Source organism: Peromyscus leucopus, chromosome 1 (assembly GCF_004664715.2).
Source record: "Peromyscus leucopus breed LL Stock chromosome 1, UCI_PerLeu_2.1, whole genome shotgun sequence".
Classification (NCBI taxonomy): domain Eukaryota; kingdom Metazoa; phylum Chordata; class Mammalia; order Rodentia; family Cricetidae; genus Peromyscus; species Peromyscus leucopus.
This window is the reverse complement of record NC_051063.1, coordinates 102,821,013-103,038,779: the sequence shown is the minus strand read 5'-3', so window position 1 is coordinate 103,038,779 and position 217,767 is coordinate 102,821,013. Positions and strand designations below refer to the sequence as shown.

The 217,767-nt window shown below is 45.9% G+C and overlaps 2 protein-coding genes across 3 annotated transcripts; one reads left to right on the top strand and one right to left on the bottom strand.

Moving 5' to 3' along the window:
• Positions 1–12,986: 12,986 nt before the first annotated feature.
• Positions 12,987–18,317, bottom strand: LOC114706661 (T-cell ecto-ADP-ribosyltransferase 2-like). The gene is given in 5 exon segments (XM_028889150.2): positions 12,987–13,405; positions 14,972–15,313; positions 15,316–15,730; positions 16,209–16,289; positions 18,259–18,317. Coding segments are annotated over 4 exon segments (921 nt in total). The 5' UTR covers positions 18,259–18,317; the 3' UTR covers positions 12,987–13,322.
• A 72,316-nt stretch (positions 18,318–90,633) lies between these two features.
• On the top strand, positions 90,634–217,542 carry Clpb (caseinolytic mitochondrial matrix peptidase chaperone subunit B). Of its 2 annotated transcripts, XM_028889025.2 has the most exons (17): positions 90,634–91,221; positions 94,539–94,590; positions 114,102–114,188; positions 137,903–138,006; positions 143,335–143,424; positions 155,051–155,179; positions 183,729–183,826; positions 195,009–195,123; positions 203,690–203,767; positions 204,936–204,991; positions 208,279–208,323; positions 208,792–208,953; positions 215,323–215,479; positions 216,035–216,108; positions 216,249–216,368; positions 216,529–216,633; positions 217,226–217,542. In XM_028889025.2, the coding sequence occupies exons 1-17, from the start codon at positions 90,819–90,821 to the stop codon at positions 217,475–217,477; spliced, it is 2,127 nt and encodes a 708-aa protein (XP_028744858.1). In that variant the 5' UTR covers positions 90,634–90,818; the 3' UTR covers positions 217,478–217,542. The 2 variants fall into 2 exon arrangements, with proteins under 2 accessions (XP_028744858.1, XP_028744857.1); XM_028889024.2 differs by lacking the exon at positions 143,335–143,424 and having other exon boundaries at positions 90,635–91,221.
• Positions 217,543–217,767: the final 225 nt, after the last annotated feature.

Genomic DNA, 217,767 nt, shown 5'->3' with positions numbered 1-217,767 from the left:
CCACACACCCACACCCAACACTCACCACTCCCCAGGTTTTAATTCTTTACTCATCTTTGGAAGTCTCTTGTAATCTGGGTGCTTTCTCACACTTCCAGTTCAACACAGGGCCCTCATACTACATCAAATGCATTGGGAGCCCATGTCAGGCTCGGAAGGCTTCATCAGGCTGTCACCTGAGAAGATAGAATGGGTTTATATTTACTCAGATAAGTTACTAAGTTACAAATAGCTGGTGCTGGTCTGGAGCCGACAGTATGAGATGTCACATATTACAACTCACACGTGAACATGCATGGACACGATCTCATATGTTATACGGGGTAAAGAAAGGCAAGGCTGACGTGTCTGATTCTTTGTGTTTATGGATACTAGAGTTTTCTTCTTTATTCAATCAAATTTTTAATCAGCATACAAAATAACAGGTCTATCATGAAATTTTAATATTCATGTATCAGTGTACATTGCTCATAATCACACAACCTTCCCCCTACTGATATTATATATACACTACTTCTTCAAGATTCATGCTTCTACTATACTCAACCCTGGGAACTGTAATATCACAAAGATGTGGGAAAGCAGGACCAACAGAGCATGGGTTGAGAATGTTACCTGCTGGGTTAACAACCAAGTCAGGAGGAACACATGAACTTTTGATGTCATCTTCAAGTTCAAACACATCTGCAAGGAAATACAAGACAATGAAAGAGGGGTACACATAGTATTGTAACAGTCTGTTGATGGATCTGCTCTGGGTCATTGACTTAATCCTTATTTCACATCTGGAGTCCAGGCTCCTGCTCACACAGCTCCCACAAAGGCTTACCAACACTCTGTGAACAGCTCTTCTTAGATCCCTTACCAGAGATGAGGCAACTCATATCCTCTCTCCCCAGTAAGGAGCTACAATCAATCAATCCTGGTAACACAGAGAGCTATGTAGCATGTGGACTGCCAGGGAGAAAGAGGCCATATTTTGACAGATCTGTCTTAGGCCCTGATGTTTTACTCACAAACATACTTGTATTCTCCATATTTGAATAACTTGTGGCCCACAATCAGCTAGTTACTTTTGAATGTCTTTCACTGCTCTCAGTATTTTCTATGTTCTATGATTTGGGTTTGTTTGTCCTACAAAAATCCCCAGTGTGGCCATATAAAGATGGGGAAACCTTTAAGAGGTGATGTCTACTGGGAAGTGACCAGGTCCTGGAGGACATCACCCTTAGAAGAGATCATTCAGTCTTGTGGGATCCTACACATTTCCTGCAAGAGCCAGTCTGGCCCAGAACCTCTCTGGCTTCCTCTCTTGCCATGTGTTCCCTTCTGCACATGGCAATGGCTTCTCTGACATTGTGATAGAGAATATTTCAGCCAGGAAAACCCTAACTAGTCAGCACTTTCATGATATTTAGATTTTCCGGCTGTCAGACTGTGAACTGAGTAAGCACCTTTACTTTACAAACTTTCCATCATCAAGCATTTTGTGATAGTAATAAACACAAACTGAGGAGAAAGCTCAGTGGGTAAAGAACTTGCCTTGCAAACAAAGACCTGAGTTTGATCCCAAGAACCCACAGGGAAAAAGCAGGTGTGATGACAGGCACTTGTATTCCAGCACCAGGTGGTGGAGAGAGATTGGTCCCTGAGATCCCTAAGACTCACTGGACAGCCAGACCAGCCTACTTGGTGTGTATCGCAGGCCTGTGTGGGCCCTGTCTTTACCAAAATTGTGTACTGTGCCAGAGGAATGACACCAGAGATTGTCCTCTGACTTCCACATGCATGTAGCCTCATACATGCATGTTTCCACACAAGTGCCTATGCCTACACATGTACATATACCCACACACATGCATGTGCCCATACATGTGCGTGTAGCACACACAAAAAGAAAAGTAAAACAAAAAGGAAGGAAGGAGACTAACACAACCAGCCTTATTACTACCTGTATCTTGGGGCTGAAGAGATGGCTCAATGGTTGAGAGCACTGGTTGCTCTTAAAGGGGACCTGAGTTCAAGCACCCACATGGCAGTTCACAACTGTCTGTAACTCCAGTTCCAGGGGATCTGACATCCTCATATAGACATATATGCAGGCAAAACCCCAATGTACATTAAATAAATAAATAGATCTTTATAAAAAAAAAAAACTACGTGTATCTTATGATAATGTAATGTTTTCACTGTTCTTTGAGGGGTGAAGATTTTAAGTATACACTGAAGAGCAAGTCAAGGAATGAGATGTAGGTCACTTTCATTGGTTTGGACCCTGCCCTTTATTCCTGCCTAGCAAACCACACACACACACACACACACACACACACACACACACACACACACACTTATCTAAGCCTGTTGCGTTACTGTCCACAGAATTTTGACTTAGTCTGGCAAGATAATCCTCTCCCCACACCTTGAGAATGGCAGAATGGAGCTGCATGCTGTGGCTGACCAGTTGCTCTTGGGAAGGCTGGGACTCCCAGCTCCTCCACAGCTTGGCTTCTCCTGCCCTGAGCCTTAGGGGGCACTGTAGAAACAACAGACCTAGGAGTTCAGCACTGCAGTGAAGGGTCCCACCTTCTGTACATCCTGGACATTTAAAAACTTAATTAAAGCCGGGCGGTGGTGGCGCACGCCTTTAATCCCAGCACTCGGGAGGCAGAGGCAGGCGAACCTCTGTGAGTTCGAGGCCAGCCTGGGCTACCAAGTGAGTTCCAGGAAAGGCGCAAAGCTACACAGAAACCTGTCTCGAAAAACCAAAAAAAAAAAAAAAAAAAAAAAAAAAAAAAAAAAAAAAAAAAAAAAAAACTTAATTAAATTTTATAAAATAACTATCATCAGCTGCATAAGATATCTCCCTAAGTTTTAAAGTCCTCCTAGACAACCTGTTGTGGGAGCACACACCTATAATCCAGCCCTTGGGGGGGAAGTTGGGGCATCCTGAGTCCCAGGCAAGTTTAAGATGGAATGGGACTCTGAAAAAAAAAAAAACAAAAAAAAAAACAAAGGTAAAATTAAGCTCTGCCCAGCCTAGAAACACAGGTGATTTCCTTTGGCTTATATATACACCCTGGAGTCATTTAGGATTCTGCTATGTACTCAAAATGGTTCCTAAGTTTGGTTGTATCAGAAGTTCTCTGAAGTATCTGGAAACTTGTCATCAACAGAGACTTCTGGACCCCAGCTCAATCTCATGCATTTAGTATTTCTAATGAGCTCCTTTGTTAATTTTAACACAATTTGCTTTTTAAAAAAGATTTATTTTTCTTCTTTTTAGTAATGTGTATGCATGCATGTCCTGGAGTTGGTCGGTATGTGCACATGAGTGCAGATGCCCCTGAGGTCAGAATATCAGATCCTCTGGAGCTGGAGATTCAGGCACTTGTGAGTTGCCTGCCATGTGTGATAGAACAGAATTCTGCAAGAGGAAGTACTTGCTCTCACCACTGAGCCATGTCTCCAGCCTACAGTTTTATTTTGGGAAAGTACTGCCCAACATGAATTCCAGCTGGTCAGTTCTGAGGACTGAACCCAGAATGCTGTGCATGCCATGAAAACACTTTTCACTGAGCTACAACCAGCTGCACAGTGAAGCCTCCTTACACAACACACATCTCCACATTCTAGTCTTTCTCTGGCCTCAGCTGGAACCACCCCTTTTCTTGTCTTAAGACTTAGGCTTCAAAGCTCTGAAGTCAGGAAGTTTGAGAAATTCCAGATGGAGGTGCCAAGAGAAAGCGATCTTGTGGGGTTGGTAGGTCAGCAGAGGGACTTTCTCATTCAGAAAGCAGGACTCAGCCAGCCTGGAGTAAGATTCCAATTCTCACCTCCCTGCCCTAGTTCCTCATGTGGTTGATCCAGATGTTTGCCTTTCACCAGACTGGTGTCTACTTCCCTGTGGGACAGCTAAGGACAGCCTATCTGTGCCTTATTGGCACAGATGCCCCTCACAACCCACACAGACTGAAGATACTCAACTTGAGTCTCTTCAACCCCAGTATGAACTCCTGGAACTTGTGCCTGCAAATTAAAAGTCTCCCTGGAAATCTGTGTAGCTAACACCTTAGACCTCAATAAAAACATTCGTCTCTCTCTCTCTCTCTCTCTCTCTCTCTCTCTCTCTCTCTCTCTCTCTCTTTCACTCTCTCTCTCTTTCCTTCATCCCCATCCCCTCTTTCTTCACTCCTCCCACTCTCCTTCCATCCTTCTTTATATCTGCACTCAGTTTCCAAGAGCCTACATTTAAAAAAAGCCTATGTTCTCAACATGCCGGAGACCTGGTGCAGGTCTGGATTAAACTGGGCCATACAGCAAGAAGGCATCTTTTAAAATTCTTAAATTAAAAATGGATAAATAAAGCAAAGAAGAGGATAGAAGATGTTGTTTGCATGGAGCAGGGAGGAAAAATGGGATTAATTAAGCATATCGTTGCTCTGTCATGAAAAATCAAGGAATTATAAAAATGAAAAAGTCAATGTACATAAGAGACCATGTACATGGAGGTCAGTTGCTTCCTGAAGGTCCTAGTAAATTGTGTGTCCTGCATTTTATTTTTAAGTCTCTAGAAAGATGATAGCCTCATGTCTGTCCTTCCTTTATTTAGACCTGTTCCCAGTGTCCCTACATGGGCTATTTCTTGCCCAGAACTGACCTTCTGGCTTTAACCCTTAAGTCATAGACCACCACCCCCCCCCAACACCACTACACCCACTGCAGCCCTCAGATTGTTCTCAGGGTCCCCTCAACTTTAGGGGCTTCCCTTCAGAGACAGAGTTCAGAGTTGTCAGGTACCTGAGCAGGTCTTTGGTGGCTGGGTCTCTGGCCTCTTCTAAAATCAAGTGTTGCAAAAGGTTGTGCTGTGGCCTTTTATCCTGTGGACAACACAGTTTCAGTTTCAGGTTGGATTTGAAAGGGAAGCCAGAGAGTTTATGAACTACTTAAATTAGACAATTGTACTTTGTTGCTATACCTTTTCCATTTTCCATCTTTTTTATTTGCTTTTGTTTGAGACAAGGTCCCCTTAGCCAGGATTGGCTTCTTCAAGGCTATGTAGGTGAGGATAATCTGGACTCCTGATTCTCTTTCCACAAAACTAGATTTATTTGTGCAAAAATAGAACCCAGTACCTTGTGCTGCTTGGCAATCACTCTACCAGCCAAACTGCATCCCCATCCTGCATCTTGTACTTTGTCTGTACCAAAATGAGGCAGAATCTTTCTATTGTTCCTCACAGGACTGGTGTGTGTGTGTGTGTGTGTGTGTGTGAGAGAGAGAGAGAGAGAGAGTGTGTGTGTGTGTGAGATGTGTGAGATGAGAGTGAGAGTGAGAGGAGGGGGGACAGAGAGGACAAAGACAGAGACAGAGACAGATATTGCAGAAAGCAGAAGTTGGTTGACTATACACCATTTTACAAATTATCTGAAAGTCTGTTGTGTGGAGCTCCTCTCTCTCTCTCTCTCTCTCTCTCTCTCTCTCTCTCTCTCTCTCTCTCTCTCTCTCTCCTTGTTTGGTGTGTGTGTGTGTGTGTGTGTGTGTGTGTGTGTATGTCCCCTATGTGTGTTGATTTGAGGGTGTCAGATCCCCTGGAACTGGATTTACAGACAGTTGTGAGCTGCCACGTGGAGCCTGAGAATTGAACCTAGGTCCTCTGGAAGAACAGCCAATGCTTTTAATTCCTGAGCCCTGAGCCATCTCTCCAGCCCCCTGTGGCTCACATCTTTAATCCCAGCACTAGGGAGGCTGAAGCTGAAGAATCTCTGAATTTGAGACCAGCCAGGTCTACATAGTGAGACCCTGTGAACAAAACAAAACCACCACCAAATTGCCTGAGGCCTTTAGGGCAATTAGGTAAAGGTGAAAAGAGGTGACCAAGTTTTTTTTTTTTTTTTTTTTTTTTATTGATTCTTTGGGAATTTCACACCATGCACCCTAATCCCACCCATCCTCCAGTTCCTCCACATGGACCCCTCACTCTTGTGATCCCCTGAAAGAAAACTCAAAATTAATTAATAAATTAAAGCTAACGGTTAAAAAAGGAAGAAAAATGCTAAAAAAAAAATACATTAAAGATTCAAAATTAAAAATATACAATTAAAAATTTTCAATTAAAATAAAAAAATCAATTAAAATTTAAAAACCTACAAATGAACCCAAAAACAAACAAGCAAGCAATCAAAATAAGACAAAATGAAACAAAACAAAAAACCACTTTGTTCCTCTGTGGCAGGGTCCTGTGCTGTTGTTCCCTTTGCGGAGGGGGCCAAGTAGGTGCAGAGTCAAACCACACAGACTCTGGGAGGATGTTGAAAGAACAAGCTCAGTCTATTCAGGAAGAGGCAAGCCTTTTATACCCTCCACCCTGCCCTGGGGGGAGGTCTGAAGAATATGCATCTGCTGGTGTGACATGGCTGCCTCTCATTGGTCTAGGTCATCTCCAGATCATGTCTCAGCTGCTGTTGCTAAGACCATCAGGCAGACCCAGCCTGGCTCTCAGAAAGTATCTTTTTTACTTGTTTGGGCCTCAAGCCTGCTAGGGATGAGTCATCCCACAGTGCCTCCATTTTTGTCTCTCCATCCCTTCTTCATCTCACTGGCATTGGGAGCTGCTGTGTATCAAGCAGTATACTCTTTTGTCCCAACAGCTTTCCTTGCAAATGTGCATTGTATGTGCTGTTGGTCAGGTTCAAGGCCAGTAGCCTCTGGCGCACCATCCACACTGGATCCCCAGGGAAACTCCCCAGAAATCCCGCTGTTGCTCCAGGTCATGTAGACGATGTGGCCATAGGTCTGAGGACCAGTCCCTTCATGCACTCCAGCAGGTCGTAGATGGGGTAGATGTTGGAGGGTGCCAGCTCAAATCCCTGGTTTGTAGCTGTGTGGCTGCTGAGTTGGTCAGTCTGGGTTGTTGGGACAAGCCCCCTCAGGTGAGGGGTGGGACCAGTTCTCCCCTGCTGGTGGTGAAGGGTGGGGCCAGCATTCCCTAGTGTGGGGTGCCAGCTCTCCTATTAGGGGCAGAGCCATCTTCCCATGCCAGGGGTATTGGGGTCAGTTATCCCAGAGCTGGTGAAGGATAGGGTCAGCGCTCCAAAGATTGGAGAGGTGGGAAGGGGCAGCTCTCCCCTGGCCAGTGAGGGGAGGGGCCAGCACAACAAGACCCTTGTACTTCAACTCACGGTTCAGCACATGGTTCCCATAGGCCCCTGTGGTAACATGGCAACTGATATCAACACAGACCCTATCTGTGGCAGGGCCATGGACACAGACATGGCCGTCAACAGTAGCATGGGCTCTGATGTCACCATGGCCCTGGGTAGTAACAGAGGCCTCTCAGATTAGCATGGGCCTAGAAGTGCCAGGTTCCCAGACTCCACCACGGTCCCAGGTGGTGGTAGAGACCCTGAGCAGCCACATGGCCCCTAATGGCAATAGAAGACATAGACCCTGGTTGTATACAGGCCACAGACTTAGACATGGCCCTAGCAGTAATTCAGGTCAGATGCCACTATGGCCCTAGGTGGCAGCACAGACCACACAGACTGGCATCACCATGACTGAAGGATGGCCCTCAGACACAAAAATACCTCCAGGTGGAGGCCTAGATGCCAGGCACCCACCCCATCCTCCACGGCAACAGGAACCTTGATTATCAACACAGACTCTGGCTGTGGTAGGGTCACATGTCCAGACATGGCTCTAGGCTGCAGCTCAAGCTCAGATATCTCCATGATCCCGGGTGGCAGCTCAGGCCCCTAAGATCAGGATGGCCCCTGTAATGGCATGGCCCCTGGGCACCAACTTGGCCACATGTGGTGGTCCAAACCCTGGGCATCCTCACAGCCTTCAGTGGTAGCAGGAGCCATGGACATCAGCACAAGCTGCAGTTGTAGCAAGCCGATGGACCAGACATGGCTCCTGGCCCCTGACCTGGACTGGACATCATCAGGGCCCAAGACGGGAAGCAGGCCCCCACATCACCCTGTTTCTCACCACTTTTGCCTTCCCAGATCCACTTCTCTCCACGGGACATGAACCTCACTGCCTTTCTCACCCCTATAGCCCTCCACACATATGTTCACCAAAATGGCACCCAACACCCAGCACTTTGCCGCACAACTTGATAGGATTATTAGGTGCTGCCTGTTTGGAGGAAGAGTGTCACTGGGGGTGGGCTCTGAGGTTACAAGAAGCCCTTACCCAACTCAGAGACTCCCTCTTACTGATACCTATGGATCTGGATATAGACCACAGCTGCATCCATGTGTGTCTGTATAAAACCATGCTTCCCACCATGGTGACAATGGACTAAATCTCTGAAACTGTAGCAAGTCCCACTTACATGGTTTCTTTTCTAAGAGTTGTGGGCATGGCTTCTCTTCACAGCAATAGAACAGTGACTAAGACAGAAGTTGGTACCAGGGAGCAAGGTTATAGACACAACCATGTGGCTTGTTGGAAGAATGTGAACATTGGGAGTTTGGATTAGTAGAAAATTTAAGTGGGGCTCAATGGGCCAGGCTAATAGGAGCATGGATGACTGTGGTGATGAGGGTGATTTGAATTGTAGGGGACCCCAGCTCAAGAGGTTGCAGAGGAGAAGAATATTACTAAGTGGTCTAGAGTCCATTGTTGGGATAGTTTGGCAAAGAACGTGGCTGCTTTCTGCTCTTGTCAAAAAAGTCAAAAACCTGAGGCTACATGGAAGAGTTTTAAAGTTTAATGGCATTGGCCGAGGAAATGTCAAGACAGCCTTGTACTGACTGTGTCCTGCAGTTATTAGTGGCCACTCTGATGCAGATCAAAAACTAAAAGGAGCAAGCTGAGCAAGGAAAAAACAAAATGTAGTTTGAAGAGAAAAAGAACACCAGGAATTGTATTAGAGCTAAGTCAGTTGCTCAAGGAGATAAAAAGTTTAAAGAAAAGCTATATGGAATAAAGGCAGTGGTGACCTCGGGCCAAGACATCACCAGCTAAGCTTCCAACTTGTGAAAAGAAATTAAAGAAACACTTAAGGAGTAAAGGAAACCCCCCAAAATAGAAAGCTGTTGAAAAGGTATATGAGCAAGGGGGCAAGTTCCAGCCCCATCAATCAGCAGAACTCCGCAGCTTTGTCCACTTGGTTCTGGATTTAGAGTCAAAGATGCAAAAAAGGGCTGTGGTGTTGTGAGGTACCCACCAGAGAAGACTGCTCAGACATGGTTTACGCCAACAGAAAGTCTTTATTAGCTGGTCAGTGACTACCCTGGGTGTTCAGGACCCAAGTGCAGTCTCAAGTTTTTCACAGGGTGAACTTTCAAGCACCAACACCATATTCTGGGTTGACATACTTCAGTTAATAAGAACAGCTAGACAGAAACAGAACTACAGAAGCCAAAAAGCAAGGTTACTACATTTAAGACTTTCCCAGAACCTTGAACTTGGACAGATTAGGTCTTTGTTTTCATTTTGGCAGATGATACTGAGTTTTACAGCCTGATTGGTACTTGCATTATGGAGTCAGTTGTGCTAGGTCTGGGAGCCTACTAAGGTCCGGGGCCTTATTACATTCCCCACTAGTCTTAGTAAAGAAGTTAAATCATGGACTTACAGTGCTCTATAGTTTAAGATGGAGAACCCCTCCATTAATCCAATCAGAACGAGAATTAAAGTGCCAGTCAGTGATGGTAGCAGAGTCAGTAGCCAGGGCAACCAAGAGAACAGAGACCAGCACCAATTATCTAATCTCTCTCTCTCTCTCTCTCTCTCTCTCTCTCTCTCTCTCTCTCTCTCTCTCTCTCCTTCCCCAACCATGACAATTTTTTTTCTAATTACTCCTGATCAACCAGCATAGAAACAACAGGTTTCTCCTAAAGCCACACTTAGTCCCCTACATCTCAGGAGAAATGAATCTAAGTCTCTCTGATTTTGTAGGAGCACTTCTGCAAGGGCGTCTAACTGTCGTCCTAATTCAGAAATTGAAACTTACAATACTTCTAGGTCCTGATCAGCCTGTCTACTTACTTTCTGAAGGTTTTATCTCCCATGACAAAGGCTGATGTATCTATGGCTGTTGAGCTAGCTCTCCCTGCTCTGACCAGAGTGAGAGGAGGACAGGTGCAGCTATCTATCTATCTATCTATCTATCTATCTATCTATCTATTCATTCATTCATTCATTCATTCATTCATTCACTCATTGTAGTCCAGGGTCCATACTGTTTCTTTTTTCTATTACATAAAGCATCAGAAGAGCACATTTAGTCGAGCCATTAGTACATGCCAACCAAGTAGTCTCAGGGGCTCAGTGATATTGCTGTTGTCCAGATGAGTTAACCTGAAAGGCAGAACAGCAGGCATCAGAATAAGGGGAAACACCTAGGTTAAAGGTTTTTCTGTAACAGACAAGTTTAAGGCCCTTGTAAAAGTCCTCTAATGAGCCAAATGAATGGAAACACATGAACTATGAACCAAAGGCTGAGGGGCCCCCAGCTGGATCAGGCCCTCTGAATAGGTGAGACAGTTGATTGCCTTGATTTGTTTGGGAGGCAACTAGGCAGTGGGACCAAGTCCTGTGGAGGCTGAGTATCTAAACATAACCAGCAGCACTGACAATTTCTGGCTGGGAATGACTAACTCTATCCCCAGAGTCCCTCCCTGTGACATGGAATCTGATTCCCCAGGTTTTCCCAGTTTCCCAAAGGTCAGATTCTTTTTTTGGAATTTTCAGATTTTTAATTTTATGATCATTGGATTACATTTTCCTATTGTACATTGCTGGGGAGGAGCCTTTCTTTCTATATATTCATCCATGTGTTTTCAGAAAGCTTCTATTTATAGTACCAGTTTCTGAAAAAGAAACACCCTTGTTCCTGGCAACTAGGGATCCCAGCCACAAGGTATGTATAGAATTGTAATTTCTGTATACTTATATCAAAAGATAGACTTCCCCACCTTTCCTTTCTCCAGTACAACCAGATATTTAAAGTGGGCATCAGTGAGCAAAGGTAAAGATGAAGTATGGGTTACTGGCCACATTATATATCTCTAATATATATAAGATTATATATATATATATATATATATATATATATATGATATATATATATATATATATATGCCACGTTAGTTGTCACCTACCCATATCTGTCTTTCTCAGTTACCAGGTCCAGGTCTGAGGGCAGTGGGGGTTGGAATATGACCCTGTATTCATACCAAACATGAGACTCAGTAGGAAGTAGAGGGGCATGGAGTGGAAGGGCTTGGGTCCCAATGAAACCTTAATTTTCATGGGTCCATTGTGTGGGAGACAGTCCATTTGGCAGGAGCATCTCTTACTTCCACTTTCTTGACATGGATGTGGTGGATTCATGGTGTAATGCCAGCTACCTTCACCACCATAGGAGTGGAGATGATCACCATGTAGGGTCCTTTCTAGGTTGGTTCCATTGCCCCTTTGACTAAGCCCATTGGCCCAGACAGTACCACCGGAACCAAAGCACAAATTGGTGGTAAACTCAGAGAGTGATAGGGTCTCTGGGATAGTCCGATGGATAGACTTCATGAAGAATTGGAGAGTCTGTATTGACTTGAGAAAGGAGTGGTTAGGGAGTCCTGCCAACTGCTGGTCTGAGCTGGGGAAACAGTGGGGAGGTCTTCCAAACATCTCATGGGGGGTGAATTGTCCCTAACTGGGGCTCAAGTTGTCCAAAGCAAAGAAAGGGATGAAATGGTCTATACACACTTCACTGGACTCTAATAGAGTTTTGTTAGAATTGTTTTGGGTTTTTTGTTCTTTTAAATGTCCTGACTATTCTATTTACCTGACCAGTACTCTGAGGTCTCTATGCACAATGAGTTCCAATCTAACCCCAATATTTTTACTATTAATTATCAGTAATTTGATTCGTATGATCTACAGCCAGTGGGGAATGGTGTACTGGCTAAAGAGCCTCCATTTTATGTTAGGCATCCATCTTGGTACCTAATAGTAATTTGACTCTAACTCCAGTCAATGGACGATAACTTCTCAGTAACTTCAACTAAGTGACCCAGTCACCCTGTCAAGAAAAGTACACCCATATCCACCTCCTTTGTAGTATACTATCACTAGCTGCCTTTTTGGCCTCTGAAAATTGCTTATTCAGACACTCAAGGGCTATTCTTAGGTCCCCTTGACTACCTAATCTTGACAGAGCAAAACAGCTCTTTGTTGCTTGTGCAGATACTCGAGGTCTTCTTGTGGTTTTCACATTTAAAAACCTTCCCTCAACCCCACCCCTCCTGGCTCAACAGTCTCTGTTAGCCTCAGAGACTGTTGTCCTGCTAGCAGTTACAATACATTTAGCTGGTTATAATTAATCTGAATTGAGTCTGTGCTCTTTTCCCAGGGGTCCCTTACTCCATAACATGGGGAGCTAGGGAAGCTTTATACACTTGGGCTAAACCCACTAAGGGTGAGTACTGGACACAGACTTTCTGATCCATATATGGCTCAAAATGGCCCTGTCTGGGTTGCTGAGATGGCTCAGCAATTCTTGATGTGTGAAACTGACAACCTGAGTTTGATCCCTGGAACCTGCATGAAGGTGGAAGACAAGAGCTGTTGCCCAGAGTTTCCCTCTGACCCCTAAACACATTTCAAGGCACGAACACACACACACACACACACACACACACACACACACACACACACACATCAGGCAATATAGTTATATGAAGTTTTAAAAATTAATGTGCTTATCCATGTCCTCAGAGATGATCAGAGTTATTGAAATAGGCTGACAGAGCTCAGTAACTGGCTGTATTCTGATGGGGTAGAGTAGGGAGTGGACTTGATCTAGGTCAGCCCTTACATTTATGGACCACTCAATTTGTCCTGCAGGAGCATCTGTGAGAAATGTACAACATGAACTTTCTCAATTGTATCAATGTAGGCATCAGACCTCATACCTTAGGAAAGTTTCTCAAACAAATAATTCAACCTATAGGAATACCTAGTCACAGAAATCAAGGTGTGCTTATAAACAGTTTATTTCGCTAGATTGTAATATTCATCACATACTGCATGCTTTAAATATGTTACTGCTGACCATGCAGACAAACATTGCTTTTCAATCATAGCAAAGTGTCAATGGGTAGTAAATTTGAAGTCAGAGCATAAAATTTCACCCACAGACCCAGCAGTTTCCTTGGGTGTCTATGGAAGTTGTGAATGCTAAATAAAGTAGATCTACCCAAAATGACCGCACCCTTCATTTTACCACAGACCTCAAAGAACCACCAAGTTCTTGCCCCTGGGCCTCCCTTCAACACTCAGACCCGTGAACTTCAGGCAGGAAAGGGCTACAGCTCAGCAAGAGGCAGCAGCTGCACCAGGAGACCAGGTAGCACCACAAGCAGCAAGAATGCCCGGCTGTCTCTGGCTCCTGTAGATGGGAGGAGAAAGAGAGTTTTCATATGGGCTATCTCAAGACAGGGATAGCTCCCCTAAACATTCAGAACTTTACATCCAGCTCAAAGCCCAAGAGAGCAGGTTCTTGGGGGCCAGGATTCCTAAAGTACTCAAATACCAGGTAAAAAAGGCTGATAAATCCCCACCACTTCCAGAGTACTGTGCTCTAAGACACTGACTGGGGTTAAAAGCCTTTCCTGTTAAGAGTCTTCCTGGTCTTCTAGGGAGCCCCACAGGCTTTTCCTTCTTCACCCAAAAGAAGGTTCCTGGGTCTGAACCTTCTGAAAGTCCATTGTTGCAGCAATGTGTATTCCTTCTGTGTCAGCTGGTGTGAGCTAGAACCTACCTGTGGCTCTCACCCTGCTTGGACATCAACCATTTGGCCCAGAAGGGCAGCATCTTCTGACTGAATTTTGGACCTGGGTAGGGGTAATGCTTTTTGGGGGGCTTGACATAAATTCCAAATTCCTCTATACAAATGCATAAAGCCCCTATGATCATTCCTGTAGTTTCACTTCCTGCTCCAAAGACTTCCCATGTTTCCAGAGACAGAGCTAATTTGATCTAAGATTGCTCTGTACCCAGTAGTCTAACTGTAGCTCATTTCAGGTTCTCCCTGGCCTCTCACTCAAACTTAACTTCCTAGGACAACATTTAGTGCAGCCTAGATGTATGTAAGTAATTCAGACACTGTGCAGATCCTGAGTGGTGATAGGCACAGGAGACAAGGTCTCTAGAGTGTGAGCAAGTGATTTTCCTGTGAATGTCGAAACTCAGTATGAGTTTGGATCAGATGAATGACAGGTGTACATGGTTCCTCATATTTAAAAATGAAAGATATTTGTGGATTGATAGCTACATACCAATCATATGTCTTGAATGCCTCTCTCTTAATTCTCAAAGCAATACTAGTACAATAATTATCATTTGGGTCTTTATGGTTCATACAGGAAAACTGAGGCACAGACATTTGATAACTTGCCAAGAGTCACAGAGCTAGTGATGTTTGAACCAGATTACCATGGAGTCTAGCCCCAAACCTATGACAGAGAGCATGGTATAGTAATTTTCTCTGGAATATTAAGGAAGGATTACTATGATAAGTGATATTTGAACTATGCCTTAAAAAATAATCACCAAACTAAAATTGATGGTGTCATTGCTTGGATAGAATGAGACATGTGGTCAAGGGATGAAGAGAGAAGCCAAACCACACGCAATGATAGGTATACAGTCATAGAGAACTCCAAACACGGGGAATTTTTGGTTTGAAAGGATAAATACCCACTGATGGCACTTTTCACTCCTCACAGGGCTGGGCCTGGTAATATCATTTCCTGAAGTCCCTCGCTGTGTTGAATCATTTCTGATACGCCTTCACTGACATATGTGCCCCTTGGCTTTACCAATGCTACCCTTCATCATTCTAGGTACCTCACCATTTGCATGGTCTACCAGGTGTATTCTGGTAGGGAGCACCCCCTTTTCCATTTCATGATGTCCCCCACTAGCTCCACTTCTAACACAGACCCAGACTCACCTGAGCTGCTGAAATCAATGTTGTCTATTTCAATAAAACCGCTGTCGACTTCAATAGATCCACTATAGTAGCAATTGAAGTTGCTCTTCTTTCTTTTGGGGGAGTCCAGGAAAATTTTGTCAGACCCTTTTGCATTTTGTGTTACAGTTACTTTGTGATATACTTCATAGACTGGAATTAATACCTCCTCTTCATGAGGGAATAAGGAGAATGTTTTTATATCAACCCCCAAGCAGGTTTTGATGTCAAACAGTGTCCCATGTTTACTTAAAAATTCTGGAGAAACAGCAACTTGCCAAACTGAAGTGGAGGAAGCGAACTGCCCAAACCGCACAGAACCCTCCCACTGTAACGAAACTTGTTCTTGGTGCCTCTGTAAACTGAGTGACAACTCTGGTTACTCAGAAGCTGAAGGGCTCTTGTTAGGTAGTAATGGAAGGCCTTGTAATGGAAGTTGTCAGGATTTTTCCTGAATTCTCTAACAGCTCTGTTAAAACCTTCATGGATTTTCCCGGTGTAGGCCACTAAAGCCGTTCCGTGGAAGTCATGGAAACCTTTGGGATTGCTCGTTGTATTTTTTATCTCCTTCCATCTTTTCTCTGCCTTTTCCCACTCAAGTTTTAATTGCTCATTCATGTCGAAGTCTTCTTGTAACAGCTGGGGTGCTTTATTCTCCATTTCTTCAACACAGCCCTCATACTGATCATCAAATGCATTGGGAGCCATGTCCAGTTTGGAAGGCTCAGTCAGGCCTGTCACCTGAAAGAGAGAAGTAGGTTCTTTGTTACTAGATAAGTTTGCTAAGTTATGTGCTAAGCATGTGCTGGGTGCTGTCTGGAGCTGACAGCATGAGATGTTGCATATTCTAACCTCACACATGGCACATGCATGGACACAGTCTCATTATGTTATGAGGGGTGCAGAAAGGCAAGGCTGAGATCTCTGATTCTTTTGTGTTTATGAATACTACAGTTTTTCTTCTTATTCAATTCTTTTTTAACCAGCATTCAAAATAACAGGAGTAATCATCACATTTTCATATAAGTACATCATTATATATTGCTCATAATCATCTGTACACAATCTCCCCCCTTACTAATATTATCTTTACAATACTTCTTCAAGATTCATACTCTCTAACATCCTCTAGCCACAGACTCAACCCTGGCCACTGTAATATCAGGAAGATGTGGGCAGGTGAAAGCAAGGTCAACAGGATGTGGGTTGAGAATATTACCTGCTGGATGAAAAACCAAGTCAGGAGGAACGTGTGAACTTTTGAGTCTAGAAGAGAAGTCATCTTCAACTTCAAGAACATCTGCAAGCAAATATTAGACAATGAAAGTGGGATCCTACCCAGTTCCTACAAGAGCAAGTCTCCGGCTTCCTCTCTAGCCATGTGTTCCCTTCTGCACATGGTAATGGCTTCCCTGACACTGTGATAGAGAATGTTTCAGTCAGGAAAACACTAACCAGCCAGCACTTTCATGATATTTAGACTTTCCAGCTATCAGACTGTGAACTGAGTAAGCACCTTTACTTTATAAACTTTCCATCATCAAGTATTTTGTGATAGTAATAAACACAAACTAAGGAGAAAGGTTAGGGGGTAAAGGACTTGCCTTGCAAACAAAGACCTGAGTTTGATCTAAGAACCCATGGAAAAGCAGGTGTGATGACATGCACTTGTATTCCAGCACCAAGAGGTGGAGAGAAATGGGTTCCTGAGATCCCCAAGACTCACTGGACAGCCAGACCAGCCTGCTTGGTGTGTCGCAAGCCAGTGAGAGACCCTGTCCTTACAAAAAATGGTGGACAGTGCCAGAGGAATGACACCAGAGACTATCCTCTGACTTCCACATGCATGTGCCCATGCAAATAGATATGCCCACACATGTGCATGTATTCACACACACAAAAAAAGAAAAGAAAAACAAAAAGGAAGGAAGCAGACTAACACAATCAGCCTTATTAATTATTGTATCTTATGAGTATGTATTGTTTTCACTACTCTTTGAGGAGTGGATATACTAAATATACACTGAACAGCAAGTCAATGAACAAGAAGGGAGGTCACCCTTGTTGCCTACTTCATTTTTGCCTAGGACTTTTGGAAAATCATGAAAACTCTCCCCATACTTATCTAAGCTGTTGTGTTACTGTCTACAGAATTTTGACTTAGTCCAGCCAGATAATCCTCTCCCCACACCTTGAGAATGGCAGAATGGAGCTGCATGCTATGACTGACTAGTTGCTCTTGGAAGGCTGGGACTCCCAGCTCCTCCACAGCTTGGCTTCTCCGCCCTGAGCCTTTAGGGGACACTGTAGAAACAACAGACCTAGGAGTTCAGCACTGCAGTGAAGGGTCCCACCTTCTGTACATCCTCAACTTTCAAAAATTATTAATTTTTGTGAAATTCATAAGAGCTGAGCTCACTGACATCTTTGCTTACACACAATCACTACTCTCAAGGACATCAAACAATTTGCTTCAACTTGATGTCAGGATAGATTGGACAGCACAATGATGGCACTGAGCCCTTGGGAGACAGAGGCTAGTGGATCTTTGTGAGTTTCAGGCCAGCCAGGACTCCATTGTCATACCCTTCTTCAAATAAAAGATATAATGTACAAATAGCTACAATGAAATGGACAAAAATAGCCAAAAAAATTATGTTGGATCAGGCATCAGAAAGAAACAAAAGCCTGATGGCGGTGGTTCACAGCTTTAATCCCAGCACTCAGAAAGCAGAGACAGGTGGATCTATGAATTCAAGGACAGCCTTGCCTACAGGGCTAGTTCCAGGACAACCAGGGATAAGTGAAGAAACCCTGTCTTGATAAATAAAACAAAGAAGAGGATAGAAGCTAATGTTTGCCTGGTGCTGGGAGTAAAATGGGATTAATTAAGCATATCCTTGTTCTGTTCTGAAAAATCAAGGTAGTATAGGAAGGAAAAAGTCTATATACATAAGAGACCATGTACATGGATGCCAGTTGCTTCCTACAGGTCCTGAGAGGTAAATTGTGTGGGCCCCATCATATTTTTAAGTCTCTAAAAAGAGTGATAGCTTCATGTCTGTCCTTTCTTTATATATCTGACTCCATCTCCCTACATGGGCTATTTCTTGCCCAAAACTGACCTTCTGGCTTTAATCCTTGAGTCATAAATCACCACCACCCCACCTCACCTTGTGACACCCACTGCAACCCTCAGATTTTCTCAGGGTCCCCTCAACTTTAGAGGCCTTCCCCTTCAGAGGACAGAGTTCAGAGTTGTCAGGTACCTGAGCAGATCTTTGGTGGCTGGGTCTCTGGTCTCTTCTAAAAGCAAGTGTTGCAGAAGGCAGTGCAGTGGCCTTTTATCCTGTTGACGATACACTTTCAGTTTCAGGTTAGACTTGAAAGGAAGCCAGAGAGTTTATGAACTACTCAAATTAGACAAATTGTATTTTTTACTATACCTTTTCTGTTTTCCATCTCTTTTTTGAGTTTTTCATTTTTGCTTTTGTTCAAGACAAGTTCCCCTTAGTCTGGATTGGCCTTTTCCTCACTATGTAGCTGAGAATAACCTGGACTCCTGATTCTCTTGCCACAAAACTAGATTTATTTGTACAAAAATAGAACCCAGGACCTGATTCTCTGCAATCACTCTACCAACCAAACTGCATCCCCATCCTGCATCTTTTCCTTTGTCTGTACCAAAATGAGTCAGGGTCTTTCTGTTGTTCCCCATTGGATTGATGCGGGTTTGGGCAGTGACTGTGCATGTGATAAATATATAATGCAAAAGGCAGAAGTTGGTTGACTTTTGCCCTATACTCCAATTTTACAAATTACCAGAAAGCCTGTGTGAAAGATAAGTTTATTAAGGTACACAATATTTTGGGGAACACAATACCACCACATTTCCTCTCTTTTTGTCTAAAATTAAAGAAAGCTTATAACTAATACAAGAAAAACTATCCAATAAGTATATACAATATATACAGCCAAAAATTACATTAATGATGTCTAGTCCATTAACATTTGACAGATTCAGATAAAAACTCCATTATATATATTAACAATGTCCAGTCCAGTAACATCTGATAAACTCAGACCAAAAAATTTTCATTACTTATCTTATTTAAAACAAGTAGTTCCTTTTTAAAAGTAGATTCCATACTCTCCCATTCTGGTAATTTGTAAATGGTTCACACCTTTGATCCCAACACTTAGGAGGCTGAGACAGAAAAATCTCTATGAGTTTGATACCAGTCAGGTCTACACAGTGAGACCCTGTCAATAAAACTACCACCAAATCACCTGAGCATTTCAGGGGAATTAGGTAAAGGTGAAGAGAGGTGACTATTTTGTTTATTTTTGTTTGTTTGTTGATTGGTTGATTGGTTGGTTGGTTGGTTGGTTGGTTTTTCAAGACAGTTTCTCTGTTTAGTCCTAGATGTCCTGGAACTCACTCTGTAGACTTGGCTGGCCTTGAACTCACAAAGATCCTCCTGTCTCTGCCTCCTAAGTACTGGGATTAAAGATGTGCACCATTGCTGCCAGACTTGAGTGGTGACCAATACTAAGGCTCACTTTTGCATCCTTAATTGCTCCTGGCTACAATTTTTCCTATGCTGACTAGAGCATATGAACAAAGTGTTGATGTTAGAGTTTCCTCTGAGAACTACCTGCTTCTTTCAATCCAAGATCTTGTAACAAATCCATCTTCTTCCTGGGTCCCTAGACACAGTCACCAGGTGACATATTTTTTTAAAAAAGAAAATGCCATAACAGACCAGGTGGCCATTAATCTATAACCTCCTGTTCCGTCATGTGAGGAGAAGAGGGGGGAAGAGGCTCCCCCAAAATAAATGCCCTGGGACCTTTTGTGCATCCAGCTTTCATAACTGAACTTTCCCAGAAATAGAACTAGGAAGAGTGTATGCTTATGCTGCTGTATATTTGGAGGATCCTACAAGTAAGAGCCCTACCCCCTTCCTTCTCTTATTTTCCTTACCCGTTCCTCCCTTTCCCCTCTTCCTCCTCCTCCTCCTCCTTTTTTGGAAACAGGGTCTTGCTATGTTACCCAGACTGGCACAAAGTCTTGGTCTCAAGCCTCCTCAGTAGCTGAGAATATAGATATCATTGCCCTGGCTCTAACTCTCCCTTTAATCAAGATCTCTCACACAATCTTGGTACAACAGACTCCAGTGCTTTGGCTAGTTCCCAAACTACTGGATAATCCCATCATGTTATATTGGACAAAACATCATTGTCTGGTCCTGATGATTGATATTGGACTAAAGGCACAAAACCCTACTGGAAGAAAAATGCAAACCTGAAAATTGTACAAGTGTTCCCAGGTGTTCCTGGTGTGCCTGAAATCCCAACACGTTCAAGGACAGCCTTGAGTACATAACAAGTTTGAGACCAGCCTGGACTACCCGAGAACTTATCTCAAAAATGAAATTTTAGAAAAGGAGGGTGGGTGGGGATGTTAAGAAAGGCCACTGCACAGGAAGGTGCTCAAACCTAAATCAGAAATCTCTTGGGGACAGGATAGACAAATCCTTTATATGCCAAGGCTGTGAGAAAGAGGAAGGTGGCTGTGAAAGAAGGAGGTGACAAAAATGCCATGAGTGTGTTTTAACACTCAACACAGTGCATGAGGCACACCTTAACTGATGGTGGGAGCCATGCTGTGGGTGATTAGGTACAGGAGTGGAGTTCAGCTGCTTCAGTGGTGCAGGCAGTTAGATTGTAGGAGGTTCACATCGAATTCGGCTCACACTTAGCCTGTCTATCAGAACTTCTGATCAGCCTTGTTAGTGCTCCTTCTTGCCCAAGACTGGCTCAGAGGGGCTGTCCTTCTATAACTCAGGGTAAGGGCAATCTAAAGGAGGAATCCCTCTTGGTGGCAGTATTCCTGGAGGACCGACCAGTTGATGCATCTGTTGGTGTGTTGAGACCAGCCTGGACTATACTCAGTCCTCCAGATCCAGCATCTTAAACACAAAATATCTAAAACAAAAAAGGAGAGATATCAATGTGAAATATCCCATTAAAGTAAAGATTAGAACCCAAGGGAATCCAGAAAGTAGATTCTAAGAGGTAGATAGATGGAAATCTTTCGATTCAATGGCACTGCTGCTTCCTGAGCTAAGACACTGAAGCCCTGATGAAGCTGTCTTGATTACTTTTCACATGGGAGAATGCATAACCCCAGCATTTTACCTAAGAGCCCAAACAGCAGCCTGTCCGGTTGGAAGTCCATCCCATCTCGGTCTGCAGCATTGATGGTCCTTTAGGTATATAGAGAGTCTTTAGACTGTAGCCTGCAATGATTCTTAGGTCCTAGGAGGGAAAAATCCAGGGACAGCGTAGTTTAGAATCTTCAGGAGGATCCGAGCTGTCGATTTAGTTGTCACAGATGCAAGGTGGGAAAGAAGGAGAAACAAGAAACTGAATTTGAAGAACTGCAGTCAGATACTGAGGGAAACTGGAAGAATTGAAAATCTGGTGAGTGTTTGAAGGTCAGGTTGTGGTGGCACAGGCCTTTAGTCCCAGCACTTGGAAGGCAGAGGCAGGCAGATCTCTTTAACTTCCAGGCCAGCCTGGTCTACAGAGCAGTTCCAAACCAGCTGTGACTACACAGTGAGACCCCATCTCAAAAAGACAAAAGTATGGGCAATTTAGGCATGGTAAGAAGACCCCGTTCAATTTATAGGCAGATACCAAAACTAGTTGCTCCATTGCAGAATCTAATTACATTTTACAAGATAAGATGGAGCTTCTTCTATGTATATCAATGATCCACAATTGATAATGGAAGAAATAATGTAAAGACCATTAATAGTGTCAGAATCTGGTTATTTCAAGATGTGATCTCACATAGCCCAGGCTGGCCTTGAAGTTACAAAGTAGTGGTGGTGAGGTAACTTTAAAGTCCTGGTCTTCTTGCCTTCACCTCTCAATAGGCATTTGTCCTGGCTAAAGCTCTCTTCTCATCAACTCTATAAAAAAAGCCCACACAACTTTTTTTTTTTGTTAAGAAATTTCCTGTTCATTTTACCAACCACAGATGTCCCTCACCTCCCTCCTCCCGCCCCCCAGACTTCCCCCTCAAACCATCCCCCATTCCCACCTCCTCCGAGGCAAGAATTCCCATGGGGAGTCAGCAGACTGGTACATCCAGGTGAAGCAGGTCCAAGCCCCTCCCCCTGAACCAAGGCTGTGTAAGGTGTTCTACCATAGGCACTGGCCTCCAAAAAGCCTGCTCATACAGCAGGGATGGATCCTAATCCCACTGCCAGGGGCCCCTTAAGCAGATTAAGGTACACAACTGTCTCCTGTATGCAGAGCACCTAGTCCAGTCTCATGGAGGCTCCACAGCTATTGATCCACAGTTCATGAGTTCCCACTAGTTTGGTTTAGTTGTCTCTGTAGGTTTCCCCATCATGATCTTGATGCCCCTCTCTCTTTGACTGCACTCCTAGAGCTCAGCCTGGTGCTTGGCTGTGGATCTCTGCATCTGCTTCCATCAGTTACTGAATGAAGGCTCTATGATGACAGTTAGGGTATTCAGTCATCTGATCACTGGAGTAGGCCAGTTCAGGCACCTTCTCCACTACTGTTAGTAGTCTAAGGTGGGGTTGTCCTTTTGGATTCCTAGGAACTTCCTTAGCACCCTGTTTCTCCCTGTTCCCTTGATGTCTCCCTCTATCATGGTATCTCTTTCCTTGCTCTCCTACTCTGTCCCTGTTCCAGCTTCACATTCACATTCCCTTATGGTCTCATCCCCCATCCCCTACCCTCCATTGCCCCATCTCACCCCCAAGTTTAGTCATGGAGATCTCATCTATTTTCCTTTCCCAGGTTATCCATGTGCCCTTCTTAGGGTCCTCCTTGTTAGCTAGCTTCTCTGGAGCTGTGGGTTGTAGTCTGGTTATCCTTTGCTTTACAGCTAGTATCCACTTATAAGTGAGTACATACCGTGTTTGTTCTTCTGAGTCTGGGTTACCTCACTCAGGGTGATATTTTCTAGTTCCATCCATTTGCCTGCAAATTTCATGATGTCATTGTTTTTTACTGCTGAGTAGTACTCCATTGTATATATGTGCCGCATTTTCTTTATCCATTCTTCAGTTGAGGGGCATTTAGGTTGTTTCCAGGTTCTGGCTATTACGAATAATGCTGATATGAACATAGTTGAGCATGTGTCCTTGTGGTATGATTAAGCATTCCTTGGGTATATGCCCAAGAATGGTATAGCTGGGTCTTGAGGAAGATTGATTGCCAATTTTCTGAGAAACAGCCATACTGATTTCCAAAGTGGCTGTACAAGTTTTCACTCCCATCACCAGTGGAGGAGTGTTCCCCTTGTTCTGCATCCTCTCCAACATAAGCTGTCATCAGTGTTTTTGATCATAGCCGTTCTGACAGGTGTAAGGTGGTATCTCAGAGTCATTTTGATTTGCATTTCCCTGATGACTAAGGATGTTGAGCAATTCCTTAAATGTCTTTCAGCCATTTGAGATTCTTCTGTTGAGAATTCTCTGCTCAGATCTGTAGCCCATTTTTTATTGGATTGTTTGCTATTTTGATGTCTCGTTTCTTGAATTCTTTATATATTTTGGAGATCAGCCCTCTGTCAGATGTGGGGTTGGTGAAGATCTTTTCCCATTCTGTAGGCTGTTGTTTGTCTTATTGACCATGTCCTTTGCCAAGCCCACATGACTTAGTCCATTCTATGAGTTTCTTTTGTCTTGCTTTCTACAGATATTTCTGTTCATCCAGTTGAATCCTAAATTTTCTTCTTTTGCATTCTGAAACAACTTGACATTTTACTGTTATCATTTCCTTCACAAAAGCACTTCCTGGACACCTTATCTACAAAGTTAGTCTATGCTCATATGCGTGTGTGTGTGTGTGTGTGTGTGTGTGTGTGTGTGTGTGTGTGTGTGTGATGTATTTGTTTGCCTCTGTTTGCCCATGTATGCTCACGTGAGCATATGGAGGTCAAAGGTTAATGTCAGATCTACCGCTCTGCACACTGCATTTACCTGAGCCAGTCTGTCACTAAGCTTTTGAGACTGCCTTTGTTTGCTGTGTGATCTATAGAGGCTGTGTGGAAGTTTCCAGGGAGGGATGCAGGAGAGACCAACCAGCTGTCCCGGAATCTCAAAGGCATCTGAGCAGATAAAGCCTCATGCTTGTTCCTAGCCTCTCCTCAGCTACAGGTGTGAGCTCTTGAGGAGTGCCTGAATAAAAATGGGAGAGATGGCTTTCTGTCTCCTTGAACCAAAAAAAAAGCACATTATTGCTAGTCTGTACAGTCTAAAGAATGATCTATGATAGCCATATTTGGTATTTTGAATCAATTAGTTTATTAAGTGTACAGCAAGCCAAAGGATAAGAATACATGGCAAGTAGCAGTCAGGTAGGTAGGTGGGTGGATGGATGGATGGATGGATGGATGGATGGATGGATAGATGGACAGGCAGACAAATAGAAATAGATGATAGATAGGTAGATAGATAGATAGATAGATAGATAGATAGATAGATGATAGATAGATAGATAGATAGATAGATAGATAGATAGATAATATATAGATAGTAGATAGAGAGGATATATAAGCATCCATCAAAATGGATGTTCAAAATATCCAGCAGAAATTAGCTGGAGAAACCCCATTGAGGCCCTATAGAGATCAACTTCTCTGTCAACGTAAACACTAAACTTGGCTTATTTAAACAGGGTCAAAATGGAAATTTTAACAAATATGAAAGGAGGGGCTGGAGAGATGGCTCATTAGAAAACCATAATTTTGGTTCCAGCATCTGTATTGAATGGCATAAGCACTTGTAACACTCCATCTCTGATGTCGTCTTCTGGCCTCTGTGAATACCACCATCCCCATGTGCATGGGATGAGAGAGAGAGAGAGAGAGAGAGAGAGAGAGAGAGAGAGAAGAGAAGAGAAAGAAAGAGAGAGAGAGAAGAGAGAGAGAGAGAGAGAGAGGAGAATTAAATAAAAATAAAATAAAATATGTACCAGGCGTGGTGGTGGCACATGCCTGCACTCAGGAGGCAGAGGCAAGCAGATCTCTGTGAGTTTGAGGCTAGCCTGGCTACAAAGTGAGTTCCAAGAAATGTGCCAAAGCTACACAGAGAAACCCTGTCTCGAAAATAAATACATGGATAGATAGATAGATAGATAGATAGATAGATAGATAGATAGGTAGGTAGGTAGGTAGGTAGATAAAATATGTAAGAAGCACTAGAGATAATGAAAATGTGCTTCAGGTTTCTCAAAGCCATAAGAAAGGTTTTTGAACACTTTACCATAGAGAGGCAATGTTCAAAGGGATATCTGTGCTTACCCTATTTAAATGTTATGCTGTGTATACATGTAACACTGCACTTTAGTATGTGATTGGTCACAAAAGGGGAGTTATCAAGGATGAGTGACCTATTGCGTTGTTTGCAGTGGGGTGTCCACAAAGTTCAATGCAGACAGGGATACAGGTTACTGAGTGCATTGTTAGGAAAGGTAGCTTGAGCCGAAACATGACCCCTGGCTGCTAAGCTTTCTGACAGTTCTCTGCCTCAGCCCCACTAGCAGCCATGCTAGATCCCAGGGACCTGCACTTCTTGAATCGGCATGATTCCTCCATCCTCTGGCAAGGCTTCCTCCATGGTCATATGGGGTCACCTGTGTTCCAAGAAGCATGACAGAAAATAGAAAATCAAGAAGAAAAGTGAACAGCCACTCTCTTTTAGGGGTGAGGCCTGTAACTTGATCACATAGCTGTACCTAACTATAAGGGAAGCACAAGGCCCAAGTTCAATCCCTGACACCACAAAAATCTCCACCTGTCCTCTGGCATGATGCTTCAGTGTGTCTCATCTACATCTGTTAGACAAAGATGACTAGGACTAGGAAGTCAAGAAGAAGCCAGGGTGAAATTATAGGAATAAGTATTTGTTTGTTTGGAGACAGGTCTTGACATAGCCAGGCTGGCCATGAGCATAATATGTAGCTGAGGGTGACCTGAAACTCCCAATCCTCCTGCCTCAGCACCCAAGTGCTAGGATTACAGGTGTGTATCACCAACGCTCAGCTTTTCTCACAGCAGTTGCTTTTTGTTGTTGTTGTTGTTGTTGTTGCTGTTTGTTCTTATGTTTTGTTGGCTTGTTTTTTGGGGTTTTGGTTCTGTTACAGGTTTCACTCTGAAGCCCACTCTGGGCTTGAACTCAGTATGTATCACATGCTGGACTCAATCTTGAGAGCGGGGATGACAAGCAGCAGTACCATGCCAAACTTTGAAGCCTGTGTTACTAAACAAAGAGCATCAGTAAAAGCAATTATTCAGGTAATTATTCAAGAGGCATACATATGTTTCTTTCCTTAGTGAATTAGTTGCAAACCTACAAATATAAAGTTGAACTTACATGAAAGCATGGTATATGTAACAATCACACAATGGAGGAAGGACATCAGGAAGCTGTATGTGAGCAAGAAAATGACATTAGATGGTAACTCAAGTCTAAAGGCAGAGTGAATGGGGCTGGAGAGATGGCTCAGTGGTTAAGAGCATTAGCTGTTCTTCCAGAGGTCCTGAGTTCAATTCCCAGCAACCACAAGGTGGCTCACAACCATCTCTAAAGGGCATACATGCAGACAAAGCACTTGTATAATAAATAAATAAAGGCAGAGTGAAGGCTCCTAGAAAGAGCAGACATGTTGCTTAATATAAGACTGTATAAATATATTTTGTCCTCCTTTTAGCTTTTCTGAAAGACATAGATTGTATAAGACAATAATTATAACACTATTGTTGAGTGTTAAAGGGAGATGATAAATATCAATTATGGCCCTGGGACCAGCTGCCCAACAGGAATTGTGCCTCTGTCCCTAATTCCTCCCGCACCCTGGGGATAACAGCTGCAAAGATTCTGTGAGTGATTTGGCTTAATAAAGGGTACTTTCCCTCCAGCAAGGGCTACACTGTGAGGCTCAGATAAAAAATTAAAATTTAAATTAAAAAAAAAAAACAGTGCTGGGGATACAGCTCAGCTAGTAGGGTGCTTCCTAGCACATTTCACATTTGTGAAATCCTGCATTCACAAATGTACCACACAGAAGTGCTGGGAAATGACTGTGCTGAGTGATGGAAGAGAGGACTTGGTAATAAATGCTTTCCCCATTTTTCCCGGGATGGTTAATATTCTTTCATTAAATAGTAGACAACCAGTCACTCACAGTGGTCAGTTCAGAAAGACATCTCTGTTCCCACTTCCTTCTTTACATTTTCTCTATCATGACCCTCGCTTTCTGGAATAAAACTCACAAATAAATTACTTGGATATAAATCTATGGTTCGAGCTCTGCTTTCAGGAACTCTAGCTAAACAATTGACTCATTTTATTTAAGTACAATCTCAAGCAATTTCCTAACAGAGGTTTGAAAAATATTATATCTTCTACATCTAAAAATATATTTCTCTTCTATCCCACACAATATTGTTTAGTTGGGTATAAAATTGTCGATTAAAAGTAAATTAAATTCCCCTTAGGAAATTTGTGTGAACTATTCAGCTTTCTTTTCATTGCAAGTAGTTTATGAAAACTGTATAAGAATCCAGCCATCAGGTGGTGGCACTTCCCTTTAATCCCAGCACTCAGGAGGCAGAGACAGGTAGATCTCTGTGAGTTCAAGGCCAGCCTGGTCTACAAAGCAAGTTCCAGGACAGCTAGGGCTACACGGAGAAATGCTGTCTCAAAAAATCAGGGAAAAAAAAAAGAAAAGAAAAGAATCCAGTCAGGTTTAAACTCTTTAGAGCTTCAGTTCCCCTTTTCTATTACCCTCTGGGAACTTCCAGAATCTTCTTTCAGTTTCTGAATTTTAATAGTGATATATCTTGATGTGAATGAGTCTTTAAATTCTTTGTTCTGGAAATTAATGGACCCTTTTAATCTGTAGACTGACTTTTTAACATCAAGGAAATTGTCTTCATTCCTTGATAATGTCTTGTTCTTGGCTTTCTCCCCCTCCTGTGTGTGTGTTTCCTTGTCTTTGTTCTACGTCCCAGGAAGTTCACAAGAATTTATCTTATGGTCTCTTGTGTCATTAAAAGCTTGGGAAATTTTTTGGCTGTACAGGAGATTGAATCTAACGTCTCATTCATGCTAGGTACCCACTTTACCACTGAGCTACAGCCCTAGCCTTTGACAAATATTTTTAACACAAGACATCCTTCTAAGCTTCTAATTGTACCTCTCCTGTACACCACCATCAACATGTTAAGCTCTTTATTTTCTTAAGAGCAGTTTGGGTTTCACAGACAAGTGGAGAGGCATAGACACAAACATCTCTTAAACCCTATACCCCTATAACCTCCCCCAGTTCTTCTGTTTGTATAGCATCTTATCATCATCCCACATTGGTATCTTAGTTAAGTGCTAACACCTCCCACCAGCTCTTTTGTTTTATATAGCATCCTGTTATCATTCTATATTGGTGTCTTACTTAGGGTTTTGCTGAGATGGAACACCATGACCAAAAAGCAAATTGGGGAGGAAAGATTTTGCTTGGCTTATACTTTCACATCACTGTTCATCATCAAAGGAAGTCAGGACAGAAACTCAAGTGGGGCAGGAACCTAGAGGCAGGAGCTGATGTAGAAGCCATGAGGGGTGCTGCTTACTGTCTTGATCCCTATGGCTTGCTCAGCCTGCTTTCTTAGATAACCCAGGACCACCAGCCCAGAGATGGCACCGCCCACAGTAGGCGGAGATCTCCCCGATCAATCACTAGTTAAGAAAATGCCCGACAGGCTTGCCTACAGCGGGGTCCTATGGAGGCATTTTCTCAATTGAAGTTCTCTCCTTTCAGATAACTCTAGCTTGTAGCTTGAGTTTTCCTGCCTGGCCCACAGTCAGGACAAATCTTTGTCACCCGCCAGTCCCACTGCCGCTCAGACCCAACCAAGTAAACACAGAGACTTATATTGCTTACAAACTGTATGGCCATGGCAGGCTTCTTGCTAACTGTTCTTAAATTAATCCATTTCTATAAATCTATACCATGCCACGTGGCTCGTGGCTTACCGGCATCTTCACATGCTTTTTGTCATGGCGGTGGCTGGCAGTGTCTCCTTCCACCTTCCTGTTCTTTCTTTTCTCCTCTCTGTTAGTCCCGCCTATACTTCCTGCCTAGCCACTGGTCAATCAGTGTTTTATTTATTCACCAATCAGAGCAATTTGACATACAGACCATCCCACAGCACTAGCTTGTACCACATTGATATAAAACTAACTGGCACACTTGGTCATTCTCTTTATTCTTGCAGACTTTCTTTATGTGTCTGTTTATATGTAAAAATAAGGCCACAGGGAGCTGGCATTGGAGCACTGGGTACATAGACTGAACTCACTTGTTGGGGGATATTTGTTTACACTGTGTGAAGATGTGTCTATGTTTTGCCTCACCTGCCTAAGTCACCTGATTAGTTTAATAAAGATCTGAATGTCCAATAGCTAAGCAGGAGAGAATAAGCGGGACTTCCAGGCAGAGAGAGGAACCTGGGGTTAGGATCTGGCATGGGAGGAAAAGCCAGTGAGACAGAGGAAGTTGGATGTACAGAAAGGAGAAGAGGCAAAGAGCCATGTCGCAGAACATAGGTTAATAGAACAAGTTAACTTAAGTTATAAGAGCTAGTTGGGAACAAGCCTAAGCTAAAGGCCAAGCTTTCATAACTAATAATAAGTCTCTGTGTCATTATTTGGGGGCTGGTGGTCCCAAAAGAAACCTTAGTGAGAAAATCCAACCACACTCACTCAACTCGTTCATACTTTATCTTAATATGACCCAGAAGCAAGCCAGCCAAAGGCAGACTGTCCTCTTTGGCCTCACAATGTCCATAGCTGTTCTTGATCCTGATCAGCTCCATCATCGCCATCAACTTTATTAGTCCTGGAGAAAGCCAGAGAAGAAGGGTTGGGTCAAAGGCAACTTCTTCAAATAAAATGGAATAACGCCGGTTGCATTACTCACAAATATTTGCAGAGGCTCCTCTGCCCCCCACCCCCCGACTCTGTTATGTCACCCCACTACTTTTCTGTGTGAAGGACAATCTTCGTTTGTGATCTCACTCTTTCAAATGCATTCCATCAGAGCAGGGCTAACCAGACCTTGCTTGTTTCTCTCAAGATTTTGGTCTTAGGTGTAAAGGTTTATCAAAAGCTCTGAACATAATCACAGACCAAAGATTAGGAAATACTCTGTACTGTAAGTAATTCAGATATTTGCTCGTGATCGTCCTTCTTTGGGAATCTCCCCATCACATAGCTGATGCCGATTAATGTTCACTTTATCAAAGACTATTGGTTAGGAGCTGCTTAAATAACTTGACTTAGTGGTCAGGATTCATTGTAGAAACTGGAATTATAATAATAATAAGCAAATGCCAAGGAAAGAGTATCTAGAGAGTTTGAGAAATAGAACCTCTTGTTGAAGGTGTAGAAGACAGAAAAGTTACTTACTAGAAACCTTGCATCTCTCTCTCTCTCTCCTCTCTCTCTCTCTCTCTCTCTCTCTAGCCCTGGATTTAAAATGACAAAGAACATAACTGCACAAAATGTGCATAGAACATTCTTTATAATAATGAAAAAAATTGCTGGGAAGTAGTGGTATACACCTTTAATCCCAGCACTCAGGAGGCAGAGGCAGGCAGATCTCTGTGAGTTTGAGTTGGCCTGGTCTACATAGCAAATTCAAGGACAGCCAGGACTACACAGAGAAACCCTGTCTCAAAAGATAAATAAATAAATAAATAAATAAATAAATAAATAAACATAAATACATAAATAAATAATGGTTATGATGATGGTGGTGGTGACAAAAAGCCAAAGCATCACGAATGCTTAAAACCAGAACACACAGTCATTAAGTGATGACTGCAGAGATGGCTCAGTGGTTAAGAGCACTGACTGCTCTTGCAGAGGACCCAGACTTTGGTTCCCAATACGCACATACTCCACTTACAACCATCTGTAACTCTAGCTCTGGGAGATCTGACTCTGTCTTCTGGCCTCTGTGGGTATTTCATGCATGTGGCACACTTACATACATGCAAGCAAAACACTTAAACACATAAAATAAATCTTTTTTGGGGGAAGGGAGGGTCTTTCATGTAACCCTGGCTATTCTGGAACTCTCTGTGTAGATCAGACTGGCCTCAAACTCAGATATTCTCCTGCCTCTGCATGGCCACTACACCTGACTAAATAAAATAAGTAACTCTTAAAAAATAAAAATAAAGTGATGACTGTAGGCTTGGGCTATAGTTCAATGGTAGAGCACTTGCCTAGCTTGGACTTGGACTTATGAGTGAAATATAGGTTTTTCTTTTATATAATGTTCTGAGTTGGTTCTTTTACAAATATTTAGAGTATCGTCTTTAACTCTCTCCCACGCCTGACTAAGGCATTGTTAGAAAGAAAGCCTGCAAGCCTAACCCACAAACAGAAGACAGAAACCACAGGTTGAGCTCATCTGAGGTCGCTCTGCACCCTCTGAATTGTGGGTAAAGGATATCTGTTCTGATCTCCTCATTTCCTGTCCCGACTTCATTCTTTGGATTGAAATCAGCATTTCCACAATAGTAAGGGAAATGTTGTTCTGGTTTCTATCCCAAGGAAGCTGATTGGTCACTGAGAGGAGAAGTTCTTTGCAGAATCTGGAGATGAACTCTTTGTGAACCTGTGGGTCTCTTCTCTCCGGTCTTTCTCAAGTTCTACTTCCCTTTCATCCAGCTGCTGAAATAGCCCTTGAACCCAGCTCTTCATTCTGCTGTATGCTTGCTTTGGTGTTGTTGTTTGTTTGTTTTTCAGACAGGGTCTCCCTCTGTAGCCCAAGCTATCCTGGAACTCACTATGAAGCCCCGGCTAAGCTTAGATTCACAGCAGTCTTTCTGTCTTAACCTCCCAGATGCTGAGGTTACAGGCATGTGCTACCATGTCTGGCCCTTTACTTTCCCATATGTATTTTAAAGGCACCTCACATACATCTTGAAAGGCATCTTCGTTCTGTGCTAACTCTGCTGAGATACTTATTGGAATCACATTAAGTTTGCAGATTGGTTTTGGGAGAAGCGGCCTCTTTATAATTTCTGAAGCAGAAGTTTTGAAGATTTCCTTATAGAGCTATCAAGTCCCAAGGGCTTGAGATTCTCAGACACGCCTGTACCATTTCTTCTCATGTTTCCTGGGGCTTGCTGCTGCTGTGGAGAGGGATTGTCTCTGCCAATCTTATGTCTCTAACACTGGTGACTTGGCGGCACCACTTGTTGGCACTTGTTAGTCTCGGACAATGGAATTCTCGTGTCTTCTTTATCAGTATTTTGACCTTAATATCCTTTTTCTTTACTGTGCTGCTCTGGCTAGAGTCTCCGACATGCTAACTAGAAGCAATGGGCTAGGGCTTTCCTGTGCCCCCTCCCTGACCTCAGAGGAATGCTTCCAGAGTTTTTCCATTTAGGATGAAGCTCACACTTTTGCACACTTTTAAATTATGTGTATGTCTGTGGAGAGGTTGTGCATATGACTGCAATGCCTTCAAAGGCTAGAAGAGGACATCAGACACTGTGGAGCTGGAATTACAGGTGATTGTGAGCCTCCTGACGTGGGTGCTGGGAACCAAACCAGAAGGTTCTCTATAGGAGCAGAACATGCACTTAGCAGATGAGCCATCTTTCCACCCCCAAAACATACACCTTTAGAGACACAATCTTGTGTAGTGCAGGCTGGCCTTGAATTCACTGTGTAACCAGTTCCTAATCCGCCTGTCTCTCACTCTCAGGTGCTGATATTACAGGCCTCTGACTTCATGCCTGGCTTTAAACTCCTGAATTAATACTTTAAAGGTATTTTTTAATTCATATTCATGAGTGAAATTGACCTATAATGTTCCTTTTTTTTTTTTTTTTTTTTTCTGGAGCTGAGGACCGAACCCAGGGCCTTGCTCTTGCTAGGCAAGTGCTCTACCACTGAGCTCAATCCCCAAACCTTAATGTTCCTTTTTTTTTTTTTAATGTTCCTTTTTTAAAGTATCTTTTTTTAAACCAGATTTGGTGACTCATGCCTGTAATCCCAACACTTGGAAGACTGAGGCAGGAGGAGTGCTGTGAGTTCCAGGAAAGCCTGAGCTAAAGAGTTAGATCCTATCTCAAAGAAAGTAACAGAAGTAATAACTAAATAAGTAAAACATGAAGAAATATCTTTTTAAAATTTTAATAGAATGGCTGTTTGGGTCTCAAGAGAAAGAGAATCAGCAGACTGCTGTGGAGGAAGGAGGTAGCAGATAAGGGAGAGAGGTAGATGATAGATAGATAGATAGATAGGTAGATAGATAGATAGATAGATAGACAGACAGATAGGGAATTCATTGATTTGTTTATAGAAGTGGGCAAGTCCTGCAGGGTGGTGGTGGCACACACCTTTAATCCCAGCACTCTGAAGGCAGAGCCAGGAGGATCTCTGTGAGTTCAAGGACAGCCTGGTCTACAGAGGGAGATCCAGGACAGGCACCAAAACTACACTGAGAAATCCTGTCTGGAAAAGCCAAATAATAATAATAATAATAATAATAATAATAATAAAATAATAATAATAATAAAGAGAGAGAGAGAAGAAGAGAGAGAGAGAAGAGAGAGAGAGAGAGAAAGTTTGTGTAGCCCTGGCTGTCCTGGAACTCACTTTGTAGACCAGGCTGGCCTTAAACTCAGAGATTCACCTGCCTCTGCCTCCCAAGTGCTGGGATTAAAGGCGTGCGCCACCACTGCCTGCTTTCTTTCTCATTTTTCAATAAATATAATTATATTATTTACCTCCTCCTTCTCCTTCTTACATCCTCTCCTGTATTCCCCCAATTAATACAAACACACACACACACACACACACACACACACACACACACACACACATTTTCCAGCTAAGTCCATTTAGTGTTACTTGTATGCATATGTTTTATATGTTTTATAGAGCTGATCACTTGGAATTGGATAACCATTTAGGAGGCTCATCCCTGGGGAAGACTAATTCTCTGTCTCCTAGCAGTGTTTAACTGCCTGTAGCTCTTCATCTAGGGGTGGATGTTGGGATCCTGCTCTCACTCTTCCGGGTCTAACACTTACATCATCAGAGGGGAGGACGACTGCATACCGCTGCGTGGTCACGCAATCCCGCCTGACTGCGTACCGCTGCGTGGTCACAGAATCTCCGCCTTAAAAAGTCAGACCCGGATCCCCATCTCTCTCTTTTCTGTTTCCTCTCTGCTCTGCTCCCACCATCTTTCTGTCTCTCCAGGCCTGGTTTCTTTCTAATAAAGCTCTTTCTTAACTCTGCCATGGCCGTGACGCTTCTGCCAACCCACCAACGTTGTTCATCCTTTCAGTGGAACCTTGTAAAACTGCCCATCCACTTTGGCACATTGACTGGTGTTGTCTTTGTTCAGGTCTTGTTTAGGCATGTTGTTGAGATTTCATAGGTGTAGCTTACCTGTCAGATCCAGAAGACAGTCTCACAGCAGACTTCCTGGCCCTCTGGCTCTTACAATCTTTTCTACCCCCACCCCCTTCTGAGATGCTCCCTGAGCCTTAGGTATAAGTGTTGGGTTGTAGATGTGTTGTTTGGAGATGGGCACCCACAATCTTTTATTCTCTGTTATGGATGGTTGTGGACACTAAGTGGGTGCTGGGAGTTGAACCCTGGTCCTCTGCAAGAACAAGTGGTCTTAACCACTGAGCCACCTCTCCAGTCCCTTTACTTTTTAAAAATTATTCTATATATAGGTGAATATATGTAATTTTCCATCCATTTTCTTTTTTTGTTTGTTTGTTTGTGGGTTTTTTGTTGTTGATGTTGTTGTTGTTGTTTCGAGACAGGGTTTCTCTGTGTAGTTTTGGTGCCTGTCCTGTATCTTGCTCTATAGACCAGGCTGGCCTCAAACTCACAGAGATCTGCCTGGCTCTGCCTCCTGAGTGCTGGGATTAAAGGCATGTGCTACCACCACCCAGTCCCATCCATTTATTTTTAACTTGCCTAAAATATTGTATTTGAAGTGAGTTTCTTGTAGAGAGCATATAGTTGGGTCATATTTTATAGCCTACCCTGGCTATTTATGCATCTTAATTGTGATCCTTAAATCATTTCCATGTCATACAGTTACTAACATGTTAGAGCTTAAATCTACCATTTTGTTTGTTTTCTGTATCCTACCCCTCTTTTTCTTATTTTCCTATAATTACTTGAAATGTTTTTTAGATATTTATTTTTATTTGTTTACAGTGCTTTTTAAAAATTCAGGTGGGGCTGGGTGACCAGACAGGCCTCAGATTTGCTATATTTTGTTAATCCCTGTTGTGGAATATTAGTTGAAGATGTGTTACATTCATTTATGCTGTGGAATATTTGTTTAATGATGCAAATATGTATTGCATTTGTTTAACTCTGTGTTACTATGCCTGTTCAAAACACCTGATTGATCTAATAAAGAGCTGCCAATAGCTAGGCAGGAGAGAGAGACAGGTGGGGCTGGCAGGCAGAGAAAATAAATAAGAGAAGAAGGAAGAAGGGGGAGGAGAAAAGAGGTAGGAGAGAAGGACACTGGGGGCCAGACACACAGCCACACAGCCAGCAACAGAGTAAGAAATAAAGACATAGAATAGAGAAAGGTAAAAGCCCAGGGGCAAAAGGTAAATGGAATAATTTAAGTTAAGAAAAGCTGGCCAGAAACAAGCCAAGCTAAGGCCAGGCATTCATAAGTAAGACTATGTCTCTGTATATTTATTTGGGAGCTGGGTGGCAGACCCCCCAAAGAGTCAGAAAGCAAAGAGTTAAAAAAAAAAAAACCTACAAATCCCACCCAAGAGAATAAGACTGCTACCACAATTTGAGCCAAATTTGAAGCAAGCTTGATTTTTAGTGGAGTGCACCCAAGAGCTGGCCAGTGACTGCCTCCTAAGTTAGGTTCAAGAGAGCAGCCCTGAGTCCATTTCATGGGCCCCTTTAAGGAGTAGAATCATGAGTTGCAAAGCAAGTTTACAGAAGAGAGACAATGGAGCAACAAAGAAATGCAGGAAAAATCTCAAAAAACGTCATGCGGTCACCATATGATTAGGGAGGGTTCAGGGGGATCAGGGGGGTAAGGGTATTCTCAAAAGCAAGGCAAGGTCATGGGTTAGGGAGGTCAGGAAACAGACAGCAACTCAACTCTCACAGTAAATAGAAACTTACTTTTAACATTACAGCATAAAGGCTCCGGCCTTCGGAATGGAATCAAGCAGGTTCCTCATCTCCTAGGATGACAAGCTTTTGATCCTTCTGTTTCTGTCACTCAAGGCCTAGAATTACAGGTATGCAGCCGCCATACTTAGTGTGGTGCTGAAGACTGTTGCCAGCATGTCATGAATGCTAGGCAAGCACTCTCCCAACTGAGCCACATCCCCAGTCCTGTTTACGGTGCTTTGAGTCCATCCATACCTTTGTACAGCTTGTTTGATGTTTTTCTGGACATTATTTACGTCTGTACATACCATCACAGTCTACTGGTGTCATCATTTATTAAGTTTGGGTGTAGAAATAATCTTGCTTCCCTTCTGTTTATTTCCCCACTTACAAATATTTCAAATATATCCTCTCTATGTAGAGAGGGAACTGAGTACTCACAGATAAGCCCTGAAAAAACCAGGAACATTAATCATGAAAGGTCGTCTCCTCAATGGAGGAAATGAATACCCATTTTCCACCCAGAAGGCTGGGAACGGATGTTGTTAGTGACCTGATGACCTTTGCTCTCTATAAAGCCAAACCTCAACCAAATCCCCTAGAATGTTTATCCGAGACTCTCCTTCTCTGGATGTTTATCTTTAGTTTTGTTTCCCAGTCAATAGAACCCATCCTTAGGGAAGATGTCAGCACATGTGCTTCATGGCCTGCTGACCTCTATGCAGTCTTACTCAGGGACCACACCAGATCCCAGGCTTTTAAGTTATAGAACCCATCTTCATGGTAGAGGTCACGTGTACTCTGCAAAAGAGTTTCAATGTAGTCATGCCTTAAGCTTTATTGTGTGCATAGGATTGAAATAATTGTTACCAGGAAAACTTTCTCCAAAATTGTACTGGACTTAAATATATCTAAAATAAACAGGCCTGGTATCAGATTCTAGAAGTTTGAACCAGTTGGGATGGTGGTGGTGGCGGGGCGGGGGGGGGGGGGGGGGGGGGGGGGGGGGGCGGCGCACGCCTTTAATCTCAGTACTCAGGAGGCAGAGGCAGGCAATTTCTGTGAGTTCAAGGTCAGCCTGCTCTACAGAGAGAGTTCCAGAATACCTAGGACTATGCAGAGAAACCCTGTCTCAAGGAAAGAAAGAGAGAGAAGGGGGTGGAGGGGGAGGGAGGGAGGGAAGGGAGGGAGGGAGGGAGGAAGAGAGAGAGAGAGGAGAGAGAGAGAGAGAGAGAGAGAGAGAGATTTGAGCCAGCACCTGCCTACCAAAGTCACACTGAACCCGGTTTCCTTCTTATCTCACAAAGGTCATTGGCCTGCTGACCGTGACACGTGCAGGGTCCCCCACATTATGCATTTAAGATCACAGCAGAGAGTGTTACAAATTTGTCTGCAATTATCAAACACAGTTTAGAAAACTCAAGAGTAGGACGAGCTAATCATGGTGGCTCAGACCTATAATCTCAGCACTAGAGAAGTTGAGGAAAGAGTATCACAGAGGGTTCAAGGTCAGACATAATGAGCTCTAGGATAGCCTGGGCTACAAAGAGAGACCTTGTCTCAAAACCAAACCAAACAGACATAGAGGAAGGAAAGTTTGGTTTTATTTGCTTGTATTTTCCCTCATTTATTTTCTATGCATTTTCCTGCAAATGACATGATTTCATTCTTTATTCCTTGCCAGATAAATCTAAAATTGATGTAAGCTTGATGCTAGTGTCAATAAGCTGTTGTGGGGGGGGGGAGGAGAGGGAGAGAGAGTGTGTGTATGAGTGTGTGAAATCTTGTGTGTGTGTGTGTATAAGCATGTGTAAAATGTGTAGTGTGTGTGTGTGTGTGTGTGTGTGTGTGTGTGAGAGAGAGAGAGAGAGAGAGAGAGAGAGAGAGAGAGAGAGAGAGTGTGTATGTATGTGTGTGTGTGATGTGGGTATGCATGTCCATGCATGCTCACGAGGAGGAGACCAGAGGTCAATGTCAGGAGTTTTTCTCAGTCACTCCCCACCTTACGTTTTGAAAGAGTCCCTTGCAGAACCTTGGTCTCGCTAATTGCACTAGACTGACTGGCCAGCCAGTCCTTGCGCACCTGACTTTGCCTCCCCCGCACTGGGATTACAGACCCCTGCTCCCACACCCGACTCTATGTGGGTGCTGGGAATCCGAACTCAGATCCTTCTGCTTGTGCAGCACACATGACCCCCTGAGCCATCTCCCCAGCCCTACAGAGTCTGTCTTTTTAAAGTTCAGTCTGGGGTCGTCTTGGGTCTTGGTTTGTTCTGTAGACTAAATGCTTGCTTCCCCTTAACATTCATCTCAACTCCCTCAAATGCCCAATGTGAGAGCGTTTGGAATTGGAACCTTGGGGGGTGTTCAGTGGAGTTATGAGGGTGGGCTGTGGGCTGCTGTTGTTCGAATCTTAGATGGTCTTTTAATAATAAAAAAAAAAAACCAGAGCCAGATATCAGAGTAAAAGCAGAAAGATCAGAAAAGCAGAGCAGCTAGCCACTAGTTCTTAACTCTATGAAATCCTCAGCCTAAAAAGAGTGAGTTCACCAGGCGGCGGTGGCACACGCAGACCAGCACTCTGAGGCAGAGTCAGGCACATCTCTGTGAGTTCGAGGCCAACCCGATCTACAGAGTGAGATCCAGGACAGGCACCAAAACTACACAGAGAAACCTTGTCTCAAAAAAAAAAAAAAAAAAAAAAAAGAAGAGTTCCTGTTTCCTCACACCTTATATATCTTTCTCTGCCCTGCCATATTACTTCCTGGGATTAAAGGCACGTGTGTGCTTCCCAAGCAAAGGCATGAGATCTCAAGTGCTGGGATTAAAGGTGTGTGCCACCACTGCCTCACCTCTGTGTCTAATCTAGTGGCTGGCTCTGTCCTCTGATCCTCAGGCAAGTTTATTAGGGTATACAATATATCCCCCACAGTCTACTGAGCATAATACTCTCAAAGAAACAGCTATGACACTTTCTGCCATCCGTCACTCAGGAGGCTGAGACAGAAGGATCCCAACCGTGAGGCCAGCCTGGTCTACACAGGGAGACCTCTGTCCCAGAGAGAGACAGAGCATTGTAACCAGTTGAAGAAGTCCTAAGTGAGTAAAGCAAGCCCTGACGTGGGCAGGGCAAGTCCATTTCCCCTTAATGGCTATGCTAAAGAAGAATGTCAAACCTTTCCTTGGGGGTCCCAGCGAGGGTGGTGTTACCAATGTGTACAAAAACCAGCAACTGTGGCTTCCTCTTCCTGAATGTTCACCGCCTGAGACTGCTCATCTATACCTCCTACCCAGACCAGCTAATCCTGCCCCTGTGCTATGCATAATAAACACACCGAGGTTTCAGGTTGTGGTGCCAGGTTGCTGGAAGTAGTAGGTACAGTTCCATCAGTGCCCAGACCCCCACAGGACCCCAGCTTTCCTGTACATGTGTCTGCATCCCTTCACCACCCCAGTCAGGGTTCCAGGACCCGAGCCTCACTGGTCACGGCAGAACATGGAGAATTTGTTCTCTCTCTTCTTCTCATCGAAGCACAGAGTTACCTGTAATGGAGGCTCCAGCAAGAAATGGGATATCTGCAAGCCAAGGAAGGGAGACTTGTGGGGAACCAACCTGTCTTGAACTTTGCTCTGGAGGTGCCACAGCCACCATGACTGAGACATAAATTCTAGTGTTCGTGACACCCAGGCTAGGGGAATTGGTGAGTGAAAATCTGAGCAGGCAAGCAAATCATGGTATAACGAGTAGGTGGTTTAAACCTAGACATCTTGGGTGTTTGCATGCTGAGACTCGGAACCTGTGCTAGCGGCATAAGGGGCTACAGGTTCCACCTCATTATTGCCAAGTATGGATAAGAGGACAAGTCCTCCACCTAACCTCCAACCCCCAGGTTTCTTCCATGCAAAAGGAGGAGAGCTTCCCATGACAGCCTGGTGGGAAATGGAAGGCCAGGCTCCCTGCACAGACTATACACTAACTGCAGTGTGAGGGGATCTTATTAAGGCTCAGCAGGGATGAGACTCCCAGCTCACTACTCTGCCTTTCCTGCTGTTCCCCCAGCAGGGAGTTCGGTGCCTCACTGCAGATGAGGGTGGAATCTACTCCCACTCAGCGTTGGCTGCCATATGGGTGATGAAGTGGATTTTTCCCTTCTTTGGTGCTTGGCTACTGTACAGCAACTGTCATTAGCACTAAGTCTTTGAGGTTCATCTGTTTTTTCATATGTATTAGTTGTTCATTATTACTCATTGGTGATTAGTATTTCTGCTATACTTGGCATTTTAAGTATAACCCAAAGGCCTTGTCTCTAGGTAGTATCATTGATGCCAGCAGACCTCTAAGAAGTGGGACTTAATGAGCAGTCTTTAAGTCATTGGGAGCATGCCCTCCAAGGAAACAATGGGGCCTGGGCCCTTCTTTTTCTTTTTCGTTTCCTGGCCATGAGGTGAGCAGTTCTGTTCTGTTGCATGATGTGCTGTCATGGGTCCAAAGCCTCTAGCCAGTCAATCACGGACTGAAACCTCTGAAACCATGAACTAAAATAAACCTCTCTCTCCCTCTCATGCTCTACTCCTGCCTATATATACAGCCACACCCTTTTACCTTATACTAAGTTAACTAGCTTAGGTATTTGTTATAGTGATGGAAATATCTATAAATAAATATGTATGATTTATTGATATACTATATTATACAAATACTGATACACTTGGAATATTTAAGTAGTCTGTGGCCTCTCTTTTGCTCTGTTAATGGTGTCTGTTGATGTACAGAAGTGTTGTGGTATATATGTTTAACTATGCAAAGATGTGTTGCATCTGTTTAATTATGTAAAGAGGTGTTGCTGTTTTACCTTGCCTGCCTAAGGCAACTGATTGGTCTAATAAAAAGCTGAATGGCCAACAGCAAAGGAAGAGGTCTAGGTGGGACTTCCAGGCAGGGAGAATAAGTAGGAGGAGGAATTTAGGCTCAGGGAAGAAAGAAAAAGAGACTCCAGGGAGACACCAGGGGCCAGACAGACAGACATGGAGGAAGTAGGAAAGTAAACATACAGAAATGAAATGAAAGAAAGATAAAAAGCCCTGAGGCAAAACGTAGATGAAGAGAAACAGGTTAAATTAAGTTAAAAGAGCTAGTGGGACAAGCCTATCGCTAAGGCTGAGCATTTGTAATTAATAATTAGTCTCCATGTCTTTATTTGGGAGCCAGTTGGTGACCCAAAAAACATTCCAACTACACAGTTTTTTGTTTGTTTGTTTGTTTGTTTGTTTTTTGATACAGGGTTTCCCTGTGTAGCCCTGGCTGTCCTGCAATTCACTCTGTAGACCAGACTGGCCTTGAACTAACAAAGATCCACCTGCTTCTGCCTCCTGAGTGCCTGTGTACAGAAGTTCTTAATGAAATTCAACTTACCCATGTCCTTCTTAGTAAATCTTTTCCATCTATGTTTTCCAAGAAACTTGACTACTTGGTTTTAGTTCCACAATGGAGTCTATAGGCCACTCTAAATTAAATTTTGATGACTGTAAAGGGGTCAAGTTTCTTTTTCCAACATAGTTATCTCATCAACCCATTTTTTTTAAATAGCCCAACAAAGTAGAGTGGATTCTGTCATAAATACCATGTGGATCTGCTGCTGGGCTCTTTATTCTATTTTTAGGTTGATTTGTTCTTTGTTGGTGTTGGTGGTGATGTTCCCAGAACAGCAATAAAAAGCTGTATAGAGGAAATGTGGATAAAGTCCTCCCACCTTCTCTCTCTGGGGTGACCACAAAGCCACTAGAGAGATATTTATCTCCCCTCCATGTTTTAGCAGACATAAATGCTCACCTGGTCTGTATTTACAAAGAAGTTTTTAATGTGGAGAAAAGTTTACTTGTGAAGTGGAGACAGTCAACTATAAATGTGGAAATGGTATAATTACACAATTATTGCAAGCCATAAGGAGCACCATGAACAGCGGCTCTAAGTGTTTAGATTGGCTAACTCATCTAATCCTCACAATGGCCTTAAAGGATAGGCCAATTGCTCCCAATTTACAGATAATAAACTTGCCTGGTGACACACCCATGTACAGTGGACAGAGAGTTCAAATCCAGACAATCCAGTCCAGAGTCCATGTTGATAATAAAACCTGTGAGAACATCAGCTGTGTTTGTCTCCATGATGGGTTTGTTACTTACATCCGGCTCACATCATCCTCCCCTTCCAGGACTCCCCACTCCGTTCCTCTTGCCTTCTACCACACAGCACAGACTCATCATGACTTCTGGAATGGGTTATTCAGCATCCGTCTCCTTCTACATCCTTACTGCAGGCTCCATGAAAGCAAGGTCTGGTCTGTCTGTTCACCTTCAGATGCCCAGAGTGGTTCCTGCCGCACAGCAGGTGCATGCAAGGGTCCTGTCACACAGCAGATTGTCATGGAGACAATGTCAGAAGGAGACATGAACTCAGGTTCCTTTCTTTGTGCTCCAGTATGATGCAGTGGAAGGTGCTGGAAGTTGACACATACCCCTTGAGTTTAGACATGGACTTGGCAATCTGTGCAAGCTTGGACTTCAATGCTCAGAGATTCTTTCTTATAACATTGGGTTAAGCAAGGTATCTCACATCTACAAGGCTGGCATATAGTAGATATTCAACAGTTACATGACTTTCCTGAGTATTTTTGCAATACTTAGGTGATTTTTAATATTTATTTATTTGTTATTTGTTTATTTGTTGCTGTGCTGGGGGATTGAACCCATGGCTTTTTGTATGCTAAGCAAATGTTTTTACCACTGAGCTAAATTCCCGTCCTCAAGTTTTTTAATACCTCTGTACTTCTTAGGTTTTGTTCATTTGTTTGTCTGTAGAATAAAATAATGAATAATGAATAATTCTGCTTTTAGGATTATTGTTAGAATTCAAGGTGATAACTACACATTACATAGAACTCAGGGTCTGGCATAGAATAAATATCCAGGAAAGGTAATCTGCTTATTATTACAGGTGAAATATCTTCTGCACTGCCTGGCACACAGTAGGTACTCTGCAAATAGGTGAGGCCCAACCTATCATTTTGGTCTGGACAGAGTTTTATCTGTCTGCTTCTGGAGAGACAATGTTGCCTCTGCCAGAGTTGGTGATGTACAGACGCCACCCAGTGGCTGACATTTGCCACTGCACCCTCGGCTTCTGGTAAGACTTCCTGGCTCCATTCATACCTTAAGGATACTCTTCCCTGTACAATTCCTTAGGAGACCAGCGACATTGGAAATAGAGAGGAAATGGAATTTACAGTTAATTAACAAAAGAGTGATCAGTCACATATCCCCCGTGGGAAAGATGTATGAGCTATCCAAGACAGTGGTTGTCAACCAGGTGTGATAAATAAATACCCATAAGAGGATATTTATTTGACAATATCTGGAGGCATCTTTGGCCGTCATAGGTCCAATCTAGGTCCTCTAAAAGAGCAGCAAGTTCTCCTAACTGCTGTGTAATCTCTCCAGCCCTAAGTCTGAGATCTTAGGTTCATCACCAAAAAGTAAATGTATTGTAGGCTGGAGAGATGTCTCAGTGGATAAGAGCAGAGGACCTAGGTTTGGTTACCTGCACCAATGTGGTGGCTCACAGCCATCTGTAACTCCAGTTCCAGGGAATATGATGCCCTCTTCTGACCCCTTTGGACACCAGGCAGGTATATCGTACATATACATACATACAGGCAAAACACTTATACACATAAAATAAGTAAATCTAAAAAGAAAATTTTTAAGTAAATATTGTGTCAACTAGGAGAGCTACAGCCTTCTGTGCAAGAAAAACAATACAAAACACTATGGGCCAAGGAGAGATTCTACTTCTCATGCTCTCTGACATTTGTAGCAAATTTAGGAAGAAGTGAGGTCCCTCCTCCTCTTTTTCATTTGTTCCACATTGAAGAGCAACGGATGACAGATATGCAGAAGAGGGTCCACGCAGCAGGTGAGAGAGCTGAGGTGGGAGAACTGTCTATGCAGCATGCTCTCTCGACCCTGGGAAGAGAATAAAAGGTTCAAAACATGGACCTCTCAGACCTTTCCAGCACCTCACTATAATCAATAAAGCAAGCAGAAGGGCTCCCCACCCCCACCCTGTAGACGCCTGGCTAGATTCTCCTCCAGCTACCAAGGAAATCCCTGGGGTCGTAAAAGCCTCAGGTGTCCAGCCTGATGGGTACCTGTCCCCACTGCTGACTCTGTGTTTGGCCTCCCAGCCCTCAACCCTGTACAACCTGGATACCCTGGAGCAGCCCTGTGTGAGGTGAGAGATGCCATCCCTCTGGCTGGGGATGGGAGTGTGCTTTCCAAGCTCCTCATTCTCAAGTCTCTAGCTCAGGAAATCAATAAACTTGTGCTGACAGATATTACTTTGAGTTCTATTCATATGTTAATGGATGTTCTGCTGCCTGGTGAAACCTTGCTTCTTTTTGGTATCTGGTGGGAATCATTTGATCCACACAGGCTGGGATGGGAGGCATCTTTCCTCTCCTTGCCTGTTTACCTGATCATTCCATTTCCTCTAAGGCACGATGTGAATTTTCAAAGACTGTAAAAGTTCCTTGGAAAAGCTCTCTCTGGGATCATCCTTTGAATTTTTGTTTCCTGTGTCTACAGTGCTTCTGTTTTCCTGAGAAAATTCAGAAAAAGACCATGGAGAGAACCCAGCTATCTCCAGCTGTCAGTTCTCATCTTTCCACCTTGTCCAGACAAGGTCTCCCTGCCACTGCATAAGCCAGGATATCTGGTCCTTAAGAGTCTAGAGATTCTCCTGTGTCTACCTCCCACTTCCCATAGGCATGCTAGATTTACAGGTGCCCGCACTGCTGAGTCTGGCTTTTATATGGGTTTAATGGGTCCAAAGTCAGGTCATCGGGTTTATATGGCAAGTGCCTTTTACCCCAGAGACATTTCCCCATTCCCACTCGTACCCCACCCTGTTTTCTGACCACACCCTTCAGTCTGTCCAGCATCTCATAGAGGTGCTTGGTACCCAGACCGCTGCCTGTCACCCTGGCCTCCTGCTCAGTTCGGGTGCCTGGATACTTGCCCAGAAAACTCTCTCAGCCACACTCTTCTACCTGGAAACAGGTCTCCTGACTCCCATGACCCTTTGATATGTCCTTAGACATGCCAACAGCTTCAGCGGCTCATTTCAACTGGTATGCAGACCTTTCTGTCCTTTCTGTACAGTGGGAACCCAGAGCGCTGCTGGACTAGAAATGGCCTGTGTCTTGTTTTGTTCTGAAAGATCTCATCACGTAGCCCAGTCTGGCTTTGAACTTGCTTTGTAGCCAAGGGTAACCTTGAGCTCCTGATGCTCTTGCCTCCACTTCTTCCGTGTTGGGGTTAAAGGTGTGCGCCACCACGCCTGGGTTGGCCTGAGTCTCTCAACTGAGCTCTCATTCGGAACCCTGCTCTATTCCATTGCAGCAGCAGCCCTGCCTCTTAGAAACCCGCTACCCTCCAGCAGCGCACTGCTGGCTCGGTGTTCTCTGCCCTGGGGGCTTCTGGTAGAAAACACCCCCTCTTCTGCTCCCTGACGGCCCCACCAGCCCCAGCTCCTACATAGACCCAGACTCACCTGGAGATGCAGTGGGAGTTCCTGGCGGTTCTTTCATTTGTCTGTTTGCTTTTTCAGAGTTAATATTGTATATTTCCCTTTGTCTGGCCGTTTGTTAGCCTGACATTCCAAAACGCCTCATGTTCTCGGGAATCAGTACCTCAAGTTCCTGCGGAGCAAAACCACATTCTTCAGTAGAACCCCTTCAGAAGACTGATGGCGAGGCCTGAGCCTGGCCACCAAATTATGGTGGGTGAGTAGCTATTTGTTGAAAAATAGATGTGAGGTAAATCACGCACAATGTACATTTTCTTTCTCACTGTAATGAAACGTGGTCCAAGGGCCTCGATAAACTGTGCCCCACTTTCCTGGAGGGCGAAACTGAAAAGCTCCTGTCAAGTACTAATGGGAGGCATCGAAGCAAGAGCAGGGTGATTGGATAGAATTCTCTGGAAGCTCTGCTAATTCTGTCTCAGTACGCCCAGCACACGCAGCCAGAGCTGATCCAAGGAAATGGCTGAATCATTTATTCTGCTTTGGGTTATTTGTGTTGTTTCTTTTTTTCCTCCGAGCTTTCAAGCTCAGTTTAAATTTTTTCATTTGCTTCCTATTGCCTTTTTTTTTTTTAATAGCTAGGGTACATTTTTCCATTTTTTCCGCACAGCCAATGGGCTGTGAGATGTCATCAGTCATGCCTAAGTCTGCCTGGCTGGTCACCTGTGAATAAGGAACCACATTCCTTCATCCAGTGTGTGCTGGAGGCTGGCCAGAGGCTTCAGCGTGGACTTTTCTCTCGGGCAGCCTGAAATTCCACATTCTCCTCTCACTGAGCTCATGTCTGAGATGTACATAGTGCCTGCACAGTGGCTGTCATAGGGAGAAATAAGTGTTATGGCTTTTATGTAACTTTACCATTTCAAAAACTCATCTAATTTGAGATTCACAATCTCCAACAGACCCTAGCTATCTCTCCACCCCACAGGTTATCTTTAGATGTGAAGAGCCTCAGAAAAATGAGGGTCCAGGGATGGGAAAACTTTATCTGTGTCCTGTTAGCTAAAATAGTTGGAACCAAAAAATGATTGGCATGTCTAAAATCTATGTCATCTATAGTTAATGATATCATATTTAGTTACTGTGTCATCTATTAGTGGAATTAATATTTCTTTTTAAAAGATTTTTATTATAGTTGTTTTGTTTTGTTAAGACAAGGTCTCACTATGTAGTGTTGGTTGTCCTGGAACTTGCTATGCAGACCAGGCTAGCCTCGAACTTACAGAGACCTGATTGCCTCTGTCCCCAAGTGCTGGGATTAAAGACATACACTACTGTGCCTGGCCCTCAAAGATTTTTTTTATTGTGTATAAGTGTGGGAGAGGTGTGCACACATGTATGCCGTTAGTGTACCATTCCATAGCACTTCCAGGCCAGTGGTGTCTGCATGATAGCATATATCCTAGGACCAATGAATTTATAGCATAAACTTCCTTTCACTACCAAATGAGCTTGTTGGTCATGAGTGACGTGTGGGGTAACATTGTAGGAGAAACTGTCTTTGTGAATCTCTGGACAATGATTCTGACAGGAGTATCAGGAGCAAAAAAGAAAAATCTGGAAATACATCTATTCCCACAAGTATTTCTGTCTCCAGTAAAGGAAGCATTCTGATTTACAACTAGATTCCTTTGGCTAATCCCACTAGGGAATGGTGCCATGCTGGAGACAGAGTGTCAGCTCCTGCTGTGGCCACTGGACATTCACCAGAGTGGTAGTCACACTAACTTTGCTGAGAAGTTGAGCCTGGTGTTCTTTTCTGCCACCCTGCTGTTTTGAATCTGTTCCAGTGAGTAACCACTGGCACAGCTGGAGGAAAAAGCCAGCTGATATGTACATGCCAAGTCATCCTGTCTACCTGGCTTTTGAGTTTATTTATCATGGATGACTGTTGGGCATTTCGGTGGGATATGATTGTCTTTATACACTAAACCTGTTCTAATAGGCCCTTCTATAAACCTCTTCTCCTGATCATCTCTGTCATGAGCTATAGATACCACAATGAAGAGCCAAAGAAGACAATAAACAATGAAGTGTGTAGCCAATAAAGGAATTCGGCCAATTAGTATAGCTACGTGTGGGACATAAGAAAATAACCAGATCCGCTGTGCAGACAGTCAGGGCAAAACTCCATGTATCACATGTATCTATACATCCACATTCTTACCCACAGGTCATTTTGTGCCACCAGTAAATGAGATCTGTAGCTAGAGTTTTCCTGCCTTGCCCACAGTCAGGACAAATCTTTGTCACTCGCCAGTCCCACAGCCGCTCAGACCCAAGTAAACACAGAGGTTTATATTGCTTACAAACTGTATGGCCATGGCAGGCTTCTTGCTAACTGTTCTTATAGCTTAAATTAATCCATTTCCACAAATCTATACCCTGCCACACGGCTTGTGGCTTACCGGCATCTTTTCATGCTGCTTGTCAGGGTGGCGGCTGGCAGTCACTCCTTCTGCCTTCCTGTTCTTTCTTTTCTCCTCTCTGTTAGTCCCGCCTATACTTCCTGCCTAGTCACGGGCCAATCAGTGTTTTATTTATTGACCAATCAGAGCAACTTGACATACAGACCATCCCACAGCACAGTCAAGTGCAGACCATCTCAGACATCTGCACTCAGGCCTGTGGTCCTAATCATCCTCTATGCAGACCTGCTGGGTAACGCAATGAGGAACCCGAGAACAGGCTCCCACAGGACATACAGAACATCCCACAGCAGAGATCAGCACAGAACTGTTGTCTGAGAGTTCCCCAAAAGTTTGGGTGTTTTTCCCTCTGGATACATAGTTGCTTGAGCAAGATACTGCAAGCCTTTTAGGGTTATACTTGTGGCAACATCCCAGGTCCTTCTCTAAATGGATGCAGCCTGCCTTCAATCAGTAATCTGTAGCCTGGGAGCTGCTTCCTTTGATAATTGGGTGTAAGACAATGAATTCCTGCTATGCTGACTTTGTCATATAGACAAAGTCATCTTTGTAGATTGCCCATCTGCTCCTGCCTAAGAAGCCCATGATCTATCAGCTGCTACCTCAGAGCTCTAGAAACCAAACGCTCTAATAGGCCTTCTGTCCACTGAAATATATTATGTAATTTACCCACCTTGATTCTTAAGGAGCCACTACCCTTTGCCCATCCAGAATCCTGTTATTTCCAGAAAGCCCAGTTCTCAAGTGGGTCTCCTGTGCTGTCTTAGACATTGCTTTCCAAGGGTTCTCTACATGGTGCTGTGGTAAACGAAGAGCCTTCTCTGGGTGGCAAGTAGGGGCAGCTAAGGAAACCACAGATTTAGGTCCACACTGCTTCCTGTCTCCTGATTTCAGAACCTTGACAATTTGTCATTCTAATTGGCTGGAGGCCACCACTGTCTCCAAGCTTCAGAAGACTTGAGAAGTGAACTGCCAAAGGCACTTGTGGGCACTCATGGTAAATTCTATAGTGCTGATCCCCATAAATACACTCCTGCCAATCATTTTATGCCAATCAAACTCAGAAGTTCTCCTGCTCGGTCTGATGCATTCCACACATGCTTTCCAGCTTGCCCCGATTAAATGCATCAGCTCACAGGCTAATGTCTAAAAGAATGCTTATAACTTTAAAAATAACTGATGCACCCAGGCGTGGTGGCACACACCTTTAGTCCCAGCACTGGGGAGGCAAAGGCAGGTCAGCCTGGTCTACATAGTGAGTTCCAGGGCTGGTACACAAAAAACCCTGTCTCAAAAAAAAAAAAACTAATACAAAATTCTTATTTTTAAGTTTTATTTATTATCATTGAGTGGTGCACCTGTGGAGGCAGAATACAACTTCTTGGAATCAGTTCTCTCCTTCTACCTTGGTGTGGATCTGAGACTCAAACTTGGGTCTCCAGACTTATGTGGGACGCACTTTAACCATCTCAACACCTGACCCTACAGTGTAAAAATTGGAATGTTCCCCTAAGTCCCTTCGGCCAGGGTCCTTCTCTTTAGACTCACGTCAGTCACTCCTCTTGTTGTTCTCAAGCCTTTCATGGTTACACTGAAGAGCTCTCTGTTCTCCTAGCCTTTGGATAAGGGAAGCAGAGTGCCCCAGAGGAGTTAATGCTTTAGCACAGCACATCCTGACGCACAGCGGGAACATAGAAAAGTCATTCACAAAAGCAGGAACCAGGCAGGCAGGGCACGGCTTTATTTACATCAATGGTTCCTCAGTCTGTTTAGGTAACAAATCCATTGCTGCAAGTCAGATAAAAGCTGTGACTCCTCTCCAGAAAAACTGCTTTTATTTTGTTACTGATTTTGTACTTAGCATTTAAAGGGATTGGCCCAATGTATTATTGCAAGTATGTAAAGAATGTCCATCAGAAGAGGGTGGCTGGTATGCACAAAAACCCGCACCATCTGTGCCCAAACAATTATCAACCATTTGAGAAGTGCATCAGTTGGCTGGTCCCAGGAGTGGGTAGGCTGGGAATTTCATCTTCATGAGGAGCAGTTCTCAATCTGTGTGAACCGGGGTCTTTCCAGGTGTCACCTAAGACCATCAGAAGACAGAGATATTTACATTACAATTCATACATTAGCAAAATGCAGCTATGAAGTAGCAACAAAAATAATTTTATGGTTGGGGGTCTGCTGTGGAATGGTCTGTATGTCAAATTGCTCTGATTGGTTAATAAATAAAACACTGATTGTCCATGGCCAGGCAGGAAGTATAGGCGAGACTAACAGAAAGAAGAATTGAGAGAACAAGAAGGTGGGAGGAAACACTGCCAGCCACTGCCAGGACAAGCAGCATGTGAAGATGCCAGTAAGCCATGAGCCACGTGGCAAGGTATAGATTTATGGAAATGGAAGCTATAAGAACAGTTAGCAAGAAGCCTGCCACGGCCATACAGTTTATAAGCAATATAAGTCTCTGTGTTTACTTGATTGGGTCTGAGCAGCTGTGGGACTGGAAGGTGAAAGATTTGTCCTGACTGTGGGCAAGGCAGGAAAGCTCTAGCTACAGGGGTCACCACAACATGAGGAACTGTATTAAAAGGTCACAGCATCGGGAAGGGTGAGAACCACTGTTCATGAGGCTTAAACCTATCAACCATTCACATAATCAAATCCTCTTCGCTTTGAATTCACATGCACTGTGCTGGCTACATCAACTTGACACGAGCTAGAATGATCTGAAAGAAGGGAACTTCAGTTGAGGAAACGCTTCCATAAGATCCAGCTGCAGGACATTTTCTTAATTAGTGATTGGTGAGGGAGGGCCCTGCCCACCCTGGGTAGTACTGCCTCTGGGCTGGTGGTCCTGGGTTCTACAGAAAGCAGGCTGAGCAAGCCATGAGTAGCAAGCCAGTAAGCCACCCCCCTCCATGGCCTCTGCATCAGCTCCTGTCTCCAGTTTTTGCCCTGTTTGAGTTCCTGAACTGACGTCAGCTGAAATAAACCCTTTCCTCCCAAGTTGCTTTGGTCATGGTGTTTTACCTCAGCATCAGTAACCCTCACTAAAACAAGCACCAAACAGACTTCTGATTATAATTTGTCTTCTTGGGGACTCTGTCTACAGGGCAAAACTGATCAGGGAAGAGCTAGATGCCTCTGGCACAAAGAGTCCTGGTGTGAGCTGGCCAGCCTGAACCAACTGGAGTTCCCTCTTTTTCTTCTCGAAACAGTCTTGCTCTGTAGCCCAGGTTGACTGACCTCAGGCTACCGACGAGTAGGATTACAGATATGTGCCATGTCTTGTAGCGATTTTAAAATGCATCATTCTCCGAGACTGGCTAGTGGGAATCTACAGGTTAAAGAAGATTCTAAGCTTCTGAGTATCCACAACAGAGAAATAACCTCTCTGCAGAACTGTTCTGGGTTCCTATGCCTGTAGGTCAAAATGAACATGAGGAATTTGCCACACTTCAAATCTAAAGCTCGGAAACATCTCGTCTCTATAGTCTGCCAGGGTTGTTTTGACTTGGGAATAAATGAGAAGAATCATATGTGGGATGTTTAGGGTCTCCTGCAGACCAAAAGCACTCCGGTTATTTATATATGGGGCTGCAGACATCAGGCAGAGTACACCAGTTTCCCCTGACGACCAATACTGCACAACATTTTGGGATTCAAAATGTCTTACCATAGGAAACAATGTTAAATTTTTGAAGACCTAATATTTTCGAGAAGACTTTCAGATAGTCTTACAAAGCCACGTTTTTAAAAAGGAGATAAAATATTGAACAGGATGACTACACATAAAAATCCTCCATGCCAACTACAATCTCCAGACCATTTTCCTTTCATCTTTTTCACATAAGGCCTTAGGACTGGCTTCAGAGTTCAGCATTTTATCTGTCTTATACCTTAATAACACTCTCTCCCTAGAATTTTTTCTTTTTTCTTTTTTTTTTCTCCTTTAGCAACTGAGAGATAAGAAGGCTTTATCTTCAGGCAAGATTTTATTAGCCAGAACTCAATGGGTAATGCCAGGTTTATAGAAACCTAGGAATTAATAACTTGAATGTGGAAATAATATGTTCTTTAAAAATGTATCAGTCACATTTCACCCAGCATGTCAGTTGTCTCCTAAATCAAGTCTAAACTCTCAAGCTGAATTTTAATCCCTTCCAGAAATTGCTCTCATCCATATATTCATTTCGCCTTCAATCCCAGCTCTGGCAAGGGACTGTCTTTGTAGAGGTTCAAGTGCAGGCTGTTAATTTCATTTTGAGAAAGAGTCTTACTGTGTTGTCCAAACTAACCTCACACTCACTATGTAGCCCAGACTGGCCTTGAATTCACCATCCTCCTGCCTCAGCTTCTCTGTGCTGGGATTACAGGCCTGCATCATCATGCCTGGCTCACAGAAAGTTCATTTGAGAGACGCAGGGGCCACCTACAGGAGAGAAGGGGGAAAGACATCGAGAAACCAGCCGAGAAGGTGTGTTACCAAGGAACTGCCGCAGAAAGCAGCTAGAGCTTAACCCTAAGGGAGTCGGGAGATGGTACCAAGGAGTCGGACCAGCAGGGAGGCGGGGAGATGAGTCCTTCCCGCCTACTCTCATCGTCATTGGCTGAGGCCAGCTCGGAGAACGTCATTTCTTCAGAACCCCCACCACGCGGAGTTCAAAGTTCGTGTTCTGAAACAGTCCCCAGAAGAGTGATGTACCCAACACGGAAATGGTAGCATCAGAGGGGTCTAGGCGGGACACCGAGAATATTTTCCAGATCTGGCCCCTGCCCTAAATAAGTCTGTGCCGCTCCAGTTTTCTTTCCAGAAAACCATCTTGTCATTCTTGGGCGTTGTCTCGATCCCTCTCTTTCTCTCAAGCAGCTTCCCTGCGTAGCCCTCACACAGCTGCTAAGCGTATGTGCCATGAGTGAACAAGAGAAGCAGTTTAAACAAAAGTGCTTTCCTCTGAGAAAACACAGCCGTTAGAGACCACAGACTATCAAAGAGACCACATCTTTGTCAGAAAATGAGGCTGGTAATCCTAGCGTTTGGGAGACAGAGGTGGGAGGATGAGAAGTTCAAGGCTAGCCGGGGTTATATAGAAAGTTTGAGGCCAGGCAGAGTAAAATGAGACTTTGCCTCAAAAGCCAAACCAAAACAAGAGCAGAGCCCTCCTAAAGTAGCTCCTGCCTGTGGGCACAGCTGGGGAGCGAAGTAGGCATTGGCCTCACATGGGTAGCCAAGACAGAAACGGATCAACGGTATTATAGAATCCGACCCACTCCGGTGATCCCTCTCCTCTACAGCTATCCAGGACTTCTACATAGTAGAGCCTGCCAGCAGAGTATGATTGCAACAGATATTGAGTGTGCAACCTGGGCAGCAACAACTCGGTGTATTAATTAAAGAGTTTTGTGACTCCGGAGGAGAAATCGGGTGTTTCAGAACCAATTGGGGGGGGGGGGCAAGAAAGTAAAAAATGGAAAAAGAAGTGTTGCCTGTGTTCCCAAAGCCTGTCAGTATTTCTGTCCAGAGGACTGTCCAATCCTCTTCTCCTAACTTCCAAGACAATAAAGAGGAGCCCTGTCCATTGGGCATGCCAAACACCCATTTTATGGCATCTTCAAAATGACACAGGAGAAGGTGACCGATTAAGAAGAGGTGGGCTCCTATTCAGAGCCTTGGTAAAACCTAGACCAGAGAGAGCACTCTGTATGCGGGCTCTGGGCACTACTGTCAAGTTCATGGACAATGTGCAATGTGGAAATTCAGTGGATTACTTCTTTTCTTTAAACATTTAAAATTAGAGGCTGGAGAGATGGCTCAACTGCTCTTCCAGAAGACCTGAGTTCAATTCTCAGCACCCTATGGTGGCTCACACTCGCCTGTAACTCCAGTCTCAGGGGATCTGATGCCCTCTTCTGGCTTTACCGGTACTGCATGCACATGGTGCACAGACATTTCATGCAGGCAAAAACATCCACAGACATAAAATAAAATAATTTAACAAGTAAAAAACATTTAAAGTGACATTTATACTGATATAAAAATTAATTAAAACTGAGACTAGAGTGGTGGCACATGCTTGTTATCTTAGCACTTAGAAAGTGGAGGCAGGAGAATTAGAGTTCAAGGTCATTCTCAGTCATCCAGCAAGGTTGGTTGGTCTGTATGATATCCTGTCTCAAAGAAACCAAAATAATAATAAATAGAAATAAGCATGGTGCTACGTGCCTGTAAGCCCATCATTCAGGAGGCTGAGTAGGAGAATAGGCACAAGTTTGAGGCCAACCTGGTCTATGTAGTGAGATTTAGGCTAGTCAGGATAGCTAGATGCTGTTTTAAAACACAATAATAATAGGGCTGGTGGAATAGCTCAGAGAATAGAGGAGACTATTTGAGCCTAAAGGGCTGAGTTAAATCCCTGTAGGACCCACATGATAGAGGAGAGAATCAACTCCTAAAGACTGTCCTCCTCAGTTGTGTAGCTTGGTCTGTTTTCAGGGCTCCTACCAGTGGGATCAGGACCTGTCCCTGGTGCTTTAAGCTGACTTTTGGGAACCTATTCCCTATGCTGAGTTGCCTCACCCAGCCTTAATGCAGTAGGAGGAGCTTGGTCCTGCCTCAACTTGATGTACCATGCCTTGTTGATGCCCATGGGAGGCCTGGCCCTTTTGGAACGGAGACAGACAGAGGAGGAGTGGATGAGAGGGGAGAGGGGAGAAAGGAGTCAGGGGTTGGTGGATGGTGGGACAGGAGGAGAGGAGGGAGGAAAACTGTGACTGGGATGTAAAATAAATGAAATGTTTTAATAAATAAAAAAAGATTGTCCTCTGACCTACACATATATGCACACATAAATATACACATGTATGTGTGCACATACATACACACTAAATAAATAAATGTTTAAAAGATTTTTTAAACATAAAAAGTAAATTAGCTGGGCATGGTAATGCACACTTGTATGTAATCTTAGCACTTTGGAAGCAGAGGCAGGATTGCTACATGTTCAAGATGAGCCTGGATTACATAACAAGTTCCAGAGTAGCCAAAGCTATACAGCAAGACTGTCTTAAAAATAAAAATCAGGGCAGGGAATGTAGCTTAGTTAGTAGAGCACCCGCCTAGCATGCACAGTCCTAGGTTCTATTTCCAGCATAGCCTAAACAGAGAGCAGGGTCACAGAATGAATGTGTAGTCAGAGAACAAGTTTGCGGGGTTGCTTCTCTCTTTTCACCTGTACGTGGGCTCTGGGGGCTGAACTCGGGCGGCCAGGCTTGTTCAGCAAGCACCTTTCCCACTGAGTCATCTCATTTGGCCTCGTCCTGAAGTTTCTGAGTGTTCTTCATGCCTATCCCCATCATTTTGAACTTAGAAAACCTCATCATTACAGAAATAACAAGCCAGGTGTAGTGGTGTGTGCTCCTAGAACTCAAGGTACTGAGGAAGGAGGATCAGAAGTCCAGGGTCATCCTCAGATAATTAGTAATTTGGAGGCCTATTTGAGCTATGCAGTATTTTGTCTCTAAAACAAAAATACCCCCCTAAAAAATAGAGTAGAATGTTCCATCCAAGCTTAAGTAGACTTGGGAAAGGCAAGGCCATGACCTTATTCTGTGAGTGACCTCTTGCAAAGGTAATCTACTTTAATGACTTGAATGCATTATTTTCATTTCTCATAAAAATCTAACTAAGAAAATGTTAGTGGTTCACATGAGGGACCTTGAGTAGATGATGAGAGGTAGGAAAATGGAGTTGTTCCTGCTTGTCTTAGTTATTTTTCTGTTGCTGCGATAAAACGCCATGACCAAGGCAATTTATAAAAGAAAGCATTTCAGTGGTGGTGCACACCTTTAATCCCAGCACTCAGGAGGCAGAGGCAGGTGGATCTCTGTGAGTTCGAGGCCAGCTTGGGCTACATAGTGAGTTCCAGGAAAGGCGCAAAGCTACACAGAGAAACCCTGTCTTTTAAAAAAAAAAGAGTCCATGATGGTGAACAAAGGCATGGTGGCCAGAAGAGCTTAGAGCTCACATCTTGATCTTAAACAGGATCAGAGAGACATATTGGGAACAGCTTGAGTCTTTTGAAGCCTCGAAGCCCCTCCCCACTTGATAATCCTCCTGCAAGATCACACCCCATAATCCTTCCCAAATAGTCCCATCAACTGGGGACCAAGAATCCAAACATATGAGCATATGGGGTCCATTCTCTTCCAAACCTTCCAGTTACTTCTTTTTCTCCAGATACTAACCCTTCCTTCTTCTTCCCCTAAGTTCTCATTTTCAGAAGAGGACATGGATTAATTAATTAATTTATTTGTTTATTCACCTTTATTGCCATCCCTCATTCCCAACTCTAGGCACCCTGTTTAATATATCGGTGTTCATCCTTTTCATTGTGTGTTGGTTTGTTTCCTTTTAAGATAGGGTCTCATAGAGCCCAGATACAGCCTAGATTGGTCTCACACTCCTAAAGATCCACCTGCTCCCACCTCCTGAATTCTAGATGTACATGTATACACCACAACATCTGGCTTAATTATGCTTCTTATAAACTATTTTATCTTGGGTACATAAAATTTTTTATTTGTAAGATGACCTGTGTCATAGCTCTTTTTTTTTTTCTTCTCTTGTTTTATTTGTGTACAAGGTCATCCTCACTGAAGGGTTTGTCATGTATTCCAGGTTGGCCTTGAACTCATGTCAATGAGGATGACCTTGAACTTCTTATCCTCCAAAGTACTGATATTACAGATGTGTGCCACTGTCCCTGATTTATGCCACCCTGGGAATTGAACTCAAAGCATGTTGCATGCTGAAGGAGGCCCCCATACAGTGGGGACTTCCTCCCAAACCCTGGGTTAGACACAAACCACACCCAAACACCTGTTTTCACAGAGAGATCCTTTATTAAGCAGGGAAGAAAAGTTAAAGTGACTGCTTTCTGACTCAGGCAGAAAGCAGCAGCAAATGGCCTTGCAGGTGTGATTTTAAGAGGAGAAAAGGGGAGGTCTGTGTTAGAATGGTGAGGATACAGTGGTAAAGGAGGTAGGGGAAGGGGGACCAGGGAGAAGGGGAAGGGGTATTTATCCTGAGGGACAAAGGACTGCCTCTGGATAGAGGGAAGACAGACATGGCCCATAGGCAAATGGTGGTTTATAAAGGTAAAGGGGAAACCCTGTGTTAGGACAAGGTGTTTAATTTTAATTGGGCATGTTAATTAGGTGAACCAAAGGGGACTTTTGATTGCTGGGCTTTGGTAGTCAACCTCAGGAGGAGGAGATGGCTAGACCTTGGTGGCTAGCTTTAGGAATGTAATCTAAAGGTTTTTAGCAAGGCAGGGGGAATTTGGGGGGAGGGCAAGGCCTGCCAGAGCCACATGTTCAAGTGGACTAGTGTCCCTTCACATACTAGGCAAGCACTCTACTAACTGAGCCACATCCCAGCCCCTCCTTAGTTCTTTTGTTTACCTACAATGTTTCTAAGACCTTGCCACAGTGCTGAATACTCACCCCATTTGCTGCTCCTAACGGATGCATAATGTCCCACACCCCGTATTTTACCTACTTAGTCTCCCAGTGACAGGTAAGTAGATTGCCTCCAACTCACTTCTTTTAAAAACAAAAACTTGCAGTGTGCACCCTTGTACATCTCCCATTTGGACATGTGTGAATTTCCCTCAGATGCACACCCAGGAGGAAAATAATTGGGTGGCAGGGCACATGAGCTCTCTGTTTTAATGAGTCCTGCCAGGTTGCTGGTAGGCAAAATGCACCAGTCTGCTCTGACAACATTTAGAACTAATTAGCTTTCTAATTTTTGCCGGTTAGCAGGGCAGAGGCGATCCTTCCCTCAGTCTAAGCCATAGATTGGCACACGGCGTTGCTGCAGATGGAGCCAGTGGTCATCAATCCGGCTGCCCCCTCACATCTCACACCTACCGAGCTTTGAAATCAGTCAGCTTGTGGCTCCACATCTCCCAGGGCCACCCCACTCCCTCTTTCCTTTTTTCCACCACAGTCTAGGAGAAAGATTCCCTACTGTAATCCCACCACCAATATATTCTACATCTATTACCAAACTAATATTCTAGCAGCACCGCACTTTAAGGCAGGGATAAGGAGGTTAAGAAGAAACAGAGATAAGAGTTTTGTTGGGTTTTTTTTAATTTTTTAATGATTTGTTTATTTTTATTTCATGTGCAATGGTGTTTTGCCTGCAAGTATGTCTGTATAATGGTGTCTCATCCCCTGGAACTGGAGCTACAGACAGTGGTGAGCTGCCACGTGGTGCCGGGAATTGAACCTTCTGCCCTCTGGAAGAGCAGCCCGTGCTCTTAACCACTGAGCCATCTCTCCAGCCCTGAGGTGGAAGTTATTAATCTAAGACTCTAGTGTAGGGGTTAAATTTTCTTTCTAGAGAGGAGTCTCTTTTCCTAATGAAATGTCAATCAAAGACATCATTCTTAGGTAAATCTCCATACAGGACCCACGTTTGTTGTTATTTTGTTTTGAGATCCTTTTGTTTTGTTTGAGGCAGGGTCTCACTCTGTCACCCCTCCTGGCCTGGAACTCACTACATAGCGTTGACTGACTTGGAATTCATGACAGCTCTCCTGCTTCAGACTCCCAAACACTGGGACTGCAGGTATATGCCTCCTTGGTCAGCTAGAATTCACTCTTTTGAGTAAAGGAAGTAGATAAACTAGATGTGGGAACATGCACTGTTCGTCCTGGCAATCAGGCTGAGGTGGGAAGAGTTCCACCTCTGCCATGAGTTCCAGGCCAGCCTAGACCACAAGATAAACTCCAGGTCCCCCTGTGCTAGAGTGATGTCCTGCCTCCATGCTCCAATAAAGGAAGGAAAGACCAAGAATTCCAGGTCATCCTCTGCTACATACAAAGTTCAGCCTAAATGACATGAGATTCTGTCTCAAAAAGCCAACAAACAAAAACAAAGAATGGAGGCAGGGGTAGGAAGGGATAGGAAAGGGGGTGGAAAGGACATTACAAAAATACAGAAGTGTCTCACAGAGCCCAAGGAGGAATGCAATCGGAGGGGCGTTTGGAAGTCCTCAGCGTAAACTGCAGCGTCTCCCCACCTCTAATTCCCTCTCAGCCTGCATGACAAATTCCCACAAATTCTCCCAATCAATGTTGCAAGTGTCACAACCCAACAAGACCAAGACCGTTATCTCTTGGCTTTAAGATTAAGGTGGCGCACACCTTTAATCCCAGCACTCGGGAGGCAGAGGCAAGTGGATCTCTGTGAGTTCGAGGCCACCATGGGCTACAGAGCTGGTTCCAGGACAGCCAGGGCTGTTACACAAGGAAACCCGTTTCAAAAAAGAAAAAAAAATCACCTCACTTTGCCAAACTCCCTCTATTTCTGTCACCAGAAACCTGCCTAATAAAGAAACTGATGCAAACAAAGCACCACAAGTGAGAGTCGGAGGGAAATACTTGGTTTGTAGCTGCTGGATAGTCTATAAATGGTCAGAGTATGAGAAATAATATGTACACTGGATGCAGATTGTAGCTAGGAATCTTGAACTGGAAGCTGGATGTAGAGGACACAGGTGACTGGATTGTCACCCAAAGCGAATGTGAGGTGATGTGTGGCTTGTGTCTGTGGGGGCACCTGGAATTGTACCTAAGAAGAGAGGAGAGAGAAGACAGCTCTGTGCCCTGGGCAGTGGGACAAGTGTGTGTGTGCCCTGGGCAGTGGGACAGCTGTGTGTGTGCCCTGGGCAGTGGGGCAGCTGTGTGTGTGTGTGCCCTGGGCAGTGAGACAGCTGTGTGTGTGCCCTGGGCAGTGGGACAGCTGTATGTGTGCCCTGGGCAGTGGAGGATAGGCTGACTGAACAAAATTGTGTCTGTTTTGCCAACTCCCCTTGTACAAGGAAACCTTGAGATGCCAAACATTATTTCTCAAATTCTGTTGGTCAGAACTTAGTCCTATGGCCACACTCGTGCAAGGAAGAATGGGAAAGGAACCCCAGAATATGCCCAGAAGTAGAAGAAAGAAATTTGCTGAACATCTGGACAACCTCTGCCACTGACGCCTTCCACTCTGTAGAAGTGGCTCCAAAACTCTTTGGATTCCAGCAAGCCAGCTCTGTTCTCTGTCCACCATTTCCTGTCTTCTGGACAGCAGAGCATCCCAGCAAATCCTATACCTAGCCTGGGCACAGGAGGCCTAGAACTCACTTGCCCTTGTCCATGTCCATGGTCTCATCCTACACAGCAGTGGGAGGCAGGAGAGGTTCATTGCTGGAAAGAGGGGAAACTTCCTGCCTAGAGAGAGAACATGAGAAATGAAGAGTCACATGGTGTTTATCCCCCAGCTACATTAAAGAATCTACAGTGTGTTAACAATCTCTAGGCTCAGAAATGGAGAGGAATCTTCCCTGTCTGAATCTGCAGCACCAGATACATATTTATATCCCTCTCTAAATGAGGGGAGATGAAGATAGCAAAAGAAATGTCATTCTACTCAAATATATATATACATATATATATATATATATATAGAGAGAGAGAGAGAGAGAGAGAGAGAGAGAGAGAGAGAGAGAGAGATGATACACACAACACACACACACACACACACACACACACACATTCCACAGGCTTCCACGGTCTGCTGTGGGTTCTACCCACTGTTTGGGAGTTGGTGTTTGGGAATTGGTGTAGGGGTGCTGTTTATCCAAGGGTCAATGAAAAATAATGAAAAATGGGCAAAGCTGCTTCCTTTATAATCACAGCACTGAGGAAGCTGTGGCATAAGGACCATAAGACCCAGAACACCTAGACTACAGACCTTATATCAGATAACAAAAGAATAGAAAATACTAAAATAATTCACAACAGCCAAGGTACAGAAGAACTAGCCTAGATGTCCATCAACAGATGGACAGATGGGTAAATAAAAAAAAAGTGTGGAGGGTCAAGAGACGGCCCAGTAGATACTCTGCAAGCCTGAGGATCTGAGTTCGAATCATCACAGCACCCATGTTAAGGGGAAAAAACAGCAACAAACAAACAAAAAACAGGGCATGGCTGAGAGTATCTGTAACCCCAGCACAGGAGGGCAGAGGCAGTGGACCCTGAGAGATCACTGGCCAAACAGCCAACCCAAACAGTAGGCTTATGGTTTACCAAGAGACCTCGTCTCAAGACATAGGGCAGAAAACAATAGAGGAGGACTGCTGTGGAAACCCCCCTGTACACTGTGAATATATTTCAGTACCATTGGTTAATAAAGAAGCTGCTTTGGCCTATAGCAAGGCAGGATAGAGCCAGGTGGGAAATTCAAGCAGAGAATCAGGGAGAGGAAGGGTGGAGTTGGGAGGAGGTGCCAGCAAGTCACCAGAGCAACAAGATGTACTAGAGAACAGGTAACACCACAAAGCCACGTGGCAAAATACAGATTAATAGAAATGGGTTAACTTAAGTTGTAAGAGCTAGTTAGTAATAAGCCTTGGCAATAGGCCAATAGTTTGTAATTAATATTAAGCCTCTGAGTGATTTTTTTAAAAATGGCTGTGGGATTGGGCTGAAAAGAAAAGCCTCTGTTTACAGAGGACATCTGGGCCTTTCAGCTGAGAACTCAGAGGCATTCAGTCTGAGGATTCGTGGAGGAGTTGTCGAAGTGGGCCACACCAGAATGGACCCGATAAATAAAATAAATTTAACCATATCCTTATTAACCCAACATAGTCTTTGTATTTGTTTACATTTCTTAGCATGTTTATCCCCAAATGCATGTTGTCAGAACACAGACCCTGTTTAAGACTACCTATGACTATCATCACAGACAAAAGCAACCTGGCGTGGCAATGAAATATAACGTGGCAGCCTCGATGGGATCCCAAAGAACACAGGACATTAGGTGAAAACGAAGGAAATTTGAAGGACAGACTTCAATAATAAGGTGTCCATATTGTCCACCAATTGCCACAAACATCACGCAGACGTAAGACATTTGAGGTCGTTAAAAGAGGAGACTAGGTCTGGGTACATGGGAGCTCTCTGTGTTCTTCCCCATTTTTCTGCAAATCTGAAACTGTTCTAGCAAGTCGAGTCTATTTTTAAAAAGACTACATTATTATTCCCTCAACTAGCTGTTTTTCTAGCATTAGGCATTCATGCTGGTTCTGGTTTTCCACTGCTAAAAATAGTGTTCTAAGAACAGCCTGTACAGAGACCTTTTAAATGAGTTCAGAACCAGAGTCAGCCTCCAGAAGACCCAAACTGGAGGTGAACTGCCTTGTTCACTTTTACCTCTTCCGAGCCCTGAACCACAGCGCTTCCCAACTTGCGAGATGCTTAGCGCATCTCCCCACAGTACTTCACGGCCCACATATGGCAAGCATTGTTCCAGGCTCTGCCTCTGTTCCCATCCCTAGAGCGAACCCTGACCCGAGGCAAGGGTGGTAAGCAATTCTGGTCAGACACTCACTGACTGTGAACTTACACAGAAGCACTCGTGATGTGCCAGGTGCTGCTGCTGCTCTAGAAAGCCCTCTTAGCCGGGTGTGAATACTCACACCCCTGTTCTCCAAACTCGGGAGGCTGAGACAAGAAAACCACTGGGAGTCTGAGGCCAACCCAGGCTACATCAGGAGAATCCTGTCTCAGAACAAAAGCAAAAGAGAATCAGCGCTCTCTATGCACACAGCCATTTTACTCTAAGTATTTCATGGATTCCTGTTAGTGGCACCTACACTTGAGGGTTTGCATTTTAAAAGCGAGGCTGTTTCATACCCTGCTTGGAGCACTTCTCTCCAGATGGTTTCCTCTTCTGTGATACAGAGACAAAATCCAGAATCTACATAACAAGCATTTTTTGATTCAGGATGTATCAAGAATGAAAAGTCATTTTATACCGGGCAGTGGTGGCGCACACCTTTAATCCCAGCATTCAGGAGACAGAGGCAGACAGATCTCTGAGTTCAAGACCAGCCTGGTCTACAAAAGCAAGAGAAAAACATAAAACAAGACTAGTAAATCAGAGAATAAAACTATGATTTAAATATGTGGCTTGGAGCTGAGTGTAGAAGCTATAATCTTAGCACTCAAGAGACTAAAGCAGGGAGATTTTGAATCTGAAACCAGCCTGAGCTGCACAGTGATACTCTGCTCCAAAAATATTAATTAATTAACTAAATAATTAATTAAAATAATTTTTAAATGTATGATTAGCATTTTTATATCAGTGGTGGTGGGAAAAATGGAAAAATTATCAGCCAGAAAGAAAATGAAAAAAAAAAAAACTGGACATAGTGGTGTATACCTTTAATCCTAGCACTTGAGAGGCTGAGGCAAGTGGATCTCTGTGAGCTGGAGACTACCCTGGACTGCATAGCAAGTTCCAGGCCAGCCAAGGCTACCTAGAATTGGGGGAGGAGGGTGGCTAGTAATACCTGTCAATGGAGAAAAGTAGCAAGAACATTGGTAAAGGAACTCGGACGCATGACATGATGTGTCTAGGACGTGATGCACCCTGACTCCTTCTAAAAAGGGCGGAAGAAAGAGAAGAAACTGGGATCACCGGAAGCTACCCGCCTTCTGACTGGTGATGAATGGCACCAGTGGTGTGCACAACTCAGCCCCAGATTTTGGCTCTGATACTTTTCTCTAGGCACAAGAGCTAAGACTGAGGGAGAAACTAGTTTCAACTCCTGAAGTAGAAAATGCTTCAGTAGAGTTCCAGTAGAGCCTGGAACATCCTGTCATTCAAGCTATCGAGAACACATTCAGAGATTCCAGGAGCAAACTGACAAGATCAGAAAGGTCAGCCTAAAAATAAAGCATTGGATGGCCAGAGGGTGACTACAGAAATTCCAGAGAGGGAAACATGACCCCAAGATGTCAGGACTGGCCAAGCCCACTAAAACAAGGATCCTAAACATCTGGGAAGACTTCAAAAAGGATATCAAGAAGTGGATATGAAGCAAAACACTTGCAACATAATGGACTTCAACTCCCATTAATCAGCACAAAGTATGTCAGTTAAACGCAGGAATATAAACGTCAGTGGGCTTTGAGGGGTTGGGATGTGGTGCGATCCTTTCCTAGTGTGCACAAAGGCCTGGCTTTGATTCCCAGCACCACAAAAACTGGTGGTGAGCATGGTGGTGCCAATACTGTGAAGTGGAGGCAAGAAGGTCAGGAGTTCAGTCATTCCCAGCTATATAGGCCCTATTACACACACACACACACACACACACACACACACACACACACACACACACACATACACACACATACACACACACACACACACACACACACACATACACACACACACACACACACACACACACACACACACACACACACACACACACACACACACACACACACACACACCAGAATTGTCTTGGAGAAAAAAAAGAAATCTTTGACAGATGTGTATCAGCTGGCGATAATATTTTAGACCTGTAATGCCAGAAAGTTAGAAGGTTAAGGCAGGAGGATTGCTACAAGTTCAGGCCAATCTGGGCCATCTAGTGGCAACTCTAAGGCCAAGGCCAATCGGGATCCATAGTGAATCCCTGTCTCAAATGAATGAATAAATGAACCATGAAAAACATTTATAAAAGTAAGAGAGCACTTGCAGGTGGCAGGTTATTTGTGGAAAGCTAGGGTAGTTTTGCAGATAAGGATGCATCAGAAGTTGAAAAAATGTAAATAAAAAGGGGAAGTATGTCAGACGGGCCAAACTGGGTGGAAAAGAAATTTTCTGGATTCGAATGAAGGAGGAAGCCAAGCTCAACTAACAGAAATAAAAGGATAAACCCAGCAGCCTGGGGAGATGGCCCTGTGGTTAAGAGCACCTGCTGCTCTTGCAGAGGAGCTGGGTTCAATTCCCAGCACCTGCATAGAGGCTCATAACTGTCTCTAACTCCAGTTCCAGGGAATCTGGATGCCTTTTCTGGCCTCCCTGGACATCAGGTACACACGTGGTACATGAACATACATGCAGGCAAAACACCCATAAACATAAAATAAAAATTGAATGTGCACAAATGGGTAAATTCATGGTTTTGTGTACAGTTCCTTAAGTCCCCCTCCCCTCCTCCCAAAGAGTGACGCCGTCTGCAGCAACTGTCAGGCTGAGGGAGCTCAAACAGGGCCATGTCAGCTGAGGTAAGAGAGGCCGACAACGTATCAGAGAGAACAATAGTTAGGAGGGAGATGTCAGAAAGTAAAAATAGACGCTTCATAAGAAGATAAAGAGTGGGAATTATATAAAATGGGTGAGGGAATGAAACGAAAAATAAAAAGACATGAAAGTTTATCTAAGTTCAGTGGTGTCTTAATAATAAGTAGGCAGGGGGCTGAAGAGATGGCTGCTTGGTTAGCAGCAGCTGCCACGTTTGCAGATGACTCCAGTTCGGGTCCCAGCGTCCACGTCTGGCAGCAGCTCACAGTTGCCCACAACTCCAGCTCCAGGAGAGCTGACACTCTCTTCTGGCCTCCTCAGGCACCCCAACTCACACACATACGCAGACACACAGAGACCTCACCCACACACGCAGACACACACACACACACACACACACACACACACACACACACACACAATTTTAAACTTTTTAAAATTTTTTATTTTATGTGTATAGATGTTTTGCCTGACTGTATGTCTGTGCACCTCACACATGCCTGGTGCCCAAGAAGATCACAAGGGGGCATCAGATCCCCTGAAACAGGAGTTATAAGCAGACGTGAGCCTCCATGTAGGTGCTGAGAATTGAATCTGAATTCCCTACATGAACAGTGCTCTTAACTGCTGACCCCTCTCTCCAGCTCTAACATACACAATTAAGGAAAAATTAATTTTTTTTTTTTTAGGTAGAAAGAAGCAGACATGAACCAAGTCCAAGAAAAAAAAAAAAAAAACCTAGTCCTCTGCCTGAGAACCAAAAGAATGGGAAGATCACAATGGGCCGTGTTGGCAGTGAGAACGACCAGTGCTCAAAGGACCACGCCTTCTTCCTTCATGGACCGGTGCTGTCTTACTGTGGGTTTCCACTACGTACTCTGGAAGTCAAGGTCTGGGAATAGTTTTCACCCTTACCTCTTTCCTAAATGTTCTCTTCATCCTCTTGCTCTGAAGAGGCTTCTTTCTTTATAGTCCTCTCAAGGTGCTTGCCAAGTCCTGGGTTTGACACTCAAAACTGCATAAACTGGGCACGGTGACTCGTACTTGTAATCCCAGCACTCAGGAGGTAGAGGCAGGAGGATAAGGAGTTCAAGTCCTCTCTCTCGGATACATGGTGAGTTTGAGGCCATTCTGGGCTACATGTGATCCTGTCTTTTTTTTTCCTAATTATTTATTTATTATGTATACAGTATTCTGCCTGCATGTGCCCTTGCAGGCCAGAAGAGGGCACCAGATCTCACTACGATGGTTGTGAGTCACTATGTGGTCACTGGAATTGAACTCAGGACCTCTAGAAGAGCAATCAGTGCTCTTAACCACTGAGCCATCTCTTCAGCCCGTGATCCTGTCTTAAAAGAAGAAGAGAAGGAGAAAGAGGGGGGAGGAAGAGGAGGAAGGAGTGGAGGTGGGAAAGGAAGAGAAAAAGGAGAGGAGGAGTAATCTGGTTAATGGACCACTCTCTCCAACACTCCAGCATCCCTGTGAGGATGTGCATGTCCAGCCAGATGAGTGTTCCAGAGACCTGAACGGATATTCTCTTCTCCACTGAACATGTCATCCATTCTACCCAAGACATTCCTATGCATGGTCAGTTTCAAGAATCTTGTTCTGTTCTCACCTCTTTTCTAACCCAAGTTCCCTAGAACACAAAAGCCCGAGGAAAGAAACTTTGCTGATGCTTTGTGGACAGAAGCAGGAGAGAGGGAAAGGGACAGGCAAGCAGGGAAGCCGAGACAGTTCTTTACCCAGCCCACAACATCTGCACGACATCCAGCTGGGTTGAGAGTCCAGATGGAACCACTGAACAGTCCAAGAACAGTCTGATAGGAGAAGCAGAAGGAGCCATCCATCTCCTGTCCCTGTCTTCTCATGTGTTTCCTCCCACTGCTCAAAATCGTTCCCACGGGGCTCACAACTTGACCACTCTGGAGCGTCCCTGGGGGAGCCAGAATGTCGTGGATCCAGTCAGCTCAGCCCTTATGCTGGAGCTGTTAGAGTTCCCGATGAGGCAGCTGTGACAGATGCTATTGCAGACAAGCTAGACAGCCTGTCTTGGGCAGACTAAAGGACAGAAGGAAATGAGCCATCTCAGGAACAAATCCACCTGTGACATAAAGGGCCCATGCCAGGAGAAGGGGTAAGCCAGTCAGGTTGGGCACACTGCGTCCTTATCTTGACCATGCATATCCATCATCCACACCATATGGGTCTGTCTTTACCCTTTCACACTGGATCTTCATCAAGAAGGAAAAAAATTCATTTTTTTTCTCTAAGAAGGGAAGTTTAAATTCAATTCTGTAAGCATGTGCCCAGTTGCACTTAGTATCTTAAAAAGGAGGACTAAAACACCAAGTTATTATATTACTAGAGATGGTAATGGTTGACAGCACTTTTTTTTCTTTCTCTTTTTTTTTTAATTTTTTTTTTTTTTTTTTTTTTTTTTTGAGACAGGGTTTCCCATAGCCCAGGCTAATCTCAGACTTACTACATAGCTGAGGATGATCTTGAACTTCTGATACTCCTGCCTCTACCTCCCAGGTGCTGGGATTGTAGGCATGCACTGTCATGCCAGGCTTTATGCAGTTCTGGGCTACTACTGGGCTACTTCGTCAGTCCAGAGCTGATGGTCATTGATATCCAGGGCCATAGTTGGTAATTATTATCTTCCTCATCTACCAGCCATTCTCGGCTTGGTAAACACTTCCATGAGCCTGAGTTACCACACAGAAATGTCTTTCATTGTCTGCTGACCCACTGGCATAAGGAGTCCAGAGTGGTCTCACAGTTCCCAGGTCACACACGCGCGCGCGCACACACACACGCACACACACACACACACACGCACACCACACACACACTTGTCAGGTAAAAAGTTACTGGAAACATGAGTTCTACAAGGGGGTCATTGAGAAACATGGTGTTCATGAGCAGTATTTCCACCAACCTGGAGTTGCCAAGACCTATTTATCATGGGTATTCAGGGAGACAAAACCATCTCACTCAGTACCACAACAGTAATGCACCCCTGAGGGAACTACAAAGAATGGTACCATTGCCAGAGTTTGAAAGATGCATGGTAATTATTTTTGCCACACTCTTATTTAATTTGTCCTTTTGGCAGATGCAGAATCTTGATGAATCTTGAAGAATGACAACAGATCACTATCAACATAATTGGGAAGGGAATCCAATTATAGCTGCAGCCTTGGTGTGGTGTCTTTATTGGAGCTAATCAATACAGCCCCTGGCATCTGGAAAATGTCTCCTTTTCAACCTAAAAGCAAACTGCTTTCATGTGGCATGACAGCTGTATTCCTTCACTGATTTACCTCAGGGCTACATCAACCTTCAATTTCCAGTATCACAAAGGAGCCTCAGTTGTCTTGATGGCCTGCAGAATATAAGGCTGGTTCCTTTTATTGATGTTATTATGCTTATTGGATCTGATGAGCTGGAAGTATCATGTATCCCAGGTACTTGGGTAGAACACACGCATTTTAGGATATGAAAGATAAACTGTAACAATTAAAAAATTTGACGTATAAGTAAGTTCCCTTCAATGGCTGGAGGATTCCAAGGCCTTGGACATTGAAATACAGCTTTGAAAATGAAAGGCAGGTTGCTTTACTGTGTGTTGTCCACTGTGAGCAAAGAGGCCCACAGCTTGGTAGACCTGTTAGGATTTGGTGGGAAATACACACACACACACACACACACACACACACACACACATACACGCATGCATGCACTCATTTGCATCCTTTGAATATGTTGCATCAACCTGATGCCTTACAAGCATAAGTGTAACATGAATCTTAAAGAGTCTTATTAATAATATCAAACCCAGAGCCAGGTATTGGGTTAAAGCTGGAAGATCAGAGAAGCAGAACAAGCCACAGCTACCTCACCTCATTAGTTCCTCAGCTAATCCTGTTTCCTCAGACTGGAAGCCTCTGTGTCCTCATCCAAATGGATCTCAGCTGAACTGCTGCTAGAAGCCTAAAAAGCTTAACCAGTCTCTAGTTCCTGGTCCTCACGCTTTATATACCTTTCTGCTTTCTGCCCTCACTTTCTGGGATTAAAAGCATGAGTCACCTGCTGACGCCCCACACAACCTAAGTCAGAAGCTCATTTTTTAGTAAAAGGGGGACCTATAGGGCCCTGGCCCCCATTTTGGGTAACTGTTGCCTTGCTTGCTGACCTTGACCTTGATATCCTCCCTATGCTAATTCCCTGCCAGATTCTACCCTCCTGAATGCTTAAGTGAGGTTCCTTGTCTGTGTATCCTGCATAATGTGCATTAACAGCTTAGATGCAAGATTGTAAAACATCAGTAGTGAACTTCTGCCCTCCAGGATTCTCCCATTGTGCTGTAAGCCTGTATTTAAGACCTCTTCCCTCCTTCAATAAACAGCATTCAGCATTTAAAAAAAATTACATGCGTTTATTTATTTATTTATTTATTTATTTATTTATTTATTTATTTAGAGAGAGAGAGAGAGAGAGAGAGAGAGAGAGAGAGAGCGAGCATGCTTGTTGCCTTCACGGAGTATAAAATAAAAAATAAAATGCAAAGTTAAACCAAAAAAAAAAAGCATGCCTGGCTGTTCCCAGTGTGGCTTTAAACTCACAGAGATCCAGATGGATCTCTGCCTCCCAAGTGATAGGATTAAAGGTATGTGTGCCACCATTTTCTGGCCTCTATATCTAGTGGCTGTTCTGTTCTCTGACCCCAGATAAATTTATTAGGGTGCACAATATTTTGGGGAACACAATACCACCACATTTCCCCTTTTTTGTCTAAAATTAAAAAAGCTTATAACTAATACAAGAAAAACTATATCCAATAAGTATATACAATATATACAGTCAAGAATTACATTAACGATGTCTAGTCCATTAACATTTGACAGATTCAAATGAAAAACTCCATTATATATATTAACAATGTCTAGTCCAGTAACATTTGACAAATTCAGACAAAAAATTTTCATTACTTATCCTATTTAAAACAAGTAGTATCTTTTTAAATGTAGATTCAATATTTGACCTTTTTATCTTATCATATCCATAGTCTCTTTTTTCTTTTCATAATAGATTCAGTAATCTACTTTTTGTCATTTTTATATCTTCCCCTTTTTCTCTTTAGAGTAGATTCAATGATCTACCCATTTATCCTATTATTTCTTTATCTTTTTTCTCAGAGTAGATTCAGTGATCTACCTCATATCTATATTCTCTTTTTTCTTTCTCTTTTTTTTCAATCAAAAACTCTGAATCTAATCTCCTTGTTCAGCTTTTTTCTTGACCATTAACAATAACAATTTGTAACCAATCATCATAAACAATGACAATATCCATAACTCATTAAACAACCAAAAACCTCCCATCCCACCTCTTGGGAATGTGGGCATCGTTTTTTTAGTATCAGCTCTTAGCTACTGCTCTAATCTCTTGGGCTTTTAACTCTACACATAAGGCTTAAAGTTTTGAATGAAGCCCAGAGCAACAAAAGTCTCTGTAGCAGGTCTAAGTTGCTCAAGGTACCCCGCTGTTTGGTATGAGAAGTGTCTTGCAACAGACAGAAAAAGTGTAGGAGTGGGCAGGGAGGCTACCAAGCACTCACTGAAGAATCACAAGCAGACCTTAGAAATCTACCATAGGCCTTGACTGAATGCCTATGCACCATGTGCTTGCAGGAGTCTGAGGAGGCCAGAAGAGGGTGTTGGATCCTCTGGAACTGGACTGACAGGTGGTCTTGAAACACCCATCATAGGTGCTGGGAATTGAACCTGGGTCCTCTGCAAGAGCAGCAAGTGCTCCTAACCACTGAGCAATCTCTCTAGCCCCAATGGATCTGATATAGTTTAAATATGAAAACATGAAACCTTAAGTGATGGCACCTGCAAAGGGATGCTGCTGTCTATACGAGTTGGAATCGCAGTCATAAAAAGTGATCAGTTACTAAAGTAATAGCTAAAATCCAAGAGAAGCTAAATAGTTTTGACACAGGGCATCTCAGATTCTGGTATAATCAGTCAGTTTTTCCACCATTAGGTGCTCTGTCTATCTCTCTCTCTCTCTCTCTCTCTCTCTCTCTCTATCTATCTATCTATCTATCTATCTATCTACCTACCTACCTACCTATATATCTATCATCTCAACAGGTTCTCACTATGTAGTCCTGGCTGATCTAGAACTTACTATGTAGAATAGGGTTGCCATGAACCCAAAAAGACACATCTGACAAGGACTGAGATAAAAGGCTGTGCCACGATGCCTGGTTAGGCTCTTTTTATCTCATATCTATTTTATTAAACCCAGCCAGTTAAAGATGGTAGCTATCTACAATTTCTATAAGAGCTTTAATACATAGAGATTATAAAAGCAAGCTGTGGGATGGAGAAATGACTCGGTGGTTAAGAAAGAGTGTTGGGCGTTGGTGGCACACGCCTTTAGTCCCGGCACTCGGGAGGCAGAGCCAGGCAGATCTCTATGAGTTCGAGGCCAGCCTGGGCTACCAAGTGAGCTCCAGGAAAGGCGCAAAGCTACACAGAGAAACCCTGTCTCAAAAAACCAAAAAGAAAAAAAAAAAAAGAAAAGAAAGAGCACTGGCTGCTCTTTTAGAGGATCTGGGTTTGATTACCAGGACCCACATAGTGGCTCACAACTATCCATAACTCCAGTTCCAAAGGATCCAACACCTTCTTCTGGCCTCCTTGGATACAAGGTACACATGTGATACTCAGTCATACAAACAGGCAAAATCCTCATACACAAAATAAAATAAAAGGGCGGTGGCGGTGCACGCCTTTAATCCCAGCACTTGGGAGGCAGAGGCAGGTGGATCTTTGTGAGTTCGAGGCCAGCCTGGTCTACAAAGCAAGTTCCAGGACAGCCAGGACTGTCAACACAGAGAAACTCTGTCTCAAAAAACAAACAAACAAACAATAAAATAAAATAAAAAATAGAAAAAAAAAACAGTAATCCTCCTGGCTGTAACCCAAGTAATAACTGATTTTACTCTCTTTCTCCTCTGCTATGTCCTCCTCTGCACCTGTTCTAGCACATCATCTCGAGAGTTCAGTTTTCAGCCTGGTAGGGTGCCACCGGCCTTCGTTTCTCAGGAATAAAGCTTTGTATCCTTCGTCAAGCGGTGGTCGCTACCCTTGCTCCTTCGGTATTTATTTCTAGGTAGAAGTGCCAAGACATGTCATTGAGTTCTGCACTGCAAACGTTCTCCCCGGTACCTCCATCTACCTCTGCTCGCTGCGATTGTCAGGGTCAGTAACCTGAATCACTATGGCTTTCAGTGCCTGCGGGATCACAGGCACATGACCAGATGTCTACTGTAGACTCAGAATGGCTAGTGGCTTTATGGTGCCCCCAGTGGAAAGTTCTCCACCCCCCCCCGGGAATACACTGAGGGAAGGAATACATATTTAGGGGTTGGTTATTGGAAGTGATGATGAGAGGAACCGATTTCCCTACTCTCCCTCTTTCCCTGCAGATCAAACATAGAGCTTCCTGTCCTCAGTAAATGCTCTTCCACTGAGCCACATCCCCAGCCAGAGAGGGGTCATCTTAGTCCAACTCTAGACACTGGCTAGCAGATAATGAATACACTTCATCTTGGAAGGCAATGTCTTGCCCACGGAATATTGCCCCCAACCTGGCAGCTTGGCTGAGCGCTTTCAGCAGCAGTCCTGCCAGTGGCCTTCAGATACATAAAATAAGGTAGGACACTGAATCTTGTGGTCATTGTTATGCACCTCCTTTGCCGTAAGACAGATCCTTGGTCAAAGGCAAGATTATTTGAGATCTCATATCAGTCCAGACATCTAAGGCCAAGCTGCTCTGGTGGGGAGTAATGTGGGGAAGACACTTAGGACAGGAGCCGCAACCATTTCTGAGCAGGGGTCAGTGTTGGTAGTGAGAGATCACTTCCCTCTCCACCAAGCAGTTCTAATAACCTTGTCACCTGTATTAGTCAGCGTTCTCCAAAGGAACAGAGCTGATCCAATGAAATTATATATTTAAGGGGATTTACTAGGGTGGCTTACAGGCTGTGGTCTGGGTAGTCCAACAATGGCTGTCTCCCGACAGAAAGGCCAAGAATCTGGGAGTTGTTCAGTCCATGAGACTGGATGTCTCAGTAGTCCCAGTGTGGAGCTGGAGACCCAGGGGATTCCTAAGGAACTGCTGGTCTTCAACCTGCGTTGGGAACCTGAAGAAGTGGGTCCTAACACTAGTGAAGGAGAGGCTCAGCAGCAGAATAGATAAGGGTGTCAGCTAATGAGGGCAAGCAGGCAAAAAGCAAAAGCTTCCTTCTTCCGTGTTTTTTATGTGGGCCACCACCAAAAGCTATGGCCAGCTCTAGATCAGGTCTTTCTACCTTAAGTAACTCAATCAATAAAATCCCTCATGGGCATGTCCAGCTGTTTGATTTTAGTTGATTCCAGATGTCGTCAAGCTGACAACCAGGATTAGCCATCACACTACCAAACAGGGGCAGCTGACCCAAAAGAATGATACCACATGCAGGACTCAGCATCAGTCACTTGTGTTGACATATCAAGCATTCATCAATAGAAATACCATATCTGTCTGATCCAGACTCTACAAAATTGGGTTCTCGCACAGCTTCCACCCCCCCCCCACCACTGTAGCCAATCTGTTCCTAGGCCTACTGTGAGAATCATGGCTGACAGAGACAGATATTTTCTTAGAGTCACTCTGGTTTTGTTTTTTGTTTTGTTTTGTTGGATTTTTTTTTTTTGAGACAAGGTTTCTCTGTGTAGCTTTGGTGCCTGTCCTAGATCTCGGTCTGTAGACCAGGCTGGTCTCGAACTCACAGAGATCCACCTGGCTCTGTCTCCCGAGTGCTGGGATTAAAGGCGTGCGCCACCACTGCCCAGCTTAGAGTCACTCTGAACACCTGGTTGAAGAGTATCATCACTAGAGGAGACAGTGGCCAGTGATGGTCCCCAGGACCCACTTCCCCAGATCTAGCCACATTATTCTTTCCTATGGCACTCTGTCACTAATTTTTTAATCTTTCCAGATTTCGGCACAACTGGCTGAATCATGCATAACTGCTAGGAAGTAGATGTATGCTCTTATTTCAAGCTATTATTTTTCCTCTATTATTAGTGACAGAGGGCTGGAGAACAGCTCTGTGACAGAGCACTTGCTCTGTGTGTGAGGCCCTGGGCCAATGTCCAACACTAAAGGAAATATTAACAACAACAGTGGCAGCTCAGCTGCTCCTACGTCTTCCAGGTCTCCTTAAGTGAACCGTTAGTGTAGCAGCTGCCCAGTCTGGGCTGGCAAGAACTAGTGCACTGGGCCTCAGCACTTGGAAGACAGATCTCCATGAGTTCAAGGCCAATCTATGTTCTGGCCTGTTCTATGTAGTGAGTTCCAGGACAGCCAGGGCTACACAGAGAGATGGTGTCTCAAAACATAACAACAACAAAAAAAAAAAAAAAAAAAAAAAAAACCTAGCACACTGGGAATAGAGAGATGCTCCAGTAGTTAAGAGCACTTGCTGATTTTCCACAAGACTCATGTTTGATTCCCAACGCTCATTTGGTAGCTCACAACCTTTGTAACTCATTCCAAGGGATCTGATGCCCTCTTCTGGTCTCTACAAGTACTGCACTTACACAAAGATAGGCATGCAGGTAAACATACTCATACACGTGAAATGAAAATAAATAAATCCTTAAGGAAAAAAACTAATGCAGTCATACAAAAGTGTTTCCTCCTAATAACTCCCTCCCTACAAAGCTGCATGCATGAATCAAGAAGGACTGGCAGCAGTTCTGGACTACACCATGGCTACCAGGCTAGCCAAGGCTACCGAGCAAGACCCTGTACCAAAAAAACTAAAATCATTCCTGAGTTACTGCTTACTCTCCAGAGCTTAAAGAGCTCTTCCATCTGGATAGCTCCCTTCCCTGCTTTAAAGACCCCTGTGTCTACCCTCTTAGATTTGTGGGCTTGTAACAGGCCCCCAGACCTTAGCACAACTGACACCATGATGGGAATACCATTCAGGCTGTAAAACTCAGCACCTAGGCAGCAAAATCTGCCAAAATGAGAACAAAGACCTAATCCATCAACGTTCTCAGTTCCTAGAAAGTCCCCGAATGGACTAACCTTGGTTTTTGGCTTCTGTAGTTCTGCTTCTGGCTAAATGTTCTTGGCTAACCGAGGTGTGTCACCCCGGGAAAGGCTTGGGACTGCACTCTAGTCCCAAAATCCTGGTGTAGTTGCCAGCTGGATAATAGAGATTTTCTATTGGCTTTGAACCCATGTCCAAAAGTGTAGCAGGAATCTTAAAAGTTCTTATTAATAAAATCAAACCTGAGGCCAGTTATTGGGGTGAATACTGGAAGGTCAGAGAGACAGAATAAGCCACAGCTATCTCACCTCACCGGATCCTCAGCTGGTCTTGTCTCCTCAGACTGGAGGCCTCTGACTCCTCATCCGGAATGGGTCTCAGCTGAATTGCTGCTAGAAACCTGAAAGCTTAACCAGCCAAATGCTGAACCAGCCAAATGCTTCTAGTTTCTGGTTCTCACGCCTTATATATCTTTCTGCTTTCTACCACCACTCCCTGGGATTAAAGGTTGGCTTTCTGGGATTAAAGGCGTGAGTCACCATGCTTGGCTGTTTCTAATGTGGCCTTGAACTCACAGAGATCCAGAGGGATTTCTGTCTCTGAAATGCTAGGATTAAAGGCGTGTGCTATCACTGTCTAACTAGTGGCTTTTCTGTTCTCTGACCCCAGATAAGTTTATTAAGGTACACGATATTTTGGGGAACACAATACCACCACACAAAAGATCTTCTCTGGTAGATACTTCACAACAGGCTTTGCATGTATAGTATTTAAAAAATAAAAATAAATTTTAAAAAGATTCCTGGTACATTGACTTAAGGAAATAACACAATGCAACAGAACAACAAGCATTTAGAGACCAAGACAAACCCAGAGTGTCACCGTGGATGGAGAGTGGCAGGGTGCCACTTACACAAGGAAAAAAAAATCAGTAGAATGGAAAGGATATAGAGTGAGGGTTAAGAAAGTAAGAATTGAGAGACCTAATATGGAACATTTTTTGGTAAAAGCTCAACTGCAATGAAGCACTAGTGAAGGCTGCCCACCCTAGAGCAGTAACCCTGTCCAGACCCTCTTACCACCCTCTGAACTCACCACCCCCTGCTCTCTAATCATGTGGCTCCCTCTAGACTGATCTGGAAGGCAGGATCTCCTTCTGCTTCATCATCCCTGTCTCTGTTCCTGTCTCCCAGCAACCAGCACAGTAGCCAGCAGAGTTCACTGGACAATTGATCAATGAAGGACAGTGTGCAAGGTTTTGGTAGTCATGATGACACAGTGTTCAGATCCTCCTGGTCAAGGACTTGCTGCCCACAGTCAGTGAGTGTAGCCCAGCGACAAAATAAATGCCACTTACTGATGATTGAGCTAGGTAGGAGAGAAGGGAGAGTGAGCAGAGCATCCAAAGGCTGCATCATTTCAGTCTGACCTGGACCACTCTTACAGCTCTAGGTGGGATAAGGCTTGACCAGGTTTGCTTAGCCGTTCATTTTCTTCCCCTGCCCACCCAATCCTGCTTCTTCCCTCTTATCTGCTCAGATGTTGAAGTCAGTGATATTTGTAGACTGGACTAAGTGCCTAGATTGGTAAATCCCACCTTAGGGGTACCATTCTTGATGATATTTTCAGAGATGATTAGATCCTGAAGACTCTGGCCCAATGAAGGGACTAGCCCCTTTATGGAGTCGAAATACAGTCGTTGTTGGTGGAAACCAGGAAGAAGAGCCCTAGTTAGAGGAGGCAGGTGGTTGTGAGCATGCCCCGATCTGTTCCTGTAGTCCTCTTTCTCTACTTTTCTGTCTGCCCTCGGGCAAACAGCTTTCCTCTGACACACACTCCTGCTACTGTGATGGTTCTGCCCAAGTACATGGTCCAAGTGACCAGGGACTGTATCCTCTAAAGCCATCAGTCCAAACAAATTCTCTCTCCCTTGTTTCTTTCTCTTTTTAAATGCATTATCAATGTGTGTATATCAATTCTTCACAGACTTGGAAAGAACAATACTCAACTTCATATGGAAAAACAAAAAACCCAGGATAGCTAAAAGAATCCTGTACAATAAAACAACCTCTGGAGGCATCGCCATCCCTGACCTCAAGCTCTACTATAGAGCTACAGTAATAAAAACAGCTTGGTACTGGCATAAAAACCGACATGTGGACCAATGGAATTGAACTGAAGACCCTGACATTAAACCACATACATATGAACACCTGATTTTTGACAAAGAAGCCCAAACTATACAATGGAAAAAGAAAGTGTTTTCAACAAATGGTGCTGGCATAACTGGATGTCAACATGTAAAAAAATTGCAAATAGGTCCATATCTGTCACCATGCACAAAACTCAAGTGCAAGTAGATCAAAGACCTCAACATAAATCAAGTTACACTGAACTTGATAGAAGAGAAAGTAGGAAGTACTCTTGAATGCATTGGCATAGGAGATCACTTCCTAAATATAACACCAGTAGCACAGACACTGAGCGCAACAATTAATAAATGGGACCTCTTGAAACTGAGAAGCTTTTGTAGGGCAAAGGACACAGTCAATAAGACAAATAGTCAGCCTACAGAATGGGAAAAGATCTTCACCAACCCCACATCTGACAGAGGACTGATCTCCAAAGTATATAAAGAACTCAAGAAACTAGACATCAAAATACTGAACAATCCAATTAAAAAATGGGCTATAGAGCTAAACAGAGAATTCTCAACAGAAGAATTTCATATGGCTGAAAGACATTTAAGGAAATGCTCAGCATCCTTAGTCATCAGGGAAATGCAAATCAAAACGACTCTGAGATACCACCTTACACCTGTCAGAATGGCTATGATCAAAAACAAAAATGACAGTCTATGTTAGAGAGGATGCAGAGCAAGGGGAACACTCCTCCACTGTTGGTGGGAGTGCAAACTTGTACAACCACTGTGGAAATCAGTATGGCGGTTTCTCAGAAAATTGGGAATCAATCTACCTCAAGACCCAGTCATACCGTAATTCTTGGGCATATACCCAAGGAATGCTCAATCATACTACAAAGATACATGTTCAACTATGTTCATAGCAGCATTATTCATAATAGCCAGAACCTGGAAACAATCTAGATGCCCCTCAACTGAAGAATGAATTAAGAAAACGTGGTACATATACACAATGGAGTACTACTCAGCAGAGAAAAACAATGACAGCATGAAATTTGTAGGCAAATGGGTGGAACTAGAAAATATCATCCTGAGTGAGGTAACCCAAACTCAGAAGGACAAACATGGTATGTACTCACACATAAATGGATACTAGATATAAAGCAAAGGACAATCAGACTGCAACCCACAGATCTAGGGAGGCTACCTAGCAGGGAAGACCCCAGGATGACTGTGGCTTATAATAAGTTTTGATTTTGCCCAATCACTGAGCAAGCTTTAGTGAAACATTTCACTGTTAAAATAAGAATTTGTACCATATCAAGCTGAAAAAAAAGTATTGTTAATAAAAAAAAGAAAAAAAAAGTGTGTGTGTGTGTGTGTGTGACAGAGACAGACAGACAGACAGACAAAGATGAGACAGAGAAACAAAGAGAGAGATCCATGTCACAGCACTCATATGTGCAGGTCAGAGGAAAACTGCCAATCAGTTCTTTCTTTCTGACAAGGCTTCCAGGGTTGAACTTAGACAAGTGCTTTTACTCACTTAGCCCTCTTGCTTGTTTCTGACCTGTTGAGCAGCAGGCACAGGCCCAGAGCACAGAACAAGATCATCATGATGAGACTGAGAGGAAGCCCTGGGTTCAGATTAGCCTAAAGGGTTCAATGCCCGATCTTCATAATGAGACTGACAGGAAGCACTGGGTTGATTAGCCTCGGGTTCAATGCCCAAAGTCCGTCACCAGGAAACTTAGTAAGTCACCTCCCCTGCTGAGTTGAGCTACTTTTCTCACCCTTTGGCCTCTCTGCTTCACACTTGGGGCTAAGGAACACTCGGGGCTCTCTAGAGGAGCAGAACTGATAAAGGGTACTTCTTCCAGGAGGCCTTCCCTGACCACTCAGCCTCTGTGGTCTCCCCAAAGAAATCTGATCTGTCTCCATGGTGACTCAGCACTCTGTGTTAAGATTGCCTGGTGGCTGCAGGGCTGTATGGCAAACCATTCCATGTCTTGTTCATGACCATAGCTTCAGTATTTACATGCTCTCTGAGGCCCAGTAAATGAGGCTGAATATTATCAAAAGTTTGTAAGTTTTGTTTGTTTTGAAACAAGGTCTTTCTACATAGCCTTGACTGTCCAATGGCTGGTCTCACTCTGTAGACCAGGCTGGCCTCAAACTCACAGAGATCCCCCTGCCTCTGCCTGCAGAGTGCTGGAATCAAAGGTGTGTGCCACCACACCCTGTAACACTTTGTTTTAAAAGTAGGCAAAAGTCCAAGATGGATACTCAGTGCATATTCATTGAGAGCCGTGGAGCAGAGCGGAATGTACAAATTCTCACTTTAGAGATATTCAGCTGCGTTAACATAGATGCCCACAAGATGTCAGTGTTTCTACGCAAGGAAAAAAGTGATTTGCCAGTTTGGATGATACTGATTTACTGGGATGTAAAACATCAATAGTGAACATTCACGCAGAAACAACAGAGCCTGTTTGGTTAGAGAGGATGGGTAATGCATACTCAAAGTAAATGCTTCAAGTTCACGGGAGCAATTAAACTCCCTTTCTTCCTGCTTGTCATCCTGATGCCCCAGCTGCACTGTGGCCATTACAAGGGCAACTGTTTTTATCAGGCATAGGGTAATCCTAACATTTGTGAGATAGAGGCTGGAGCATCAGGAGTTCATGACCATCCTCAACTATATAGAAAGTGCAAGATCAGTCTGGGCTACACAGAAATGTTATTCAAAAAATAATAAATAAAATCAAGTCAGGCAGTGTTGGCACACACCTTTAATCCCAGTACTCTGGAGGCAGAAGCAGGCAGATCTCTGAGTTTGATTGAGGTCAGCCTGGTCTACAGAGTTTCAGAACAGACAAGGCTACACAGAAAAACTCTATCTTGAAAAACCAAAACAAACAAACAAACAAACAAACAATTTCTTATTTTATGGGTGTACCAGTGTAATTATAACTTAAATTCCAGTGTTTTGCTATGGTGAGTTAGCCTACCACCAAGCTTCTTTTACACTCTCGCCAGGGTCTTTTTCTTCACAAGCTTGTCACAGTTATTTTACACATGTAAAACATTTTTACACACAAGTATATACAACTATTGTAACAGGCCCCCAGACCTTAAGAGGCACAACTGACTCATGATGGAAGAATCATTCATAAAACTCAGCACTGGGCTGGAGAGATGGCTCAGTGGTTAAGAGCACCAACTGCTCTCCCAGAGGTCCTGAGTTCAATTCCCAGCAACCACATGGTGGCTCATAACCACCTGTAATGAGATCTGATGCCCTCTTCTGGCCTGCAGGGACACATGCAGGCAGAATACTGTATATCTAATAAATAAATAAAATCTAAAAAAATAAATAAATAAGTAATAATAATAATAATACTTTTAAAAAAAAAAAACTCAGCACCACCAACCAAAATGAAAACAAAGACCTAGTCCATCCAAGTCCACACAGTTCTGGGAAGGTCTCTAAATGTACTAACCTTGCTCTTTGGTTTCTGTTGTTCAGCTTCTAGCTAACTGTTCTTGTTACCTGAAGTATGTCAAACCCGAACATGGTTTTTGTGCTTAATAGCTCACCCTGAGAAAGGCTTGGGACTGTACTCAGGTCCTGAACACTCAGTGTAGTCACCAGCTGGCTAATAAAGATTTTCTATTGGCTCACACCTATGTCCAAGTAGTCTTCTCTGGTGGATACCCCACAGCGCTATAATATATACAATATGTATTTCCCAATGTGAAAAGTGAACTATGTCACATTTTATAGTTTTTGAAATAATGTCATTGAAATATTAATCATCTCATACAATAAAGTTCATATTTAGGGGCTGGAGAGATGGCTCGGTGTTAAAGAGTATTTGCTGCTTTTGCAGAGGACCCAGGTTCTATTCCCAGCACCCACATGGTGGCTCACAACTGCCTATAACTCCATCTCCAGAGGAGCTGAGATCCCTTTCCACCCTCTGGAACTCACTTCACATACCCACAAAGACACTCTTACAAATAATAAAAATAAATAAATAAATTTCAAAGTCTTTTTTAAATAAAATAAGTTTCACAAGTACAGTGTAACTTCTGAGGCAGATGAGATGGCTGAGCAGAGAGAGGAGCCTGTGTGCAGGCCTGACAACCTGAGATCAATACCCAGATCCCAGGAGGTGGCAGAAGAGAATGAATTCCACATGCACACTGTGGCATGTGTGCACCTGTACTCACAGCACCATACAACACTCACAAGCACATGTGAGTACATGCAAACACACAATAAACAAATAAACCAAACCAAAATCAAAGTTTTTCTTCTTTCTTCCTTCCATTAAAAATCGTGTGTGTGTGTGTGTGTGTGTGTGTGTGTGTGTGTGTGTGTGTGTAAGTCTGAGGATAACTTGAAGGAGTTGATTTTTCCTTCCACTAAGTGAGTCCTAGAGATTAAACTCAGGTAGTGACAAGTACCTTGACCTACTGATCAGATCTGATCTCACCAGATCTGAAATCTCTCTCTCCTTCCCTCCAAAGCCAGATTAAACAAAATCTAACCAAAATATACCAGAATAAATTACGTCGATTTGTAGCCAACCACATCATACCAAGTTACTGGGAACTATCTCAAGATGGATCCACCAGTGTTGGGGACATGGGATCTGTGCCACCCACGTCCACTGCCTGACCTGTCACCTGACGTCCATATCCAACATGGATGAGGCATCAGAGGCCTTGGCTCCTCCTTTAGTTCTTCTTAAGCTGGGGGTGCTGCTTTGAGGGCTATCTAATGCTGAAAACGGTTCCCCAGTTTGCAGGACTCACACCCTAGGGAAAGGGGCTTCCTCTCTGGTGTTCCCAGCAGTGGCACACACCCATGGGCCAGGCACACTTTTCCAGACCTTTAGTGCTCTCACATAGCAGATCCTGGGGATGGGGCAGAGGTTTCTGGGACACAAAACAATAGACTAAGATCTAAACTGGGTGTTCTACACCACAGCACCAGAACTGTGTGCTATGGACAGGCAACATGAGCCTAGAGCCAAGTAGAACACTTGCAAGACATGGTTAAAGGAGGGAGGGGACACTCAGAAAATGGGGACTCTGCAGCTTCATGCTCGAGAGAGCTACATGGTACAACGATGATGCACCAGAGGCCATGTCACAACAAAGACAGTGAGAAGACAACGTGTTCTACCCCACTAGTCATCAGCGGAAGGAAAACGGAAGCCCAAACTCACCCATCTGCTCGTGACTGGGATTAGCAAGCTTGGCATTGACAGGCCAGTGTCAAATGCACCACTCATTTTGGGAAATGGCTTCTTTCTTGTATAATATTAGAGGGACCAGCCTTAATATTACACATCCCAGGGGCTCAGGAGAGAGAACTACTAACGGTTAGGACTATTTTCAGGAAATAGAATCTCAGCACACCGAGCTCTATCGTCCACTTGCTTTAATTCCTCTGGCATAACATCCTTTATACACAGCTTCAGTTCTGTTCTCATGTCTAGCTCCTTTCTTGCCTGATTTCTCTCTATACTTATCTATTGCTTCCTCTAAGTTCTATCTTAATTCTCTCATCTTAATTCTGCCTCATCTAGGTCCTTTTCAGCTTGTTCTTACCCAGCTGGCTCTTCCTCATCTTCCATCTCATTCCTCTAGTACTCTCTTCTAGCCCTTCAATCTAGTTCTTTCCCATCTCAGTTTGTTCCTTGCAAGTTCTTACCCGTCTAGTTCTTCCATACTCTTTTCTCTTCTCTGTCTCTCCATGCCCTGGAAGTCCTGGTATATAAAGCCAGCCTTCCAGGGTCAAATGGAGGGGTGATAAGAATCACATTGAGAGGCAATAACCGTTAATTATCATTTGCAACCCCAAAGGGAAGTGACCAATGGGGAAATGAGTTAACTAAAGGCTAAATTTGGGTAATATCTAAGAAGAGGGATCTTATGTGCTCAACTATTAAACTCTTAAATGTGATTAGTAAAAAATGTTAAGAATCTATAAGTTGCTAGGTCAATGGGAGAAAACAAAACTGTCTTCATTTTTCCTGTGGCTCCTATCTGTCCAAGCTATCTGCCGTTTTTTCTGCAGGGTGGGGTAAAGTGTGCTCAGTCGCTAGGCAACCTGTGTACAGCTAGATGCCTCTGGTGATAGTTAAAGGGAGATCTGGAACTAGAGGTAAGGTTTGGGAAAGCAGGAAGTAAACCTTAATTGGCACATCCTCCAGGCCTTCTCAAATGGGTAGCCTGGATGCTTAATCTGTTCTTAGAAAGTATGGAGGTATCTCTGATAAGGTACTTTCCTCCATCTGGAGATGGACCTGGCCGGATGCTGCCAATAATGATAATTACAGAGAGGCTTGAACTGGGGTTACCGGCTGAGCATAGCTGTCAGCGCAGAAGGTTATCTAAATATTCCTAGAAGTGGTTAGGTAAGGAGTTAGCAGTCTATAAAGTTAGTAAGGCTGTAAGAAAGGAAGATCCAAGCTGAATTGTGTAAAGCTATTATTACTTAACATCCACCTGACCTAGGTGGTGTCTCCTTGTAGAATTTACCTTAAATCAGGAGACTTGCATGTGGACTGTTATTACTGCTAGTCCTTGAAAGTGGCCAAGGGAGATAACTGATTCCAGAGAAAGCCTTTCCTGAGGCTGTTCTCCAAATACCTGGAATGTGTATGTCCAGAGAGTGATCAGTCCACATTGTTAGCCCTTCTTAGGGAAAAGTCAATTGAGAAAATGCAGGCACACATGATTTTCATAACAGAATACAGCTGATATATAACAAGCCAAGTAACACCAAAAACTCCTTGGGATTTGGCTTCCTCTGGAGGAATTCCCTGATTCTTCCAGGTAGTGACTTTGCCATAACCAGCTGAGTTCTTATGATATATTCCTGCGGCCTACAGCACTTCTTTTTTTCTTAATTTTATGTGTACAGGTGTTTTGCCTGCATGTCTATGTTTGAAAAGAATATTCTTGAGGCCAGAAAGACGGCTCAGCAGTTAAGGGAACATACCACTCTTTTAGAGGACCTAAGTTCCATTTCCAGTATCTACACCAGGAGGCTCATAACCACCTGTAACTCCAGATCCAGGAAGACGCAACACCTCTGGCCTTTTTGGGCACCTCCACCCACGTACACAGACATATATACATATGTGTAATTAAAATAGTAATAAAATTTTAAAAATTAAAGAATATTGCTGACCTCACAATCTGTCCCAACTGGCTAATTTAAATTCATCATAGAAAATGAAAGAAATAAGGAGGGGCTGGCTGCCTCCTGGTCATTAAGTGGCCTTTGTGTCAGTAAAATTTTACCAGGTGGGGGTGGGGAAGATTAAAAGATTTGCATGAGAGGGGCTGGAGAGATGGCTCAGCAGTTAAGAACTGTTCTTCCCGAGGACCCGGGTTCAATTCCTAGCACCCACATGGCAGCTCACAACTGTCTGTAACTCCAGTTCCAGGGCTTCTGACACCCTCACACAGACATACATGCAAGGAAAACACCAATGCACATAAAATAAAAATGAATAAATAAATAAAATGATTTGCATAAAAGTTTTACAAGATGGAAGAACTCTGGCATTTTGGCTCTTGTGCTGGGGAGGTCAGAAGAGGGTGTCAAATCCTCTGGAACTAGAGTGACAGGCTGTTGTGAGCAGATGTGTGGGTGCTGGGAACCGAACTTGGGAACCTCTGCAAGAGCAGCAAGTGCTTCTAACCTCTGAGCCATCTCTACACACAGACACACACTCAGTGGTAGAGGCTTTCTCTTCTTCTTCCTTTATTTGAGACAATGTCTCATTATGTAGCTCTGGCCAGCCTGGAACTCACTTTATAGACCAGGCTGGCCTTTTACTCACAAAGCTCCGCCTGTCTCTGCCTCCTGAGTGCTGACATTAAAGGCGTGCACCACCACACCCAGCCCCAACGGCTTAAAGTATTAAAAGGAAACGTCCCACACTGCTACAATCCAGCAGTTTTTTTTTTTTCTCTAGTATATTTTTCCAAGAGAATGGAAACATTGGTCTAAACCAAGACCCGCTCAGAAGAGTTTACATCAGACAAACCAGGACACAGCCACAGCCGCTCTGTCCCCTCACCTATAGGGACAAACAACAACTGGGCCACGAGAGGAGAAGGACCTGCCACCTGTGGCATCGGCTGGACCTGGGGACCCTGCTCTGTTAGGTTGCAGAATCCAGGCTGAAGAATGCACACTGTGCGCCTCTTCTAAGATTCAGCTCTTCTGAGCAGGCTGGGCCCACCTAAAGCATCAGAGGTCCGGCTGGCTGGCATGTGGGAGGACACTTGGGAAGAGGACAGATTTCTTCCAGGGTCATGCAAATACTTACTGATTTTTGTGGGTGTCACAAAGCTTCTGGGCTTGTCTAAAACTATCCAAAGGCACTTCTGAAATGGGCTCAATTTATTTTATTTTACTTTTTAAAGATTTATTTACTTATTATGTATAGTGTTCTACCTGCATGTTTGCCTACAGGCCAGAAGAGGGCACCAGATCTCATTATGGATGGTTGTGAGCCATCATGTGGTTGCTAAGAATTGAACTCAGGACCTCTGGAAGAGCAGCCAATGCCCTTAACTGCTGAGCCATCTCTCCAGCCCTAGGCTCATTTTATTGTGTGTAACTTTTGAATTATGAAGTTAATTTAAAAAATAATAAGGATCATGACCTTCTATTGCACAATACAGACTAAAGTGAGGCAAGAATAGCACACTGTATCTGCTCTTCACACAGCAGAACCTCAGTGGAACAGATGATGCACTGAAGGACATGGCAGCCACTGTTGAGCCCAGCCCCTGAGGTCAGGAGATGTAGAGTACACCAACTAGCCAATGGCAGATTCAGGAAGAGCCCGGGCAGGAGTGCAGAGTCACCTGCAGAGGTCCTGGAGCCCAGGGACAGAGATGATGGCTTTTCTCTTCCTGAACATACAAAGAGAACATGAGAGCAACTGCTGTTGTTCAGACCCAAGTACTCATTTAGGACCCTAAATGAAAAGATAGGCATCCTTTTTTATGCCCAGATTTCAGGGACCCCTCAAAGAGCACCATGGAGACATCGAGTCTGTATGTAAAAGCGAAGAGTCTTTATTCAAGCTCGAGCTTGGACTCTCCATCTGTCCTATGCAGCAGTGAGAGCAGAGAGCACCGAGCCCAGGCAGGGTTGGGTTTTTTGTTTTGTGTTGTTCTGTTTAATCATAGCAGAGGTTGAAGATGAGGTTCAGGACCCTGATTAGCTGACATTTATCTAGGGGTATCTTGGCAAAAGAGAGATAGGTGAGTGGCAGGCTCTGGGACACCGGGCTATCTTATCTAATCTTATCTAACAGTTGGAGTGTTTGGAATGTCAGGTACTTCCCCTTAGATGCTGGCCCTCCCTGGGTGAGGTCAGCTTATGGCTTTTCCTGGATCCAGGTTGACGAGAACCATAAGCCTAAATGACCCTTGACACACATGCTGCCATATTTGGGCTTCTCTCCTCTTTTCTTAGATCTAGGCCTTGCTTAAGTCTCCATAGCACCAGAACCTCTTCCCACAGACAACAGAACCTCTTCTCAGATATCAGGTGAATGAGCTGCAATTAAGCAATTAGGCAGTTAGACAAGGGTAGATAGATAACCTTCAGAGCAACATCCCCTGCTGTCCAAACAGCCCATAATTAAGTCCTTCCTGCTTGCAACCCCCATTACTAAGTCCCTTCCTGCTCGCAACCCCCTTTGCCTACCTATATATGCTTTGAAAGGAAAATAAAATTTTGGAGTTTGATCAGACATCCTGTCTTGCTCACATTCTTTGTGTCTGTTGTCCCTCTCATTCGCCAGTCCTCCCTTCGGGTCCCCATTGAGGACTCCTCTGGCTGGGGCACCGGGTGTTGCCTGCCAGTAAGCCTGTCATGGCAACTGTGTGGTCAAGCTGTTTTGGGCCCCCTACATCCATGACCTAGAAAAATTAAGTAAGTAAGTACAAGAAATCTCTGCAGATTCATTCAACAGAAAAAATGTAACTGCTTCCTGAGCCCCAAGCTCTACATGGGCATACTTCAAAAGTTTCCAAAGGGAAAATCCAATGACTACCCCCCCCACACACACACACAGGAGGAAGCCCTCACCTATAGGGACAAACTGTGACATAGAGTTTGGCATTTCCACCACATTTAGGAATGAGACTAGGTAACCATGAATCCCATTTAACATCCTGTGGGAGGCCCCCCACACACACACTAACCAGAAAGAAAGAGGCAGGCTGTCTCCACTGCAGACCACAGCTCTGGTAAACCCAAGGCAAGGGACCAGGAAGACACCACAAGAATTCATTCCTGGGGGAACAAAACATAGAACAAAGTTGGAGAAATCAATACTCTTGAGAGACAAGACTCAGTCAACAGTGAAAGGTAGCCTCTGGAGAGCTGAGGCCCCTCCCCTCCTCCGGGCCACAGGTAAATTTACTCTCCCTATGGAAAAAAAATCATAAATAGGAAGAGTCAGGAGAGCCCTGGAAACCATTAGCAATGGCAGGGGTGTGGGGTTCTTTCCAGCACATGTTCAAAACTCTGAAGTGGGATGAGCATGTAGCTCAGTGGTAGAGTGTTCCCTAGCATGCATAAAGTCCTGGGTCCAATCCCCCGCACCACAAACAAAAATAAAAAACCAAACAAAACTGCCATGTAACATTAAAAGGAGCTGGATCGATGACTCAGTGTTTCAGAGCATTTGCTGTTCTTGCAGAGGACCAGGCTGGATGTCGTTCCCAGCACCCAGATGGCAGCTTACAACCACCTGTAACTGTAGCTACAGAGGGTTCCACAGATTGGCTTCCTTGGGCTCCTGCATACACATGGCACACATATAGACACACATAGGCAAACACTCATACACATAAAAGAAATGAAATCTTACACACACACACACACACACACACACACACACACACACACACACACAAACTCTGAAGAGTTCATACCTAGTAGTGTAGCACTAATACAAAAGGAAACCAAAGGTGGAAGAGGCTAGAAGGTCAACAACACATCCCCACCATGAAGGAGTTTAAGTAACACAGCACTTCCAGGCAGAGCAACACAGACTTCATTCACTGAGGGTCCCTGATTGACATGGTACACTGCAGGGCAAACTCCAAGTAGATCAGTGACCAGAAATAAAACATGAAGTCGTGCAAGTACGAGAAGAGAAAAATGTGTGATTACTTTATGATCTGGGCTTGGGAAACCCTCCCTAAATATTGTCCAAGATTTCATGTAAGTAGAGGCAGTGTCAAAGCGGCAAATCGGGAAGAAACACATGCTAGCTTTAACACACACTAATTCAGTTCCTATGAAGAGTCCAGAAGTGGAGAAGGAAAAAGCAAAGAGTAGGGCAAGTGTCATGCACCGGCCTCTTTGTGCCTCATGTACAAGTAAATGTAGACACGACCCTTGGGTGGGACAGACACAAACCAAGAGCTAACACCTGTTCTCCGTTCTCAACCATCAGGTTGATGGAAACTCCAAAAGCCTGCTGCAAAGATTCAAAGAAGCCAGCTAGGCACCAGGGGACATCAACCAGCAAAGTGGCCTGGTCTGCCAGGAGCACTGGCAGCCGAGACAAAGTCAGACTGTTTCCTTAATCCAGCCCAAGAGGCTCTAGTGTAAGAACAGGGAGCATCCTACCTACAAGGCTTTCTTTGTAGCCTCTAGAGCAGGAACAACTCAGTAGAAAGTACAGCTTTGAGGAAAAACAGCACCTCAGGGGACCCCCAAACTTACTTCTGTAGTTCTGTGAGACACAACAAGCCAGACACAGATATGTGAATGGCTAATTGTCTACCCACTAAGAAAAAATAAATATATTGTCGTATAATTCACAGATTTACTATTTTGCAACACTTAAACAAGAGGGCTCAACTAGTAAACACACTTGTTTTAAACACAGTAACTAGTAAACATAAACATATATGTATATGTATATGTTTTTCCAGACAGGGTTTCTCTGTGTAGCTTTGGAGCCTATCCTGGAACTCAATCTGTAGCCCGGGGCTGGCCTTGAACTGACAGAGATCCGCCTGGCTCTGCCTCCTGAGTGCTGGGATTAAAGGCGTGTGCCGCCGCCGCCGCCGCCGCCGCCGCCGCCGCCGCCGCCGCGCCGCCGCCGCCGCCGCCGCCGCCCCGCCACCCAGCCCTGGCTGTCCTGGAACTATGTAGACCAGACTGACCTCAAACGCACAGAGGTCTGCTTGAGTCACTACGCCCAGCCCTAGGCATCTTTTTTGAAAAGCCTTACCAACCTGAAACAAAGGTGGGAAGGGGTATAAGTACTTAACAAGTCTCCATCAAAGATACAGGTTTTTTTTGTTTGTTTGTTTTTATTTTTCAAAACAGGGTTTCTCTATTTAACAGTCCTAGCTGTCCTGGAACTCGGTTTGTAGGCCAGGCTGGCCTCGAAGTCACAGAGACCTACCTGCCTCGGCCTCTTAAGTGCTGGATTAAAGGCATGAGCCATCACTGACTGGCCAAAGATACAATTTTATTTAAACAATAGTGAGAAATTTCGTCGTGTGTTTCAACCAAAGAAGTGGTTCTAGGATTCCTATATGTCTTGTTTTGATATTTTACACACCCGGGGCTGACCTAGACCAAGGTGACCTTGAACTCCGATCTTCCAAGTTCCCGGCTTCCAAAAGCAGGGATTAAAGCTGTGTCAACACAGACATCAGGCTCTGGAATCTTGAATTCTAATGGCCACGCCCCACCAGAGAGTTTTCCTTTTTGCCACGCCCCTCTACTAGAACTTCATTTCCCAACATTCTCTTAACGCCGCTAAGTCAGCGATCATTGTGACGTCATCCCACAGCCCTCAGGGAAATGTAGTTTGTTCATTCTCCACTTAGGGAAAGATCTGGGGCCGTGGACTACCACTCCCGTGAGGTAGTGCGCAGTCCCACCCCATAAGCGGCGTCTTCGAACGCGCCGCGGCAGCCATGTTGATCGTGGCTAGCACAGGGGCCGGCACCAGGGGATTTTAGAAGCAGGTGTCATGATGTTGTCCGCGGTGTTAAGGAGAACCGCGCCGGCGCCCCGGCTCTTCCTCGGGTTACTCAAGTCTCCATCGCTCCAAAGCCGGGGAAGTGCTTACGGCCGGAGCATAAACCCCGGAGACCGCGGAGAGCCGCAGCGGCTGAGAGCTGCCGCCTGGGTGCGCCCTGGAGCATCATATATCTTATTCCCCGGACGCGGGGCAGCCACCTGGGGGCGCCGTGGAGAACGCACCGAGATCTCATACCTGGCTGCCGCCTCGTGGGGACGCGGTAGTAGCCTCGAAGAAACACTCCCGGGACAGGACAGCTGGAATGGGGTTCCCAACAAGACAGGACTGGGCATGTGGGCCCTGGCCACGGCGCTGGTGGTTCATTGCTACAGCAAGAGTCCTTCCAACAAGGGTGATTATGGGGCCAGTCTGGGTTCAAGGGAGAGGTGGGTGGGGGTGGGTCCTGACTCCTTTGGGGGGTTGAAGGTGTTTGTAAATTTAGACCCGCATAACCTTACCCTTGGAGAGACCAAGGTACCATCTGCTACCAGGGGCAACATGTTGCTCTGGAAAGCTCACTGCTTGGAGTTAAATAATTTCCCATTGTAGGTCTAGTCCCCTCTTCTGGCATCAGTTTGTGTATCTGTAGAATGGCAACATCGGAGTGACTAATTACAGTCTAGTCCTTTTATGTACCAGTATTACATCTGGCCCATTAGTCTTTCAAGAGGTCTCCAGGGAGCCCCAGCAGCTTTAGGGATAACCTCTACATGTTTACCTGCATACATACAAGGGCCCAAGGAAGGAGGACAATTGGTTCTGGTGCTAGCTTGACTCCCATGCCCCTCTCTAGTCTTAGTTTCCCCGCTGTATAGTGAAGGCAATTTCTCAGTACTCTGATAAGACTGACCTTTGACCTTTCTTGGAGTTACGAGCCTGTTCAGCAGTTCCTTAGTGTTTTTGCTATGCTTAGTGTCATACTTAGGTGAGCTGGACATTGTGGGGGGTGGAGCCAGGGGGGACAGGGAGTTGGCAGAAGGAAAGTAGCTCTCTGGAGACTTAGAGCAGTCGGAGGGATAGGATAGGAGGAGGAGGTAGCTAACCCAGATTGGCATCTTACCTAAATGCTGAGAGCTGAGCAGGAGCTGGAGGAGTGGCCTGGCTGAACCCACCCTCTCAGGTTCTCAGTTGCTGGTGAGGAACTTGTTTAGTTTAGCATGGTGCTGGTGGGTTCCATGCACCCCAGACTCTTGAGATTGTTGAACAAGATTGGAGACTGCCTTGACTTTCATGTTTGTTCAGTGGGATGTGGCCACCTGAAAAGAAAGGGCTTTGGATGAGGAATGAGGACACCGAGGATCTTGTTTTGTACTGTCTTACTGGCTTTGTGAAGCTGGACTCATGGTCTTCGCTGGCCCTCAGTTTCCTTTCTACTAATGACGGTATTGAAGTAGAACCCTGCTAGCTTAAACAGGCCGTGGTTATAGGATCTGCAGCTTGGGTGTTCGTGGAGGTGGTGGTCTCTCAGTTTAGCTTGGAACTAGGTGTTCAAAAGGCCCCAACTTAAAACCAAGCCATTTAAGGGGACTGTGCATGCAGTTGGCCATGCAGGGCTAATTAGTACTACAGAGGATCAGCGAGCTAGTGGGATCAGTCAGGTTAGCTTTCCTGGAGGACTGGCAATCCTTGGAAGATGGGGAGTTTGAACTTGAATTCTGAAGAATAACACAGGAAATATAAGTGTTTGTGTGGGGATGTGTGACCTTGTGTATCCCATGATGGCTAGGCCTGCATCTTACCTGTATTTTATTAGTATTTCCCTAATACTAAGCATCTGTCCACAAGTATGTGGATCGTGGAAGGGGGATGCTTAACAAATGTGCCTTGGGTTGGATTATATTCCATACCCGGACTTCAACCAGCTTGGTGTGGAGGGGCTAGCAGTTTGGCCAGTGAGGGTGGAAGACAAGGTCTTTGGAATGAGGTGAGAGGAGATGACATGGGCCCTGCATGCCAGACAGGGGTGTTGGGAATTCTGTAGGCAGTAGAGAGCCAAAAAGGTTCATGAGTAGAGACTGTCCAGCAGCCATTGTGTTTGGAAGAACAGAAGAAATGTGTCTGAAATCTGGCCTGAGAGGTTACTGGGGGCCCTAAGCTGGATTTTATGGCACATGAATTTCAGTGATATCTACTTAATAAAATAGGTAATGACTCAAACTATAGCCACTTCCAACCCTTCTGAGTAGCCTGCTCTGGGGTTTTGAGCAGAGTCGCTCAGTTCAGTGTTCTGAGAAATATTGGGTCGCTTCAGGAGTCAAGATGAATTCTGCTGTAGGTAGTGGACAGCCAAGGAAAGATTGTGAGCCCACAATGCCCCAGGTTAAATCTCAGCTCATTTCTCCCTCCCTCTGTGACCTTGGAGAATGAAGGAGAGTAGATAAGTATTGATAAGGAATGGTTTTCCTCTCCCAGCTGGAGATTGACCAGGCACTGTTAGGTGTGTGGATGAGAACAATCCATAAGAGCTAGGCATGATGGCGCACAACTTTAACCCCAGCAGGTGGATCTCTGTGAGTTCCAGGACAGCCAGGGCTACAGAGTGAGATCTTATCTTAAAAAAAAAAATCCAAAAACCAACCAACGAACCAAACAAAAACCAGAGAGAGAATCCGTAAGGTAAGTAGGACAGACCTCACTCTAGTCAGAGACCGAGTCATAGGCTAGTCTCCATAGTAGGTGGAGTGGAGGCCCCAGCTCTGAAAAGAACTGCTATCTCTGGGCATGGTGGCCCACGCCTTTAATCCCAGCACTCTGGAGGCAGAGGCAGGCCGATCTCTGTGAGTTTGAGGCCAGTCTACAGAGTGATTCTAGGACATTCAGGGCTACAAAGAGAAACGCTATCTCAAAAACTCAAAAACAAAAACAAAGAAAAAACTGGTTTATGCACATGATGAGGCTGGTGTCTCATCCCACTTCACAGAAGCTTCAGCTCAGGAGTTTAGATGAGTTGGATGGGTCACACAGTTTGCCTCTGACTCCAGTGACTTCTCTTACATTTACCTAGTGTGTCTCCTGGCTACTGAATGCTGAGGACTGGGTAGAGTCAGCCTAGTGGCCAACAGTTTAGCCCAGAATCAGGCTGGGCACACAGTGCCTACTTACTGTGCCTCTGCTGTTGACTTGTGAGTTTTTCCAAGTGGCCACAAGGTGGTGCCAACAACCAGGCCAGGCTTCAGCTAGGCCTGAGTCCTCAGGGCTCTGACTGAACTGTTTGGGTCTCCCTTCTCTGGTCTTGCACCAAGGATTTTGGAGACTTTTCAGCCATTATTTTACCTCCTCAGCATCCTTGTGAGGCTGACAAGAATTATTGTCTGCCGAATACCGTGGGAAGCTGGTTGAGAAGGAAGGCCTGCAGCAGCCACACGGAGAGTAATGGCTGAGTAGGTTGGATCCCAGTGTCCATGACTTCTTCTTGAGGTGCTTTCCACTCTTAGGGAGACCCACATACCTGAGCCTTAGTGTTTGGGAATAGTGGGGAAATTGGCACAGCATCTACCTGCATCCCCAGAGCAGAGGTGGGGTGGATTTTACCTGGGGAAGGGGTTTGGTTAGTCTTCTCATGCCAGCCTTTCACTTTCTGAGGAACTTGCGATGACTGGTTGGGCTTTCTCTCGGCTCTCAGGGATAGGTCCTGGCCAGGGGTCTGACCAGTACCCCATCTCTTTTCAGATGCAGCTCTCATGGAAGCTGCCCGTGCCAACAATGTGCAGGAAGTCAGAAGGTGAGTGTCTGGGCCTCGCTGTCGTATCCAGAAGGGCTGAGCAGAGTGCAGTGACTCTGTCTTAGAGAACATTCTCCCTGCCTGGACTTGCTTCCCAAGGGTTCCCTGTAGCCGAAATCATAGGCTCCCTGGCCCAGATCAGACTTTATGTATTTTAATTATGGATAAGGGCTCCCAACCATCTTTGAGTGTTTGGTAGCAATGGCTTGGAGCCCATGGATCCTGTGAATCTTCCAGTTTGTTCTTGTTCCTCTGTGGAAGTGACCATGTATTAATGTTTGCTGCCTGGACCTGATGTAAGTGGGCATTCTTGGAAAAGCTTGGGGTTTATTTAGGACTCTTCGTACCAAAGGGCCTTTGTGACTAAGAAGGCCTGCTTACAGGGCTGAAACGTGCTGCACTCCACCAGAAGCAGACTGTAGTTCTTCAGCTTGGGTGGCTCACCCGGTTCTCCCAGGTTCCTCAAATGGAGTGAGGTTTATTTTTGCTCAGAGGCTGACTGCTTGAGCAAGGGAAGACTCATCTTGAGTTGGGAAGCCTTGGGCTAGTACCATGGACAGGGCAGAGTGTTCATCAGTATGAGGAGTGGGCCTGGCCAGATGCTGAGAGTATGGGCTGTTGTTTAGAGACAGTAGTCATCCCTCTTAGGCCTCACCTTGTCCTTGTTACCCTTCAGCTAGATCTAAGTGGCCATTGGACCCTCCCCTCCCTTAGCTCACATACTTGTTTGGTTTCTTTTTTGCCGTGCTGGATCTGAACATGTCTTAACACATACTTGGCAATTGTTCTACCAATGAGCTGCTTCTCTAGTCCTTGGTTTTGTTTTGTTTTATCTGTTTTAGTTTTGTTTTTAAAGAGTTATTTATTTACTTGTATACAGTGTTCTGTCTGCACACCAGAAGAAGGCATCAGATCTCATTACAGAGGGTTGTGAGCCACCATGTGGTTGCTGGGACTTGAACTCAAGACCTCTGGAAGAACAGCCAGTGCTCTTAACCTCTGAGCATCTATCCAGCCCTTGTTTTTGTTTAATATTTCATTTTTATTTATTTGTTTGTTTGTTTATTTTTTTTAGACATTTTCTCTCTACGTATTTCTGTCTGTCTTGGAACTCACTGTATACACCAGGCTGATCTCGAACCCAGAGATCCTCCTGCCTCTTCCTCCCAAGTACCAGGATTTAAGGCATGTGCCACCATGACCAGCCAATTTTATTTTCATTTTATGTGTATGGGCATTCTGCCCACAGGTATATCTGTGCATCATGTACATGCAGTACTCTTAGCAAGAAGAGGGCATTGAATCTTCTGGAACTGGAGTTACAGACTGTTGTGAGCTGACATGTGGGTGCTGAAAATTGAACCCAGGTCCTCTGGAAGAGCAACCAGTACTCTTAACCTTGGAGCCATCTCTCCAACCCCATAGCCCTTGGTTTTTAGAGAATACATTTTGTTATGTAACCCGGGTTAGCTTTGAACTTTCAGTCCTCTTGCCTCAGCCTCCTGAGTGCTGGGATTATAGGTGTGGGCAACCATGCCTGATGTTGTATTCACATTTTAGACAGGAAGTCAGTGTTTGGGGTAGTTATCTCTGCATACCCTGGATCCTGGGTGCCCTTCCCCACTCCAGTGCTTGAACGTTTAAGAAAGTGTGGGGAGGCAGCCACAGCTCCACCAAGACTTACTGCTTTGATTCTCTTTCATTTTATCTGCAGCATTATTATTGATTCTCAAGGGTGCTTTTGAGTATTAATGTTCAAGGCTTAGTTTTTAATAAACCACTTTTGGAAGTATGGGCTGGGAGTTGTTTTGTAGCCAAATAAATATGATGGAGCAATAGTTTAATAAACATGTGATGATGCATCTTAAAAACCAAGCACAGATGTCATCTTGTTGTTATAAGAGCCATTCATAACTGCAGCTGCGTGCGGCATCTTCATGCCCCAGACACGTGCCTGGCTTTCTAGAGCCTCATTATAGGGAAGCAAGGAGTCAAAACTGGAGTCAAAAATTACCAGAATCACCTGTTGGTAACTGCCAAAGGCTGCCGATCTGCAGCTTTCCACCCCCAAGCCCAATGTAGGCAGGAGAGTTGCCAAGCAGAGAAGGCTGACTCTGGCTTATTTCAGCAAGCCCCACTCCAAGGGCTGATAATTTTAGCTCTGAAATTTATGAGGTTTTTGTTTTCTTCTTTTTTTTTTTTTTTTTTTTTTTTGTAGTTTTAGTTTATTGAGGCAAGGTTTCGTGTACTCAGGTTGGCCTCAAACTCACTACATAGCCAAGAATGACTTTTAACTTCTGATATTTCTGCCTCTACCTTCTGAATGATGTGATCCCAAGTGTGCACTACCGTGATCGATTTTATGTGGTGCTGAGGATCCAACCTAGGACTTTGTGCATGCTGGGAAGGCACCTACCAGCTGAGCCTCAGTCTTTGGGGTTTGCTGCTGTTGTCTTGTTTGGGGGTTTGTTTTTTGTTTTTGAGGAGGTTCTTGCTGTTTGGTCTAGAACGGGTTCTAAAACTCATGATCTTTGCCGGGCGGTGGTGGCGCACGCCTTTAATCCCAGCACTCGGGAGGCAGAGCCAGGCGGATCTCTGTGAGTTCGAGGCCAGCCTGGGCTACCAAGTGAGCTCCAGGAAAGGCACAAAGCTACACAGAGAAACCCTGTCTTGAAAAACAAAACAAAACAAAACAAAAACAAAAAAAAAAAAACTCATGATCTTCCTGTCTTGGCCTCCCAAGTGTGTGATTACAGGCAGATACTACCATGCCTGGTGAATTCCCTCCCTCCCCCCTCTCTCCCTTCCTCCTTCCCTCCCTTCCTTCTGCCCCTGCTTTCCCAGTACTGGGATTATATGTGCACACACTCTGTTAAATACATTCATATTTTTTAAAATAATGTGTCTGTGAAGGGGAAGAAGGATCTGCTGCCCCTGTGTATGCAGGTGCTCACAGAAGCCAGAAGAGGGTGTCAGATCCCCTGATGCAGGTTACAGACAGTTGTGAGCCACCTGAAGAACATTATGTGTAATTACAACTAAATACTGGCCAATGGCTTACAGAAAGTGATTGGATTTCTAGTATGTGACTCAGAATTGTGGGGATGGTTTCATGCATGGGTATTATCTGGGAGTTTTTTAAGTGTGTCCTCTGTCTTTAGCCTGCATTTTCCTTCCTGCCTCTCCTTATCCCCTTCTGTTAGCATCTCCCTCACCCTCTAAGGAAATCATTTGAATGAGGCACACACAGACTCTGCTCGGCGCCCCCCCCCCCCCATGCTGTCCCCCAGAGCTGAGACAGGCTGGGCAAGGCAGGAGGCAGGCAGTGTGGGCTGCCAGGCCCAGGACTTATGCAGGATATAAGGAAAGAGTGAAGGTGACTGGAGATATGGTGGGAATGTGCCTGGCCTGCCCTGGCCAGGGGTAGGGCTTTTGGATGCTCTTCCTATGAGCTTTTGAGCAGGGGACTGAACCAGTTAGGGCTGTTTCTGAAGGTGAAGGTGGATCTTTTCAGAGGCTGTCTGAGGAAGAGACTGAGCTGAGGAAGGCCTTCAGGGCGCTTGTCCCTCCTCACTCTTCACTTAAGAAGGAATGAGTGATGGACATGGTAGTGCACACTTTTAATCCAGCAGAGACAGATCTCTGAGTTCTAGGCTAGCCAGATCTTCATAGAAAGTTCCAGGCCAACCAAGGCGACACATAGTGAAACCTTGTCTCAAAAAACAAACAACAGAAAAAACTAAAGAAAAAGGAATGTCCTCAGCTGGGCACTGTAGATGGTGGGAAGTAGTAAGGGTAATGTCTTGACCTCTGGCCTGCAGGGAACAGACGTGTAATCCCCCAGTTGCAGTTCTTCCTTCTGACAGGCCGGCCTGGAGCAGGGGTGGGGAGCCTGACATCCCCACAGGAAGGAAATGGTCTTGAGTTTTGTTCAGTTTTTCTGTGTGTGCCCTTGACTCCAGTGACGCTTTCCACCGCTCTTCCCTGATCCTGTGTGTGTGCTAGCCTCTCCTTCTGCCCGGCAGGCCTGCCTGCAGCGAGACAGAATTCCAGTCTCACTCCCCACCCCCACCCCAGTTCACACAGTTGTTTATCCACGTGTATGATTGGTATGGTAGTGATGTCAGTATTTGGAATAAAGCTCAGACCTGGTGAAGAGTATTACTACTACATCTTGGGGCTCTCATTCCTGTGCCTTGACCTCTCTCAGCTCCTGTCTCCAGCCCAGAACCTCAGGAGAGCTCAGGATGGGGAAGGACAAATGCTTGGGGCTCTTCTCTTAAAGAGAGGAGCTTCACCCCAAAATCTGCAGTCCCTGGACCAGGGTGCAGACTCCCTGCTGCCACCCCACCCCACTCCATTCACTGCCTGTTGCTCAGTCAGGCCAGTCTTTGAGGCTCAGTGGAAGTTCTGCCTTCCTGTGACCCTTTTCTTGATTCCTCCTAGCCAGTTGGGTTGCTCCTGTCCCCTTCTACTGTATCCTGGCCTGTGGTGTGGGAGTGTTAGGGTCTTCTGGAAGAGAAATTGGTTGTCAGTTGGAAAAGGGCTTAAATGTCGAGAATGCAGTCAGTGTGCTGCTGTGGATATCGCTCTATATAAATAAAACACTCATGGCCAGTGACCAGACAGGAAGTATAGACAGGACAAGGAGAGAGGAGAATTGGGGAAACAGGAAGAAGGAGGGGAGACACTGCAGCCACCGCCGGGATAAGCAACATGTAAAGACGCCGGTAAGCCACAAGCGACGTGGCAAGGTATAGATTTATAGAAATAGGTTAATTTAAGATATAAAAACAGTTAGCAAGAAGCCTGCCACGGCCATACAGTTTATAAGTAATATAAGCATCTGAGTGATTATTTTATACGTGGATTGTGGGACTGCGGGGCTTGGTGGAACCTGGAGAGAAGCCTCCAGCAACAGTATGCTCAGGAAACAGTGAGCCCACGTGTCAACCCAGTGAGGAACAGCTTGGGAAGGAGTCCTCACAGACTGGGAGAGCATTGAATCTGCGCTGTGGTCCTAGTGATGGCTCTGGACTGTTTACTGCTTTATGAGAATCTGGCTAATTGTGTGTAGGGAGGCTGCTTGATCAAAAGAACAAGCCAGGACTCACCATTTCACACATTATGTTTTCTTTTTACATTTTATTTATTAATTTTGTGTGCATTGGTTTGGGTGCACTGGTGCTGTGGTGTATGTGGAGGTTAGAAGATTACCAGTGGGAGTTAGTTCTTTCTTTCACCACGTGGGTCCTGGGGATTGAACTCAGGTCCTCAGACTTGGTGGCGGCACTTTTAACCACTGAGCCATCTCACTGGCTTCACGCTATTCTTTGTATTAAGGAGTTTGAGCTGGTCATACTGGCTCAGACCTCTAATCCTGAGCACTCAGAATGAATAAAACAAAATAAATACAAACAGAACACCAAAGCAAGAGAACTACCTTTCTGTTTGTGAACTGCCTTTCACCTTGAGTCGTTGAATTGTGTGCCTGCCCAGGGCAGGGACAGGGTCTGCTGTCCGTCCCTCTCTCTCACCTATTCCCAAGCACAGTGTGACTGACTTCAGTAGAACAGAAGCAGGCAGTTCAGAGGCCTGTTCCAGTCTCCCACTGGCACACAGGAAGGCTGGGCTCTCTCTTTCCTTCCCCTTCCCTGTGCAAGAGCTATCTCCTCCTTTCTCCTGGAAGCACTTAAACTTTGTAAGGTCACCCAGCTCCCACTGGAGCAGGGAGGCTGGCCCCTGCCCTGCTTGGCAGCTGTGAGAGCAGGTGACCCCCCTCAGCTCAGCCCCACCCGGAGAGCCTGGCTTTTACACTGAGCCACTCACCCAAGACCAAGGGCATGGGACAGACAGCGGCACATCTGTCTGGGCTCAGGCTGAGCCATGTGGGGCCTGTCAGGCTGGGGACAGGATTGGGACCTGTTCTCTGCTGGAGATCGCATTTCCTGCAGATCACACCGCTGACTGACAGCATCCTGCCCGCTCTTCACTTCACTGGACTGAGCTGGGCCTCTCTTAATGTGGCGATTTAGTCCCTCATCAGCCCAAACAGGATCAAATGAAGAGACTCTGATACCAAAAGCTTTGGGCCTCTAATGACTGGCTGCCCTTTCTTTTCATAGTTCATGTGTTCATTTGACAAACATGTACTGAGTACTTGCCGTTTGCTGGGTCCTTTGTTTGGCGCAGGGGACACCTGAGCAGGCATGACTCCTTCCTTTGATGGAAAAGAGGTGGAGCTGGATATGGCTGTTATCCGCTTGTAATCCCAGAACTCTAAAGCAAGAGGTTGGTGAATTTGAGGCCAGCCGGGACTACAGGGGGTATGACCCTGTGTTGAGAGGGAGAAGCAGAGGATATGACTGGACTCTAGAGAGCAAGGGTGGGTAATATGAAATAATAATAGATAGCTTTAAGAAAGGACCATACCACATTGGGCTTTTTAAAGCCAGTGTGTATATAAAAGGCAAAGATGCTAACAGATATATTTGTAGATTTTAATTTTTAAAGTTTTTAATGCTTAGTGGAAAACGTTGGTCGACAGCTAGAGTAGTATGGGAATACTGGCTGGAACATGCCTATGAGGTGGATATAGATCATTGGCAGAGCACTTGCCTAGCTTCTGTAAGCTGGGTTCAACCCCTGCACCAAAAAAAGAAAAGAAAAGCAACTGGAAGAGTCCAGCAGATGGTGTGTGTGGGTTGGGCTAAGATGTTAGTAGCACAGATGGGCAAAGTTAGCTGGACTAGTCTGCAAGGGTTAGACCAGTGCTCATGCCTGATTCAGAGTCTGGTACACACACAGTAACTATTCAACAGATGAATGGCGGGTGGATGAATAGGACTGGTTGTTTAGTTCAGAAAGGAAGTGCTAATGAATTTCCATTTTTCTGGCTGGAGCTCCTGGGTAGATGCTGTTGCCACACTCTGAGAAGAGAATTTGGAGGGATTGAGTTGAAAAACAGATTGAAGTCTGTTTTTTGGGGTGTGGTGGTTCATTTGTTTGTTTTGTTTTGTTTTGTTTTACAAGACAGTCTCTCACTTATGTAGGCTGCCCTGGAACTCACAGAACTCTGTAGACCAGGCTGGTCTGGAACTCACAGAGATCCTCCTGCCTCTGCCTCCCAAGTGCTGGAATTAAAGGTGTGTGCCACCATACCTGAATTTTAATTATGTGTAGATGTGTGGATGTGGAAGCCAGAGGTGTTGGATCCCCTGGAGCTGGAGTTACAGACAATTGTGAATCACCTGATGTGGGTTCTGGGGACTGAACTCAAGAGCAGCATATGCTCTTAACCACCCAGTCTTCTCTCCAGCCCCAAAACATGCTAGATTAGCCAGATGTGGTGACACATGCCTGTCATTCCCGACACTTGGGAGGAAGAGGCAGGCAGATCTCTGAGTTCAAAGCCAACCCAATTTATGTAACATTCCAGACCTTGTCTCTAATTAGTAAGCATGCTAGATTTATCAATTATCTGGAAATTCTTTTGACATACTGTTTTTGGTTTCTGGTTTGGTGGTTTTAGAAAATAAAGGATTAAACTGGTTTACTAGATGGCTTGGGGAAAAAAAATTGTACAGTTCAGGAGAGAAAACAGGTTGGGCTTTGTTGAGGGTAAACACATTTATTCTAGCTTGGCACTGATGACTTGGTTTGGCTCTTGTCCCCTGGTGCCCCAGCTCCAGGCAGTTGTTGTCTGTGTGCCAGGATCAAGGTGTCCCGAATGTGTTTAGCTACAAGCATAGGTGAATGTTCTAAGAATTGATCTGGGGATTTTATCTAATTAACAAAAGTCCTGCCTGGTAAATACATTTGGCTGTCTCTGGGCCTTGGAGAGGCTGTCTGTTTATCGATCGCCGTATCATTTTGGCTGGGTGGGAAGATATTAATGATGGCATCAGAGCAACCAAAACATCCAGCTCTCTTAATCAGTAAATATGTAAATGTCTTTGTGGCTTGCAGTGGATTGAAACAAAATCTTTATCCCAGACCAGCAGAGGTCAAGGCCTGAAGAGCATCACTTTCTGTAATTTGATAGTTTGTGCTTCCGGAGGATTCCAGGTTCTTTACTGTAACCCTCACAGGTGTCCTGAATGCTAGGACTTTGAAAGGCAACATAATGTTATAGGAAGAATGCAAGAGTTACAGAATTAGAGTCCTGGGGTCTGCTTTTGTCATACTTACTCACCAGCTGTGTGACATTAACATGTCACAACCTTGCCAGTAACAGTCCCCTTTACAGATAATGACTCAGGAGTTCAGGCTTCTTAAATCTCTCAAAGCTGCCCACTTGGGAAGTAGCCCTCCTTCTTATCTAACAGACTTGGGGTCTGTGGGGCTAGAGGCCAAAGAGAGGCTGGCCTGGGTTCCTGTTTCCTCTTAGGAAGCTGGCCAAAGGGACAATCATTTCTGCCAGGCTTATTTGGAACTCACAGGTTCCTAAGGATAAACTAAGGCTTTGCAGCGATTCTCAAGGTCTCCTGCCTGTCTAGATACTGGCCATGCCTCATTGCCCACCTCAAGCTCTTCCTCCAGAAAGCTCACCCTGGCTAATAAGAACAGCAGTTGTTGATTGGCTGTGAACTCTGTGGCAGGCAGGCAGTAAATACAGTGTGTGTCCCTTACCAGTGTGTTACAGAATAAACTGTTGTGTGCGTTTTCCTGATGAGAAAACTCAGTGCTTACACAGACTCAGTTCCTTCTGGTTGCCTCCCAGCCAGTGTACGCTTGTGATTTACACCAAAGCCCACATACATCCACAACGTGCTTTTCCACCCAGCAGCTTATAGAGTGCTCATTTTTCTTACCAAATTATATAGCTCTTAAAGGCCGAATGGTTCACTTCCTTGCCTTTGTTTTCCAGTTGCTTCATGTGTTTCTTTTCCCCTGGCTGTGAACCCTATCTGAATAGGCTAGATAGTACCTGCTTCTCCTGCCTCCCACCTTAACAAGTCACATGTGGCTGTCTGAGCACTCCAAAGGAACAGAGTATAGAGTCTGGCCTGTTGATTGATTAGTTGATTAAAGTACTGTTTATTCTCCAAAAACTACCCAGTAGGAGAGCACAGCCCTGGGCAGCAGCTGGGCCAGGAGTCTCCATTCATGTGGATGGGAGGCCCTGCCAGCCTGCATAAGAATCCTTTCTGAGCCTGGGCTGAAACTTCCATCTCAATGGCCTTTTGTTTGGGGTTAGCACCCTGGCCTCCCGAGAAGGCTGTGTGTTTGACCAGGCTTTGCAGATGGACAGTGAGCAGGGATGGGTACAACAATTAGAGGAGGCCCCTGGAATTCCCCGGGAATCAGAGCTTGGAATACCACAGGCAGGGCAGAATCTCCTCTTGGGCTGCTGAGTGCTCACTTCCAGTCCCGGCTTGGGTCAGCCAGGGTTTTAGGCCCGTTTACTCTACCCTAAGCCTCAGGTGCTCTGTGCTCCTGAAAGAGAAGTAGATTTTGATTAAACAAGCATCTACTCATAACACTTGGTTGTTCTCTCTCCCTCTCTTTTTAAATATAACAGTGTGTCAGAAAATTCACCCCTTTAACATGTAAAATTTAGTAGCTTTTAGTACATTATAAGATAGTGCCATTAACATGGTCTAACTCCAGAACATTTCCTTACCCCTCCCCCACCCCCCAACCCCGTCACATTAGGAATCATTTCCTCCTCCCTCCCCACAGCTTCTTGCAACTAGTCTGTTTGCTGTCTCTGTGGGTGTGCCCGTTCTGGACACTGTACATGAATGAGAGCCCCCCATTCTGTGGATTTTGTATGTGACATCTTCAGCTTAGCTTAGCTTTCCAAGATTCACATGTGTTGTATCACATTGTCAATACTTCATTCCTTTTAAAAGCCAAATAACATTCCACGTACCATGAAACACATTTGATTAATCCATCTGTCAGTTGACAGATATGTTTTCACAGTATGAAAATGATCAACAGGTATGTTATTATGAACAAGGCCGATGTTGTCCTTTAAATTTTTTTCAACTGTATTAATCTCTTTATTCTTTGAATAATCTTTCCCACAGTAACTATTTCCATGATGAAATGGGTGGAGTTCCCATAGCACTTGACAGTGAACTGCCACTACCTGCTAGCCCTTCCTGGGGTTCCAGCTCTATCCTCTAGGACTACTCATGACGCTCCTTTCCTTGTTCAGCTCTTTAAATGATGAGATAGTGCTACTAGGAGACAGATATTCATAGGCCATGTCATTCTACCTGAGTCTGGCTTCTTAAGCTATGTTTCAAGTCACCATATCCTGCCGTTTTCTAATGAAAAGGCTGTGAACGTTTGGCGTCCTCTGAATTCGTGCAATGTTATTGTTGTTGTGAGGGGCAAGGCAGTCATACCCTTGTTGAAGATGTTATGCTTCTATTAATATGGCCAGAGCCTACATTAACTTTCTTGCCTCTGTCTCACCGGATTCCTATAATCTGATAAGCTTTGACGAGGCCGAGGATCAGACTGCTCACACACTGTAAACATTTGAGCGTATCTGTTTGCGCTGTTTGGTTTGGGCAAAGGCACGCCACTGCCACTGAAGACACTGCTTATACACATGTGAAATTGGGGGTAGTGAGGAGACAGGTGGGGGGGGCTTTCTCATGCTGAGACCAGAAGAGGTTTTGGGGGAGATGGAGGTGGAACAGGGAGAAGCGGCTAAGAAATGGAACTCGTCCCAGTGTTCCCAGCCTGTAGATCACCTTCTCACTGGAGGCTTTTCCTTTATCTGTGGCCCTCGTCCATCAGTCAGCGGGTATGCGGTCCCATTCTGCGAGCAGACAGAACAGGCTCTGTGCCGCAGGAAGCAAAGAGTAAGGGCTACAGTTCTAAGCTGCCTCTTACTGCCCTGGGGTCTGACGTCCCTGTGTGCGATGGGGCTTTCTTGTCTAATTCTCAGAATCAAATGAGTTCATAAATGTCAAGTGTCTAAGGCACCGAGGTCAGCACAAGAAAGATGAACCATTGAACTCCATTATTTGAGTCCATTATTTGGGCCTTTAATTCTAGCTACTAGAACACTGAGGCAGGATGATCTCAAATTCAGGCCTACCTAGACTATAGTGTGAGTTCATAGGCAGCTTGGACATGTATTTGAAAGTCAGAAAGGGTTGGGGGACATGGCTGAACAGTTGAGTGCTACTACTTTTGTTAAAGGACCTGGGTTTAGTTCCCAGCACTTACATCAGCTCACAACCACCTGTAACTTCAGTTCTTGGGGATCTGGTGCCCTCTTCTGGCCATGTGGACTCAGACACATATTTACCAATAAATAAATAAGTAAATAAATAAACAAATAAGTAAATAAAGTAAGCAATGCTGGGGGTATAGCTCAGTGACAGAGTGCTTACCAGGCATGCAGGAAGTTCAATCTCCAGTGCTGAAAAAAACCAAAAACATCATTCAAGAGTTTACCAGATAGGGGAAGCCAACATGTTGTTGCTGTCCTGTACAGACATCTCAGAGGACCCATGATAATTAACACATTATTTCAGGGTTGGGGGACCTACCTGTTCATTACCTTTCTCTAAACTCAACCTGAGCTCTCTCACATGAGCAAGCTGTATGTCTGGTCCATGGCAGGCCCTCAGTCCCAGCACAGAGGATGGCTTTGAGAAGCTCTTTCGTGAGTTCTGTTGAGTGAGGAAGGCTGACCGGTCCTCCGCTGTCCCCTGCAGGTGGGGACAGGTTTTGTGGTCAGCTTTGCCCGGTCTGTTGATCCTCACTGAAAATCTCATGTGGACCTCCGTGTAGCTTGGCAGTAGTGGTTCAGCTGACAGTCCATTTGGGGAGTTGGATCCACTACTGTTTCTCACTGCTGAATTGTGACAAGTTTCCTGGCAAGCAGCCAGCTGCCCAGCTGCCCTCTACGGCAGCCGAGAGTCCTGTTTTGGGGCCAGTAGGTGGCGCTCTTAACCCTTTCCCACACCTCAGCTCCTGGACGTAGTCGTAACTAAAGCAGCTGCTGACAGGCTGTAGCCCTGTGCCAAGGTATGTACCCACAGGAGGGTGTCCTGGGTCACCCCTCTCCCTTACTTGTTATATTTTCATCTTTCATTCCGTCTCAGCTAGGCACATCTCCCTGGGAATGCAGAGGTGTTTGCCTTAGGGGATCCCAGGAGATTGTTAGAGGAACCCTTGCTTCTGCCTATCCCCTCTAGCAGAAGAACTCTGCATCCAGAGAGTCATTCACTCCTGTTACACTGTTGCCCTGACCTTCATTTGCATGGCACTCGCCTCCAAAGTCTTTGCTTGTGTTTTAGCTGTTTGCCAAGTATGTGTCTGTCCAGCAGCTGCCTTGAAGGCCTGGATCAGCACCCACTCAGAGTCCTGTAATCATCCGTCCTCAGGAAGAGTTTGTGCAGTGATGAATGAGTGTGGGAAGAGGTGCCTCAAAGCTGAATGGGAAACACAGAAACTAGCCTTACTGTGCAAAAAAAAAAAAAAAAAAAAAAAAATGCCAATATTATGAAGATCACTGAAAGGTTGAACTATTCTAGAGGAAATGACGAAGACACACAGTGTTCGATTTTTATTGATTCTGTCTTACATCTAGATCACAGGGCTAGGATGCTGTGAAAACTATTAGGATAACTGGGGACATTTGAACACAGGCAGAATAGGAGGTAAAATGATGAGGTAGACTGCTCATCCTGTTGTATCAGTTGGTTCAAGGATCCTCCATAGGTCCCCCAATCTGCAGATGCTCAAGCCCTTTATGTATTATGTTATAGTATTTACATAAAACCTATATATGTGTGTGTATATATATATTCTTGTATAATTAAATCATCTCCAGATTACTTATATATGATTTGGTGTAAATGCTATGCAAATGGTTGTCATACTCTATATTATTTAAGAAATAATGACAACAAAAATGCCTGTATATTGTTCAATATAGATGCAGGGTTTTTTAGTTTCTGAATTTTTATTTATTTATTTACTTATTTATTTTTGATCTGCACTTGGTTGATTCTCTGCCACGTTGAGACTTTGGCCATTATGGCTGGTGATTCTGTAGAAGTCTGTCATTGTTCTAGGAAATACATGCTGAAGTATTCGGAGATAAGGGGCATAATATCTGAAAATAATTCTCACGTGAAGTAAAATGTATTAGAAATAGGAACCAAATGAATCAAGGAGTAAAGTGGATGGATACATGTGAAGGATCTATGAAGGGATTTTTGGTGCTATTTTTGTAACTGGTTTCTAAGTTTAACAATTTAAAAAATAGCAATCTGTACACATTGATATATAGCAGGTATCTGTAAAGAATAGGACAAAGAATGGCCACCCAGCATTGGGCTTTATTTTGTTAGACCAGGAGTATCACTTAGGATGTGGCTTGACTCCTTCACCATTTACCTTTGAACGTGTAGCACGATTACAGCAGCAGCTATGGTTTAGAAACATTGTACACATTCGCTCCCTCATCTCCTTTGGTCTAGAAACATTGTACACACTCGCACCCTCATCTCCTTTGGTCTAGAAATATTGTACACATTCATACTCTCGATCTCCTTTGGTCATATCAGCACTATTGTTAGGTGGTTCTAGCAGGCTGATGAGGTAAGATGAAGAAGGTTCTAGAGATTAGCTGTACTTGCCCATGGGCACACAGCCTGGCAGAGACAGAGAAAGGTTCCATCCTGGGTGAGTCTTTTTCCAGGAGAGGCTTTGTGAACCTGCTCTTCCTTGTGTTTAAAGACTGGACTGTTGATTCTGCAGGGCACTCATTAGGTTCCAAAACACTGGACTAACTGTAGTAGGAAAGAACCAGGGGTGAAGTGTGCAGATTCACTTCATATAAGTTGGGGGTACTGTGCACATGCCAGTCTCTGTTCTCTCTTGCTGTTGTTCGATTTCCTGAGACCAGCTAGGTGTAAGAGTGCTGGGCACTGGAAGCAAAGACACCTGGAGGGCTTCCTAGAGGAGGGGGCCTGAGCTGAGCTTTAGAGGCTGGTGCTTAAATATCCAAAGTAAAAGGAGCCTAAGAGGCTCTGTGCCTCTGCCATCAGAGCACCAGGCCCTGGCCTTGAAATCTGTAGGCCAGGCTGGGATCCAAGAACAGCCTTTGCTGCCCTCCCCCCACCTCCCCATCTCTGGCTGGCTGGGAGATAAGGCACAGATGGAGGCTGCCTGGGGATTCTAGCCCCAGGCGCCTTGCCTCTGCTCTGACAGAGGGCCTGCTGCTGTTATTACTGTAAACAGGGCCTTCTGGGCGGCTCCAACCAGGGTCCTGGTGCCCAGATAGTGATCATGATTGGGTCTGCATGGCTCAGTGCTTCCAGGCCTCTGATGCAGGTGGGATAGTGCTCCCTACTCTTTGACCCCTCCCCGGCTGCAGCTGAGGGCCAGTTCCTGCAAAGGATCCGGAAATCAGTTGGAACAATGCATGATTGAAGTTCACTGGCCGCTTTGTATTGATTGGTCATAAAGAAAAAGGAAGAAAAGTGAAGTGGTATCTCTGTGAAGAGCTAGTTAATCAGAATGACTTAAACCTGCCTCTGCCTGCCTAGGACTTCTTCCCTCCTACAAGCAGCAAGTCTAAGGAACTGTCTTGTCTTTGCAAGTCTTACTGTGTCGGGTCTGCTAGGAATCCACTTCTTAGTTTTCATTTTATAGTTTAGATTTATTTATCTTTATGTGTGTGATTGTTTTGCCTGTGTACATATATGTGCACTGTGTGTGCCCAGTGCTCATGGAAGTCAGAAGAGGATGTTGAATTCCCTGGAACTGGGTGGTTTGGAACCACTGCATGGGTTCTGGGAGCCAAACCCAGGTCCTCTGCAAGAACAGCTTATGCCCTTTAACAGCTGAACCACCTCTCAAGCTCCAGATGCTATCCATATTTAAAATGATAAGATTTTAGCAGTAATTAGAACTTTAGAGATGTCATTCAATTCTGTTTTCCTGTAGAGAAACATAAGGCCTACAGAGGTAGATTTATCCTGAGCAACATATCAAGTACCTGACAGAGCCATGACTAGAACCCATGACCATCAGCTCTCCAGGCCATGTCCCCAAATGTCCCCACCCACTCCTGAGTCTGAGATGCCTCCTACATATTTATACACAGGAGCCTAAATACTTTGAAAAAGACTGTTAGGCCACAAATCAGAAGTATTGGTGGCAGATTGGTATTTGTAGGTACTATAGAGAACTCCCATGTGCCAACCGCCAGGGCAGGAACCAGGGACATATGAAGACAGGTCGTTTCTGGAGGATGCTGGTGACTGAGGAAGTTAGACAAGACAGCCAACTGTGACTGTTTTGATACAGATTAGCACAGGGGACCTGGAGGCCACAGACCATTTTGGGGAAACCTTCAAGGATGAAACCTGATTTGGTTAAGAAGAAAAGTGAGTAATACTGTGATCACTGCTGTGAAAACAACAGCAAGACTTGAAGTTGTCAGGAGTGTTCTGAGGTGAAAGTGAAAGTCAGCCTGCCTCCCCTCCCCTCCCCTCCGTCCCTACCCTGCCTAGCAGAAGTGATAATGCCACCTCTTGGTCTTTGGCCTGCTGGCCCCTCCTACATACATCCCTGGTTGCTAGAGGAGACTTTGTTTTTCCTTCTTGGCTCTTAGGCTCTGCTACTGACTGCCTTTACTTGGGAATTTTAGGCATTTTATTTGTTTGTTGGTTTGTTTGTTTGTTTTTAGAGATAAGGTTTCTTTGTGTAGCTCTGGCTGTCCTGGAACTCACTCTGTAGACCAGGCTGGGCTCTTGAACTCAGAGATCCGCCTTCCTCTGCCTCCCAAGTGTTGTGTTTAAAGGCGTGCACCACCACTGCCCTGTGGCAGTTCATTTTCCATCCACAGATACGTTCGGGTACTTGCTATATTTTCCTATGCCACCCTGATTTACTCAGGACACCAGGAGTGGCAGCAGGGACCCTTACCCACTGAGCCATTTCTCTCTGCCCCTCCCCCATCACTAGTGTAAAATGGGCAATGACGCTAATGGTATAGGCACATTGCGTTATTATATGCCAAGGGTTTTAGCCGTCACGACTTACCTCTTGATGACCCCAATGTGTGACATGCAGTAAAGCTGGTGGGAGACTTTTTTCCCTTGAGACAAGATCCTGTTATATAGCCCTGGCTAACCTTGAATTCGTGGCAGTCCTCCTGCCCCAGCCTTCTGATTATAGGCAGGCACCACAATACCCAGGTTTTGTCCATTCTCCGACAAATACAAAGAGCAGGAGCTGTTTTGGGAAGAAACAGAGAAGCCAAGTCACACATTTATCCATGGGCCCTCTCTCTGTAAGTGGCAATGGCTGTATCTGATCTCAGATCTTCTCTACCTGTATACCCTAGGAGTTGTGCAAGAGCTGGGATTGAACTCCAGATGCCTGCTGTGGTCTCCTGTCTACTACCCTGAGCCATCCCCAGTTAGTATCACCTACCACTGCCCCGCCAAGCAGGAGAGTTAGTTAGTTCATTAGGTAGGGCTGGCCCCAAGTCTAGAGTGAGCCCAGGAAAGCCTGCTGTGCCCACCCCCTCCCCATCACCAGGCGGGCTGCTCTGCCCTGCCTGGCAGCCTGCATTAAGCATTCTACTCATCATCTCAGGGATGATGGAATCCTAACCTTTACGGAGACACCGTGCTCTGTCACAAGCATTGCTCTTTTTAAAAGAGATTAATTCACTTGCCGCATTTTGTCCATTGGTGAAAATCACAGGGGAGAGCAAGGGTGGCTTTCTCTGGCCTCAGAGGCCCTTTCAGCCGCTCTCAGCAGGCAGTCATCCCCCCACCCCATCCCCAGCTGGCTCGGGACTTTGAAATGAGTGCCTGCTGGGCATTCACTTGTGAAGCAACAAAATGAAATAGGGAGATCTGGTTTGTGAAGTCCTAATTTGGGGGGCTGCTCTGCACTGGGAGAAAGCAGGGGGGACTCAGTGCCCTCCCCACCCCTGACTCAGCACTACAAGAGGAAAAGTTGTCTTTGGTAAGGTTAGCTGTGGCTCTTCCACAGAGACCCATGGTGTGGTATGTCTCTCCGTCCTGACAACCACCTTACATGAGAGGGGTTAGCATTCTCTCCTTCACAGCAGGTGAATGCAGAGCCTGAATCTGGATACCAGGACCCTTGCTCTCTTCCATTACACCCTGGCCCCAAGAGTGCAAAGAATGATGCTCAGTCAGGAGCTGGGCTTGAGAGCTCACTGAAGAACACCACGGTTCACCTTCTCCTGTGGCCGAGGGGGGTTGCAAAGCCCTTCCCTGCTATACTGTATGCGGAACTGGCAGGAAGTGCAGCCCTCACTGGCCTCCCTGAAGGTCAGTGAGGGGCTGTGCCTGCTTAGGGTGTGGGACAGTAGGTAGCAGAGCTTAGAACTAGACTAGAGAGGGCTTCTGACTCTGCACTGGGTTGTTTTGTTATTGTTTGAGACAAGGTTTTACTGTGTATCTCAGGCTGGCCTTGAACTTGAAGCAGTTCTGCTGCCTCGGTCTCCCCGTGAGAGGTATGTACTGCCATGCTGGATGGACTGGCCTTACATTGTTTTACTAAAATGATAGCAAGTCAGAAGGACTCTCCCTCTGCCAAGAGTTTCGTCTCCTAAAAATGAACTAAACACCTTCACAGAATAGACAGCCCCGTATTTATAAGCAGTTCAGAATTGTTCATGATCACAAGTTAAAAAGAGCAGTATATCCTTTGTACCCCTTAGACCTATAATCCCAGTGTGCAGGAGGTTGAGACAGGAGGTTCATGAGTCAAGGGCAACCTGGGCTGCTTAACAGGTTCAGGGCTGGTGTAGTCAACATAGTAAACCTTGTTTCAAAAAGAACAAACAAAAACAAAGAAACCTGTTACTGCCAAGTGTTGCAAGAAGAGGCACACACAGAGTGTCCCTGTCCTGCTGGTATAAAGGTCGATAGAGCGTCATTCTCCTGGAGGATGCTGGCACTGTTTATTCACATCACATACATGCATGCCCTATGAACTAGAGGTCCCAGGAAACATGGAAGAGGATGTTCTTTGCATATTGGTTTTGATGGCTACCTGGGTGTGGGTATCCCTGAGAGAGGGTAGAGGAGTGTAATGAATTATTCTGGTCCCCTGTCCCTGTTGTCTCCCTTTCATGGCCATGGATGTTAAAGAAGCTAACCCCAGGTATACATTATTTGTGTGGGGGAAAAAAAATCTCCTTTTGCACAAACCATGTGGTGTCATTGAAACATTTGGCTCTGAAGCTTAGAGTATAGATAAAGTTCTGGTCCTCACTGTGATTCTGAAGGAAGCTTTAGTCCATATAGGATAGAAGATCGGGACAGGATGGAGAATATCCTTTGCCCTTTCCTCATATGGACATCTGTCTAGTGGATGGGCCATGTTTGGGTGTGCTTTTAGAGAGGGTCTTGCTACATTCCAGGCTGGCCTGGAACTCATTATGTGGTCCAGCTGGCCTTGAATTCATGGCAAACTTCCTGCCTAGGCCTGAGGATTATAGGCACAAGCCACCATGCCTGGCTGAATTGAATTCTTGATTTTGTCTTCCTTTAGTGGCACCATGGTCTTTGATTTCTTGCTGTCCCGAGTCATCCCAAAGCAGGTCCCATGTCTTCTTGCCCACATCTAGAGTTGAGCACAGGACCATGCCACTGGTTGGCTGAAATCAGTTTAGTCTTCAGACCTTTTGTTATATGAAGAGGGGTACAGTCTGGAGGTAGGCCGATGAGACGAGACGAGGAGAGTCCATTACCAGCCTGCTGTGTGACCTTTCACAAGTCACTTTCCCTCCTGTTTCCTCATCCGTTACAAGAGTTTGCAGTCTGCGCCTTAAGCTTGTGAAGAGTAAATAAACTCAGGAACGAGAAGTTCCAAGAGGGCAGGCCATGCTCTACCAGGTGCTAAGTAAGACTTGGCTTTGTTCACCTGTCTCTGTTTGCCCTCTGTTATAGGGACCAGGACCCAGAATTCAGATTTACAATGATGTGCTTTAGACTTTGGGTTGGTGTTCTTGACAATTGATGGACTCCTATATACTAGGCACCTGGCACGTAGATCCCAATAGGTCTACATGGACTGTAGTGGGAACCTAACTTAGCATTTCTGAAATTCTTTCCATCTTTCTTTGGGTTGAAGGATTTGTATTTTACAAACAGCCATGATAAAATAAATACATTTGAGGAATGTGATCCTTTTGTGAACAGGGAACTACCTGGATAAGACTAAACCTGTTCGGTCTTCTGTGCTAAACATGGAAAGTTAAGGGAGAGGGTGTGGGTACCAGGTTTGTATCGCATGGCCTGGAGGCAGGATTTCGACTCAGCAAAGGGGCTGGATTGGGGATTAGAACTCAAAGGACTCATCCAGCCTCCATATTTGTGATCCAAGATAATGTTCTCTTGAGATAGTGTTCTCATTATGTTGTCCAGGCTGGCTTTGACTAACTATATATGTCCTAGGTATTTTTCTGTGATTATTTCCACTCCTGTCCATGATAAGCCACACACTGAAAATACTCCTCTGTCTTTTGTCAGGCTGTTGTCGGAAGGTGCAGATGTCAACGCAAGGCACAAGCTTGGCTGGACAGCACTGATGGTGGCAGCCATCAGCCGAAATGACAGGTAAGAGTCTCCTTCCATCCAGGGCCGCCTGAGCCAGGTCTCTTCCAACTGTGCCCCTGGCTGCTTGCTGCCCACCGTTGCTGCCCCTGCCGTCTCCTTCAGAGGCAGGAAAGCTGAGGCAGGAAGTCCAAAATGCTGCATAGTGGATGTGGAGAGCCACATGTGGTTTCAGATCACAGCAGTTACCATTCATGGGCTTGTGACCTTAGGCAAGTCACTGGTGTTATCAGAGCAGCCACATGTTCAAGAGCAGATTCTAAATGGTTACGTGTGTGAGTTTTTACCCTATCGGAAGCCTTCAGTTACTGCCCTACGGAGGGCTCTGCGAGTGGGTTTTTCTTTGGAGGGTCTGGAGATTTCCATCCCTTCCTCCGTTGGTGGTTCTCCCTTCATTCAGGGTTATAGCTATCATGTAAAGATAAAAAAAATAGGGACTGGAGAGAGCTCAGTCACTAAAGTGCATGAGGACCTGAGTTTGGATCCCTAGCACCATGTGTAAGCCAAGTGCATCTGTAACCCAGCACTGGGAGGATTGCAGGGACAGAGACAAGTGAACCCCAGGGACTCTTTGGCCAGCCACTCTGAGTCAGTGAGTTCCAGGTTTGATGAGATGAGGACCCTGCCTCAAAAAGTCAGATGGATTAGGCTGGGCATGGTGGCACAGGTCTTTAATCCTACCACAGAGAGGCAGAGGCTGGTAGATCTCTGAATTTGAGGCTAGCCTGGTCTACATAGCAATTCCAGGCCAGCCAGGGCTACATAATGAACCCCTGTCTCAGAACTTTAATAAACAAATAAGTCAATGGACCTAACATTTGCCTTTAGCCTACACACACAGGCAAGTGCACAAGCACAGGCAAATGTACACACACACACACACACACATACACACACACACACACACACACACACACACACACACACTGGACACACCAGAGGAGTACAGGTAACTGTTTAACTTTGGTTTTGGTTTGGTTTTTCAAGACAGGGTTTCTCTGTGTAGCCCTGGTTGTTACAGAACTCACTCTGTAGACCAGGCTGGCCTCAAACTCGGAGATCTCCCTGCCTCTGCCTCTCGAGTGTTAGAACTAAAGGCGTGAGCCACCTCGTCTGGCCTTATTTGTATTTCATAACCACTCCACAAAATAGGCATTGTTTACAGTAGAGAAAACTGAAGCTCAGAGAGAAAAGGTGTTTTATCTAAAGTCATGTGTGCAGGCCAACCCAGCATGTACAGTGTGCATTCTATTCTGGGTATCAGTACTCCATCCAGCCCAGGCTGTTCTGGTTTCTGCCCCAGGGTCTCTAGAATTCTGGTGGGATGAAGTGTACAGTCATTCTAGCAGTAACTGTATGAAAGAAATTGTGCAACAAAAACAAAAAATGTTTTTAGACTTTTTATCCAGTGCTGGACAGTGAACCTAGGACTTCTGGCATGTGTGGCCAGCACTTTACCATCGAGACATGCCAGCTTTTAAAGGGATGCTTTCAGAGAAGTACTAGACCCTGTAGCAGAAGCTACTCAAATTGATAGAGGCACCCATTTTAATTCTCCCATCATGCACGTCTTTAAGGCTCTTATTGCCAGTTCTGGCCACTTTGGAAAAATCTGGAATGTGGAGAAAAGCCACAAAACTGGGAGTTTGAATTTTAGGATTTGGTCCACTTCAGCTCATCTGGAGATGCAGCTCTCCTTGAGATAGGCCTCTTTCTGCTCTTATCATGAACTTGGTCTCAATCACTCACTTGTCTTATTTCCATCTTCAGCTTCAAGCATTTATTCTTTTTTTTTTTAATTTTATTTTATTTTACAATACCATTCAGTTCTACATATCAGCCATGGGTTCCCCTATTCTCCCCCCTCCCACTCCCTCCCCTTCCCCCCAGCCCACCCCCCATTCCCACCTCCTCCAGGGCAAATCCTCCCCCGAGGACTGCGATCAACTTGGTAGACTCAGTCCAGGCAGGTCCAGTCCCTTCCTCCCAGACTGAGCCAAGTGTCCCTGCATAAGCTCCAGGTTTCAAACAGCCAACTCATGCAATGAGCACAGGACTTGGTCCCACTGCCTAGTTGCCTCCCAAACTGATCAAGCCAATCAACTGTCTCACCTATTCAGAGGGCCTGATCCAGCTGGGGGCCCTTCAGCCTTTGGTTCATAGTTCATGTGTTTCCATTCATTTGGCTATTTTTTTTCAATAATTGAGTAAAACTGAAATTTATTATAAGCCACAGTCGTCCTAGGGACCTCCATGCTATATATATAGCCTCCATGGTTCTATGGGTTGTGGTCTGATTGTTCTTTATTTTATATCTAGAATCCACTTATGAGTGAGTACATACCATGACTGTCTTTCTGGGTTTGGGTTACCTCACTCAGGATGATTTTTTCTAGTTCCATCCATTTGCCTGCAAATTTCATGCTTTCATTGTTTTTCTCTGCTGAGTAGTACTCCATTGTGTATATGTACCACATTTTTTTCATCCATTCTTCCGTTGATGGGCATCTAGGTTGTTTCCAGGTTCTGGCTATTACAAATAGTGCTGCTATGAACATAGCTGAGCATGTATCTTTATGGTATGAATCAGCATTCCTTGGGTATATGCCAAGAGTGGGATGGCTGGGTCTTGAGGTAGTTCGATTCCTAATTTTCTGAGAAACCGCCATACTGATTTCCACAGTGGTTGTACAAGTTTGCATTCCCACCAACAATGGAGGAGTGTTCCCTTTGCTCCACATCCTCTCCAACATTGACTGTCATTGTGTTTTTGATCGTAGCCATTCTGACAGGTGTAAGGTGGTATCTCAGAGTCGTTTTGATTTGCATTTCTCTGATGATTAAGGATGTTGAACATTTCTTTAAATGTCTTTCAGCCATTTGTAGTTTTGTGAATTCTGTTAGCTCTTTAGTTTTTGTCGAGACAGGTTCTCTGTGTAGCTTTGTGCCTTTTCTACTTGGTAGCCAGGTGGCTCGACTCACAGAGATCCATGCTCTGCCTGATGCTATTAGTTTAATTGGACTGTTCAGTATTTTGATGTCTAGTTTCTTGAGTTCTTTATATACTGTGGAGATCAGTCCTCTGTCAGATGTGGGGTTGGTGAAGATCTTTTCCCATTCTGTTGGCTTTTTGTCTTATTGACTGTGTCTTTTGCCCTGCAAAAGCTTCTCAGTTTCAAGAGGTCCCATTTATTAACTGTTGTGCTCAGGGTCTGTGCTGTTGGTGTTTTATTTAGGAAATGGTCTCCAGTGCCAATGTGTTCAAGAGTACTTCCTACTTTCTTTTCTATTAAGTTTAGTGTAACTGGATTTATGTTTAGGTCTTTGATCCACTTGGACTTGAATTTTGTACATGGTGACAGATATGGATCTATTTGTAATCTTTTACATATTGACATCCAGTTATGCCAGCACCATTTGTTGAAGATACTTTCTTTGTTCCATTGTATAGTTTTGGCTCCTTTGTCAAAAACCAGGTGTTCATATGTGCATGGATTAATGTCAGGGTCTTCAATTCGATTCCATTGGTCCATATGTCGGTTTTTATACCAGTACCAAGCTGTTTTTATTACTATAGCTCTATAGTATAGTTTGAGGTCAGGGATGGTGATACCTCCAAGGGTCGCTTTATTGTATAGGATTCTTTTAGCTATCCTGGGTCTTTTGTTTTTCCATATGAAGTTGAGTATTTTTCTTTCCAAGTCTGTGAAGAATTGTGTTGGAATTTTGATAAGCATTTATTCTTATGGTGGTATTTTATTTGTACTGAAATGTGATTTCCATTGTATGTTAATAAATAAAGTTGCCCGGGAGTCAGAGCTATTAGAGCGTGGCCGTGGTGGCACACGTCTTTAACCCCATAGATCTCTGTGTGTTCAGGGATACAGCCAGCATTGGAGACATACGCCTTTAAGACCTGGAGGTCTGTACAGACAGGCAGTGACGAGGCAGCCATGTGTTTGGGTTTATAACCTATGAGAAGGCAGAACAGAAAGACTGTATTAAAGACAAACACACAGGAAGTAGGTCTCTTTCGGAGAGGTAGGAGCACCGCAAGAGTAAGGGTGAGATTTTAGCTCTGAGCTCTGACCTCTTGGCTTTCTCTTTTACATTGGTTCTGTGTTTCTTATTTAATGAGACGGTTGGTTACATCTACAAAAGATAGTAGATAAGTGCTGGTGGTGTAGCTCAGTGGTAGAGTGCTTGCCTGGCATTCGATCTCCAGCACCACAAAACAAAAGCAAAAGGAAGAAACTATATGTACTTTGCTTCTGAGAGAATCCTGTTATGATTCTGCGTTTCTCCTGTGTTTCTCTCCATGAGAAATTATTTTTACAAACTTTCAGTAAATATGTGTTCTTGGGCTTCGCTATTCTTTGAAGAATCAAGCCTTGGGGAGTAGAACTGGAGAGATGGTTGAGTGGTTAAGAGCACTGGCTGCTCTTCCAGAGGATCCAGGTTCAATTCCCAGCACCCACATGGCAGCTCACAATTGTCTGTAACTCCAGTTCCAAGGTATGTGGCACCCTCATAGAAATAGATGCAGGCAAAACACCAATGTTCATAAAATAAAAATAAATACAATCTTTAAAAAAACCTTGGGGAGTTCATAATTTAATATGGAAAAGAATTGTAAGTAAAGGGAAGAGAAGGACATTCGATGATTTGGGTGCAGGATCTGCAGGGTGTGCGTGGTTGGCTGAAGGGATCTGTCTGGAAGCAGAGTAGATGGCTCACTGTTTCTTATAAGTCAGATAAAAAAGGTCTGCTACAGGCTACAAATGGGGAGTTGTTACTCTCTTGTGACCAAGTACACATGTTATCTCTTTATACCCGAGCACATGTTATCACACACGTTATTTCCCACCACTGATTCTACACCCACCTACCCATTGTCTTGCCTAGTTTGCAAGTTTTTCCATAGGTGGGAAGAGTCAGTGGTGGTGAAGCAGACAGAGTTTATTCTGTGTGTGGCATTTTCAGAGTTGAGACTAAATAGGAATTTGCACTCTTCTTAAGAACACTCTCAATTAGTGACCAGATAGCTAGAGGATGTGCTTTTGGGGACACTGCTCTCTGAATGTAATGAGGTGTTGGTTTAACTGATTGCTCTGTCCTTCTCCAGGGACATTAGCAAATCAGTGACACCTGTGGAGCAAAATGAGTGTTGGCTTTTACCTATTTGGCTTCTAAGACTATTACTAGTTGGTTTTGTTTTTTGTTTGTTTGTTTTATGTTTGTAAACATTTTCTGGTGCATAAATGTTTGTTATGCATTGGGCATAGCCCTGAGCTCTCCCTTTCTGTTGTTTTGTTTTTTAACTAATGCTGGAAATTGAACCTAGGGTCTTTTGAGATGGAGGTATGGGTTGAGATAGGGTCTCATGTAGCCCAGGCTGACTTTGAACTCCTGATCCTCCTGCCTTAGCTTCCTGAGTGTTGGGATTTAGGCATGTGCCACCATGCCCAGTCTAATTACTAGCATTTTGTTTTGTTAAATATGGATGGGTGAGAAGGTTATATACAAGTATGTGCATATGTGTGTACTTGCTAATATATACACTTACGGAGACTAGAAGTCAATGCTGAGGCAGGTGGTGTTGGCACTTTCAAGGCAGAAGACAGGTGGATCTCTGAGTTCGAGGTCAGCCTGGTCTACATAGTGAATTCCAGGACAGTCAGGGCTACACAGAGAAATCTTGTCTTGAAAACGGAAAAAGTCAGCATTGGGTATCTTTCTCTATCACTCCCCATTGTATTTTTTGAGATGTAGTCTCTCACTGAACTTGGTGATTTGACTGACTGACTGACTGGCTAACAAGCTCCTGGACCCACCTGCCTCTGCTTACCTCTGCACTGGAGTTATAGACATGGTGCCATACCCGGCTTTTACTCGGGTACCCAGACCCACACTCAGGCCTCATGCTTGCCCCCTGAGCCATCCAGCCACAACTGCTAGGTTTTTAAGCGTCTATTCTATGCCTTCCTCTTTCTTTCATTATCCAAGTGGAACAACTTTTTATTGAAAATAGCCCTTGTCTGGTTAGGTTTATTTATTAATATCACATAAGTTTGGGGGTCCTTACTTGGTGCTAGGTACTTGAAATAACATCAGTGATAAACAGATCTCTGTCATGTAGAATTCTTTGGATGAAAGTAGGGAAAGCAGAGAGGCACTTCCCCTTCGTTCGAGGCTGACAGCAGAGGACTTCTGCTTCCTTTCGATGTTTGCAGCCTGTGGACCCAAAGAGAGCCCAGTTCACCCTCAGGCATCAGCTTAACGTGTTAAGTCCATGGGCCTCGAGAACATAATCGCCTCAGACCTTTAAGGAGCTTAACTGCTCACCAGTTGGGATTTCTGAATGCATTTATTTTATTTAGTTGTGAATAGGAAATGCAATGTCATCACTGTAAACTTTGTAAGTACGCACAGAAGCTTAATTTAAGATTTACTCCTTTATTTTATTTATAAAAAGGTTTTGAAGTGACTTAATTAAATACAAATATATATCAAAGATTTAAAACTGGATCAAGATCAAAATAATATTTTTAAAAGGAAAGATAATTGTATCAGGATATTGAGCCAGAGGTTTTCTTTTCTAAAAATAGGTTGTTTGTGTAAAAATAATATTGAGAAGAACATGGCAGTCTCCTGAATTCTTTCTATCTAAAGATTAGTTCTTGAGTCATACTTAATGTAAGTGGAAGTTTGCTGTATTGACTGTAAATTAGGTAACTAATGAAGCCAAATATCAATTCAGAGTTTTGGTTCTGGAGACACTTTGTTCTGAAGTTCTTTTAATATTATTTCATACATCCAGCAAACTTTAAACCATCATGTGTGAGATGCTGATGTGCTGAGCCACCTGAGTTGAGAGTGTAAGCAATCACAAACTTTGTTCTAAAAGCATTACTTGAGGGAGCGGGAAAGTGGTTTGGCCAGTAAAGTCTGGCTGCATAAATAAGAAGACCCACATTAAAAGCTGGTCAGGACAGTGTACCCACCTGCGTGTAATCCCAGGCCTGGTAAGGTAAAAACGGGCAAGTCCCTGGGGCTTGCTGGCCTGCCCTAGTGAGCTCCAAGGCCAACGAATAATCTTGTTTCAAAAATAAGGTAGAGAGAATTGAAGACATTCAACATCAGCCCCTAGCTTCCACACATATGTGTCCATGTATACATAGCACATCACACACAATTACACACACACACACACACACACACACACACACACACACACACACACGTTTGACTTCTGATAAGGACTTGAGTAATATAATGGCCATTGTCCTAAATAGCCAAAGACTTACTAACACTCTACCAGGACCATCACTTAGTCAGCCCTAGGAACAGCTTGGGTAGAATAGTAACAGTAACAGTCACTGGCTTCCAAGCCCTTGATGAGCCTCCTGCCACAAGGCACTTGTTTAGCCTGAGTCCGGGTGCCCCATTCTGTGTTGCACTCTGACCCAGCCAAACTAAAGGCCAAGCCACACGGTCCTGGGATGATCACTTCCACTTAGAATAGCCTTCACCAGCTAGTGCAAATATATGGAACTTTCAGTGAAATTCAATTAGTCTTCCTTTAAGAAGGAAAAGAAATCCAATTTTACCAAACATGGACAGACGGTGGACAGCACTTTGATGTTACAACCTCTCAGTGGTGCTTTACTTAGTCACAAGTTCATAAGCAAGAAGGCTTAATTACTTGGGAAAACACAGAATTAAAGCGAGACACAATGTCTGAGTATCTGCTGTCGAGCGACTTGATTCGAACCTGTGCACCCAGTTCGTGTGTGGTGGAAACTTTGATGTGTGGGGTGACAAGCTGAAAGTCATGACCTGCTTGGAGAAGCTCCTTCAGATGGCAGTTGCAGGAAATGTAGGCGGAGAGGCAGGGTCTGCCAGGCCTGTTTGCTCAGCTTTGATGTCCAAGCAGCCACAGGCTCCACTGTTTGCTCTTTCACTGGAGGATGGATTGGGAGCCTCCCACCTTTCCCAGTGGACAATTGCCACCAATGAAGTGTGACGACTGTTGACCATTCCAGAAGCCTGGCGAACCAGAACAGGGCTTTGGGAATTGCAGAGCTGGGGGTGGAGGTGGGGGTGGGAGGCTGTTTGTAAGACAGTCATTTCTCCAGATGTAGCTTTCCGTAAAGTCCTGGGGTGCTTGGAGCATGCAGTGGAGATAAAAATAGTCTTCTATTTAGCAGACACCAAGTACAGCTTGAGCTAAGGTCCAATACACCAAGAATATTTGCAAATTGAAAGTTTAAGTCTTTTTTGTTTCCTTCATCAGAGTATATGTGCAGAGAGAAATGGTATGGTAAAAAAAAATGGCATGGTTTAGATCATTTTAATTTCTAATTCCTCAAAAAACAAGCTGTGAAAACATGTCTGATTAAGGAATAGTAGTAGACTATATAAAGAACTTTTACAAATCAATTAAAAGACAAGCAATTAAATTTTTTTAAATGAGCAAAGGACTTGAGATATTTCACTTAAATAAGGGATAGATGGAAAATGTGCGTATGAAAAGATACAACGTTAGTCATTAGGGAAATAGAAATTAAAATTATAATGTTATGCTAATAGTACTAAATCCTGGCAAAGTTGCAGAAAGAATTGCCATGAATTGCTTATAGGGCATATAATGATACAGCCACATCGGAAAATACTTGCACAGTTCCTTACAAAAGGAAAGCAAACATGTGCCACATAGCACAGAAATATTAGCTCCTAGAGAAATAAGGTATTTGTCCTAGAGATAAATGACTTGTATGCAGATATCTGTAGCTGCTTAATCGTAGAACAACCAAAGCCTGGAAGTCACTCAAGTGTCCATCAAGTACCAAACGGACAAATTGTGGTACATACATGCAATCGAACAATCCTCCATAGTTTAGGGGTCGGGGGCAAGGGAAGCTGGAGAGATGGGTTAGTGTTTAAGAACACATACTGCTCTTACAGAGGACCTGAGTTCATTCAGTTACCAGCATCCACATCAGGCAGCTCACAAACACCTATAACACCAGCTCCAGCTCGAATACCCTCTTATGGACTCCACATGCATCTGCACGTACCCACCCTACTCCACCTCCACCACGTTACATAACCCAAAATAAGTCTTTTTTGGTTTAGGGTCTCATTATGTAGCCTCAGCTGGCTTCAAACAGGATGATTTCTCTGCTTCCTTTAAAGGTGTGTACTATCATGCCCCTGGCAATAAATCTAATTTTTTTTTAAGAGAACAAGGGGGTTAGGGAGATGGTTCTGTCAGTAAGAGCATTTGCTTGTGCAAGTAATGAGGACCCAAATTCTAATCCCAAGTACCCACATTTAAAAAAAAAAAAAAAAAAAAAAAAAAAGCTAGGCATGCATGCATATCCATATAACCCCAGTATGGAAGGGTTGGAGACAGGCAGATTCCTGGAGCTCACTAGCCAACCAGCCTAACTGAGATGCCACCTTCAGGTACCATGAGAGACGCTGTCACAAGGACAAGTCCTCTGGTTTCTGCATGCACAGCCACAAGTTTGTCCACCTGCACACAGAGGGGGAGAACAGGAACTACTCAAGATACAGAATCAAAAAAGGCTTCTTCAAAAGCCTTATGCTACAGTAAAGTCAACCAAAATCCACCTGTTGTAAAATTCCATTTATACCATATTCTGGAAAAGGTAGTTAGTGTTCTAGGGACAGAAATCAGATGAATAATTGGGTTTGGAAGTGCAAAGGGTATAAAGGACCTTTTAGGATGGTAGAAATATTCAATATTCTATATCTTTTGGTTGGTTGGTTGGTTGGTTTTTCGAGACAGTTTTTCTGTGTAGCCCTGGCTATCCTGGAACTCACTATGTAGACCAGGCTGGCTTTGAACTCAGAGATTCACCTGCCTCTGCCTCCCAAGTGCTAGGATTAAAGGTATGTGCCACCGCCGCCACCGCCACCGCCGCCGCTGCCGCCACCACCACCACCACCACCACTGGCTAATATTCTGTATCTTAATGATTGTGATGATTACATGTGGTTACCTACAAAATTATTAAAATGCATTAAGTCAAACATCTTGAAAAGTTATTCTTGGCTACAAAATGATGTTAAGACCAATCTGGTTACATCTACATTGACCCTGTCTCAAAAAAAAATATATACACACACACACACACACACACACACACACACACACACACACACATACACATACACACACATACATGCACACACACACATATATATAATCTTTTAAAAGGTGTATTTTAGAATGGTATTTCAAAAGCATAAAAGATACTTCAGTAAACATGACTTAGAAAAGCAATTTTAGGGGGCTGAAGAGATGGCTCAGAGGTTAAGAGCACTGACTGCCCTTCCAGAGGTCCTGAGTTCAATTCCTGGCAACCACATGGTGGCTCACAACCATCTGTAATGAGATCTGGTGCCCTCTTCTGGACTGCAGTCATACATACTGTATACATAATAAATAAATCTTTAAAAAATTAAAAAAAAAAAAAAAAGAAAGAAAGAAAAAGAAAAGCAATTTTAAAAGCTGTCATCCCAGAGCTGGATGTGGTAGTTCATGTCTGCAATCCCAACATTTCAAAGGCTGAGACAGGAGGATTCCCACAAGTTGGAATCCAGTCTGGGCTATATAATGAAGGAGTTTCAGACCAGCCTGGGCTAGAGTGAAACCCAGCCTTTAAAAAGCAAAATAGATAGCATAGGCACCCCTGTAATCCTAGCTCTCAGGAAGCAGAGGCAAGAGCGTGCAGTAAGCTCAAGACCAACTGGAGCTATATATTGAGGTCCTGTCTCAAAAAAACAAAACAACTAGTTAAACAGCTAGCTAGATAAAATAAATAAATAAATAAAAACTGTCACCTCTCTCGAATATTCATTATTAGCTGTGACTGATAGTATACTGAGAATTCGTGTTTGTGGTATTACAGTTAGTTACCGGGAGTGTTTTGATTCTTTCTATTGGTGGTATCCAGCAACAGAACACTACGTTCTCATGCTTAGTAGAGGATGGAGATCAGTGATTTCATGAAGCATTGCTACTGGGGAATAGTGAGAGTCCCCTTTGTCACAGCATGTGTTGGCTTTGCATATGCTCACAAGGTATGTGACTCTTCATTCCAGTGAGGAGAAAGTCAGAGCTAGTAGGTGTCCTTACCCCTAGGCTGCAGGTCAGTGAGACCCCTGAATAGTGAGGCTGTTACTAGGATCCTGAAAGAGATCCGTGGTGTAGACATTTAGATTTGAGGCTTCTGGAGCCTGCCTGTTTCTGCAAGCTCCTGCCTCAGAGAAGGTGCAAAACCGAGGGAGAGCATGGACCCCAGCAGAACTGTTTGAAATTCCCCATGAGAGCCTCCCTCCTCCTCCTGCTCTTGCCCACCCCACCCCCCAGTGCACTTCATCAGCATAGGAAGGGCTGGTTCCCGGCACTGCCTGCCCTGCTTGGCTGGCGTCCCTGAGGAACTGAGCTAATGAGTGGATAACACGCATTTGCCAAAGCCTTCCTGGATGTGGTACCTGGGCTTTGTTAATTTTCAGATGCTGCCATCCTTGGCTGACGACCATTTAATTCTCTTTCAGAGCAGTCATTTATTTTTAGCATTTGCTTATTTTCCCTCCACCTCACCCAGGGAAGGAGGACCATTAAGTCCTGTCTGTAAGAAACCAGCGGTCCATGACAGGGTGTTGTCCCATAGGGGAGGCTCTGTAGGCCTCTCTCTTATGCACCCAGAGGCTCCACAGGTGGTCTTGGTGCCAGCAAGCCAGTGCTGCCCTTGCTGGACTCAGGCAGCCTTCTTTGCCGCTGCCTGGGTCAGAGGGAGAGCAGGCAAGGCATCCCTGCCTGTATACTTTGGCAGGAAGAGGAGCTGGCAGGATCTAGGACCAGAGAGTGCTATGGGAAGATTCTCAGGGTTTCTGCTGCTGAGATGGAACACTGTGACCAAAGCAACTTAGGGAGGAAAGGGCTTATTTGGCTCACACTTCCACATCCCCGTTCATCATTGAAGGAAGTGAGGACGAGAACTCAAACAGGGCAGGAAACCTGGAGGCAGAAGCTGTTAATGAGGCCATGGGGGGTGCTGCTTACCCATCTGATTCCTCTGGCTTGCTTTCTCTCAGAACCTAGGCCCACCAGCCCAGGTTGATGACCCTCCCCCATCAATCACTAGTTAAGAAAATGCCCTACAGCCATATCTTATGGAGACATTTTCTTAATTAAGGGTCCCTTCTCTCAGATGAAATTAGTCAAGTTCACTAAAAAACTATTTGTGTCAAGTTGACATAAAACTCTCCAGCACAAAGACCTTAGTTATAAGCACTGGCAACCTTCCTTTCTGGCTGTGACTGCCTATCTAGCATAGGTATATGCAGTCTTACTCTCAGGATGTCTATGAACGCAGCCCAAGACATTCAAAGATGACAACATCGTATCTCCATGTCACAAGGTTGGGTATCTCTAGGTAGTATGTAAACAGTTGTGGGCTCTAGGGTCAAATGCCTGGGTTTAAATTTAAACTCTGTTCTTACTCACTAGGTGCTTGTCAAGTTATTTGACTTCTTTTGTGATTGTTTCCCCAGCTGTAAAATAGGATAAGTGTGTCTGCCTCAGAGCTGCGAGGTTTAAATGTAGGAACATACAGAAAGTGTTTAGAACAGTGTCTTCCATATGGTAATCTGTAGTAAAGTTAAGTGCCTGCATTATGATTACTGGCTTCCCCAGAAAGGTCTTCAGGTAAGTCTGCCTTAGATGTGGTGGCAATAGTACCTGCCTCATCGGTAACTTAGCTGACCAAGAGTCAGCAGGGTTCTGGAATTCTCTTTCCACCCCTTTTCCCTCTAAGAAGCTATAACAAGGGACCCCTGAGTAAAATTCCCTGATATGTAGTTGGCTTTTGTCCCAGGTGGCCCTCTGCCCAATGCAGGACAGTGCCTAGTATTTCCCAGCAAGGAAGGGTGGGCAAGGGTGCTGGCCAAGTGCCTGGAATGCCAGTGCCATGCCCCCAGAAAAGTACCCAGGGCTTGATGGTTCTCCACTGCTGCTGTGGCTGATTATCTCTGAGTAACAAAGAATCATTTCTAATCCCATTTGGAATCGTTGCTCATGATAATCCTGTTTTGTAGTAATGATATTCCAATTGCAGCATGCTCCTGTTTCTAGTTTGGCAGATGCATGCCTCGACCTCAGGCAACCCAAGACACTGCTCGATGGAAAGCTGTGCCAGCTCATTTGCCTAACGTGACAGTATCAGTCCTCCCCACCCCATTTCAGTTCTATATCCTATCCTGGAGTTGTGTGTTCAGTGCTCTTTCTTCTGGAGAGTGTCAGTTGGGGCAGGGAGGCACCCAGTACCATCTGGTTCAGCTGCTGAGGCAAGGCTGTTCATTTTGGGGCCTGTGATATGGCCCAGACCCATACCTCTTCTTGAAGAGGCATCTTCCAGTGCATCTGTGCCATAAGCTGCTGATCTGAATAGGGCTCTCAGGCTGGAGGGGCCAGGGTCTGAGTTAGATAAGGCCAGTGTGTCCGAGTTTCAGCAGTGTGACCTCTACATGAGTAAAATATGATGTGGGAAGTAATGTATTTACACTAATAAATGATGAATGACTTGGTTAGTTGTTTATATATGAATGGGCATAAGACTCCAGAGCCAGAGTCAAGTGATGAGCCATGGGGCTATGTTCTGTTCAGTAGCTACATCACTGATTTCATTGAGGCCAATCAAACTGGCAGATTAAATGATGTGCAAAGACATACTGATAGGCTAGGTGAAAGTACATTATCTCAATGGTTTATAACAATGGTTAAATTGGTGCTGGTAAAAATTAATAGGGCCAAGGGTATAGCTCAGGATTATAGTGTTTATATGTCAAGTATAAAGCCTTGGATTCAATCCTTAGCACTGCAGAAAGAATTCGTGTGTGTGTGTGTGTGTGGTGTGTGTGTGTGTGTGTAGATTAAAGGTCAACATTGAGTGTCTTCCTCTGTGGCTATAAACCTTGTTTTTGGAGACACAGTCTCTCACTGAACCTGAAGCTCACCACCTGGCTATACTGGCTGGCCAGTGAGCACTGGGGATCTATCCGCCTTTCTCTGCCTCCCCTCCAGAATTAGTAGTACAGGCACATGCTACTACACTGGACTGTTTTCTGTATGAGTGCTAAGGATGGAACTCAAGTCCTTATGCTTGCACAGTAGGCACTTTGCTGACTGACTGGGCCATCTCCCCAGCACAAGAATTCTTTCTTTTTTTTTTTTTAAGATTTATTTTTATGTGTGGTACTTTGTCTGCATATATACCTAGTGCCCACAGAGGCGAGAGGGTTTCAGATCCCCTGGAAATAGAGTTACAAGCTATGATTGTTTGAATGAGAATGGCCCCCATAAGCTCATATGTTTGAATAGTTGGTTCCTCATTGGTGGAACTATTTGAGAAGAATTAGGAGGTGTGGCCTTGTTGGAGGAGGTGTATCACTGGGGGCAGGCTTTGAGGTTTTAAAAGACTCAAGCCGGTCCCTTTGTGTCTCTGCCTTCTGCTTTTGGTTTTGAGATGTGAGCTCTCAGCTGTTCCTGCTGCCATGCTTTTACTCAGCTATCATGAACTCTAGCCTCTGAAACCATAAGCCCAATTAAACACTTCCTTTGATAATTTCCCTTGGTCATGGTGTTTTATCACAGCGATAGAAAAATAACTAATACACAGCTGGTTGTGGGCCACCATGTGGGTGCTGGGAACTGAACCCGGGTCCTCTGGAAGAAGAGCCAATACTCTTAACCACTGAGTTATTTCTCCAGCCCCCTAAGAATTCTTTTTAATTAAACAATTAATAGAGGGACTGGAGAAATGACTTAGGAGTCAAGATTGCCTGCAGTTTTACAAAGGACCTAAGTTCAGCTTTCAGCATCCATGCCAACAGTTCACAGCCACCTATAACTCCTGCTCGAGTAGCTGATGTCCTCTTCTGTACTCCACACAAATACACACACACAGATAGACACTGATACATATACATATAAATAAAATGAATCTTTAAAAAAGGAGGGGCCTAGAGAGATGGCTCAGCAGTTAAGAGCACTGGCTGCTCTTCAAGAGAACCCAGATTCGATTCCCAGCATACACATGGCAGCTCACAACTGTCTGTTACTCCAGTTCCAGAGGATCTGACACCTTCATGCCAATGCACATAAAATAAAGTTAAATAAATTTTTAAAAAAGAAAGAAGGAAAAATAAGAGGGGCAAATGTACAGGTCAATAGTTAAAAACAAAACTCCTGTGAAATCCAAGGTAATACTTAGGTAAGTACTAACTAAAAGCTCCATGTCCCAAGTGGCCATGTGCAGGACAGTGTCCAGTGCGCATAGTGTAGCATTTCCCATTTAGTCTTTTTTTTTTTTTTTTTTTTTACCCAGCCTTGTCATACTCGGATGGGTCATTTGCCGGAGAGTCTAGTTTAGACCTATACTGCAGGCCGAAGCCCCAACAACAAGGTTTGGTGACCATGTTATGAACCATAGCCTAGAGGTCATGGAGTCATCTTAGAACTAATCAAGGATTGTCCTAGGAAGGCTGCGCTGGTGATCTTCATTCCTTGGCTCTCATCTTACTATGCCATGCTTTTTTTGAGCCTTACACCTATATGTGTCACCCATCTTGGACCACCACCGATTTTGACCCTTGTCCATCTTGGACACATTCTCTTTGTCCCAGCTAGCTGCTGTGACCTGCTTTGCTTTAACTGCCTAACAGGGCTCAGTGACTGAGACAGTACAGCAACTAGGCAGGAGTGGGGTGGTGGTTAAAGGAGCATGCCTTTAATCCCAGCACTTGAGAGGCAGAGGTAGATTTCTGAATTCAAAGCCAGCCTGGTCTACAGAGATAGTACAACAACTTGACAGAGCCACTGAGGCTTAAGGAATGTGCCTGGGTTTAGACCCAGTCTGAACTGTATTTTTGCATCTTGGCCAAGGAATGAAGATCACCAGCACAGCCTAGGAATCCTTGATGAGTTCTAAGAGGACTCCATGACTTGTATACATTTGGCTCTTGCTGAGCCTCTGTCTACTCCTTTACAAAACAGTATGTCTTTCTTTGCAAGTTGCATAAAGATCCGAACTAGTGATTCTGCGAGGTACCTAGTACACTGGTGCTTATGATGGTTAGTTTCTGGTTTTGTAGTAACTCTACAGAAGCTTATTATTGTCCTATGAGAAACTGGAACACATTTTCCACAGGTACCTTACTTGCTACCTTTCTTCAATTATTTGTAAAGAAGCTAACTTTACAAAGAAAACTCTCTCCCTGTCCTTCGCCTTCCCAGTTCATGCACGGTGCCATAGGGCCTCTAGAGTTAGCACACATCAGTGCCTGTGGTCAGGTTACCCAGCCTGGTGAAGACAGTAGACCAGGCTACTGAACACCCTACCCACACACACACACACACCTCTTGACTTTCCAGCCCAGCTCCCAAATTGACTTCTTGACTTTCTCATTGAGATGTGGGCTGGGTTGCGAAGAGTTACTCTGTCCTTTCCTGCCTATGACACTTACCACAGTGGCCCTGTATGTGCTTTAGATGTGGGGCGGGGAAGAGGAGGAGGATGTAGAGTGTCTCGTGAAGCTTGACATTGTGTGGGGATGACCTGGGTCTGGAATCACTGTCCCTTGCTCCATCAACTCCAGCTGCTCAGCAGCCTTCTTGCACACACCTGGGCCAGCCCCAGCCCTAGCTCCCACCATAGGCTTCTCTTCTCTCCCCTAAACAATGTGAGGACCCCAAGCCACTGCAGCCACTGAAACCAGAAAGCAAGTCTTAACACTGATGACTGTAAGTGCCGCGCGTGCCCCCCCCCCCCCCCCCGCACTGGGGCCTGAAAGCAACAGCTCACTGAGGTCAGAATGAGCCAACTTCTGACAAGCACTCCCACCTCTAATCTAATTACTGCCAGATCAACCAATTAATTAGCTGTGGCTCCAAAGGGAATTCCCTGAGTCCCAGGAACTGCCACTTGGGGACCACTCTCCCAAGCAAGTCCTCAGTTTTGTCTAGGAATTGTCTGCAAGCTGGGAAGGGCCTGGTGCGTAGAAAGAAAGATGCAGGTTTTCACAGCTAACTACCTGCAGCCTGCTTCAGACCCTCGGAAGGTTAGGTAGAAGAGTCAGTTTTCTTCCAGATTTCTTTTCCATTCCCCATCAAATAAAATGATTATATTCCTTTCTCATTCATGTATTTATGTACTCATTCAGAAAACAGAATCTGTGAAGTGCCTAGTATACTGGTTAGTGTGATACAGTGGTTACAGATTTCAAAGTAAATATACAGAAGATCTAAGTGCCTGCATTGGGTACAGGGCTGAGAAATAAGTTTGGAGACATGGCTCTTGTTTTTGTACTCTGGTGGGAAGGTAAATGAAAGTTAGTAGGCAACTGTCAACCATGAAGGCCACCTGGGTGCTGTGCAAAGAGGAAGGATGAAACCCCAAGTTGGGGGCCAGAGGGCATCACTGAGTTCATGATGTGCCAGTTGCTACCTCAAAGGTGAAAGAGCACTAGCCAGTTGAAGCAGGGAATAGTAATGTGATATCTTTGGCCTTTGATATACTTCAGGGAGTCTACTGTTTATATTGGGTCCCTAATTCTTCAGTCCAAAAGATCACTGATTTTTTTAGGACTTAGAAATTCTATAATTGAGGAAACTTCCTAGAAGGAATAACCTTTGCAAGAAAGGACCAAGCTCAATGTATAAATAGAAGTGGATACTCAGTCCCCCTTAAAACGTCATACATCCATGTTGCCGTGTGTGCATCAGCCTGACTGCATCTTATCCTAGCATGTGGCTTCCAGAACAGAATGGCTGCACTGGTCTATCTACCCTGACAGTGCATGAAGAATCTCAGACTCCCGTGTTCTCACTGACACTTAGTATTTCTCACCTTTCTAACTTTTGTCAGTATGTTGAGTTTCAAGAAGGAGCTCGTTGTTGTTTTAGTTTGTGTTTCTCTAATAGCAGATGAACTATTCTATGCTTCCTCATCTGTTCTCTGGTGTCCTCTTCTGGAAAGTGACTTCATATCCTTGCTGTGGTTTCCGTCTCTTCCCCAATCATAACTTGTCTGTTCAGATTTACTACAGACTGACAGCTGAGAGTCGGTCTGAGGAAGTGAGGACTCTGTAGCACACCTCTCATGCTGTAGACACTCTGCTTCTTCATCAGTAAGGATGATCTCTAGCTGTGAGATAGGCAGATCTTTCTGTAGACCACCAGAGGCCAGATCCTGAGCTGCCTGAGAGAACTGCTGTTAACTCAAGGCCAGTAAGAACCAGTTGAGTAGTTCCTTTGAATAGAGATGAAAGATTAGAGAAAACTCAGTTGAAATGAATGGTGTCCTCTGCCTCCTTTAGTCAAGCAATTAAGACCCTGTGTAGGCCATATCCTGTTTGATAGTAGCTACTTAAATTTAAGGCCGTGGAAGCTGAGCCTAGGCCTGCAACCTGGCAGTCAGCATACCAATACCAGAACAGAGGAGAGAGAGATCCTACCTGCCACTAGGATGTCATTTTTTGTCCTTACTGTTCTACTAGCTGACCCACCATCTTCCTGTGCTCACCTCTCCTCCCACTCACGCTTTGGACCAGGGAGTTTCTTTCCCCTGTAGCAGAAAAGAAGTAGAAATCACTTCCTTCCCAGTATCCCTTCGTTTCTGTGAACTTCTTGGCAATCCCTGTGTCTGGCTTACAGCTAAGCTTGTCCTCAGCAGCCTTGCGGTTGCTTTCTCTAGCCAGGCTCACCCCCTAGCCTGTGTTGCTGGACCCACAGTGCAATGGGGATCTTTGGTCATCCGAGCTAGAGGTGAACGGTTTTGTAACCTAGGTTGGACTGGCTTCCACAAAAGTGCTAATCAAAGATTAGTGCTCCGTGCTGGTGCTCTGTAAGATATGACCATTGCTGGAAAGAAAACTCACAGCCATCTGACAAGGTGTTTGGAGCCATGGTTGGCAGGAGCAGCAGTCGATTCCTTAAGGCCTGTCTTCCCTCGGTGGGGCTGCTGCCTTTTGAGTTTTATCAGACAGGAAGGGAATCTTCTCGAGGTTGCAGATGAGTCACTATCTTGGATTGCTTATCCTCTTCAGTCTCCAAGTTTTCGAAGTGAATTGCCCATTTCTTTGATTGAGTTAGCAGCCCCAGGGCTGATTCCCAGCCACTTTCCTCTCCCCATCCTGCCAGACCACTGTCTGCCCTTCAGGGCCAAGGGCAGCATACACGGTTGCTTGGACACGTCCTGCAGCCTGCAAATTGGACAGATGAAATCAATACTCATGAACCTGGAGAAGCCCAGGTAGCACAGTTAGTGACACTAGCTGCCTGAAGGGACAGCCTGCCACAAGAGGGGGTGTGATTGAATAGTGATTGGACACAGCAGCTGAGGATTAACCAAATTATGTCCCTTTGAATTTAGATTGACAAACCCTTCTCATTTGGACCTGAAAACATGTCAACTTGTGCAGGCTGTAGAAGAACTGACTACTTAGTGTAGGGCTGTGCCGGCATACATCCTGGGAGGGGTCAGTTCAGGCCCAGATTCAACTTATTCTATGATTGTGTCAGCCATGACACAGATCCTGTCTGTGAAGCTTTTTCCATATACTGTAGGTACTATAGAGTTTCCTTCCCTCATAGTCTGCTAGGAAGCATTGCTGTCTCTGTTATTCTGGTAAGAAGGAGGAGGCTGTAGGTCGAATGCCTTGTCCAAGAAACCATCTGTAAATGACAGAACTGTGCTTGGACTCCAGGTCCCCATGCATGTTAGAAAGCGCCATACTGTCTACTCAGCTTAAGTGCTTTAACTCATACTTCCCTGAACTTCACTGGTTTTCTCTGGGGCCAACAAGTTAGCTCAGAAGCCCAATGACTTGTGTTCCATCCTTGGGTCCTTCAAGGTAGAGAACTATGTAGCTAGTCAAAGGCTAGCCGAGGCTTCAAAAGACCTTGGCTCAGCCCTGTTAGTTGAGATGTGCGTGAGCCAGCCCCAAAGTTGTGAGCATGGGAGAGATGAGAGAGATGTTCCCATTTCTCAACTGTCTTGTCTGAGACAGGTGGGAGAGCTGGTCCTGTGGTCATAAGAGTGAGATAGCCATCCCTGACCCCCACCAGCTGCAGCACTCAGGAGAGCAGGCCCTGCACCTTTCCAGGGCACCACAATTGAGTGCAGGTGTGGATGAGCCAGGCCTGAAATTGTGACCATAGGAGAACTGTCCCCATTATCCATATGTCTTGTGGCAGCATGGGGGGGGGGGTACCACTCCAGTCAACACCTTGGGCAGGTGAGAGAACTGCCCCTGTGGTCATAAGAGCAGGAGAGCCAAGCCTATTAGCACAGGTGTGAGTGAACCAGCCCTGAAGTTATAAACATGGGAGAGCTGTCCTCGGGCCCAGACCCAGGTTTATAACTTGACCTACCCCATCTATGACCTGCTGGAGCATGTGAAGGAACCTGACCCAAAGACCTAAAGCTGCAGAATCTCCACACCATAGGGCAACAACAGGATACCCAGGAAGAGTCCTAATGAGGACCCAGCATTGAGAGTGTAGTAGAAACCAGAGGCCTCAAACCAGACCAATAACTCTTTGCAATGAACACTTGCAAGTAAAGATACATGGACAAAGGGTTTATGGCATGACTTACTGTGTCACACTACAGCTTCCATGAGATTTTTAAGTTCTTTCCTTTTTTAATTTTTTTTCCTTTTTTTTCTCTTAAATTTTGTTTTATTAGGGCATGCAGGGGCAGAGGACGGGTATGAAGGGACGGGGAAATGAATGGGCCTCAAGATACATGAAGACCTTGGTTTAAAAATAAAAATTACCCTTTTTTTTGGGAAAAGTATCTCACACTTACAGGCTAGCCTCAATTTTCTTGAAATCCACCTGCCTCAGCCTCCCTGCTGTTGAATTGAGTTTACTAGCATGAGCCATTGCTCCTGGCATTGTTTGTATCCCAGGCTAGCCTTGAATGCACTATGTGGCTGAGGATGACCTTGACCAGATCCTCCAAGTACTGGGATTAAATGTGGACTCATAGAATTGCATCTTGTTTGATGGGTTGTTATAAATCTTGTATAGACATATAAAAATTATAAACACAACTTACCTGATAATGCCTGCACTCACCAGTGTGTGTACCTTCACTCTAAGAAAAACTCTCTCCCAGTTCCTAACTTTGCCTCATCTCTACAGTCTTCCTCTAAAGAAAAATAGGTATGTAATTATAACCGGTTAGTTATAAGCCATTATTGTCATTACTCATGTAGACATGTCCAGATTGTCCCAGAATTTACTTAGCCAGATGTTGTGCCTGTTGAAGATAGCAACGTCCAAACCAGGTGATACATGGAAAAGCCAACAGCACTGTTGGCTGCAAATACTGAAAAATCAAAAGAAAAAAATGAAACTAAAGTCTGGCTTTTTAATAGTTTTGAAAATCCCAGGGATTTGTTTGACACAGCTGCCATTTATGCCTTTCAAAGTGTTAACAATTTTGAAGGTCAGTTCAGAAAAAGTAAAAAAATTACCTTTCACGAAGAGAAGACCTGGCAAAGGACACTAATAAAGAAATCATGAGCCGGGCAGTGGTGGCGCACGCCTTTAATCCCAGCACTGGGAGGGAGAGCCAGGTGGATCTCTGTGAGTTCGAGGCCAGCCTGGACTACAGTGTGAGTTCCAGGAAAGGCGTAAAGCTACACAGAGAAAACCTGTCTCAAAAAAGAAAAAAAAAAAGAAGAAGAATAAGAAATCATGAAACAGGGAACAGAGGACTATTACACCTAGTCTTTAGAAATTCAACTCAGCTAGGAATCAGAGAAATGAAACTTAGAGTAGCAGTCTGGCTCCATGTTCTGTCTAAAAAAGAAAGAGGCATGTCCGAGGGAGGAAAGGCACAGAGTTCCTGCGTGCCTCATACTTGGCTCATGAGAATAAAGATTAGCCCCATCTCTGATAGGCAGCTCAACAATACTATCAGAGTCCTTTGAAATACTTATGCTAGTGTTGGGTGCCATATGCTTGTAATATAAGCACTCAGGAACCTGAGGCAGGAGGATTGTCACAAGTTTAAGGATAGCCAAGGCTACATAGCAAGTCCTTGTCTCAGTGGGGAGAAGAAAGAGCTCCTTATGCTTTCTCCTAGAACTGTAACTTCTAATAATTTGTCTTCTTGTCATCAAAATATTAAAGACATTCTCTTTTACAATAAGAGATTGATTAAAAAGACAGAATAGCTGGCTGTGGTGCACGCTTTTAGTCCCAGCACTACAGAGGCAGAGACAGGAGGATCCTATGAGTTCGAGGCCAGCCTGGTCTATAGAGCAAGTTCCAGGACAGCCAGGATGACAGAGACCCTGACTCAAAAATCTAAAACAAAACAAACACAGAATAATCTTAGAATACTCTGCAACTGCAACAAATGATGTGTCTGACCTGCATGAAAAGGGGGTTTGTGTATTTAGAGTTTATATATGACCCAGTTACTGTAAATTACAAATGTGCTTCCTGAAAAACAGTCAGCTGTCCTTTTTGTTTTGTTTTGTTTTGTTTTGTTTTTGTTTTTGGTTTTTTGTTTTTGGTTTTTTCGAGACAGGGTTTCTCTGTGTAGCTTTGTGCCTTTCCTGGAGCTCACTTGGTAGCCCAGGCTGGCCTCGAACTCACAGAGATCCGCCTGCCTCTGCCTCCCAAGTGCTGGGATTAAAGGCGTGCGCCACCACGCCCGGCTAGCTGTCCTTTTTTAAGACATCTTTCTTCTTTATGAAGTCTTTGTGGGACCATGACATCACAGGAGAGAGAAGGGACGCTAGCATACACTGAACGTGTGACTAGTTCAAGCTCTATGCCCCGTGCCTTGTGGAGTCTGCCAGCTGCTAAACTCCTCCCAGCCCATTCTTACACCGCTCCTGGAATGATTCCTCTAATTGGAAAGGCTTGGTACAAAATATGCCAAACTCTTTATAATGATTGCTTTTAGAATTTGGATTAAGGAAGTGGATCTAAGGAGATTCTTCCATTTTTGATATTTTAATATTGTCAGAATTTACTCTTGCGTGTGTGTGTGTGTGTGTGTGTGTGCGTGCGCGCGCGCATGTGTAGAAAAAGGCATATCAATCATGTTGCTTTTCCTTACCTATGTCCTACTGTTCTTCCCCTCATTCAAACCTCCTTCATATAAAGTACTGAGCTTTCACTCATATTGTGCTGTCCTGCCCCTTCCTGCTAGAAGACATTGCTCAGGTTCCTCCTGTGCCCTACTAATGCACATGTACTTCCCATTCTGACCTAGGTCACACTTTGCTGTACTGTTTCCACCTCCTTTGGAAGCTTTATTGCTAGGTGTTTTTCTTAATTAAATTTGTTCTTAGACACTTTTCTGTAAATATGAAATGTATTGACCCTCTCAGCTTTCCTCCCTCTCTTCTCCTGTCACCCCTGTTCTCACCCCCAACCCCAGTCTCAACATTCATGTCTATTCATTTGTTTTTCTTTGCTGTAATTGTACACTTGTTTCCTTCCCAGGACTCATCAGCTCCATGTCACATGGAGTCTAGCCCATTGACCAGTGACTCGAATGTAGTAGGCATTTGTAAAGTAGTTGTTGGATGAATTGTTTGTCTTGTAGCTGTGAAAACCAGACCTTATGATCTGCTTTTCTAATTGCTTCCAGTGTGGTGCAGGTCCTACTTGCTGCTGGAGCTGACCCAAACCTTGGGGATGATTTCAGCAGTGTCTACAAGACTGCCAAGGAACAGGGAATCCATTCTTTGGAAGGTAAGGTTGGGCTACCCCACTGCTCTGGGTGTCTCCACCTGTGGCTTTCACAAGCTTTGCTCACTGTCCCAAAGGGCTTCGAAGAGATGCTTTTCATAGTGCCTTTCACCACTTTGAAAGTGTTGGGGAAAGAGTAGGAGCCTGAGTTTGTGGCCTAATTGAGGTGGGGCACATTTCTCCTCGTCTCCTGAGACTGGGAGCCTCAGAGGAGCAAGCAATAGAACAGATTTCAGTGAAATGGTTGAAGATACTGCGTGGAATGTGGGCTCGCTCCTTTTCCTTCCTCTAGACTTACCTGCCCCAGTACTAGAACATGCTGTTGTGGTTCCCTTAGCCATAGAGATCTCTAAGTACAGTGTGAATATTGCTTTTTCCGTGTGTGGTCTGATCTCTGGGACTGGCTCTTTGCTTTGCTGTGACCTAGGGCAAGAAACAGACCTTTGTGCCTTGATGTTCTGTGAGCTGTAGAAATGGGCTTGTTATTAATACCTTGTGGGCATGTGGGTGATTACTGGACCACAGAAGAGGTGTTGTGGCAGCTATCTGTTGGAGAGAACCTGGTCAAATTAGTGTTGTCTCTGCTGAGTAGTTCTTCAGAAATGAAATGGACAAGAGTGTAGGTTGCATTGGCTGCAGACTAATGTGTATTTTATATCTGAGCTTTTGCCTGTATAAAGTGTGCCTGCCTCCTGCCCATTGTCCACTATCACCCAGGTAGACTGCTCTTCCTCTGAGATCTGGTGACAGCACAGCTTTAGCAGTGGCTGCTTTAGAATTGGTACGAGTAATAGCAGGACAGTAGCCCTGCTGACTGCCTTTAAAGTCAGCTCTTGAGCAGGGTGGCAGTGCGCACGCCTTTAATCCCAGCACTCGGGAGACAGAGCCAGGTGGATCTCTGTGAGTTCGAGGGCAGCCTGGGCTACAGAGTGAGATCCAGGACAGGCACCAAAACTACACAGAGAAATCCTGTTTCAAAAAAAAAAAAAAAAAAGAGTCAGCAGCAGCACTTGAACCCTAGAGGAGATTGGGCAGAGGCTCAGCTCGGTGCACTCAGCCCTCTGAGTGGGCGCACTGAGAATGGCGGCTCCTTGGTAGCCCAGAGCAGAGGTTTGTTGCTGCCTCGGGGAGAAAGTTCCTCAGATTGGTGGCGTGAGGGGAGTGGCCAAGAGCATCAGGGCATCATGCCCACATGAAGTGTGGCTACCCTGCCCTCAGCTGCTATTCTGAATGCTCCTTAAATCTTGGCCTCTCCTCTGGTTATTTGAACTCCCGCCTGCCCATATGTCTTTTCTTTCCTTCCCAGCTGACAGTTCCTTGTGTGTAGGCCATGACCTGTGCCTCTGTGAATTCCCCTGAGCTGGAAGACTGTTCACTTTATACTCCAAACAGAAGAGAAGTTCAAGAGTACCCAACCAGCCCTCTATTTGCTGCTTAGAACGGCCTCGGCTGACGGGCTGTCTCCTGTCACTCACACGCAGCGTTCTCCTTGAGTCTGTGTGTGCGCGGTTTGGGCGCTCTCACCAGAAAGCAAGAAACCTTCAGATGGTGGGGCCAAGAGGGAGTGGGGGTCCGGGAGTGCCTTCCTTCTGCTCTGAGAATTTTAGCAGATTTTGCAGAATCTAGTCCAGCTTTTGCTGTCAGCTTGGTGGCTTTGTGTTCTGATGTTTCTCTGTGTGTTGATGATCAAATTCATTCTAGAGCAATACAATAGTGGTCAACAGTTTTTTTTCTGGGAATAGCCAAATTGTGTAAATTTCAACTTTACGGACCGTTAGTCTAGTTTGACTACTCAGCCTGACTCTTCAGTACTGAAGTAACCATGATGGTGTACAGACAGTCTGGTTCATTTATTCATTTGACCAGCCTCCCTGAGTTCTTTCTAACTCTAATGCCAACCAACCTTCATTGCAGGTAGACAAATGGGTAGGTTAGGCAGACAATAAAAACATTGGGAAAGGCTGCCATGAAAGAAAGAAAAAGTATTAGCTGTTTCTTTCAGTTCTGTATGGCCTGTAGTTGCAGTGGGCTTTCTGTAGATGCAGTGTTTATTCAGAACTACTTACTGATCACATTTCTGTGTGTTCGCACTCTTCTAGGCAGGCACGCTCCCTACCATCATGCACTTTTTAGATCAAATGATCATTGATGATGCAGAGTCTCCAACATGTGGCAAGGCAGTTTCAATGTGTTGTCATTGCCCACAGCTGTCGTCAACCAGCCCTTTCTTTTCCATCCTCGATCTTTGTCTACAAATGGGAGATTGTTTTCTACTGTTTGTTGTTAAAATAAAAAATGTCTCCTACATTCATTTTCCTTCCTTATCCTAATGACCTTTGCTTACTCCTGCACATTAATGACTTGTTTTCAAGGAACCTATAGGCGCTCAGTAATCATCAGAGTGCTTAAGAAGCATTTAAAAAATGCATCCCGGGGCCGGGCATAGTGGTGCACGCCTTCAGTCTCAGCACTTGGGAGGCAGAAGCAGTTGGATTTCTGAGTCCAAGACCAGCCTGGTCTACAGAGTGAGTTCCAGGACAGCCAGAGATACACAGATAAACCCTGTCTCAAAAAAACAAACACAAAGGAAGGAAGGGAGGGAGAGAGGGGGGAGGGAGGGAGGAAAGAAAGAAAGAAAAGGAAAGGAAGAAAGAAAGGGGGGAAAAAGCATCCTAGGGCTAGAGATGCTGCACAGTGGTAGGGTACTTGCTAGTAGGCATGAGGCCCTGAGTTCAGTCCCCAGCGCTTTTTTTTTTTTTTTTTTTTTTTTTTGGTTATTTGTTTTTAATTCTAGAATTTGGTCAGGGATCGTTAATAAACTCAGTACTGGTAGATTATAAGATCCCCTCTTCTTCACTGACTTATAAGATCCCCTCTTCTTCACTGACTACCTTTGTCTGCCAGTTTATTTTCCAAGGTGTATCTGTTTAGATGTACTTTGTTCTCTGCTTTCTGGATGGGACTAGGATGATGACAGTTCATATATGTCATCTCAGGGCTCTTCTCTAGCTGCCAGGTTAATTATGAGGATGGCCTAACATATTGTAGACCACATGTCAGGTTCCAGGATCCAAAGGTTAGATGCCCCAGAATCCTTTATCATCTTCTTCACCGTGTTTTCAGATCTTTCTCCATTCAGATACTCCTTTGAGTCTTTTCATCCCTTCTGTTAGTAGTCATAGCCTGCCTGCTGTGAGCCAGGACTGCCCAGCTCTAGTCATCCTCATTGGTGAGATACAAGTGTAAGATCCCTGTGGTTCATTTGACTGACTTGACATGGAGGTGGGGAGCTGGGAGATGTGCAGGGAAGAATTTAGAAGAGTGAGTCTTTTTTTTTTTTTTTTTTTTTTTTTTTTGGTTTTTCGAGACAGGGTTTCTCTGTGTAGCTTTGCGCCTTTCCTGGAGCTCACTTGGTAGCCCAGGCTGGCCTCGAACTCACAGAGATCCGCCTGGCTCTGCCTCCCGAGTGCTGGGATTAAAGGCGTGCGCCACCACCGCCCGGCAGAAGAGTGAGTCTTGGTATCACAGAAAAGCCACAGGCTTAAGACAGCTAGACAGTCCTTGCTGTCAGAGCAGAGTCAGTACTAATTCGCCATATTTCATAATTGTTATTTCTGTGGGTCTCAACCTGTCCTTGGTGCTGAGGGAAGATGGTGGATTGTAGTTTGTGACCTTGGCCCAGTACCCCTGACCTCAGTAGTATACCCTTTGTCTGCCTGTCAGTATCGCTGTGTTGACCAAGATATAAAATGATGTGACGTGTGAATTGCCAAGTTCTCTACAGTTATAATTGCTTATTAGTTCCACTTATTTATAATTCAGCTTGCTTTTACTGCATGTCAGGCACTCTGCCAAATGCTGGGAATATCTAAATGAATATACATGGTCTGGCCCCTCGGCAGTGCTCCTAGTCAAATAAGATGGACCTTAGGAAGGAGTCACACTACCGAGTGGTAAAGGCAAAGGTAGCTAGCTGTATGAAGAATGTAAGCAGCACAGAATGAGCTACTGATGGTCTTTCTAAGATCAAGCTGTGTCTTGGACATGCCATTGGGTGAATTGACTTTGAATTGAGTCTTAAGGGTGAGATGGAGATTGCCAGGTTGGCTGAGAAGAACCCTCCAGTAAGGAAACCAAAAGATAGGAGACACTTTGTGTCTGCGTTGCTTGCCCAGAACACACACAGCCTGAGGAGGGAAGAATGGTCTTTGCTCTCCTCACTGAGGCCCTGTCACAGGTCAGCCATGCCTAGGAATGCCTTTCCCCTGCCTTACATGCTAGCACTGTTCCTTGAAAAAAACTCAGGAGATACTGCCAGGTAACCATGGCTCATCTAAGCCCTGTTACCGACTGACTATGTAATCTTGGCAAGTGACATAAAATCCTTGACTTTCAGACTTCTCTGTGATACAGGGATAACAGCACCCATGTTGTTGGACTGTTGGGATGATTAACAATAACAATATGTATGTAAGAGTCAGTGGCAATGAAGTTCCTCTATGAATGTAGTTGGGCTCAGTATAAGTCAGAACACCTGATTAGGAAGTAGGGAGCGGTGTACCAAGGAGCATAAACAGGCTGGATATCTGCCCATCAAGGCTTTCTTAGGAGATTCTTGCCATGGGTCACGGGGTTATATGGGCCAAAGGTCTTGGTAACTGTATGTTGTCTATGGTTCTGAATGCTCAGCTACACACAGAACAAGTAATAAGCTCAGAGGAATGGGGATTTGAGCTGCTTCAGGCTTAAGAGGAGTGGGGAAGGAAATACATTCTAAGAAAGGAACACAGATGGGACAGATATGACAGACAGGTGGGAGTACAGCTGTTCCTCTGCCAGCATTCCCTGTCTTGACCACATTCCCTTCAGAGCCTCAGCCTACCTGCTCACTCCAGGAGACTTCCACTTGTGGCTGGGCAGTGGGCTCCGATCCTCAGGTGGAGGAGACATTAAATTAGTGGTAACAGTAAACAAGTCGCCCAGCCGTGGATGCCGCAGGCTGCTTATAAGTAATGGTTATAAACATCCAGTGTCTGGTGCTGTCAGAAATGCAAGCGAGCACTCCAAGTGCCTCTCATATGTACAATTAAAACAATAAAACATGGTAGAAACGTGGCCAGAACAGGCCATAAGTCAGGCTCTCTTCTCAGCTCCGAGTGGCAGCTGAATAAAGATGAGTCCTGAAGAACTGGGTTGGCATAGGGCTCTTCCAGAGTAAAGGCTTGTCAGACTGGACCTACCAGAGCCAAGCCCTCCCACCCAAGAACCCCTTCCCACAGGGGCGACAGGTCCTGGCCTGCTCCAGCTGACCTCCCCATCTCTTGCCTTCAGATGGGGGACAAGACTGTGCAAGCTGGCGCATCACAAACCAGTGGACAAGTGCCCTGGAGTTCAGGAGGTGGCTAGGAGTCCCCGCTGGCGGTAATGGAATTGCTCTCTATACTGTAATAGTTCTTCTCACCCCAGACCATGTGAGGTGTGGTCTCACCAATTCATTCCATAAGCTAACCATCCAGTGTATAAGTTAAGCACCATGGGCCCAAGCCTTCCCTGGCACAATAGAGAATGCAGACGAATAGGAATACAGAGGCTCCCAGGGGAGAGTTTGGGTCTCACCCCCAGAGACCTGACTCTGCATGTATGTCAGCCCCCTTCCCCTGCCCATGAATAGCACAGTCCAGATGATGGGTGTCACTTGTGGTCCGTCCAGTGCTTAGATTGCCGCTCTAGGCTCCACCCATAGATGTGCTTAAGCCCGGGTGGGTTTTTAGACCACTTAGTAGCTGTGACACCTGGAGCAGTTCCCTAGACATCTCAGAAGCTCTCCTTCCCAATTTGTAAAATAAAAGTGATTAAGAGAGCTAGAAATAATATATTTATCCCTCTCCTAAGCCCGGAACGTAGGAGGAATTCCATTAATGAAAACCTGTTTGAACCTCATCATGATCATTAGTCTCATTATGTTCATAGGAAACTACAGGGTCTTTGACAAATTATCCTTAAAGAGTCAAATATTAATTTGAATGTAAGAAATGGATTGTCGGCTACTTAATGATGGGACCTTGGGCAGTTCATCTTGTTCTGTGCTGGTTTTCTCATCTATAGAGACTATTTCTCACACCACGTATTGGTTGTAAGAATCTTTTGATTGCTGGTATGTTGTTGCATGCCTATAATCCCAGCATTCAGGAGACTGAGGCAGAAAGAATAAAAGTTTAAGACCAGCCTGAGCTACATTGTGAGACCCTGTGCTTCCAGCCCCAGGGGAAAGAGTCAGTTGACACACTTATGAAAGCACTTGAGAAAAAAGCAAAATATCATGCAAGTATAACGTGTAAGGATGGCAGCTAATAATAATAAAGATTGATACAACCAAGACCTCATCAGACCAGGGTCCAGGCACAAGTACAGATCACAACAGAACTCAGAGCAAAAAATGTTGGGCTGAAGCAGGCAAGGAAATAAAACTAGCCCTGACTCTCAAAGTCTAGGAAGATTTGAGGCAGCTGCCAGAGGACAGAGAAGTGGGTGTGGATAGGTGTGAGGAGAGCAGGGGTGTACCTTGTCCAGAACTCTCAGATGTGGGAAATCTAGAAGTCCTGTTTCAGGCTGGAGAATGAATATGTTAGGGTACACCATCCATGCAGAAGATCTCCTTTCAGTGAGTAAGGAGCCATAGCAACACAGCATTAGAAGACGGATCAGATCAAGACACCAGGATTTTATCATGAGACGCAGAGGCACCTCCAGGTCCTGGAGGAGAGAGGCTGCAGGAATTGGCTGCTTCAGGGGTAGAGAAGGGGAGGGTGTGATGAGGCCACACCATGTCAATAGCTAAGGCAGCAGCAGGTAACATTTACTGATCTTATGTTCAACATTGTGTGCTCACTAAAGGAAACTAAGTCCAAGGACTGGAGAGATGCCCCAGCAGTTAAGATCACTTGCTGCTCCTTCAGAGAAGTAGAGTTTGGTTCCCAGCACTCACATCAAGTGGATGATAACTGTCTGTAACTCTAGCTCTAGGAGATTTGACCCCCTCTTCTGGGTGTCTGAGGCTAAACATGTGCGCCAGTGTGTGCACATACACACACAAGTAATCTTTTTTTTTTTTAAAGCAGTGATGTCCAATGCCAACGAAACTATTTCCTTCCCTTGTATAGAGCTCAGAGACCATACCAGGCTGCATGCGCCTCTCCCTGAGTGTGCCAAGACCTTTGGCTTCTCCAGAGGCTTGGGAAACCAGCAGGCTAAAAGCTCTTAGGCAAGTTGTTTTTATTAATGCCTTGACTCCTCTTCATCCTTGTCCAGGTCCACTCAGGAGTCTCATTGCCCTTCCAGGGCCAGTAGTTCTGCATGCCATTTCTCAGTACTGCCACAGAATCAGCAGGATGGACAGAGGTCTGTCATTCCATCAGGCACTTTGGCCAACTTCAAGATGAAATGTGTTAGCCAGTTAGGTTAATTATTTCTATACTTTTAGCCCTCCAAACCTACATGGATATATATGTCTTTCTCTCTTAGGAGAGAGAATAGTTGACATGTTTTATTAAAAAGAATAAATTCGATGCATTTATAAAAATAAGAAAAAAGTATGATGGGGTGGCAAAGAGCTAGTCTTGTGATTTTTAACTGATTTACATATTTTGTGTATAAATATTTTTTCATCAAAAGTTCCAAATCAGGGTTGGGTCCCACACACCACACAAAATATATTAGAGACATTTATATGGATAGCAGGAAGGGAGACAGAGGGCTGAAATTTTCCAGGCACCCAGTGATTGATGGGGGCTGAGGCTCCCCCTGACGCTTTATTGAGTTTCCGATGATTATCTCTCGCTGAGACATTTTTTACAGATGACGGTCGAGCTGTCACAATGGACCATGGGGGAAAAAAAACCAACAATAATAACACTTTAATCTTTTTACTGCACTGCTCCCTAGTATCTCAGATTCATCTTCTCTGACGCACGCAGTTCATTATTCTGCCCCTCCCTGGATGGGAAATAAAGGAAAATAAATATATATGTAGACACGCTTACCCACATGCATACACACCACACAGAGTATATAAAAGAGACCACCTCAGAACCAGAGAGGGGCAGAATTTATTGTTCTTTTTGCAAGTGTTGAGGTTTATTAGTAGAGATGCTTGGTTGGCTTGGAATTGGCTATTAATTACAGCGTTTTGTATTTGTTTTTTATTGCAAGTTTTTAACATCTTGAAGAAAAGGCAGAGGAGAGGCAAGCAGGTGCAGAGACAGAGATCACTGAGGGACCAAGTTGGACCAGCCAGGTTGCACAGCTGCTGAGAAGCAGGCTTCTTACTGCCAACTTGTCCCTGAGGATCCCTGGGGCTGAAAGGATGTGCCTTGGTTAGGGTGGGAGAGGATGAGTGTGGGGTAATCATAGAGCAAAGCAAAGAGGTCCAGAGACCACTGAGCACCATGCTACTCTAAGAGTCAGCAAAGGTGAGAAGTGAGAGAGATTGAAGCAGTGTTTGGGTTTCAGTACGTGTCTGTAACAGACTCCTAGGAGTTCGCCCCCTTTTTACATTTGGTGATGGGAAGGTGTGATGTGGGTCTGAAAAGCCTCACCAGACTCTCTGGTGAAGGAATCCTGGGCCAAAGAGTACGCCACTCAGATCAATAAGCAGTCTCCAGTTCCTTGCCAGGCTCCTGCTCTCCCTTCCTTTCTGTGAAATTAGAAGAGATGAGCTGTGCTTCCTGTCAGAAGGCTGCTGGCCCAGCCTTCCCTGTAATCTGTCACACCTTTCCTGAGCCGGTATGTGCTAGCTCCCTTGTTACACATGGGACAGGTAGTGATGGGCCAAGAAGGACCCTGTTCCTAAAGAGTCCATGAACAGAGAGCATGGTACCTGTGACAACCGTTTTTAAGTGGAAGCTGGACCTGAAGCCAGCCTCGGTCACCATGGGCTCATACATTCCACAAAGGATAAAGCTGATAGCAATATCCATACTTCAAGAACCTAGTTTCTGCTTAGGATGACAAGCTTAACATCTCACTAAAGAAGTATTTATTGAGCACTTACCACATTCAAGAATATATGCATGAAACTGTGTAAGAATACATAAGCCCATGCAGGAGAAAATGTCAACTAATTTGGTGTGAACTAGACATTACTAGAATGCATAGAGAAAGGGAGATCATGACCTCAGGCTGCTTGATTCATAAAGTGTGAGTCCACTGTAAGCAAATACGAGGCCAGAAGGAAGTCATAGTCACACAGAAAAGAAGACAAGCATCTGAGCTGGACAGACAGATAATCATTGCCTGATGGTGCCACTTTAAACCATCTGCATTGAGCTAAGACTGGTTTCTTCATTTATTAAATGGCATCCCAGTGCATTCTTGTGAGGAAAATAGTTGATCAAGTGCCTGGCCTGATCTCTCTCACATAGAGTTTAATAAATAGAAGGCATTATTTTCTCCCCACAGTACTGAAGTGACATACCTGTGACCCTCCACTGAATATGAATGAGCTTCTGCCATTTTCCAGCACTAGTGTTAGGGATGGTTCCAGCCAGGAAGGCTGGCATCACAAGAAGAAAGAGCATGATATAAACTTATCACTTGTTGTCTCTTTCCTGAATGCCAGAAATAAGCCCAGCTTCCTACAGACACTTTATTTTGAGATAGAAACTCAGACTGGCCTTGAACTCATTATGTAGCCTAGACTGGCCTTGAATTCCCACGCCTCTTACCTCTTCAAAGTGCTGAGATTACTGGCATGTGCCACTACACCTGGCAGTCACTTTTTTTTTGGTTTATACTTTTACTTATTTAATTTTTTGTTTGTTTGTTTGTTTGTTTTTCAAGACAGGGTTTCTCTGTGTAACAGCCTTTGCTTTTTTGGAACTCACTCTGTAGAACAGGCTGCCCTCAAACTCACAGAGATCCACCTGCCTCTGCCTCCCGAGAGCTGAGATTAAAGGCATGTGCACCACTGCCCAGCTTGGCTTATACTTTTAAATGTAACAGCTTTATTGAATTTAATTCATATATGATGAAGCTCACCGTGTAAAATATATACGTGATTTATTTTTATTCACAAGAGTTATACAACATCCCAATCCATTTTAGAACATTTTCATCAGATCATAGAAAAACCTCATATGCATTATCAGTTATTCTCCGTTATTCTCCATTTCCTTGCAAGTCTCTGGCAACTAATGATCTACCTTGTCTCTATAGATTGCCTAAAATGGACGTTTCTGTGTGCGTGGAACCATATGCCATCTGGTCATTTGTGACTAACTTCTTTTACTTAGCATTATGTTTCATGCATATTGTGGCACATATCATTACTTCATTCCTTTTTATGGCTGAATAGTATTCTATTATATATTGTTTATCTGTTCATCAGTTGATGGATGCTATATTCTTTCTACCTTTGGGTTTTTATGAATACATGGCCATAAATCTTTGTGTTATTTATTTGTCTATTTGTTTGTTTATTGGAAATAGGGTCTCCTGTTGGAGCTCTGACTGGCCTAGAACGCACTATGTAGACTAGACTGGCCTTGAACTCAGATATGGACCTGCCTCTGCTCCTGAGTGCTGTGTACCACCTGAGGCACATATTGACACCCCTAATCGATGTCAGATTTATTTTAAGAATTATATCTTTAAAAAAGATATAATTATTTTATATTATAATAAAATTATAGACTTATAATTAATTGTAAGCATTGGTATTTCCATACAATAAGCACTAACTATTCAGTATTCCTCAAATTATTGTCATACCCATTTTACATAGTACTTAGCACATGACAAAGCTAAGAATGGCAGACTGTGTGACATCTCCACCTTAAATGTTTCTCAACATGGGAGGCAGGGCTGTGGGTTTGAGTGGTGCTGAGAAGCATCCAGAGCTACATGGAGGCCATTAGGACTCAGACTGCTGCTGACTCCAGGGCCCTGGCTATGGACCCGAGTCATAGACTTCCTAACATTGACAGGCAGAAGTGAGCAGAATAGTGGCTGTCCCTCCTCCTGTAGCCAGAGGGGTGTGGGACCTCCCACAGAGATGGGGAAAGCTTCTGGGAGAGGAGCCTGCCACCCCCTGTGCTGGAGACAGGTGGGAAGATGTCTTTGTTAAGAAGGAGATGGTTCGCTGGCTAGAGGCCAGCCTTAAATGCTGGATCTCAGAAGACCACCTTGGTGGCCAGCTGGTGAGACAGGCTTGGATGCTCCCTTGGATGACTTTGCTTACTCTCGGGCCGTGGGGGTGGGGGGGTCTTGTTCCTTTTCTCCACCCCCTTTCTACCTCCATCCATCTTTTATAGCTTAAGAAAAGGGAGATCTCAGGATTGGGCCTTTTTAGCAGTTAGTGGGGCTGTGTCTTAGTTACTTTTCTGTTCCTATGAAGAAATATCACAACCAAGGCAAAAACAAAACAAAACAAAGCACTATTTAATTGAGGGCTTGCTTACAGTTTCGGTGGGGGGGGGGGGTGCGTGAGAGAGAGAGAGAAGAGAGAGAGAGAGAGAGAGAGAGAGAGGAGAGAGAGAGATTGAGATTACATGGCAAGAAGCATGACAGCAGACCAGCAGGCGTGGCACTGAGCAGTAGCCGAGAGCTTACATTTTAGCTACAGGTTGGAGACGGAGATAAAGAGACTGGGCCAGGCATGGGCTTTTGAAACCTCAGAGCCCACCCCCAGGGACACGCCTTCTCCCAAAGATCATACCTCCTAATCCTTCCCAAAATTGTTCTACCAGCTAGGGATCTAACATTCAAATATAAGCCTGTGGGGACACTGGCTGCTAACACTGGGCAGTGTAGAGAAAGCTTCATGCCAAGCACAGAATGGGCCCTGCTGAACTGGAAGATTCCTGCTTGCCACCGAATGTCACTCTGCTGAACATCAGGGTTCCCCTATGAAAGGGAGCATAAACTTAGAGCTCACGGGGCAGTTCTGAAGTGATCTTTGCTGACTCTGGAGGGCACCAGCATTGCAGAACTCTAAGCAGACACTGCTGAGTGACACTGTGCAGAACAGGTGCTTGTTACCTCACACCTGCAGTGTCCTGCTCCTGTGCCTTTCTAAGAGACTAAATAGAAATGATGATGACTGACACTGAGACCAGATGCTGCATTACCACACCCGGAGCAGCCCACCAAGAGGTTCCTGTTCTGTCTTTCCATGACAGACAGGGGTTTGGCACAGAGAGGTCAAGCAAACTGTGTGAACCTGCACAGTCAATCCAGGATTCAGACACCAGTGTCTGGCCCCAGAGCTTGCTCAGTTGCCAGCCGTTCTCTGCTGCCTTCACTAAACATTTGCTTGTAGATGTTGTTACTGTTTTCCACAAACAGAAATGGCTAGACTTTAATTGTGTGCAGTGTTAAATATATCTATCCAAAACACTGGGCACCAGAAGAATTTCAGATTTAGGAGTTTGTTTGAAATTTGGAATATTTGTATATAGGTTTTATTGGTTGAACACCTCTAATCCAAAAATATGAACTCCAGATGCTCCAATATCAGGAACTTTCTTGAGACAAGGTCCTTGTGTATAGTGCGGATAGCTGCAAATTTGTAACCCTCCTGCCTCTGCTTCCCATGTGTCACCAGCCCAACCAAAATCAGAATGGCGCCAGCACAGAAAAAGGTTTTGGAATAAAAACGTTTTGGATTTCAGAGTATTTTAGATTTTCGACTTTCATAAAAGAGGCACTCAGTTTATATCCGCTTGCTGATTCGACAAGCGTCTGTCAAGCCGTTTGGGCCGGCGGTGCTGTGTTCTGGACTGTAGCGCAGAGTACATGGAGTGAAGAAAGTAGACACAGTGTCTAGCCTCCAGCTAGCAGGGAAGCACAGGCACGAACAGGTGCTCACCCTGGAGTGCCTTTGGGAGAGGGAGGAGATGCTAGAGGAGCCCTCAGGAGTAATACCTACCTCCACTCAGGAAGGACCTCCGGACAAAGTGACCCTTTGTTAGAGACCTAGAAAGGAGTTAGCCAGCCAAGAGACAGTTGAGGGATGGGTGGGGCTCAGCTGGAATAGCATTTTCAGGGTAAGAAGGAGCATTAGGAAGGCAATAGTGAGGTGAGACCTCAGGTGAGCAGGACACTTGAGGAACAGTGCTTATCCCTGGGCTGTGATACTGGTCCTCTGCTGACATTCACCTGAAGTCGTCTCCTCTGTGTTCCTTGAAGTCACCTGCTCACAAGCACCTTGTATGCATAGCCTTGTCATCACACTTGTGAAAACACTTTACCGGTTTGATTCTCAATTCAGACAGTTGATTCCTAACATCCGAGATTGCCCTATTCATTCATTATTGCATCTCCAGAAGCTACCACCACGCACGGGTGCTCATTACACTTGTTTGCTGAATGAATGATGGGTTTTCTTTGTAAAATGGATTATACCCTTCTTGCTTTCTTGAGCCAACTATCACTTTTCTTCAGGTTTATCATTATAGCCAGCAGTTAATGTCCTGTGTGGCAGTTCAGAGATGCCCTTAGGGCCTGTTGAGGTGCTGTGCTTGGAATCCTTTTTCAGCTTTTCATTGTCCTGTTCTTTTCCCTCTCTGCCTGGCCAGAGTTGGATTGTGATCAATCTGCTTGACTCTGAAGTGTCCTCCCCAGCCTTATTTCCTTCTCCTAATCTGCAGTGGGCTAGAAACAAGGTCCCCAGTATGATGTGATAACTAAGAGTGAGTAACTAGCGTGATTTGTGACTAAGGGTTGGAGCTCTGATCGAGCTCCTAAAGGGCTTGAACAGGAAAAGCACAGACATCATTACACACACCCAGAGGCTACGCTAATACAGGTGACTCCTCAGATATGCCAGAGGCCAGGCTAACCTAGATACCCACCCTCAGGTGTGCCCAGAGGCCAGGCTAACCTAGATAACCACCCTCAGGTGTGCCCAGAGGCCAGGCTAACCTAGATAATCCCTCAGGTGTGCCCAGAGGCCAGGCTAATCTAGATACCCACACTCAGGTGTGCCAAGAGGCGGCTAGCCTAGATACCCACACTCAGATGTGCCCAGAGGCCAGGCTAACTAAATAACCAGAATAAGCATAACAGATACCACCCTCAGGTGTGCCAGCCAGGCTAATCTGATATTTGGCCAGAGGCCAGGCTACTCCAGACCCTCCCCCCCCTCATGTGCCCAGAAGCTAATGGAACCCTAGCTGCTCACAAACTTTCTTCCTGTTGTTGGTGCCCAGGAGGAGGTCACATAATACTGTAGGGTCAGCAGTGTGGTCTGGTCTCCAGCTCTGAGTTCCACCATCTTCATTTTGGCCAAAGTTTTGAAGTGCTTCCACCCAAGCTAGCTTGTTAGGGAACTGGCTACACACTTCAGGCTGTCATATGGTGAGGCAGCTTCCACTGAATGCATTACAGTGTTGTCAGAGCAAGAAACGGAGAGAATGCAAGGGGCTAAGACTGGAACAACATCCGGGCTCTGCTTCTCTGTCTGGGCTGGGTTCTTTCATTGACGCATTGCGGAGAGAATGAGGACTCACCCTGGTTCTGGTTCTGACTGCTGGTGAGTCTGACTACTAGACTGAAGCAGTCCGTCCACCCCAGCCTCTGAGCTCCTCGCACACCATTAACAAGCCGAGTGAGCTGAGCTTCCACGTTCTTGTCTGAAAAATGGGACTGGACTCCGACTGCTGAACAGCCTTCTGACTTTCAGAGCTTTCGAGAGCGTCCTCAGTGTTACAAGAGGGGGCACACATTCAGTCATTCTGAAAGGTTCAGAAAGAATGGCGTAGGAATGATTGCATGGTGCTGCTATCTAGGCAAGGTCACATTTTGCCTCGTACCCACCCTTTTATCCCTCAAGAGGCAAGAGGAGCCTGCCCTTTACAGGATTAGTTCCAGGGCATGGGAGAGCTGTGATATGGGGAGGCTGGTCCTAGATCCTAGATCTGCCCCAACAAACTGAACTCGGGAGATAGCATTAGAGAAAACTGGGTTCTGGGTAGTGTCCACATGAGGGAAACACAAACCTCATCACCCAAGCAGGCTAGAAGCTGCTCTGTGGGTGGGACCTTGCCTCCCAGGCAGTGTCCCAGAGGGGTGAAACCTTCTAGTCTATTAGCCAGTCTAAAAGGGTCTGGGCAGCAGCATAAGCCAGAGCCCATCTCATAAGCAGATACGTGTATGTCCACCGACCCAGGGCTCCTAAAAAGTGGGACCAGTTTCAGGTTTTATTTTAATACAACAGGAGACAGAAAAGAGAGGGAACATGAATAGTAGGACTAAAGTAAGTCTGAGGGTTTGCAGGTTCTGTTCATGTGAAATGTCTATCCCTAACTTTCAGAAAATGCTTACAGATAGTTATTGAGGGTAAAAATCAGATCGCAGGGCCTGGGACGGAGCTTAGTGGTAGAACTCTGTCTGTCAAGCACAAGGATGTATTCAACACCAGGTTCAACATAGAGTGCCACCAAAACAGACAAAAAAGCAAATTACAGATACAATAAATTCTGACTTTGTAGAGAATGCACACCCAGGTACAATATGCAATCCCTGAAGGACTAGACCAGAATGTTATGTGTTCCTTCTCAAGTTGCTGAGATATTAGTTCCTTTTTCTTCTTTGTACTCTTCTATAGTTTCAATTTTTACCTGATTTTGTAAATCAAATTTAAGTTACTTACTGAATTGTAAGCAATAGAAGTGTGTGGCTCTTCTGTACAGAACAGCCTCTTGCCCCACCCCCTTCCCTCTTCCTGCCACCCCACCCCCTCCCCTGGCTCTACCATCCCACTCCCTTCCCTGGCTCTGCCACCCCACCCCCTCCCCTGGTCCTGCCATCCCACCCCCTCCCCTGGTCCTGCCATCCCACCCCTCCCCTGGCTCTACCATCCCACTCCCTCCCCTGGTCCTGCCATCCCACCCCCTTCCCTGGTCCTGCCATCCCACCCCCTTCCCTGGCTCTACCATCCCACCCCCTTCCCTGGCTCTACCATCCCACCCCCTTCCCTGGCTCTACCATCCCACCCCCTTCCCTGGCTCTACCATCCCACCCCCTTCCCTGGCTCTACCATCCCACCCCCCTTCCCTGGTCCTGCCATCCCACCCCCCCTTCCCTGGCTCTACCACCCCACCCCCACCTTTTTTTTTTTTATCACCTGGACTCCTCATCCTTTGAATTGCCCAGTATTCTAGGAACCTTTTCTTTATGCTCAAGCTGAGTTCAACTGTCTCCTGGCTTTCTGTGTCATTCCATTGAACCACAACATAGGATTTATCTGCAACAACATTCTACACATCTGTTTGTTATCTTTAGTCAGCTTAGGTCAGGGACTGTAATGATTCATTTCTTGTCCCCAGAATGAATCGTAGATGTCAGTCAACATTCATGAAACAAACCAGACTGTTTTACCTCTTCTTGCCCAGCCCAGGTGACCAGGCACACAGTGTAGGTACGACAGTGTTTAGAAGTACGTCGATAAATTAAAATTCTGAAAAGCCAGGCACTCGCAGCTGAAACAAAATGACTAGCCTGAGGTACATAGAGAAGCATTACTCCAAAAAAACATGAAAAAATCAAAAGACAGATGAAGCTGGACATAGTGGCTCACACCTGGAATCCCAGCACATGGGAGAGAGAGTCAGGGGTAGCCTGGCAAGTTGAAGGCCAGCCAGGGCTACATAGTGACACTGTCTAAAAAAACCAGAGAGCAGGTGTGGCAGCACACGCCTTTAATCCCAGCACTCGGGAAGCAGAAGTAGTTGGGTCTCTGAGTTCAAGGCCAGCCTGGTCTACATAGTGATACCCTGTCTCAGGAAAAAAAAAAAAAAAAAAAAAAGGCCCAGGAGAGCCAAAGGTGATGGTATACACTTTAGTCCCAGCACTGAGAGGTAAAGGCAGGCAGATCTCTGCTAGTTCTGGGCTAGCCTGCTCTTCATAGTGGGACCCTGTCAACACATACACACACACACACACAAAACTAAAGGGAGATGGAGGTAGGGAAAGGAGAGAGAAAAAAATGAGCATACATAGACTCATTTGTTGTTAACGGGTTTTTTTTTTTTTTCTTTTGGTCCCTCAGTCCTAGTCACTCGAGAGGATGACTTCAACAACCGGCTAAACAACCGTGCCAGCTTCAAGGGCTGCACAGCCCTGCACTATGCTGTCCTGGCTGACGACTACCGCGTCGTCAAGGAGCTGCTGGATGGAGGTGAGAGCTGTGGGTTGTGGTTGGAGGGGAGATGATCCACACTTCTAGGACCCTGTCACTCTCCTGGAGCTAAGGAGTGGTCATGTTGCCCAAGAATAATAGTGTCAATGTGTGATTTGCCCTCTGGTGGTTGGTGTATGTTCTTTAGTGAGTGTGTGTGTTGTGGGGGGGGGGGATCCTCCACCCTGTCTGTGGTAAGCTGTGAGGGTTTTTGATTTTTTTCTGGGGGGGGGGGCTGTGGGGGAGGGAGTGATTTGGCTTACAAGTTATAGTCCATCATTGAAGGAAGCCAGAACTCAAGGCAGGAACCTGGAGACAGAACTGAACCAGAGGCCACAGAGGAGGGTTATGTACTGGGTTTTCCCCCTGGCTTGCTCAAGCTGTGAGGTTTTTATAAAACATTTTTTTTAATTATGTGGAGGAGGTATGTGCACCTGAGTGCAGGTATCCTCAGAGGTGAGAGGCATTGGATCTTCCTGGAGCTGGAGTTACAGAAGCAATATGGGTACTAGGAATTGAACTTGGGTCCTCGGGAAGAGCAGAAAGTTCTCTTAATTGCTGAGCTGTTTCTTCATTAATAGCTCTTGCCAAAATTACCCTCTCTCTCTCCCGTGACCTCCAGAGCAGGACCAGGGGATCGAGGGAAGTTGTGTTAAGCCCTGTACCCCGTCACAAAGCTGATCTCCTGGATCTCGGCCCCACTTTAGTCTCACTTGGGCCTCTTTATTGCCCTGAGCCTGGTGTCCTCTTCACATTCATACTTGTGCTCGGATGGCTGGACAGATGGATTTTAAGTCTGAGGGCAACCTGGGCTTCCTAGTGAATTCCAGGCCAACCTGAGCTTCATAACTGAGATCCTATCTCCAAAACTAGCAGCAATAACAAAGCAGAGAGCTTCTCACTTGACTTGCCCCCTGAGAGTGGAGACCATATTGACTTAAGTATCCCTAGTACAATATTCTTGGCACATAGTGAGTGTTCTGTAACTATCCACTGAACGATGGATGTCCTCCCTTTCAAGAGTGTCAGTTTTATTACAGAGATAGAGTGCACCAGACTCCGGCTGGGCTGCTCCTAGCTAAGTTTGGTACAGAGTTCACTGCCAGACACCTTTAGACAGCCATCCCCTTCTTAGTTCCCCTTCTCCCCATCCAGCTTCTGGAAGAGTGGAGGCAGCATGTGGGGGACCCAGATCCCTGCCTAAGATAATGGCGAAAGAATACCTATTCACTCATTCCCTGGTGCTTCGTGAAGGCCAGAGACCTGTTTTGGGGGCTGGAACCTCAGGTCCTCCGTGTCAGGATTCATTTGCCATGGGAACTGAAAGAAATAGACAATTCCTTTGAGGCCCTCTGGGTCACTCAAATTTGTCTTCCTCCCTCACAGAAGAGATGTCTCCAAGATCTCTTGGAGGTAGGCATTCCCTTGGGTGGATTCTATCAGGGGCTGAGGGATCCTACTTCTTCCTCTGGTAGTCCATTCCATTTTGCTTCTCAATGACTGGTGGGAACACCTTTTTATGAGCTGTGATCGCTTTGTATCTTCTGCCAACTGTCCACTGTTTGCGACCTAACCACTTTTTCCACACTCGGCCTTCACGGGAAGTTCGTTCTGTCCCAGACAGAGCCTTTGCCTTCCAGGTCCAGGATTCCAATTATCTTCCAGCCCATGTCATGTCCTTTGATTTGGGACACATCGCAGGAACCCAGTCTTACCACCTCCTGTCAGCCATAGGCACACTGGTTTCGTAACCAGACCTTGCTTGTACCCTCAACTTTGAAGGGGCCAGCCCCAAAACATGCCTTGGTCTGTAACTGTAACCGGCAAAACTGCTCTGCAGTGTGGCGACTGCCTGGGGCGAATGAGTAAGGACTACTCCTCACAGAGGCTGCTCTGACTCTGTCCTTCGGAAAGCCCTCTGGTGAGACATTTGGAGCTGGGCATCAGAGCGTGCACTGTGGGCCTTCTCTCTTCGTGCCTTAAAATCAATATGCCCAGTCATTGTTTCTGGCTCATATCCCTGCTTCCCCCAGCCACCACACAGTCAGAGTTCACTCTACAAGGAGCTTGCCACGCTCCTCTTCCAGATCGAACACCTTCAGAATGAGGAGGCGAGGGCCTTTTATGAGGCTCCCTCCACCCTTACCCCCCAGGCCAAGGCTAGCCCTTTGAGCTATTCCAGGGACATGCTTTCCTGCCCGGTGACTTGGAACGGATGCCCTGAGCCCCCACCTTTGCGTTTCTCCCACCTGCCTTTTTAGGAGTCATCCATTTATACCCCTGCCCCAGTTTCCCAGCCTCGAGGGCCAAAACCATTAGCCCACTTGTTTCTCCCTTCTAGACCTGAACACGTTGCTGTCACTCAGGGCCTGCAGGCCTGCCAGCTTCTGACCCCTCTCCCCTTCTTGACCTCCCTTAGTCTACCAGTGTGTGTGAGCAGCCAACCAAGAGGCAGGATCCTGCTCTCTTGTCCTCGGGGCTGTTGTCTGTGACATTTCCAGTCTTTGACCTCTGCTGACCTTTTCCAAAGGGTCTGCCTTCCTGCCCATCAGCTTTATCAGAGTGCTCTGGCCACCAGCTTTACTGTAGCGCTGTAGCAACACAGAGGGAGGGTCTCTGCAAGACCCAAGGCAGGCCTAGGCACAAAGGCCGTCTGCTCCCAAGGGCTGCAGGGATTTACGTCCCTGGATCTACACTTAGGGGTAGAGGGAGCAACCGCTCTTGCTCTCTGGGCTGTGAAGAGGCTCAGGCAACATCAAGCTGAGGATGTGGACACCCTCCAGCCTGTAGGAGGCAGCATGGAGTAGTGGACGAGACACAGCAGGTTTAAGAATCAGTTAATCTGGGTTGGGATCCTCTTTCCAATAACCGACAGGTTATCCTAACTCTCCCAGCCTTGGTTGTTTTATGTCAACAGACACCGCCTTCATAGGAGTATGTGGAGATCAATACTAGGTGTCAGAGTCCCTAGCAGACACATGGTAGACGCTCTGTGACAAGTAGTTACCTTTTTTTGGGGGGAGGGGTATACTCATTGTATATAGTAGTGGATTTCAAGTATCGTGTGCTTTGATCATAGTTCCCCCCCATGCCCTTCTCCCTCCCTCCCTTCTGCTATCCCAATAGTCTCACTTCTGCTTTCATGATGTATATGTAAATGTTTTTATGTGCCTGTGTAAATGCTCAGATCCACACTGAAAGACAAACATGTTTCTATTGTCTGTAGCAGTTATTGTTATGACTTAGGTACAAAATCCCACTCTGTATGTGGGCAGTTGTCTCTTAACTCTATCTCTGCCTTCAACATCCCCATGCTGCCTAGAGTACTGTTATATTTCCTCACTTGTCACCCAGATACTCAGACACCTCCCTCTCTTGGGAAGTCTTTCCTACTTGTCCACCTATTCGGGTACTTCTCCTGTGAACTTGTACAGTGTTGTCCCAGAGCTTACTGCAGACTGCTCACGATCATTTTTCTGCTTCAAGAGACCCCATAACTGTGAAAAGGTGCATGCTGTGGAGACAGACTGGGCTTTAAAGCATGTCTCTGTTACGTCATATGTTACTGTCTCTGAGGTTGTCTCTGACCCTGAGACTCTCGTGCTGACAGATGTGTAAACAAGGCCATGGCAGTCGGGTGGCTGCTCTGGCAGGAGATTGAACAAGGGGCTCCGTGGAAGTGAAGGAGGAAATGCCTTCTTGTTACTGAGCAGGGCGGTGGAATAAGTCACAGGAAGACTCCTGGAGGAGAGGGTGATCCCCCTTCCCAGGAAGAGTAATGGGAAGAGAGTTCTCTTGTAGGGATTCCAGTTAGCTGGTGTCCATCTTCTGTTACTGTGGTACAAGGAGTATACTGACAGTGTGTATGTTTCATCCTTGATGCTGCTGCCTCTGTGCTGTTTGCTCAGAACAGGAAGGCTCTGCTTCCATACTTGACTTTGCAAGTACATGAAAAGATGGAGGAGGACAGGTGGACACTGTGACTGGAAAGAGAAGTCACAGAGAGGTGGCTGCAGTTGCCTGTCTCAGTACACCCAGGGCTGTTAAGCTGCATTAACACTTCCTCTCAGAAATGTGCTCGCATGGCCAGCTCTGTCTGCCTAAAGCATACCTCTAATCATGGTGGATTTTTGACTCAGTTCCTTCAGAGAAATAGCCCGAAAGCCCCGAGACATTCATTGTATACAAGGAGCTCACTTTTCTTAGAGGCATCTAAATGGTACAAGGTAAATGCCACTCTTGGGAGAGGTGATAACATCATCTTTCACCAGCCTGACACTCAGCTGCTCTTCCTGCCCGCCTCTAGCACCCATCAGTGTTTCCAGTGCTGCCCTCTACTCCTGCAGTGCCTCTGTCCTGTGTCCCACTGAGGCTCCTCAGGCTGCTGCCTTCTTTCCACCGGCCAATCGCCAGTCCCCGGGCCGCCTTCCTGCTGCCATCTTCCCTGGGACCAGGGAAGAGCATCTAGCCTTTCCTCTCCACCTCTTCAGCTACACGCTGACATACTACTGAGTACATTTTTGGATGCACTAACAGATCTCAAAAGCCCTGCGTGGCTTCCTGACCCGCCCACTCTCAGAGCTGCCTCCCATCTGAGGCACCCCTGTCTCTGTCTCTTCTTCCCACTGCTTCCTGTTTCATCACTGGTGCTCCTTGCCTCAGAAATGCGTAGCCCTTCTGAAACCTAATCCACCCTCCCCGGGGCCTCCCTCAGGCCTCCCTTCCCACTTTGAAGGTTCCTCTTTGACCCCTTCTCTGAGTGCCTGGCTGACCTGTCGGTGTTAACCTGCCAGCACCCACTGAGTCCCTAAATTCCTGCAGCCTGCCTGAGGCAGAGGGCCGTTCTAGTGCTGCCGTCCTCCCTGCAGCAGCCTGTCGTCAGCCCATCATCAGGACCAAAGCTCAGTGTCCCGTTTCTCGTTCCACTTCACTGTCTGTCCATCTGTCTACACCAGCAGATGTTGCACCGGCAGCTTTCTTTGCCCGGGGCTGTCTGCTCTCTGTTGAAACTTCACACCCAGCAGTGCAGAGAAGGATCAGAAGTTCTGGTTCTGCCAGCTGCAAGTTCTCCTTTGTGCAAACCCTTTCTCACTCTCCAAAAAAAAGAGCGGCTACCAAAGCTGATCTCAAGGACCTCTCCCAGCCCTGGTGTTATGGGTAGCCTCTGGTCAAGTCCCTTCTATCATTTATCATTCGTTTGCTATAGCAGTCAAACTTTTTATTGCTGTGACAAAATACCCAGTATAACTATTAAAGAGAGGGAGTCACTTTGCTCACAGTTTCAGAGGTTTTAGACCATCGTGGTGGGGAAGGTGTGGCGAAGCAGCATGGAGGAAGGACGGAAGACAGAAGAGGGAGGGAGACTATGCTAGTGGCCTTTCTCCCCCAACCTTTTGTTCCTTCCAGGCCCCAGTATACGTGATGGTATTACCCACATTCAGAATAGGTCGTCCTCCCTTAGCTAATCCTGTCTGGACACTCGCTCACAGGCACATCTCTGGATACATTAGCAGTTTACTAGGGGTTTCTTGGCCTAGTCAAGGTGATAGTGAAAATTAGCCATCACATTTGCTGAGCACCTTGCCTGTCACAGGCCCAACCTAGGCACCATGCCAATAAATATGATCCAGACCTGAGTGTTGCCTTTAAGGAACTCACATTTACTAGAAAACCAGACATTTAACAATGACTGAGATAGTGGAGATCTAGACAATGTGCTGTGGGATCACAGAGCTCTTAAGCTACATGCTGTGGGAGAGCTGTCATCCCAGCACTTAGGAGATAGAGGCAGGGGGTCCAGAGTTTGAGGCTAGCCAGTTAAAGGGGTGGCCCGGAGGCCTGAGACAATAGAATCGTATGTGTGAGACCAGCAGGACTACATATTGAGTTCAAAGACAGTCTAGGCTGTACAATGAGACCCCATCATAAAACAGATCTCCAATAAGGCAAGGAAAGCCTGGTGTAAGAGATGGTATTTACTCTAAGTCTGAAGGATGAATGTACGGCCCCCAGGTTGGCAAGGGTGGTAACTAGAGGGGGCATGTGTAAAAACATGGAAGACGAAGCAGAATCTACTCTTCATAGAATCCAGATAGTTTAGAAGAGCTAGGACCCAGGTGTCAGAGGGCAAGAATGGAAAGCAAGAGCTGCTTAGGAGGGTTTGTGCTAAGGAAGTCAAGCTTTTCCTCCAGTGGCAAACCATGACAATGGAGAGAAGAAACATGACAGGTTTTGTGGAGGTTTTTTTGTTTGTTTGGTTGGTTTTTGAGGCACGATCTTAATGTGTTCCAGGCTGGCCTGAACTTTCTGTGTAGCAGAGGATGACTTTGAACTTCTGGTTCGCTTGTAAGTTTCCAAAATGTTTATCTGCTTCTGAAATAGGGGAATCCACTGTGGAATTCTCACAGCAGTGGGAACGAATGGACCTGTGCTCTGCCAACATGTGTGGGTCACATGTCTTAACTGTATGCCCATGCTTAGAGTTCACAGCAGATAAAACAAGTCAGTGGTGTAAGCAGTCAGGATGGTGGCTAATCTCGAGGACAGTGGGAGTGACTGGAAGAGGACAGGCAGGGACTTCCAGGGCAGGACCCCTAGCTTGAAACTGCACTGAACTGCACTCTTCTATTCGTTTGCTCTTTTCTCTGTGAGTCCTGCACTACCTTGAACTCCTCCACATATATGACCATAAATCTCACATCATGGGGAAGTGCCTAGCTGCCCCGCTGCACTTCATGAGTAAAATCACTTTCTCATTCTAGACCAAGACAGCTTCTTAGCCTGTTTTTCACTCCTCAGATCTGCAAGTCCCCTCCCCCCATGAACTGCCAAGCCGCTCTCATCTCATAGTTCACAAAGAAGATGGACTGTGGTCAGAAGGGGACTTCCTCCTTGCTGCCATCGTTCCCACCTGCCTGCCTACACCATGCCTCTTTGAGAATGATACCTTCCCTCCAATAATGAAAATGTTCCCTAAGACCAGCCCTCCAGGGGCTCTGGTTCTTCTTTCCTCCTACTTTCTCAAGAACTCTGCTCCCCCATTCATGCCTTCCTCTCCTGCATTATTTCTTTCTCCTTTCCTAGATTCTCATTTTCATTAGTGTGAAAATGTGCCTTCATCTTGTGGATTTTACTTCTTGCATGTTGTAATGACTAAAGTTCTCAAGAAGTAATTGCCACCCATCATCTGCTTCCTCAGCTTCTCTTGTGTCCTGAATCTCAGCTGTTACCTAAATCATCCTTGAACTCTTTTCTCTTCCACTCCATGGACAGCACTTCAATAAGTCCTGTCGATTGTCCCTGGCCCCATCATCTCTCTTGGACCACCCTGAGAAGACTGTTCTCACAGTTTACTCCTGTCCCTCTCAAGCCTCCCTCCAAATCACAGCCTAAGGGATTTTCCTTAAATATGTCATGCCCCAGCCAGGCAGTGGTGGCACACGCCTTTAATCCCAGCACTCAGGAGGCAGAGGCGGTGGGTGTCTGATTCGAAGAGAAACCTTGTCTGGAATAACAAAACAAAAACAAAAACTCTAAACAAACAACAACAAAAAAATTTCCTACTTAAGAAAAACCTTTGACCCCAGCATTGAAGCAACAATAAAGGCTAGACACCCTACCAGAGCCTTAAAAGCCCCTTTGTCACCTAGACCTCTGCAGCTTCATGTCACTACTATGTCAGTCTTCTGCAGAAACACTAGCCCTCATTGTTTCTCAGACAAATTGTGGCCCTTCCCAATTTCTCCAAAGGATGGCCACCTCATCATTCAGGCCTTACCTCAAATGTCCCTTCTCAGGGACCTCCCAAGCTATCCTAGTAAAAGTTGCTCCAATGCCACTTTATCCTGTTATCCTCCTTTGCCCTCCTCGTGGCACTTACTTTGGCACCTGCAAATCTGTTTGTGTCATTATTATCTGTCTCTTTCCTGCCAGCACATGGAGTCCTGCAGCCACAGAAACCCTCTCTCTTAGACAGACAGTCCACAGTGAGCATAGGGAAGGTGACTCATAGTCACTGACAAGGGACCTCATGGCTCCCAGTCAGGATGGCTAGCAGGACAAGCAGGTGGGTTTGAACAGGAAGACTGAAGTGATCATTCTCTTGGGATGGCTAAGGCTGCACATTGCCCATGAGTGGTGCAGCTGAAAAACCCCAATGGCCCCACTGGTGTAAGCCCAAGCAAAGGAGCTAAGCAAGGGACTCAAGAAAGGAGGAGTGCATCTAAACAGAGCATCTCACACCATCTACAAAAGATTTTCTCTGTTTCAATCTGTTTACCACAAACCACTATCTTCTACACTAGATTTTAGCCAAAATTTTGCTGAGAAACAATACTTTCTTAAATGCAGTCAGAATGAACTATTAGGAAAAGGGATGTTTTCAAACGAAATGCCAACTGCATGCCCATATTTATTTGTTTCCAAAGACATATAAAATGATTCTGAAAATCACTATGAAAATGTCTTGTAGAGGACAGGGAGTGAATGAAGTTCACTGACTGATACTAGTTCATGAACCCCACATTAAGCATCACTGCTGTACTGGTCCTCTGGGCAGAGAGGGGAGACAGATGAGCAGAAGATAAGATAGCCTCTGCCCTCAAGTAGTCGGGTCAGGACACACATATCCTGCTGCACGGCCGACAGGTCAGAGGCTGCAGGCATCGGGAACTGTGATCCGCCCCAGCTCTGCTACTGTCTCATCCTCGTAATCACAGCACCTCGCTGGCGTCACTTTTTCATCTATAAAATGAAGAGATCATATTGATAACAAAAAAAGTTTCTTTTTGCTTGGCGCAGATACAAAACCTTTGTGCTAACAGTTGTCTAGGGGAAGTAGTGGGGAGAGATTGCTAATGGGCATAAGGTTTGCATGAAAATATTCTAAAGTAGATTATAATGATGGTTATATGGTACTGTCTGTATGCTAAAAAGCATTAAATTGTATACTTTAGATGGGCAAACTTTATGGCATGTAAATTATATTTCAGTAAAGCTGTTAGAAAAGAAAAAAATTCTCCATGCCATTCCAAACTGAACAATACTGGCTTGGATGGGTGACTGGTTGCCTGGAAGCAAGTCAGAAAGCCAAGAGAACTGGAATCAGCTCCTCAGCTAGCATGGGAGATGAGATGACCCATCAGTGATACAAGTCAGTTCCTTTTCAAGAATGCTGTTGAGAGGCTGGAGAGACAGCGGCTCACCACCTAAGGGCCCCTGCTGCTCTTGCAGAAGACCTGAGTTCGTCCCCACCCCTAGTGTGGACTGCTCACAACTACCTATAACTCCAGCTCCAGGGTGTCCAACAGCCTCTTCTGGCTTCCACAGTCACCTATACACACGTGACACAGACACACATAAATAAAAAAACTTTTAAAGAATGTTGTTAAAAATTTAACTGTAAACATTCTCTCATTCTTAATGGCATTTTGAATGATTTCATCTTATTATCTAAAAAATATTTATTGCATACCCCATCCCTTGCAAAGCTTAAAGTCTGTCAGAGTAGAAACATTAGACAAATAATTACTAAGTTATTAGCTAATAATGTAAGTACTATTACAGAAGAGTAGAAGATACTATGAGAGGATAATGGAAACCTAATCAAGTCTGGGGGGCTGAGGGAAGTCTTCTGAGCAAATCCATGTGTGCTGAGATCTAAAATATAGATACTAGCCTGTCATCTAGCTTGAGACAGTCCTGTGGAGTAGAGATGGCCATTAGTCACCCTTAGGGACCAGCAATCATGGATCCAGGGACACTGGAAAGTAGGGATATTCGACGGCAGTGGTTCTCAACCTTTCTAATGCTGTGGCCTTTTGATGTAGTTCCTCATGTTGTGGTGACCCCCAACCATAAAATTATTTCATTGTTTCTTTATAACTGTGATTTTGTTACTGATATGAATTATAATGTAAATATCTGATATTCAGGATATCTGATCTGTGACCACAAAGGGGGTCACAACCCACAAAGTTGAGAACCACTGTTCTATGGTATTATCATTGCAGTCCACATCTTGGATCAGATGTAATGTAGGACCGCCATGACCCTGAGTCTTGCCCTCAGCACTCAACCAGCTCAGAATGAAGCTTCCCTTGTTCATCCCCAGGATGAGGTATTTCTGTACCCCAGGGCCTGTGGAATCAGTGAGTGGCTGAGCTGGAGACAAGAGTCTGGTCACCATGCTTTCCAGAACCATCTGCCATCCAGGCACCCGCATTTCATCAAGACTTTAATGGGCTCCGAGCAGTCCTCAGATGAGCCTGGCTGGCATCCGGCATGAGCTCATCACCGCCAAGAGTAGCAGCTGGAAGCCAGGGCTCCCCTGGGTGAAGGAGAGGTCAGCATTAGCTAGGCAGGTCATTCCATGCCCTCTACCTGCACTGTACCTGGAAACAGCTCCCAAGGCCAGCTGTGCTTTGCCAGCTTATTCATACCCTCTAGGGTATGTATCTTAGACTGGAAGACTTTAGGAAGGGAGGGTATCAAATTGAAGGTCAGAGCCTACAGAATACCAGCAAAAGGGCAGACTGGAGATGAGCCAGAACCAAGATTCCCTCCCCAAAAGGAGTTTGATTCTAGCATCCTGTGCTCTTTCCTCTGGACAAAAGCCTGACTGTGTCCTGGGAAGAACCCAGCAAGGATGTTCTCTGTGAGTTTAAGCCACACACTCCTTTCTGAACTGCATATTGAAAATGAATTCTTTTCATTATAACAGAAGGGAGCTTGCCACTAAGAAGCCCTTCAGGGCCCCCCCCTTTGAAGTAATGGATCCCTGTGTGATAGGAAGTGCTGACTGGGCATTGGGGTCTGGCACGTACATCATTCTGACACTGACCCTATCTGACCTGAGTCCTTCCCTTTAACATAGCTTCAGTTTACCCATGCTAAAAGTTAGCCTGTGATACCCAAACCTTCCATTATGATATTTTGTGACACCGAATGAGCATTTGCCTTATAATTTACCCAAGTACATGCAAATATAAGTTTTCATATTTATTCAGCAATTATTAACTCTTTCTGCAGCTGATCACCACCATCTCTGTTTTAGGCTTCTCTGTGTGCTCTTCAAGCATCCTGTCTAATTTCTTCATTACCCTTATTCAGAACTAAAATATCTCCTTCCCTCTGAACCATACTCTCAAAAGGCAGAGTATGGGCGTGGTTGCTTATGTTCCCAGCATCTCACCTGCTCTTAGCACATGACAATAAATATTTCTTGACTAAATTAATTTATAAATGGGCACAGGCAATACAGGGAATAAAAGAGGAGATGCAGGCCCTCCTCTTGTCTTCCTTCATGAAAACTGGGGACAAGGAGGTGGAAGGCCTGTACTGGCCTTACAGCAGGCATTGAGGCTTAGGTGGAACTCAGGTCCAGGCTCACAGCATTCAAGCAGGCAAAGGGGAAAGACAAAGCTACTCTGAGAAGTAGAAACAAAACAAGCCCTGAACCTGCGTGCTGTGTAGAGAGTACAGGAAGATGGCCACCCACTGGGCCCTTAGGGAGACTTGAATGAGGAAGGAAGGCCTTTGGGGTGAAACAACCAAGATAAATTTGTAGTCAAAATAGTTTGGAAGTAATTGTCAGGTGTGTGTGTGTTTGACCATAGTGATTTTTACTTTTAAAAAGGTACAATATAAAGTTTCCTGCAGCACTTTAGGAAAGGAGGGTATCAAAGGAGGATACATAGTGGGAAAGAGATGTGTATGTCCCTGCCACATCTCTGGCCCTCCTCAGGGCGGGCCTTGTAACTTTTCTTATGATCCCACCACCATGGGAGAAAACCACAAGCATGTTATCGTGCAGTTTAGGGAATAAGTCTGAAATGGGTCTCACTAGGGTAAAATCAAGGTGTCTTCAGAGATGCCTTCCTTTTTGGAGACTCGAGCAAAGAACCTGTTCTCTCACCCTGTCCAGTTTTTAGAGGCCTTCATTCCATACTTTGGAGCCCATCCATCTCCAAATAGCAATGAACCATTGAGTTTCTTTCGTATTTCATCACCCTAACATTCATCCTTTTCCCTTCTCCCCCCTTTATAAAGACCCTGTGGTTATGGTGGGCCGACCTGGAGAACAAGGTATCTCCGCCAACTCATAAGCAACCTTCATTGTGTCGGCAGCCTTTGTGACCATTCTTGTCTCCATGACATATTCACAGGCTTAGGACTTGGGAACATCTTTGTGGGCATACTCTGCCTAGAACACTCTCAGAGATATTTTATGTATGCTTTGTTTTTATTCTTATTTTTAAAGAGTTAATATTTGCACATAGCACAAATTTCAAAAGTTTTCAGTGATGAAAGTCTTAACTCCCACCCCAGCTCCAACCCAAGTATTATCCAGTCTCTCTGTTGTATTTCTTCTTTTTCCTCCTTGTATTTAATCAGCACAGACACTTTTATTCCCAAGCAAATACCCTTGTTCATCAGACTTTCCCCCAGAACCTGGCATTCCTGAGCTTCTTGCCAGAACCAGTCTTTATGCAACACTTCAAGACAGATGTTTTCCATATTTTCTAACCCCAGCATCGCCCACAGTGACCAGTTGACACGTGGCCTTCTGTGGTATGCAAAACCCCTTCCCCCGTATATCTATATATTGTCATAGTGTACTCACAGATACATACTGTTTTAATGCCTGTAGTTCATTACTGTCCTTAATTATATTAAGTTGTCTGGTTTTCCAGGGTAGCATTCCTTCCTTCCTTCCTTCCTTCTTCCTTCCTCCTCTCCCTCTCTCTCTCCTTCCCTCCCTCCCTCTCTCTCTCTCTCTCTTTGTTGTTATTGTTTGTTTTGGTTGGTTTATTTGTTTTGGGGGTGGGGAGACAGGGTCTCTCTACAGAGTCCTGACTGTCCTGGAACTTGCAGTTTAGCCCAGGCTGCCCTTGAATTAAGATCCTCCTGCCTCTGCCTCCTGAGTGCTGAGATTAAAGGTGTGCACTGCACCACCGTCTGTTTTTATTCTTTGAGCATTAGCAGGACAGTTCAGGCTCATCTTGTGCCCACCTTATTTCTACCTTGACTGGGATTTTTAGTGAGCAGTTGTCTTAGAGACTAAAATCTAGTCCTGAGCTTCTTTTCTTCCTCCTCCTTTTTGCAGTTTTTGTGGTTTTACTTAAACAAGAAATAAAATCTGCCTGCGAGCTATGTCTTCCTTCACTGCTCAGCCTGGTGGTGTTGGGATCGGTGACTCTAATGGCAGCTTTACAGCTCTGTCTACTGTGGCTCTGCAGTTCCAGGAGGAGACGTAGTAATGTCAGCGCAGTAAAGATCTGTTGCTCAGCAGCAGCACTTCCAGCTCCTTGACCTCATGGACCTAGTTATCTTTCTCTTGCATCGACAAAACACCATGACCAAGGCATCTTATCAAAGAAAATGTTCAACTTGGGGCTCCTGGTTGCAAAAGGTTAGAATCCATGACCATCATGGTAGGGAGCGTGGCAGCAGATACACAGGCATGGTGCCGGAGCAGTAGCTGAGAGCGCACATCTCTGTGTGCAGCACAAGACAGTGAACTCACTGGGAAGGGCTTGGCCTTTTTGAAACCTCAGGGCTCTTCCCCAGTGACACATCTAACTAGTGCCAGATGACTTTCTTTGTCTTTTTTTTTTTTTTTTTTTTTTAATGTTCTTGGACTTCATCAGAGGTCAGAGTGCAGCCATGACTCCACATAGGAAATGGCAGCTACCTACAGACAGCAAGGAGGAAGAAGGCTTGGGCACACTTCTTGTACTTTCTGTTAACGGCCAACATTTCCAGGTTTCTATTGGGGGGTTGGGGAGGATGTATGAGTGTGTGTATATGTGTAGAGGCCGGAGGAGGACATGAGGTGTTTTCCACAATCATTTGCCACCTTACTGTTTGAAACAGGATCTCTTGTTGAACCTGGAGCTCACTGATTGCCTAGACTGACTGGCCAGCAAGCTTGGATCTCCTTGTTCCTGTCCCCCAGCCCTGGGGTTACAAATGTGCCACTGTGTCCTGCTTTTACATGGGGGCTGGGGGTCCAAACTTAGGTCCTCTTGCTTACCTGGAAGGTACTTTATAGACTGAGCCATCTCCTCAGCCCAAATTATTTACATTTTAGACACAAGTGCATACATGTCTACCATGAATATGAATGTTCACCTGTGCATATGCATCATGTGGAAATGCTAGGAACAGTAGTGACTCCTGCTTCAGTTGATTCCTGCATAGGTGTGTTCTTCACACATTTCATCGTTACATGCCTCTCCTCTCTTCTGAGAACACTGGCTGTTAGCTCAGTCATACAGTACAACACTGAGTCTCCAGGGCCATTTGCAGTTCTCACCCTACTCCAGGATGGCTTACCATCAGATATTGAGCTCAAAAGCTGTTTGAGTTCATGTTCTCCCTTTGGTGTATCTGTTATTCATCTGAAATGTAATACATTGATTTCTCAGTTTGCTTTCAGTTGTAGGGTTTTTTCTCCCTACCTAACTTGTTGGCATAAGTTTGCCTTTTAAATATGTAGAGCATTAGCTTGTTTCTAAAAGTCAAAGTTATAAAAGGGAGGCTGGAGATGTTGCTTAATTGGTAGAGTCCTTATCCAGCTTGCATAAGACTCAATCCCCAGCACAATAACCCGGGTATGGTGGTACAAGCCTGTAATCCCAGTACTCAGAAGGGGGAGGGAGAGGGGGGAGTGTGTGTGTGTGTGTGTGTGTGTGTGTGTGTGTGTGTGTGTGTGTGTGCAGGTACACATGTGGGAGTTATGTGTATGCATGCATGTGGAAGCCAGAGGACTACCTTGGGTATTAACTCCTCTGGGACATCATCTAGCTCCTTTGAAAGAGGATATCTTAAGGATCTGAAGCCCACCAATTAGACTAGACTGGCTGACCAGCAAGTCCCAAAGACCCTCCTATCTCCCTCCATACCCACCTGCACCTCCATCACTAGGATCACAAGCACATGCTCCCACACCCAGCATTTTTACTCAGGTCTCCATTCTTACAAGGCAACTACTTTAACGATGATGCCATTTCCCCAGTCCTAATACTCATGTTTTCTTACTTTGCCTTACTTCCTGCATAGGAGACTATATGTACTCTTTTTTAGTTTGCTTTTTTTATTTAATCATGCTTCTCAGGAAACATTTTATATAAATCTGCTGTCTCCCATTTTATGGCTGCACAGTATTCCATTCCTGGCCTATGCATGTACATGATTTTTAATATTCTGCAATCATAAACAGTGCAACTACATATGACCTGTTTGCTGTATATTTTGATATTACTGGCTGTGTGTCTGTCATAAAATCCTACAAGCAGTAGTCCTAGTTAGGAGGACATGTGCATAGATCTTTTGGTTACGTACCAGATGTTTCTCCTCCATAGAACTTCTGCAGCTTCACTTACACAAGAGTGTCTGTACCCCTCCAGCCCCTCAAAGACTGGATTGTCAAACTTTGGGACTTTTGTCATAGTAGAAGGGAAATAGTATTTCTTACTTAGTTACTTTGTTTGGTTCTCATTTAAATGTATTGGAACATCATTTCATATATTTAAGAACCATTTCGGCCAGGTGGTGTGGCACACACCTTTAATCCTAGCACTCTGGAGGCAGAAGCAGGCAGATTTTTGTGAGTTCTAGGCCAGCCTGGTCTACAAAGTGAGTTCCAGGACAGCCAGGGCTGTTACACAGAGAAATCTTGACTCCAAAAATAAGGGAATCATTTTAATTTTCTTTTGTGAATTTTTTTCTGTAGGACTTTTGGTCTTCACTTTTCCTCTTTGTAATTTTTGTTTTGGTTTTGTTTTTTGAGTCTTGCCATGCTGTCCCAGTTGGCCTGGTACTCACTTTAAAGTCCAGATTAGTTTCAAACTCTTAGCAATCTACCTGATTCAGCCTTCTGAGTGCTGGGATCAGAGATATACACAATACCCAGCTCTCTTGGTTTTTTTTGTTTGTTTGAAGATTTATTTTTATTTGTCTGGGTGAGCTTGTGCCATGTGTGTGCAGCTGCCCAAGGAAGCTAGAAGAAAGTATCTTTTTTTTTCCCCCGAGACAGGGTTTCTCTGTGTAGTTTTGGTGCCTGTCCTGGCTCTCACCCTGTAGACCAGGCTGGCCTCAAACTCACAGAGATCCACCTGGCTCTGCCTCCCGAGTACTAGGATTAAAGGCATGTACCACGACCACCCAGCAGATGTATCATTTTTAATTTGACCTTTACTTGGTGCCACAAATCTGGTTCATCCTGCAGCCTCAGCTCTAGGACAGACTTGGTAAAGTCCTCAGAACTCATTAGGGAAAAGCACCGTTGAGTAATAATACAGCCCAGGCAAGGAGTTCACCAGAGTGGTCCTGTGCCTGTTCTCCACCCTCTCCTCACTCCTCTTCCCCCCACCCTCCTGATAACTGCTAAGTGTAGAGAGGGAGCATAAACTGGGAGAGTTGTTGGCAGCAGCCTCTGTGTTGGGAAAATGCAGCAGTTTTATGAGGAAGATGAGTAATCCCTTCAGCCTTGATGGGAGGCTGAGAAGTACCAGATAAATGGTTCCTTTGCCCAGACCCGTAGCCTATGACATTTGATACCATATTAAAGACACCTCTTCCACACTTGTGACTCTTCACACTGGTAAGTACAGTTAAGAAGATCCCACTGGGATGTTCCTGCACTTGTTTGCACAGTCAACTGGGAATAAGTCTTCCTGAAGTGCAGAACAGAAGTCTGTGAATGTGGCTTATTCTAGAATCTAGAGGCTCATTCATTGCTTTTATGTTTTGTTTTGTTTTGTTTTGTTTTGTTTTGACGATGTGTTGATGTCTAGCTTAGACTGGTTCAGATTTATAACAGTCCTCCTGCCTCAGTCTTTCCAGTGCTGAGATGATGGGCTTGAGCCACCACAACTGCTGATACTTTTTAAAGAAGTCTGGACTGAGCTTTGGGGAACAGACTTGTGAATAGAAGCCTTCTCTCCACTGCTATGGACATCAGCTGGGATTGGTCAACAGACGCTTAAACATCTGGTCAGCTCAGCCCTTTGGGGTGAGCAGTGTTTTATATATAGACAACCCATCAAGATTGATTGGCCTTCTAACTGAATTAGCCAGATGTGTGGGCATTGTGTGCCCTTTCCTCAGCCTCCTCCAATGTTGTTAGAGGAAAGCAGACATGCGATTAGCATGTTTGAAGATGATGTGGTTTTAGTGCGTAAACAAAAGAGGCCTCCTCCCGCAGACTGTGGCTCTGCCACAAACGCCAGCAGTATAATTACAACTGCTGAATTTAGCCTAGACCTAAGCTTGGCTTTCTCAGGCTCAGCTGCTATTTGCAAGATGGGGAGGGGAGTCAAGGCTGACAGAGCCTAGGGGCCCAGGCTCTTATATAGTCTGCTCCAAGCTCTGCTTTATTCAGAGCGTGCTGACACCTTTAAGGGTAGTGTGCTGGATTGTGGGGAGGAGGAGAAATAGGGCTAGTCTGAAACCCATAACTTCACAAAACTTTCAACAACAACAAAAAAAAAAAGAGCTGAGCTTCTGGCCCCCAGTGCCATCCCATGCTACTCAGAGCATTATGTGCATGTGCAAAGTCCCACAGGCTTGCAGAGAGCTGGGGTCTGAGGTAGGAGACTTGCCTTTTGCTTGGCTGGCTCTGCATGTGCGTGTGTTTGGGTGCTCATTCCTTTGGTTGTTCACCTCCTCTGCTGACCACACTGGCCTGCATATTTTCCTTAGAACAAACAAGGCATTTTCATACTGCCAGTAGCTCTGCTGATGTTAATATTCTGTAAACAACTCACATGCGGTGTGTCCAAACCTGCCCTCCTCACACTGTCTTCCACACTGTATGCTTGGTGAATGACATTGTCACCATCTACCAGCTTCCACAGGAAAGCATTATCAGTGAGTCTGTTGCCTTCTGCCTCTGTGTTTAACAAGCCGTCTGTCTGTGGACTTCCTCTCAGGTCCGTCTTTCCTGTGCCCCACTCACCCTTAGCTCAGGCTCTAGAGAGCCTCTAGCACCACAGCAGCCTCATTGTTGCCCTACCTTCCTTAGGGTCTCCGTCAACCCAGCCTCTGCCCTGCAAAACTCTTTGCTCCCCTGCTCTGGAACCTCCAGCAATTTCTGTGTTCAAGGTCAACCCAGATGCCTCACCCTGCATCCTTGTTCTCTGCAGTCCACATGAGTCTTCTGCCACTCTCTCAAAGATGCAAGGGTGATGGTTTGCTTTGAGACCGGGACCAGTCCCTGCTGGGCCCACAGGACGTTGTCTGGGAACTAGACAGGAGCTGTCTTCAAGGGCCTGCTAAATCATTCAGGCCCTAGCAGTCTTTCCTTCTCCAAGCCTCCTCATTCACTTTTCCCTGTGAGAAGCCCTTTCCTACTTCTCCAGCTATACAAGTCTGCTTAATCTTCAAGAGGCCACTCCTTACATCATCTTTCAGGCATTCCCTGGTGTCTTACATGAGGAGACTCACTTCTCACCCTCTTCCCCCACAGCAGTGTGAGAAAGCTTAAAATGTACAGATTTATTTCAGTTAAAGAGTTGACAAACAGATCCCCTCTACATCCCCTCCTTGCACCCCTTCTCTTGGCTCCACAGATTCTGCCACCAGTAGCCCTGGCCAGGCTATTAATGAAGGAAGAGCACCCAGTTCCCCTTCTGTCTGCTGTGAAAGTAAGGCAACCAGCTCCCTGCTCACCACCCAGATCCATGCATATTCATAGGGGGCACTTGCTGCAGGAAGGACTGCTTAGTAATGACAATTAGAGGAAGCCTAACAGTAGCTGTCACTCATTGAAACCTCACTACATGCCAAGGCTTTTATCTCTTCTCATAACTAACCACAAGATACAGACTCTTATCATCTACATTTCCATGTGTGTAAGAAGGGTACCAGACTGTCTGGGGACTTGCACAGGTTCGTCCTCACGATGACAGGATCATTGTATTATATTTTGCTTATGTTCTCATGAGCCAGATTCCACAGTCAACACTACAGGGTAAAGTGGGTCCTGGAATGTTGGTTGGCTGATTGGTTGGTTGAATGGATCAGTGTTCTTCCCATTGAACTTGACTTCAGGTTTAAGAGGCACTTGGCTGAGTGTCTGTAGCTTATGCCAAGAAGTATGGATTTTGTCTCATCTCCTAATGCCCAGCTGTACACAGACATGTTCCCTCCCACTCAGTAACAAACTGCCTGGAACTCTTTCCTGGCTCATATTTACAAGAGAATGTGATAAATTCCGTATTGATCCCTCCTGTTCCACTGTAAATTTTGCAAAAGATGATTAAATAGAGCAATAGAGTCTGCAGGCATTGTGGCTCAATATGTTGTGGACTGGTGTATCGACCTCCTCCATCCAAAGGCAGCCAGCGCCTAGCCCTGCTGCCCCAGACCAGTAATTAAAATCCTGTGAGACTGGGATTTAAAATCCAATCATATCCCTGAATCAAGCCTTCTAGCCTCCCCATGTGACGAGTGCAATAAGGTAACGGCAGGAGCGTGTTTATGTCTGTGCTGAAGCAGTCCCCATAGGGTGGGTAAGAAATGGAGAGTTGGGTAGCCCTGCTGGCTAAATCACTTCACCCTGACACCACGGCCACTTGTAAGACAAGCTGTGGGTACATAAACAAGTCCCAGCCAAAGACCACAACTCAGGCTGTAAGAGCAAAACATCAAGCACAAAAATCCACAAATTCTGTTTCACTGTGTGCTTCTATTCCCACAGACAGTGTGGTGAGTTTCAGTGAGTGATCTGGTCCTGATTAAGCTACTTGGGGAATTTGGCAGCCAAATGTGTGAGAATTTCCACCAGAACTCTGACTAACCGGAACTGAAACTAGACTTCCCTTGTACTGAGTCTTGCTGTCAAGGCTCATGCTGCTGTTGGAGATAGGTGTGTCCCCTCCTCCCTGCAGGATCAGGAGCTCCCTAGGAGCAGAAACAGCATCTTCTTACTCACTTTGTATCCCTCAGACCTAGCACACCGATCGATAGACGTGTGAAGGACTCTCAGAAAGTATCTTTAAATGAATGAGTGAATATATAGAGAAATTAGCAGTTAATACTGAAAAAAGGGCCTGACTGGCAAGATGGCACAGTAGTTAAGATCATTTGCTGCTCTTGCAGAGGGCCAGGGTTTGAGTTCCAACACCCACATGGTGGCTCACAACCATGTGCAACTCCATTTCCAGAGGATCTGACATCTTCTGGCCTTCATAGGCACCAGGCACACAAGTAGTGCACAGGTATACATGCAAACAAAATACCCATTCACATAAAATAAAATCTTAAAAAACTATAAATGACATTTCAGTAGTGCACTTACCAAGTAGCTATCCATTCAGTACACGAGTACTTCTGGTGCTGGAGAACTTGCTGTGCCATATGCTACCTTCAGACTTTCCGATGCTTAGCAAGTCAGCCATGGAGTGCATCCAAGGGTCTTATTATTAACCTCCCAGTTCTGCATGGTGGCCGGCTTGGTCTCCTGAATTTTTTTTTTTTTCTCCAGCCCAAACTACCAACCAGTTTCATGAGCCATTTTTCTCACATGGCTTCTAAACCCTTTTCTACACCAGTTGTATTTCCAGAATAATCTCTCTACTTTGTCTCTCTTCCAAAACCTATGACTCCTCCTTTATACTTTACCTCTTAGTGTCAGTCTTCTGTTGGATGTGTTGGATGCCCTTCCCACCCCAATTACATCTACAGATTTAATGAGTAGCCCAGCCCATGCTATCCATAGCAGAAATAAACATGCTGAACAGAACCAAACCCACCAACTGTCACTGGAACTCTTCTGGTCTATCTTTTGCCCTATCCCCCTGGGGTCTGATTGTCTCTCAATCGCTGACTGACATCCCAGATGTTACTGACATCCAGCTTCTTCATTGTGACCACAGGGTTTTCCTGAGACATCCCATCAAATGTCTCTAACTGCCTGACTGAGCTCTCAGGTAGTCCTGACACAGGAAGAGGCTAGTCTCGTGATTAACATGGACCATTAGTTGCCCAACAGTCACCCACCTCTCTTTCTAGAGGCTCACAAAGGACCCTTTACTGGTATGTTTGGTTCTGGAGATAGGCATTCTGTGGAAAGTGTATGGTGAGGTGAGTGCTTTAATGATCAAAAAAGGAAAGGACTCAAAGGCTGTTCATTTCACCAAGTTTATTTATTTGCTGTGTGTGTGGGTGTGCGCGCGCACGCGCGCGCGCGCGCGCACACACACCACACACACACACGAACGCATGTACATACATGCACATGTCACAGCATGCATGTGGAGGACAGAGGACAACTTGTGGGAGTTGGTTCTCTCCTTCATCATAGAAGTCCCAGGGCTCAAACTCAGGTCATCAGTCTTGATGGCAGATTCCTTAATCTGCTGAGCCAAGTACTGAGTTTTTTTCTCTGCTCCTCCCAGCTGTGGTTTCCCGGCTCCCCAGACTCATGGTGCATGATGGGAGGGGACCAATCCATCTCCTCACTCCTCCATCCAATATGTCAGTTTCTCTCTTGTCTGTCCCCCTCCAGTCTGGGTTCTGTTAGAAGATAAGGCCTACTGCTTTCACTATGTGCCGGTCCTTGGCCTGTCTGTGCTGTGGGACTTGATGGAGTGTCTGAGTGGTAGCTTTCTGTCCCCCAAACTCCGAAGGTAGTGGAGCCCCTCCTGCTCTCCATCAGAGGAAAGGTCTCTGGGTGCTGTCTAGGAAGCTGAGTTACTGTGGCTCACCATTCCCTTTGCCCCAGACCAGGAACCCTGAATGGAAAGAAAGGAAATGCTTTGTCCCACCCTTTCTACAGCGATGTCTGTCCCCAGCCCATGATGGGAAACTCCTCTCTCTTGCTTGGCCCTAGAGCATCTAAGCACATTGGAGGAGAAGGGGGCCAGGGAGGGGGAGATGGTCTTAATGTCTTTTTGAGTCATCAGGCCTTTGGTGGCACTTTGAGGTGGGATGGGGGAGCAAAGCGAGCTTCTTTATTTAAAAACAAAACTAACATTTCAAACATTTATGAAAGAGAATGAACCCCTGTTTTAAATCTTAGCTTCACTGTTTGCTCTATGACCACAGGCAAATTATTTCAACTCTGAGCCTGTTTTCTCTTGGTGTGATAAATTATTCAGGCACAGTATGTAAAGACTGTGTACCCAGCAAGTGTTAGCCTCTGTCCCTGCTCTTACTCTTCTACCAGACCCAGGCAACCTGTAAAGTGGAAAACAACACCTCCCCTGCTTCCTTCACCAAATTGCCAAGGATTAAATCCATGGGTGTAGTCAGCAGAAGATGCAGCCTGGGATCCATGCCTTATAACTGTTCTTGGTTAAGGCGTGGCACGTCTCTGACAGTATCTGTCTAATGTGTGCACATGTTGAGCCGTGGTGAGTATATGGAACATGGAAGACACTCCATGAGGCCTCAGGAGACTCTTGCTCCTTCTGCTGTGTTTCCTTTGTCGCTCTCAGTGAGCCTTAGATGTCTGCCTCTGGGAATGCAAGAAGAGTTGGTCAGTGTCTGGCCTCAGGAGTTATGGAGACTGGCTGTGACAGCTGAAGTGTGGCAGGCCATGACCAGAAAAGGGAACGGGGAGAACAGGAACCCAGAGGGGAGATTCCTGGCCACTGTCCTTGAAGAATGTAGGATCTAGGTAGTCACGAGGACAAGGAGCAGGGCTCTGGGCTGAAGGAACTGCACAGATCTCATGCCAGAATGAGTGTGGTGACAGAGAAGCACACAGCTTGTCCCACCATCTTTCCAAAGGCTTACTTCCCAAAATGCTAGTCTACATTGGGTACCTCTAATCATGGAGGGACGCTTGTAATGCTCACCAAACCTCTCACTGCAGATAGGAAAGAGACTGCCAGAATCATGAAAGTCAGGACGAAGGGAGCAGAGAAGCAGAGGTGAATGTGAAGAGGAAGAGTGGATGAGAAAGCTTTTACAGAGATCACTGTAGTCTTTTTTCAACCATATTCAAAAAACTCATAAAACCCATAGAGGTAGGCAGGACAGCAGTCAGAACAGTAGAGAAGTGCCCGGCCAGCAGGTGGTACTCCTCACCTGCCTGCTCCCAGCCTGGAGGGGAAATGCTTCTCCTCTTCTCACGACAGACAGAGAGGCATCTGGGACCAGCAAAGAGTCTAGGGGTTCTCCCTTACAGGAAGAAGGGCATGACCATACACTTGCTGTAGGAAGGCTTTTCCAGCAGACAGAACAACTGCCATGTTCTCTCAGCCTCAAAAGAGAGCTCCTGAGGAGAAGATAGGTTTTTCTGGCAAATATGAGTAAGCATCTGTGCTGGGCCTGCGCTGGTGTACAGCAAGGTGGAGACGGAGGAGAGTGATAGCCTTTAATGGAGTTCTTGCAGGGAGACAGACAAGGCTATGGGAGAGTAGAAGATGGTACGCAGGCTTTGCTGAGTTCTGCTCCAGTCCCAAGAGGCCTTCCTGGAGAAGACAGACTCAGTCTTAAAAGATGGAGTCAGTGGAGCCAGGGGACCACCTATTCCTGATGCAGTAGAGAGAGGTGACAAGGTACCTCTTGGGAGTCGGAAGACTCATACGAAGTGCTTTCCCATTTGGAGCCTGGGTGATTGTCAAATCACAGGCACATGCTGACCCGAGAAGAGCAGTAGGCTCCCTAAGCACCAGGAGCCCGGCGTCTCTCACCGACTCCGCTTCCAATCCCTTCACCTACTGGGTGAAGAGATCTCAGCCAACCACAGCAGCATCAACCAGCACCAGCTCCTTGCCCACCCAACTACCCCTACCCTACTTTCTGGGCCCAGTCCTTATTGACAGATCCCCCAGAATCTGAAGGAATTCAAGACAAATGGTTAAGAGGATGGAGTTAATAAAATTTGAAAAATCGAGGCCTGTCACTCCACTAAACTTTTTTCAATACCACTGACAGAAACATATTTCCCCAATGAGTGACCTTCCACAGCTGTAGCGGGCAGGCGCAGCCGCAGCCGCGCTGCCAGGAAGCCAGGCTGCTATTTATCAAATATTATAAGCTGGGACAACTAATCTGGAGCAGGAGAGGAAGGAGGGGTCCTGCACCACACTGCCTAGGGTGCTCCAGGTGTTTGCCCCAGCCCCAGACAGCCAGTGGGAGGTGACGGATGGCCTGCGATTAGTGCTCCCACCTCCTTCCAGCCCTCTCACTTGCTCCCAGAGGCCTGGCCCTCTAGGCCAGCTGCTTGGCCTGGAGGGGCCCTGGGTGGGAGGCAAGGGGAGGTCAGGCCAGGGCACGGGCCATCCTGATGCCCCCGGAGAGGGCAACGGGGTGAGGCCCAGCGTGGTTATTTATTGGAGTGTAATGGTTTGTGGCCGTTGGTCGTGAAGGTGAAATCGATCAGTGGTAGAAGTCAGGTTCTATCAATTATTAGAGCAATTAGTCAAGTCAGAGGGAGGGTGTAAGTCTGGGGGAGTAATATTGGATGGACATTATCCAGGTGCCCCTGCCTCAGCCTTCCCAAAGTGGGCAGATGTGCTGCCCTGAGGCTCCAGAACCTTAGAGAACCCGGCTGGTTTCCCCTGGCGAGTAGCCTGCCCTGAGAGTCTTCTGGACTGGAGCCGAGGCCCAGCGCTGCTGTAAGAGGAAGCCCAGGTGCAGAGAGGTCCTGCCTGTCCCCACCCCATGCTTTATGAGAAGTGACGCGACTCCTGCTAGAGATTACTCGGTGGCCAATGTTCGTGGCACACATTTTTCATTCTGTAAGCAAATATAGATCACTGACAGCCAGCGCTTGTCTGAGGCTGCTGATCTCACCCTCCTCCTCCTCCTTCCACCGCCTTCTTCTCTCGCCTTCTCTCCTCCTCCCCTGTGCCCATTCCTCCTCCCTTCCTGGTTCCTCTTCCTCTGGGGAGCTAACCCCACTCCACAGAGCACACATCTAATGGCAGGACGCCCCTCCTGGTCAGAGAAAGGAGAGACCTCTCCATTACTCCTTTGAGGCCCCTGGCCCAGCTGTGCCATGGGAATGACTGGCTCCTGGGCCCCCAGTGCCCAGCACCCAGAAAGCAGGGCCATGCCAAGAGAATAAACCCCAAGTGCTCTGGTCCTTCTTGAACTCTGTGGTTCTTGTCTGTCCGCCTGTCCTTGGGCACAGTGGCCAGCCTCGCCTGTGTCACCGTCGTGAGCTCACCATGTCCCCATAGGCTCCTGGAGAGCTAAGTTTGTACTCGACTCAAACTCAGAGGACCCCTGTTCCTAAAGACCGGAAAAGACGTCTGCAAAAGAGACAGAAAGACTGGTCACAGGACTGAGGGCAGTATTTGAAAAGAGGCCTTAAAAAACGCAAAGGAGTCAATAGACAGATTACCAGTTACCACAGAACAGTAAGGAGGGATTTTAAAAAAAAAAAAAAAAAAAAAAAACAGATTCCCAGCACTCAGGATAACCAGGCAGGGGAGCTCGTCAAGTTCAAGGATAGAGTGGGCTATATAGTGAGCTTAAGGCCAGCTCCTCCCTAAAACCAAAAACCAAATAAGCATGGGGGGAGGGGCTGAAGAGAGCTTTCAATTCCAGCAGACACATCAGGCAGCTCACAACAGTCTAACTCCAGATCCTATGCCTCTGACCTCTGTAGGCACCTGCACACCCACACACAATTAAAGTAAATCTTGAAGAAAAAAGAAGTATATAAAGAAGAAATGCTCATTAGCCCCGCCAGTCCCCATCCTGCACAGAGAGCCGCTGGTGTGCAGTGCCCAGAAAGTGCCAACTGATCTTAAAGAAAGAATGAGGCTCTGGGTGAGCCTCTGAGTTCTTAAAAGACCAGAAACTTAGTAATGCTGATAAACACACACTCTGTTCAGCCAGACTATGGGGGAGGTATGAACCTTACTGGAGGTAGGAAGATCCCTCCTCGCTGGGCACCCCCTCACTAAGGAGGCCACACTTAGTGCTGTGGACGGTGGAGGAGCACTGGAGGGATTCCAGCAGGAGGGTATCATCGCCACTCTGCAGAGGGTGTGGAGAATTGGAGTTAGGGAAACCTAGGGCTAGGGTGGACTCCTGGCTCAGAACAGTAGGTTGTTGTTTGTTTTTTACTCTTTACTCTTTTGGGGGGCCCACCACCGAGCTCCCAAATAAATCACACACAGAGGCTTATTCTTACTTATAAATGTCCAGCCTTAGCTTGGCTTGTTGCTAGCCAGCTTTACTTAAATTATCCAGTCTAGCTTTTGCCTTTGGGCTTTTACCTTTCTCTATTTTTGTACACCTTCCTTTCTTACTCCGTTGCTGGTTGTGTAGCTGAGTGTCTGTCCCCTGATGTCCTCCTCCTTCTCTCGTTTCTTGATCTCTCTCCTCCCAGATTTCTCCTTCCATATATTTTCTCTGCCTGCCAGCCCCATTTGTCCTTTTTCCTCCTCGACATTGGCCATTCAGCTCTTTATTAGACCATCAGGTGTCTTAGACAGGCACAGTAAAACAGCTTCACATAGTTAAACAAAAGTAACACACCTTAAAATAATATTCCCCAACAACAGTAGGCCTGTGGCTAATGGTTGTACTTGAGTCCAGTTTCCATGTCCGTGTCTTGGTGATTTTAATTCCTCAAGGTTTCAAACATTAAATGAAAAGAAAAAAAAAGCCCACATAATAAGTGCAGAGTCAAGCATGAATACAGTGATCAGTAGACTGTTGTTACTGTCACCCCAGGGCATCTACTGAAAAGACAGGAGACGTACAGAGTGTGGCATGGTGGCGTACACAGCTAGTTCCGCACTCGGGAGTCTGAAGCAGGAGGGATGGTTGAGCCACGTATCAAGGCCAGTTTGAGAGAGAGCGAATGGTGTGGGTACTTGGTGCCCCACTCCTGTAAAGCACCCAGGAAACTAAATCTTGAGTTCAGGGTCTGCTTGGGCTATATAGTAAGACACTACCACCTCAGGAAAACAAAGGCAACACAAATAGAGACTTGAACAATTGATGAATGTTCCAAACAGACAAAGGGGGGGAATAGCTCCTATGTCCAGCTAGTAGATAAGGTGTGTGACATCACATCACAGAACAGAACATTATTCAGCTGTGCTGCCACATGAAGGAACCTTGAAAACATGTGCTATGAAAGAAGCCACACAGTGATGGCCACATGTCATGCAATTCCAGCTATATGAAATACCCATAAAAAGAGAAAGTTAACCTTTGTGGGGGGTTTTGTTTGATTTTGTTGTTTTGTAGTGGGTATGGGGTTTCTTCCTGGAGAGGGGTAAATTAGATAGTAGTGATGGTTACAACCTAAGATTAAACACCAAATGCTACACTTTAACACAATAGGTTTGTGGCCAGAGAGATGGCTCAGCAGTTAGGAGCATTGGCTGCTCTTCTGGAGTACCTGGGTTTATTCCTAGCATCCACATAGTGGCTCATAACGCCAGTTGCAGGGGACCAGACACACTCTCCTGGCCTCTTCATTTACCAGGCACCAGCGTTTTAGGGACCTATGGTAGCTCAGTGTTAGAGCACATCACATGTGTGATACCCTATTCCCAGCACTGTTTAAAATAAGAGGGGGCATGCCGGGCAGTGGTGGCGCACGCCTTTACTCCTAGCACTTGGGAGGCAGAGGCAGGCGGATCTCTAGAGTTCAAAGGCAGCCTGGTCTACAGAGTGAGTTCCAGGACAGCCTTACTGTTATACAGGGCTGTTACACAGAGAAATCCTATCTCGAAAAACAAAAACAGAAGCAAGATAGCTGGCATTGGTTAGAGTCAGGAAGAGAGTTGCCCAGAGCTGGGCTGTGGAGGAAGAGTCGGGGCCAGCCCTGAGAGTGAGAGGAGTCTTGTCATTTAAAGCCTTGCTAAGTACATGCCATATACTGGCTGCTCTGTGCCAGCACTTAGAAGGAAGTCATGAGGTTCTTGGCTAACCTTTGTCCTCCAGTCATCAGAACATACACACTCTCATCAGCTACCAAGACAGAGCCACGGTCCAGAGGACTTGGCTTACTCTGGCTGGCAGAAAAGAGCTGGGTATGGTGAGTCACATCTATAATCCCTCCATTTAGGAGGCTGAGATGAGAGGCTTGCTTTGAGTTTGAGGCAAATGCCAGGGCTACATAAGGAGACTCTGTCTCAAATGAGACAAATAAGATAATATTAAGGAGAAAATAAGCAGAACAGGGCTTTTAAATTACTATTTGGGCTATTCTGTTTTAGAAAGGAACCCGTTTATATGGCTTTGTGAATGGCTTTGTTCCTTTATATGCAGTTATTAGAAAATGTGAACATTTTAGTGAATATATATATGTATGTATGTATATGTATATATGTGAATGCATGTGTTAGTGTATAAATCTATGAATTTATTTGCTGAGTTTTGTTAGCATGTTTAGCTGCATAGACATATATATGAAGGCCCTAGTATATTGACCTCCATCAGGGAGGGCCACATATTCTCTCCTTCCAGAGTAACTTAGTATGTTTTCCTGTCATTCTGTAGTCTCGTAAATTTCCATGGGGATTCATACTGAAATTGAGGCTCCTAAGCCACCTATGAATACTGAGAACCTGCTAATCATTTGTATAGCTCTGACCATTTATCCTTTTTTTCCTGCCAGGAGCGAACCCCCTTCAGAGGAATGAGATGGGACACACACCCTTGGATTATGCCCGGGAAGGGGAGGTTATGAAACTTCTGAAAACCTCCGAGACCAAGGTGAGTAGTGAGAGGAGGCTGTAGGTACCCCCTGCATCATTTAACTTTCCACTTTTTGCTGGGGGGGTGGGGTGGGTGGGGAGTGTTTTACCTGTGTGTGTGTATATATGTACTATGTGCATGCAGTGCCCAGAAGAGGCAAGAACAGGGCATTAGATCCCCTGGACCAGAATTCAGACAGTTGTTAGTGGCCACATGGGTACTGGGAATGGAATTCAGATCCTCTGGAATAACAGCCGGAGCTCTTACCTGCTGAGCCATCTCTCTAGCCTATAACCTTCCACTTTTTCAATTACTTCAGGTGCCACACCAAAAGCACTTCTTAGGTGATCTTTTATTTTCTGACAACTGGTCTTACTACATAGCCAAAGTTGGCACTCCCAGAGTAAGTTATCAACTGAAGCAAATGCAGTTGACCACGAGGATATCTAGTAGGGTCCGTGCAGGAATGAGCCCAGAATACCTGGCTTTCTGACCCTTGTCTTGTTCTCTTTCTAGCATAGGGGATCTGTTGTCTGCAGACTGGCTGAAGTGCCGTAAAATAATCCCAAGTGCTGGGATTGCAGACGTGCATCACTAAGCCAACCCTTGATGATTATTGTCTACTTAAGTTCACATCCAGCTCTGGCTGTACCAAGAATAGGGAGCTTTGCTGTCATGAACATGGAGAGGGAGAGGCCCAAGACATTTGTGGCTTCTGAGAATTAGCGGTCACATTTTTTTTTTATGGTTGATACACATTTACCTTTTTTTTTTTTTTTTTTTTTTTTTCATTTTGTGGCATACGCCTTCATTTCCAGCACTTGGGAGGCAGAGTCAGGTGGACCTCTGTGAGTTTCAAAACCAGCCTGGTCTACATAGAGATTTACAGCAGGGCAACATAGAGAGATTGGGTCTCAAAACAACAGCAATGAAAACAAAAAAGTGATATGCCTAAACTCCAGTAAACATTCAAAAGGTTTACTTCTTCACAAAACAATTATTTTCTTAAATTGCACACTGCAGGGCTGGGGTAGCCCAGTTATTCAGAGCACTTGCCTGACACACAGAGGGGCCTGAAAATTAAAGAAAATAAATTGTGAAGCTGAATGGGGACCATACAGTTTTGAGTCTTAGACGCCAATAGATCCGTGTGCCACTACCAGGTGGACTGTGAAGGCCCAAGGTCTGGAGGTAGAGGGATGCGGACCACCCTCCTCTGCCCCTTCTCCTCCTGAACCTGGCAGTCACTGACAGCATGGGTTCTGCAGCCTCGCCTATGAGTGTTTCCCACACTGACACATAAGTGCAGTTGTTCCAGCTGCAGACTGTGTGTGTGTGTGTATTGGCTGCTGGGGCTCTGTTTGGTCCAGCCTTCCAGTCACATTTATTTTTAAGGTGACAACCTCCCAGCTTCTTTTTAGCAGAAGCCAAATGAAGTCTTGAGCAAAATATTAGTTCTTAGCCAGGTAGTGGTGGTACACACCTTTACTCCCAAGTACTTGAGAGACAAAGGCCTGTGGATCTCTGTGAGTTCGAGGCCAGCCTGGTCTACAAAGCAAATTCCAGGACAGCCAGGGCTGTTACACAGAAAAACCCTGTCTCTAGGAGAAAAAAAAAAAAAAAAGAGTTCTTCAGGCCTCACATCCCCTACAGCCTCCTACAACACCCTTCCCCCTCAGTCCTCTGCCCTTCCCCTGCACACAATCTCCGTAAGAGACATCTCCAGCCTAATGTTATTTTCTCAACACTGCTGCTTCCAGATAGCCTCAGGAAGTGTATCCCTCAGCTCCTCTTTAGACTTGGCCAAGAACACGTCTGCGCTGTGTCAGATGGTACGGCATAGGGCTGGTGCTGGTCGTGCCAAGGTTTCTTTCAAAGTGAACAAGCATCTTAGTGTCGGCACAGGTCGTTAGATCTCCTGAAGGCCACTTGACAAAATACGGTCCCCTGAGGGTGGTGGCCACAGTGTTAGCCTAGGACGAGGTGCCCTCAGCATCTCCCTCCTCTTCTGCCGTCTACATTGTCTTTGGGTCGGTTGTCCCGTCTCTCCCTGCTTTCCTTTCTCCTCTGCTTGTTTTCACCAAACTGCACAAGCTAGCTCTTTGAGGCGGATTCTTGTAGGAGAAGCTCCGTTTTTGCCCTGAGCTCCATCTCTTTCTGCCATGCAGTAAGCCGTAGCTGCCCCTCCAGAGTTCATCTCTAGCAGTGACGCAGACTTGGAGGGTCCTGGGGTCCTGGCCTCAGACCTACCCTCCTGGTTGTGTCTAGGTGTGTGTCTATTGCTGTAATGAAACAAACACCATGACCAAAACCTGTGTGAGGAAGAAGGGGCTCATTTCCCATCAGCTCATCATCCAAAGCAGTCAGGGCAGGAACCTGGAGGCAGGAGCTGATGCAGAGGCCATGGAGGGATGCTGCTTACTGACTTGCTCCTCGTGGCTGGCTCAGCCTGTTTCCTTATAGAATCCAGTACCACCAGCCCAAGTATGGCACCATCCACAATAGGCTGGGCCCTCTTCTATCAATCACTAATTAAGAAAATGCCTAACAGGCTAACCTACAGCCCAATCTTTTCTCCTTCTTCTCCTCCTTCTTCTCCTTCCCCTCCTTCTCCTTCTCCTCCTCCTCCTTCTCCTTCTCCTCCTCCTCCTCCTTCTCCTTCTTCTTCTTCTTTTTGGTTTTTCAAGTCAGGGTTTCTCTGTGTAGCCCTGACTATCTTCGAGCTTACTCTGTAGACCAGGCTCACCTAGAACTCAGAGATCTACCTGCCTCTGCCCCCTCCAAGTGCTGCAATTAAAGGTGTGTGCCACCACTGCCCAGTACAGAGCCCAATCTTATGGAAATAGTTTCTTAATTGAGGTTCCCTCCTCTCAGATGACCCCAGCCTGTGTCAAGTTGACACAAAACTATCCAGCACAATGTGAGTTACTGCTTCTCTGATCTTATCTTGCTCCCCTTCTGTTCTTCTCCTACACTGTACCTCACCAGTACCCAACCAACTAAGCCTCTTTTTTTTTTTTGTTAGATTTATTTATTTATTATGTATACAGTCTTCTGTCTTGCACATATCCATGCAAGCCAGAAGAGGGCACCAGATCTCATTACAGATGGTTGTGAGCCACCATGTGGTTGCTGGGAATTGAACTCAGGACCTTTGGAAGAACAAGCAGTGCTCTTAACCTCTGAGCCATCTCTCCAGCCCAAGCCTCTTCTACCTTGACCTACCATTCTCTAGTCAAATTATACTCATTATGGAAAATTTGTGAGTATTAGCATCATCTGTCTGATTATAGAAGATTTGGAAATAAGATGAAGAGAATTTAAGGTTCTTTAACTATTCATGGATGCCAGCTCTGTGCTGAACTGTGGGCTAGACAGCAGAAAACAAGGAAGTCACTCCAGGAGTTCAGAGTCTGATATGCAGACGGGCGAATGAGTCAGTGGAGTAGTCTAGAAAGCTTCCTGAAAGAGAGGTCAATCGCAAGTGAAAATATCCTGCCTACTGTCCATGTATAATGCTACTCACATTGTTACTCCTAACCGTTACTGAGTGCCTCTAGGACTGTGCTGCGGGCTTAACATACACTTTCTCTGTTTCTGTAACAACCCTGTGCAGTTGCTCTTAATGCTCCCATCTCACAGATGGGAAAACTGAACAGGCAAGAAAGAAGGAAGTGATACACAAAATCAAGTTGTCTGTTGGATTTTAAAGGGATGTGCCTCAATGGTACTGTGAACTCTTTTGAGACCATATCCACATCTCTCTACATAAGTGGCCTTTTTGCCTAAACCTGCTGGCAACCATGTTTTATATGCCAACCCAGAATTCCCCAAAAATGTGAATTTAAAGACACAGGACTTTTGCAGCATTGGATTTTCTGCATCTATTGCCAGATGGCAAATGGGACAGTGACAGGGAGGGGCTGGGAGACGGACTCTGCCGTCGTGTCCCTGCTGTGTTATGTCCTCATCTGCCAGGCATTTGTGATACCTGCTTGGCCCAGAAGGTGACTCTGACATCTCTCCTTCCCCCTTACCATTAGTGATTTCTGCATATTTAAAATTATCTGTAATCCTAATTTTTCACTTTATTCTTCCTTTTAAAATATATCACTGGCTCTCAGAATCTCTGTCACCTTAGCTGGACCAGATGATTTTCTTGCAATGAGCTCTCAGGTTCTCTGGGTCTTTCAGCAGTCCCCAGGCCTAAGCTTTTCCCCCCCGGGGAGATCCACAGTGGGAGAGACCCAGCCACTGGCTGTGGCCTGCTGTCCTCCTGTGGGAGAGACAGGCATTCTTTGCTCCATTATCAAAAGAACTGGCAGGTGTCTCAGGAGGGATGTACAAGGTTGTGGAGGTGGGGTGGCTCTAGGAAACTGGCTTGCCCACCTTCTGGCAGAATGGGCAGGGCAGGCTTTATAGAAGAGGTTAGCCTAGATCTCACTTTGAATGATTTCAGTACATGGAGAGTTTAATACTTAACGCCTAGACCATTTTCATGTCCTAACTAAGAGATGAAAGAGAGGTAGAAATATATCTCTGTGTACATGATGGCAGATAAAACAAAAATATGGGGAGCTATCCCATGATGAATATTCAGCTGAGGGGGATGCGCGCATGCCAGCCGCAGCTCCTTTCCCGCTCCTCACTCCACTGAGACTCACGAGGAATTTATTGCTCATTTTAATCACACCCAGAGAATGAATTGGCAGGAATATTAGGCAGATAGGCCCGTCCTATATATTTTATTTGCATATCCCAGTGACAGCATCACAAGCACCATTCCTATCTCTATATTTTCTCATTTGCTTCAGGGTAGCTGGGGATGGGATGCTCCCCTGGGCCAGCATCCCAGGCTGAGATGCTGGTGCTCCCACCAGACCCAAGTGAAGCCGCAGGAGAGGTGGGACAGGCACCCAGGAGGGCAGGAGGGCACAGCTTCCTCCTGGCACCGTGCTCCGTGCCCCGTGGTCCCTGCTGCACATCTCAGCACAGGGACCTGCTTGCCTGTCTCTGTGGCCCTACTGAGGGCCACATAGGTGCTAGCTTCACGGGAACACGCTTCTCTGAGGTCTCTCCTCCCACCCTTCAAGAACTTTCCGTTGAAACATATTTGTATAAGGAAGATGTATATATCAGAGACATGGTTTGTGTGTTGTCACAACAGCCCTGATAAGGAAATTATCCCAGAGGCCTGTCCATTTCCTGACTTTCCCACCTTTATTTTGGTCCAATTTCAGAAATCATGGAACCAGTTCCAATAAACTTTTTATTGGACCCCCAGCTGCTGATATTTTATCACAGTGGTTGTGTGTGTAGATAGGTAGGTAGAGAGATAGAGAGGTAGATGTGTGTAGGTAGATAGATAATTATATAATTATACATGAAGATATAGGTAAATTTTTCTGATACATTTTAAGGTTGTACTCATGGTGATTCTTTATTCTGTGTGTAGGGGAGGGGTTGTTTGCTTGCTTGTTTGTTTGTTCGTTTGTTTGTTTAAAACAAGTATTTGACTGGGCAGTGGTAGCTCTCATACTTTTAATCCCAGCACTTGGGAGGCAGAGGCAGGTGGATCTCTGTGAGTTCCAGGACAGGCTCCAAAACTACACAGATAAACTTCCCTGTCTTGAAGGGGGGAAAAAAGGGATTTGTTTGTATTTTGGGGATTTGCTTTTTTCTATAGGGATTGAACCCAGAGCCTCAGGACCACTGAGCATGTGCACTACCACTGAGCAACATCTCAGCCCACCTTGTCTTACATGCTGTCAACACAGTTATCAAAATCACAATGTCAAAAATAATGGGTATTGATCATAAATAACCCTCCCATGATATTCAGATTCCCGGCTCTGCAGGATTCTCTTTGCAAGTAAAAAAGTCTGGGTTCCTTAAACTGCATCCGGCGGCCCTCATGATCCTCTGACAGGGACTGGTTTCTCAGTCTCTCCTTGTCTTTTATGATGCTGCCATTGTCACAAGTACAGGCTGGTTATTTTGTAGAATATCCTTCACTTTGGGTCTCCCTACTGTTTCCTTCTGATTCAACTTGTTAGATATTTCTGACCAGAACACCCTCGGGTTTATTTGCGATAAATTCACTATGTAACCCAGTAGTAGAAGCAAAGAGAGCAAATCTGTGTTTTAAATCTCATCTTCATAATTAGACCTTAAACTCGGTGAAGATGAGGCTTCTCTCACCCCAGGCAGAAAGTACAGGCTCCAGAGGCAGCCTTCCAGGGTTAATGACTCTCTCTCCTGCCACCGGTAGATCTGGCTTGAATTCCCTTATCTCTCCAATCAAGACAGTGACTCGGTCAACCTTCTAGAGCTGTGAGGATCAAAACACTGACCCCAGATCAGTCAAGACCCATCAGTGATGCCGAAATCTAGAAACTGAAAGCTTGCAAAGTGACAGAATATTTACTTCACAATGTCAAAGCCTCCCCTAAAAATAAAGGGGAGAGTGGCAGTAGAGAAACCTGGCAATTACCACCTTATTATCCAAGGGATGGAGGATGAGGAGCCATGGGATTGTCAACATCACATGCCCGGAACCTGAGAGCATCCCACTCCTTTCCTCCCTGTACCACTTGCTTGCCCTTCTTAACGTTCCCTCGCCAGTTTAGGAACAACCCAGCCATTTACAGAGTTGTGACATGGTCAAAATCACACAAGTAAATTCAAGCCAGGTCTGTTGGCAGCAGGAGAGAGAGCCCTATCCCCAGCAGGACGGCTCTGGAGCCTGCAAAAGAAGGCCCAGTACAAGCAGAGGCAGGGGGCCCTCTGGGTTGACATAGAGAGCTGAGATTTTTAAAACACTTCTCTAGCACATAGAGGAGGGACTGGAAAAGTGAAGAATGGGCTGTGGAAGCTGACCTGGTGGTCACCAAGTCCAGCGGGACTGACGCTAGCTACCCTGGAGTGTGTTTTATGGACTAGTTCAAGAGGCTTTCAAGTCCATTCCTACCTGTCACCCCATAGTCTCCTCTTCCCATTTGATTGGTGTCCCTCGGACTTACTGTATTTTTTATATAACTCAATAAGGCAGTTAGTTTCCTTGTGTTGGATACCCTGGATTTCCTCGGCTATCGTCACTTCACACCAGTCTCCTCTGTGCCCTCTAGACCCTTTGTTGACCTTCCTGTGTAGTTCTTCCTATCACCACATTTCAGGGACATGAAGTCCTGACCATGACCTAAGTTCAGATCTGAGTTAGGAGTCAGAAGTGTGGGACACACCTGAGGCCATAGGAATAGCCAGTTTCTCTGGCTGTCTCACCTTTCCAAGAGAGCTTGCACACTTGGCTGGACCTCTCTTCTGTTCCTTCCCCTACACCTCACAGCACTACTCTTGTCCGGGGACTTATTCTGCCCACCTGCTACCAGCACACAGCTGCCCTCTCCTTACCAGCTTCGTTGTCAAGCCTGTCCCCTAAGACATGCCTAGTCATCAAGATGCTTGTCATGCCTTTCACCCAAAGACCTCCTTTGCAGCACCACTCAGCCCTGCCACTCACCTTGGAGTGGAACAAGCTTAGCTAGGCCTCCCAGCCCTTTCCTGTAAATGCTCTCATAGCCAGGAGGAGTGCCATATTAAATCAAGACTGATGGAAACCAGGGGCTCTGATTATCCAGCCAAGATGCAGCATGGGAAGCTGGCTACTGCCAGCTCCAGGTGAGAGTGTCTGAAGATAATTGTCCCAGGCTTTTATTAAGAAAATGGTCACTCTGCACAGCTGCTCTCCTGGCAGCCCCTTCGCAGGACCTCAGTCCAGCACCCTCTGCTTCTCTTGGCTCCTGACCTGCCATGTCTTCTAGGTAAGTGGAACCCTCCTAAAGCAGACCCTTGAACTCTGTCCTGACCTTCCTCCTCCAGCCTCAAAGAGCCAGGCACAGTGATAGCCTGCATCCGTGCGGCTCTCAGAGCTTTCCTCCTTCTGCATCCTCTCCCCTGAGTGAGCAAATGCAAATATACGGACCAAGTGTTTCCCTTCTCCAGTTCTTCGTTTGTTTGTCCCCCAACTGACTAACTTTCCATAAGGCTGGGCTTGGGACAGATGCCTTTAAAAAGTGACCTGGGAGTGGGGAGGGGCTGGAGAGATGGCTCAGTGGTTAAGAACACTGACTGCTCTTCCAGAGCACCCACATGGCAGCTCACAACTGTCTGTAACTCCAGTCCCTGGAGATCTGACACTGTTATACCAATGCACATAAAATCAAGTTAAATTATTTTTTAAAAAAGTGACCTGTGCCTAGTATGGACAAGACCCTAGTAGTGTAAAACAATACAAATTAAAAGGTGATTTAGCACACTTTTTAGTACAAATTCTTCTATACCTTGGCAAAACAACACAAAACAGTAACATGTGGCCTCATTTAACCCCCAACCTGCTGCACATTTTTTAATTTGTGTGATGTTCATGCTACATGTATATAAATGCAGAGTCATGTATGCCATGGTGCACGTGTGTGTGTGTGGCAGTCAAAGAGCAACTTTCAGAAGTTGTGTCGTCCTCCTCCCATAGGGTCTATGGATTGAAATCAGCCGGGCAGGTCTGCAGAGCGAGAACTTGAACCCAGTGAGCCATCTTGCCAGCCCTCCTGTACATTTTTATCAAAGAAATCTATACACGTTCAGAAATTTTTCTAAATAAATAGCTATTTCAGACTTGATGCTTAGCAGGATCTGAGTGTGTTCTAGGAGTTAATTTCATTGGAACCTTTCCCAAGACCATCTAGGAAGCTCCCAAGAAACCAGTCATTCATACCCGTTCCCCCATGCTCTCTTCCATAGTAATTAGAGACTCTTGCCCTTTGTCCAAGAAATTAATGGGACTTCTAAAGCAACATACAATCCTGACCCCAAAGAAGAGTTACAGGAAGAAGAAATGTTTTCTGGAGACTACTTGGGGAACCATCATGGTCATACGTCACTCAGCAAGTGGAATAAAGTCTCATTAGGCATTACCTGGCACAAAGGAGAGAGGTGTGTTCTATGAGGCCCCATGGAAAATATGCAGGGACAGAATTCCATGCCGTGTAAGGGGAACTGGTGGCCAGGATGGCTGCCTCAGGTCGTCAAGGAGTCTCCAGAAATAGACGATGTGGAAACAGCACCTGTGGACTGAGGTTCCAAGAGAGGGAGCCTCAGGAGGTGCTGCCCGGGCAGTGGACACCCAAGTGGACTTGGTTCCAGCTTCCACTTAAGCCAGAGCACCTCTGTGGTCCTCTGCCTGTGATTGAATTGATTCAAAGGAATCCTCCACCCTTGCCAAAAACAAAAACAGATGATAGATTGGCCAATTGCTTACCAGCCGGAGTAAAAAGAAATCGTATTTATCCTCGGGAGGCAGAGGCAGGTGGACCTCTGTGAGTTCGAGGCCAGCCTGGTCTCCAAAGCGAGTTCCATGACAGCCAGGGCTACACAGAGAAACCCTGTCTTGAAAAAAAAAAAAAAAAAGAAAAGAAATCGTATTTATCCAAGACTAGGGCTGGCATCTACTCAGGATTACAGTGCTTGCCTAGCATGAGCAAGAACCCTAGGCCCAATCCCCACTCCTGGAAGGAAAAGGAAAGGAAGAGAGAAAAATACGCTCAAACACTTGATAAGGGTAGGTACTTGGAAGACATCTCTGACTACCACTTTTTATCCACCCATATCTGCTGCGTGCCAGGCTCTGCCAAGTGCTTATCTCCTTCCCTCCTTAAGCTTCCTATAGGGTGGGTGTGAGCACTATCGCCATGCTGTGGTGAGGGAACTGAGATCCTGGGAGGAAAACTCACTACCCAAGGTCTCTAGCTCTTAAATGATGAGGTCATTGGAGTTCATATCTGTCTACAGAGAAGCTTTTTCATTCTGCCACATAACTAATTCACTATGAGCCAGAAGAGGAGCCCACCTTCAGATGGATAATGACTTAACACTGAGACCCTGGAGGAAGTGCTGAGCACAGTGCCCGGCACACAGCAGTCTCATGGCAATGTGTAAATGCGCCAGCAAGTCCTGGCAAGCCAAGTTGATCTTCAGGGTCTGTCCAAAGTTGACATCATTCCAGTGGGGGGGTGTGTGTGTGTGTGCAGGTGTGTGTGTGTGTGTGTGTGTGTGTGTGTGTGTGTGTGTGTCTTGCCATCAGCACCTCCCAGCCCAGTGGGCCTGAGTGCTGAATGGGCTTGTGGGCAGGGAGGAGGAAGAGGCAGATATATGGCTGGAGTTGGCAGAGCCAGGTGATGTATGTGGCGCCTGAGGGAGCTGCACAGTGACACTCTGGATTCCAGCCGGCAAGCGTCACTCCACTGGGATCGGCGCCGAATTATTGCTCCATATGAAAGCGAGGACTGATGGGAGCTTTCAGTTACAGACTGATAGCAACAGCCAAAATTGGATTGTTTGCTATTTATTTTTTTTAACTTCTGTCAAGGTCACTACTATAACAGGAAAACACTACACAAGCAGCAGGTATTTTTCATCCACTCTGCCCGCAAGAACCATCTGCAACCACAACTTCTATGACAGGGCCTTACCTTGGCAGCGCTCTCCCAAGAAAGATGCCCGAGTTACTAGGGCTGCCTAAGACCTGGCATTTGCCCCTCAGTTTAAGACTTGCCTGTTTCTGCTTCAGGAAATGATTCCCATCAGGCCTGTACCCTCAGCCCCTCTGCCCGGCTGCCAGTCCTCCAGCTTCTGCCGATGTCCTGTGTCCCAGAAAGCCCTTCCCCACAAGCATCCCATAATTGTCTATCTTCCCTTTTCTGTACACCTACACCACCCCATGTAGTGTTAATTCTCTCCCTTTTGTGTCTACCCTTACATTAATTTTTACACTCACCTGATGAGGATGCTGGGTCAGAGTCCATGACAGAAACAGCTGGAACCCGCCCTTAGGAAGCACTCTGTGGAGTCAGGATAGGCTGACAGACATTTTTTAGTGAAAGGTTCAGTTATGGACGGAAGCAGTATCCACTGTCACACCATGTGGAGAGGGCTGGTTCTGCTCAAGAAGCATTTGTGGGTAGGCCCTGCCACTCTTTGCTTGTCCTGAACAGTGGGGCTAGGGATGATCTGGGCCAGCCTTCCGTGGTCAGGAGCCAGAGCAGGACCCCTGGAGCCCCAGCATCTGCAGCTCTCCCCTGCACTGAGGGACCTTTAAGCCAAGGTCCTGCTGAGGCCTGCCTCCCTGAACCATTTGTTCTTTCCCCAGTACATGGAGAAGCAGAGGAAGCGTGAGGCGGAAGAGCGGCGCCGCTTCCCGCTCGAGCAGCGACTGAAGGAACACATCATTGGCCAGGAGAGTGCCATTGCCACCGTGGGTGCAGGTGAGTCCTCAGCACTAGTCAGGTGGGAAGGGTCAGGGCAGCTTGTGCTCCGCTGCAGAGATGCAACTCTTGCTGCCCCAAAGCCAGAGAGGTGCAGTTTATATCCAAGGTTATCATTTGCTGAGTACCATCTGTATGCCAGGCATTGTCTTAAAGTTCTTCGCATATTTTAGGTCATTTAATCCTTATAGCAGTGCTATGAGATGGACACTATCAAATGCCATTATACAGAGAACATGGTGCAGCATTTAAGAAATTTGCTTGAGGCTACTTTCCTGTGCTTAGAATTGAACTCTTGCAATCATCTGGTCCACTACCCCCATCTCCTGCTTTTAAGGTGGGACACCTGAGACTCAGAAAGGGGTGGTAGCTAAGCTAGAACAAGGCTTCAGTTTCTATATGCTAGCCAGCCCAGGACTCAGTCCCAAACTTTGAGAATGGTTTGCCAGCAGCTACACAGCTGGATCTTACCGAAAACATCTTCATTTCCCCACTAATGAAGGGCTCATTCCTATCCTGAGGGCCTCCTGCCAAGCACAACTGTCTCTTGACAGATGTGAACAGTGGGTGCTGGTGAAGGTAGGGACTTCACCTTTGTTCTGCAACTCAGACCCGTGCCTGTTTCAGGGTGACTTGAGTGAGGTGAGGCAGGGAAGCAGTTGCCTGTGCCAGATTAAACTAAGTGGGATGGGGGTAGGGGGTCACCCATCGAGACAAGTGATTTCCCAAGGATATTCTCTGCACTAGCAGCCACAGTTTCAGGCCTTGATTTACACCTATGAAGTCAGGAAGTCAGAACCTAGTTTTATGTTTTGAACAGGCCCTTTAGCCTATCTGCCGTTCAGCTAGAGTGAACTGTCCATGCTAGTCCTGCTGACTGGTCCCTCTAGTCTCTAAACATCTCATCCCATTGCATGCAACCCAGTGTCTGTTCAGGACTCACCAGCTCTACCTACTAAGAAAGGGGCCATCAGGCTGGAATCCAGGCTGCTCTCTTTGGGACATTCTGGGGACACATTAGGGAGTAATTAGAAATTGGTGGCAGTTACCCCAAGACACCTTGAGCCCAACCTTATCTCCATCATCCTCATGTATCATGAGACCTCATGAGCCCTTCACCAGGGGCCTGACTTCTTCAGCAGATGAATGGCGCCTAGGGACCAAAGATGCCGCCCTGTCTAGAAGTCAGAAGGTAACCTGCAGTATTATGGAGGTGCTGAGAAGAGCCACCACTTGAACCCAGTTTTGCTCCTTGATGCTCCTAGGTTCTAATTATACATATCTGCCTCCAGCTGCCACTTATGGGGTGGGCATTTTCCTAACCTCTGACCTTCACTTCTAAGCAGCCCCTCAAGCCCAGAAGCTCAAACACTCCCAAGACCAACACCCCCATGACTCTGAAGCCCACGCTTTCTATCTGCCACCAGCCCACAGTCTAGTCCCTGTCCTCAAGATGTTTTCTTGAGTTGGATCCTGTACTCTTGAGGTCACGCCCAGAGCTGATTTCTTTCACCTGTAACTGGGCACCCAGTCCCAGCTTGCCTTTTCCCCAGCACTGAGCTGACCTCTGGTGCCTGTCTTGGTGTCATCCCTTGCAATTGGTTCAGACTGGCTCATCAGAACTGTCAGAATATGTACCCTGGGAACTCCATTCCCTGAAAGCCTCTCTCTGTCTTCTGAACTCTGCATTAGGTCAGCAGTGAACTGACTGCCAGGAAGGCCTACTCCTTGCCCCGGTGTATACAGATTGGCCCTGCTATGGCTCTGGTGACCCTGCATAAGACAGTACCCTTGGAACCCATGTTGTACAGGGCAGTGCCTTTTTTTATTTCATTTGCTGTGCACCTGCCTTTCTGAGGAGCCCTACCACTGGATCACACTGCACCATGCTCATTCCTGTGACCAGATCCCAGAAGCTTCTGGATCCCCAAAAGAAGGAATGAGCAGCCTAGTAGCTGCAGTGCAAGCCTGATCAAAGCATGAGGCACTACCAGGACCCTGACACCTTAGAACTCCAGCAGGCATAGGAGGGTGTGGCCAATTTAGAGCCATGTCAGGCCTTTCTGGATTCTCCAAGATAGTGTCACATGTATGTTAGGGACTATCTAGATGGGGACAGAACCTGGCACCCCATGGGTACCATGAAGATGGGCAGCCAGAGAAGTGCTGCAGAATGAATTGATTTGATAAATGGCCATTTATTACCCTCACGAATTGGCTGAAACCAATTTCGGTCACATCAACCCCTGGTAAGTGCTGGGATATTGATTTGTGCAAAGTAATACAGTGAATTTATCAGTGTGATCCCCAGCTGCGGGGCTTCTAGCAAGGCTGGCGCACAGTTACTGCCTTACAAATGGAGGAGCTGAAGCACCAGCCCTGCAAACCAGGACCCCAAGGCCGCTCCTGTCTGTTAGGGTCACCAGATCCACAAGGCTAGCCTACATACCACATGGACATGGAGAGTGAGTTTCTCCTTCCAGAACCCAGTCAAGTGATGGAAGATGTCATCCCGACTGGCAGACTTCCTGGTGCTCAGCACAAGTCCTGCTCACCTCAGAAAGGCTGTCTGCTGAGCATGCTCAGAACTAGGCCTCCATTCACTGCTCTTCTGGATAGAAATGTAGACATTTCCTTGGCTCCGCCTTCTTTCCTTTTCATCCAGTACAGCTCAGGTATCGAGTTCAATCATTCTCTTCCATGTTTCTCAAACTAGCCTGTCTTCCTTTTCCTGTCCAGTTCTTTCTTCGTTGTTGTGAAGCAAATGTGGGGGGGGGGCAGGGACGGGGACAGGGGGATGACACACACGCCTTTAATCCCAGCACTAGGGAGGCAGAGGCAGGTAGATTTCTGAGTTTGGGGCTAGCCTGGCCTACAGAAGGAAGATTTTTTTTTACTTGGGCTCATAGTTCAAGAATACAGTCCATAATAACAGGGAAACCATGGTGACCGGAGCTTCCGGCAGTTGGTAGCAGAGAGCAAGCAGTTAATGCTAGCGCTTAGCTCGCTTTCTCCTTGTTATTGAGTTTAAGACCCTGCCCATGAAATGGTGCCACCCACAGATGAGGTGGGTCTCCCCACCACAACCCAGTCTAGATAATCCCACATAGGCATGGCCAGAGTCTTGTCAGCTAGGTGAGTCTAGAACCTGTCAAATTGACAGTATGAACCATCACACCCTGATACTCGGATGTGGCCATGCAGTGGCCTCCCTTCCTTCCCCTAGTGTTTCTGCTGGGCCACAGTGATCTTGAGAAAACACAGATCTAAATACCATCCCTCGTTGAAGCCTTCGAGTGGTCCTTATTCCCCTAATGGGGCGTATGGGGCTGCTGCTGCTGCTGCTGCTGCTGTTGCCGCCGCCGCCGCCGCCGCCTCCATCACTGCCCCTGCTTGCACTGCTCACACCAGCCACAACCACCTGCCTTTGCCTTCCTGCACACACGCTGCCGCTTTCCTGTCAGTACTGCCCTCTCAGCCTACAGCTCTTCAGGCCTTCCTGCCACCCTAGGGTCCAGCCCAGCCCTACACACTGGCTGACCCAGTTCAGGGGCAGTGAACTTCAGGCTCCTTGTAAGAAGACGCCAGGACGTGTTTGTGTTGTCCACTCCCCACTCAAAGGAGGTGCTGAGGCAGTTTATGAAATTCACTGACGAGGTGTGGCCCCTTGTTTGACCCTGTCAGCTGCTCTGAGGAAAGAAGAGAAGCTACAGCACCTGCCCTCTGGTGGCTCACAAGCATACTGGAAAGGGAACTCCAGTGAGGTTGTCAATTACAGCCATACTCCTTGGCCTTTGACCTCTAAAGTGGCAGCCGGCACATACCTGGGGGCTTCAGAACTGTGTCTAAGTAAGGACATAGGCCTTACAGACATCCCCCGCCCCAGGTCCCAGTAGATACTCTGAATCCCCTGAACTCCCTCATGCGACTCTGCCCTTCCCCGGCACATCTGCACCAGGGCCTGACCACATGCCCTTCCCTGGCATGCCTTCCGCTTCTCCCTGGACTTACTGGAACCCTTTTCCTGGCCTTCTGTGAACACCCGTCATTACATTGATGGTTTGATATCTACTGGGTTTGTGTGTCTTCTCTCAGGTCAGAACCTACTTTGTGTCAACTGTTTCCCAGGGTCAGGCCACAGTTGTACAAAGGTTGAGCAAAGCTGTACAGAGGTGAATGAAGACAGAGCCCATTTTGATACTGCGTGTAGACGAGGGTGACTCTGAGCTTTGAGCATCTCTGAAGAGCTGGTTCCCTGAGAGATGCCACAGCATGGAACAGTTGTGTTTCCAGGTTACTTTGAAAACCTTCTCACATGAGACCATTAGAACTTATCAAGAGGGGCTGCAGAGATGACTCAGCAGTTAAGAGGCTTCTCTTGCAGAGGACCCGAGTTCAGTTCCCAGCATCCACAATAGGTGGCTCACAACTACCTATAACTAGCTTCAGGGGTCTGACATCCTCTTCTGTCCTCCAGCTACCAGCATACATAGCATACACACATAAATAAAATTAAATTTAAAAATAAAAGAACTTATCAAGAAGTGTGAGTCGGCTACCTAGGCTGCCCCAGAACCTTCAGTTGAATGGAAACAAAGTCCTGGCCTAAGAGGAGGCAGCTCTTCCTCTCTGCTTTTTCACACACCAAAACCTTCCCAGAATGTCCTGTTCTACCTCATGCTTCAAGCATGGAACGTCATCCAGCTACAAATGCTCTGCCATAATCCCAGCACACCCATCCCATCTGGAGCCCTCAGTCTTCATGGCAGTGTTTCCCTCAGGGGTGCATGCCAAGTAAATGGCAAAGCTTGTTTGCAGAAAAAATACGTAAGTAAATAAAAATGTAAACTAGCCGGCCGGTGGTGGCGCACGCCTTTAATCCAGCATCGGAGCAGAGCCAGCGATCTCTGTGAGTTCGAGCAGCCTGGACTACCAAGCGAGTTTCAGGAAAGGCGCAAAGCTACACAGAGAAACCCTGTCTCAAAAAAACCAAAAAAAAAAAAAAAAGTAAACTATTTAAATGTCCGACATTACCTGCCACCATTGCTACCGCTGTGGCTCCCGTTACTTTCACCCTAATCTGTGCCCCTCCCTTTGCAGCTTTTCTTCATGCTTTCCTAACTACTAACTCACTTCATCTTCATGGGCAGCTGACAGCATGTGAGTCTGTGTCCATCTTAGAAACGAAGAGAGAGACTAGAAAGGAATAGGTATCTTACTGAGTCAGTCAACAAGACTCCAAGCTAGCTCCTCCTAACTTATCATCTCCACCACACCACCCTGTAAATGAATACACACCAGAGAACTGATAGGCTAGGGCCGTGATGGTGGGATTAATCCTGAAGACTTGGAACAGATGTGTTCTTCAGTGGCCTCACAGTAACAACCGTGACCAAGAGAAAGCATCTAGAAGGGACATCCGGGACGCAGGCGCATGTGCACTAGCATATCTTGTGAGGGCAGAGTCTGGTTGGAACTTGGGGAGCTGGGACTTACTGGGGGGATTGGGGAGGAGCTACTGAGTTGCTCGTGCAGAAACACGCCTCCCCCAACCCCAGCACATGGAGAGCCAAGAGTGGGGAGGATAGGATCGGGGACAGTGTGCTGGATGGCTGAGCATGCCAGATTGGAGGACTAGAGAGGGAAAATTTTGAGAGTGAGTCAGGACTGTGAGATCTGCCTCCCTTTGCTATGTTCCTGACACAGTGTACGTTCAGGGGTTAGCCACAGCAGCTTTAAAACCCTGCCCTTCTGATTATGTTCCTATGGACCTGAGCAGGTCCATAATGTCTGTATATATTCTCACCTATAAAACAGGAATCAAGTTCCCTGCCCATATAGTCATAATGAGGAAATGTGACATTACTGATACAGAGGTTCTTTATAAACTATAAAGTGCTAGCCAAGTAAGTTGCACATTCGCTGAGCCATGGAAAGAACATCGGCATTTACAGCGACATGCATGTGGGCCCACTCAGGTCTCCATCTGGCCCAACCTCTACCCTAGCCTGACAAGACTCTTTCTTACAGGCTCCCCAGCCTCAGTCCTCAGCCACCCGACCAGCCACACACACCCTGGGGCTCACCTTCCCCAGTTTTCCTAGCTGCCTTCATTTTTCATTCTGTCGGACTCCATCTGCTTGGCCGTTTTTCTCTTCAGATATTATTAGAAATATCCAGAGTTATAATTGTTTAATGGTTGGCATTTCGCCTGTTTCACAGGGACCCCAGAGCAGGCCCACCCCAAACTCATGCCCTGGGTCTGGCAGAATTGACCAGGGACAGCTGTGCAGTGGAGTCTGCCTGGCATTATAAAGAGCTCTCTCCCAGGTGCATTATTAGAAAGGAAGGGGAAAGATGGCCCCAGGCGTAATTCAATTCCACATTCTCCATGGTAGTTTTTTTTATGCTGCACAGCCTAGCAATGTGCAGCTCCCAATGGGTTAGTATGCTACCCCAAAAGAACAGCCAAGAGCAGAACCTCACAAACATGATACCCTGCCTGAGGGGGCCATACCACCTGTCTGAGTAATGCTGGGTCCTTCTGCCTCCTCAGATAGACAAAGCCTGAGCCTGCTTCAGGCTTCCTCTGTTCTCAACATAGATTTTCACCTGCCAACTTTTGGAAGAATGTGGCTCTTCCAGCTGATCCCCTCTCAGCCCTGCTCCCATACATGCATGTTCACACATAGCATCCACAAAGTCTACTTCCACCGATTTACTACCTGAACTTGTCCCCAAATACCCTCACCCCTAGCTCCTTGTTTCTGTTGGCACCAGACTCCTCCTCAGACAGGCTTGGGGTTTCCTCCTTATCCCTGTGTTCAGGCCCATGAGGTCTCTGGAGCCCTTCTCCTAACCAGCCCTTCAGAGACTCCCAGCCAGCCAGTTAGAGCAGATTCCGATGGCAGCCCAGGGGAGCAATCAGGCCGTTTCCCCAGGCCCTCCTCTGGGAGCGGCTCCTGCAGCACAGGTGGCTAGTCTGGGTTCTTGAGTTTGCACTGCTCCGTCTGTTTCTAGAAGGTGAGGAAGACCACAAGCACGGGGCTGCAAGCCTTAGACAGGTGCTCCAGACTCAGCTGGCTCCTACCCATCCTTCTATTCGTGTATGTCATCACCCCCACCCCACCCCACCCCGCCACCCACTTCGTGCCGGCCACCTCTGCAGAGCCTGTCAGCCCCTGTGATCTGTCATTGGTCCTACAGCTGCTTTGAAGCTTAGCTGCATAACATTTGGGAGGTTGACTCCTCAAGGTTGGCAAGCACATCCCGAAGACTGTTGACTCCTTCTCCATTGAGTATGTTTCCAGGCCTTGTCCTCTGACATCTATCCTTTTCTTATTTTCCTCGACACTCTGGGGACCAGACCAGACACACACTTCCATCTGCAGACAGACCCAGACTGACATTGCACAGTGCTCTGTCCTCTTCCTGCTCCTAACCACTATGTTTCCATTAGCACAACCCAAATTGGTACTCGCTTCTTTTTTTTTTTTTTTTTTTTTTTTTTCCCCCAGAGCTGAGGACCGAACCCAGGACCTTGTGCTTGATAAGCAAGCACTCTACCACTGAGCTAAATCCCCAACCCCTGGTACTCACTTCTTAAAGCGACTGTATTGTGATTTTTTTTTTTTTAATAAAGGCAAGTTTTGGGAAATAAACAACTCTTAAACAAGTCTCTTTATCCATCTTCTGTTTCCTATTCCAGATAATGGAATTAAAAATTGTTTCCCTTCAGTGTTTCTATGGGTCTTGAGTAAATACATTGTTGGTAGTTTCCAGTTGTACCTAGTGTATAGGTGTTCAATAAATGACTCTTCTTCTGGTCCCACCTCATTTCACTCCCTGCTCTTCCACTTAAGGCCTGCTTCTCCCACTCCATAGCAGAGACTCAGCCTCCTCACCTTCACGCATAGCCCCTGAACACTTACTATTCTTGAAGAAGGGCTTCAAGGAACTTAGTACAGGTCTGTTCCACTCCTCACCCTCATCCCCTTCTAGAATCCAGAGTTGGCAAAGATGGACCCCAAGCTCTACACTAACCTTGATTGGCTTCCAGAAATGCTTTTGGCTCTGTTTCTACCTCTTAAACCACACAACAGAGCAGACCTTGGTTTCCCCAAATGAGGAAGAACCCAAATCTTATACTTCCCTGGGTCCCCAGATATCACCATAAAATTATTCTTCTTCTGTTTTCCCAGGTGAGTAGAGGGGTGACCAGCGAGAGTTAACGTTCCTCTCAGATTCTCCTTCACCAATCCCCAACCCCCTTCACCTCCATTCACCATCCACCCGCCTTTCGGTTTCCCTGGCAACGCTGAGTGCTCATCCTGGAAAACTTTATCCGAAATCTGCTCTGGGCAGCTTTCCAAATCCATGCTAACCTGATTAGGTGTCTCTAGGGGCCTTGCCAGCTAATCAGATTAGGCAGCACTAATGGTAGTGAGGACTTTGAGTGGGCGCAGAGCAGTAAAACATATTGTATACTTAGTGATAATTATCCTGCCTTTTGTGTCATTGATTTATCTGTCTCCCTCCCCATCCCGTGTTGTATGTTTGGCCCTAGCGATCCGGAGGAAGGAGAATGGCTGGTACGATGAGGAGCACCCTCTGGTCTTCCTTTTCTTGGGATCATCTGGAATAGGTAATCACAGCAGATCAGCCACTGGGGCAGGAGAGCTAGAGAAGCATCTGGCCTCAGCCTAACAACTCCAGAAACAGCTGCCCCGGACTACAGAGCCACCAGGAAAGAAGACCTGGACTTCTTCATGGTGCAGGGGTGCATCTGACCATCGGGGCCTGTTAGCTCTGGCCCAGCTACTGAGCATCCCTGTAGGCTCACCTCAGGGACAACTGACCCACCTTTACTGCCTGGCACATGAGCTGTACTCAGGGCAGCCTACCTTTGGGAAGCTCGGGAAAACTCCTGTGCACAGTGCACAGCAGAACTGATTGGGGTAGGGGAGTGGATGCTTTTCTAGTCAGTTGGGCTGTATTCTCTGAGATAATTCTCTACCTTTCCTCCACCCCTCCCTCCCTCCATGGTCTCAGTGGGTATCTCAGGGTCTAGCCACTACCTCTTCCCCTCCCAGCACCTTCATGGATCTGACTCTCCTCAGATCCCAAAGGTTGATAACCCTGATCATGAAGCTCTATGTACCACATAGTGGCTTTACCATCATTCTAGATTGGCCCTTCCAAACTACCACACTGGAGTTGGCCTCTTTTTCACAAGAAGATCTGTGGAGCCAGTGGGAAGTACTCTCTATCCTCTTCTAGCCTTTTCTTGGCTTGAGGTTTCCGGGTCTAGCTGAATGGCTGGACCGTGGGTGTTTAAGAGAGATGCAGGGCACTCCTAGAAGAGATGGGTTTGTGCTACGCTTCAAAGGATGAGTTGGCTTATGAGTCCTGCCTGCCGTCACTCTGGGGGTGCTGCTACAGAGAAAACTCCTGGTTTCATCACAGGAAAATTGGAAGGCAGTGTAGACTTTCATTGTGGTCCCACCGTCACCATCCATTCCCTGGGTGACCTTGGGAGAGCTTCTGACTCTCAGCTCCCTATCCACAGAAGGAGTACTTGTCGGTGTCCATGCATCCCTGTTGTTTGTTTGTTTGTTTGTTTGTTTAGAGGCAGGGTCTCTAGCTGCCCAGCTGCCCCTCGCTGTCTTGGAACTCACTGTGTAGATCCCCCTGCCTCTGCCTCCTGCATGCTGGGATCAGAGATGTGAGCTGCTGCCACTCCTGGCCCTAGTGTTCTTTCACTCCAGAGATTGTCATCTGGTCCTGATCCAACTCCTCTCCCTTATTCCTAGGGAAAACCGAGCTGGCCAAGCAGACTGCCAAGTATATGCACAAAGATGCCAAAAAGGTAAGGAATTAAGACCCAGCTCTCGTCTAGAAGCCAGAGAAACCATGCCATTCATGCTTGTTGTCCTGAAATCTAAGGAGCAGCCAGTCAAAAAGCTGGGCCCTGGCCCCAGAAGCAGGCCTCAGCTCTAGCCAGGAATTGTTCCAGGAATTAATGTTTTCATGCCTCAGTTTCTTCAGCTGTGAAATAGAAATGATCGTCCTTAGTCTACCTGAGTTAGGACTCTTAGGAGAACTAAATGAGATTCACCTGCACATAGCTGAGCACCTGGTCCATGCCAAGCATCTCGCTGGATGTACTCACAGCTAATACAGTATTTATTGAGGCCTTTGTCTGCAGGAGCTCAGGCTAGCTAGGTGTTCCAGGCAGGTGCCACAGGGAACCTTGGGAGGTACTGGAGCAAACAAATAGGAATGGTGTGGTGTCTGCTGCTTCTCTATCTAGCATGTGCCCTCAACTGGGACTGCTGTTCTGCTCCTTCCTGTAGCCCAAAGCCCTGGGTTCTCCCCAGCAAAGTCCATCCCTAGCTCCATTTATCCACACCTGGCTTTTAAAGGCCTTGGGTGACAGGAGATACTTTTGAGAAAGCATTCCTTATGATAGTACAAAATACTCAGTGAAGGCTAAGTATCTTCCCAACATTAAGGCTAAGTTCCCCATTTGCCAGGAGGTTGCCCTGGACTCCAGTGTGCCTGCCTGGTTTCATGGACATCTCCCCTCTTCCCCACCCCCTACAGGCAAAGAAGGGTTGCTTAGGCCCTTTCCAGCCAAGTAGCTTCAGCAGTCAAGTCCTGAACTCCTATTCCCTGTGGGCTGCCTGTTCCCTTGCCACCTCCCTGAGGATCCTTGGAGCCACAGAAACAAGAGGGGGTGCGGGCCCCTTCTGTGGATCAGCTGGCAGGAAACTTAAACCTTCCTGTCTCTGCCACAGCTGTGCTCAACCTCTGCAGACCCACTAGACAGGCAGGCAGGCAAGAAGAAGTGTGTGGCATGCTAATGTGCTCCAACCGAAGTAGCAGCTTTAGACAATTCATCAGGGTGGCAGCGATTGAAACAATTAGCACTCTGGAAAGGGCCATAAACTAGCAAGACTATTAGGAAAGATGCAGTTACGGGCAGGAACCACCTGATTAGGGATGAAGAATTCTGAGTGGTTTAATTTTAATACTGTCAGAAAGGTTAATATTTAATTACAAATTATAATCTCCTTACCCATGCCGTCTTAATATATCTTCATACACACTGGAAATAGGAGTGTATCTTGCTGCTGTAGAAAGAAGGGGCCCCATTAGAAGGCTGATGATGCGAGTATTTTTTAGGTGCTGCATCTAAATGGGAGACAGAATTCCCCCCCCCCCCCCGTCAGGGTGTCCCACAAGTGGGATGGTGTCTTCCATCAGTATACGCCTCCCTGAGAACGCAAGTGTCGCCATGGCCTGCCTACACCTGCTGTCTGACAGTGAGATGTGGTGTGCCAAGCTCCAGAGCCAGGGACCCTCGGCTGGAGTTCCAGTTCTGTTTTCTCCTGGCCCTAGGTAGCTCCTTACCTGCAAAATCAGCTTTCTTGTCTCAGGGCAGAGCTCTTCAGTTGTGTGTGAGGTTGTGGTAAGCATTAACTTGCTCAGGCTTCAACACACTGTCATAGGCCACTCCCTCACCTTTATCCTGCCCCACCTGCTGTATGTTCTTACGTGATCCTATGAGGAACTTAGCACAGTGCTAACTTAGATCTGCTCTTTGGTTGAGAAAACTGAAGCCTTGGAATAGCAAGAGGCTTGCCCGAGGTCATTTGGTAGGAGGATGTGCGAACCCAGAGTCCAGCCTTCCACTCTTTTCTTAGTACCGTTATTCTCAGCTGCTCTGGGGGAGGAGGCAGACATGTTGATTAATCTGTTTCACCGAGAAAGATGAGATGCATTAACAGGCCCCCCAAAACACTTACTAAATCATAGGTGATTCTTAAAACCCCTTATCTGCCCAGCCCCCTGTGCCAACTCGTTACAGAATATGTTGACATGAACATTGTCTGCCCATGGGGCATTCATGTTTGAAGCATGCTTTCAAAATCCAAGAGAACCCTGGACTGCAAGCTGACTAACCAGTGCTCCTGACACCTCCAGGACACTACATAAAGCAAAACGTGTTAGGTTTGAGCCCAACGTCACATGGGTCCTCTCAAGTGGGAGCTCTCTCCCGGTGTCTCCCAAGGTGGCTCATGAACTGAACTGAGCACTTGCTGGGAGTCCAGCTCTAGTCTGCTTCTCTGGGTTTTTTTTTACTGGTTTGTGAAGAAGTACTAATGCCTTACTGCCTCCCAAGACGGAATTATAGCTGCATGTTTTTCTAGCAGGTCCATTTGTGGGCTCCTTGGTTTTTAATCCCCTCAGCTTCTGTACTGTTTCTCCCCAACTGGACCCCCTTGTTAACTCTGAGTTGGTAGTCCTTGAGGAAGAACCTTTGTTCTGTGATGGTATCATAAGGTCAGCTACTGGAGCCCAAAAGACTGTGGAGTCTTAGTGGCAGTGTGGTTACAGGTTAAGAGCAAGTATTTGGTGGAATTGGCTGGGGCCGTGGTTTCACCAGTTTTCTAAGTAGTGGGTTCCGTGATGCTGTCTACCCCATTAGACTACTGAGACCGTGATGTCAAATGTACTCCATTACTCACAGTGTTACTTATCACCCAGAATGCACGGTCAGCACATGCTGGACGAGCCCTTGGGTGCTGTTGTCTCACTCTGTACACAACCCCAAGTTAAAGTCACACGTAACCAGCCAGGTAGGGTCAGCACAGATACCTTATAAGAAAAAACGGGGAGGCGATCATAGCTGTGTACTATAGAGGAAAACACGGGGACATAGGCCTCCCGCAGCCTCGCAAAGTTGAGGAGCACTGTGGAGCCTGTCCTTCATCTCTGCCATCTGCACTGGGGGTGCTGACCTTGGCCGTGCCTGCCTGCTCCACTCAAACAGCTGCTCCTCAAGGACACATGAGGAAGGGAGGGGAGTGGGAGCTACAGGTAATGTGGTAAGGAGACCAGTAGAAGCTACCTGAGGGAAGGGACACCTGAATCATTTAGAAAGGCAGAGATGTGATTTGGACTTTCTAAGGTAGAAAATGGAGGTATCTTGTGGGAGAGTAAGTAAAAACTAGGAAAATGTGGACTTCTGAGAATGTGACAGACATCTCAAGCTGCTGTGACCTGAAGGCCAGGATAGTTGAGGGCTCTGGCCTGGGCCCTTCCTGCCTCCTGTCTCTCGTTGACATACTCTTGTTTTTTTCCATGTAGGGCTTCATCCGGCTTGACATGTCTGAGTTCCAGGAGCGACACGAGGTGGGATGGTCTACTTTGGTGTTTTGTATGATATGTCACCTGGGCCTTCAGGCTTCCAGAAATTCCAGCAGCCCTAGGATTTATCCTGGGGGGGCGGGGGCGGGGTATACACACAGTAGTCACTGATGTGCTCTTTATAAAATTTGCTCTGAAGAAACTGATCCATCTGCTCTCCCATCATGGCTGGATTCCTGACCTGTAGCTGACTGTCCTTGCTGAGACTGGCCCTCTTAATACTGTATGCAGCCATCTTCCCACACTGGCCCCATATTGTAGGCTAAAAACACAAAAAGAAGCCAGGTGGTGGCACACGCCTTTAATCCCAGCACTCAGGAGGCAGAGGCAGGCGGATCTCTGAGTATAAGGCCAGCCTGGTCTACAGAGCAATACAAGGCTATACAAAGAACCCCTGTCTCAGTGGGGGGGGGGGGGCGAAGACCTTCCTAACATGTTCTTGCCCTACACCAGGTAGCCAAGTTTATTGGGTCTCCGCCAGGCTACATCGGCCATGAGGAAGGTGGCCAGCTGACCAAGAAGCTGAAGCAGTGCCCCAATGCAGTAGTCCTCTTCGATGAAGTGGACAAGGCCCATCCAGATGTGCTCACCATTATGCTGCAGCTGTTTGATGAGGTAAAGCAGCCTGAGCCAAGATGGAGTAGTAGGCACACAGCATTGAGGGGGCTGCGGGAGATAGGAGCCAGGGCCCAGAGCCTGGCTGGTTGATCCTCTGTTTACTGCTCCCCTCCTCCCATCTATATCAGGTACTTGGAAAACGTGACGCCATCCCCTCTCTGGGCAGGGCCCAGGTGAGGCACTTGAAGGGAAACCAGCTAGACTGCATGGTCTCCCAGGCTGCCTTCTAGAGGTGCCATGGGGTAGGGGAGGGAGGCAGGAATGTTAGGTCTAGCCCTGCTCCTTACTGACTTTGTGACCATCACTCCTCATCTCTAGATATCAGTGACAAACAAGGAGGTTGCAGTCCTGTGTGTGTGTGTGTGTGTGTGTGTGTGTGTGTGTGTGTGTGTGTGTGTGTGCTCGCGTGTGTGCTGCCTACAGAGGCCAGAAGAGGGCATCAGATGACCCAGGGCCGGAGTTACAGATGGTAACTACCATGTGAGTTCTGGGAATCAAACCTAGGTCCTCTGGACAAGCAGCCAGTGCTCTGAACTGCTGAGCCAGCTTTCCAGGCCTGCACGAGTTCTTTTTAAATTCCAACCACATTATTACTAATGAAATGATATTACTGGTGTTCATGGTGCCCATCTCCCTACAAAAGGGCAGTCCCCTCCAAACAGACAAGATGAGCTATAGATGAGAACTTGCTTTCCTCAGTGCATTTGATGTGGCCCTCTAGTAAAGATTTAACCAACATCACTGCTGGTACTGTGATAGGCAGGAAGAAGTTAGCTCATTTTTTTACAGACAAAAATACCAAAGTTCAGAGAAGGTATAAACGAAAACTGCGCTACAGAGCTTCTGTGAAAAACAGGGTTGAAGCCGGGCAGTGGTGGCGCACGCCTTTAATCATAGCACTTGGGAGGCAGAGGCAGGTGGATCTCTGAGTTCGAAGCCAGCCTGGTCTACAGAGTGAGTTCTAGATCAGCCAGGTCTGTTAAACAGAGAAACCTTATCTCGGGGGTGGGGTGGGTGGGGGACGAGGGTTGGACTGTGGACACATGTGATCCTGAGCCAGCTCTCCTCTGTACCTTGTCTCCTGAGCCCAAGTGGTGACTGGTCCTCATAGCCGAGGACAGGCTCCACCTGTTCCAGAGTCCCTGCCCTTCCAGTAGACTGTGAGGACCAAGGGCTGAGTGGAGATGAGGACCTTTTCTCTCGCTAAGAGCGTACTAGCTAGCACCATGTCTTGGTCTCGTCCAGCTTTGGGGAAATGAAGATTTGTTTTGCTTCCCATGTCACATGAGACACAAGGAGAGACTCTCCGAGAGCAAGTAAAAGTTTAGGCCCCAAGTCACAGGATCCAAATGTCCCCAGCAGCTGCACCAGCCTTTCCATCCGGCCCAGAGTTGCCTTTCCCCGGTGCGCTGGCTGCCTCTTCCCAGTCAGCTGGCCTGAGAGGAGGAAGGCCAGTCACACGTGTACTCGGGGCCTGTCGGTCGGATTCGGGAGCTCGGCTGTGGATCACACCCACCCCTGCCGACTGAGCTACCTAGGAAGTGGGTAGAAAGGGGGCAGGTACTATTTGGAGATTTTGTACTTTGTGTGCTACCACAGACCATTCTAAGGAATGCACACATATCAATTCTTCCCATCCTCACAGTGACACAGAGGTAAAGGTGCTTAGCCCAGGGAGGTCATTCCAAAGCTTGCAGGCTACATGACTGCCATTGTCTAGGGCAAGAAGGAGGCCAATCTGTAAGGAAGCATTTGAGGAGAGGAGAGCACAGCTCAGGGGGGCGAGCTGGCAGCCTGTTTGGCCTCTGGCCTTCCTACACAGATTCACATGGTGGCCTTCCTGGCCCCAAGAGAGGTAAAGTGGCTGCTGACAATCAGCCAACTAGCGCATGCTAATACCTCCCATGAAAGCCAGTCCACCTCTGTCCTGCCGCAGGGTTCCACTGCAGGCCTTTTAGGAAGCTGATACTAATCCCTTCCTCCACCATGCAGCCCAGCCTGCGGGTTTTTGACGCTCTTTTTACTCAGCCAGGGTTAAAGCTGTGCTTGCTGAGGGTGGGACTGTGACTGGAGCACCTCAGTCATTGCCCCAAGCCCTCCAAGCCAGAAAATGCTCTGCTGACTAACTGTAATTGTGGGTTTTTGAGGTGGGGTTTCTCTGTGTAGTCCTGGCTGTCCTGGACTCGCTCTGTAGACCAGGCTGATCTCAAACTCAGAGACCCACCTGTCTCTGCCTCGCAAGTGCTGGGATGAAATGTGTGTGCGAGCTTGTGTTTATGAGGGGAACGCAGAGAAGGGCTGCGAGAGGAAAGCTGACACTGCAGAGCCCCAGGGATCTGCCGCTCTTTCCAGTGCTGTCAGACAGGAAGCAGGAGCAGAGTGGGACAGATGAGGTCGCCAAGAGACACGCAGCTAGGAAGGAGGCTCAGAGGTAGAGCACTTGCCTAGCATGCCGCAGGTCCTGGGCTCCATCCTGCGTGCGCGCACACGCATGCACACACACACACACACACACACACACACCAAATAATATTTAAAGCAGGCAAAGGATATAGATTTATCCTACAGGGAATAAGGAACACTTGAAAGATCTTTAAGCAACAGGGTTAGATTTTCACTCTATAAAGACCCTGAAGGCAGGTCTGCATAGGATGCCTAACAGGAGGAGACCCAGTGAGGAGAGACCTGAAGAATCCATCTGTAGCTGCAGCAGCTTGGTCTAAAGCAGGTTCTGTGGGATGCAGAGAACCCCTAGACATTTGCCTGTGAGGAGAGGGAGGTGCCCACATGAGCCGATTTCTGGCCAGGGTAATCAAATAGCTGAGCCATGAGCTAAAGCAAGGAAACCTGCAGGTCAGGCAGCAGATACAGACCCCATCTGTAGGAAGATGCACCTGGGGAATGGCAGTTGCTGAGGACGTGATGCCTGTGAATCAGGCCATGGATACTCCAGAACTTAGGAAAGCCCTGGCCAGAAGTCACAATCATGATTCTTTGAGCACAGAGGCTAACAGAGGCCTCCAAGGGGATGGGTGCCACGTCGATCTAAGCAGGGTTCTGTGGCACAGAACCAGTGAGGGACTGAACTGCAAGCCTGGCACAGATCAGAGAAGGTTCAAAGAGGGAGTCCCTGCAGTGATGGGCAATCCACAGTGTGTATTGTAGCTCGTGTGTTTATTCATGAAGCATTGTGCAGGACAGAAGGGGCACAGCCTGGGTGTTCATGATGAGCTGAGTGGACAGGACACCTGAGGTAGCTGCTATGCTGGGGGAAGTAACGAGTGCCGCAGTTAGAGGGGCACGTGATTCAGACTTTGGGGTGATGGAAGTCCGTGAACCATGATTGCACTGAGAAGATCAAGACTTCTGTGGCTGTCACCAAAGCACCATGAATACTAGGGTTATCTCCAGTGGATACAGCACTTATAGCCCAGTGTAGAAATCCCAGAAAAGCCTGGTCCCTTGGAAACTATCTCCTCCTCTCATTAAGTACTCATAAGGATTTGAACCCTAAGTATTGGCAGGGCAGACAGGCAGCCCATCAGCCTGGGGTGAGATTTGCACCCCACCCAGCCAGGACAGCTGACAAGGACAGCTTCATCTTTGGAACGCATCTTACTTGCCATGGAAACAGGGGAATGTGAAAGTGACCCTTGGGGTCAGTTGTGAACTGCTCCTGCTCCCTGCGTCCACCTAGGACCATCCTGAGGCCCAGTTAGGAGTAGCGCTTTGGTCTGTCCCCTTGAAAGTGCTTTGTTATTGCTTTGTCCAGGTTATTGCTTTGTCCAGGAGAGCAGTGCATGGACCCAGTCCTCAGAAGCAGGTGTGGAACACGCAAAGTGAAGGGCCGTGTGCACATGCTTGGTCCTTGTCACACAAGCACCCAGACTTGGCTCCAAGTTCAAGCTCTTCCCCACTGATTCTGTTGTGTTAGAGCCAGTGAACAGGGGCAAGAGCAGAGAGCGAGCGCAAGGGCTGCCCTGCTTCCCTTTTCCACACCAAAGCAAGGACAGCAGGGTGACCCACTCCAAAACGCAGAGGGCTGTGCCCCTTTGGAAGGAGGGCCAGGCAAAACAAGCCTGGAAAGTATGCCCAGCACTGGGGATTCTTGCCTCTGCCTGGATTTAGAAGCAAAGACTACCCTGCTTCATTCCAGTGCCATCAAGGAAGGGGAAAGAAAGTTTGACCTAAGCATGGTGACAAGTTTAGGCAAGGGCAGGAGCCACCGTGGTTTGGTGATCTGTCCCCAGGGCCATGTTCTCTAGCTCTGTCACACCTCAGATAACCTCAGGCAAAGATTATCTCCCTCTTCCTCACACTTGTCTCCAGGAAGAAGCAAAGGATTCAAACTAAGTTTGGCCTAGAAGGAAAGCCGGTGAGGAAAGCATGAGGCACCCTTGGGATGCTCTCTGCCCGGTGCAGAGAGAAGGCAGAGCTCTGGAGTCAGTTCGTCTCTCTTGTCCTGTATTCTAGATGCAGGACTATAAACAGGTTGCTAATCTCCAAGCTTGAGTTCTTTGTGGTTGTAAAGATTCAAGCAATCATGCCAGGTGGTGGTGGTGCACGCCTTTAGTCCCAGCAAAGCCAGGTGGATCTCTGTGAGTTCAAGGCCAGCCTGGTCTAAAGGGCAAGATGCAGGACAGGCACCAAAACTACGCAGAGAAACCCTATCTCAAAAAAAATCAGCAATCAGCAAGTGAGTGCTGGACGCCTGGGCCAGACACTGGCCCTGACAGTGATGAGCAGCCTGGCCTCTGCCCAGAGGAGCTCCGTTCTGGCAGATGGATGCAGTAGAGCACTGTGGTGACAGAAGGGGTACCCTTGCCACTCCACTGATTGCTCTCAGCGAGGCCCTGCTCACTGCTGTCAGCTGTCCGTTGTTGGTGTACAGATGACCTGGAGGCTTGCTGTATGACCAGGCCTCTGCGCCCTTCACCTGGTTCCGTTTCTTCCATTTGTTCCTATTCTTTGGCGTACCTGTCCCTAGGAGAGATGGCTTCCTCAGTGTCACTTCTGGAAAGAACTAAGCATTCCAAGAAAATTTCCTAAAGTGCCTAAAGGAAGAACCTCACCATCTCTCACTCTTTGCCAGGATAGAGGATGGCTCCAAAGGTAGAAGCTGAACCTGGTGGCACACACCTGTAATACCAACACTAGGGAGATGGAGGCAGGACGATCAAGAGTTCAAGATCAGCCGGGCGGTGGTGGCGCACGCCTTTAATCCCAGCACTCGGAGCAGAGAGCGATCTCTGAGTTCGACCAGCCTGGCTACCAAGTGAGTCCAGGAAAAGCGCAAAGTACACAGAGAAACCCTGTCTCAAAAAAAAAAAAAAAAAAAAAAAAAAAGAGTTCAAGATCGTCATCAGCTACGCAAGAAGTATGAAGCTAGGCTTGCCTACATGGGACCCTGTCTCATTAAATAAGAGATGGATAGGAAGGTAGAGAGAGATAAAAAGCTAGAGAGGCAAAGGCTAAGAGTGCTTGCTTTTCAGCTCCTAGCAGCCATGTCATGTGGCTCACAGCCACCTGTAACTCCAGCTCCCAAAGATCTAGTGCCCTCTTGACTTCTACAGGTACCCACACATGCATAGTATATACTATACATCAAAAAGAGCCAGGCACAGTGGAGCATGCCTTTAATCCCAGCAAATGGATCTCTGTGAGTTTGAGGCCAACTTGGTCCACATAGTGAGTTCCAGAGCTACATATTGTCATGAGAGAGAGAGAGAGAGAGGAGAGAGGAGAGAGAAGAGAGGGAAAGAGGAAGAAAGAAAGAGAGAGAAAGAAAAAGAAGAAAGGAAAGAAAGAGAGAGAGAAAGGAAGGAAGGAAGGAAAGAAAGAAGATATAGAAATGAGCGCTGTCTAACTTTATCGGACATCGTTAGCCACAGGAATAACAGCTGCCTGACCCTTTGCCCAGCACGGCTTCCTGAAGCTCTTCCACCAGTGACCTCTTCTGGTCCTCATATTCAACTCTAAGATTCCCTCCTTGCACTTCCACACTTCCCTCCCAGGCCTCCCTTCATCGTCGTTTGTTTCCTGGTCTCACCCACCCGATAGACCAGGATCATGACGAGGCTCAGAGAATTACTACCCAGAGTAGACCTCCAAAGGAAGTGTGCTTGGTTGGGAGTCAGACTGGCCACTGGAAACCGGGAATGCTAGGTGCCCTGAGGTTCCAAAGCAGGTGCACCTCCCCTGGAGGCCTCAGTTGGTAAAGCCATTGTCAGGATGTGGTATGTCTGGCATCCCTCTGCTCAGAGAGCTTAGAGTAGGAGGCACCAGCACAGGGCTTTGGGAAACAGCTGTCTGATGGAGCCTACCCAGCTACCACCTCTTAAACATCCCATCCCTCATCCTTACCAGGGCCGCCTGACAGATGGCAAGGGGAAGACCATTGATTGCAAGGATGCCATCTTCATCATGACTTCCAATGTAGCCAGTGATGAGATCGCCCAGCATGCACTACAGCTGAGGCAGGAAGCTTTGGAGATGAGCCGAAATCGAATTGCCGAGAACCTTGGTATGATGTGTGGCCTGGGGTGTCCAGGGAGGTGATCTGACCACTGGCATGCCTAGGGACAGAAATGGAATTGGGATCCTTAGAGCAGAAAGTGGGTATCATCCCAGAGAGTAGCCTGGGCCCACTGGTTTACAGGATGGCTTCAGACCTGCCACCCAGGCCTAGGGACTAGAGAGATACACACTCAACAGAAATTCTGAGGAGACATCAGGTCAGACATTATGGCCTCACGTATAAGGGTCTTAGAGATGGCATCAGAGAGAGGCTGCAGCTGCCTTTCTCCTCAGGGGAGCCAGCCCTTGAGCCTCTTCGCTGCGTCAGAGCTCAGGTCTTGATCCTGAGTCTTCTGCCTCAACCCAACCAAACCTGAGCTTGTGGTTTGTGGCATCTGCCAGCCAAAGGGCCTCAGAAGTTAGCGGACGCACTCAAGACAAGGCCCAGGACCTTAGACTGGCTACATGCACCCAACAGCAAGCCCGGGGCTCTTCCATGGGGCTGACAGAGCCCCAGAGGTCCTGAGTGTGATGGGTAATACTTTACAATCTGTCTTGACAGGTGATGTCCAGATTAGTGACAAGATCACCATCTCAAAGAACTTTAAGGAGAATGTGATCCGCCCCATCCTGAAAGTGAGTGTTTCGTTTGGCCTCCTGCTGGGGCTTGGGGACAGAGGAACCCCTCCAGAAATATGGAAGTCCTTATCTTCCCCATTGTCCAGAAACTTCCCCCACCATCACTGAGTGCCTCCACTTTTAACCTGGCTCTGCAGGCTCACTTCCGGAGAGATGAGTTTCTGGGGCGGATCAATGAGATCGTCTACTTCCTCCCTTTCTGCCACTCAGAGCTCATTCAGCTGGTCAACAAGGAACTGAACTTCTGGGCCAAGAGAGTAAGAGAACTGACTGCCCATGGGTGGGGGGATAAGAGATCTGGAACTCTTAAAATGATTCCTGCCCTTAAAGGTGGTGTGTGGCCAGTGGTCCTGTATGTGCCTAGAGCTGGAAGGTACTAGGCAACATGCAGACAGGCCTCTCTCTGACCTACCTCAGGCCAAGCAGAGGCACAACATCACACTCCTGTGGGACCGAGAGGTGGCAGATGTGTTGGTTGATGGCTACAATGTCCACTATGGCGCCCGCTCCATCAAGCATGAGGTGAGCACATAGACCTGAGACCAGCATGGTATCTCTACACCTTCCTCCGTGCTGCCCCCAGCCCCAACTTTCAGGCTCAGGTGGTCTCCATGTAGTTCAGCCGCTGGAATTGTCCACACCAACAGTGAACAGAAGCCCCTTCAGAACTAAAAATAAAAGGTGATCAATTAAAACTAGTTTCTAGCGAGGCAATAGGGTACACGCCTTTAATCCCAGCACTCGGGAGGCAGAGGCAGGCTGATCTCTGAGTTTGAGGCCAGCCTGGTCTACAGAGCAAGATCCAGGACAGCTAGGGATACAGGGAGAAACTTTGTCTCAAAAAACAAAACACAACACTAGTCTCTAAGTGGGGTGAATAAGTGAACCCTCATTAGAAGGACCTGGGCTGAGAGACTCAAGAACTAACATCATGGAGCCTTTAGCAGTAACTGGTGAGCTGGTTGCCATTAAGCCCAATTTGCAAGTGAAAACTGAGGTTCCGAGGGTTCTGACTTGCCCAAACAGTAAGTGACAGAGGCCAGCTCCTGGTTCAAGCTGTATGTCAGGTGCAGGCCAAGGCAGTAACAGCCATGTCACCTTCCACTACCTGCAGGTAGAGCGCCGTGTGGTAAACCAGCTGGCAGCAGCCTATGAGCAAGACCTTCTACCAGGGGGCTGCACCCTGCGCATCACCGTGGAAGACTCGGACAAGCACCTTCTCAAGAGCCCTGAGCTGCCCTCACCCGAAGCTGAGAAGCGTCCACCACCCACACTGCGTCTGGAGATCATTGATAAGGACAGCAAGACCCGCAAACTGGACATCCGGGCACCACTCCACCCTGAGAAGGTGTGCTACACCATCTAGCATCCACCTGCCTGTATGTACCCTGAACATCTAATAAAGGCCCCTTGCTGTGGCATGGCAACTGACCTACCGTCCCCTTATGACTCCCCAAGGCCTGGTGCCCTCCCCTGCCTTCTGGGTTGTGAGGTTCATAGTCTGTTATGATCTCCAAGGCACAGAACAGGAAGGCCTGGTCTGCCCTGGGTGTGGACTCAATTCCACGCCATCACTAGAACATGAACATGTTGCCAGAAGCTCCGAAGCATGGCAACAGCAAACAAGGCTGGCTGGAAGAAGACAGGGACCAGGCT

Excerpts from the sequence above, each read along its gene's own strand:
- Clpb (XM_028889025.2), top strand. The coding sequence starts at position 90,819 with ATGATGTTGTCCGCGGTGTTAAGGAGAACCGCGCCGGCGCCCCGGCTC. Across the intron at positions 143,425-155,050 it reads GCTAGGAGTCCCCGCTGGCG|TCCTAGTCACTCGAGAGGAT; the intron begins GTAATGGAATTG and ends TTGGTCCCTCAG. Across the intron at positions 183,827-195,008 it reads TGAAAACCTCCGAGACCAAG|TACATGGAGAAGCAGAGGAA; the intron begins GTGAGTAGTGAG and ends TTCTTTCCCCAG.